Below are 257,556 nucleotides of genomic sequence, written 5' to 3'. Positions count from 1 at the left end.
AACCAAGAATACTGATTGGATTCATTACATTATTGGCATTTGGCAGACGCTCTTATCTAGAGCGACGTACAGTTGATTAGACTAAGCAGGAGACAATCCTCCCCTGGAGCAATGCAGGGCTAAGGGCCCAACGGCTGGGCGGATCTTATTGTGGCTACACCAGGGATCGAACCACCGACCTTGCCTGTCCCAGTCATCTACCTTAACCACTACGCAACAGGCCGCCCTACGATATGTAGGATTCTACATTATAATGACAGATGTATACTATTATAATATAATATTCACAGTTCAATAGTGAGACAGTTGAAATGGTGACATTCACCATCCTCACTATTATTCTACACCTGCTATGTCACTTTTCCGGGACATTCTGCCGGACGCCAAAAAGACTCAGAATTCTGCCAACACACACCTACAGCTGTAGCCATTACAGCAGTAGGCTACAGAATGAAGGAAAAGAGGATCCTGTTTTGTTTCAACGACGATAAAAACATTTTAGTGAGCCCAACCACACCCTGACCTGTCCAGGGTGTATTCCTGTCTTTCGCCCAATGTATGCTGGGATAGGCTCCAGCGACCCTGTACAGGATAAGCGGGTTAAGATAATGGATGGATGGATGGATGGATGATACGATGATCAGAGACAGTCTGTGTCAGTAACTAATGGACAGTACTGTACGCTCTGAAACTAATTAATTTGAACAAACCAGACTCACATAATACATCTTAGTGCTGAAACATTATGTGGATAGAACATTTCTAAGCTTCAGAGAGAGAAACAATTGTACATTTCTCAAAACATTTAAGTTATTCTCTAATGTATCTGTTTATATTAGCAATGATAATTTTTCCACTTGGCGGGATCAAAATTGTACGTATTTAAAGGACTTGTCTCAGCTATTGATCCAAAACAATATTCATAACGTACGTAAAACATAGAGGAAGGCCATGACAGTCAAGAAAACAGATGCTGGAGCTGACTAAATTCCAGGAACACTCACAAACAACCTTGACTGATAGAACCTAATGGATGGACAGAAGACATAATCCAATGCACGTGAGATTAATGGAGTACTACTAAACATTTGCATTACGTGACTAGTCAACAAGATTGCACTCTAAGAGGCATTAATGCAGCAGTAAAATATTGGATTGTCAAGTGGGACATTAGCCAGGGCAAATGGACTCACTGTACAGGGGTTATCTGTGATGACACCAAGCTCACTCTGGACATCTACTTGATGTTTCCTGGATGCTGGATAGTTTTTTTGATGTTGACAATCAATCAGTCATCTCAGTTGTTTTTTTTACATTTACATTAGATTCCCATTCATTATGGTCAAGATGAGTCGGATCAGCATTTTATGGCCTGTGTTTGTGCCATAGAGAGCTGTGATAACTCTATATTCAATGAAAAAAAAAACTGCTGCTATTAAATTCTATTAAAAATGTAATGTAATTCAATTTAAAAAGTATGAATTCATACGTGTTTGTTCGCTAGTTATACTGTACCTACACTACGTATAACCGGTAGTGTAACCTGCAATATAAGAGATCTAAGGGACACAGTACTTTGGGAATGGGCATGGGTTAGAACACTGAAATGTTCCTTAAAATTATGGGGCCTTTTGTTAAAAGGGTGCATTTCATTAGAACTAGTGACCACTTTATTAAGTGCGTCTTTACTTTACAACAGCCTGTTAGCGGAACTATCCAATTAGCCAATAATGTGGCAGCAACTCAATGCATAAAACGATGCAGACATGGTCAAGAGGTTCAGTTGCTGTTCAGACTGAACATCAGAATGGGAACGAAAAGTGATCTAAGTGACTTTGACTATGATTGTTGGGGCCTGGCAAGTTTTTGTCTACTGTTGAAGGATGTGTTTCTAGTAGCAACTTTTAAGGAGGTCTGAAAAGAGTGATGGCAGAAAAGATGCTGTGCTGTTAATTCAAAACATTTCAAAAGATGTTGAACAGGTTTCAAAATTAAGGATCATATTGATACTGGGCCTATGCCACAAGAAAGGGTATGTCCTTTGAAAAATAATTGCTGGTAAAATGAAATGTATACAGTAGCCTATACAGGTACAGATACGTTTTTGTTCCAGAACAGGGAAAGTTATTGTTTTTGTATTTTGTGTTTTGATTTCCTTTAAGGAGAAAGAAAATGCCACATTAAGTTCACGGAAAGCCTTAATCCTAACAACACCGCTTCAGTTTGTATATTCTAGCCTTTGATACATCTGAATGAAAACCACAACTTTATTTGTTGCCAAAAAAGAGCAAGTTTCCATTTGCTAGGTGCTTCTTCATGAAACGGACCTCCACATATACCCAGTAAACGCTGCCCACCCAGAGAAAGATGTTCATAGTGGGGCCTGCATGGAATCCAGAGCCAGCATCAGCCTCAAAGCCACCAGTAACAGTCTGCTTCATATTTTCAGACAAATTCCGTTTTTAAAAAAGAGCTAAATTAAAGGCAACGCTCTTCATAATTGTATATTTGTAACCGCATGCTCACCCCCAGAACCAAATGAAAGGTTTGCCATGGGACACCAGCAATAATATATAATCTCAGCTACTCGGGCATACCTCACCCTGCTGGACAAATTTGCAGGGATGTCACAGTGGGGGGAAAGTAATTTCCATGAGATTCACATGATGCACATGTCTACGGTCATTGTTAGTGGGTAGACTGTAAAGTCTGCCTGGAAAATGTGGAAATCTGTGATCACCGCAATATATATTATTCACAGCTGTAAATCCGCTACTCTGGAGAGAAATTACTTGAATGTATTTTCGTTGAAAGGCTACAGTTTGGCGGTTATGGTTCAGAAATAGATTTCAGAGAACGAGACATATCTAGCGTCGCTTTACTGATGTATGATTTCTGAAGTTGCAGCAAATTGACGCGAACTGATCGCAAATGGGATTCGATTCTACTGTATAAATTACAGCGTGAAATTAGAAAAATATCATTCACACCTCTGATGAAGAAAATATGGCCCAATGAAATAACACTAAGCTATATTCTATGCTCTAAGTGACCCTACGCTGTTATCCAAGCCGCTGTATAGAAGTACTGCCTGCACACTTTTTATTGAGCCTGAAAATTATAATGATGTGTACAATGTAAACAGTCCAAGAAAAGTATATTCTTAGACATACAGTACACACATAGACTATTTAGGTCCACATTTACACACACACACACACACACACACACATACGCGCGCGCGCACGCACACACACACACATACACACATACACACACACATAGACTATTTAGGTCCACATTTACACACACACACACACACACATACGCGCGCACGCACACACACACACATACACACATACACACACACATACACACACACACACGCACACACATACACACACACACACATACACACACACACACACACACACACATACATACATACACACACATACACACACACTTCCATTAAATTCACCAGAACCAGGGTAGGTCCCAGCCAAGACAGCAAGCCTTTGCCACAAAGTTAAGGGAAGACCTGATGCAGCAAACCCAGATGGCTATTTTAAAGCTAAGTTATAATATGTTTCGTGCGCTGGTTTTCTGGATGCATGTGGCATGGCTGCAGGCTGGATGTTTCAGTCCCCTTGCTTGCTTCCCCTTTGTTGATCTGCCGTACGTTTCTCTGCTACACATATGGATACAGTTAGAGATACGTAACACAGACTGTGTTTTGTATAAAATAATATTATTCAGGTGTACTTCAGCATACATTGGGGTTACATACAGTGCCCTCTAATATTATTCACAACCCTGAGAAAGGGAGTTGAACTATTCTGCCGTTAACTGTTCAGTCCAAGAGCCTTGGCTCACCCTCCCTGTGTACCATGACACTGACGTTTGGGTACAGGGCTGGTTCAGAACAGTTTATGGTATGCTTGGCGACCAGCTGCTGAAGTTCAGTACAGTGTACGATGCACTAGGGCAGCACTGACCAAAACACGCAGCAGTGCAGTCCAATCTCGGTCACAACGCCCTCTCTGAATCCACTAATCTGCGATTTTGAGGTCCTCACATCCGTTTTTTGTACTCAATATGACTTAGTTGTTGGCCTTAACATGACTTTATGTCATCTCCTCTATTGCAAATGCAATCAAAAATAACTGCAGCTATGAACCGGTAAATACACACAGAACAAACACATTCATAACCAATACAAGTGCACGTGGGTGTGTGCCTGTGGGCAAACACCACACGCGCACATACACACACGCGCACACACAGGCTATATCTTCTTTTTGTGCCATAATCACGCAGTCCAAAAACACAAAAAGTCAAATGCACAACCTGTATTCCGAGATCAGAGATGCTTCTCAGGTCCAGCAGAACGCCCATCCATGTCTTGAGGTCAGAGTAAGGCGTATGTAACTGTCCGCAAGGAAGGAAATGGGCGGCGATTATTATTTCTGAAAGCTGAAGAGGTTCACTCTTGGAAGCGAGAGGAAACAGATGCGGAAAATGATGCCCAACACGGTGCACGTAGACCACACGGTCAGAACTTAAAGAAAACGATTTGGCCTATTCGTCACATTCGCTCAGTGGAACTCAGAACGTCAATGGATGCGAGCGAATGGAACATTTATTATAACGACGAAAAGAAATGGTAAGTTAACCAGCCTAATGGAATTTTCGGAATACTTCACAATCAAAGCTTGACGCAAGTCAAACAATGTGTGATTTTTTCAAAGTCAACACAGTGATTTTAATGTTTGCGCAATGACTAATACTATTACAGAGAAGTGGAAAAGTCTAATTCAGTGAGTACATCAGTACAATTATTAAATTGGAGTTGGGTATACATTTTCTTTCGTCATTCAATCACATTTCGAAATGTCCAGTGTCGCAATTGAAAGTTTGAAGTTTGTATATTTTATTGAAAATTAAGTGACAATAATAGCCTACATATTATTAAAGAAATAGCAGTTGGTTCTAAACCAAGCACTGCGAAATGGTAGATTAAGTTTTATTATAATAATTAATATTTAGCTTACGTGATACTTAATATACGTTTGCACGGTTGGTGTTTTTTTTTAAATGAATTTTATTTTTGTGAATTTTTATTACGCGAATGATTGACTAATGCATTTTCCATTGTTAAGACGTTCCAAAGAAAACGACATAAAAAACTAATTATTAATCGTGAATAGGATTATGTAGGCTAAATGTACATTTGACTAAAGGGGTATGCGACTAAAGCTCTTAAATGTGACGTAAAATGACAAAAGTCACGAAAGAATACAAATGATCGCATGTTTATTGCGAGAATACATATGGAGTGAGAAGGCATTTACACATTAAACATTCTGCTATATTCCGAATAAATGTTTTTGCTTTCCGTGTAATGACTTTTCTTTTTTTCCAGTGAACTTTCGGCAGCACCACAGTGCCCTCCAGACAAAAGGAAAACCGTAGGTCGTAAGGACATCAGAGCCTGGCGGTGCCTTACTAATAGCAGCGGCTTCCCGCTACTGTGCTGCCCCCTGCAGGAAATACACTGAACTATTCTGAAAGATGAGCAACAAGATCTATATCCACTATAACTACACGGGGAAGCTTGACAACCGAAAGGATAACAGGAGTGGTACTATAGACGCTAAAACTGTGGTCTTCCTAGTGGTATGCTGCTGCATTGTCTTAGAGAACTTGATGGTGCTGGTGGCAATATGGAAAAACCACAGGTTCCACAACCGCATGTATTTCTTCATTGGGAACCTGGCGCTCTGTGACTTGCTGGCCGGAGTGGCCTATGCAGTCAACTTACTCATGTCAGGCGAGAGGACACTCAGCTTGTCTCCAGTCGCATGGTTTGTGCGTGAAGGGAGCATGTTTGTGGCATTAGCCGCGTCCACCTTCAGTCTACTCGCAATTGCCATCGAGAGACACATGACCATGGTTAAAATGAGGCCTTACGATGCAAATAAGAAATACAGGGTGTTTCTGCTCATCGGCACTTGTTGGCTGGTTGCCATTTCATTGGGAGCTTTGCCAATCCTCGGGTGGAACTGCCTGGGCAACCTGCCGGACTGCTCCACCGTACTACCTCTGTACAGCAAGAAGTACGTGGCGTTCTGCATCACCATCTTCATCGCTCTGCTGCTCTCCATCGCCATTCTGTACGCCCGCATCTACGCGCTGGTGAAGTCCAGCAGCCGCAAGGTCACCAAGCACAGCAACTCGGAGCGGTCCATGGCCCTGCTCCGCACCGTCGCCATCGTGGTCGGGGCCTTCATCGCCTGCTGGGCGCCGATATTCGTCCTGCTGCTGATCGACGTGGCGTGCGGACACAGACAGTGCCCGGTCCTCTACAAGGCCGAGTGGTTTCTCATCCTGGCCGTGCTGAATTCCGCCATGAACCCGGTCATCTACACTCTGGCCAGCAAGGAGATGCGCCGGGCGTTCTTCGGCCTGGTGTGCAGCTGCCTGGTCAGGACCAAGGCCGTCCGACCCGCCCTGGAACACAGCAGGAGCAAATCCAGCAGCAGCCGCGGGCAGAGGCCGGTGGGTCCGGGGAACCCGGAGACGGCAGTGCCAACCTCGCCTCAAATGTTGGCGTCTCTGAACGGTGGAGAATGTTGACCGGAGAGTAGACGCCCCTGCTGAATCAATCGCAGAAAATGGAAATCTGGGAACACTCAAAATTACATCTGTAATTGTGTTTGTGCGCAAACACTTATTTATTTCCTTCATCCTTTTTCGAGGTGAAACAAGCAGTAGAAAATGGTTGCAGAAATCTATTCCCGAAAACATACACGGTGCCCCTAAAAATGTTAAAATGTACTGTATGGTGTTATAATTGCATGCTATGAAGTTTAAATTGCCTGTGCATAAAGATGGTAATAGTTTATAATAAATAATAATTTATTTATTCATACTGTGATTTTTTTTTTGTACTTCAATATTTTTTTTATCCACGAGAGCTAATTGGCTCATTGCTGCACTTTCCACTGTTAGTTGTCAGGAGCATGTGAAGGCAGCACTGCTTTTTAGCACTCACAATCGAGCTTTAGTATCATGCCCAAAGTGGAAGACATACAAGAAGGCACTCCTAGTGATTGGTTATCAAATGTATACAATGGTATGTGTTTACAGTGAAACATTTGAGAAGTCCTATCAGACTGCACCTCAGACTTTATGCGCATGCAGTTTGGAGCTTTTGACAGGTCACAAAATGTAAGGTGTACATATTATACCTGATGAGATTCATCAAATCTTGAAGAACATATTTGAGCAGGACTCTTTGTGTTGTTTGAGAGGTTTTAAAGCCAAGTGTAAACTCTGCATATCGTCCAGTAATAAAAGATGAGATTGGGACCTCACTATTACAAGCATTTGACAATATGCATTATTGTTTTATTTGTAAATAATGTAAACAAAAAAGAAAAGAAAAAAGTGATCTGTTGAATGTTTGTTTCGTGAGCAATAGCAATATCTGGAGTAACCCTATAAAAGTGTCAATGTCTGCTGCTTCAAAGTGCTTCAGTATGGCCATATCCGTAACAGTACAGTTCAGCAATAATGAATTTCAAACGTGGCACAGGGATGTTGGAGAGGCCGGAAGTGCAGTTAAGCAGTGAAGGAGGTTAAGCAATATGAGAGGAACGTACGCTTGCACAGTAAGACAAGAAGCATGCATCATAAATGTGTTTGTACAGTACTGCCTTCATGGTAATCACTACATGTAGATTCTGTAAACGATATGGCATTCGCATGCAAGTGTTCTGTATTGTATCTGGTGTAATTGACACATTTCAAATGGCATATGGAAAATGTTAATATTATTGCAGTGTACTGTACTTCAGTCTCATTCTGAAGCTGAAACAGGATTATGATTCCTGCAGTCAATGGTGACTAGTACTGTATAACGCTCAGAGACTGTAAGTATCACCATAACACCATAACCATAACTATTATGAAATTCTTAATTGTATGTATAGGGGACAAAACTTTCTGAAGGCAGTTTTGCATATTTCAGATCTTTTTTCATGACCAAAAAATCATCATGCTCACTGATTACATAATTTACTCTCTATCGCGTGGGGTACATATCTTGAGCATATGTGACCAAAATGCTCAATTAATACCCAAATAAATAAACATTTGGATCATATAAAAGCTTTTCTGAAGACTCCAGGAGGTCAAATTTGGCATATTTCAAATTTGGAAAAATATCTTTATAAATGAATGCTATCTCTTCAGACTCTGAGTGAAGTGAATGAAGACGATTCTGCAGAGTAGCACTTGGATTATGTAAGCAGTGTTCTTGAGTGTAAACAAACTTGCTTTATTGTGTGGCCATTTACTTTGTATCTGTTTAACTCTAATTTCTTGTAAATACTCAGTTCCAGTTCCACTTAATTTTACATATTTGACAGAATGTATGTAAGACTTGGTATTTGTCATGTCGGGCAATGAGTCTGCACTGTCAATCTCCTTTGGACATTTCTGTACCTGAATAATAAAATTAACAGAAAAAGACACATTCACTGTTTTATTGCCAACAGTCTTACAGAGTGATGAAAATCCATACAACCAAAGATTAAATCTGTAAACATCTTCAGGAAACAACCACTTTTTCATTCCAAAGGATTTGAGTGTGATTCTACTCACTGTTGTTCAAGTTCAGAATAAATACATTTCAAAAGATAAAAGGGACTGGACTGTTGAATCTTCAGCAGCAATATGTTAGCACTGCAAAGCACAACCTTTAATGAATGGGCACGCCCTCGGCGAACGTCAGAAAAGGTTTGGCTATTGCAGTTAAAAGAACAAACACCATTGGTACAATGAAAAGGCACATTTTCAAGGACAAAAATCTGGCAAAGCAATGTAATTGTTAACTCCCCGCATATGAATAAACCTTTTTTTTTAAATTAAAATAAATCTGTTGAAAAGATGTTATGCCAAACTGACTTGTACTTTATCAACGAAGAAGAGTCCAAGAAAAAGTTTTGTGGCACTTAATTTGTCCATTGTACTGATCTGATTGAAATCATAAAAACTTTTTTGCAAGAAAATGGCGAGTAAACTGTCTAATGGGATGGACATTTAGATTGTATTACATTCTCTCTGTGTGTTTTTGTATGTGTGTGACAGAGAGGAAAGAGAGAATGAGAGAAGGAGAGAGAGAAAGAGAGAGAGAGAGAGAAAGGACATTGTTTGCATTGCTATCCTTATGTGGCTCAATAAACTATTATCCATTCAAAAAGGTTTTAATACTCCTTCAGCATTGGCCTACTGATGTATGAAAAATAAAAACGGCCTTTAAAGAAAGACACAAAGTTTAACAATAAAATGTGAATATTATCAGAATTTTGTTTCCTCATTTTCCCATATAGTATTTTGACATCTGGAAAAACAAACAAACTCTTGAAACATTGTGAATATTGAACAAAATATATTTGGGCAGATCTCTTTATTTATTATTTACTTATATTTACTTCTGCAGGACTGTTAAATAAACATTTAACCCCGTGTTTGCATCAAAGTAGCATATAACGTAGCTCAATTGTATCTTATGTGGTTCTCCTGGTAGGTCTAACTAATCTCATAACACTGTTTCAACAAGGCTGCATTCAGGAGAAAGGTGTTCTGTTTCAGCTCCTTTTTGTGAGGTATATACAAATTGCATTCTGTCCTCGTCTGAGTGCAAAATGCAGTGATTGAACATAAGCATTCAGTTCCACAGATTAGAATTTGAACTGAGATCAAAACAATCAATGTGCTGAAGATTGCTCAATACAACTTATTTCACAAAAACTGTGTACAGAATGCTAGAAAATGTGACCCTCTGGGACAGCAAGCAGCACTGTTGGTACTGCAAGTACAATCAAAACAATGGTGATCAAGTGTGCAGTTTAAAATGTATTTTTAAGAAACATGTAAGTTGTCAACTTGTTTTGGTAACATAATATCAGGATCAACATTTTTCTTCTATTGGATATGGTAGTAACATGTGACCGTACATCTCTGTTCCTAGTCTGTTTAAGTACTGAAAATACGTTTTACACAAAATAACACATGCAAGACAACTCTTTTGTAGGAAAATTAGAATACGAACATACAAACCCAAAACAACGTGTTAGTGTTTTGTTTCTTCTTTGCTTTGACTCTTCTTTTTGTAAACATTGCTTAATCTTTCTCTCCAAAAGAAGAAAAAAATACAAAATGAATTATTTTCCCATTTCAGCTAGGAGGTCAAATACAAGAATAATATTTTCAAAACTATTTAAAATAATTTAGCGCATGGTTAGTGTGATGCAGGGTTAATTTGCTTCAAATAAACCTTCTATATACACTCAGTGACCACTTTATTAGGCAGACCTGTACACCAGCTTGTTAATGCAAATATTTAATCAGCCAATCATGTGGCAGCAACTAAATTCATAGAAACATGCAGACATGATCAAGAGGTTCAGCTGTTCTTCAGACCAAATGTCAGAATGGGGAAGAAATGTGATCAAAGTGACTTTGACATGGAATGATTGTTGGTACCAGACAGGGTGGTTTGAGTATCTCAGAAACTGCTGATCTCCTGGGATTTTCATGCACAATCTCTAAGGTTTGCAGAGAAAGGTGCGAAAAACAAAAAACATCCAGTGAACAGCAGTTCTGCGAGCAAAATCATTATGTTAATGTTAATGAGAGAGGTCAGAAGGGAAGGGCCAGACTGGTCAAAGCTGACAGGAAGGTGACAGTAACACAAATATACCACACATTACAACAGTGGTGTGCAGAAGAGCATCTCTGAACACACAACGCATCAAAACTCTAAGTGGATAGGCTACAGCAGCAGAAAACCAATACATCTAAAAAATAAGTCTAATAAATACCTATTAAAGTGCTCACTGAGTGTATATCTTTCTAATAACTGTCTATAGATGCATGATGGCCCAGGCTCCTCCACTGTGAGACTCATCCTGCTTTTATTTCAACAGGCATGAACAAATTTGAAAACAAATTTGACCGGTAATAAGATTTACAAATATATTGAGTGAATTTTGTTCAGTTAACTGTAAATACAGTATGTGTGTAGTCATGCTAAGGACATACATATAATGCATGAATAAAATGTGTATATGTAACTTTTATTTAGTTATCTCATCGTTTGACACAGCGTGTCACGTGAACTACCTCTACAGTGAGTACACATGGCCAGAGTATACTGTAGGTCTGGCTGGAAGATGTACCCATGTAATGTCATTGTAACCAATGTGCAGCTATTGTTCATGTAGTATGTGGGTGCAGCTTGTCTACCAGTTGCGAGTGTGAAACACATTTTATGCATTCATATACACAACTGAATTACAGCGTGTCTAAATAAACCTACAGTAACCCTTGTTCTCCAGTAAACCCAATAACCAATCCTTGGTAATATAGTACAGGTAGCTTCCAATTCCACTGGATGTATTTTACTACAGTGCAATTACATAGGTCCTACTTAAATAAAGTACGAGCATGTATTATATATTTTTGTGAGTTTGTACTGTATATGCAACCTAAAAAACATACATAAAAATGGACAAATCGCATTTATTTTGTATACTGTAATTATTATTTTACATACAGACCATTTTTATAAAGGTATCTATATACTGCAGTTAACCAAGGAGTTGCATTAATGAAATCAGACATCAAACAACCCCTTGAATTGAGTGAGTATGTAAAAAATACAAAATTAAATTCTGTAACTTAAACATGGTAACACGTACAGTAAACGCGTGGCTTGATTGTGCTATTCATTGGCGAATGTACTTTCAGTTTTAAGTCCACAATTCAGACTGCCATGGTAACCCATGAGATCAATCAACTGTGACATGAGATCAGCCCTGACCTAATTAACTACACATCCTTTAAGGGTTATAGAGGGATTTCAAACCGGATACGGAGATGTTTCGAAAAGCGTAATACTGTGAGTGTACACAAGCACCTCTCGGTGGGTTAAAGGTCTACAAACAGGGACCACAAGAACAGTTCATTTTCAAATCATGCGACTGCAGTGAGAAATTAGTGTACTGAATAGAAAATTTCACCTTATCTAAAACCACATTCACAGCACTGTGGGGAGTAAGTAGAGATGTCCCAAAATTCTGTGACTACCGGAAAGCAAACAGATACACGTCTCTGTGAAAGCATATTCAACAGTGATTTGATAGAATGTTACCAAATGAACTGTTACTCTAGCTGCAATAAAAGATAGATCCTAAAATATTTAAATACTAACTCCTTTTCAAATATTTAGTTCCTCTAAGTCTTACCAACAATTGTGTAAATCTGGCTGTGCTTCATAGACAAAACTAGAACATTAGGTTATTCTAAAATACTCTTTTTGCCTCCTTGAGGTCAATTTGCAAATAATCTAAACAGTTAACAGTTGCTTTTTCTTGTTTAAAACACCAAATAAACATCTATTCATTAAACCTATGCATGTCCTCAAAAAATATATAATTTCAGTCATCACAACAAAATAATAGTAGTTCTATAAATCGCTTGTCAATTGAAACAAATCTGTTCCCACCTTCACAAGCAGCTAGAAAGATGCCCACATTCCAAAGACACTGTTATCTTTAGCAATTTGTGACAATAATATATTCTCTGTATTCTTCTTCAAGTTTCAAGTTTGAACGGAGACTATTCCTCCAATGCAGCTTGGGAACTTCACTCTTTTCTTGCTACGGGCTGTTTAAGACACAGTTCACTTCCAGCAGAGACTATGGGCAAGTTGTTGTCACGGTGATGGCTAATTAAGTGGCTGATGCTGTCAAAAATGTGATCTTTTGTCCGCACCTTCAAAAAGAAAAGACAGAATTTTTTTTCAACATCTGATTAAGACAAATGTTAAGAGTTTTGTTTGGGCAATATGCCCGTGGTCAAAGATGATGATCATGGCCATTCAATTATTTCATAAGGAGCAACAAAGACTGCATTTGTTACAACTATCTCACCTTATCAGGAGGTAACTTTTCCCAAGTGAGAAATATCTCGAAAAAAAGCCTTCCACATTTATTATGTGTTTTAATTGTACATGAGCAGGTACCATTGCTTTTGTCGAAATACATTTCTCTCTGGAATATGTGCTACTCTCAAAAATGTAATGATTCTGAATAGACCCAGAACAATAATAGAAGGAGAAGTTAATTTCCTGTTTTTAGAAAGGTAAAGTGTTATTTCATTCCATTTAATGCTCACCTTTCTGTATGAGAAAGGATGACTAAGATAATCTATACATTTTATAATAAATGAAGAGCCACTGAGGATCCACTTACCAGTTGTTTGATTATTACTTATTAACATAGCGAGTGATAGCGGAAGAGTAACCAGCTTAAAATATAGCTGAAGTAATACAGAGTATTAAAAAACTCCAGCGTTAATTCAACTCTAACGGAGTAGACAATAGCTACCAACAGGGCTCATATTTACTCTGAGTTAACATTAACCATTCTACTTTATACAGAATAATAAATGAAGTAAGACTTTCCAAATATGTCGTTCAAATTCTTCAAATTTGTGTGTTTTGCAGAACATTTCAGAATTCAGACCGATCCCCAGGTTCTACGGCACTAAAATTGAGCTAATAGAGAAAACAGTTGTAGGACATGTGAAAAGGAAAATACCAATTTACTGCTACATGGACAAACACAATCAATGAATGTCATGAGAAAAACAACGACACTTCAGGAATGAGGATAGGTCTGAGGTCTAAATCTGAATGTCTCACTTTATTATTATTCAATATAAAGTAGAATGGTCAATTTTAACATGCACATATGGTGTTGAACCAACCCTGGAGATCTTTCATACCGCGTATCACTTCAGCTACATTTTAGGCAGGTTACTCTGATAAAAATAATAATAATAATCGATGTTGATCGTGTTTCCTGGTGAATGTGACCTGCGTCAGCCGGCCCACAGCAGGGGGTCGAGGTGGCGTCTGGTCGAGAGACGCGGTTTGGGCTGCGGAGGAGGAGCAGCGGAGCCCGGAACGCAGCGTGCTCACCGTGCCCTTGGGGTCCACCAGCAGGAGGTGCTTGATCTGGCCGTTGTGCATGCCCGTCAGGACGTAGGAGCCCGGGTTGGTGGCGCTCTTCCGCACCAGGAAGTCCCCGTCGTCGCGCAGCAGCCTCTCCGCCTCCTTGCGGCTCATCTCCCCGTGGTACCAGGGCTGCCCGCCCAGCTCCTCCAGGGCCCGGGAGGCCGCCGCCCGCACCAGGAGCGGGCTGCAGTTGTCCACGGAGGCCACCTTGCTCAGCGCCGGCACCGGCGCCTGGGTGAGGATGGCGTCCTCGAAGGGCTCTGGGGGAGAACGGGAAGGTCTATGTTCCCCCACCGCGTAACTGCGTCCCGGAAGGCTCGAGCGCTCCCCGGCAATCGATGCCTCAGCCGAAACAACGGAGCGCTTATTCAATTAGCGAGTAACAGAGTAACAAGCAAAGAGCCGGCATTAAGCCCATGAAGGAAGCACACTCAACCGCATGTGCAGTACATATTAACTTCTGAATTATACATCATCATCATCATCATCAGCGTCATCAGCGTCATCGTCATTTGTTAGACGCTCTTATCCAGAGTGACGTACAGTCGATTAGACTAAGCAGGAGACAATCCTCCCCTGGAGCAATGCAGGGTTAAGGGCCTTGCTCAAGGGCCCAACGGCTGTGCGGATCTTATTTGTGGATTAGAACCACCGATCTTGCGTGTCCCAGTCCTTTACCTTAACCACTACGCTGCAGGCCGCCCCTAATGGGAGGGGCACCTTACCCGTTAAGGCCCTTTCTCATTTCCCACGCTCTGCCATGCTATCTGCCCTGATGCAATCGTACAAAGCTGCCCTGCTGCCCGGCTCATTCTGCTGCACTGCCTGCTTTGGAATCCTGCTATTCCTAATTCATGCCTTAAATCTTTTGTGCTGCCACCACCACCCCGGCATCCACCGGTGAGCTCTGCACCAGCCCAGCAATCCACCGGTGAGCTCTGCACCACCCCAGCAATCCACCGGTGAGCTCTGCACCACTCCAGCAATCCACCGGTGAGCTCTGCACCACCCCAGCAATCCACCGGTGAGCTCTGCACCACTCCAGCAATCCACCGGTGAGCTCTGCACCACCCCAGCAATCCACCGGTGAGCTCTGCACCACCCCAGCAAGGGAGCGATGAGAGGCAGACCCGACGCCAACACAGTTTGCACTTACATTAAACCTCAATAAATATTGCTAAATTAATCGTGAGTTGTCTGACTGAACTAAATTTAAAAGCAAGAAAGAGCTGAAAAAAAAAAAAAAAGAATCATCCCTTTTGTCCTCTTGCTGTAACGACATTAATACAAAGCAGTGGGGTGAGCATGCAGAAACAATAGCCGTCACACCTCTGTGATTGCGCCGCGTGACTGTAGCGTAGTGGTTAAGGTAAAGGACTGGGACACGCAAGGTTTGTGGTTCTAATCCCGGTCTAGCCACAATAAGATCCGCACAGCCGCTGGGGCCCTTGAGCAAGGCCCTTAACCCTGCATTGCTCCAGGGGAGGATTGTCTCCTGCTTAGCCTAATCAACTGTACGTCGCTCTGGATAAGAGCGTCTGCCAAATGCCAATAATGTAATGTAATGTAATGTAATGTGAGTTCGGTCGGCTGGCGGTTCTTACTCATATCGAACAGATCTTTCCGGGGGCTGTCTTTGGGCCCCCCCCCGGACGGGTCCGTCACCGCGTCAGACTCCGTCTGCAGGGCTGCCAGCACCTGCACGTCGATGTGCTGGGTGTTCACGTACGTGGGGGCGTCCCCCGTTTTTGGTACTTGACTTTTGCCCTCAGGTAGACTGTATATGTCACTGGAACCTGCACGCGGACGAAAATGAGAAGACGCCAGAGTGTGAGATACTGTGCAGATCCACTGAAGATCACGCAAGAACACAAGAGCTATAAAGCAGCGTCACTCAACTCCACGTCAATACTGTTCTTAACCTTACTTAGGTCCATGTTATTTGAGCTACTATTTGTCTTCATTGAGGACATTTCCCATTGAAAACATGATGATCTCTCACCCCTTACCCCTTACACCTGAAACCATATATTACTTAATGTTAATGAATACATTATAGCAGCGCTACTCAGCTCCACGTCCACGTCATTATCTGAACCAAGCAGGTAAAAATTGTGAAATGAGGTAAATGGTTGGCTTTAATATAGTGCCTTTATCCAAAGCGCTGTACAATCGATGCTTCGTTCACCCATTCATACACACATTCACACATCAACGGTGATTGGCTGCCATTCAAAGGCACCAACCAGCTCATCAGGAGCATTCGGGGGTTAGGTGTCTTGCTCAGGGACACTTCGACACACACAGGGTGGGATTGAACCGGCAACCCTCCGACTGCCAGACAACTGCTCTTACCTTCTCAGCTAACGTAGGTGGGGTAGCACACAGACGGGGCAAATACCTGCAGACACTGTAGCCCAAACGACGTAGAGTTCAGCAGCGCTGCTATAATTTATTCATTCAGATTAAGTCAGACAGTATAAAAATATAAAGTTTCAAATACAATCCCTTAAGCTGTGTGTAGTAGTTCCAAGAATAGAATACTAAGTAATGTCAAACACAGAATTAAAGAACGTAGGGGATATGCCTCAACAGTATCTAAGCCGAAAAATCTAAAACGAGAAGGAATACATTTAGCAAAAATGGTTCACACCCATGCAACGCCTCGTCTCTCATAGCCCAACGTTTATATCATGCAGAAGAGCAACGGTTTTGTTTGGTCACAACATCACAAACGTTTAGCAAAAGCCTCAGTCTGGTTTCATGAACATTACTTGTCAACTTCACTCATTCTTATTTCTATTCCAAATTGCCTTGGTTTCTGTGCACTGGATCCAGACTGGACTTCTCTTGCCAGGAAAACACTTACCCTGCCGAACGGGCAAGGATCTCCGTTCCTCAGCCCAGCTCTCCCCACAGTGTCTGCCCTGGTAGTATGTTTGGTCTGGTCCAACCACCGGACTGGACTGCTAGGGCCAGCGGCCAGGAGAAGAAGCATATTCAGACGTGCCCTTCTTACACATTTTGCTTGCACTGTTACAAAGAGTGTAACAAATGTACTTCTGTTTCCCCAAAATGTGTTTTACAATAAGGCATGTGAATATACATGGCAACACTATGAAAAATAATAATCAAGTTATTTAGTAATGTTAGCACAACATGGCAATCGGCACTCAAACAACATTATAATTCAAGGGATTTAAATAAGAGATCATTGCAGTTCTTGCAACTATCATTTTTGATAATAACTAGGAATACAGAAGTAATCCAAAAAAGACTGACAGTGTTTCTCTATTTTTACCATGGGTTTAAAATGAATTCAAAGACTCAAATCTTAGTCTTGGTTGCCTTGTTTGCAATACAACTAGAAAAAAAGGATATTATTATTTTTATGATCATTATTACTACTGATGGAGCTTAGGTTTCTCTGGTGTATACCAATCTATTCCATTACTGCGAGAGGATTTAATAAAAATGCACATGTCACCTCGAGAATTCTCACACACACACACACACACACACACGAGAATCTGTTCACTGTACAACCTGTGCACCAATGCCTACGTAATGCACATGAATCACTATCAAACAGTGAAAGAAGAAATGAAAAAAAACACGAATCGCTCAGTCTGTTTGTGTGGATGCCACAGCGTCACGGTGAGCGTTCCTGCACCTGGGCGCCCTCTGCCGGAGCAGACGTCGGGTGTTTGAGCCGCGTGTCTATGAAGCCCCCTGGTGGTGGCATCTTCCCCGGGATGTTGTTGTAGTAGGGGTGTTCGGCGGCCTCCTCCTCCTCCTCTGTCCACGGAGCCTCCTCCATGTTCAGCATGCTGTCACACAAACGCTCGGCTGTAAGCAATCGCTGACACCATTGCAGACGGGCGCTCAAAACCCTATTCATTTTTAATGAGCGAGTCACAAAAGCAGTACGTTACCCGTTTACTTAGTGTACGTTGCTCTGGATAAGAGCATCTTATAAATGCCAAAATGTGAATATTAGACCCAGTACAGTGAGCGTTTAAGCAATTAAATCTAGTCGGTTAGATAAATAGACATTTATATTACTCTTAGGCGTTTAGCAGATGCAAACATGCGTACAAAAGTGCAGACATAATACCAAGTTAGGAGGGTCATGACAGTGTTTTCAGTGACTGCAGTACCTATTACACCAACCTAAAATACTACCTTACAGTGTGCAGGAAAGTGCAAGAGGCTGACTAAAGACATAGGTCAAATTGATCACATTGACAGTCAAAAGCAGCATAAGCACAATTATTCAACCAGGAATAACAGCTCAAACTTGAGGGTTTGCTGAACAGGTAAGTTTTCAGTCAGTTGCAAATGTAAGAGACAAGAACCGTAAATTCTAACCAATGTTAGGACACATTTTCTTCACATTTGCTATCACTGTCACAGCACCAAAAATGAACAAAAAACTTAAAAAAATGATTAGGCCTACAGACCAACCGTCTGATGTACAATTGAGTGATTATGTAAAACTAAATGTGATACAAGATTTTGTTACCGCTACAAATTAATGTATGACAATGGACACCAAATGTTACCCGATCCCTCTGCAGCCTGATTCATCCTGACATTTCTTCCCACTGGGGAGCTTTGTCATGCCCCTGTTTGAGGGTATTTCTCCCCAAGGTATTTGCTATTTTGTGGCTCTGCCATGGTGTTTGCCCTTTTCCTTTTTGCCCTGTCATTCTTGTAAAGCGTATTCATGACACTCTTCTGTAAAAATCGCGATACAAATAAAATGGATTGAAATTTAAATGAATTGATCAATCTTTTGATGTACAGATTGTCCCAATTTGGAGTTTTTATTGAACATTTATTGCTGCTTGACACTCCTGGGATGAACAGGGGTTACATTGCATGGAATTATAATTTAGGTGTTACATAGACAAGAGATGGAATGTATACCACAACTGAATAAGCATCAACCAATATTCTGTATGAGTTACAGGGGCCCGATGGCACGTACACCATGAGACCAGCAGGAAAGAGTTGTCCTAGTCCATCCAAGACAGCACAAGGCCCAAGATAATAAGTTGAGCAAAATGTACGGAAAATTATGGATTTTGCCTGGTTAGTTTCCTCAGTGATCCACTTGTTATCCAACACAGATTTTTGGTAATGGTAATGGAGAGATATTTCAGAGGAAGGATACAGGAACAGAGATAGTCTCAGCTTTGACTAGATTGAGTGTGAGTGGCCAACTGATTATTCAACTGGAAATGTCATTGAGGCAGGCTGCTGTGTGAGCAACACACACAGCACTGGGTGGAAAGGACAGAAGAATCGGGCTATTATCAGATATATCAGTGCTAGGAGAATCCATGGGAGAATACTGAACCCAGGCATTTTCTACAAGGAAAACTGAAGGGGACTAAGCACAGAGCCCTGAGGCACACCCGTGGCAAGGCTCTGGCACCTCCAGACAGAGACACACCAGGTCACCTTATGAGAGTGTTCAGAAAAGGGCAAATGCCAGTTAGTTCGAACAGAGTTTGCATTCACCTGCTGTGAGTAGAGGGAGGTGATAGATACAGTGGGGGAGGGGGGGGGTGTTAAGTATGGAATGTAGCAAATCATTTCTATGAGTTGTTTACAGTGGATATGGTTTTGGAATGAAACAAGGCACAAGTAAGCAAGGTTTTTCCCACCTTCTGTCTATGAATAGCAGTTTGGCTTTACTTGGATGTGGGATATATCAGTTAAAATGTGTAATGTGTTGTGTATAAGACTCAGAGGAGGATATAGTGCACAAATTACAATGAAGACATTACATTATATGTTATTTAGCTGATGCTTTTATCCAAAGCGACTTACAGTTGATTGACTAAGCAGGAGACAATCCCCCCTGGTACAATGCAGGGTTAAGGGCCTTGCTCAAGGACCCAACGGCTGTGCGGATCTTATTGTGGCTACACCAGGGATCAAGCCACTGACCTTGCGGACCATGCCATCCAAAGGGTCAGGTTTTATGATATACGGAATACATGAAGGATTGTGCTGATGGCATAGCAGATTTATTGGTGAGACTGACCTGAAATCTATCTGAACGATTTTTGCCAGCTTCGCCAACTGACACCACCAAGCTTTCCTGCCTTTACTGTTGTCTTGTTGCAGACAACAGACTTGTTCAGCCAAGCCTTTGCCAGCTTGTACAGACAATACATTTATGCAGATAAACTGAACACCTTCTTAAAGATATTTTTTTACCAATAGCATTCCCACATAGCCAAGCTCATTCATTCATTCATTCATTATCCTAACCCGCTTATCCTGAACAGGGTCGCAGGGGGGCTGGAGCCTATCCCAGCATACATTGGGTGAAAGGCAGGAATACACCCTGGACAGGTCGCCAGTCCATCACAGGGCACATACACCATTCACTCACACACACACTCAATTGCCACAGGCAATTTAGACTCTCCAATCAGCCTAACCTGCATGTCTTTGGACTGTGGGAGGAAACCGGAGTACCTGGAGGAAACCCACGCAGACACGGGGAGAACATGCAAACTCCACACAGAGAGGCCCCAGCCGACGGGGATTCGAACCCAGGACCTCCTTTCTGTGTGGCGGCAGTGCTACCCACTGCACTGTCCGTGCCGCCCATAGCCAAGCTGCCCTACCAAAATAATTGTTTCCTCACACCAAGTTTGAGCAACCAGGTTTTTTTTTTGTGACACTAAAGCCAGCAATCTTAGAGTTACAGCCCAAAACAGTACACTGCAATGTCACCCCTTGGTATTGTCACTGTCTTTATATTCTGTTGATGCAATACTCTTCTATCCCCACACAAATTACAACAAAACAGTAATATATGTTCATCCTAAATCTGTTTTATCAACTATAATTACAGGGTCAAAGAAGACAAACAGAAATCATTAAAAATGCTTGACAATGGTAGAAATAGTGTTTCCTATCTAAGAAAGCTCAATATGGAAACAAACTGTTTCCGAGTCTTTCAGTTTTAAGTGTCTCCATTTGTTATTTAAGATGCACTGATGCAGTGAACTAAGGATGGAAACACCTGGGTCAATAAGAGACATGAACATCCACAAATGACAGGCATGTATATGGGTGTGGCTCATCCATTAAATCAATAACATCCCAGCACCTGAGGTATGAAAATGCTGGACAGGCTTGGTTGGCCATAATTATGGCTATATTAAGAGCTCAAAAGAAGGGCACGTGTTTGGGTATGATCAGGACAGCTCAACTTGTTGAAGGTCATGTCACCGTGGAAGAAAGAGGGAAATAAGGGTATATTAAAAGTGTCTGCCAAATGACTAAAATGTAAAATGTAAATGAAATAAGTTTTTTAATAAAAAACTTTAGTGGCCCAACACCCAATTAAGTGACTTTGGTGATCCAACTGTTTCATTCAATACCTATAATTACAGTTCAATGAAATCCAGTGCCTGAACCACTCCACATAAAATCACCTACTGAACCTATTAAGCTCCAGTTGCCAAACTTTGAAATATGTGTCAGAGAAAAAAAAAGAGTGTTAGACCCACCTATCATGAAATGTAGGAAGCTTGCTGGAGGGACACTGCAGGTATTGTTGGAAGCGGAGATCAAATGCCTGACCGATGGTGCTGATGACATCCTGAGCCAGACCGTCAGAGCACTCCAGAATATGACACGCTTCAGAAGAGAATCACATGGGCTTTTTACAGACCAAATAAGCACTGATAATATCCACATCTATTAAATCTGGCTTGTTATCTCATTTTCTATACAGGAAGTGATGGAGTGACACAATATAGTTCCTTTAGACGGAGATTAACTAAATTAAAGTTGTTAAATTGTATCGCCAATTTCACTTTGTTTGATTTTGTCAGTATGTACAATTTTATAGATCATTATCCGTTTTGTTTATTATATGCAGTCTTTTTTCTCCATTTTTATTAAGGGTGCCAATAATTGTAGAGCCCACTGTATAGTGGCATTATATATATATCGTTTTTTGCAGGTTTGTGAAATCTTTATAAAAGTATTTACACATATACTTCCTTAAATTGTAAATCTGGATATAACTACGGTACATGACTAGCTTGCAGCTTAAAATGTATTAAACAAAATTTATTTAAAACCATTTAGTAAAAAACTAGGAATAACTAATATAAACTATGCACGCATTTTTGTTCTACTCTTGGCATCCAGTATGTCATTTAAATACAGCTGCATAATATATGATAATCAATGGGAAAAAAACCCACAAGAAAGGTGTGAGATAATAAGAAGTGTACCTCGTCGATTAACGGGGTCTTTAGCTACATACGCGACATAATCTGTAGTGTCCTGCAATGTCAGAAAGAGAGGTGACTGTAAATCAACACTGTGCTATTATTATAAAAGTATGATATCATTTCTAAACATTCAGACACAACATAAAAAGTACAAAGTAAAAAAATTTAATAAATAACGACGAGCCAACAATATCCTGGTTAATCTACGAACTGCTGTACCAGTGTGATGTAATGCTTTGTCATTTTACTTCTCCTGTACTGCAGACCAAAACCTATATATATATCTGAGCTAACATGGTTTGTTTCAGTAATAGATTCTCTGACCACTGCCATAATGTCTATTCATGGATGACTGGGATTTTGTTGGCCTGTGGTCCGTTTTCTTTCCTCAGACACTGAACTTTTGAAGTTTCAAAGTCACCATTCACCCCAAAGCGATTTCCCTACCCAGTTTCGTACCTCTGTGCTACTCGGTTTTCAGGTACAGCCTGATCTAGGTGTGCAGGTAGCATGATACTCCTGTCCACTGGAGAGTGTTTGAGTGATTGATTGGACTGTAGGAAATCACCCCTGCCCCATGCAAAAAATCTTACCGGATCTCCCCCAGACGCAAAAGAAATAGACTGCATATGATGATTCGCTATTATCTGTAGGATGAAAAGAATACAAAAGTATTCAATCATTTTAAATCCTGCAGTGCACTGCAAAATCTGCAAAAACTATTTCCCTTAAATGTTCTGTTGAGCAAGACGTTTTTTTCATGAGTAACATGCATATTAGTCATCTTATAGTTGATGATAGTTGGTGAGAGCATTTTATGTTTTCAAATGCTTATACTAAGTGTGTTATTTTAATATGAAGTGCATATTATTGCAATTATCTCATGCATAACTTTTTTGAAGACGGATAAAGTATTCAGGCCAGTGATTAGACGACCGATGGACAGTTAAAGGCCTTGGTACCTGTTTGGAGTCAGGCGTCATCAGGTTCAGGCTGCTAGTTGAGATGTTCAGGTTGATGCTCATTCCTGCAAACTGCAAGTTGTTCTTCCCGAGGATACTGGAGAGGGCTTTAGTGGGAGGCTGGAAGGGGAATCAGCATCATGTTACAGCCTCTCTCACTCTGTACCGTCTCTGTTATTCCCTTGCTCTGTACGATTATCAAAATAAATCTACTGCACAGTATATGGTTTACGGTTAATCGTATCTGACCTAATCCATAAAGGGACGAATTACTGCACCTAAAGGCAGCGGTCTCTCATGGCTGCAAGCATGTGAACACACATATCCCCTTTCAGGCCACAGTCCTGATCAGCGCTGCACAACGTTGTGCTAAACAAGTCTGGATGCTTGAAAACACTGCCTTTGATTAGTGATATTCTGCACTACATGACTCATTGGGCACACTGTGTGCATTCCCGGTCTTTGGGTTGTGGGCTGCGTCTCCGCCCACTCAGTCCCACGCACCGCGGCCCCCCTGCCGATCAGCCGCGGTCTGTACCTTTCTCTTACGAAACACCCCTCTGGCACCCGGGATGGCCTCGCACACCAGGCTGATGGCCTCCCTGGGGGGACAGAGGAAGAGAAGCCGTAAGATCGCGAGGAGAGAATGACGGTGGTTTTTAACAGAACATTCATATTTTGGCAACACGGAGCAGTCAACAACACAACATATGGACTTCTGTAATGCAGACATTGATTTTACGAAGTAAATAAAATCCTCCTCCTATTTTCCTCAAAGATAGTTTACTCAAAGATTTTTTTCTTTTTTGTAAATGCTTCTCGATCTCTCGCTCTTTTCAAATTCTAAGAAAATATACAATGAGCTCCATAATGGTTGGGACAAAGATTTGGCTCTGGACACCACAAATAATTTGTGGTTAAAGTACAGGATCTCAGTTTTTATTAACAGGTATTTTATGCATATTGGTTTCACCATGTAGAAACTGCCGCACTTTTTATACATAGTCCCGACATTTCAGCGCACCATAATGTTTGGGACAAATAGCTTCACGGGTGTTTCAGATTAATCAGGTGGGTCAAGTTGCTTCCTTGGTGGAAGTACAGTCTTGATTGTATAGTACTTTTGATTGTCTGCTATTGGCGTTTATCAACATGCGAACCAGAATTGTGCTAAGGAAAGTCAAGGAAGCCATTATGAGGCTCAACTACGAAATAAAAACAATACAAATAAAACAGTCAGACATACCGCAGGCCAAATAAAAAGTCACTGCTTTCAGAAGAAAGAGGGCACAGGTGAGCTATCTGAACACCTATCTGACCTGATCGCTCTTCAGCAGGCAGCATGAATGTGTCAGTGAATGTGTCAGTGAATGTGTCAGTGAATACTGTCCACAGAAGCAGAGGTGACCCTGTCTATGTAGAGTATGAGAGTATGTAGACTGCATACTGCATTTTCTAAATTAAACTGCAAACATATTGTCTGTGTATCAATGTCTCAGAATGTCACTGGCCCAACACAAACACAAACAATGCCTTCATTTAATTGGTTTATGGATGAGCCTTATTGCCGTGTTTCATTGAAGTGATTGGTGGATATAACCAGGGCATCACAGTTGCCTTTACTCCCACACTAGTAGGTGGTGATCGATTTGGCGCCAAGATAACTAGCTCTATTATGTGTTAATGTCAAAAATAAAACCATTGCAGAAATTTTGCAGAAAGAAATCGCACAATGGATTACGGATAACTACGGTTAGCCACAGCCCTATCATGTAATCACCTCCACCATAGAGGAGTTGAAAGAGAGCTAATCACCCCTTCATCTGAAAATGAGTAAGCCATAGCAACCCTGAAACAACAGAGAATACACTGCAAGATGCAAACCACTAGTTGCCTCAAAAACAGGATGGCCAAGTTACAGTTTGGTAAGAACTGTCGAAAATAGCCTGCAGTGTTCTGGGAAAAGATCTTGTACACAGATGAGACCAATATTCACTTGTATTATAATGATGGCAAGAGCAGGGTGGAGGCCAAAGGAACGAAACACCCCACCTCATCTGTGAAACATGGTGGCGGTGGGGTGTTATGGCTGCCACAGGTATTAGCTCACTTGCCTTCATTGATGATGTAGCTGCAGTTGATTCTCACGTGTACAGAAGCATCTTATCTGCTGAAGTTCAACCAAATGCCTCCGAACTCACGATGACACTTAATCCTAACAATCTTAGAAATAACAATGATCTGAAACATACTGCTAAAGCAAAAAGAGAGACTTTCAAAGCTATAAACTGGAAAATTCAATTTATTCAGCTTATGTCTTTATTTGGTGCCGCTAAGCACAGGAGTTGTGTGGAGTTTTGTGTGGAAAGCAGGTTACGGTACATGACTGGGACCTGCAAGGTCGGTGGTTCGATCCCCGGTGTAGCCACACAATAAGATCCACACAGCCGTTGGGCCCCTGAGCAAGGCCGTTAACCCCACATTGCTCCAGGGGGGATTGTTTCCTGCTTAGTCTAACCAACTTTAAGTCGCTCTGGATTAAAGCGTCAGCCAAATAACATGTAATGTAATGTCACTACTTATTTCATGTTATCAGAGGACACCAGAAAATAAGTTCTTACACAGGCTTTGTGTTTGCATGTGCTGCATGCCAGAGCTGTACTATGCTGTACTTAAAACCACAACGTAAGTGAGAGATAGGAGTCGGCAATGCCAAAAGAATAAAAGGGGCCCTCTTTTAGCACACCGACTTAACCTACAGTATGTCACGATACCGCTTCCCCACATGCACGGTTTTTTCGAAACGGTACGGAGAAAACAATTACTGATGATTGCAGCGATGTACACGCTCGTGCACGGTCCTGATGTTGATCAGGCCTGATTACGGTGTTTCAGTGTCCTCTAATAGGCTCTGCACACAACGGTTTTATTGCGCGGCAAGGCGTGCCACCACTCATCATCATTCCTCTTGTTTTTTACCGGTGACTGACAGACGAGTCTGGTGCAGCCCCAGTAGCATTAGAGCCACGCCTACAGCGCGGTTCGTAACTATTTGGACAGTGGCACAATTTTGTTTGGACGGTGGCGCAATTTTGCTTGGACAGTAATGCAATGTTATTTGGTCTCTGGACGTCAGCGTATTGGATTTGAAACAATGAATAATGAGGTTAGCAGACTGTCGCCTTTAACTTGAGGGTATTTACATCCATATCAGATGATCCGTAGATGACATCCCTTTTCATACATCCCCCCCCCCAAAGAAGCCAACCGACCAAAAGTAATTGGACAGTTGGCTTCTCAGCTGTTTCTGATTAGTCAATACAATCGCTTCCTTAGTGCGTGTATAAGAAAGCTTCCAGTATCTGGTTTGATTCTAGGCTTCTTTTTCCTCTGTTACCCGCAAATATAAGGTGGCAATCAGCACTTAAACCTCCTTTTCATTGTTTCATTTCAAATCCAATCCAAGAGCAAAAATAACAAGAAATTGTACCACTGTCTAAATATGTATGGACTAGTAGGGTAATTCCCCTCAGGTCTTGGGTCTTGCACTGCACACACTCCTGTTAGTTGCTGTGTACAAGATCTGTCTAATTCAGTTTACTTGCCCTTCCTAGCTCGTGTTGTGGAAGACTGTCCACACTTAAACCCACACACATCAGCTTTCTCTTCCTGGTATTAGTCACTGAAACGCCCACAAAACGTTCGCAAAAAAGCAGTGACGTAGGTTTTTTGAAAAGTCCCTAAGCCTGCCCCCGGAGTCCAATACCCCCTCCCCCTCCACCTCCTGTGGTCAGCTCTCCGTGTAAACATTTAGCAACGTCATCCGATAATTATAGATGGATAGATAGATCATTACATTTATATAGAGCTTTTCTAGACACTCAAAGCACATTACAACAGTGGTATGCAGAACAGCATCTCTGAACACACAATGTGTCAAACCTCTTAAGTGGATAGGCTACAGAAGCAGAAGACCAATAAGTTTTAAAAAATCCTAATAAAGTGCTCACTGAGTGTATTTACTGGAGACCATCAACAGAGCTCAAAATGCACATTTAATGGAGAACTAGTTAACTCGCAATTTTCCATTGAAGATACACAGTTTGGCAAGTTACTGACGAAAACAATGCAACACAATGCTACACAATGCCCAAGCACTTCACCCCAGAACACTGGTGTGCCTCAGCAGAAAATTGCCTGCGACTGGGCAGACCGTTCTCGATGTAATGTGATCACCTGATTCTACATAAAGTCTTGACTGAAAACCATAATTATTTCATTAGTTTAATCATGAATTTAGTTTTTAAATGTTACTTTTTTGTGCACTTGCACTAAATGTCATACACATCATTTTTGATGTCAGCATTTTTAATGTTGGCACACTGCTTCTGACAAAACCTATCGTGCCCCTGTTCAATGTTTAAACATACGGCAGCTTGTCCACGGTAAGTAATCAAAGGGGATTTAACTCACAAGTGTCAGTCGTAAACATCGCTGTCAATCATCAGCTGTGCTTAATTAGTGGCAATTACTGTATCAACTTAGATTATCGAGGTGCTGCAAATGGGATAATTATTTCAGAAGGGTCTTGACAAAGAGGCTATCGCCACTTTCTCCAGCAGAGGAATGAAGCACAAAGTGAGAAAACAAGGGGAGACAGACTGGTGGCCCCCGTGTTTGGCATGCCTGTTCATGTGATTAGCATAAAGAAACACCCTAATAATCCCGTAAAAGGCATGCTGATTTCAGGACATGTGCAAACCTAAGACATTGCATTACATTATCGGCATTTGGCAGACGTTCTTATACAGAGCGACATACAGTTGATTAGACTAAGCAGGAGACAATCCTCCCCTGGAGCAATGCAGGGTTAAGGGCCTTGCTCAAGGGCCCAACGGCTGTGCGGATCTTATTGTGGCTACACCGGGATTAGAACCACCGACCTTGCGGCTACAGGCCGCCCCATTCATTGGCCTCCACAAATGTATCCACAACGTTCACGCTCAAAATACTCCTGACTCGTTCCCGATTGGGAATGACTGCGACTTAACATTTCATTGAGCTGCCATTATTAGAAACCTAGTAAATCAAAGTCTCATTACAAATGTAATTTATCTGCAAATATCTGCCAGTTGCTCCTTCATTTTGGCTGGTCAGGCTATGTTCGTTTTGCGAGTAAAAGACAACATGGGTCAAATGATGAGAGGGGGAAATACACTCAGTGAGCACTTTATTAGGTAGACCTGCACACCAGCTTGTTAATGCAAATATTTAATCAGCCAATCATGTGGCAGCAACTAAATGCATAAACGCACGCAGACATGGTCAAGAGGTTCAGCTCCCAGTTAAAGTTCAAATTTTACAATTGTACATGCCATACACTTTGGGAAAGCTTATACTGTCAGCTACTAGGTAAAAGAGTTCACAATCAAACTGAAAAGACTTTGGCATGGCCTAAGTAACTATCAAGTGTACTATTCCCATCAACCTACTGCATAAATTTGGAGCAAGGAGAAGAAACAGATCTTTGCCAAATTTGAGGAAACAACTGTGGCACACAGTTGGGACATGCAAAATTCCAACCCATTTGACCTACATAGGGCTAAGCAAATATTCCCAAAATCTCAAAATCATGTTCAACATAGAACCTGTCTTCATCTCTCAATGGGTCCTTGTAATATTCAGTAGAAACGAATAGACTAACTATTCAACTGAACCAGGGATAATAGGACAGATGTGGCATCACCGTTCACAGACAGTAAAAACCACAAAGGAGTTCAGCCAATCATGGAGTATGTTGGTGTGAGGTAACCATTAAACTGCTTCCATAGTTTCACTGACCAAACTGAGTGTAGCTGCATAAAAACATGAGATATCAGGTATTAACAGATGTGTCTGCAAATGTAAATTCATGCATCTTCTCTGGGTTTCCTGTAGCCTTTTGATGATCATCTCTTTGAGAATTTGAATTTTAAACTAACAATGGATTTATGCCTAAATCAACATATGCTTACTATCATGCCCACAATTATAGAAATCTTAATACTGCTTTCTTTTAGTTTTAGCTTCCCCCAAAACACAGATTTTCTCCATTTATTTCTGTTGAAAAAGCACCTAAATCCTGGACACATCACATTACAACACTGAAGTGCTATAGGCTGTTTGTACGATTATTTACACTTTCGGATGTCCCTATAATATTCTGGAGATTGAGCATTTTTTTGTTGTTTTGTTCTCATTGCTCAGGAAGTCTATTACTGGATTCACAGTCGGATTGTACAGTCCACACTATTGTCGGATCCTGGACACAGGTTAATGCTAACTCCAGTAACTCATGCAGAAAAATGGATGTGACACAGTGTATTCAGAAATGTCTGCCTCAGAGCCATCCTGCATAGATCGCCTTGCTGTTCAATAACAACGGCAGATGGAGTCAATGCTTTTTGGTCTGTTATTTTGTGATGAATTACTTTCACCCTCAGCTGTATTTGTATTAATATATACAACATGCTATAAATAACCCTTGTCTTACCTGGTTATTTGCGATCTTGTATTGAAATCTAGTGATCTCATTGAACGGAGAACTTCTATACATCCCAAATACTGAAAGAAAAGAAAAAATATCACAAAACAGTCTTCATGAGGTAAATGTCATCATCATGTTACAAGTGAAACGTTATCAGACTATATGGTCTACTCACTTTGATGTCACCATAATGTGTGCAAAAAGCATTGCTGTGCCTTAGACAGACAACATGACAGAACCAAATTACAAACTCTCAGGTCAAAGGTGATAACCATACATGTCTAATAGAAAGAGGGGTTGGGATGGGGATGGGGGGTTTAGTTATGCTGTGTATATCTGGGGGGTTTTTTCCTTCCTGCATAATGTGTCTCATTTCATGTAAATGTTTGGTACAGGTGAAGAAAAGTAAGATGAATGCAATCAAGTCAGAAATTTTCCTCTGGTGGTGAGTAGAAAATGGTTTTTGACACACTATTTTATGTATGGATACATAGTAAATGTGAATTAGCGTCAACATTTACAAAAAGTACATAAAAAGTAATTATCAATAATCATAATCATCTTGAAACCATCATCAACAATATAATTATTGTGATTGGTAGAATGATAAGTGGAACAAGATGATGCAAGCACAGTGATCTAGAAGAATGAGGGATAATTTGCTTTTACCAAGACACACCTGCCAGTGAAATATGATCCTATTAATCTAACTGTGTCCCAATCCAATGTAGTAAAACAACCACCCACATGCTTTCTCTGACTAATATCACTAGCAAGGAACATTTTGTTCTGGGAATGTGGTTCCTTCATCCAGACAAAATAAAAAGTGATCAGGAATGCATACAAGGAGACCTCATACCTACTGCCAAATATGGAGGTGGGTCATTCATGTTTTGGAGATGCTGCCAGTGATCCAGGGGCACTATTTAAGATCAATGGCATAATAAATTCAGAAAAGTACCAGGAAATATTGGCAGAAAATCTGGTCTCTGTTAGGAAGCTGACATGGTCATAGGTAGATTGTCCTGCCAGACAGTGTCTCCAAAGACACTGGACACTGTGTCATCAACATCCACAATGCAATGGCCATCTCGGTCTCCAGAAAAAAAACCTGTGGTCAGAACTGAAGAGGGGGATCCATCTCAGAAATTATAGGAAAAGACTCAAGGCTATCATCTTTGCCAGAGGTGGTGACATAAAGTATTAAACTAGGGCTGCCAATAATGGCTTTTTTGGGCATATTATATTTTTTATTTGAAATTATAAAACACACACTGTTACACATGTAGGAAAACAAAGTTTATTTAAATAATGTTTTTGTTTTTACAGTATTTTTGTTGATATACTGTACATAAAGGTAAATACAAGTGGTGAATATCTGATACACAGTTCAAACAAAAAGTTCTAAACTGAAGTTCCTTTGATGAAATAATGTTCATACGATGAAGATCTTTTTCCATCAATAGAGTTTGTTACAACATATTGTATTGCTTAGGAAAATATCGTTTTGCCTTTTGACTAAGATTTGGACATAATTCTTCAACTATATCACAGAATGATACAGCAGTGCCCTTTTCTTGTGGAAATAATTTGCAATTGCCCAGCTCAGATCTACATTTCTCATCAAAACCTGGAACTACTGTAAGTCTAGTGGGAGGGCTGTCACGTCAAGTCTGTGTGCTTGTTTGGGATCAAAAATACTGACAGCCGTTAGAAATTTGTGAGCCGGTTGACAGAAATGTGGCTTACGTTTCAGGTGATCATAGTTGTAATACATTGCTGATTCATCTGTGACCAGAAATAGATTTTTTGATCAGTTTTTTATTTTATTTTTATTTTATGCAAAGCAGCAGCTTTGCACACATACAGTGCACTCCGTATGTATTTGGAGAGTTGGTACAATTTCTGTTATTCTGGCTCCAGCACATTGAATTTGAATTCAAACAATAAATGTGAGGTTAGGGTGCAGAATGTCCCCTTTAATTTGAGGGTCTTTGCATCCATATCGGGTTGTGTGTGTAGGAATCATATCTTTTTCTTATATACAGCGATATTAGCACTGTTGCCATGCGAGAGTTTGCATTTTCCCCCTGTGTTCACAAGTTTTTAGTCCAGGTACCCTGGTTTCCTCCCACACTCAAAGACATGCAGGTTCAATTTGGTGTACTCCTGCCATTGCCCATGACCAAGGCTCTGGAGTTGGTCCCCGGGTGCTGCACTGTGGCTGCCCACTGCTCTTAAGTAACTAGGATGGGCAAAATTCAGGGAACAGATTGCCCCACGGGGTTCAATAAAGTATATCTTATGTTATCCATCTTATGCTTCCAGCAGCCATATTTCCAAGAATTCAGGCTCTCTCTGGAGCCAAAAAGGGGTTCTATTTGGTACTTGGTAGCATACCTGGTACTTAAATGGCATACCTAATAAACTAGCCTCTGAGTATGCTAACAACAACAGTTCATTAGAAACAGTATTATATTAACACTAATAAAGTCAATATTAAGAGAAAGTTAAAGGGGAGTGTTAACAAAGATGAGTCCTGGAAATAAAGTCCCTCAGTCTGCATGTTCAGCTCAATTCAAAGCCATTCACATTTACAGTGAGATTTACAGTACTTTTATTGCAGGAAACTACATACAGTAGCCATATCCCTTGTATACCAGAGTGAATAACAGCACACCATTGCAAATGACCATTAACATCAATACCCCTGGACACTGACAATAACCAAACGTCCCTTTAGAAAGTCAGACCTTCAAGCCAGAATGTGAATGCAATCCCCAATACAATTTTCTAGGTCACTAGCAAGTGAAACTATAGCTAGTATAGCATTTTATAAGAGTTCTATTTTTTTATTAATTTAGATGGGATGAGAAAGTGGGTCCATCTCTACTGTAACTTTTAAAGCTGCTAACTAGTTATAGCATGCTATTCCTGCTTAGCTTGTCACTTTCCAATATTTTTACTTACTTATTTATAAAACATATTGGACCATTTCAAAGACACAGTGTAAGCCTAGTCCTAGACTGAATTCTATTTTGAATGGAGATTCTCCACACGATGCTGAATTTAGTCCAGGAGTGACTTGTGAATCTGGCCCATTTGGTAAATGGTTGGCATTTTTATAGCGCCTTTATCCAAAGCGCTGTACAATTGATGCTTCACATTCACCCATTCATACACACACTCAAACAGCGATTGGCAGCCATGCAAGGCACTGACCAGCTCGTCAGGAGCATTTAGGGGTTAGGTGTCTTGCTCAGGGACACTTCGACACAGCCCGGGCGGGGAATCGAACCTGCCAGATGACCGCTCTTACTGCCTGAGCCATGTCGCCCAATTCATACATTATATACTGTAAAGAGCACTCAAACATGGGAATAGATCCTTTGGTCAATACTAAGCAGAAACCAAACACAGAATAAATGGCACAAACCTTTTCTTTTTTTTTATACTAATGCTACTGCTGGTATGTATTGCCAAAATGCTCAATTTTGGTCTAATTTGACTTTAACACCCTGCTCCAGTAGCACTGGAACTGCTACTGGACCCAGGTGTTAAACGCCCCTACTCTCTTTCTGGTCTTAGTATCCCGAAATGCCTCCAAAATGTTCGCAAAGAGCAGTGACGTAGGTTTGCTGAAAAGTCAGCTCTCTGTGTGAACATGGACAGTGTAGCTTAGGCAGAGAGAATAATAGTGAAGGCACGGAGCAAAATAACTGGTAAATAACAAACTAACAACTAACTATTTCAGAAGATCAGCAGGGTTCTCAAAAGGAGTCCTAAGGCCTGGTCTCAAAGAGGCAGATTACAGATTACAAAGAGGCTCAGAGGATTATATTTAGCAATGTCATCCAATAATTATGCAAAAACATATGTCATCCATCCATCCATCCATCCATTATCTGAACCCGCTTATCCCGATCAGGGTCGCAGGGGGGCTGGAGCCTATCCCAGCATACATTGGGCGAAAGGCAGGAATACACCCTGGACAGGTCGCCAGTCCATCGCAGGGCACACGCACCATTCACTCACACACTCATGCCTACGGGCAATTTAGACTCTCCAATCGGCCTAACCTGCATGTCTTTGGACTGTGGGAGGAAACCGGAGTACCCGGAGGAAACCCACGCAGACACGGGGAGAACATGCAAACTCCGCACAGAGAGGCCCCGGCCGACGGGGATTCGAACCCAGGACCTCCTTGCTGTGAGGCGGCAGTGCTACCCACTGCACCATCCGTGCCGCCAAAACATATGTCATGTCATATATTTTTTATTTTTACTTGTATCAGCATGGAACACTAACCACTAGGTCAAGGATGATATGAAAAGCCCCAAAAACACAAACAATATGCATGTGCGCATTTAAAGGAAGATGTATTTTGGCCATGTACGGCAGTGCTGGGGAGAATATATATATATATTCATGTTGAAAAGGGTGTTATTGAAATTAGATTGAAATTAAATCATTAACTTTGGCAGTGACCAAAGACACCAAGGGATCATCGATACCAACAATGCCTCAAATTTAACCAGGAAATGGTTACCTGGCCACATATTACTGTGTCTCAATGGCCAGTCTATTTGTGCAGATACTAGAGTATCTGAATGAGCTTGAAGGAATACAATATGTTTACCAATCTCATAAATCACTACAGAAGATGAGTCAATATTGTTATCCTTCCAAAGGGAGGATAGTCTTGAAAACAGGGGTGCCAATAATAAAGAAATAATATAAAATTACTTTTAAAAAAACATTCTCTGAGCAATTTTAGAAATCTTATTTCATGTAATATTTATTAAGAACTTTCATATTCCTTTGAACATAAAATATGCCTATGTTTATTTTATACAGCGGTTTTTGTTCGTCTTCATCAAGGGTACCAACAACAACATAATTATAAGCGATAGCATATTGTAAGAAATAATCTACTTTATGAAAAATTACCTGTTTACATATTGCAGCTTATACATACTTTTATAAAGAGAAGAAAATCTTTTGCCTTCCTTCGGCATTAAGTATTTGTGAAGAACTCTACAGTATGCATGCTATATGTATGCTAACAGGCTAGCAGCTGGGCCATAACCATGCAGCTAAACCCAGTTCTGCGTATGGTGACGCAACGGCAAACAATACAAACAATGGAACAGTCCCTGTCTGCAAAGGTCATGACACCATCCAAATGTACATCCATGACCTGTATTGAGTATCATATCTTTCAGCATAACAAGGGACTACAGGCTATGCTAACGGGCTGTACCCTCCTGAATGAACAAATACATTTCACAGATAATAATAATAATAATAATAATAATAATAGTAATACGCAGATGTTTTATTCAAAACATATTTACCCATACTCTGTATCCTTAATTTGGAATTAATTAGCTGGCAGAGATGGATCAAAATGTATCAAAATGTGAATCTGTTTTGGTACAAAATACAAAATGCCACAAACATAAAAGCAAGTTAAATTACAAGAGCCACTAAAAAGCGTAATAAAAATACAGTGTTTTATATTTCGAAAATAACTGATGTCATGCCACGTTTTGAAAAACTGGGACATGCAATTGTCTAAAAGCAATTTTCAACTGTGATGAAACAAGGGTCTATATTTGGGAAGGAAAATAATATTGACCATGGCCTAGTTTCACATAGCCAATGCTGCATTAGAAAATCTTTGAGCTAACCATGCCACTAGTCCAAAATAATATTTGTTACCACAGTTTTGGGGAAAGTAGGTTGTGATTTATGATGCAAGTCACAGTCATATCACATTTCATGTTGTTAATCATTTATACCAGCTCACAAGCCAACATTTAATATTTACAACAGAATTACAGAATATACCATAATTTGCTATTTAGCTGAGGCTTTTATCTAAAGCAACGTACAGTTAATTTGACTAAGCAGGGGGAAATCTCCCCAGGAGCAATGCAGGCTTCAGGGCCTTGCTCAAGGGCCCAATGGCTATGCGGATCTTATCGTGGCTACACCGGGGCTTAGCCACCAACCTTCTAGGTCCAGTCATGTGCCTTAGCCTACAGGCTACAGGCTACTCAATGTATAGATACTATATGTACTTGGCACACTGGCCCAAACTTTTTCCAATTAGTGGGACAAAAAAAGCAGTTCTTCAGACATTTAAGATACTTAAATGCAGCAAGCCCATTTGCAAATGTCCCGCCAGCCAATTAACATCAATTTAACACTGGAATGTTAGCAGTGTTAATACTAGAAAATACTAATCTTCTATTAAGAAAGTAACTGTCTATTCTCACAGAGAGGTTTACCTTCTTAGCTTGGTTACACACCTCAAGATCACTAGCCTCACTCACAATCAAACCTTTTAAGGCTACTAGATGCTAGCGGAATGAGTCCACGTCATCATATCCAGCAAGTATAAATATTGTGAAACCGCCTGATTTCTGAATGGTTAATAATAGACTATATGAGAAGTGGATAAGCAATATTAAGATCACGCGCAGATGATGTAAACAAAGACAGAACAGAGGGAAGGGGAAGGAAACTGTAGCGTAGTGGTTAAGGTAAACGACTGGGACACGCAAGGTCGGTGGTTCTAATCCTGGTTGTAGCCACAATAAGATCTGCACAGCTGTTGGGCCCTTGAGCAAGGCCCTTAACCCTGCTTAGTCTAATCAACTGTACGTTGCACTGGATAAGAGCATCTGCCGAATGCCAATAATGTAATGAAACAAACATTTTACATTAATTTCGATCTTTTGAAAATACAAACATCCTGATGTAATTTCTGCTATGATACAAATGATGTCAATATTCTGAAAAAACGGACAAAATAAAAGCGAAACACAAATGACAAAAAGATCATCAAAAGTATTTCAAATACATATTTAAAATAGCCTCCATGTAATTAAAAAACCTGCCCATCCCTGTTGGAAGGAATGCTTCTGAAAAAGCTAATCTGAGATGATACAGAGGGCAGAGTGAGTAGGGAGCACATATTAATTGAAAGGCAAAGGAAAGTAAAGCTATGTGAAGCTAAAAGGCCGTTTTAAGGGAATCCGAACGCTCTGGTTGCCATGTAGACAGCCCCACCTTCATCTCATTACAGCCTTCAACCCATCCGGGTGCACTTTTTCTTTATTTAACTGTGCTTATTACAGCTTAAGTCATCTTTAACATTTACTGTGTTTTCTTTCTGAGAACCGGGCAACATATTTTACTAGTTCCACATATACAAAGATTGCCTTTTCCACTTGCAAATCATGGACACCTCAAAACTTCAGTTTTAACAAGTACAACTTCAATAGAAGTACTGTTTGAATTTTTCAGTGTGTAATGCTAATGAGAACTGGCTATGTTGATAAGCAGAACTAGAAATCTTAAGTCAGTGAGGGCAATTTTGTACAATATAACCTATGCTTTTAAATGCCAAATCCCCTCAATTAAGCAATGTACAGATCTGAATCTTCCATAAAACAGAATGCCTGAAGTTGCTGGTGTTGAATAGGGGTAAATTAAATGTGCAAAGAAATGCGCTCGATGTAAGTATAGACTAGTTCAAAGACAGTGCAACATGAACAGGGTAACATACAATACATGCAAAACAAACCCCTGCTCCAGGCAAATACATAAATCACAATTACGTTTGATTCATCACATCCAGATAACCACAGTTTAACCCACAAAATGCCTGGGAAAAGTCTACGTCTATGAACTCAGGGGGTGACATAACTTAGCTCTGCAACACTTAACAGTCGAAACAAATCCAGTACAGGGTTAGGCCTTGTTCAGAGGTTGCTGTTCTGTTTTTTAACGTGGTACACATAGGATATTATGATATTATGAGCAGGTTGAGAGATATCAAGCATGGGTTAATATGACATGACATTGGCCCCAGTGAGGCATTCCTCTTAAAACAAGTTACTTTTCTTTGTTTCTTAGCCACTGTCATACACAGTGGTGGGGTTGCCTTAGTGATAAATATTAAATTATAAAATTAACAAGTTCTAATGTTTTTTTTTTTTCTTCGGGCAAATTAAATCAAACATCGCAGCCGTTCAATGTTGTACAGAAAGTAAACACATGTGCAAATTTAACTGCAAGACAATTAATAGAAAACATGTAACAGAAAATGTAAAATGTAAAGTAAAGAAATACATATTCATGTTTTCTTGAAGTACTCCATATACTCAGATTGACTAAACTCCGCACAGTTGTACAGATACTCTTATTCAACAGCTTATTTCTTGTTTTCAAAACAGAGAGGTGTGCAATGATATGCATATCTATGGTAAGCTTACCATCTAAAAAAACACTGCCCTGGTAGTAAACTTGACTGTAAATCAGCAGAACATGACAGGCTTGTTTTTCTGAAGGGAAATTCATATTATTGGATGTGATTGTTTTAGTTATTTTCTTTTTTTTTTTATAATACAAAACTGTGGTTAAACAGTATTACCCCTATGTTATTTACAGATTATAACACTCATTTACATGTGAAAAATCAAGAAAATATTGAACACTACTTTCTTTTTTAAGTGTGACACAAAAGGAGTAAAGTTTGTCACAGAAACATTCCTGGAATGAACACATTATTAATTAAAAATAAAACTTTCAGCTAATCATGAGGAAATATTTCTATCTGGCGACTGACATTCCTTTTTCAGCATTATGCCCCTCTAAAACTGAAAACTATTTCAAGCCAAAATATCAAAATTATAGCCCACTGTACATCACAAACACCGCAGCGCTAAACATTTGAAAGCTGGCGCTCCATAACACGGTTTAGTTTGTCGGAATATAACGCGTTGGCACGTACAATTTCGATTCGTTTCATAAACAAAGACATTCAAAACACTGTGTTGACAGTCACGTTTCGGGGTCCGCCTTCAGAATGTGTGTCAGTGAGTGACTGTCGATCTCCATCACGGTCTTCTTAACCTAATGGTGTGTGACGGGCAGGGCCAGGCGCATGACACTAATTAAAAGCACTGCAAGCTGAACTCAACTCAATACTCGGCCGGGAGAAAGCGGGGTGAAAATGCGCCCCAAACTCAACCGAGCACGTCAGTGCTTCACTGCTCCGGTGCCCGATTGTTGATAGTGCGGGAACTGCACCCGCTGTGTGAAATTTGTGTTAAAAACCTTCCCAACAAGTCAGTATTTTTACAATCCACTTTGATTTCCAACTATGTATTTACTCTAACTATTTACAAGTCACCCAATCTAAAATAAACATACATTTAACATTAAAAATGGGCGTAATATTCAGATGAATCTTGATTTTACATTTTCAATTTTTCTTTTCTTTTTTTACCATTGTTATATGTAGACACAGGCTACTACTATTATTTACATGTTCATTGGAGGAGTGAATAGATGCAGTATAATGTGCAGCTTTGTGATGCTAACATAAGTCTATTTCAAACATGGTGCCAAACAAACACTATACATAATCAATCAATGTTGACATACCATACAAAGGTAATAATATCCAACACAAGAAATAATCAAAAAACAGGTAATCCAAGCCATGCATGTTTAGGACTACAGCATGTCTTGCACACAATATAACCATGCACATGTATACAGCACCATTTCTAACTCTATACCTTACGCAGGTTCATTATGTTTTAGATAACAGCGCTGTTATTACACACATATGCCATACCCCTATCCCCACTCTTACGCACATAACATATGACTGCATCTATGAGGGTTACAGGAACACAGACAAAATATACCGGGATGATGAAGTTGTCACAGAATGGAGACGGTGAGAAGTAGTGTGCTGAATGTTTGATGGCTGTTCATGTCTCTTATCAGTACCACGAGGAAAACAAGCCATTGGCTTGAAAAACAAGCACTGCTGACATACTGTATGCCACTTATAAACACGCAATCACACGCATACAAACACACCTGTAAGGCATATATGAACATTCGGGAGAAAGAACACAAATGGGGGTGCGGGGGGGGTACAGACGCAACACAACACTCTTCACACAAAAGGTTAAGATGAATGCTTTTGTTGAGCGATCTAGATTTTTCCCATTTTAAAATCGTGACCTTCTCTGTTGCATGAATTATTTAACACCTGCTTTTCTTCCATTTTCCTAGAACACTATCCCCCTTACATTGTCTCAAACAGGAGAGAGAGCGTGATGCAGCTGTTGTTTTTTTTCTTTTTTTTTTCTTTCTCCCTCCACACCTCAGTCATTGAGGTAAAAGAAAGAATGGGGGGAAAGAGAGAGAGAGAGAGACAGAGAGAGAGAGAGAGAGAGGGAGAGAGGGAGAGAACGGGGGAGACGAGAGAGACCAACCTTTACGATGTACGTCACGCCGGGTCCGGAGATCTTCTCGCTGGAGTGCAGCCATCCTCGCGAAGCCTGGCTCACAACGTTACCGGCGGGATTCCAGTCCCGGCCCCCGACGCGCGCCTCCTCCGGCCGGCCCTTCTTCCCCGCGCCGGAGCCCGCGGCCCCCGGGTCCTGCTGCGCGCAGAGCGGGCCGGAGGCAGGGCCGGACCCCGCCGCGGCGGCGGGGGCCGAGGGGGACCCGGGGCCGCCGGAGCCCCCCGCCTGCAGCCGGGACACGGCCAGGTCCTTGACGGCGGCGGGGAGACTCTTGATGCCCAGCAGCCCGCCCGTGTTGGCGAATTTCAGGCCGGACACCTTGTTGATGAGGGTGCAGAGCGTGGTGCCGCCATCCTCGGCGTCGGCGTGGAGCGTGACGGCGGGCGGGGAGTACGGCGGCTCGGCGACGGGTACGGGGGCCGCCGAGACCTTGGGGTTCATGGAGAGGTTGTGGAGGAGCTCATCGACGGACGTCACGGACTCATTCCTGAAGCGGTTGTATTTGGTACGGTGAAGCATGCCCTTCTATCTGCCTGCCTACATGCGCACTGGCAGACGCGGAGCCAAGCTAATTATCCCCTCCTTTAACATAGCAAGTGCCCCGCGGCAACCGCCAGTAGCCCCGACGCGATTCCTCCTCTGCTGTGCTTCTGGCTTTAGGTTGTTGTTGCTATGTAGAAGCCAGAGCTGCAATCCAGTTTAGCGGTTTCAAAAAAAGGGAAAAAACATACAATCCATTAAAGCTGTAGAAGAAGGGGGGGGGGGGGGGGGAGGGAAAAAAAAAAGAGGCTGAAAAAGCAGCCGGTATGCTGTCCTTCACCGGCGAGGTCCAGAGACAGGGAGGTGGAATATGGTTGAGATCTCCAGCCCTCTCACAGTTGCCTACCCGCTCACAGCAAAAGCATGACTCACAGATCTGAGAAGACCCTTCTCAACAAAAGGCTCACTGAACACTGCAAATCACTTCCTGTAGCAAAAAAAAAAAAAAAAATTCCTCCCACTTACAGCACACTAGAACCAATCAATTCTCAAATTTCCTAGACTGATATTTCCTCTCCACCGCAGGAATGCTATACTTTCATAGTTGATCAGTGGGAAGGAAAGAAAAATGACAGAAAAATGCTGTGGTCAGGAGCAAATACACGTGAATCCTGAATCATTCTATCTCCTTGTTTCTGTTCATCTCCCCTCGGAAAATATCTTTCTTTAGAGGATACGTTTTAGAAACAAAAATAATCTGCATTTGGCCCTTAATGATTGAATTATTTTTACAATAGGTGACTAGCAAACAGAAACACCTTCATCCAGGAACAATATTACGAAAGCCAAAACTGATTATCTTCAAAATATATTATATACAGTGTTACATCAGCAAACACTATTTTTATGCTGTTTATAAAACATGCTGCTAATAATGAGAGTTCCTCTTAGAGCTAATGCACTGCAACTTTTCTCAATCCAACCCAATTACAGTACAACATAATACATATTCCATGTAATATATGTAAAATACAGATACTACATCAGACTACCTGCATTATTAAGATTTTCTTGTCATCTCAAATTCAGAATAGTTGGTGGAGATGAACTATGCCATTAGCAGACAAGAAAAATATTTGATAATTTAAACAAAGAACATTGCATTACTGTTCTCCACCTTGTCGTGGTAGGTTTGGAAAATGGCAGCTAACATATCCCAATATAACGCATGCATGTTTCTTTTAAATTCTTTTTTTTTATATAAACAAATACAAAGACATGCAATAGATTGTCCAATTTAAAATACTTGTTTTGTAAATACCTCAGAAAAAAAGAAAACAAGACACCAATACCACAGCCATTATTCTGAGGCTCACATTCTTAGTGGTTAGAAAATTACAAAGCCTAGTTTAGCGCCCCGTCCTGAATTATCTTGATGAATTATTAATAATCGCACTCAACTACAATTCAGAGATGTTGCACACACTGAACGGATACCGACTGCACGACGATCACTGCATGCTTGGAGAGAAATATTCACCATCCCTTAGAGCTGGGTCTGTCAGAGCCGGCTGTACACTGAGCAAAACCATTCATGAGCAGGTCCAGAGGAGAGGGTAGCTGCTGACTGACAGTCATTCATAAGGCTTCTCACATCCTGCTACAGATTTCGCAGTGCAGTCCCTCCCCAATATCTTGTTAAAAACTGCCTTGCCGCCTGGAAAAAACACAAAAAGCTCATTTGTTCTTTTCACCGGCATGAAAGGAAAGCACAAAAGGAAGAACGAGAGCACATCTCTCTCTCCCCCCCCCCACCCCCCCCCCCCCGGTCTAGGCAGCGTTGAAGGAAAGAAAAAGGGGGAGAAAAAAAAAAACGCCGAAGAGTAAATGCAAATAATATTTTCGTTTTATGTGAATGAAATAGCAGGCTTGCATACCAATGTTTCTGTGAATGGAGCAAGGCCTGTCTCTGCCTCTGCAAGGCAATCCCTCGGGAACGGATGGTTATATCCAATAAGAAAAGAGCTGGATGAGTCATTCAGGGAAGGCTTGCAGAATAGTGGAAGAGACCATTCCTCCCGCAGGTGTAGCTTTCCCCCCCTATCCCCGCAAAGCTTTTCATATGACATTTTCCCCCTCAGCTGCTTTGTGAACTAGGACATGTATTTTTCCATACATTTTAAAATCTATCAAAATATGTACATGTCTTCAGCTGACAATACCAGCTCGTTTTTTTTTTGTTGCTCTCATTCACACGAATGCCGGTCATAAGAACAGACAGTGTATTTGTCCAGCCTCCTGATTATTCTGCATGTCAACTGCAACAGTAGGAGAGACGGTAATGACAGCATTTTGTGTCTGTGGCGTTGAGTCAGTGAATGTACATTGTCATCCATCCAATTGTTAAAACAGAGCTGTGACAGGAATATGAATGCTTTTTATGTTATTATGTAATTAAATGGGGAACCTGTTTTAGCTTAATATGAATGTCACATTCCTTGGTATGATGAGTTCTGCAATATATACAATATATTGAGCAAATTCTAAATGCTATTAAACCCAATGAATCCCATGAATAATATTTTAAATTGATTAATGTGAAGATTAAAGTAAGTATTTATAATGTATAAATTAGTATTTAAGGAAAACATTTTGATTGTTTTGAATACAGTAGTATTTATTTTATTGATTGTTGGTTTTTCAATAAATACAGCATTTCAAGTTCACTGAGTGCTTTGCATCTGATGTGTGTTTTCATAAGCAAACTCACTTAACTTTAAAAACTATCAACCAACTAGCTGAGAATTTACTGTCAACTTAACGTTATCCTAAGCGGAACCAATTTCACTTTAAAATATATCTACAGACCGTTTCAAAGATTAAAACAATAACAGTACATCGGTGCATGCGCAACTTGAACTGTTCCTACTAAACTTCAATTTCTTTCTAGCCACCACGACAAGCAGTTATTTTTTAGTCTTCCCATTATTGAGCAGCAAGGATACTACATTACTTGTTTAAAAAAATCTATTTTGCCCCCTTGTGGTTGAGTCGCCAATGTCTTATGGTGTTGCCAGATTGTTAAAAACACTCTCCACTCGCGAGAACAGCAGCTTCGATGCTCATCAGCCTCTTGTTTGCAAAGCAGAGCAATAAAACAGCAGGCTCTCCCATGCCACACAACTCACAGTTTACAACCCCCACCTCACCACTGACTCAGACAATAAAAGGCATATTCTAACAATCCTTGACACCATTTCTCTACGTAATGCAGATTGCTTAGAAAGTGTTAGGTTGAATAATCTTTTTTGAAGTGCTTTTTGGACACTTTGGGCATGCTTTATAAAAACATACACTTTAAGGTTAAGGTTAATTTTCTTTACATTTTCTATCAAAAATTCTGATTTAATAGAAAAATAAGCTTTTCTGATCATTCATGTGTCTGGAAAAAAGGATATGCAGATGTTTTGTATTTGGAGAGATTTGGGGACACTTGAGGACATCTGAGTGCAGTTTTTGGAAAACTCATGTGGAATTTGAATGTCTGTCAATATCTTTATCATATTGTGTAAAGATATGTTAACATCAAGTTTGTGAACAGATATAAAGTATCTAGTTCTGGTTTGGTCCTTGACTGAGAAATTGAGATAAATAATAAAAACATAATGCTTTTTGTATTTTAGTGTATGTTTTGTGTACACTGTATGTACATGCTCTGACATAAATTTGTTCTGTCTCAGATTTCTTTAAAGGGACATCTGCTGTACTGTATATAAAGGTTAATAAAAGCAAAATTGCACCTGGTAATACCACTATCACTATAGAGGGAAATTGGCTCATACCCACGGGCAATTCAGACTCTCCAATCAGCCTAACCTGCATGTCTTTGCACTGTGGGAGGAAACCCACGCGAACACGGGGAGAACATGCAAACTCCACACCCCGGCCGACCAGGATTCGAAGGTGTTTTTGCTGGATTTGGAAAACGAATTTTATTTAAACTTCACTTCCCTGACACGAAAGTGTTAAACACTAATTGTAAATGTGACCGTCTCTGAGAAATGTGTTGTACTTGTGCTGACTCTGGAAATCACAAGGCCGAACTGTCGGATTCTCTGTAAGGTTTTTATTATGCATGTCTTTACAGAAAAAGGAGAGCGAACTGTGGAAGATTTATTTGTTGATCTTCTTGCCTTTTGAATCTTTATTTTTGGCCTGTTGGGTTGGTTTACAGATGTATGCATACTGTAAGTATCCTTTGGAAATATTGCTAACATTTGGTACACTTCATATATGTCCAATATTTCTCAGATGTTACTCAATATTACTAAAATTGCGTCAAACTCTCTGAAGTTTACAAAGAATGGTGAAAAAAAACTAAAAAATGCCAGTGTGTGTGTGTGAATGGAGCATGTGCCCTGTGATGGACTGGCGACCTGTCCAGGATGTATTCCTGCCTTTCACCCAATGTATGCTGGGATAGGCTCCAGCCCCCCTGCGATCCTGTTCAGGATAAGCAGGTTAAGATAATGGATGGAAGGATGGATGTTGATTGGACCATAATAATAGTACAATGACCACCTGGGTTGAAACAATTTCAAAATTTCTTAATATTTTTATTGTGCAATGTAGAACTGCAATACACCGTACTGTAAATATAAACTGTAAAAAAAACCACACCCCTTTATGCTCCTGTGACTGAAGATTAAACCTGCTACATAACTACACATGCTGCATTCGTCTGACTAATTACAGTAACAAAACTGTAAAAAAAAAATCTTTTATGGGAAGATTAAGTCCCTCCTGTTTTATTTGCTGCTGTGTAAAAATATTGAAATGTATGTTCAAAATGTGTGTTCAAAATTAATTTGATAACTGCAGCAGTCTTGCATGAAAACAGTAATAAACAGACACACAAAGATTGAACAGTTATTGAAAGAGGAGTGAAAATAGGAGGGTATTTCCTGTTGGCAACACACTACAGTACAAGGCCTTGAAAGATAATCTGCATAATCGTGACCAGGATCTGTCAACTCTCTCCAAGGATGGCTAATTAAGGAAGCAGGAAGCGCTGCATATTGGGCCAACGATGTGTAGGTGTGGAGGGCAATCTCTTTCAGCCAATCGCTGAACAAAGGCTACAATTCCTGCAATCTTGCGCACTCACTGCAACGTGACTTGCACCGTAACAGGCACGTTCAGCATCCGGTGAGAGGGAGATGGAAGATAAAGCAAAAATCTAGCTGTGATTGAACACAAGGTCTTCAATGAAAACAACTATGGAAAGCATTCAATTTCCAGTAATATAATTAAATAACATACAGAGACAAAGGCATTACAGTAATCCTAAAATGAAATTTAATTTTCTGCACCATGTATGCCTTTGACAACTAATTCCTTCTTTAATTTAAAATCCCATTTCATTGTTTAATATTTTAAACTATTTCTATCTGCAGTGGTTTACTATTACATTTTATAGCTTGTGATTCTTTCCCTTTTCCATTTAAGCCTAGTTATACTCTTCATTCTTACAGACGAGATTGTGTCTGCCTTAATCTGAAGTAATGGCAGCATAAACACAAAGGCATGTCTTCTGCCTTCTGACTGGCAAGGTCAAGTCCTTAAAATTATTCGCATGGATTTATTTCTCCTTACCGAAAGTATTATTGCATCACTCTAATCAGAAAGAAAACACAGAAAGAGATATAATCTCAAGCCATTACACAATAGTTTCGATCAAATAGCTCATACTAATTCAGACTGACAGTGTCTTCTCTTTATTATTATCCTAGTTACAGTGTTACATTTGTCATATTCTGAAGCTATGACTGTACACAGCATGCTTATGACACATTATCAGAAACCACAACCAGTACAGTAAGTCCATGCTCTTCCAAATGCACTTCTGCATGAGAAAGGAAGCTGTTCTCCTTCCAACAGGAATGACATCAGTAAATCAGCAATAATACGGTTTTGTTTGGAGTGTCATTACAGTACTCTAAGTCCTTGTGCCTTAGTCCTGCCTTCATATTTGGTGTCAACAATGGCTCATTATTCTCACACATCAATGGACCTAAAATGGAATCCATTTTGTAGACATCCATTCTTTCTTCTCATTTGGAAATCATAATCATAAAGTCATAAAACAGTAAGCTAGTCAGCAATGTAACAAAGAGTGCAGCAGATCCTTAATTTGTATTTACATCAATATTGCGTGAACGGAGTATGAATTACAGCCTTTTCTATACATAGTTCCTCAGTTCCTCCATTCTAGGAGACAAAATTGACAAATTAACATCTTATTTATAAAATAAATGAAATCATCATATTTAGTACTTGGTTGCAAATCGTTTGCACTGAATGACCTATACACATCATCAGATGCTGGGTATCTTCCCTGGCGATGCTCTGTCAGGCCTGTTCTGCACCCATCTTCAGTTCCTGTCTGTTTCATGGGCCTTTTACATTCATCCTTGTCTTCAGCAAGTGGAACGCATGTTTAATTAGAGGCCAAGAACAATGCACTTTTAGGCCTTGGTTGCCGCAGCAGTATGTTTGGGATTGTTGTCCTGCTGCAAGATAAAAACTCAGCTGTCCACTGAGTTTTGAGGCACTTGAGCAGATACTGAGCCACTGAGCGGATACGTTTCTGCACACGGAGTAATTCATTCTGCTGCTGCTGCTGCTGAAGTCAGATCATCAATAAAGACAATTGAGAGAGTTCTGGAGGCAGCCATACATGCCCATAACACTACCCCCAACATGTTTCACAGATTAAGTAGCATGCTTGAATCATTAGCAGTTATTTTCTTTCTCCCCTGTGCTCTTTCCGTTACTTTGGTACAGGTTAATGGTCTAAATCTGATCTGATAAAATAATTTGCTCCAGAACTTTGTTGTTCAGTTCCAGAGGCTTACCAGTAGTCTCCATCTTATGAGGAACCATCCGTAGGTGCCAGTGCATGCATGTGAAGTCTTCTCTTTATGGTATTCTTTGACACATCTATGTATACAATCTGGTTCCACTGCTGAAAAGGGGTTCATTTTCACAATTGAAAGTATTCGTTGGTCATCAAGTACAGTGTTCTTCCATGGTCTACCAAGTTGCTTGCCATTGCTGAACTCTATGTTAAGAACATACTGAACAGTTGGTTTTGACATGCCCAATGTTTTGCTTGTATCTTTTTATTCAAAATGTCTCGGCTCATGATGGCTTGTTTTACTGGTACTTTCTGGTCCTCATGTTGACAACATGACATACACCATAGGTAAATTGTGCATTAACGAATGAAAAAACTGACCACGAATCAGCATATTATGGGGGATACAGACCCTCCAGATTCTAAGTAAACAAGGGACATTCTATCAATTTTGTTATCCAAGTTTTAGAATGAAAAACTATTATGCAATTAAATATCTTACTCATGTACAACAGCGATTCCAATCTAGAAACTCTGGGTTACTGGGCCTCTTCACAAAACTATACAACTACCGCCAAAGGAACAGGGCTTGTATGTTTTAGCAATATACTGTATGTTTATATAAAGCCCTACATATTAAAACTTCAATTTAAAGGATGAAAACACAAAAAGTTGAGTCATGAAAAAAAAGCTCATGATTCCAGATATGCCGTTTATGAATATTCATGAACGTACCTCTATCATTCTACTTATTACATCGATAGATGCTCATTTTACCACTGTTTTGGAGCTCAGTGTTATTACACTTTAACCACATTAAAACCATCTGCATTCGAAGACAAAAACATTTCTCTGACCCCCCCTGTTATCCCTTGAAATCTCAGTAAACTGGACGTTTCCATTCTCAACACAATCAATGCCCTACGATTGGACGCAGAAATGAGGCAAGTCATGACAGGAAGCTCATTCCCTAAAGGCACCTTTACCGTAACCATAGTTTCAAAGACCGCATAGCAACAAGAATGGGGTGAGGGGGCTGGCTGAAAAGACTGACAGTCTAAATCCAGCAAATGCCATTCGCTCTTGCGGGACGTGCTCACAGAGAAACGTCGAACTGCAGCACGGCGTGTTTGTGTCCATGCCCTCTTTGATTTCAGGTTACATGAATGCAGAAATACTGGGGGAGGGGAGGGACATTCATAAAATGTGTTACTAGGTTACAGTTAATAGCAGGATTCCTCCATGTACTGCATAGATAAACACCAATTCTCTTCTTACTGCATCAGCTCTTCATGAAATGCCTATTTTCAACTGTACTGTTGAGCATGACAGAAATGCCTCTCTTGTTGGACATACAACAAATCTGTTGAGAAATTTCATCTGTGAGTAAGGTATTTAATTTGCTAATGTACTGTATTTCTCGATGTCTATGTTTTTGTCTACTTTCATGCGACTGAACCAAATCTTTGGTGACATTATGATAGGAGTTGATTAATATACCATTTACATTTAATTAATCACATCCCACTGTTAGGATGTAATGAAAGAAAGCCCTACTGTACAGGTGATGACGGTAAGCAATAGATCATGAGTTCACCAATTGAGAGGCTTCAAATGTTGACGTCTGTGTGTCTAAAGGTCCAGCTGAATGAGTCAACTGACAGTGACAAGTTAATGACGCAAGAGTTACTTATCCCACCGAGCCTCTGCCACTGAATCTACTGAAATTCTGGCACAGATACAGTTTAAAGAAATCAAAGATGTGTTCACGTAGGCTATAATTATCAAAAGTAACAACAAATTGTAATCACTGTCAATATTAAAAATCAGTCATTTATGACAGAATTGTACAACTGATTAATAATAAAAATAAAAAAAATAAAAAATGTCCTTCATCAAAAGAATCATTGATGCAAACTACATATGAGGACACATACTCTCATGTACACTGACTGAGAAGGCCAGCTTGACAACCCTCAAACTCACTGAAAAAAAATAATTAAGAAGCTAATCCATTTTCAAATTAATCCAGTTTGTGCTGCATACCCAGTTTGCAGAAAGAAAGGGAGTGGATGCTGCTTGAAGAGACCACCAAATGATAGGGCTACAGTGGGCATCGGAATTATTAGCTAAATGATCAATCTTGATACATATGCACAAAAATGCTGTAAACTCAAAAAAATAATACAGTTATTGACATAAGCTTTATTTTCCTACATGCGTAAACCAGTGTACTTTATTCAGGATTCAATTGAATCAACCAAAGTCATACATTTCTAAGAAAAAAATTTTTTGCCAAAAAAACAGGTTCCACAATTATTTGCACCCCTGGTTTAATATTCTGCGCAAATACCCCTGGCAAAGATGACAGCCATTAATCTAGCCACAAGTCTTTTCCTACAATTTGTGATTAGGCTAGAGAACACATTTGGAGGGAATTTTGACCATTCCTCTATGCAGAACTTTTCATAATCATTGATATCCTTGGGATACCCTCCTCTTCAGGTCAGACCACAGGTTATTCATGGGATTTAAGTCTGGAGATAGCCATTGCAGGACATGGTTGTTGTTTTTACTTTTGTGTGGGTTTTGTATGCTTGGAGTCATTGTCCTGCTGGATAATCTACCTACTCAGCATGCTAGCAGAGGCTACATTGTGAAGTCATTGTGCCATTGATCTAAAATAGCACACCTGGACCACTGGCAGCAAAACATCTCCAAAACATCAGTGAGCCACCGCCATATTTGACAGTAGGTATGAGGTGCTTGTCCTCGTATGCATCCCATTTTGCCACCAAACAAGTTGATCATGTGTATGGCCAAAACGTTCAATTTTGGTCTCCCCTGACCATAGCACTCCAATGAGGTTTGGCAAACTCAAGACGCTTGGATTACTGTGCTCAGTAAGGGCTGTCTCCATGCAACCCAAGCTGAATTAGATCATTATCCATGTTGTTTTTTATATGCAGCCTTTTTCACGTGCATACATTTGCTTGGCGCCATCACCTTGTTCCTCAAACATACATATTTAATTTAATGGGCGATATGTTGTGATGTGAAAGTGTTTTGTCTGCACGATCTTATAGGTGTTCTCATCACAGTAAAGAAAATGGTGAAGAAGATGGCAAGTAGAGCCATGGTGGTGCAACAGGGTAAGATGCAGCGGACTTGCGGTTGCAGTTTGTTGCAGTTGCACACCGAGGAGCGGGCTTCGATTCCCAGGCCTGCCAAAAGCCAAGTTTGGCCGGCTCTTGTGGAGCGGCATAATTGGCTCGCTGCTCCAGAGGGAGGGACTTGACAGGGTTAGTGGATCGCCGCGCACAACAGCACCCCGGGCGCCTCAGAATCACGGTCACGAGCACGAGACGAGACGGCTTGAAGAAGGCGTGTTGTTCTCGGATCGCCAGATCCCTTCGGGCCGCCGAGGGACGGGGGTGTGGGCGGTGTATCCCCCAGCTAACACTAATTGGATTAGATAACGGATTAGATAACGTACAATTGGCTACAAAATTGGGAGTAAAAGGGAAAAATCTGAAATAAATTTTTTTTTTTTAAACAACAAAGAAGATGGCAAGGCCATAAAAACCCAAGAATCACAGTTAAGAAATACAGATATTGGGACGGATCATATGACCTGCTGGGAGGATGGCTGCCTCATGCTTTTGCTCCATGCCCTCTCTCCTCTTCCTTGATTTATTTTAACATAAATAACCAACTTAACAGATCTCTCCCAATCCAATTTAATCGTACTATCGATCAAGATATCAAATATGTCCAGTTCTTCGACAAAGAGACTTGGGCCAGACTCACCAAGAAAGTCTAGTCACGACGAAGAAAACCATGCAATGCTAGCGACCATTTTAAAGGCCGCTTTAGAAAAACACAGACAATACTTTGAGATGCAGCTCAGAGAACGGAACCTGGTCTATACAAGCCAAATTCACTCAATGTTCATGTGACATAGCAGAGCTACAGGCTGAATTTGTCCATTTGCAGACCAAAGTTAAACAAGCCAAAACCACTACATCTCTGCACCAGGCTAAACAAGATCAACTTGAGGCTAAAATGGCGGAGATAGAGGATAGGAACAGGTGATGCAACCTGCACATCGTAAACCTACCTGACAATGCTGAAGGATCCAATCTGGTTAGCTTTCTCAGCAATGCCCTCAAAAAGATTTTTCCCTCTCTGCCTGACAGAAAAGTTAAAATCGTCCATCGTATCTATGGCGGCCAATATAAAACAGCAAAGAGGCCAAGAACACAGATTTGCTCAAAACACGACCTGCGTAAATATCCTGCAAGCTGCCAAAAAGTCACCGGTGAAGTTTAACGGGATAGACATTTGTTTTTACCTCGACTTCTGCAATCACACAGCACAACAGTGCGTAGACTTCTCTTCTCTGCTGGCAGTAGTCCTTGACCTCCAAACATTCCTAATGTATCCAGCCGTGCTTCAAGCTTACTCACGATGGCACACAACACTTTTTCAGGTCTCCGGCCGAAACCAAAGGACCTTTTGGACTCTCTGGAATCTCATGGGAGTGACACGGGTGCATCAGCCCTACAGTCAACTGGAACTTTGTGGACATGCAGCGCCCAAAGTATTCTTGATAGGATACCATGCTGGCGAATCCAGGCCTTGAACTTGCCAGGAAGCCCTAGCCGGTCCTCTGCTCTCAGCCCAGGCTTCAAGCTCCTGGCAGGCTGCCAGAACTGATGCCGTGTCCTTCAGACGGCTGTTGAACACCTTGCCAATGCTCTTCACAGGCTTCTCAGATACATTTGGAATTTTGAAGTCCCCGCGATGCTGAAGGGAAATCTGTCCACGAACTTGCCCTCCTCCACCACCAGGGATATTGATTTTGCTGGCTTGAACTCGGTGGTGACAGTCAGATTGTCCATGAAGTGGTTGGTGCATCCCTGACTTGGTCCATGGGCCTCGGCACTGCGGTTCTACAGACTTGGCGATCATGTTCACCGCCGGGGCAAAGAGGATCACAGTGATGGTGCAGTTTGTGATGATTCCAACCTCCACCCAGATGTTGCTGCCCCCATTGTGACTCTCATGGTGAACTGGTTATAATAGTCCAGGATAAGGTCTGCCACTTGGTCCGGCACATGACGATTGACCATGGCTGCATGACCAGCTTGTGCAGGATCGAGCTATTGGCGTTGGCCAGGTCAAGCCAGAGCACTGTGAGGTCTCCCTTGTACTCATGGGCTTCTCTCATGAACTGTAGCCATTCTTTAAGAGGAAGTTAGTCAGCTGCCTTGCTACAAAGCTGAAGAAAATCTTTCCTCGAAAACATAGCGGGGAGATGATCCTGAACTGGTCGATTCTCTTTGAATCAGTGAATATCCACTGCTGCCACTTTTCCAGAGCCATTTCAGTAACAAGGAGGTTACGTGGACAATACATGTAAACAAGGACAATACGTGTAGACCTTGTACGGGACTCCACTTGGGCCAGGAGTTCTTGATGACTCGGGCAGCCTGTAGTGTAGCGGTTAAGGTAAATGACTGGGACACGCAAGGTCGGTGGTTCTAATCCCAATATAGCCACAATAAGATCCGCACAGCTGTCGGGCCCTAGAGCAAGGCCCTCAACCCTGAATTGCTCCGGGGGACGATTGTCTCCTGCTTAGTCTAATCAACTGTACGTCGCTCTGGATAAGAGCGTCTGCAAAATGCCAATAATGACATCCTGAACCTCCTTTTGGAGTGGCTCCCTGGTGTCAAACTCTTTCTCAGGCGGTGGGTCTATCAGGGTGCTGCACTGGCCCAGCTCCTGCTGTCTGTTGGGATCGGTGTGCAGGTCACAGTGATAGAGTATTTTGTTATCGTTATCTAATTAGTACAAATGATTATTACAAATTTTCTGAAGATGCTGAACTTGAAGAGTCATTACTGAACATACTATGATAACTCTTTCCCAGTAATTCCAACAGGGAGCCAGATAAACTGGGTTTGACTGGCCTTACAAAAATGTAACATGGTAGTGCAATTAAACATATTATAGCTTTGGTGACTACCATGGTAGGAAAATACCATGATAATTATATTGTACCATGATATTATTATGCCATGGTAGTGAGCAAAACATATGGTAATATACCCATGGTACTACAATAAAAATAGCACAGTAAGTAATGCCATAGTATTTTATTCTAACACAGATGGAGTGAAAACAATGATTTTGCTTGTGCAGTGAACATGGATAAGCTGCTGCATGTCCATATCACTTTTTTGGTTTAGTGACTAAGGTAGTATTTAATGCTGCAATGTAAAGTGTGGGCTAAGGGTACTCATAAAGGAGCAATGAGTAGAATTGAATCCCTATAGCCTAGAACTCAATAACCACAACACCAGCCACATGAGATCATCACATAAATTAAAATACATTGGCTAGCTCTCACTTTTGAACAAATCAATAAGGTTCAAGCTTTGAAGAGTGAACACTACACACACCTATTTAATGGAATAAGAAAAATACTAATTTATCCAAATTTCCCCTGAAGAGTCAATCCATGGTTATGGTTTTTTCGTAGTTTTGAAGCCTATAAGACAACATGCTCTTAGCCATTAGATTAAATTTTCCCCAACCTGCCAACTGCACTGACTGTATTAACAAAACTAAAGCAAAATCTGAATTGTTAAATAACTCACCAGTCTCAGTTGTCAATCTCAGGGGTAACATATTCTCATCTTCATTTGCGTATGATTAGTGTGTTCCCGTGTATTGTTGTTCCTTGATTACTCTATTACTCTTATTAATAAATTAGACCTTTTTAAGCAATGGCCCATGTTTCCAGTCAATAAAATTAGCGATTTAGACGCAACGAAGTGTAAACACACAATAAAATTAAATGAACTTGGGCACCGATCGAGCTAACGTTACATCACGTAGGCTATTTTACCGCAAGATGTTAGCGAGCGCAAGTTAGCTTTAGTTGGCTGAACACCGTTGTGTTACTAAGTTAGCTTACTGTCCAGTCAATGCATAGAAGCCTATTTAATTTCCATAAACAATACTTTTTCTAGCTTACAAACTTGGAATGTAATAATAAAAAATAAAAAAGTATGTTGTGTATTGAAGTGTAGTTGACTAGCTTCCAAAAAGGTTCGGTCACTCGACATTCATTTACTAAGCCTGATTCCGGTGCTGCCTGCGAGCGGGAATCTAATTATTTTGAATGTTTTAAGTCCACCACCTTGTGGGCGTGGTAGCCTATTGTCTTGTTTAAATTAATCATTCAGCTAAATTAAAAAATATGTAAAGGCTGTCTTGCTAACTGGCTTTTTACATTTCCATGAGAAACATACAATTCAAACATGAGTATTTGTAGGAAAATTAAAACCTCAATTTTCATAATTCATACATTTTAATATCAAATGACATCAAGGACTTTGGGGGGTTGAAAAATGTAGCATATTATTTGTGTATGTAGATTAGGCAAAACAAAACAAAAATCATGAGACCCTAACAGAAGTCCATTGTTGATGAAGAAGAATTCGATTTGTACTAATCACATCTTTTCTTTTTTTTAAATGAATGCTCATAGACATTATTTTACAATGACTTCAATAAAGTATATCATTTGAAGAAATAATTGACATATAATATAATACCCAGATTCATGCAGTAATTTTAATTTAAGGATACAATTTATGCAAGTATATTTAAAAAGAATCTATAAGCACTCCAAATTAGAACACAGACTCAAAATTAGCACATTGATATTCATTGACCATATACAAACTCAGATTGCACCATGCAATTACTTATTTGAATACAAACCAAATTCCTGTGGTATAACCTGCATTACTGTACTGCATGATGGTAATGAAAAGTCAGAATCTTAATTTTTAATCTCATAACTGACTCATGTGGCAATTGTACTTTATAATGAGTGGATGTTGAGCCAAATAGAAAATAATACCATGATATTTTCATGATTCAGATGTACTATGGTATAAATGACATGTGGTATTGTGCAGGTACCATTGCAACACACCTAAAAGTATGGTACATTTCCATGATCTATGTTTACATGGTGAAATAAAACGGTAATATTTTGGAATAATAAAAATATAATGGAGTACCATCAAACATCAAGGCCACATCATGGTACATTTCCGTGATTCACTTATACCATGGTATACTTGATAAAGTGGCATGGTAATATTATAGCAGAATAAGAGTACCATGGCAGTACCATCACACATCCAGGCTTAAACCATGGTACATTTCCATAATTGACATTTATACCATGGTATAAATCAAAGTACCAGAGTTGTACCATAAATGTAATGAATGAAAGTAGAAACATGGGACTTTCGTTTTTAGAGATAGGCATAATTATCCTAGCTACAGTGGAATCTGAATAATGTGTCAAATCGTAGTAATTAAAACGTTGTGAGGACTGTATCTTCCAAATGGTTAAGCTGAGGGTAGAACTTCAGCCGTCACTCCGAGCAAAGGCAAGGAAAACGTCAGTTGTCACTCCCGCAAGACCAGTGGCTTGAGTCTACTGCATACTCGCACACTAAATAGCATAAATATTATGCAGTTCTGTTCACCGTCCTTTGTCCAATGCATTGACTGACGTGGTTATTACCCAAATATTGAAAGATAGGATTCGACATATAACATATGTTCCGTTCTAACATGTTAATTACCGCAACTACTTTACTTATACGGTTCAGATAGCGAATCGAACTACTTAACGTTACTCTGAAATCGTGGTTTCTCTTATGATAAACCATCTCTGCTCATAACCCGCTCTGGGTGCCAAATGGTTTGTTCTGATCACATGACATTTGTGTCCAATGGGTAGGCTTCTACTCTTGTTCGACATTATGTTCAAAACGGTGTCGGTTAACTCCGCTATTTAGCCAGCCACGGTAGGTGTGTGGCGAGTAGCTTAGCTATAGGCTTAAGAATTTATCGCAAGAAGCTTGTCGTTTACATTTTCACTCCAGTTTTTTTATTCTTCCCCCAAACAGCATAAAAGAATGTCGCACAAACAAATCTACTATTCAGATAAGTACACCGATGAGCATTATGAATACAGGTAAAGTTGTTGGATAACTTGATTAGCTAGCTGGTTAGCCGTCTGGATGCGCCCTCATAATTTCCACGCAAATAACTTAACATGAGCTTTTAGCGTTTGATGTTTAGCTTACTGGTATAGTGCGACTTTTATCTGACACGTATGTTAATGGCGATTTTTCTTTTAATAGTTTTAAAAGTCATGGTCGTATGTCGACCCGTTTGGATGCTTATCTGTGAATAAAATCAATCTAGCAAGCTAACACGCGGTATTCATGATAAAGAATGGCATGGCCTTGGAATATTGCAATTTACTGTTGGCTACTCATAACGTCACCACAAAAAAGCTACGGTACATACTTGCATCTTGGCCAGCTAACTATAGTTTGGGAGAAGGTTTGCTAAACCTGGCTGTATCAGCTTCTTTAAATTAGTTGGCTAACTTCCCAAAATACTAGCTAGCTGCTTGCTATTTAGCGAAGTCGGGAAAGTTAACTAACGTTATCTAGCTAGCACTCGGAAGTGAATAGTTCACTTCGCTAAATTATCGATTTGTTTGCTTCCGTTAGTCTAGTTTATTTATGAAAGGAACGTATCCTGTAGTATTGCTAACTTTGATAGCTTAACGTTAGTAAATCACAAGCAGATCTGAACGCAGGTAAATAATATGAAAAGTTATCGTTCGCCTTGTATAGTTACCGAGATACCGGGTGACTTAACTCACTATTTGAAGTTAACTTTGTAATGTTTGCCAACTGTTAGCTCGTTAGCCAGTCATTTAAAATGATAGTAGTCTTATTTCTCATCGGGCTAGAAACTGCAACAACGTTTAAACATGGGAAAAACACTTTCCTTTCCTTTTTACATGCAGGCACGTTGTGTTACCCCGAGAATTGGCAAAACAGGTGCCCAAATCACACCTGATGTCAGAGGACGAATGGAGGCGACTTGGGGTGCAGCAGAGTCTTGGATGGATACACTATATGATCCACGAACCAGGTTTGTTCAGAGCACATACGTTTTTTTTATTTGACATAAGATTTCAGTTTTTGATTTTTAATAAACGTGCAAATATTTCTAAAAACATGCTTTCTCTTTGTTACCATGGGCTGTTGAGTGTAGATGGGCAAAATGGCAGTTTTATCCATTTAAAAATGTGAAGGTCTAAATACTTTCTGAAGCCACTGTATGTATGTTTGTGTATGTATGTATACACACTATAATTACACCCACATACACCACTAATAAAGTGTATTGCGACTGTATTAGGTGGACCTCTATACCAGCTGGTTAATGCAAATATACACAGTAATCAGCCAATCATGTGGCAGCAACTTCATATTCCATAAAAGTGGGCAGATGTTGTTCAGACCAAAGATCAGAATGGGGAAGAAATGTGATCAAAGTGACGTTGACCGTGGAGTGATTGTTGTTGCCAAATCGGTTGGTTTGAGGGTCTTCTGGGAGTTTCATGCACAACAGTTTAGAGAATAGTGCAAAAAACATCCAGTGAGTGGCAGCTCTGTGGGCAAAAACACCTTGAGAGAGAGTTCAGAGGAGAAGGGCCAGACTGATTCAAGCTAACCGGACTGCAACAGTAACTCATTACAACAGTGGAATGTAGAAGAGCGTCTCTGAGCACCCAACACATCGAACTGTGAAATGGATGGGGCGACCTGTAGCGTAGTGGTTAAGGTAAATGACTGGGACATGCAAGGTCGGTGATTCTAATCCCGGTGTAGCCACAATAAGATCTGCACAGCCGTTGGGCCCTTGAGCAAGGCCCTTAACCCTGCATTGCTCCAGGGGAGGATTGTCTCCTGCTTAGTTTAATCAACTGTACGTCGCTCTGGATAAGAGTGTCTGCCAAATGCCAATAATGTAATGTAATGGATGGGATACAGCAGAAGACCACTCCGGGTTACACTCTTGTCAGCTAAGAACAGGAAACTCAGAGTACAGTGGGCATAGGCTCGCCAAAACTGGACAGTTGAAGATAAGAAATGTTTTCCTGGTCCTGGTCTGACAAATCTAGATTTCTGCTGTAACATGGAGATGTATAACCGGGTGATAATTTGGCTTAAACAACATGAATCCATGGATCCATCCTCCCTTGTGTCAATGGTTCTCGCTGCTGGTGGTGAAATGTCGTATGTTTTCTTGACACACAAACATAACATCGTTTACATGCCACGGCCGACCAGAGTATTGTCGCCACATCCCTTTATAGCTACTTCCGGCCGGACAACACGCCATGTCACTAAGCACACGTCATCTCAAGCTGGTTCTACCAACATGACTTGAGTTTAGTTTACTCTAGTCACCAAATCTCAATCCAGTGAAGCACCTTTGGGATGTAGTGGAATGGGAGATTTGCAGCACGAATGTGCAGGCATGAAATCTGCTGCAGCTGCGTACTCATATCCTGTGTCAAGTTGGAACAGAATATCTAGAATGTTTCCAGTACCTTGCTGAATCCATGACACAAAGAATTCAGGGTGTTCTGGAGTCAAAGGGAGGCCCTACCCTGTACTTGAAAGGTGTTCCTAATACAATGGTTATCGAGGGTATGTGTGTATAATTGCATGCATTTTTTTAAAAAAATTTTAGATGTATTTATATACACATTCAGGCACAAATGTGGATCTGGACCTAAAGATTCACAGTCAGTCTGAAAACTGCAACGTTTTCAGAGTAGAAACTAAAACGTGATATACTTATATTTGTCTTTCTTTCAGAACCACACATACTGCTGTTCAGAAGGCCCCTTCCGAAACACTGATATGAACTTCTGGAATTTTCTGGGACAACCATTGTGTATTAATCTGGTATTCAGAATGTAATTACAGACCTACTACTGGTGAACTCTTGCGCTTGTGCTGTATTCCTCGCAGCTACAAAGCTCAGATTATGAATAAGAAATGAAAATCCTCCTTGTGAATAGGGGAGGTGCCGTGTTGTGTGGAAAAGAACATGCGTATTCTGACTGAAGTGCCTGCCTTTCATTTTTGATCAAGTCCTTTTGAATAAAATTAATTTTTGCATCATTGTTGTAAATATATTTACACATTGGCTTCCTGTTGTGTGTGTATGTGTGTGCGTGTGTGTGTGTCAAGTTAAGCAGACATGCTCAAATGAACTGAAATGCCATATTGTGTGTATCTTCGCACTTGAAAGGAACAAGCTTTGATGTTGCAATTTTGAGAATCCTGTCAGAAAGCTATAGGTTATTTTCCCCAAATCAGGAAAAAAACGATTTATAGGACTCCTGTTATGAATTTTCTTTTGGTTCAGGACTAGGGACCAATTCTTATCAGGTGATTGTTAAAATTCTAATATTTTATTTCATTTTTTGGACAAGCATGCCATATAGCTAGTCTCCCCTTAAACTACTTGGTCGACTTGGAAAAAATCTGTTCTGATTGAAAGGGGTACATACAGTATATTCATGGAGAGAAATTGCTTATATAACAAATGAACAAATCACAAGTTTAACTGTGGAGATTGTGATGGAGGGACAGTATTAAATGGGACCAATTAAAAATGTTTAATGTTTATTGTAAGTGAATCTTTGTGCTCAGTGTGTGTCTTGAGTATATCATGTTCCCATCCCAGTTTGGAATGGCCAGCCACTGTAACCTAATAAGCGGTGTACTGCACGTGTGTGAACCCCACTGCCTATTGGGGAGAGTGTAGACATCCACAGCTCTCCGATGAAGCCCTTTTTCACACCACAGACCGGAGGAGACCTTTCATGTGTGGCTTTGACTGGAAACTCCTGGTGCCCGATCGATCAGCGGGGGTCGCTGAAGACCCCTAACTGAGTGAATCATTCCATTCCCTGGGCAATCGGCAACCGCACGTCAACCTGTGGAGCTACCGCGCACTGTGTGAATCTGATGCAAGGCCACGAGGCTCGCTGAATGTATATTTTATCTGTTTGTGAATGTTCGTGAAATTCATGTTGGTACAATTTCCGGTGTGGGCACATGAGGGCGCTATAGGATAAACTACAGAAAAGTACTAGCAGTATGAATTTATTACAACGATTCGAGGTGGTTGGGATTAAATGCTATTCATATTACCACGGTAATTCTGTCTATTACAAATCCTTCCTTTGTAAAAAATAAAAATACCCAATATAGAATCCCAGTTGTGTTGTAGGCCAGTCAAGTTCTCCTTGTTTCACGTTGGTACAGTATTTGACCAGCAGGTGTCAGTAAAGGCCAAACGGCAAGCTCAGTGTGGTTTAGTGCTGTAGGCCTATACTACACGCCAGCATAATTTTTCTGGACAGGAAGATTGTAGGGAAAGGATTGGTCAGTGAGAGCATATGATTATGGGAAAAATTAACTAAGCCTTTTTGTCAACTCCTTTTTATGCTCTTTAGTCCAAATTAGGGATGCTACCCAAGTGCATTCATTTGTCTGGTGTTTATAGAACTAATCTAATATGTTTTGCTGTGAACATTAACCTGAAAATGCAAGTTTTCCCAGTTTTCCCAAAGATGGGAAGTTGCCTACAGCTGTGATGGAACATTTCACATTGGGGAGAATAAAATGGGGACCAATAATATTTGAAAAAATATGTAGCATACCGTTCATTTACATTTTCCCCTCGAAGCTTTCTGCTTTTGCCATTTTAAGGTTGTACTAGTTAAGGAAGCTTCTTCCAGTTAACCACATGCATGTAGTAAGAGTTCAGAGATGTGAGGTAGCACATGGAAGTTGTGGACAGTATGGACAGTGTAATTTGTGGCAAGTACTTTGTCTCGCTCTCTTCTGGAGGCTCTTGGATACCCAATGGCCATCCTAAAGCACAGTGAGCCTTCCTGCACAGCCTCACCAACAGATAATTAAGGGCTCACCATACACCCCTCAATAATTAAAGCTATAGAGGCTGTTGCTGATCTTCTTTGATGTCATGGAAAAACCTCAGAAGTTTAAATGGATCTGTTGGCAGAGCAAACAGCCACTGTACGTGGAGTCATGACGTTGTCCTTTATAAATATTAAATGCCACCAAAACCAGCTGGAGTGCTGGTGCTTTCTCAGTGTTGGCTTTTGATGTAATTTTTCAAAGCACACTTGCTGAACATAAGTGAATTTAGTAGAAATCAAGTTAAATATACATTAGCTTCAGTTCCTGTATCAATGAAAAGTATTATAAAAAGTAGTATTGTGTAAAAACAAGTGAATTTTAGGCACGAAACAGCTATTTGTTTCTGCCTGTTTATTTTAAAGGGTGTGGCTCCATGAATTACAAAATAGTTTGCCGTTTCAGAAAAGGCTGTATAATATAAGATATATCTTCCTGTTGGTCTGAAGCATAATATATGAAGAGTTCTCTTCAATAATGTGCTGCCTGTAGCGTAGTGGTTAAGGTAGCCACAATAAGATCCGCACAGCCGTTGGGCCCTTGAGCAAGGCCCTTAACCCTGCATTACTCCAGGGGAGGATTGTCTCCTGCTTCGTCTAATCAACTGTACGTCGCTCTGGATAAGAGCGTCTGCCAAATGGCAATAATGTAACGTAATGAAACATCAACTCAACATCAAATGTAAAACCTTGGTACGAGCCAACAGTGCAACGAATCCAACAGCTCCACTAATACCTCTGATCAGTGTTCAAACTGGGCAGGATCTGTTCATTCCACGACCTCTGCAACTTGCTCTTTCCTTCCGTCTGGTTTTCCTGTCTGGTTACCTTGTCCTATATGGGTGTCTATTGGCCCCACAAAGAGGTCAGGACCGCAGACACATTGGAGATGGTTTGGTTTGGTTTGTACCGGCTGTACGGCCTGGTTGAAAAAGAAGTATTCACACATCCAGGACCAATTTATTGTATATTTATACTTGAAATAACACGTTCTACCATCGCTGGAATGAATGCTTCCTCTTTTTCCGCCAAAAGTTTAGGGAGTTTCTCATTTTTATCTCACAGCGACATTATTCCCTTTACTCGTTTCTGAAAAGGTTATATCCCACATTGCAAAGCCATATAACGTGTGTCGGTCTTCGGTGTATATATTAATTTCTCTGAAGGCACAAAAAAAAAACCTTGACACGCCCTAGTGTTCGCATGCTGCCGTTTTGAACGCAAACCAAATGTAAGCACAAACATTCCACTCTGAAATTTCCGTGGGGTTTATATTCCCTTCCAGAGGTTTATAAAAAATGACAAAAGAAAATATGAATGGTTTAAAAACATCAAGGCCAGTGCAAATCTAAGCACTGAAGACAGCACAGATTTGTGTATACTTCTTGGAAGAAAGAAATGTAAGGAAATTACAGGAAAAGTGTAACAACCCAAGCATGTTCATTAAATGTGTAACTAAAGCTGACATGTAATGTATATTTTGTTAAAAAAAAAAATTAAATGCAACTCACTATGAATTAGTGTTGCACTTCCTCATTTGGTTTAGCACACTAAACAAGCAGATAAAAATGTTTGTTTTTTTAAATTTGCATATTCTGAAGTCAATATGAAACCATCTATTCCTCTCCGGCTACTATAATCAAGTTCAATTACAAGTGTGCAATACATTTTTATTGTGTAATAAAGGGCCTCAGATTCCAAACATTACCATGTATAAACTAAATAACTAATAATAATAAAAAATTACAAATAATAATAATCAAAAACTCACAAATAGTATCTCTGGGTAGTTTGGAAAAAATAAAAGAAGCATTTAGCTAAAAAATAGTTCTGTAAGAACATTAAAAAGCCTGTTTTTGCTGAAGTGCTATGGCTAATCATTCTTGGGGAATCACTTAGATGGTAACCATTATTTTGGTAACAGAGCAAAACACTAGACACAGCACTATGCACCCACTAGATTTCTGACAATTTAGTCCAATAAGACACTTTCTTATGGGGTGACTCCTGCAGCAACACACGCCTTCCCAAATTCACAGGGAATATCACAGCTCCCATCATGGTGAGCCAGTGGGGAAGACCTACAAAACCAGGGCAACAGGTAAACACCACCGGGGCACTGGCTCGCCTTAGCTGGGGCTACGCCTCATATTCAACCACGGAGCATGAGACACTACATGTGATGTCATCATCGCGAGACCAAGTTGCAGTTGGAAAGGTGTTAGAACACTCTTCATGGCACGGAATCCAGCTATCTTCAGAGGACACCTTCTCCACCGCAGTTGTCCTGAGAAGAGGCGACATGCAAACGCGTTCAGTTTACTCATATCCACATACTCAGTGTAAGACCACCCGTAACCATTAAAAATTTAATTTACCTGAGGTTGCGTTTGGTACGTATTTGGTCCGCCACATCACGCCATGCACAGTTTTAGCTATCACCAAACAAATGGACTGGACCATTGCATTCAATGTTCTTCCAGCCTCTGGTTTTGCCAGGCAGTGAAGTGACACCTTTAATACATGCCCGCTTAATTTTCTGCCTTTGGATTACTTGACTAACCTTGTCTTTGGGAGAGAGTGTGTCTTTAGAGACAGCACAGATTTTTTTTTTTTTAGGCGAGAGTGATTTAATGCTGAGATTCGCACATTACCCCCGATGTCAGCATGCTTTTTTATGGGATTATTAGGGCGTTTACTTATGCTAATCGCATGAACATGCGCATCAAATTTATGAACAATCCACATTCGTCACGATACCACTGCGCTAGGCACAAAAATGAAGGTCTGCACGTATCATGAATGGTTTTTTTTTTTTTTTTTTTTGTTCTTTTTTTTGTTGTGACTTGAGGCCCAGCATTCGAACAGACAAAGCCAAGCCATATCAAGAGGGGTTAAAAAAAAGCATGAATCTTCCTTTGTCAGTTCAGCCCATAACATTACCACGGGACATCGGGTCAGTACTGAAACATACCCACGACTCCTTCCAGGTCTGTAGCAGTTTTTCATGGTCTGTCAGTGCACTTCTCCACTGTTTAAGGTCTCTGGACAGAATACTGTCTTTATCTGTTAATGAACAGGAAACAACTTCATAGCTGGCTTACTGAAATGGTAATTTTCATTCATTAGTTCCGACACGTACTACAGCACAATGGGTAGCTTCTCCAAGAAGTAATTGGCCTTTGTTGTGGCGTAGTTTACAATGCCATCTCTCCCCCCCCCATCCGGCATGCAGCACACTACTGTATGTTAATTAGCATCGCAGTGCTAAATTCCTCAGGAATATGGCCTCCTGCACTCCCGTCCTACCTTTGTGACTGGAGCCGATGCTAATTTTGGAGGTTTCATTGCCAGTGTGGGACGTGGCAGTGCACTGGTACTGTGACTCTTTCTGCAGGTCCCCAAGTCTGACCCAGCTGCTCACAAACACTTCCTCAGCGGTCACGGCATGTCGGTGCTCTGTGACCGGGGTCTCGAGTCTCTGTCCGTTCACCTCCCAGCGAATGTGGAGATCACTGGGACCTGGGGTATAAAAGGCACTTCACATTGCTCTATGGCACTCACGTTCAGGGTATTTGGTGTGTGTGTGTGTGTGTGTCTGTGTGCGTGTGCGTGTGCGTGTGCGTGTGCGTGTGCGTGTGCACGCCTACCACTCCTACATTTCTCCTGGCCTTAACTGGTCTGAAATAATGGATAAGCTTGATTAAGCTAGGAATGTTCTACCTACCAAAAAAAAATGTTTTCCAATAGCCGATTGGTTAGAATGTTTGCACACATCGACAAGTGCTTCACTATGAGCACCAACTAGCTTAGCTTGCACTTTGGACTCTGTGGGCTATACAAAACGGAGTCTTTTCACATTTAATCTACTACCTTGGAAATATAAGGTCAAGCTGTGCTATTCACATGTTTTGCACAGTTAGCAGAAACACCATCTTGCCTTCCAAATTACTGGCAAACTAAATCTGTAATGAAACGCGCATTCGTATTTGGAGATGCCCGATACAAATACATTTGAAACAGGCACACTTGTAAACATTTCATGGAAAAGTACAAGATATTCTGCCCTTCAATCATGCTTTTGAGAGCAAGGAATTGGGTACAAATCCCTGCCATTATTACATCATTGACTACTCTGTCCCAATACAAAAGCTTGAGAGACAATTAACTTCATGGACATCAAGTGCAAATTCGATCGGTTGCAATTTTAACTGCAGACACAGTGAAGATCCTATTTTCTCATAGTGGTGCTCAGGTGTGTATGTGCATGCATGCGTTTATACTGGCATGATGTTCAGTCTACGTTGGCATGAATACAAATTGAATCCTTTATCTTCCAATCCCTTTACACTGAAACTACAGGAGATGACCACAAAATTCTGTGCACAGTGCTACTGCAGTTCAGCCCGGCAGTGTATCCACAGGACTGCGTGTCACAACAAGGGACAAGATCGTTTGAGACCTCCAGGTCATTTAGGGTAGGTACATCTGAGGTAAACGACAGGACTTTGAATAAACAAACGCTACATTTCAACACAATTTAAGTAAAGATTTATTTAAACCCCCTACCAACAGTTGCCCCAAAATGCCTATAGAGACCTATGTACATTGTCCAAAGTATAAATCATATGCACATATTTACACTGTACAACCACATGTTCTATTGTAGGTAATGAAACCAATCAGAATCAGAATTACACATTTGGCCTAATGTACCGTACATAGTCCCCGGTTCATTACCGGAGGCATTTTGTTTTCATTTGCAGAAAGTTGAACCATTAGCTTTTGACCCTTCTACGTTTCCAACAGTAGAATCCGTTAATTCACAGGTCTAACACAGGTCTAAGTTCAAATCTGCCAGCAACAAAAAAAATAAAAATAAAATATGGTAACAAGGGTGCAAATCTAGCAATGAAGTGGACTATATACACTGGGCTAAAATATTGTAAAGACAGCCAATTCGGCTTGTAACACAAACTATCAACTGAAATGCAATTTTAGCTCGCATTTTTGCAGAAACAAAAATGCCTTGTTCCCTTCCAACGGAATGCAAAAATACTTTCTTCTCTTTCACGGTCCACATTTGTGCATCGTCCTGTTGTGTATGGTCGGCTATAAAAATAAAATTAAAAATAAAAGGAGGAGGAACGGCTCAACCAGAAGACACAAAGAGAGAGGAAGGGGCCCCATTCTGTGGAGCTGAAGAAGTGCGTATTAAAAGAGGGAACTACGAGAGGTGTAGGTGCATGTGAACGGGGGGAGGGTCACACAAACCACTCACCCAAAGCCAGGCAGAGGAGCAGGAAGGCCTGGTGGGCCTCTACCCCCCAGACCTGGTCAGGCAGCAGGGGGGGCAGCAGCCGTGTCCCCAGACCCCCCACAGTGGCCCACGGCTCGGGGGGAGAGGAGGAGGAGGAGGAAGAGGTAGAGGTGGAAGAAGATGAGGAAGAGGAGGAAACAGGGGGCGCGTCTCCCATAGTGGACAAGGATGAAGAGTCGACAGGAGAGGGAGGAGCTGGAGAGGCTGTGAGGGAAAGGAGTGGGGGGGGAGAGATTGAGAGAACCGGCACTCGCGGAGGCTCAAGGCCAGGAAAGAGGAGAAATGCATGCCAAGACAGACGAGGGAGTAACGGGCATGCTTAGAGGGGAAAAACCCATTCCATGCAGTGGATGTATATGGAAAAATCAATGCGGAGATTTAAAAAAAATTACAATAAAATAAAAAGAATTAAGAAAGGATAGAAAGAAAAAACTGAAATTCCTTGCTCATGTAAATTATACTTTTTAGAAATTGTTGGGTAAGCAAAATAAAAACAGCACAATCATTTCCAAGCCCAGGTTTCAGGGTGGATGCCATCACATTGTTCATTTTTTTTTAGCTACAGCATGAGTGGTTAGAAGAAATGAACCAGCCTCGTACAGCACACACGTGCACACAGTGAAAACTCATTCCAGTTTACATGGCCGTGCATTCGAATATTTCCTCAGGGGCTTTTAACTCACTGGCTCACCATTTAAAATTGCCATTAAAAATGTTGGAACACCGGGGTGAGAAAAGTCTACAGAAACGGCTACAGAAGAACCAGTTTGCTTGCTTGTGACAACAGTCCAGTTGTCCAGCGTTTCGCCTGGTGGGCCATGCTCTTTAGCGCCATAACAAAATGGCTTCCATTACCACGACCCTCAAACAACGCTAATGCCGCATCCTTCATCCCCCCAGCTCCAAGGTACGCAAACGTGGTCAGTGGTCAAATGGCTCTAATGAACGCATTCCAGTTTAGGGGGGGTTCAAAACTCCAGAGATCTGTTTCACAGAAAAAAAAAAAAAGCACTTCTTCACAGTCACTTGGCTCAGAGTGGTCACTAGTACCTGTATGTTTTCGCCCATTGTTTTCATTCCTCCGTACGTCGTACCTTTCCATACTCCCAGTTTGGCCTGAAACTTTGGTCTTTCAGTGCAAGCTCTTACCCCTCCACAGCGTCTACATGCACGTCAGCGATAGCCGGCGCACTTATGTGGTATTTAGTCATTTGTGGAGAAACAAGGTGAAGAATGGCACATCCCTGAGAACTACCAACACATAAAATAGAGAAAGAGCCATCAGCCCACATCAAATATAGCCTAATGTGATGGTAATTTTGAATGTACAAATACCTTGAAAAAAACTACTTCTCCCCTCTTCTTCCCCCCCCCCCCCCCCAAAAGAAAAATCTTATAAAATATAAAAAGTAACTTACTCCAATTTGGAAAACATCAAGTCAACTTACCAATTTGGTAAACCATGTTTCCAATTTGGAATTCAAACTGATTTCTTGCTAAGCAATGCAGAGTGTAATGTAGGTATGATCAAATCTAGGAATTATATTAATAAAAGCATTTTAGTAGGTCCTCAACATTAATCCATACAGAGCCCAAAGAATCTCTACAAGACACAGGACCACGTCAATAACGATTCGCCTCCTATTCAACCGGAACAATGTTTTCGCACATATACACATCTAAAACGCTTTTGTTTGCCCGTGCCTTTCAGACAGGGAAAGACCCTCATACACAATATGCAGCTAGAGGAGTAACCTGCAGCTAGAGGAGTAACCACAGCTAGGAGTAACCTGCAGCTAGAAGAGTAACCACAGCTAGAGGAGTAACCACAGCTAGGAGTAACCTGCAGCTAGAGGAGTAACCACAGCTAGAGGAGTAACCTGCAGCTAGAGGAGTAACCCGCAGCTAGAGGAGTAACCACAGCTAGAGGAGTAACCACAGCTAGAGGAGTAACCCGCAGCTAGAGGAGTAACCACAGCTAGAGGAGTAACCACAGCTAGAGGAGTAACCCGCAGCTAGAGGAGTAACCGCAGCTAGGAGAAAAGCGAAAGGGCACGGAGTCCAGAAGCGGAGGACCGGGCGGTTTTTCCGAGATCAGTACGGCGCGTCGGCGTCCGCGTACTCGATGGGCTGAGACTCGCAGTCGACGTCGAAGGGCCTCTCCCTGGGCGGGCTCTCGTCGCCGTACTCCAGCGAGGGGATCTTGCCGTTCCCGCACTCCGGCTCGGTCTCGTAGCCGGTGTCCCTCAGGGCCCTCTGCTGGGCCCCATTGGGCCGCTGGAGCTCCGTGAGCTCGGGCTTCTCGGCCGCGGGCTCCATGAGGCCCGCCTCGCAGGCCAGGTACTCCGGCTGGGGCTTCTTCTGGCCGCCCAGCAGGGCGGCGCGGAGCCTCAGGCAGGGCGCGGGCAGGTACTGCATGTAGCAGTTGTAGCCGAGCACGGCCAGGAAGAGCAGGAAGAAGAGGAGGAAGAGGAAGAGCAGGGCGTTGCCGTTGTCGCGCTGCAGGTACTCGGTGGCCGGGTCGCGGGTCTCCGGGCTGGGCGCGTCGGAGCCGGGGAACGAGTGCTTCTGCACGGCGACCGTGCTGCTGAGGCCGGGGGTTAGTGAGGTCGCGGGCTGGGGCGGGGAGATGAAGTTAGCCGAGCTGGGAGGGGCCGAGGTTAGTGGGGGTCCAGCCGTGCTGGCGTTACCTTCGGCGTCCGCGGTGGGGCGGTGAGCGGCGGTGGAGGTGGAGGTGAGCGGGGCGGAGGGGTCGGGCGCGGGCTGCCTCCTGAACGGATACAGACTGAGCAGGTAGCCGGTGACCAGCCGGGTGAAGTTCTTGCCGCCGGCCCACTCCAGGGACCAGCACTCGTAGCGGCCCTGGTCCTCGGGGGCCATGCTGTAGATCAGCAGGCCGGCCTCGGCCAGCAGGTGGAAGCGCGACGCCTCGGTCAGCGCGCTCCCGTTCACCGTCCACAGCGTCTGCGCCAGGTTGGACCGCACCTGGCACGGCAGCTCCACCGAGCTCCCCGGCCTCACCACCATCTGCTGGAAGGGCTCCACGGACCGGCCCCTCACTGGAGGAACGCGGAGAAAAAAAAAACGTTTTTTTGTGATAATATTAAACCAGCGCTACTCACCTCCGCGTCCTGCAGGTATTTGCTCCGACCGTGCGCTACACCACCTGGTCTCACAAATTATTTTACCCGCTTGGTTCAGATAAGCAAATGTGTGAAATCAGGCGGTCTAGTGCACGGCTGAAGCAAATGCCTGCAGACAATGCAGCCCCGCAGGACGTGGAGTTGAGTAGAGCGGTTTTAAACACCCAGCCTGGACCATTCATAGCTCATGGTAGTTCACAGTAGATTAACAGGTTTATGTTTAGTTGGTACATACCATTAGGGCACTTGTCAGCATCACCATTAAGGCTTTGTATCAAGTTCCTACAAAGCAAAAAAATGAACAAAAAATGAGCGTACATTGTACGCAAGGGAAAAAAATGACATTTTCATTTCCATCCATATATTAATTCTAATTTTAGAATATTGGGAGCAGGTTTGTGTGTTTTGTATGCTGGGAAATATGATGGATTAACTATGCTTTAATACATGCTGCAGTGTAATCTACAATTAAATTGTTACCTATCCATCGTGAACATGCCAATTAATATATTTAATATCAAATGTAACAGCGATGGATGCTGCTCTTCATAGAAGTCTGTAGGATTAATAAACTGGTAACACTGGCTACGTATAAAACCACCCCGTAGTTCCTTAGAACATTAATACGGACTGCTTGCAATACAACAGCAGACATTCCGCACAGCCGTTGGGCCCTTAACCCCACATTGCTCCCCGGGCGCTGCACTGTGGCTGCCCACTGCTCCTAGGTAACTAGGATGGGTTAAATGCAGAGGACAAATTACCCCACGGGGTTCAATAAAAGCGTATCTTATCTTATGTATCTTATTTGACAGCAATGGGAATGGTAGCTTAGGACACTCTGGGGGTGAAGTTAAGGAAGGCGCATCACTGATTTTGAGACAGGCGGGCTAGGGTACCGTAGGGCAAGGTCCCGGTCCTGCAGTATGTTGACGCAGGCTCTGGACTCTGCATCCCACGCGCAGTAGGGGTCGCGTGCCAGAACGCAGTCCTCACAGGAAGCGTACTTGTGACAGAAGGCTGTCGGGGACTGCACAACCCCGGAGTCGGAGCCAGCATAGAGGAACCTCGTCTGGGAACAAAAAATGAAAGGCTCAGTGTTTCATGTTTCATATTAAAAATGGCTCGTATTTAAGTGTCATGTACACTGTTTAAAAGAGGAATTGGTCACAGTTCCTTTTTTTTTATTTTTTATTTTGGAGCAGACTGTGTGTCTCTGTGAGTTCCCCCTTTCCATGAACTTAAACGGCTGACCTGCAATGTGACTCATGAACTGATGAACCCGTCAATTTTGTGGGGGGAAAAAACTAAATGATGGATATAAGAAAGTCTGGCACGTCTACCTTTTGAATTGGTAAGGTCAAAATTACATTCAAACATAAAAATCCTGATTTTTTTTTTTAAACTCACAAATCTAGGCATGCACAATTTATTTTAACAGCATACACACCCCTTCCGAAGACAGTAGCAGAGTCTTTATGGGTTCTACATTACGGAGTAGCTGTATCTCTTCGATTGTGTGCACTACTCCATCATAGACTATGGATTTGTGCAAGACTCCCTTATCTGAAAACAAACAAACAGATTTTTATCAAACGTTCATGAATGCCACAACCTTTCATTGGCATACAGTACATTCACATTAGCCCATTTCACAGAGCAGCATTTGTGAGGTCTACAAATTGTGAAGGGAGCATCTTGTCCAAGAAAAAAAAAAAAAAAAAAAAGATATCCTTATTTCAGTAACTGAAGTCCCCCAGACACAAACATGAAGCCTTACTCATATTTTAAACAAACTTAATATAGGAAGACATTTGCCTAATATATTGACATTCAAAAAAGTGCTACAAAAAGAAAACTAAATTGATAAACTAAACTCTGGAATGTTGTAATGCACCAAAATCAAGGGTGTTTAAAGGGGATATTGACATGCCATGTTGAACCTCAACAGTACAGTATGCGGCACAACTCGTATACAACCCATTTACAGGTTAAAGAAAAGAACACAAGGATTGATAGAAATTGAAAACCCTGTGCAATTTTCTTCTGCTATTCATGCAAGATATAGATATTACATGCTATTTTGATATGAAGCATTTCATTTCTAAACATCAGTTGTAAGGCAGATTCAGTCCAAGTTTAATGGCAGCACTACCAAAGCACTGGTGAGTGATAAGAATGTCAATCACCATGTTACTTGCCTATGTAACATGATCTTCAAAGGAGACCTAACACCAAATGTTCCTGTAAAGGGCAGTGAAAGATCCTTGACGCTTTCAAGATAAACTCAATTACAAAATGCGCGTACCATTAAAGTACTTCGCTTATTTATTTCTAGAAATACAAAATATCATCATGATTGCACAGGATCCTTGATGACTAATTCATACACGCTACAACATGGGAGAGCCCCTTACCCGTCCCTGTGAATATGACATCGTACACGTTGTTGTCCAGAGCCTGGACCCTCTCCACAGCAATCTGGGTGTAGTTCACATCCTTAGTGATAAGCTTGGGCCCATTGCCAATAGGAAGGACCGGATCCTCCAGCAGAGGGTGGTCCTTGACAAACTGCAAGGTCTTGTCTGGCAAATGAAGCGAGCTGTTGATGTTCTGCAGTCGATTGTCGTTGTTGATACACTGCAGACCGAAAACAACGGGACTTAAAACATGACCGTTGTCGCTGGCTGGGGGGGGGGGGGGGGGGGGGGGTTAAACGTTAAACGTTCAACTTGGCACCAGTGAATGTTTTCAAGACAAACTCAAAATGACTACATTCTGAAAAAGAATGGATTTCAGTTAATGTTCCTATCTTACTCTGGCAGTTTGGGAAGGGGGGGGGGGGGGGGGGGCTGGGGATGTATAAACAGCCTGTGAGAACATAGGACCAACTTACCGCCCCAGGGCGAGGGCTGGGGGTGATTCCATTGTACCTCACCCACTTTGTGTGAGACTGCTCCACCGTGGCTTTCTGCATGTACTTCCCCTTGGAGAAGACCTCCTCCACCGAGGACATGTTGTAGGCGCACACCGCCGATAAGCCGACGTTCCCCCTGCGACAGGATCAAAAGGCGCCATCACACTTCCGCCCTCGTAGTCTCACACCTCCCACTGCTCAACAGCAGACAGCCGCACGCACCCCCGCAGTCGCCGCTCACCACTGTGACGTGAAAACGCCGTAGATGACGGTGTCTTTCCAGTCGGGCGTCTTCAGGATGAACACGTCGTGGACCACGTTGAACACAAAGTTCAGCTCGGGCATGGAACAGACCAACTTGGCCTTGAGGAAGGAGGTCCACTTCTTCTGCAGAGTCCGCTGTCCGCCCAAGTCACCCTGGATAGAGGGAGAACATCCGGGTAGGAGCTCGTCATCATTCACCAACTGCGCCTTTCACCCACCATTGTGACCCGCCAGACAGTTTGTCAATTGTGTATTTATTTGCCAGTGCACATTAATCAACATTTTCAGTTCCCAAATCAATGTAAATGCGCCAGAGTTAGCCAATGAGCTCATTTTAATCTGTAGTCCCTGAGCTGCATGTCTTTGGACTTTGGGAGGGGAAACCGGAGTGCCCGGAGGAAACCCACACAGACACGGGGAGAACATGCAAACTCCACACAGAAAGGCCCGGGGGCAGGGCTTGAACCCAGGACCTTCTCGTTGCGAGGCACCAGTGCCAACCACCGCCAATTCAGCTACGATGGCGAGAAATAATGCCACGCTACAGTTCTTGGCCGGAGTCATGACTGCACGGAGGGGCTCGGGGAGTCATTCGCACCTTGCAGACACGGGCGATCCTGGGGATCAGGAGCTTGCCGAAGAACTCGTACTCCACGGACACCTCCGTGAAGAAGTAGTAGATCTTGTCGTCTTCACCGTCTAAGCTGTTCTTGCCTTCTCTGATGACGTCTGCAAAAACAAAACTGGGCTCTGGGGAGCAAAGGGGTGGGGGGGTGGGGGGGGGGGATTGGTCAATATAAGGCCAGAGGCTTGCTATGGATCATACAAGACCCATAAGTGTGACCTATATTTCCAATGAAATGCTAACATTCAGGAGTTGGAAATGTATGGTTTCTGTAGGATTGAAAACCAAACGTATCACTACAAGTAATACATGGATAACTGATTTTAAGTGCAGTCATTCTAAATTTATTGCAACGCAGACAACAGCAATAAAAGTGATTTAAAAACACCACATACCATTCAGCCATGATGTTGAATACTCTGTTCGCAGCAAACTCTGAGAGAGGGAGTATCTGGATATGATGGGCTCGCTTCCTAAGAAGTTGTAAGCAGTTCCAGAGTACAGCTCCCCATCTGAGAAACAGAGGCAGTTTTTTCCAGTTTCAAGGCACATCATTTTACAAGGTGGAATTCTAAAGTATCAGAGCTCACCAGTCCCAGGTTTATAATGTTTTTGTGCCGATCCAGGTATAGAGGTCCGGGGAGTCAACTTACCAACCATGACTGTGGTGAAACTCTGGGCAGGGTCGAAGGAACACTTCCCTCGGCCGTCTTCCTGCCTTCCCTGCAGTTCGAATTCCTCGAGAGACTGCAAATCGCAGGCAAAAAGGAAATCGAGTGTAACGGAAAGGAAAAAGAAACCCCACACCCGTGACTCCCAAGAGCGGCGACGTTTTCTCACCAGAGAGTCGCAGAGAGGCTGAAAGGCGTGCGTCCCACAGACGTACAGACTGTCATCGTCCAGCACTTGCAGAACCCGAATGTAGTTCAGGCAGTCGGTCTGCAATAAAAGAAGCATGCCCACAGACTGATTAATCATCACTCACACCAGCAGCTAATTTTATCATAAAAGATCATCATGCCGCTGAAGTGAGAGATTACAGGGATCGTAAAGATACATTTATATAATTCATAAAAAGACAAACTACACGGCACAGCAAATTGTGTCATTTTCAAATGCATTTAAAAAGGGAAATGGCACCTTGCCAGTACTGATAAAATTCCTGCATGCCATTCTGCTGTAGTTCATATGCAAGACATTATTCTTCTTAGAATTTAAAATGACTAGACTAGAATATTTGGGTTTTTTTCCCATTTACATGCCCCACATACCTCTTTAGATTTTCCTTTTAAGATGCACATGGACATATGGTTTTCAGGAACTTTCCATATTACCTGCAAAATGAACCCATATAAATCAATATAATATCTGTAACAACTGCAGAAGATCGGTATCCAAGCATAGGCATCTAGGAAAAGAGTACATTATGTCTATTATTCATATTTTCGCTTTATCATCTTAAACCACCGTATAGCTAATTATTTTGAGAATGTCAACAAGCTGCTGTCAGTTGAGAAAGTACCAGGGATTTTGGGTTAACAAAGGAAAGTATGAATGTGCTTCTACCTATGACGGGATTTCCAGTGGCTTTGAAAATACAATATCATCATTGTTTTATTGATTTTCTGTGTCAGCCAGGCACAAAAAATACAGGGCCTTGTGTATGTGCGAGCTAGGTGTGTGTATGTGTAACACGCCATTTTATAGATTTCCACCAAACCGAATGGGGAAAATGTGGTTCAGAAGAACACCGCATACAGCAGGACTGACGTAACCGATTGCCCATGGATCGAATGAAGAAACTGAGCTATTACACAGTATTTATTGGGGGCACAGGTTTGGATATTGAAAGATATACTTTCAAGATAACAGAAAACGTAATTGATTTACGTTAAAAACCCTACCTTATTGGTCTTGACCGACACGTTTTTCAAGCTCAACTCAAAGATGGCTTCCCTCGCACCCACGTAAAGGACTTCTTTTTCTTCACTCAGCAGCAGTGTGGAATAATTGTAGATTCCTTCTTCTGAGAATTCTATCAAATTGACATCTGTGGGCAGAATCAACAGGCACATACACATGAGCTCACCTTGTGTAATCCAGCAAGTATACAAACATGGCATTTAATGATTCCAGTGTGCAATGACCTTTACAGTAACACATGCCCTTCAGCTAAGGAAAAAAACAAATGAACAAACACTGCCACACACAACACACACACAACACACACTTCTAGCTATAGATCTCAGCTGATCTAACTTGGCCTACGAATACAACAACCTTGCTGAGGCACAACAGCATCAAACAGTATGTTCTAAATGAGTTTAAAAGAGGTTTATGAATAGCAATGTGTTACACTCACTGGTTTTATGAGTGCATACCTTGTGAGTGCATAGTTTGTGAATCCGAAAAGACAGAACTACAGACAGGTCACTGGAAAGAGATGTCTGCACGGCATGCAGGACTCAGACTCCCAGGATACAATAAGGACAGAGTTCACTCCAAATCAGTGAATTTTGAAGGATTCTAGCCACTTTGTCTCAGAGATTCAAGTTTCTCTACCCTAAGGATGAGAATACCAATGCATCTAAAAAATCCACTGGGCACTTGAGGAATTGCATTATCCCAGTGCCGTGCTTCTCTTAAATGATCATTTGAAACCTGCTTGCCTTCTCAAAATGTTTGTCCAAGACCAATAGCATTAAGCAGAAATAAAAATTCCAGATTTGGGTGGATAAGTACAGCAACCACAACGGATAAAAAAAATAAATAAAAAAAATGTATTTCCAGTCTGAGAATATTTGGCCCAGCATACACAATATCAAAAGCACCACAGCATTGCGGATGCTACAGCGACTACAGCCACGTCTGACTGTCAAGCAGCATCCATAAGTTCTCGGTCACTTGGTTTCTTTTAGTTTTTCATTCCCGCCGGTGATTTACAGCAGTGCTGGGGATAGTTTGCATTTGACCGAATGTCTGCCAGTGGTCGTGTCAGCCGTGAGAAGCTCGAGTTGCCAGTGTACGGACACATAAAATGGCCGATCATGAAAGGAAACACCCTGACTACAGCTCATCATCCGCATCTTACTCACACGTAGCCTACTCAACTTCCCCTTCCACACAAGAACCTTGAATGTTATTAACAGTATATAACCCTACACAGTACATTAACCGCATGAAATCATCCGATAAATTGTGAGTTTATTTTAATTCAATGCACACATATGTTTATAGCCAATTCAATTTAAATTTTTTTAAGCTCTGCGATTTCACTTAACAGTTGGAAAAAAAGAAACCTAATGCTAGCTGGACCTCAACCCAGCACAGGAGGGTTGGTATATACACAGCTGGGACTAGAGCAATATTTAAAAGCAGCCACCTGAGAATTTAGTAATAGACCTCCAAGTATTAACGGCCGATACATTTTCAGATGACTTGGTGTCAAGTATCAGCTGTGAAAGTGAGTCCAGAAACTCAGTCGATCATATTATGAACCTTAACGTCCGACTGCAGTTGGCAAACTCAGTGCTCATTAGTGATGTTTGGTGACTTGCGTTCACAGTCTTATCATTTTTAAAGTATCAGCACAAATCAGAGCCTTGTTTGAAAGTGCAGAGCTTTACACACAACTTTTGTGGTGATGGTTATTACTTTCAGACCAGATTTTTATATTATACAGGATAAACTATAATTTCATTACCATACTGCAGTTCAAATTGGTTAAATGTGAAAGTTGCATATGATATTGATATATTCAACACGGATGGATGGACATAGTTTTAACATACTGGCGTGTGAACCTTATAGTCTGCACACACTTGTCAATGTGCGCTTGCCAGGTCACCCTGTGTAGGCAGAGACCCTTCGGATCTTCAAACGGAGGCTTGACAGTGCTGCATACTCTAGTCTGTAAATAAACGTTGAGCCGCGATAAAACCAGCAAAAATACCATCACCGTGAACCACGTCGCATCTGCAACAACTCGATTCGGATCCCCGTTTCAGGGCCACCGTTTATGTCGCGGGACATTTTGACGCTCAGAACCTTACCTTGGTGTTTCCAGGACATGCGTGGAATGCTGGTGGGGCCATGCGTGGACACCTCCAGCAGGAGACCCAGGAACACGCCGAGGACACTGAACGCCATGTTGGACTCCGGAATCTTTGGTAATGTGAAGTTTCCCCTGGATTAATAAGAGGAAACGGTTCTGTTAACACCGAGCAACACCGGCTACAGAGTGAGAATGAGAGAGCATGTCTGAGAAACGAAATATTACAGGCTCCAGGTACTTCCCCCCTACTGACTCAACCGTGGAGAAAAAAAGAGCCACCACAACATCTTGGGTTGAGGAACACAATGATAATCAATTCATGAAGACTACGAGCTTTCAATCAGTCCTACATAGATGGGGGGGGAAAACACAACGTTCAGAATATATTTTATTTTTTGACAAAGCAGTGAAAACGGCTCCATTAATGAACGTATGATCACAACCCAGAGTCACACAGTACATGCATGTATCACAATGGAGTATCGCCAACTGCTGGACTGCAGTTATTCCCAAGTGACCAAAGGAGGAGCACAAAATTATTGAGAAGGCAAACTATAACTGCAAACCAGGCCCCATGGAAAAAAACAAAAAAAATGTATGGCAACAAATTAGCTGAAAAAAAAAAAAAAAAAAATGTCTGACTCAGCCTAAACATCCCATGAAATAGCATATTTTTTCCTGGTTTAGTCATGAAAAAGGCCTTTATAGCTTTTTTTGACAAAAAAAAAATGCACTACCCCTTTGTTGGGGGGGGGAGGGGGGGGGGGGGAGAATTCAAGCAATCTCTGGCACGCAGCCTGAAAGCAGTCGAAAACAAAATGTCCGAAACGCCATCCACCTTTGACATCCACATTGCTGGGCAGCAGGTGAAGATGTCAAGGTCGTGTAAGAGAGGGGAAAACAAGTTTGACGCATGTGGACAAGTCCCCAAACCCCTAACGTGTTGGGGGGGATTTGAGGGTAGCCCAAACCACCCCACGCACCGTCACACTCAAATCTCAACTGATCTACGATGCCGTGTTTTGAGGAGTACAGGGTTTCTTTCGTCCTCGACTTGGGTCAGAATCTTCCCAGCTCCAGAGCATTTACAACTCACGTTCCCAGCACCGCCTCGCCCCATTTTGTAAAGGAGGAAATATGTTTTGACTGAAATTGAACCCAGAAAAAAGGCCAATGGACATACAAATTGCTTCCATGTTGTTCATATGGTTTTTCTTTTTGGACAAAGGCCATATACACGTAATTGCATTAAACTCCATTCCTTCGCAATAAAACGCTACGTTGCACAAGAAAATCTAACCAGGATTTTACGTGCTTATGTTCATAAAAAAAAAAAAAACTTTAACCCTAATTAAGACCATATCTACACACAATACACTCTTTGGACACAGGCAAGAGAGGGCGACATTTTACAACTATACACCAATAATCCTGCATATGCTGAAAACAATTATACTACAAAGCCTGTATGTACACACACACACACACACACACACACACACACACACACACACACACACACACACACACACACACACACACACACACACACACACACACACACACACACACACACACACACACACACACACACACACACACACACACACACACACACACACACACGAAAAAGTGTTTGCCCCCTTCCTGATTTCTTATATATATATTTTTTTTTTTTTTTTTTTTGCATGTTTGTCAGACTTAAATGTTTCAGATCATCAATCAAATTTAATATTAGTCAAAGACAACAAGTAAACACAAAATGCAGTTCTTAAATGAAGGTTTTTAATAAGAGAGAAAATAAAATCCAAACCTACATGGCCCTGTGTGAAAAAGTGATTGCCCCCTAAACCTAATAACTGGTTGGGCCACCCTTAGCAGCAACAACTGCAATCAAGCGTTTGCGATAACTTGCAATGAGTCTCTTACAGCGCTGTGGAGGAATTTTGGCCCACTCATCTTTGCAGAATTGTTGTAATTCAGCCACATTGGAGGGTTTTCAAGCATGAACCGCCTTTTTAAGGTCATGCCACAGCATCTCAATAGGATTCAGGTCAGGACTGTGACTAGGCTACTCCAAAGTCTTCATTTTGTTTTTCTTCAGCCATTCAGAGGTGGACTTGCCGGTGTGTTTTGGATCATTGTCCTGCTGCAGAACCCAAGTTCGTTTCAGCTTGAGGTCACAAACAGATGGCCGGACATTCTCCTTCAGGATTTTTTGGTAGACAGCAGAATTCATGGTTCCATTTATCACAGCAAGTCTTCCAGGTCCTGAAGCAGCAAAACAGCCCCAGACCATCACACTACCACCACCATATTTTACTGTTGGTATGATGTTCTTTTTCTGAAATGCGGTGTTACTTTTACAGCAGATGTAATGGGACACACACCTTCCAAAAAGTTCAACTTTTGTCTTGTCAGACCACAGAGTATTTTCCCAAAAGTCTTGGGGAACATCAAGATGTTTTCTGGCAAAATTGAGACGAGCCGTAATGTTCTTTTTGTTCAGCAGTGGTTTTCGTCTTGGAACTCTGCCATGCAGGCCATTTTTGCCCAGTCTCTTTCTTATGGTGGAGTCATGAACACTGACCTTAACTGAGGCAAGTGAGGCCGGCAGTTCTTTGGATGTTGTTGTGGGGTCTTTTGTGACCTCTTGAATGAGTCGTTGCTGCGCTCTTGGGGTAATTTTGGTCGGCCGGCCACTCCTGGGAAGGTTCACCACTGTTCCATGTTTTCGCCATTTGTGGATAATGGCTCTCACTGTGGTTCGCTGGAGTCCCAAAGCTTTAGAAATGGCTTTATAACCTTTTCCAGACTGATAGATCTCAATTACTTTCTTTCTCTGTTCCTGAATTTCATTAGATCTCGGCATGACGTCTAGCTTTTGAGGATCATTTGGTCTACTTCACTTTGTCAGGCAGGTCCTATTTAAGTGATTTCTTGATTGAGAACAGGTGTGGCAGTAATCAGGCCTGGGTGTGGCTAGAGAAATTGAACTCAGGTTTGATAAATACTCTGCTATGCGAATGATTAATAAAAAAAAGTCCACAAACAAATGAATGCCCGTCTGTAATAGGACAGCCCTGTTCATCCTGAAAAGATTTAAATGTAGGGCACACTGCTTTGTTATTGCCATCAAACCAGTCAGACCGAGCTTGCCCGGATGATGGGAACTTTCCATTCACGTAAAAAGGTTTCTCTAAGAACCACAACAGAAAAGGTGTGTGTGTGAGAAAGTTTCAGTTCACTCAACTCAATGTGCAATGCAAGCACTTAAGTAATATGCAGCATTGACAACATGAGTAAAGGAAGTATAACCACAGCAAAACCACGGAAGAGCAGGATCTCAGAGATCAATGATTCATTCTCTCGCTCTTACCAGAGTGAAGTTGTCAGAGTGTGCATGAGTGTTACTACCAATGCATCAGCTTGTCAACCATCAACCTTTCCCTCCCTAACTCACCACCATGATTAGCCTTATATTTGCCATAGACTGTAATGGCACTTGAATAGATATTGTCGTTTTTTGTATTAGCTATTGTATTGTTGTACTCGGGGTATTCTACCTGCCAACTGTGGTATGCTAGTTTGGAAGTTGATGTATTCTTCAAGGGTTCCGATTGTATCTGTATGGTTACACTAGGACTCGGAACTGTACTGTCCTCTCAGGTCCTCTTCGCACTTGTACTTGTGTTCGATTTGCATTTTGTTGTACGTCGCTCTGGATAAGACCGTCTGCTAAATGCCTTGTAATGTAATGTAATGTAATGTCAAGCCAAACTGCCATTCTTCCTTCAACTGTTGTTTTTGGCTAATTAAAAAAATAAAAAAAATAAAAAAAAGTTGGCATCTACCAGTCAAGTCAAAACAGCCTTGGCCCAAGGCATTTGGCAATATGGCTGCCAGGTTTCACATCAGTATGTTTTAGCGGTTCAAAATTATTCATCAGCCAGCCATTTCTCCTTTTATGTTGCGGCAATTTTATGAAATCTGACGCAATGGTGACAATCCATGAGAACTCCTTTTGCCGTTAAATACTCAATGACAAGCCATAAATGATGAATGAAGTTTTGCTGAAGTACTTTATTTTCCATTGTAAAGTGTACGGAAGAAGTCTCACCTGAGCAGCAACCCAACAAGCAAGACTTTAAAATGGTGACAACAACCACCAATGTCCAGCAGGGTTTCAAAGGCCTTCTTGAACTCTCTAATAGGGGTACATTTAATCAGCCAGGACACAGAAAAAAGGATGCAATCTCTTTTTTAATGGTTTTGATTTTTAGCGCAAAAAGAAATGCCATTCACAATTCATAGCGACTGTGGCAATATCAGATTGCCACAAGTCGAGGTAAACTAAATCTGACGACTCTGCGACTTTCTTGAAATCCTGAAACCAATCAGAAGTACAGAGATGTACTGTGTATGAAAATTCTACACAGGGAAGGTGAAATCCACGGTCTTGAATTGAGGAAGTTCTACTTTTGCCCTGGAGGCATTCCACCATTTGAAAAGGATCCCATACATTTAATTAATTTGTTTTTGCAAATGTCCTATTTGTAAAATAGTATAATCTGCGAATAATTTGCAAATAATTATACCTATGCCCGGCCCACCCCAACAACATTCCGGTCTGCCGTTTTGGTTCTGATGTCCATTGCAAACAAGCAAACATTTCTGCAGTTTGTTTCTTGTGTTTTTCAGACTAAGGAGATATCTTCCCAGCACACAAAGCACCCCCTTCCCCCTTCCCCCCCCCCAGCATATATTTAAATTAAAAAACGAGCATACGGCCCGTTTGGGGAAAAACTGCGTGACTCAGACCACCAGCCCGGTGCGATGCAGCGGTGCGTGAAGCCAGACGCACAGACGAACAGGCCGTGCTCGAACAACTCGGCCCGACGGCACGACACGGGCTGAACCTGAACAAGCTGAGCGCGGACAGCGACTGCTGGTTTATTTATCGGCCGCCCTGAAGTGCTTCTTCATGCAGAGGAAGAGCGATCTTCCATAAAAAAACACAGGCACTTCAGACTCCATGGCCATAAATTCAGCCAGTTTAGGCAGGACAAACGCATGGGGGGGGGGGATAAGGATCAGACCAAACAAACGTTACCTAACGGTTATGTAAAAGGGACATATTTGTTCAATTTTCCACGTACCAAGCAGTTCCTGGGAGCAGCAATTGGAAAGCACTGCTCCTCGTGAAAAGGCACATGAAGCAGAGTTTATTTCATACTGCACATAAAGTCAAACGCTCTTTTTAAACCAAAGGCACAACGCAAAAACAAACAGCCAAACAATATTCATTATAACACCATGATGGAGGCTTTAACATAACAGACTTTACATGGCCATGATGTTAAAACGAGAGGCCTATTTAAAATCCTTGGCCCTTGAAATTGCTTCAGTACAAAGTTTCCCTGTTTCTTCTCCACAGAAGACATAAATCCTGACAGGATCTGGAGGAGATAAACATCAAGGAATTTAAGCCCCTTTCAAATTCCTCATATCAATCCAAAGGATATAGTAGAGGCACTACAGTTTTATTGCTTTCTGACATTTTGAAAAGGGATAACTGTTTAGATAAAGCAAACCCAAAGATGTGGCAGTGATGAGAAACAGCTGCACCGAGTTTTCCACCCGGCTCGCGACGGAGAACTGCCGTCAGATTCAAGCCAACGTGCGCTAGCCGCATCGGGCGCTAGCCGCATCGGGCGCTAGCCGCATCGGGCGCTAGCCGCATCGGGCGCTAGCCGCAACGGGCGCTAGCCGCATTAGGCTCTCGCCCGGCGCAAAGGAAAACGACATCGTGGTGTCGGGCAGCATCTCCCCTTTAAGACCCATTCAAATTAATTATGCGTAGCTTAGCAACACTGCAGGGCTTCATAGCACATACAGCTTTACGTTTAGCATACAGGGCTTTTCAGTTAGCATACAGGCCTTTTCTTGTTTAGCATACAGGCCTTTTTGTTTGTGTCCGAGAAGATGGGGTACCTCCGCCTTTCCCCATGATGCACTGCATTACCGCCGATAAACAACGGACCAGCGGCGCAGCAGGAGGCCGTGACACGCTTCCTCTCCGTATTCGCTCCTCGAAACCCGTTCCCATCAGGGCCATCGAGCCAGGGTGCGCGATCCTGGCACTCCACGCTGCCCATTCACATGCCAGACCAGATTAAAAGACGCGGGCCAAGAGAAACGCCGCTGTAATTCACCGCTGAAGTTCCCAGCTGTGCTTTCCCAGAGTTTTTATGGGAGTAAATCCGCCAAAAGCCTGAATGCAGGATTACTGCAAATAAGTGTGTGACCCACTGGGGGTATGAAAGGCATGACTGGTAGCAGGCTGACAGTCCAAGGCAGCTCCCACTGGTCTGTGAATGATATTTCCTTTCAGGAGTGCCTACTGTAACGCCAGTCTGCCAGCACACCCCCCCCTGCAACGCGTCCACACTTTATACGCAATCACTCATTCGACAGGATCTGGAGAGGCGTGCGACTTTTTTGCGGCGATGTATAAAAAAAAAAAAGGCGGCGAAGCGGATATTCACAGGCACGTTTAAAACTGGCGGCAGCCCAGGCACGAAACAGTAAATTTCGCGACACAGCTTCGAGCCGTCGACCGGTGCCCGGTTCCCATTAGCGAGTGAATGCCGGGTGGCGGCCCCGGCGGAGACACCTGTACGGCGGACGGGGTTAACGTGGCCCCCCCCGGCCCGACGGGTGGTGTACTCTGGCAGCCGGCCCCGCCGAAGAGACCGACTACAGCGCGGATATTCACCGCCTGCCAACGCTCCCCAAAACCATCCCGCTCCCTCTGGCATCGGCCGCAGAAACCCATCGATCGGGCCGCGGTACGCACACACGCACGCGCTCCCCCAGTGCCATCCTGCCGGAAGCCCTCCGCTTCCTCTCTCGCGAGGGGAAATTATCCTCCTTTCTTTCCCGAGGAAACATTAGTCCGTTTCTGAAGCTTCGACGATTTTTCACCCCGGAGGTTTACCGCTGGGGGGAAGGGGGGGGGGTCACCTCAGATAAACTTAGTTTTGACCCAGCTCACTCTCCGCTCCTGGCTGACCCCCCCTCCTCCCTCTCCCCTACCCCCCTCCATTGTGCATATTAGCAGGCATGTTTGCACACAATGTGCCGTTCAATGAATTCAAGAACTTTTTTTTTATTTATTTTTTATCTGTGACAGTGCATAGAGCGCTGGGGCCCTCAAGGCAAAAAGCAGTGACCTCTCCCAGTTACGCAGGGTAAATCAGATGTTCAGAGGTTGTGATTATGGTGAAGGGGGGGGACTGAATACCTGTGGATATTTGCAGCCACACTCCAGAATCTCTGCCCGTGACCAGAAAACACGCACTGCTGTGAGATGTGTGCTTTCCGCAGTCTGTGTCATGCCTCACTGAAACCCAATCCTTAGGCACTGCAGCTTCAAGATGACAGACGTTTGATGCTCTATAAATACTGTCAAAGCAAAGTTTGTGGTCAGGCGGAGGATTTTGATGATTTTAGCATGACATCATAAGCCTCTGGCTATTGTATGTAAAGAATCCCTTTCAAAGACTGTAAAAGGAAACAGTCAGCCCTGCTAACATGCACCACAGGCCTGCGAGGACCTGCCTTCGAGGAAACAAATTTGCTCTCTCTCGGCAGATGCTCTCCCCGAGTTCAAAAATGTCAGAAGACTAAGAAACATTTAAACAAAACAAATCTCTCCAAATGTGCCTGAAAAGCAGAGCGCACATAAAAGCAAAATGAAGAACAAATTACAGTGTAGTAGAACGGCAGCAACCGATTGATAATCGGGTTTAGTCCTGGTGCTCGGGCATCCAATACATTCACATACATTTTGGGCTCAAGTGGGTTAAAAAGACGGGACGAAGCAAGGAAATCCTGAAGTAAGGAGAGGAAAGCTGGGCAAAGCCTACACCGTGCAAAGGACACAAAAATAGACGGTCCCAGACATAATTGCTACATGCAGGGCACATGCAGAGTTTGCAACCTAACCTAAAGTGACCACACGAAAGAGAAATAAGGGGTCAGCTCTCGTAAAGGGATATATTTAACTGGCGATGGAGTGCCTTGCAAAATAACACACCCATTGCAGCTCACATGACCCAAGGAGGAAAATACAAACACCAAAATTGCACAGTTAAGAGTAGATGCTACCAGTAGCCATTTCCACACGAGCATGTTGCTGGTAAAAGAAAATGAACACTAAAGAAAAACACTCGTCAACAACATCAGTTTACTTTTGCGTATTGATTAGACTTCTCATTGCCGTACTGCTATACGCACCCGATTCAAGGCACTAGTATTGGCATTCCAGGCTGCTAAGGGGATTGCCCCACTACACATCCAAACTTTAATTGCTTCCTACACCCCAGCAGGGCCACACTCTGGTTGCCTTGTGGTCCCGTCATTACGAGCACCAGGTGGTCGAGCCGCACGCCTGTTTTCCGTTCTGGTTCCTCAGTGGTGGAATGACCTGCCTACCACTGCCAGAACGGCAGAATCTGTCCCCGTATTTCGACACACCAGGCTGTTTCCAGACTGTATCTTCGTCCCCCCCCACCGGTAAATACTGTGGTGGACACGCTTTGCAAAGCCCCGTCTAGGAGAGATGAAATATCACGGAAATAAACTGTGATAACAAACGGTACTTCCAGAAACGATAACACTGGCTCTAACGGCAGAGCTTCAGCTGCAGGGTTTCATATTAAGCTAATGGATGCCAATGAAGCGCATGCCAATGAAGAAAATAATAAACAGCAAGTGTTCCCGGGCAGGTCAGAGACATTTACGGAATATGACCTTGTCTCGATCAAGAGTATACATTCTGTCTAGCTTTAAGTAAATATGATCCATTATACTGAACCTGAGAATGTAACTCCCCCGACTATTTTGGGAGACATGAAAGAGCAAAGGCAATTTCAGGGCCCTCTGTTGCAGTTACCAGTGATATCCTGGGGCAGGTGCCTGGAGAACCAGGCTGGTATGGACATAGTCACAGGAGGGTATCCAGTTCAACCTTGGGGGTTGGATCATTTTCAACTCCACTGTCAATAGCATTGCCTCTGCGCCGATAACCCAGGAGATGTTTACAGTACATTCAGAAAGTGACAGAGTGGAGGACTTCCATTACCAGAAGCCCCATGGGTAGAGATCAAGTTTCAATCATTATGGACTCCCGATATATTGATAACAAGAAGCTGCCCATTTCATCTCAATGTCATCAACAGGCAAGACATTTGTAGCATCGGTACGATAAGAGACGCACAGAAATAAACAAACTAAATCAAAGAAATCATATTCATCACATCAAGTATCAAGTTATGTATGTATCAAATGTATAATGGCAAATTAAATGCACAGGGTAAGCATACCCTGTACTTGATGCCCTTTTCCATTTCGGTGACTATCATCACAGGCAGAACAAAGAGTTTTTTTTAAGTCTTTTAAATTCCTCCAACTTCAGTCTAGGGGGGTGTGAAGCATAAACGAAATATAAAATAATAATTCTAAATAACTTTTTTTAAATAGAAGAGCCATTTGTTTCAAAGGGACTAAAAGGAAAAAGATTTGTACATAGTTAATTATTTTTACATTATATGTAATTACATTTGACCAGGGGTAAAAGGACTTCACTCAGATTCATATCAAACCCATCAAAATGCCTTGAGAAATTACGCATTAAACTCGGGGAAAACAACTTTCAAGAGAAGGCTCCTTGTTGTTGCCGCAAGCTATCTTTAGCACGGCACCAATTTCACGGTCTGACTTAGTTTAGGAGAAACAAAAAACCCTTTTAAGTCCCCTGTGAAAACTCACACCACCCACTGGCACTCAAACACTTCCAGCCTGTCCTCTTGAACTTGGCACTCATAACTAAACTACAAATGTCCCCTACTTCCCAAGACGAAACCCAGCACAGCAGTGACGTCAACGCATTCCAACTACTTTTCTACACATCCAGGCGATGGTCATTGTCTGCGAAAGCTAAAGTATCGACGTGAGAATAACGAATGGCCTTCAAATGTAGTGGAGCGCTGTCGTTCACTTTCGGCGGGACTTATTCAACAAGTCCTCTTCAAAAACCAGTTCACTGCTGCTCAGCCTGCTCCTCACATCGGATTCTCCACCGATTCATCCATTCACTGGCTGTCCACCGATTCATCCATTCACTGGCTGCCCACTGATTCATCCATTCACTGGCTGTCCACAGATTCATCCATTCACTGGCTGTCCACCGATTCATCCATTCACTGGCTGTCCACCGATTCATCCATTCACTGGCTGTCCACCGATTCATCCATTCACTGGCTGTCCAGATTCATCCATTCACTGGCTGCCCACAGATTCATCCATTCACTGGCTGCCCACAGATTCATCCATTCACTGGCTGTCCACAGATTCATCCATTCACTGGCTGTCCACCGATTCATCCATTCACTGGCTGTCCACCGATTCATCCATTCACTGGCTGTCCACCGATTCATCCATTCACTGGCTGTCCACCGATTCATCCATTCACTGGCTGTCCAGATTCATCCATTCACTGGCTGCCCACAGATTCATCCATTCACTGGCTGCCCACAGATTCATCCATTCACTGGCTGTCCAGATTCATCCATTCACTGGCTGTCCACCGATTCATCCATTCACTGGCTGTCCACCGATTCATCCATTCACTGGCTGTCCACCGATTCATCCATTCACTGGCTGTCCAGATTCATCCATTCACTGGCTGTCCAGATTCATCCATTCACTGGCTGTCCACCGATTCATCCATTCACTGGCTGTCCACCGATTCATCCATTCACTGGCTGTCCACAGATTCATCCATTCACTGGCTGTCCACCGATTCATCCATTCACTGGCTGTCCACCGATTCATCCATTCACTGGCTGTCCACCGATTCATCCATTCACTGGCTGTCCACAAATTCATCCATTCACTGGCTGCCCACAGATTCATCCATTCACTGGCTGTCCACTGATTCCCACCTTCTACCTCATAACCTTTGCTCTAGTTACCACTGCGTCCATCCTTCCACCCCTTTATGAAGAAGCTATCACCTCTTCCGAAACCCCTCTCATTCACAGTAACCATTCACCACGAGCACAATTTATTCTGCGTTTTCACTGGTGAATCTTTCTTTAGCTCTCCACTCATGGCAGAGTTTCCCAGTGTCCGATTACCTTTGAAGACAACCACTAAGACCGTTACTCAATTTCACCCACTGATCAATTACTTTCTGCCATTTGTGACTCATGTAATACGAATGCACTTCTACTGTTCTAATAATATACCCTAATTTAATTTAGTCTTGTTTAAACAAGAATCATTTTCAATTGCTTGCTCAATAACTTACACTGACAAGAAACCATTTTGATTCCTGTTGCTTTATACAAAAGATCTGGTCTTGAGAGATTTTGTTTGATATTGCACCATTATTGTAACTTCAACATCATCAACAATAATCTGCAATGACTTGCTTAATTTGCTTGTATATTATAATTACAGATGGTACGCACAATTACAGCTGTGAACAGCTAGTAGTTCCTTCATTGAAATTAAAAGATAATTTCCATGGACAGGAGTAAGACTTCTTTGGCAACATGCCATTAAGTTTCCAACCACCAGTAGTGCACGCAAAACAAAACCACACCGTAGCTCAACTACAAGTGGACCAGGTTCAACCACAAACCTTATTTTTAACTGAAGTTTTATGGTCTCCTTACAATATTCAACTGTGCACCACTGGGCCAGTACTTTCCATGGTCTTGTAGATAAGGGTGTAGGAACGGGTATATGAACGTAATTTAAATGAAGTAAGACAGCAGCTCTTTGTGGATATCACATTAACATCATGCAGCCTCTATAGGAATCCCACCACCAATAAATCCTCCTACAAGCATATACAAGATAAACACAACACTTACCTGAAAATAAGGAGTTATACTAATGATTGTACTCAGAAATAATCATATCTATAGCCAGACAGAAATTAATTTTATTACTGAAGAACAATACTTGAAATTTTAATCAAATAGTGTTTTGCTCCTCATGGCCGAGACGGGCCAGGAGGAGGGCAAAGGGGAAAGGAATAGTCATCGCCCCGCTAGAACAATGAGGAACGTCTGATTTCTTTGCTCAGATGGAGAAAAAGTGGTAAAATAAAAGCGGCCCCTGTCATGCACAGAAGAGAAGGAGGGGTCAGGCACTGTGAAGGAGGGGTCAGGCACTGTGAAGGAGGGGTCAGGCTGAAACATGCAGCGTTCGTGCAGCAGCGTGCGAGCCCAAAGGAGGGACGTCCAAACGGTTTTCTCTCTGACCTGCGGCTCTTCCACGACGCGGTCTGTCTTCAGGGAGAATTACAATATTCTCATGCTATGGAAAAGAAAACACAATTATGAATGACAGTCATCGTGGGGTTGACACCGTTTGGTTGGGCGGTGTCACACTGAATCAACACCTTACGTCATCTTTACCACCGTTGATCGCGAAGTACATGATCAATAAAGGAGAAAAGATTCGAATATTATTAACATACACAAATACAACAGGAAACACTTTAAACTCCTTTCACCCATAAAGTATTGTGACTTCCATTTAGTCTTGTAACTACAGTTACACATTTGAAACATCAACCGGTGAACACACGCAACATCACATACATGAATGTTCTTAAGACATGAATTCTATTAAAAGATGTATACCATATATTTAAGAGGAAGAACATGCAGTTGTGTCTGCTCATAACTTATCCAAATACACGGTATCCGCCCAGAGAAATATCCGGAACATTCCTCTAGAAGATATAGTTTGCCTTTTTGCCCCTGCACTGGCTCCAATTTCCAAATAGCTGTAGGGCTTTGTACACATAAGAGGCGCACTCAGTATTCAAATGACAATACTTAAAGGTTCAAAGGGCACTGAGATGGGCAACGCAAAAGTGCAAATGTTACACCCTCGATGGGCCAATAAGAATGGAGAGCGCTTTAAATATGCACACATGAACATTCCATATTCATTTATGTGATAAAACAAATGGGCATTCAAAATAAGTCCTACATCCGCAGAAAACATGAACCAGCACTGGTATCATTAAATTAAATGAAGCAAACTAAAATATTAATGTGCAGTAATGTATTTTTTGAAGTTCTAAAAGCCTAAATGTGAATCTAGTGATGTCAAAATGGCAGTTGCATGGACATGGTTCTTGTACACTGGACTACAAACCGACAAATGAGAGTCATTAAGTCTATCCCAAAAAAAAAAAAGGTTCAAAAGCCTATTAATTCACCAATTGAATTTGCCATGTATATCTCAACAAGTTTCTGCATTCCCAGTGAGTTGGGAGCTTGATCTCCTTCTCTGCTTGCACCACCCACACACAGCACACTGACAGCTTCCAAGTCTGCAAAGCACCCGCAGACAAAGCCTGCCGCATAAGATCTCCAGAATCCCACGCAGCTACAGTGTGCACAATTCCTTTAAAATACATTTAACAAAAAATAAATAAATAAATAAAATGGATGAATACATCTTAAACAAAGGCAGAATTCAATTATCAAATCGGCAAAGCATGATTCAGCCATTTTGATTTGCTCATCCCGGAGTGAAAGACGACGACGGAGGAAAGGACATCGCTCTCTCAGAGTCCCACTGACAGATGGCCAGCCCTCCTTTCAGCCTGCTTTTCCTTTCTGTCACTGCGCTTCCCCACGCAAAATTAAAGCACTTCAAAAAGGATGAAAGCCCTTTGCTCAAAGGGGACAGGGGACCAAGCCCGGGGACTCAACGAGAGGTCTGCCCGCAAAACCGACGCAAATTCACCGCCGCGGATGTGAAAGGCGTCGGCCGCCACGACCGTCCCGTGCGTCTTTCAAATTCTACCACAGACTACAGAACGCAACGCGAACCAAGATCTCCACTGAAAACTGATGTTACAGTAAATTCACCAACGCAAAAAACAGAGTGAAGTGGCACCCTTTTGCAATGTGATATTTGGTACCCACTTTGATCAGGATTATTAAGTAAGACATGAAATTGAAACAATCCTTTGTTTCCTCCCCACCCAAGTGCCACACTGCTGAACTATAATTTTTCTATAGGAGTTAATCTAAATTTAGGTCACATACCCTTCCCCCACCACCCGCGCAAATCAGTGTATAAATTAGCATTTTTAAAGGGCCAATGTGAGACAGCATGTTACTGAACAGCATGTTACTGAACAGCCCGTTATTTCCGTTACTGAAAATATTTTTAAATACACTTTCAATCAAAAATTGTTCCAATTATAACACTGCTGAAAAATTTTTTAATGCATCTATATTACTCAATTTGCCTCCACATTGTATCACACATGGAAAGCAAAATTGACACATCATAACGTTGGAATGAAGACAAACCACAATATTCCTCAGCATTCCGGCATCATAAACAAGGTCACATAACGTGGTCGATGTACCTGAACATCAGTTTGGGTTTCATGTTTTTGACATTATTACTGCGTGCCCATCTTCTGCGGGCTTAGCTCCAAAGCACTACTCGTGGAAAAATGAACAGACAGATAAAAGCACTCTAGCAGAGACTGTTGTGGTCGAGACTTGAGCGCAAACAGTCCTCAAAACCCTACTCAATAACAGCGGAACACTTGGAGCCGGATGCTCAGAACCTCAAAGGACGCAAGCGGGCGGCAGCCTAACAAATGGATGGACAAAGGTTCAGAGGTCAAAGAATCCCATTGCAGGACGAGGAAATGGTTTAAACTGAGGTTCCCAGTGACGGACGCCTTCATTCAGTGCGGCCCGACGGATGCACCGCTCCCCGGCAGAGCTCTCGGCCAGCGCTGAGGAAGTCCAGATGACAGGACAGGAAGCCCAGATGTCTCAATTTAATTTAGGAGGAAACGATTGCCGATGACGACCGATAAAGCCCCGAAAACGCCACGCGGGACCTGAACGCGTTCCTCTTCCTACAGACAATGCAGAATACAGTCAGCGGATGACAACCGCTCGGAACGATGGCTAAACGATGCACGGTCTCGTGAGCTCCCCCCTTGAACCTTGATCCAGTTAACTCAGAGCAATTATCCACGCCGCACTCATGCCTTCCAACAATTTAAAACCTCATATGAAAAAAAATAATGACCGTCCAAGCCCGAGAGACCGGCCTCGGACCATGACTGGATTCCAGTCTTAAGCGATAGAGAGACACCGCAGCTGACAGCCCCCCCATGACAAGGCTCTTGAACTTTGACCCCTCGCCATATGAGGAGTCGTTCCCCCCCCCCCCCCTTCCCTTCTCTGCCAGTGACTTTCACAAACACGCACGGCGGCTGGGAACCGGCGCTCCCCCCCCCCATCCCCCCCGCCCCTCGCCAGGCTGCCTCTCCCTTAAAGACACTGCTGCATTCTACTCCGGGCTGTTCACGCCTGACATCTATAAACATCTCACTGTCAGGACAGGTCTGACGGCACGGAGCGGCGTGGGGGAGGGCACCCGGACACTTCGAGCGTGGGCTGAGGCTCTCTCTGCAACGCACCGCCATTGGTGCAGCTTCAGCATCCCGTAATGTCGTTTCCATCCGTCAAGGATGTTAGAAATCCTCTACACATAAATGAATGAATGAATGGTTGCGTAACCATCTCAGGAAAGTTACGCAACATCCACAGCGCAAGGTAGTCTGCAAAAAGAAAAAATACCAATAACACATTCATGGCTTACACCAGCAGGCTTCTTCTGCTGCATGCTAATTATTCCCCCTAATATCTAATAAAATCTCCAAACGTACACGGTTCTGTTGTAAAGCAATGCTGGTCTAATTGCACACTAGCCGATTTCTAGCTGTGATAGGCACACTAGTCGAACTTGATATGCTTGCTTAATAGTACCATTAAAAAGTTAGAATGAAAGTGTAGCTAATGTGCCAAAAGTGCTGTCGTGGAAAGAGGTGAACATGGCTTGGGCGCATGATATTGATAATATAACAGTCTACTCAAATACTGGAATATTCGACATTGCTTGAACGTTTAAAGCTCACTTGAAATGCACAAAAATCATCCAAGCCTTTTTCCAACCAGCTGTGGAACCCCTGTTCTACAGCTTGCCGATTAGGATAAGAGGGCTATCCAGCTTGCAAATCAGTGCACTTTCTGGTTAAGGGCATCTGCCATGTAAACAACACCGGCTACTTTCTGGTTAATCTTGTGAGCCACTCTGCCCTAGTTACCCCATCAGAGCAATGCAGCCACAGTAAACCTCTTTTCATTACAAAAAGGTGAAATTCCAGCATAGTCTCCACAATGAATGAATCCTACACAGAATGAGTGGCAAAAAAGGATTATAGACGCTTGAACTGCAACAGAACAAATCCCCGTTGACAAGAATTAAACCACAAATCTGGCAGGAGAACCATTGTGCCCCAACAGAAAAATTGCATACAAAAGGCCCCTGTATTTACGAACCATGAATGTGAAGACAGGATATTTCTTGTGTGCACTCCAACATAGTCTGCACTCCTGTTCTATAGTGAATGGCAGTCAGAGAGAGTACAGTGTCTTTAGTACACCTTTACAAGACAGTTGCACATTAGCTATACTTGGTAGTTTAATGGACGATATGACAAAATATTTTACAGCATCAGCATAGAAGAAACGGTTCATTCATATGCGTTCCATGCACCTAAGCACATTTCTTAAAACAGTTTGACCTAAAATATCTAATGACAGTACTATAATTCCCAAGATGAGGAGCTCAAGGTATAAGCGCTGAAGGCAATGAGATACAAAATGAAAAGGAAACATTTCACACACAACAGTGAAAGCACGACTGACTGCACACACACATTTCTGGTACAATATGATGCTAAATTGTGACCCTTGCTTGAGTCGTGATTTCAGTCGGCAAAATTCTTGTGGTGGTATGTGACCGGTTTTTCAACCCTTAACCAGAAGGCATCATTGAAGGTACTCTAAACTCAGCAATTATTATATGAAACAGAACAGATGTGACCTTTTATGCCATCAAGTAAGATGCACGTAATCGTCAAAGTGATTAATAGATGCAGTAACATCTACAAAACCAGTTGGAAACAGAGTGCAAAACTCCCACTTCATTCGATCACCACCGGATATAATTTGTTTTGTGCAACATGCAATCACATTTCACACCACATGCCAGCATTTAAAATTAACTGCATCAAAATATGAAACAGAACAGTTCTGTCAACGGTTTAGCGGTATCCAGTTAAAGAAGGATGGCAGCTTTGAGAGAAGGCCTTAAATTAAATTTGATTGAGGCAATTCTCAGCACCATTTTATTATGAGCATTGCTTTGGCATGCTAGCACCACAAATGAGCACACAAAAAAAAAACTAGGTCTACCTTTCAATTAAATCACAGATGTACTTCAAAAAACATTACCAATATTGGCAAAACAACCACATCACATGATACAGAGGATGTGTGTCAATGGTATACGTCACCCTACTCCCCACTGTACATTCAGCGCCAAAATGAAAACATGAGGGTACACTATTAGGCAGACTGGAGAAGGGTCCAGAAGCAGCATGAATCTTAAGTAGTGTCATTTTGAGAGGGGGGGGCATTGTTTTGTGCCAGTTACAGGGTTCTTTTCTCCAGCTCTCAGCACTTCCTTTTGGCAGAACATTTATCATTCTTCCAGACAAACAATTGTGCTACAACACAGGCCAGCACAGGCAGAACAATGGACAACTAAATCTGGGCCTCCGTCACCCGTTGCAGTGGTTGCTAGGATACCTTTGATCATTTAGACAGCTTGTCAAAAGACTCATCACTTATTTAAAATATAACCATGAAAAAGCTTCTTCTTCTTTTTTTTTTCCTCACTTGTAAATGACTAAGAGACAGCAACTTTATGTTAAGGTCTGAAGACTTGCACAATTAATCTTAGTCTTGCTTAATTAGGGTTTGACGAACTGAACTGGTGTAGTTAAAAAAATAAATTAAAAAAAAATTACACTTTTTGACATGGATCAACTTTACACATCAAAAATGTTTGATTTGTAACCGTTCTATCTCCAGAGCACCACCTTCCAGAGCCAATAACACCGAAACGAAAGTAACAACTGCTACCAGACGAGATCTTCTCTCTCGCCATAAGAGTGCCAGTACACTTAGGGGTTAATGTCCCTTAACGTCTGAAAGCTGAACAGGTGGCCCCCAGCATGCTTCGGGACTGGGCAGTACAGACACAGCGAGCACAGAGGAACACCGTGCGCGCATAGCTCTGCCTCTCCCCCCGCTCCAGAGATCTGTCACACGGACATAGCTGGCCGATTCAAGAAGTGTGAAAACACAAATTCATACCAGCACCATCCCGCCAAGCGCCGTCATTGACAACGCTCCAGCTTTTTCTGGAATAGATTTTTCTGACGATTACAGCAGGACGGGTCGCAAAAGGCAAAAAAATGGCTCCAGAAATGTGTAAACCATTAAAGACCACAGTGATGGATGGGTTTGTGTAATGGGCCAGTTGTGCGTAGGGAGGCGAAAGAACTGTGTGACTTCAGTTTGCTGTCGGTTAAATCCCATTTGGGATGATGCGTTTGCACTCTTGTGGGAGGCACACGTTTCTCCACACGTTTCCTTCAGCGTGCCGTTGAAGAATGGGTTACACATAAACACGCAATTTGCCAATGTGTAACCTTTTCCTATTAAACCATAACATCTCATACCATTTCACAATGGTGTTTTTGTAGTAATATCAATCCAATGCATTTGCTTTCAGATGACATTGTTGGTTGTCTCTAGGCAGCTTTAGGTCTCCAAATCTACAAATGATTGATATATATATATATATATATATAAAAAAATAAATAAATTAAAAAAATTTTTTATATAAGTGACCCATCAGCGTAAGATGACGCTAAATCCACCGAAACTGAAAACTCATGTACAGACACTTCAAAAGACAACGTGTCGCGTCAGATGTGTTGGAATGACGCTACACAAAGCCGAATGCGCACTGCAGTCCATTACACCGCTCGGACAATACACAGAGCGTTTAATTGCGCACATGCACCCGCACCTTTGTCTTCCACATTCCTGATTAAATGTTTTCCACAATGAGGCTGCAACTTGCACTAATTCCCCTGGCCTATTTTGCGCTCGTTGTTTACTCTGAGAACCAGCGACCCCCAGGCCCCGGGCCCCGGCTGGCGGCCGGTGGCATGGGTTCAATCTTTCCAAATGAATGACCCTGCCAGGAAAACAAAAGGCCGTCAGCAGGCTAGGGCAAACATACCAGAGCAAATGAGCATGCAGATGAAGACTCGCGCAACCCGGACCGGTCTCGAAGGGACGCAGAGAGACACTTTACACCCATAACGTGTAGTCAGACATTCAAGTGCACCGATAACGTTATAGTTTGGGTTTGCGCAAGAAGTTTCCGTTTCAGAAGGACGCGCAGGAATAAACACAAAGGCCCAAATTGAGTATCGCGCGCTGCTATCAAATCAACAGTTTGAAAGAAGAAAAATAACTTACTTGTCCATCATGGTTTCAACTAGTGAATACGGATTCATGAAATCGCCTGTTTTCAGCGCGGAATCCAAACGGTGAATAGAGCCGAGAATGATTCCAACTCACCTGAGAAATAAAACACAAAAACACAAAATTAAAAAAAAACAGTCGAACTGAAAATAAGAAACGACATTAAAATCTTCACATAATATATTTGTTCATTCTGAATATGCAATCGAGTTAAATGATTCTATGGCGCTATTATAACCGTTAGACTGCATCAACAAGTCTTTGGGTGAAGCCTAATTTTATTGGAGAAATAGACGGTTGGAGAGGCTGACAAACGGCACAGGGCCAGCCCTGGCATCGAAGTGCCAGTCAGTACCTCACGGTCAACCGCATTTGAGTAGTCCTGCCGTCTTTATGCAGTAATCTCAACGGTCACTCCCATTCATAACGGACCGTTTGCATAATTGCTGTCTTGGGGACAGGAAAGCACACGTCGGCTTGTATCAGCGATTCTACTCCGGAAAAATGACATTGTGAAAGAATCAAAATGAGTCCATGTTGACTTTGTAGTTTAAGTCAAGAAAACGTAGCGCTTACACCCAGGAAAATGTCTGTTTGCCAGGCCAAACAAAGAGATAGATAAAAGACAGACATAATTTCTAAGTTATGATGATGATTCACATTTTGTTTTAGGAACAGTGTATGTAATCATTAAGCCAGTTGTGGCTTTTGCTCTGGGTTTCCAGACCAGTATAATGTAGCGACAGTAATTTTGTGGTAAATTTCAAGGCTACGGCTGGATTCCAACTGAAGTAGAAATAAAAATAATAAAAATAAGCGCAGAAATTCCATCGATCTGGGCCACGGTGTAGAGGTTTTGGAGCGGAATGTTAAACACGGTTTCTAATAAATTACAGATATTACAAAAAATGAATTTGATTCACATATGAAGTATGCGCTCATTCAATGTCCACACCATTACAAAATGAGTGAATGTGAATATATGCTCCAAAAATATCTAGGGGATTGACACACTGAAAGGCATTAAAAGGTTTTTCTGCTGAAGTGGGTAGATAAACTATCCTGCAAATTAAATGCTTAACAATTGTTGGGGAAGAAACAATAATGTATGGAACTGGGTCCACATCATACAAAATGTAATCAGGCAACCCATCACACGGAATGGCAAAAAAAAAAAAAAAAAACTTGCGCCAGCGGTTCAGCAAACTGTACCAAATACACAATGAACATTTTAAAAATACACCAACTTATAATTAGCAGTAACCATTTCTCATGAGCAGAACAGAGCTCACAGTGTTTGCACGCGCATGCGAGCTCACAGCCATGCCTCGCACACACTGAGGAGGAGGAGGGGCGGCCACCGGCTTTGTAGGGAAAACCGTTCCTATGGCAACCCCAAGAGCCCCCAGGACCGGAGTGCCTGCAGAGAGAAATCCGGCCGACCCTGCAGTGCTTCATGGGGGAAAGTCTGAGGTCGCGTTGGGCAATGCCGTCACTGGAAGCCCGGCGCTCTCCTCCCCCTCTTTCTGAAAAGGTAGCAACGCCGCCTTGTTCGTGGTTTACTGGTGCGCACGCAACTCACATGACGGCCAATATGATGCTCTGGATTATTAATTTTTTTTCCATTGAAAATATCCAATTACTAGAGTTAAACACAATGAAAATGAAATGGTTTAACTACTCAATTAAACCTGTGTTTAATGAATAAATGGTCCAGGGACAGAAGAGTTCATTTCTTAATTTGAGTACCCTATCCCCGTGTTCAATGCCTGTCTACTTCAAATGCCCCAATCCCAACAGTGATATTATACTGCCATTCTGGTCAATTTTGGTAGACAATTGATTGTTGCAGCATAGTAATGACTTTTCAAACAGCGGACATCTGACGTGAACAGGACCTGCATATCAGTATATCAGTAACAGAAGTGCCCACGGCCATGTCCATCAATATGTTTTTGATTTATCGACCATCAGAGAGTGAATAATAAGGTCATGTTTTAAAACGAAAGACTGCTTTAATTACACTTCTTTAAATTAAATTAACAGACTAATGCATGCGGATACTACAACAGTAAATGGAGAAATTGACTTGAACGAACTGGAGAGACATTTAACCCATATTATACACAAAGGAACATTCGTTTTCGTTCTCCTCCACAAAGCATTTCCAGTTCAAAGGTCGTGCAAGAAATGCTTGTTTAAATAAACTAAGAAAATACATGAGTAAATATAGTTACAAGGATACAACGGTATCCTTTCAACGGGACTCAAGCGGACCTAGTATTAACAGCGATTTGCTGTCAACACAACCCCCAGACAGGCTCTTGCCTTGGAGCCTGTGTCAGTGGTCCCCTGAGAAACCCCATGGCTCCCGTCTCAAATTCCTCTCTGTCTTGTTAGGCAGGGGCATCTGCTCCTCTGTCATCACAGTGCCTGCCTGTATACAACAGTGGGAGTGTAATCTCAAACCATACATGCAAGTGTACGCAAAAAAAAAATGTCAGCCATCTCCCATCTATAAATAGAATGGACTAAGTGTGAATTTTGGGGCGAAGCAATAGATATTTCTTGGGCGAAGACAGACGGCCTCAGTTTGGCAAACACCTATCGCTACACAGATCGTCACATGCAAATACAGTGCCGTGAAACAGTATTTTCCCCTTCCCGATTTCTATATTATTGCTTATTTGTCACACCGAATCTTTAGACAAAATGTAATATTAGACAACCGGATCCAGCTTAAAACACTAACACACTTAATTTATTTAATAATATTTAATGCCCATATCACCCATGTGAAATAGTAATGGACCCCTTAACCATAGTAGCCAGCTACACCGCAATGAACAGCAAATGACAACAATGAAACGCTTCTTATAAATTTGATGCAAGTCCTTGAATCGACGTGGAAGAATTCGAACCCAGTCTCTGCAGAACTGCTTTAAGTTCAGACAAATTGGTAGGTTTTTTTCCAGCTTATTTCAGGTCCTGCGCCGCAGCGTTTCTGAAAGTCAGGACTTTTACGCGGCCAAAAGTGGTCCCAGGCCCAGTGCTGCGAAGCATCACCATCACACTACCACCGCGCTTCACCGTTGGCATGCTCTTATTGTGAAACGCTGCATTTGCTTTAGGCCAGACGTAACGGGACCTGCATCAGCAACAAAAGTTACACTCGACTCAAGAGGCCATCGTCCCTGCAAGCCCTATGCCCTGGCCGGAGACCGTGGACCCCTTCAGCCTTATTCCTCTCCCTGTTCAGGCCCACGGCGACAGATGCATCACCCTGCCCTTCGGAACCCCTTCATGTGGACTTACCTGGTTTAATATCGGACACCGGCTCATCCCAATCCATTTGCTAGATACATTGCTTTCTCACGATTAGACATTGAAAATGCTACTTTTAATAAGTGTTGTTCCCCCCCCCCCCCCCCCTCCATTTGAATTGCACTTATTCATTCTAGACAAAGTGAACAAGATGCAGTGCAGCCCTGTAGGTTTTCAACGTAGCCAGAGGTCTCGTTAGCACCAATAAAACATGGATTACCGCTAACTAGCATGAAGCATTCCAAACCAGTGCCAGGCAGTCGATCCGCCCCACTCTGCTCGTTATTGAATTAACCCTGGTAATATGACCTAGATCTGATCTGATTTGAGAGACGTCAAACCTTTGTCTGGGGAGAAAGAAAAAAAAAAAGAAAAAAGAAAAAGAAAAAAAAAGGCACAGCGTTTTTGTGTCTTTAGCATAAACATTGTAGCATATTGCAAGGCATTCTAAAGTGTGAAACACATTAGACTATTGTATGGCATTCCGTGGACTATGCTTTAACTGAACTGCATTTGATTATTGAATATAATTTGCATGACATCACATGACTTATCACTTGCCATTCTTTCAGGCAACTGCGATCAGTTACGGTCTCCAACATTTGCAGTCAGCTCACAAGCCAAGAGAGAAATAACTTTTGCTTTAATATTAGTGCATTGCACCCTTATAAACCATGATCCATACATGATCCGAGAAGAATTCCAATTTAAATTGGCACATTTAGCATGCGCCAGACAGATACCTGAAAATATGCTCTTCCATAGTACAGTCGCTAGAAATGGTAACAGAAATGGTACCAGAAATTAACTGGAAAATAAAACAGTTTTATTCCTCCAATAGGACCATATGATGGCTTTAAAACCGCATTAATTAAAGTTGTTACATTTCTGCTGTTGATCAACTGTTGGATTCTCACCAGAATAACATAAATGTAAACCTCAAAAATCCCCCAAGTTGCAAACTGGAACATGTATGTTAACCATTTCATCTCCATTTGAGCAAAAAGAATAATAATTGCACAATTCTAAACAGGCTAGTTTCTTTGTCTACCAAACATAAAAACAACCATAATTGAAAACAACCGTTAGATGGATAAAACTGAAAAAACAAATGTCAATTTCCTCAATGTGACAGCATCCACACAGTAAAATGGCAGTCCCAGCTTGACGTTGAAACATTGCTTCATCACCATGCCTCGCCATTCCCTGGTGAGGCTGTTCGCGATGGCCGATCAGAAGAATGACAGTTTCCATTTTAAGGCATCCTACACATCTGACTTCCGAAAGGTCAGTGTTCCTGTCAACTTCCTCCAGTCATTCTTCAGCCTCAGGCATTCTCTCAACCCCACTCACCAATCTCACACTGCATAAAAATGCCTTATTGGCCAATCAGCCAACTAGCCCGAATTCAGTTGCACACCTAGGCTATAGCAGAGGCACCCTTTCCCTTCAAGAAAAATATATTCACAGAACGCATAGATGAAGGGTAAAGGGAAAGAACATAGAAAGTCGGCTTGAGGCAACTAATTCCAGGATTTCAACAGATGGTGACGTGGCTGAAAATTTGCAGGAATTCCAGGGTTTCCACAGTAAGGAACATTTTTTCGCTCAACTGGTGAAATGCTCAAGGCACATATTGTGGAAATATAGCTCAAATTTCTGCTTTAACTGCATTAAACTCATTGAGGCAAAATTCCTTGAGGATTGTATAACTGTATCAATCCGTGGAACGTCTGCTCAGCATAACTGTGGGCAATTGTGAACTGAAAAAAAAAAAAAAACGATGCAACAGTTTGATGGAATAAACATTCACTGGCAGTTTGAGTTCCACACACTCTACAAGTCAGGAAACGGAATATAAGATATTCAGACAAAAGAATCTCACCCTGAACATTAATGCAGTAAAGCTAGGAAGGCTCCACGGAATAGAAACAATCAGATTTGGAATAAACCAATACGATTTCACCTACAAGTTCCTCTAGTCATGCTAAGAAACAACTAGCCTAAAGAACAACTGAAGTGTTTAGGCAGATGTACCTCAACAACAGAGTTGTTGTATCTGACCGATATCTACAACTCAGTTCTGACAAGCTCCAGCTTTTATCAGGTCATTCTCCACTGCTCTATTGGAGGAGTGGAAATGCTGATGGTTGGACCAACGATACATTTATACTTCAAGTGACCAACTCAACTTGACTAGCAACCAAGTGTGGTCATGGGGAGGGGAACATGGTCAATGGCCAAGGAATAGTAGAAGAGATGTGCTTAATTAAAGCATGTTTTATCCTGCTACCCGGCTGTTCCAAATTATGGTTCTAGTACAAACAAGATGGAACAGGACAGAATGGATTATTTCAATATTCCCTTGTCAGAGACAAAGCAAGAACATGTTGAACGAAATGAGACGAAATGTTGAACATGGACAACTTGATTATAAACATCTGTCCACTTACACTGCACAATGGTAGTAATTGTAGAATGCAGAAATGTTTTCAGAATAGCCAGTGATCAGCTTGGAACTCAAATCTTTAGCATAAGCCAGCTAGGCTATGGCAGTACAATGGCCATGGACCTGGGATTTTAACACTGAAGTATAATTTTTGATCAGTAGAGTTTATCCACAATATCTGAGCAGTAATTTATGTTTAAATATTGGGTTTTGCAGACCAATAACTGGCCTGTGGCAAATGCAAGTGCAACAGCAGACAATATTTAAAGAGTGTCAAGTACAAGAATTCAGTAAGAGTAAGTTACTAAATTTGTTGAACATGCATATATAGCATATGTTATTATACAACGGTCCGAGGACAAAAACAGGTAGACACAGAAACAACACTGTAATTCACAACATCCCAACAATAAGAGAAATAACAGCAACTCTGTGATTTAAATGTCTAGAAGGGAAAACAACATTACCTTTAATGTTGTATTAACAATTTAAGGAATGAAAAGACGAGACTCATTGCTCTGAATTCGGAGCTTCAATTAAAGACAACGTTTTCCGGAGGTTTAGGCAGATAATTTCATTTTCCATTGCACGCACGTTCGATTTAATGACAAAATAATAAGCAGGTGGGGAAACCAGGCTCGCGCTCAGCTGCGACGTTTAAAGATAGCGCTTTAATGACAAAAGGGCCCCGCATTAAACTGCACAACTGCAACCGCGGGGACCGGGGAGAGCCTCGGCAGGAGCAGACAGCCTTTGAAGTCGGCTGATAGCACTCCAAAACACATGTTAGCGGGCTTTGATCTCACAAAGGGAACACACGCGCATCGAGAGCAGCCCGCCTTCTCAGAGCAACTGACCCCGTAAGCCGGCGACGGGAGTGATCCCACGCCAAATTAAAAAACATACTAAATTTCACATGGAGGCTACGCACACCCAGCAGCAGCAGGGAGGGAGATAATGGTTCAGGAAGTACGGGCAGGTTTTTCCCCCCGACGCAGGTCTGGGTCCAGACGGCACAGCATAAAAAGCGCAGCTGCTGCGGGTTCCAGCATGAGACGCAGGAACCGGGGCCATCGGATCGGCCACACAATTAACTTATTCTTCCTTTCAAATGCATTGGGAAAAACAATGTTTCTAGAACAATAGATTTCTCCATTTTCAAGAAGCTCTTGAAAACGTTGCTGTTCATTTATACTTAAATATGCCTGGAGATTTGTCATGGAGAAAAGAAATATGGGTACACAAAACATGCAACTCCGACATACATGCACACATCACAACAGGTTGGACAGCAAGAAAATTTTGAATCGCACCAAAACAAATTTCTCGCTGACCCGAGACGAGGCTGAAAACATGCACCTAAAGATTGCTAGGTTCTCTCACCTGAACTTAAAAAAAAAAAAGTTACAAACAAAACAAAACCAAAACCACCAAATTGTGTTTACTTAAAATAGCACAAACGGCCGAGCAGGCACTCAATGCACACATCTACTGAGCGCGACGGCAAACTTCCCGAAATCCCCACAGTGAACTGAAACAGACAGTGAGCATCTCGACAGTTAAGCCTGGGATCACAGCTCACAGCCCTGGGGAATAATGTGAGCAGCTCCAGCCACAATGTGGCAGCCCTCCTCGCACAGGCACACGGGGAACCAGAACGCACTCTTACCGAAACCCAGTGACACGTCCAATCTCCATTTCTGAAACCTCACAGTGACGTTGCGCAATCTCCATTTCTGAAACCTCCAATCTAGGGGTCATGGCCTCTTAAAGCACCGGCAACCAGGACCAGAAATTGAAAAGCGCATATTCTGAAGCAAAGTCAATCCCCTCTCTCCCTCTCCAAAGCACCAATTAATTATTAAAAGCAGCCGGTCCAATAAGGGGACGCAGAGACGAGAGGAATCATTCCCTCACATCAGAACTCACCCTGCGTACGGAGGCAGAGCAGACCTCCTCCTCCGGCAACATGGGACAATGGGAGACGTGCTCCTCTCCGTCCTGGCAGTCGACCCGCGCTCTCACTGGAGCGCTAGCGCTGAAATATTGTGTCTGGGAAGCATCAATGCACACACAACTCCTCGGGAGGAGGATGAGGAGAAGGAGGAGGTGGAGGGAGGAGGGGGGGAGGGTGGGGACGGGGCTATTGTTTACAAGGCTGTTCGGCGCTCCTTGGCAGAGTGCATGAATCCCTGTATCCCAGCTGCCCGTTTTTTCAGGATAGCGGTAAATCTGGCGGAGGCCTGAGGTACGGGACCGCGTGATCCGGCGGGGAGCGTTCCTTCCCCCCGGGGGGGAGGGGGGAGGGGGGGGGACGCGCAGAAGCCAGGCTTCCCCCGGAACATGCAAATGGGACTGAAATTTACAGCCGACCGCAGTGGAGCAGACGGACCCCGCTGCGGGGACAACTTTAAACGGACGGTGAAATGTGGGCGGCGGGACCCTCTCGGGGGGCGAAGACGAAACGGGAGAGCGGCACGTCGGCCGCACAGGACGACGCCGGAGGCAACAGGGTCACGGCCAAATAAAGCGCAGGTCCGCCCGAGAGCATTCTGTTCTCATGCGCTCCCTCTGTTCCCGGTATGGCACGCCCTGGGGAGGCCTTTTCACCACACCACGTCCGTCCATATTTTACCCATTTACAGCACAAATGTGGGAACGTGCATGCGCACCACTCGCAATTGTGCAATCCTCCATCTTGTCAGTCATCTGTAAAGAAACGGCACGCATTTCTATTCATCTCCATATTGGCAATATTCTGCACCCTCTCTTCAGACCACTGAACTCCTGATCAGACTCAGTTTAAGATGAGCTCCCCTGTTCTAGCTAACGGCGAATAATCCGTCAGGTCCACAAATCAGAAATCAGGATAAAGATTGCCTCATGCTACATAGCCTCAAGGCCAATAAGGCAAATGAAGCAATAGTTTTGATCACTCAACTACACAAACGACCAATACCACACCATAAATACGTGAATCACATACTGCCCAATATTACTTTTATCTTACAAAACAGGTTAAAGTTATTAGCATAACATTCGATATTTTCAACCTGAACCAGTGACACTGCCATGAAACAATCTCAGAGTCATATTTCCATTCTACACCAAACTATTTGAATAATCACATGTTGAATACAACTGTGGTCAGTAAAAGAGCTTTATGCTCAAATATATTTCAGAAAGCAGTTCCACTGACTTGTCCCATTAACCTGAGCCAAATAGCATCAAATTAAGTACACAGCACAGCTGTAAACTGTAACAAGCTGCATAACCACAGTCATGGACTTTATGTTGTTCCTGACTATATGGATAGGGTGGTGGTTTCGAAAAATAAATGGGGTAGCCAATAAAAACATTCTTTATGTAACCAATATAAATATGATTCCAGGACTCTGTTGAGACCATTTTTAAGAGGGCTTGAAAGAACATGCCACATAGTTTCAGCCTGTAAAACATGACCGGTATAAATGCCAGTTACTAGAACAGCTTATCTTCCATGACTATGGCTATCGTGATATGGTCACTTAAGAAGAAAAAAATGATTTTTAAAGAATTTCCAAGGAGTGGATATCTTAAGCCTAGCGCCAAATCATTTTTACAACAGGCAGAGATACGGTCAGAGGACTCTGAAATGCGAGACATTTAAAAGCTTGAAGCTTCCCTGAATCTGGAGCGCAGACGCAGTTGTCTGCTCCCCGTTCCGTTGGGGAATTCCAGCCTTGGGATCTTGGGGGGGCTCTAGCGCCTGACACAGTGGAACCATCATCAGCTGTCATCGCCATTAAAAAGCCTCTCTGTGCCGTTCTTGACCACGGCTAGGAGACTTCTTGGCCATTAATATGCAAATGAAACCAAGAAACTGTAAATGACTGAGTGCATTTCACATCACAGAATGGAAAGTAGCTCAGACAAACTCAAGCCAGCTCAAGTCTGCGTGTAGAAGCAAAAGTTAACCCTGTCAATTGAGACAATCTAGGGCTGGGGTAAGGAGTTTAAATCATTTTCAAAAGGGAACAGAGTAAAGAGATATTCACCCCTCATCATCATCCAAAACATGTCCCATTACTGAAAAAACAATTCGATTTTCTACTCAGTATCAGTTTACATGCAAGTAAGACATGGCAAAATAATGGTCATTATTTCAGCCAGCCTTGAACTATTGCTACCAAAACTCCTTACTTACAGTATTCACACACACAACACACATTTCCCAAAGCTCTTTGCCCGTAGAGCAGAAGATGAGGCAAGATGCCATGATACTAAGGCTACATAAAGTTTGGCTTTGTTGTGTGGCCTGCAGGCAAAGCGGGTCGTTGTGTGTGGTTATAGAGGGTGGCAGGCCACAACAGTAACAGTTGCTTGTTCCCACTCCAGAATAAAATGAAGAGAGCCTATTAATCCATTGCCAAAAAAAACATTACGCAAGTTATCCGTTTCAGGCAAGGGTAACAATTAAAATAACAATGGTTTAATTTTAACAAGCAATGTGTGTGTAGCCATTTTTCTCCCTGCAAGAAATAACTGTGCCTTATAAAATTAAGAGCCTACAAAACCACCCAATTCATTAGGGTTTTTGTTGTGGGCTGCAACATCAGATTCTGCCCTTCACTGCAAGTAAAAATCATCGCAGAAGTACAGTAATTAGGAGTGTGGCAGCGGGAGGAAATCAGCGTGCTTGTTCAAGAGGTAGCTAGCAAATCATAAATGTAGTTTAACTGCCCCAAACCCAGCCTTTTGCTACTGATTTTAGTACGCAAGACAGAAGAAACATTCCCTTGAACTGCCCAAATGTTTCTCTGGTGAAGAAACGAAGGCACTGTCCTGCTAATAATTCAAGGCACAAAATTGTTTTATTTTTTTTGGGAAGAAGTCAACACAGAGGCCCCTCTTCACCAAAATTGCTAAACTAAATTGAGTCTAATTTCAGAGTTAAAAGCTAAAAATGTTGTGCATAGATTTGCCATGTAATTCAATGAAGTCTCATGCTAAGCTTGTGCTTTCAATGGATATGTTTATCATGTTAACAGTGATGTCATTCATACCATTCCAGACCTTTAGTCATACGGAACTTGGTTGTGTGCTTTATTGACAAAACAAACAGTCAACAGTGGAATCTAAATAATGCAGCACATCAAGAGAAAGGTTTCAAACTGCATATGACAGAACAGCACAAGGTACTCAGTCAATGTTTACAATTCTTTTTCCGTTACACATCAACCTTTGATCATAGCCTGAGCACTCATCAGTATCCTAGCAACCTCGCTTTCTTACATTAGGGACGGGGCATAACGGTTAGAGTGATTTAGGGTGTAAAGGCAAGAGTTAACTAAAGCGACTTCAGATTCACTGGTCGCAATGCCTACTCCAGTTACACCTAGACACAGGCTTAAGCAGACTAGCACAGTGCTTGTCTGTTACAGACGGCCATTGGTCCACCAATCACCACTCACCTTTGAAGTGATATGCCCATTGCTTCGAAATCAAATCCTGGCCTCACCAGTGCCAACTGTGGCCTGAAGTCACAACGCACAATCGGTCATTGTGTCACCCAGGACGGCAGGGTTACATTTGCCGGGACAACTGGCCATCTCAGTCTGCGGCGAGGACTACTCTTGTCTAAAGGGCACGAGCAGACTGCCAGCACAGACCTCCGCCACCATGAACATGCAGAATAGAGGACCCAAAAAAAATTTTTTTAAATGGGAGGACAAGGAGAGGACACTGAAGCAAAGGAACAGGTCCTAAATAAAATCTGGCACTCCAAAACGTGGGCTATGTTAGGGACCCAGCCTCTCTCTCTCTCTTTCTCTTTCTCAGGACAATGCAGGAACTCGGCCAAGTCCACAAGCACTGCGAAAGTTTATCGAAGACCGCAGAAACACAATACAAGTAGGCAGCGCAGCAACCTTCAACACTGGTCGTCTTGCCAGGCTAAAACACCCCCGGAGGCCATTGTCTGACGCACATGCCCATCTTATCTGTGGGGGCCCACCTCTTTCTCACAGGATGACATGTTTTTTTGGGGGTCCCCCCCCGCCTGGAAATCGGGCTATACAAAACTACTGGGTGGCCGGTAGTGTAGTGGTTAAGGTAAATGACTGGGACACGCAAGGTCGGCGGTTCTAATCCAACCACAATAACATCCGCACAGTCGTTGGGCCCTTGAGCAAGGCCCTTAACCCTGCATTGCTCCAGGGGAGGGTTGTCTCCTGCATAGTCTAATCACCTGTACGTCGCTCTGGATAAGAGCGTCTACCAAATGCCAATAATGTAATGCAATGTACTGATCATACTGATGTAACTACACACACACAGAACAAACCATCAAACCCATCAAGAGAAATAAAGAACATAAAACATAAAATGAGTTGATGCTGACCAGAGGTACAGCATGCAGAAGTGACTTTGGGTTCATAAAGATGCAGAAAAGATGGCAGGATAAAGACAAGGCTTAAACACAAGATTGACGTCATTACTTATGTGAGTCAGGGCATAAGGCCCATTCTTGTGTGTTTACAGACTTTATGTGGCCCGTGTGATTTAGAAAGGAAGTCGAGGTTGCCCTTTCACTTAACCCATGAAGACCGGCATGAGTCCCAAGAGTGAAACAAATCTTGCACAGCCTAACGATGGTTTAAAAAAAAAAAAGCCTAATCTAATCTGTGGATATCTGATCAAGCAATTTGGTCTGAAAGAGCCAGCAGTATCTCACTGAAAAACAAACCATGTCCATTAATTTATAAAGACAAAGGCACTCTCGACCGTAACTTCAAAATATAAAAATGTTTTTCCAGATTTTGATGACTCACAATCGATACAGGGGAAATGTTAGTAAAATTGATTGAAGCAACCCAGAAAACACCCATTAACGCAATATTTTCATAGTGGACACAGAATATTACGGGTGTATTCAAAACCAAACCAAGTGTTTTGTCTACCAAACAGGCAGTCGTTCTGTTAGACAGGGCCCTACAGCGCTCCCATTTTAGGAGCAATTGCTCCCGAAAAACTGGTGCTAAGGGGAAAAATAATTTAGAAAAACTCACAAAAAATGTTAGCATAGAGCCCTGGTGAAGGAAAGAAAATCCTTGCTGGAGCCCTGACACCTCTTTCTCCTGCTGGTCAGGTTAACCCAGGGTGGCATTTTGACAGATTCAGTGTTACCAGCCCTCCAAGTTCTTTGTCCCCTTCTTTGCAAAGACAGAAAGCTCTTGGCAGGTGTAAACAAGGCCTCACTGTACTTGTTCTGTGAGAAAACAGACCCGGCAGAAACCAAGTTCATTTGTATGTAGACCAATATCAAAGATGCACGAGACGGAGTGGGCTTGGTAATTAATTACGGCTGTATGTTCTTCGTTTTTCTTTCTAATCAACTTGAATAAACTCCACTCTTCAAAGGAAACCAAAGCAGGAGCGCAGAAGTTGCAGGACCACGTTACCCCAATACCCCAATTATCGGTAGGAATCGGTTTATGCAACCATTTAGATTGCATATGCATAGATAGAAGTAATACGATTAACTTGATATAGCAACGTCCACATAATTCTTACCAGAATGCTCAACGGAAATGGTGTACATGGCAGCCAAGCTCGTTTTCATCCGGGTTCAACTTTAGCATGAAACATGCAGTCTCAAAAAGGCGAAACATGTAGGAAAAAAATGCACTTATGAATGTTTTCAATCCACCAATTATGGCCTTGTGCTAACAGAGTTAACAAGATAAAAGGCATTTAACCCAGTCATTTCAGTATTGCCATAATCAGAGTAGAACTGGAGCATTAGCAAGCATTTAAACACAGGAAATACCTTACAATTTAACTCTTGGGACCTCTTCTTTAGCTCTTGGGTTTTCAGACCCAGTCCTTTGGCACCTCTGGAAGTTGATGTCATCCCAATCATGACCTCTATACTGTATTGGGCTGTGAACTGTTCTTATCCAGAGACTTGCAACATAAACTGAAGGATGAGTTATCCGCTTCACATCACACAGAAATGGCTATGCAATATGCATGCATGCCATCACATCACAGAATGCTCTCAACCATGGCAAATCATTCCTCTATAAAGAGGCCACTTAATAACTGGTTCAGTTTCAGATTGACAGACTCATTTATGCAAACTGACACCTTGTACTGGAACTAAACCATTTGTGGAAAATGAAGATCTATGACAGAGCGAACAGCATCTCGCCAAACGTACACTGCCTTAAACTAAATTTCGCAGAAGTTTTACCACAACCTTAATTGATAAAGGGATTGGCTGCAAGAAAATAAATCTGATTGTTTCCCCAGGAAAACTGCTTTACCTCGTTCTCCAAAATAAAGAACAGACTGGTCTCGAACCTCAGGACTTAAGACAAAAGAAACAACACCCACAATGAAGACATTTCTCCAAATCATCATGAGACGATGCTGTAATTTTCCACAAGCAGTTAGAATTCTGAAGTGAAAACAAAGGCCTTGTACACAAGAGACAACTGCCGATCCTTTCCCCCCCCCCGCCCACTTTGTTTATTTAGTACAATTCCTTCACACACTGTATGTTGCCCTGGATAAAGGAATGCTAGCCCCTGAAATGGCTAAATACAAACAAGTACAGTGCACATAACACCCCAACGCAGAACAACATTTTAGTAATGGGAGAATAAACTGCTTTTGGGTCAGGCTACAACCTGTCCTTTAGTGCTAGACATGTCCATGATATCTTGTACTGTCCCAGAGCTAGAAGGCATCAGTGACATGATTCTGCCATGCACAACTGTGAGTTTGAAGTGAAAGCTGACAATTATATTGACATGACTAGCTGTGCTTTTGATCCAACGGAAGAATAACATCTGCTCTGACAAGCATATAAATTACTTGAGACCTCAGGCAAAATATTGTCAATGAACCTAGCGTATACTGAAATAATGTGCTGAAGATTCAATGACAAATTACCCTAGGGGCACAAATCAGGTCAACTTTAAAAAAATAGCATAATAAGTCAGGCAACATATTGTGAGACAATTTACTGTAGTCTAATCCACAGTTCAGCACAAGGCATGAAGGCATTTTCACTGCTCACAGCAATAAAAGTTGAAAAGGTCATTTTCAGTCGAAACACTTTACAGATCGAAAAATAAGAGCAAAGAGATACACTTAAAGGATAAATGTTTTGACATAGCATGGTAAAAACCTAATACCACCCCTTTATTTCAATTTATACCAGTTTAACAAAATCACGGTTTCAATTATACAGACGGCAGAGAAACATACTTTGCGGGATGCCACATTTCAATTCTGTTACAGCACCTAAACGCAATAAATTAACAATTAATAATTCATCCTTTTCACAGAACTTTTGATTTGTTAACTGCTTTAATGCTCAAGACTAGTTCTGAACTCATGCCTTCGCTCTAAATAAATCATGTGTGGGTATTTAAACTTAAACGGGTTTAATCTTAAGATTGCAATTTTTCATTTGAAAAAACTTAAATACAAACCAACGCAGAAATCAGTTTCTTTCTTTGATTCTAACAGCCAAAAGCATAAACTAAAAACAATATTACAATAATTACTCAAACTAAATTAATTCCCTCAGTGCAAGACACCACAAGCTGAGGCATTCAGAAAGATAACAAATACACGGAGAGGTTTCCCTCCCAGACTCCAAATGCACTTTTGTTTAAATGAAAGTGCATCCTGATTTATGTGCGCTACGGATAGCCACCCCTAGGTGACCCCTATGTTCTAACGTTAATATATTAAATTATCCTAATCTACGGGACGAGGTTTTTAGCAGCTAATTCTGTGCAAATAGTGCCTAGACAACCTATTCTGATCAGCGACCCCAAACACGAATGAACCACTGAAAAGACGTTTAAATCAGTTAAAAGATAACTACCTAAAGTTGACTATGGTTAATACAATACACTGTGAACAGAAAACACGGACAAAATCGTAAGTATACGAAGATATATAGCTTTAGATTTGAAAACGTGGGCCTAATTCGCAACAAAATTTATTCGCAAGGGTTACTTGGTCAACTAGCTAGCTAACACTAGCTAACATAGCTCGCAAAAGTTTAGCTACCCGCAGTCGCCGGCAACTTTTTAAAACTCCAGTATGCAATTGACTTTTGCAATGACGGTGTAATAAAATGAGCACAGGGAACAGTGTTACATGTATAGCTAAGAATGCAGACAAAGTATTTTTTAAAGCAGGTGTTGACCGCTGCAGAAATGCAAACCTGTTGAATCTTACACTCAACAAGTGCATAGCTATTCGGGCAGAGCGTGGACCGCACGCAAAAACTCTTGGTTGCTGCTAGCGAACTTGCAAACTTACCTACCTTACGTTAAAACTGCTGCAGCCATAACAAAGTTTGATGAAGACGATTTTGCACACCGGAATGCTACACATTGCAAGCCGTGAAATAAATCAATGAACTGTAGACAAAACTCACCGAATGAATGATAACCTTGTCCTGTTCTTCCTGGTAGTTAAAAGCACAAGGGAGCTGGCATTAGTGTGACAAGCTGGTCTCTCCCAGCATGGCGGCTGTTCTACTGCTCGAATTCAAAAAATCTCTTTTCGCCAGTGATATCAATCCTGTATAGGGAGGAGGGGGTGGCAAGGGAGCAGGACGCAAACAAGCCTGTCTGCATCCCACAATACTTATAGCTACGTATCGAAAAACAATCGATGTGCGAGAAGGGCGGATTTTGTATATAAAACTTAACTGGCCTCTACATTCTGTAATTTTATGTTTGGATAAATGAATACGTTTGGCTTTGCATGTAATTACAGGCTTCGCAAGACGATCGTGTTAGACGTGTTGTGTACAGCTCTCCTTTTAACTGAAAACGGGACTTTTAATTTGTATCTGAATTGAATACGTCGCTTGTAAAATAACCTATTTAGAATCATATTATGGCCCCGTTTAAGATTACACTTGAAATAAAAATGTAGGCTACGGAATTTACAGACATGGCGAAAACGTTATGAAATAAATCGACAATTTGTCACAAAATAGGCTACACGCCCCAAAAGCTTGCTTGAGTTCCAGTCCCATCGGTTAAATTAAATATGAGTGACAATTCTGTTTGAGATCAGAAAGGCTACAACTACAATGATTTATAAGATTATGGCAAAGATCTTTATCACTTGTTATTATAAATACAATTATACCATGGCTTTACTTTTCTCTCCTTTTGGAATAACCAATGACATTTGCAGGTTCCATTGCATATATAGGCTACCTTTATTATGTGTGTGTTTTCCCAATTTCTTATGAAATTGTATGATAATTCGAGAGATTGCTTTTAAGAGAGTGGCACTAGTGGAATTGGAGCTTGGGACCCTCGATTCCAGCACTGTAGGCTTTCATTATGCATACAGGTAACGTACGACTCAAGGAAATCTTCAGGATCTTTAAGACAGCCTGGAATTAAACAACATAGGCTATGCAATGTGTAACAACGACCTGAAATCAAATACTGGCGAAGAAAGCATGTTCATGACAGACCTACAATCAGGAAACACAAAAAATTAGACAGAACTGAAGACGCTTTAGGCATTTTGCCTTACAACGGCTTGTTTCATTCAGTTCAGCTCGATGATTATCAAAGGCACACTTTACAGTGTAAAATTGGTTAAGACAACACAAGATTGGATGTCCTCGATTGGACGTGATTGCAATCTCCAGATTGTTACAAAGAGTTTACAAACAGTTGCTGCTTCTGTAATGATGCTTATGTTAATGCTTTGCCAAGGCAATGATTTGTAAAACATCAGTTGGTTTGTGCAGTATACAGCACAATAATCAGTGCTGAATTACTTATGATATAGAGAACATTAGTTTACTTCCTATAATATAGTAAGTGAAATGTGTACATTTGATCTCATTTTGAATTACAAAACCTATTTTCACTAAACAAGTGTACTGGTCAGATAATGTGCTTTAGATACATTTCTTTTTGTCATTTGGACAAAAATATAGATTTTACAGTTGGATTTCTGTGGATAAATTATCATTTACCTGTTGAGTCAACCCTAGGCTTTGATTGGGTGCCTAGCAGGTATATTTTGCCATCTGTGACATTCAAACTTTTTTAATAGTAAAACTATAAATTGAATTAATAGCCAACTCTGAGGAGTGTTTTTATATGACTGGCCGACACTGAGTCGGACCTAAATTTGTGCCCGCTGATAAATCTTAGAGACTTCAGAAGTAAAGTTGAAAAGCTCTCTGTTGTAGGGCAAAGGTTATGCAATGTTTCGCGTGCTGGGGGAGTGAGTTTTAAAAAAGCACGATGGACGAAAACAAATAAACTCTTGTCATATCACAAAGGGCCAAAACCGAACTGACCTCTTTCCAGCTCCGGATGCAGACAATGGCATCTTTCAGTCGTAGTGATCTTCTTTGGTGTAGTTTTCAGCTTTGTAGTGGGTATCTAAATAATGAGTTCATTATTAACCCTATCCTACTCCTTCGGGAAGATTTACTTAACTCAATGTACCATGTATATGCTTTTCTGGCAGTGAACAACATATCTTGCAACAGATATGAACTTCCATGGAGCAGTCTGTGTTACGGAGGAAGATGCTTAACATTTGTTAAAATCTAATACTGTAGCTCTTCTTGTCTTTCGTATGGTCTAAGCACCCTACGAAATAGGATATAAAGTTGACCTGCTGTTGCATATATCTTTTAGTCTTGGGCAACACTATCTTTAATATTTTTAGAGATATATTTTCTTCAGATATTTCCAGCTACTGTGTGCTAGATGTTTTCATTAACATATTTTGGGGCTGGACTGGACTGTTCTCTTAAGGCTGAGCTCTGTACTAATAACCCAGTCCCTTCACTGTACAAATAGACTAAAATCCTTGGATCACACAAAATCTTATTTTATCGCCAGTTCCGCATGATGATGTGTAATGCTGTGTTTGTTTTAAACACTTTTATAGTTGTGAAACCTGTTCACATTTAAAACACACACACGCATACACACACACACACACACACACACACACACACACACACACACACATTATATGTATGTATAGTGATACAGGGCAGGGGATGACCACTGTGTCACATGGTGAACAGACAGGAACAACACAAAAAAGGGGTTAATTGGGTGATCACCATTTATTAAGCACAGATAACAAAAATGCTCTATCAAAATGAAAAAGAAGGGAACAGTTAACCAAAAAATGCCACACAAGACAGGAATGGGGGGTGGGGGGGGGGGGGGGGGGTGGTGGGAATAATCAATAGAAAAGAATATCTGCTTCAGCCAACTCACCTCCACCCTCCACTGCCTCCCCTTAGGCCTGACAACAATTTTTTGTTTTCAATGATTAGGTAATTGGCTGCTGCCTCACAAGTGGGTAGGACTCCTAGTGCCCCCTAGTGGACAGCACCCCAACTCCCTTTCCAGGTCCTGGAGTGCCAGATATGGTCCTGGTTTTCGCTCCGTCCAAACCTACAACTACATAACAGGTTTAACGATTATTTAAAATAATTCTAGTAAAATATACACTCAATTTATTAGGTATTTATTATACTTATTTTTTAGACTTATTAAGTCTACTGCTGTAGCCTCTCTTATAATGCGTTGTGTGTTCAGAGATACTCTTCTGCATCTTCTTTTCCGCACCATTCTCTGCTCTCTAGAGACTCTAGAGACTGTTGTGTGTGAACTTCCTAAGATATCAGCAGTTTTTGAGATATTCAAACCAGCCTGTCTGGTACCACGGTTAACTTAGATCACATTAATTCTCAAATTTGGTCTGAAAACAGCTGAACCTTTTGACTATGTCTGCATGCTTTTATGCATTTAGTTGCTTCCACATGATTGGCTGATTAAATATTTGCATTAACAAGCTGGTGGACAGGTCTACCTAATAAAGTGCACACTGAGTATATATCACCCTTTGCTACAGCGCATTTCACCATACAGGAATTGTTAATGGGGTCAATGATGTGCAAAGTGCCATCTGCTGGCCTTTTAGAAATTGCACAGATTTTCTTTTTTTTTTCTTTTTTTTCACAGACGTACCCCTGCGCAAATGGTTTACAATCGTGCAACTCCGTAAAGAATCAATAGGCTCTTCAGAATTTCAGTAGAATTCCTCTGAATAAAACCACATAAATGTTTTTCCTCTGTGAATGGTATGTGCTGTATGCCATCATTATAAACTTGGTCTATGAACTTTCAAGTCACGTTGAAGTAAAAAGCCAACCTACTGTACATTTTATTTTATGCACCAAACAGTTACTGATAGTTTACTGATAGGAAGAAGTCATTTTACTGATATTAACCTAACTTTACTTATTTGATAGAGAGGTGTATACCATGCACGCAAGTCAAAACACAAAACTTTTACAACCGATATTCAGAACGGAGTTATTCGGTCTTTTCTCCTGACAGGCAACATATGGAGTCTATTCACAGTCAGCAAAGTGTTCAGTTTCAAGACAAAAACATAACACAATTATTTTAATATCAATATAAAATTCACAATAGCATTTTATGACTTTCATCAGTACAACTCTGGTCCTCATGTTGACAAATGCCAATGAAAAGCAATTAAAAGCCTAGAATTAAGACTAAATACTGAAGACACAGAGAGTAATGTTGGGTAATGGGTACAAAGAGATACATAAATGGTAAAACATACCACGTAGCACTGTAAGGGCTAGGTGTAAAACATATGGAATGGTTGCCAGGAAGAGGACGCAAGTCCATATTATCCCCACAGTAAGGAAGGTGGTGAGGGGTGATAAGTAACCCAAGGATCTAAGCTTAAGAATTGCAGCAATTGGTTGTGTGTTGTGGTGTCACCAAGTCTAAAAAGAAACATAAAATGCATATACCTCCATTGAAGACATATTCAAGTGTGATTAAAAAAAAAGTATCCTGTATATTAAAAGCCTTAAATTCATGGGGGGGGGGGGGGGTGTTTAGTATAATAATACTAAATAATTAGTATTATTATTTATATTGCATTTTTCACCATGTGATAAATGGTTATATCCTGTGTATGCTCCTGTTTCTATTTGTTTATTGTAGAGAATTCTACAATTGTTAAATTGCCTAATAAAAAGTAAAATAAAAAAAATATTTTTTTAAGTTTGATTGCAAGGGGAAAATGTTTTATCGTTGGGAAACAGTTATACTGTATATAATAAAAAATAAAAAATAAAATAAAAATAAGTCAACCGGAAGTCTACATAAGGTTTTTCTTCCGGTTAGTCCAAATTCGTGCGGCGCGTTCCTTCGAATATGTTTAGTGTTTTTCTAGCTCCCTAGCAGGAAACAAACTATAGTTTACGATACATATATTTGATTAGTAAACCTTCTGGTTATTTTTGAAGTAAGTAGTTATATGTTTACCTATTTGTAATAGCTACTGTTTTTAAACGTTTGTCTCTAGACCCTGAGAAACATAGCTAGCTAGTAACATGTACCTTGTCGATAGGTAGCTATAGATATATTAGCTAGCTAACGTTAGATTGCATTGATTGCTAGTTGGCAAACTAAAAGCAATCCGTAAATAGTCATAGTAAATAACAGTTCTCGGCGGCAAAGTATAAGCATAAATCTTTGTAGGTAGTTACTTGACTGTTGAATGTTGACTCTGAAAGCACAACAGACTGAATTCGACAAATGGTAGCTAACCAGCTATCTAAAGCAAGTCTAACACGTTACTAGGCTAGCAGCAAGATAGCCAGCTGGATATAGCTAGTAACTTATGTATTTTTCTGTTGCGTACCTGTCTGACGGAAGACATGCCCTTGTCAACTCAATCTGAAGCGGGTGATGACCAGTACATTCTAGTAGCTAGTCTGGACAATGTCAGGAACCTCTCCAACATCCTTAAAGCCATTACTTTTAAAGATCATGCCCTGTTCAATGCGACACCCAACGGATTAAAAGTCACCGTGGAAGACTCCAAATGTCTCCAAGCAAACGCCTTCATTCAGGTCAGCGTGGATACACAATTCTTCGTTTGACAATCGTGTACAAATACAGTATTGCTGCAGTGCAATAGTGCGCCAACCTTAAGCAAAGATATTTCACCAAGACTACCTCTGTTTTTCTAATGGAATATGTATATGTTTTTCCTCCAGGCTGAAATATTCCAAGAGTTCACTATTCAGGAAGATTCAGTGAGCTTCCAGGTCAATCTGGCAGTTCTTTTGGACTGTCTCACCATCTTTGGGGGAAGCACTGTACCAGGTTGCCATCTTTTAAGCATATAGCTTCTCATTTACTGAGTCTTCTAGATTTTGTGCTCAGCTTTGTACAATCAAAAATTTGTAAATACTACTTCAGATGTCACAGGTTCTTAGGTGCAATTGCCTGTGTACTGTTTATTTTGCTGAGCATGGCTTTCCATTCAAAACTACATTTAGTTCCTTGCCTGACATTGGTGCCATACAATGAAAGTAAAATTACTAAATTGACCATTTTTCAGACCTCGCAGATGACGCTTTCTAAATGTTATTTGGAAAACAAGGCCTGATAGCTGTGTTGCTGCAAGATGTCACAGAGGTGATATAAGGGCGGCCTGTGGCATACAGTAGCCACAGTAAGATCCACACAGCCGTTGGGCCCTTGAGCAAGGCCCTTAACCCTCCTGCTTAGTCTAATGAACTGTACGTCGCTCTGGATAAGAGCGTCTGCCAAATGCCAATGATGTAATGTAATGTAATGATATGTCTTGGTCTCTGCTTAAAAGCAGTGACAACTGCCCTTCGGATGTGCTACAATGGCTACGGGTTCCCTCTCACCCTGTTTCTTGAGGAGGGAGGAGTGGTGACTGTGTGCAAGATCAACACAGAAGAGCCTGAGGATCCCATTGACTTTGAGTTCTGCAGCACAAATGTCACCAACAAGGTGATCTTGCAGTCCGATAGCTTGAGAGAGGCCTTCTCTGAGCTCGACATGACAAGCGAGATCCTGCAGATCACAATGTCGCCCAGTGAGCCCTACTTCAGGTGTGTTCTTCCTTTCCCGCTTACGCTAACCTGTAGTTTGCATCACCTCTGCCAGCTGATTTTGTCCCCATTGAATCTATAAATGTTGACTTTAAAATTTGAGCTTTTGTCTGCTAGATCATGTAGCTCCTGTCCCAAAGCGATTGAATTACTTAATTGTCTGCAAAGATTCATTGAACCATGCTACCCTATATTAAAGTTACTTGTGTGGTTTATTTTGGATCGTGGGTCTTTTCCCCTGCTTTAGGAAATGAAGAGATATAAGATTGTATTATGTTGGTCTTTGTTCACAAAGACATTGTCACTGTGCTTAAATGAATGATTAACATGTTTCCTTCATGAACTTGTCATGTAGACTGTCTACATTTGGGAATTCTGGGAATGCCCACTATGACTATCCCAAGGACTCTGATATGATGGAGCTCTTTCAGTGCACAAAGACTCAGACAAACCGGTATGTGGACCACTAAAGTAAGAACGTGCTCATGTTGTATATATTGGCCCCTTTTCTATTCTGTGCTCAAAACAAATGGTGAATTTTCCCAGCTAACTCAGTAATCCTGCTTTGTCGTATACCAAAACTACCATCAGATGCAAACTCCATTCCAACCGGAAGGGTTACGCCTTTACTGCAGTCAACAAAAATTTTGTGTGGAGGGCATCAGATTTACAATTTAACCAGGCGCTTAAATAAATTGGATTTGTGTGCCAATAGTTAAGGTTTTATATTGCCATTTATGTTTTTTTTTTATTTTTCTGACCTCTTTGTCATCTTTGCAGGTTTAAGATGTCCCTCCTGAAGCCCTCAACCAAAGCGTTGGCTCTGTCATGTAAAGTATCGGTCCGTACTGACAACCGAGGATTCCTGTCCCTTCAGTATTTGGTGAGAAACGATGATGGACAGATCTGTTTTGTGGAGTACTATTGCTGCCCGGATGAAGAGGTCGAAGAGGAGTAGTTTGCTTCTCAAGGAAACAAGCTTTTCCTTTCATTTTCAAGCTTACTCCAGCTACTGAAATATAAACATTGCCATTTATTTGAATGTAATAATGCACATGTAATAACGTTCTGTACATTTTTCGGGAAGTTTTGTTCCTGGTTTTCTATGCGTGTATATGTTTGTGTATATGTATATAACCAATTTGGAGTTATTTCTTGCATTTGTAGAATTATCCTTTAATTATTGTGTAAATACTGAACGGAAGAATAGGTCTCTGGATTTTAATAAACAAAATGATGTATACAAATAAGCTTGAATTCTTCTGTCAAATATTCACATTCACATTTTTAAAAACTGGGAGAATGGAGAAAACGATTCATAAACTGACACAATTAAGAAAAAAATGAGCTACTGAAGATCTGTGTACACATTTAGCTTGAATGACTAATTGGGTTATAGCTGATTGGCTACTGGATTGCTTCTTGTCTAGGTGTCTTAATACTACAGTCAACTATTCTGACTCGCTATCAAACGTCTTGTTAGCAACGGCAACGGGGAGAAAAAGGGGCGAAAACTTGAAATGACACTACACATTCCACTACAGTAGGTGGCGGCATGTACAATTCACGTTGGGTACAGAAGACCTAATAAACCAATAGAAGAAAAACACCGACGCCACTATCTGCAAAATGTCGGCGCTCAAGAGAAAACGTGGGGGAAATGGAAAGGGTCCCAAAACAGCAAAAAAAGTAAAATTTGTCGAAAATGGAACTGAAAAACAGCAGAACATACCAGACCAGGATCAGAAGAATGAGTTTAGTGTCCCAGCTCCAGTTTCAGTGGTAATGTAACCTATTTTTCTAAGATTGTTTTTAAAACGATTATGTTAACTTGGCTAGCTAACTAGCTGCTTGTTCTCAGACAGCGGTGTCTCACCAGGATAATTAAGTTGACCAGGTAGTTTACATTGGAAGCAAGTCTAATAATGATCATCCGTCTGCCAATTAATTTTTCACAACCCCTGTTAACTAGCTAACTTATTCTCCGGGGTAAATTTTCCACTGAAGTAATGGGGGAAATGTGCTGTAAAGTAGTTACAACGTAGCTAGTTACCTAGCCCGCTAACCATTAAATTAATGCCGGCGTATCTCTGTCAACTAAACAAGATCAGATTAATTAACGCATTGCATTTATTTGTCATTAACCAGGGGAAGTGGAAGAACAAAGAACGTGTTCTTGTGTTCTCTTCGAGAGGCATCAACTTCAGAACGAGGCACCTGATGCAGGACCTTAGAACCATGATGCCTCACACGAAAGCAGGTATAGGTCATCATTTGTAACGTTAGGCAAAAGTTAACTTTTTTTTCCCCCTTTTTTTGTTTTGGTTAGATACTTATCGTGTCCATTTATGTCTTTAAACAGATACTAAAATGGATCGAAAGGATAAACTTTTCGTTGTGAACGAGGTAAGAGAAGAGCCAATACCATGTATATGTTTTTTGTTGTTGTCACATAGCTAGTTGTAACCATGTACTCTCGTCTTGCAGGTGTGTGAAATCAAAAACTGCAACAAGTGTATATTTTTTGAAGCCAAAAAGAAACAGGACCTCTACATGTGGTGAGTGCCGTCTCATCGACATTGGATGATGTGAAGCGCGATGCCATCTCAATATGATTTGACGTCGCGTCACTTCAGTGCGACAAATCTTCAGAATCACTTTTTAGTGTCATTAAATACTGAGAAACTCCGTGTAATGGTCAATGGCAGGCATTTATATAGCGCCTTTATCCAAAGCGCTGTACAATTGATGCTTCTCCATTCACCCATTCATACACACACTCACACACCGACGGCGATTGGCTGCCATGCAAGGCCCCGACCAGCTCGTCAGGAGCATTTTGGGGGTTAGGTGTCTTGCTCAGGCATCGAACCGGCAACCCTCCGACTGCCAGACGACTGCTCTTACTGCCTGAGCTATGTCGCCCCCGTGTATTACATCCTCACCTACACGCTAATGCAGTTTAAAGAATTGTGGATACTTCATAGTTTCCGATTGTACATGTGTGCATAGGAATCAACCATCCGGAAAGCATTGCTATCATTGATTGACATGCTAAATGTATCTGTCTGACCACCGTGCATATCTGATTATAATTGCTGATACGTCTCTTTTTATTAGTTGTCTTATTGTGCTTATCTTCTTTATACTTTTTATGTTTACATTTTTGGAAAGACTCTAATTGCCCTTCTATTAAATCTACTAAAATTACCCCTCAGGTTTAAATGTGTGTACATTGTGGAAGCCCTAAGAGTGTCCACAGAGACCCAGTGTTGCATAGTAGGATCTCAGGATCTGTAAGATTCCCCTCTGCTTTTAACTGTTTAAATAATTTGCTGATCTAATATTTCTTTAGGATATCCAATGTTCCCCATGGACCATCAGCCAAGTTCTTGGTTCAGAACAGTAAGTTCATCATTTCATAATTTTAGAATAGCTTAATCTTAATGGCTTGATTGACCTAAAACTCAACACATTTTCTGATGAAACCAGTTGAGACAATTCATCTTAACCTCTGCTTTTATTTTGGTAATATGTTTATTTGAATTCCATATCTTTTTTTTCTTTCTTTTCTTCCAGTTCATACACTAGCGGAACTCAAAATGACTGGAAACTGCCTGAAAGGATCCAGACCACTGCTTTCTTTTGATCCTGTAAGTACTGTACTGCACAGCGATGCATACAATGAGTTACTGTACATGTGTAGACTGACAACAGGGACTGTCTCTCACAGATTCTAGTGTGCGAATCAGCAAGAATCCTTTACCTACTTTTCATTTAAAATGTCTTACTGCTTTTTTGAAGTTCAGTTTTGGAACGTTTGATACAAGTGCTTCATTTTTGCAGAAATTTGACAAGGAACCGCACTACGCATTGCTGAAGGAGCTGTTCACCCAGGTTGGTAAAACTAATAATTGTTGAATTGTGCTTTTTTTTTGGCTTTCAAATAGTCAGACGAACCATTATATATGCAGAATTCCGGTGTATCCAATTTGCTCAAATATTTGGTTACACTTTTCTGTAACATTTCTTATACCTGATTTCAGTGCCACCCGTTTGTAAGAATGACGTCTTTGCCAGATGATTTTGTTGTGTGTATATATAGTTTATGAATATAGGAAAATATTAATAAGCAGTGACAGTACTGTACTGTGAAACAATGTAATCACATAATTTAGCAATTTGGCAGCAAAGTTCCCCTTTGATTAACTTTGAGAAGTTTTGAGTGTTGATTGAGAATAAAGAGATGGAGAGAGAATAAATTGGACTTTATTTTTAAAAACGGAATTGTTCTCTTTGCAGATATTCTCTACTCCACAGTATCACCCTAGGAGTCAGCCTTTTGTCGATCACGTTTTCACATTCACGATCGCAGACAACAGGATCTGGTTCAGGAACTACCAAGTAAGTTCTGATTATTTATTTTCTTCTATGGGATGAAAGATTTGTATTGGCCCATTCAAACTCCCAAGCATAAATAGATTTGCTATAAAAATCTGACCGGGTCAGGTGACAGCCCTGGTTGTGCATGAAATTAGCTCACTTGCCATTGTTGAAGGCATACTATGCAGGATTTTTACCCTTGCTTATTTGATTATCTTATTTGAGACAATCAAATAAGTCTCTTCCTCTGTCCTCAGCCCTGCCTACTTGCCTGTTTTTATATTTTAGATCTGTTTTATATCCGTTTTTTTGATAGCTGTTGCCATCAAGGTAAAAATCCTGCATAGTATGCCTTTAAAATTCTGTAATCAAACCCATTTTTTTAGTACATATTTTTTGGATTGCATCGAAAAACGTGTGTAGAAATCTTGTTGTATGCATACAGGATAACAATGTAACTCTGCTGAAATGATCTTGATTGATTCTCCGTAGATAATTGAAGAAGATGCGTCCCTGGTCGAGATCGGGCCTCGCTTTGTCCTCAACCTCATCAAAATATTCCAGGGTAGCTTTGGTGGGCCCACCCTCTATGAGAACCCACATTTCCAGTCTCCTAATATGGTAAATATGCTGTGCGATTAGTTTTTGTGCATTTAAAAACCGCCCGATCTTCATTCTTAGCTTTCCAATAAATGAATTGGGCCTGCTGGCACCATCCTCATTCTGTGTCTATGTGTATGTTACTGAACCTTAAAATGTTTATTTTATTTTTATGTTGATTACTTAGCTTGAGAAGTGGTTTAAAGTAGTGTATGTAAGAGCAAGTCAGTGCTATGGTATGAGTATTTTATCGGCAGGCAGTCACATTACGTAAGCAATATAACCTGACATTTATTTTTAAAAGCAATTGCTCACATTGATCGCATGTAACATAAAGCCAGTGTCTTATAAGTAAATAACACTGTCATTCCTTCCTCGTGCAGCACCGGAGAATGATTCGGCTGGCCACGGCCGCCAAACTGCGGGAGAAACAGATGGTGAAGGAGCTGCAGAAAATGAAAAGGTCGGAGGAGAAACCGGTAATGACCAGAGACGTGACGGATGATGTATTTGCAACGCCTTCTGTGGAAAAACCTGTCGTCATCGAGCACGATGCCCCGACTCCCAGAAAGGTGAAGAAGAAGAAGAAGGACAAGCAGTTCAAACGACAAAGGGTGCAGAAGCTGAAGAAGCTGTGAACCACAGGGCACCGTACGTGTTTATTAATGTGTGTTCCTTTTATTGGAGCCTGGCCCCAGGACTGCTATTCCAACAAAGTAGCCACCTCTCAAAAATATGAGCCCGGAATAAATTAAGCTTTTCTTTTTTCCTTTTTCTATTTGGGTTGTATCTCTCATGATGCCAGAATTTCTGGATGCAGCCGTCAAAAGTTGTATTTGTACTGTTGTGTGTACCGTTATGGATGTCAAATAAGACCCCTCTGCATTGAACGGTACTTTGTGTAATGCTGTTTTCCTTATTCAATCCTTTTATAATACATTTTAGATTTAGTAACCTTAATAAATGCAGTATATGCTTTACATATTAACAATCAGAGTGTAAAGTTAATGTTTTCAGTGTGATAGAGAAGGTTAGTTGAATTTAATTAATACTTTCCTGATATGGTCCTCCGCAGTGTAAGAAATGCTTCTGCCTTTGTGCAACTGTTTTATAATTACATTTGTAGTTTCTACAAAGCTACTATATAAAACTAGAGGCACACGAGCAATACGCACAAACTAGTTAATTGTATCAGAGTGGAGCTTATATTCCGTTTGTGGAGGTGAAATCCATCTTCCAACCCCTTCCAATCCATAGACCTGAATATTTGAAATGTGAAGTACCTTGCTCCACTGCAGTGACCCACCATCCATAATGCTACCACGTCGCCTTGTGATCTGGTTACTACCTTCAATGTAATCTTTATTCAATACCCCCTCCTCTACATGGCTATTTTGGAGCCATCAAGGTATATAACTGGTATAGAATGCTTCTGCTAATCGGTTCCATGGTTTCCTATGGGAGCTGACCAGTGATGCATGAAGCCAGTTCATGGAGGCTGTCATGGAACAAGAGCATGTGCACTTGGCACCAACACATGAAGGGTTGAATGAGAATGTGGCGACATGGCTCAGGCAGTGAGAGCAGTCGTCTGGCAGTCGGAGGGTTGCCGGTTCGATCGCCCGCCAGTGTGTGTATGAATGGGTGAATGAGAAGCATCAATTGTACAGCGCTTTGGATAAAGGCGCAATATGAATGCCAACCATTTACCATTTAGAATGAGAAAAAAAATTCTTGGAATGCCTCAGGAAACAAAGGTCCTTGAAGGGTAATTGGTCTAGGGAAGACCTTTTTTAATTGTAAAGAACTGTCCAAAATAGTATAAATTCGCCAGGGTAGATTCATAGTTTTGAATGGACTTCAATGGGGAAATTAGCTTTTTGACATCATAGGGTTAATGAACTGCAATACCTCTGGTAACCACTGGATTTTAGAAGCAAATATTTACAATTCAGTCTTGTTACATACAGGAATATTAATAAGATTATTCTGAATAAAATGGTTACATCAGAAATAAACTTTTTACATTGTCAGGAATATATGTACTTTTGAAGAAAAAAAAAACATTGTAGTATTTACGTAAAGATAAGTTTCACTTTGTTATTTCTTACTACAATATCTTTATATAGTTCACCATTTAAATTTTAAATAGGGTTAAGCTTACCTTACGTGTTCTCTGGCAACCGACAGGTATTTAATGCACGCAAAGAACGTGGTTAAGTCGCAGAGAACACTTTCTGTTCAATACTTTCCAAAAAATATTAACAGGCTTATAGTAAAAACCAGCTTGTGGTCAAATGTACGTTTAAAAATCTGTAATAGGTCTTTATCCATAAACTGAGATCTTACTGCACACTAGAAAGGAAGTAGTCTATATATGCAATTATAAAACAAATGCATCAAAGTTTAATTTTCTAAGACACACAGATCATGCATATCTTCACAAATCTTGTATTAGCTAAGAATTCAAAAATCATTTAGAAGAAGGAACGGAACTCCCTTTCAGATAAAAGTAGTATTATATTTCTTATCAGAAATGTAGACACCATTTATGAATAAATCGGTTGCGACTCGATGCTCGGAATCATTGTATAAGCGGTTTGAAGGAAAATATGACGCGCTCATTCTGTTTTCAAGTGACGTCATATTAAAGCGCATACCGGCAGTGTAGAGTCGTTAGATGCGCAAGCTAAATCGTTTTAGGGCTAGCATATTGCTAAAAAATACTATCTATACCTAGACAGTGGTGACAGAAAACACTATATAGTTATTGTATTATATATTGTAACTATGATGAAAGATAGTTTGAACGTAAATGTATTTATGTAAATGTTTTTAAACACAGCTAACGTTACAGTTAGCTTGCTAGCTACATGCGGAGTGGACAGAATCCACTGCGACTTAACCACGTTCTTTGCGTGCATTAAATACCTGTCGGTTGCCAGAGAACACTTAAGTTACCTAGGTGCTGATCATCGGAAACATGGTCATGAAGTGTCATTACGAGATCTTGGGTGTTCGAAGGGATGCTACGGACGACGATCTGAAAAAGGCCTATCGCAAATTAGCTTTGAAATGGCATCCAGGTATTTCATTTCTTTTGAATTGTTGTTTTCAGGTTGGATCATCTCTGAGTCTGTAGGACACACATAAATAGCGACCATGTTGTGTAGTGGGCAGAGTTGGAAGGTTTAAGTGTGTAATACACATTGAGATCAGTATTTACTGATATTTCCTTCACTGCATAACAGTTGCATGGCTAAACATTTTCAGACTTTCCTGGCTCGGAACATTCATCCTATTGAGGAATAGCAGTTACATTTAATAATATCGATGTTACCTTAAGAGACTGAAGGTTTATGAGACCCATTCTTTCCCTTCCAGATAAGAACTTGGACAGTTCTGAAGAAGCAGCAGAGCAGTTTAAATTGATCCAGGCTGCCTATGACGTCCTGAGTGACCCACAGGAAAGAGCCTGGTAATTTTCACACCTCCTGAAATCAGTTCTTCTGTGGCCAGTGGTACCACAGAAGTAGGGTAGAATGATTTAGCTAAAAGAAAAAAACTCCATGCCAATCAGAGTTACATTACATTATTGGCATTTGGCATACGCTCTTATCCAGAGCGACATACAGTTGATTAGAATAAGCAGGAGACAATCCTCCCCTGGAGCAATGCAGGGTTAAGGGCCTTGCTCAAGGGCCCAACGGCTGTGCAGATCTTATTGTGGCTATACCGGGATTAGAACCACCAACCTTGCGTGTCCCAGTCGTGTACCTTAACCAGTCGTGTACCTGCAGATGTGCACCACACATTGAGCATTGATGTTAATGCAGCTGAGCTGTTGTCACTGCAGGTATGATAACCACCGGGACGCGCTGTTGAAGGGTGGAGTCAGCGGGGAGTATGCAGATGACAGCATCGACCTGCTGCAGTACTTCACCGTCACCTGTTACTCTGGGTTTGGAGATGACGAGAAGGTGAGTGAGACGCAGGGGGCCGCTTCCTGGGCTCTTGTGGGGAATTAATTGCGAGTAAGTGCTCTAGTATTAGTAAGTCTATCTCTGGGCTGAAGTTTGTGCTACGGTATCTGACCAAAATATCCCTGCATGTCATGAAATAATTAAAATGTGTCTTGAAGTGGATTGTAGTATATTTTAGAGACCAGCCAGGCTAACCACTCACACGCAACAAAGAAGCAACAATTTAGTGACAAGGCAAGCCAGGTACATTTTAGAAACCTGTAGGCTTTGTAACTTTTTTGTAATTTTCTGCAAAAATATGTAAATATGTAGATGGCAACACACTGCCACCCACATTACTATTAACCTGTCCTTTTTTCAAATACTAACCGATGCACTGACCAAAGATTATTTTCATATATAGTTTTAGTGTTATCTTGTCTGTTCAAGGCAATATTCAAATATTATTTAAAAAAGTTCAGAAAATATTTGGACTGGTCAAATCACATGCATGCTGTCAGACAGTGAAATTGACATTTATTCTTACTGGTGATTGTATCTACCTTATCAAAGGTTTCCTTTTATGATCTATATACTCTTTTGCATGCTAGAGCTTGTTGCTGCAAACATGGCTGTCGGAAAACTTGAATATACACACAGCAATCTTAGACCAACTTTGCACAGAAGCATGGTTTATTGCTTGCACTGCAGGTAGTCTGCTCACCTCTAGAGGGCAGAATAAATCTATATTGTGCAGTTTGTTTGGTACAATAGTATTGTACTGCTCCTGTGATGAAAATACGATCAGTTAACATATTTATATGGTTGCTGGATTTATTAAAGTATAGGTTCAGAGATTTTTCATTTTGGTACCTAAATATTTCATATGAATTAGACTGCAGTGCTTGGATGAAAATGTAGCCAGTGTGTGCTTATATACTAAAATACGTACAGTTTTGTGCTAATGGTTATCTTGCTCCATGTCTTTGTTGCCACGGCAGGGTTTTTACATGGTATACAGGAACCTGTTTGAATCCATAGTGAAGGAGGAAATGGACCACAGCAAGGGGGAGGATGAGGAAGAGGACCAGTTCCCCACGTTTGGAGACTCTCAGAGTGACTATGACACGGTAAATTATCGTTGCGGAAATGTTATGGAACGCGGTATCATGGTCGTATCATTGTCTCTGTGTCAGAGCAAAACTGGAGAAATTCCTTTACTGGTGATTCTTCATTGGTCCGTATAACTAAGTAGATGAAGAAACATTTGAGCAGCCAATTGTCCAATTATTTTTGGTCCCCTAGAATTGAGGGGAATATGTATAAAAAGGGCTGAACACTCAAGTAAAGCTGACCTAAAACTCTGCACATTAACCACATCGTGATTGTTGTGGTTCAACGGTGTGTTTGCTGGAGTTTACAGAGCGACAAACAACAAAGAGCTGTGTCACCGCCCGAATGCTCACTGTATACGCTCTTGGATCCTGAATGCGGAATGCCGCGACGCTGTTGTCCGCAGGTGGTGCACCTCTTCTACGGCTACTGGCAGAGCTTCTGCACTCGCAAGAACTTTGCGTGGAAGGAGGAGTACGACACGCGGCAGGCCTCCAACCGCTGGGAGAAGCGCGCCATGGAGAAGGAGAACAAGCGGACGCGGGAGAAGGCCAGGAAGGAGCGCGGCGAGCTGGTGCGGCAGCTGGTGGCCTTCGTGCGCAAGAGGGACCGGAGGGTCCAGGCCCACAAGAAGCTGGTGGAGGAGCAGAACGCCGAGAAGGCCAAGAAGGTGGAGGAGCTGAGGAGGAAGCAGAAACTCCACCAGGCCAAGTGAGTGACGGGGCCCTTTCTTTGGATTTTTATGGGAAAGGAGTGCCTTTGCAGTGTGGGCGACAAATATAGGCAGAATTCTTTTGTTTTGACCGCTAATGTTGATGCTTTTAAAGAATCTGAGAAGTCTTCTCCTTGGGTATAGAAACGCATTCTTAACACAACACCATCAGCACCACAACCACTAGGCTGGTTTAAGAAATCATTCAGAGGATCCTGATGGGCGGCCTGTAGCGTAGTGGTTAAGGTAAATGACTGGGACACGCAAGGTCGGTGGTTCTAATCCCAGTGTAGCCACAATAGGATCTGCACAGCCGTTGGGCCCTTGAGCAAGGCCCCTAACCCTGCATTGCTCCAGGGGAGGATTGTCTCCTGCTTAGTCTAATCAACTGTACATCCCTCTGGATAAGAGTGTCTGCCAAATGCCTGTAATGTAGTGTAGTGTAATGTAGTGTAGTGTAATGTAATGTAATGAGGGAACTAACATTGCAGGACATGTAGCATATACAAATGTTTCCCCAAAGTAATGGTGTGAAATTTCCATGAGTCTGCTGGAGGCTATCCAGAAAATAGCTCCCTTATAGATAAGCAATGTCTCCCAAACGCTGATCATGCACGTCCGCTTGTACTTCGCTGAAGTGTACTGCACGTACAAGCCATTATGAATATTAAGTTTCGGCCATTGATCTTTGAGTTGCTGTAATTGGAGTCGGGGAGTGGTGCGGTGCTTTATTAGATCAATGATAAACGACATTCGGCGTTTGCTCTCCTCTGATTTGTATGAATGGTCCGAGTTGTTTTCGCGCGGTGATTGATGTGAGTGGTGAGCGCTGACTCAAGGCCTGGTCCCGACAGGCTGGCTGAGGACTACCAGGAGCAGAGCTGGGCCGCCATGTCGGAGCTGGAGAAGGAGCTCCAGCAGATGGAGGCGCAGTACGGGCAGGAGTTCGGAGACGCGTCAGAAAGTGAAGAAGAAGACACGGACGTGTTGGACGCGTTGGACGTGATGGACGGAGGAGACCAGAGTGGAGGAGGCCAGTGGAGACGCAGCAGGCGTGCCCCGACATACGCACTCGCTCACACTCACGCACGCACACGTACATGCACACACACGCACACACAAGCACACGCACACAAACGCACTCACACGTACATGCACACACACGCACACACAAGCACACGCACACAAACGCACTCACACGCACATGCACACACACGCACACACAAGCACACGCTCACACGCTCACACACACACTCACGCGGACACACACACACACACACACACACACACACACATGCTCACACGCTCACACACACACGCGCGCACTCACACACACTCGCACGCACACACACACGCACACGCACGCACACGCTCACACGCACATACAATTCCATGTGGCTTGTTCAGAAAATCTGCAAGTCAAAGCATTAAATGCAAGCCTGTCTCAGACTTACTTCTGCTCTGCTCTCTCACAGACGTGGCAGAGGATCTCCTGGAGTATTACGATGACCTCTACTGTCCGGCGTGTGACAAGTCCTTTAAAACGGATAAAGCGTATGTTAGATTCCCACGTCGGACCGTTTCTCTGTGGATTATGTCCTTATGTCGATTATGTCCTTATGTCGATTATGTTCTTATGTCGATTATGTTCTTATGTCGATTATGTCCTTATGTCGATTATGTCCTTATGTCGATTATGTCCTTATGTCGATTATGTCTTGTGGCCGCACAGAGTTCAGTGCTCTCTTTCTCTCTCCCTTCACAGTATGAAAAATCACGGGAAGTCCAAAAAGCACAGGGAAATGGTGGCGTTGCTGCGGCAACAGCTTGAAGCAGAGGAGTTGAGTTTGAATCCGAACTCTGGAGACGCAGTTGATAAAGAAGAAGAAGAAGAGGAGGATGAGGAGGAGGGGGAAGATAATACAGGGCAGGGGGAGGCTCAAAGACAAAAGTATGCATTCGAGTTGACTTCTAGAAAAATCTCTGTACGTGTTCTGTGTGCTTAAAGGCCCAAGAGTTTACTGTGAAAAATTTAGGCTCTGATTATGTATCATTTCAGCATGTCGATCGTGTTTTGACGCACAATGTGCCAATCACATTTGGCATGATGTGCCAATCACATTTGGCAAAACGTATGTGAGATGCACTGGCTACAGGCAGTTTTGCTGTTTTAACATGAGGGACAAGTGCAGTGCTTTTGAACTGAGCCTGCTGATATGTATACTAAATACAATCTCAAACACCCCATCTCAGACACTTTGATTTGAGAAGTCAGTATTCTGAGAAGCCAGTCAAAACACTGATATGAATGGTACCCTTTTTTAAGCTCTACTTTACTTTTAAACTCTAGTAGTGAGCATGGTTAAATGGTAGATAAACTCGATAAACATTGTGTAATATTGAAATTGCCTTTAAATTATCTGTGATATGGTAGTATTCAGATTTGTGATGTGTGCTTGGATGTAAAGAAAAAAATATTCTTTACATGTACACAGGTTTACAATATCTTTTTTTTTTCATGAACAGGCTATCTAAAAAGCAGAAAAAGAAAAAAAGACAACAGAAAGTAGTGAATGTAAGTATTTTTTAGAGAACCTTTTCACAACTGGCATAATGATAAAGTATATTTCAATGATGAATAAATGAATTTTATGAATTATAAATGAGCCAGCCCACCTGTGCCGTAGCTTTCTAACTTGAGGAGTGGGATATTGGTTTGCTACAAAATCCTTAGCAGTTCCCTAATTTAGTTTTTTCCCCACTCCTGTTCTTCAAATTTCACGCAGAGCGCCCCAGAGCAGCCAGTGGAGGAGTCTGTCGTTCCCGCCCCTGCGGATCCACAGTGCGGCCCCGAGGACCCTCCGCCAGAGCAGTCGGGCAGCGGTGAGGACGCGCCCTGTGCCCAGTCTCCCCCGGAACAGTCCTGTGACCAGCACACCGAAGACAAGGTGCAGGAAGAGCATCCACCCACAGAACCAAAGAGGTGACCTCCTTCACGTTTTTGTGTTGTCCTTCTGTCCCTTCATAGATGGGCATCTGCCCGTATGTACGTTTTATATAAACTGAAGGTTTCCTGATTTACAGTGAATCTTTCTTCCAATAGCTTTTTATCTATGTAAATGTATTCATGACTGTTTATTTATGTATCGTCAGCTCCGGAAAGACGAAAGCAAAGAAGAGTGTGATGAAAAAAGGCAGTAAGCCCCAGGGAGGTTTGGACCAAGTGCCGGAGGTGTGTACCGTTCAGTCGAGCAATGACGTTGCTGGAGTGTGCAATACGGTTTTTCCATAAAATGAGTGCACGGGGGGTCTCTGATGCTCTGCCCACGTCTCTCCCTGCAGGAAGCGGGCCTACGCTGCGTGGCGTGCCAGTTTGAGTTTCCCACCAGGAACAAACTGTTTGACCACCTAAAGACGACGGGACACGCCACAGCGCTAACGTCCGCCAGACCTGCAGCGGCCAAAGGGAAGAAGGACAAGAAGAAGAGCAGATAACCTTTCCAGAATTAGCCGGCGCAGAGACTTTTTACGCTCTGGAATTTTAAACGCATGGCTGAAAATGTCTCCAGTTACAGAGAATATACTGCAGAATATACTATGTATGTGGCGGGAAAAGGTTTAAATTAAATCTGGAACATTCTCATGCAGTTGTTCTTCTTGTTGTTCCTCTTCAGTTTCAGGTAAAGGAAAAATGATTTACTTTACACTCTGGGTGAGCGGTTATCAGTTCTTGTCGGTTCCTTCTCCAAGACTATTAATAGTCTCACTACTGAACTGACACAGTATTGCTTTTGGTAGCAGAATCCTAGCATAAGGCTCTGTATGACATATGCACAAGGGGGGAGGGGGGGGGGCATGAAAACCATTGGAAACTTTTGAACGTTGTGTCAAAAATGTCAGTGAAGGAAGGTCAGTGGCTGTGTTGTGTAGCATTCAATTGTATTTAACCGACTACAGGAGAAATCGCCCGCATATAATGTGCAGTCCAATGAGTATGTTAGGCTCTGATTGTTATTCTGTGACTACAGCTATGTAACCAGTAAAGGTTATTTATTTTTTATTTTTTTTAAAGGAAGCAGCTTTTGTCAATCCGTTCATACCAAAGTGTTTACAATCTGGGCTATAGCATTCTTTCCCTCAACAAGTCTATATTGTGTCAATAGTGGCATTTAATTTTCATCAATAAATGCTGCTTATTTTATCCCGCTTCGCATAGTCTTAGTCAAAGGTATATAGATATATATATTTGAATATTAACTTGAATACAATCATTGTTTTATTGTCAAGTTAAATTTTTATACTGGACATAATGTCTATTGGGGCTATAACCTTTCCTGGATCCTGCTGGCAAGAAATGAATGGCCAGTTTAGGGAAATGTGTGCCACTGTGTTGGTATATGGCTTCTGAAATGCATTGATGAAAAGTGATTTAAAAAAATACAATTTTAAAGTCAATAAGTATGCTGACAGACTTTTAGGAATTAAGCACTGGATAGAATAAATTATTTCTGTAATTAGACTTTTTTTCTTTGTTAAAATTATTTTTTGAATGGAATAAACACCTAATTTTAGTCATTCAGAAATTGAAATCCAAATGTTTATTAAGATAGTTGAGATTAAGGTTTTAAAGGAAAACATTTTGGGAAATATACCTCATCCAGGACTAGACAAGATGTTTGATTTAATTTTCATTTTTGTGCATTCACTGGCTCAATTTATATGCATAACGTGTTAGCTTAGCATTAAGACTTGAAGCCTACAGGAGTCAGTAGCCTACCTGCTTAAAAGTGAAGAAATACTGTTGGTATAAATGTCGGTGTTTTCCTTTAAGAAATCGATTTGTGCATGCATGGCATTATTTAGAAATATGTTTTTCATACATTTTGTACAATTGGTACAAACTGCAGAGGATAGCATCCTCCACATGCTATAGTGAATGATAACTACTCAGTTATTTTATACCTTCATTCTTGATTTCCCTTTGCGTATCAGTTTCACATTCCCTGTTACTGTCCAGTGATAGATCTGTTAACGACCCATTTCACAGTGCTGTGAAAGCTGATGAACCGTTCAACATTTTGCGACAACACAATCCTTCACTAACTCTTCCAAGTCTTAAGATTATAACATTTTATTAAAGGTACAATAGGTAAGGTTTTTTTTACAAGACCATTGTAAATCCATTCCTATCATTGAAAAAGGCTCACTCCAGCACGCTGTACCAAAACATTGTACAGCGGTACAACAATTTTAAACCAATGAGATTGAACTGGTTCTAATTGCTTCAACGTCAGCGCGTTCACAGAGAAGGGGAGGGATGAACAGTGTTGTGGTTTGAGTGTGTTTGTTGCTGCAGTTCCTCTCGTGACCATTAGAAGTCTGAAATGACCTACTGTACCTTTAAATTGGTAATTGAGCCAGACATTTTACACCATTGGTCTTTGTCTTTAGAAGTGAACAAGAGTGCCTCTTGGCCAATTTTTGGTGCAGATGGAATACCAAGCTAGCATTATAGGCCCTTTTAAATGACAAAAAATGTAAAACTATACTGGTTTCAGTACCGCATTAAAAAATGAAAGCTAGTACATAGCTTTAACAGGAAGCAGGAACCCAACAAAAGTCATTGGGTATACAACAATGTGGCAAACCTTGCTTATTGCAAGATTTTAAGGGTGATGGCCAAGGACAAAATGCCCCCTATACAGATATAACCAGAAACAAAAATATTTTAGTATAGTTTATTTTAGGTTGTCATTTCTACCATTTCTTTTGTATTGTAGTTTGATCTAAACCATTATCAAAGAAAACATTTGCTTTAAGAAGCTTATTAATTTGATTACATTTGTTTATCGTATATACATTTACAATATTGGTGTAGAATAGAATATTATATGTTCTTTACATTGGTTACATATTAGGGTTAACCTTAAATATCACATTCAGTTTCTTTCATTAGGTGGACAGTGCAGCTAAAAATAATTACATGACAGATTATAACATTTCTGACACAATTGGTTACATTAAAAGTCAATGCACACTGCTCTGTCCATTTACGTACAACTGTCAGATGAGAACTTTTTTTTGTCTAAATGTTCAATATTATTTCCCTTTCAAGTAATTTTTCATGAACAGATTGCTACCAGTGTTCAGACTTCAGGGACGCATACACACAATGCTAAAAAGTAAAGTGGGTTGTCAGTGTCTTGCTTGTGTCTTGAATTAAATCATTCAAGACGGATCTGTTGTTCCTGGCACTCTGCCTGAGGATTCTTCAGTAAAAATGCTTCGGCAGGTCCATTAGAAGGCAGCTGCAAGGACATCAGTTCTGGAATGATCCCCATCATCTCTGCTCCATATAACTTTGCAGCGCGTGATCGAACACCGCCAGGAAGAAGTCTGCATCTTCTTTAGTGATGCACATGGGGGGTTTGATCCGGAAGGTCTGCAAGAGCAAGAGGGACAGTCGTTTTTAAAAGGGCGTATGCTCCAAACCGACAACAGCCATCTCCTGGGACCCATTGGGCTATGCATACATGTCGTAGACAATCTACCTATAAGGCAGGAAGTGAAAACTACGAAGACAGCAAGTGTCACACATTTCACTGCTTGTTCGGTACATACTGTTGATTTGGCATTTGTACACAGCAGAAAATCCAATATCTGACAGTAGATTATTTGGGAAGTTGTCATTGCTTACAGGTTTCTCAATTTGTCTGAATTTAACTATTTAAATTTGTCTTTGTGAATGGTATTGCCCAATGCATTCTGGGATAGGCTCCAGTCCCCCTGTGATCAGGAATAAGCAGGAAAGATAATGGATGGATGGATGCCTTAACAAATGGTCTGAAATTGGAGTGTTATGTTGTTAGGGTGTGCTGTTAATGTACTGAGCAAGGGAATCCAAGTTCAATTTCCATTATATACTGCCATGAAAAGCATTGGTAATTCAACAAAACGGTAACATGACAAAACTAAGATCATGGTGGCGGTGAGCCCTTATAAAAGATTGGAGATTACTGGAGGTTCTTCATCCAGAAATCTACAAGCTACCCGGTGGTTTAATATTTGGTCTGAAAACAGAAAACTAATTATTTTATTGCTCAAATGAATACATATTTCATATTTTTCAGTTATAATTGTCCCTATTATTGAGCAACCTCATGCGATTTCAAAGTATTTGAACTGACAGTGTAACAGAGAAGAAAATAATCATATAACGGTTAAGTGCCGGTGAGACTGCTCCAGTTCTGAGAACATGAGTGCACAATGCCACGGGATGGGACGGCAGTGATCCCTGCTGTAACATGAAGTAACCACTTTGCACAAGGTTACACAATGCACTCGGGCCCGATATCTGGTATTGAGAAACCACGACCTAGTTTCAATAATCACTTGATCTTAACTAAATACATTGTTTTCATAGTTCACTTTCACAATCGGGCCATTTCAGCGATCGACAAACAGTTTTAAGTAGAAAACAAATTCTCTTGCAATTAATTGTGATTAAAAATAAATAAATAAAAAACACATTTTAAGTGTAGTTACTTTTTCGATCTCGTCTCGGTAATCTGTAATTCCAAAGACTTTGCGACAGGGCGAGATTTTACCTGGCCGTACAATCCTCCCTTCCCGATGAGGACACCCATGTCTTTGGTGCATTCGAAGATCTGGTTCATGGCATCTGCAGGCAAAGGCTCCCGGCTTGCCTGCAGGGAGGAAGGAGCAAGTCGGCCATTTTAAAAGTCGCACACAGTCAGTGTCGCACACAGTGACCACAGAACAGCCTAGGCCAGTGCACAAGGTGCGAGCGGCAGTACAGACACAGTGAGCAGCGTGCTGATGATTTTGTGTAGAACTATGTAAAAAATGAAAGAGACAATCTATGCCTATTTTTCTCGTTTCTCGTTGTGTGCGCAATTGTATGATTCACGTCCAACTGTTCCGCATACACGTTCATTAGGGTATATAAAGAGCTGCGAATACGGTTTTACCTTCAGAGGTGCCATGGCCTTCTCCCATCCCAAGTTAATGGTTAAGTTAATAAAGCCTGTGTCTTTTCCCCTCGTGAAGCCATCTTCTCTTTACATTCTCTAGCCTACTGTTGGTTTTATTACAGGCCTACCTTCAAGGATGAATTGTGTATGTGATGATACTTTTTTTTTCTCTCTGTTGGCATTGTATTCCTACAGCCAGCTGTTATATGGTGTTCAGCAGTAGCTATAACCCACTGCCCATTACCGAGCCAGTGTTTCTCAACTCCAGTCGCCGGGACCCACGTGCTAGAAGGTGCTAGAAGGAACTCACACACCTGATTTCATGACTGAACTAATCAAACCACGTAAAATGCCCTTGATTAGTTACATGAGGTGTGTGTGTGTTCCAAAACAAAAACCTTCTGGCATGGGTTGAGAAACACTGATCTTGGCTATATTTCCGTTCTTTTCTGAACATTTTCTTGTGTTGGCTCCAGGAGTACATGCCGAGGAGTTCACAACTTATCAGAGTCTTACCTATTCATAATGTCGTATGTTATTTTATTTTTAGTATATTTATTATAATCTTTCTATCTCTATGGACAAGTGCACTTTTTAAATATCTTTAAATGTATATAGCCCAATGTATTCATGTTTTTTACTTATATAGATAGATAGACAGATAGATACTTTATTCATCCCGAGGGAAATTTTAGGCGTCCAGTAGCTTATACATACACACATATACACACATATCTCACACATATATATACACATATATACAGTCTTGTCTGTGTTGTTTTTTATGAATGCTTTTTCATGACTGATCTGTGATTGATGTTGAACTTAATTAATCATTCATTCATTCCTTTGCAACTGCACCTTGTCCTTGACCATCTCCACACCGATCTGCAGTCCCTTCCCGCGGACGTCTCCGATGATCTCATACTTATCCCGCAGTTTGGCCAGCTCTTTGAGCAGATAGGTCCCGACCTCAGCGCTGTTCTGCTGCGTGCCGTCTTCTCTAATGGTCTACGTGAGAGAAACATTGCAAGCACTGCGGTTACCACAATAAGACAACGTATTTTCTAACAAAGATCAAGACATTTGAAATAAAATGGGTGATGTCCATGCACATGTAAATACTGAAAATTCACAATACATTTATCACAAATATGTGAAGGTGTGAAGTCACTCATGTATAGATCAATGATGGTGTGTAAACGCACATCAAGCACAGATGATGCTATGGCACAAGCCACAGGATTGCCACCAAAGGTGTTGAAATGGACTCCCTTGCCGAAGGATGCAGCAATCTCTGAAATGTGAAACAAAAAGTAAAAACTGGGAATTTACTAAATTCACCCGCACCTTAAGAGTCTTGCCATAATGGCTAGTTAGTTTGCTCTGGATACGAACATCTGCCAATGGTTATTATGAATAATAAACAATGAATAAATAATAATAATACTCTTATTACTATTATTATTACTTACTATTATTAATAAGAATAACAACAACAACAACAATAATAATAATAATAACAGCAACATTTACCACCAAGTCTAGTCAATAAATTGCTTTCTTCTTTGTAACAGAGGGTGATCTGGAAAAAGTTTCAGTGAAGGGAAAACTATTTTTACAAAACATGCTCTACAGATGCATCTGCTTGCACAGGGTTTTTTTAAATCAGTCATATCAGCATTAATACTAAAGTTATGTAATGCAGACACAGTAAAATTCTGAATATTTCTTCATTTAGCTGCATGCTCTCCACATCATGAAGGTAACGGTCCATTTCAAACTATGTGTAAATAAGTACAGTACAATATATTTGAATAGAGGGTTTGTAATTCACTTTATTCTATATAACTATGACTGCTTATTGAAAAATATTAGTTACAGTGCCTGCAGCTAACAATCTTCCCATAATGTAAATTCTGATCTGCAGTATATCCATATATACAGTATCTTACCTGGAGTGGTAACAAGAGCCCCCATGGGGTATCCATTAGCAATGCCCTTTGCCATTGTAACTATATCTGGAATGACCTCATGACCTTGGAATCCCCAGAAATGGCTTCCGGTGCGCCCAAATCCAGTTTGAACCTGAGACAGTAAATTCAGATTACTGTCAAATAATCATTCAGACATTACATCTGCAACGCAATCTCCCTCTTGAACAAATAAATCACCGGCAACTGTCCCAAATAAGGTGCCTGATGAATGAAATATAACTGAGCGCACACACACATGACCACAAGAGGACATGACTATAAGGGTGCTTGACCTCATCTGCGATGCACACGCCGCCCCTCTCCCTCACGAGTCTGTAGGTCTCCTTCAGGTAGTTTTTAGGGTACTGCACAGCTCCTCCGACCCCCTGTTGGAACACCACAAAACTCAAGTCCTGCACACCATAAGCAAGTAGGGGCGACATGGCTCAGGCAGTAAGAGCAGTCGTCTGGCAGTCGGAGGGTTGCTGGTTCGATCCCCCGCCCAGGCTGTGTCGAAGTGTCCCTGAGCAAGACACCTAACCCCCAAATGCTCCAGACGAGCTGGTCGGTGCCTTGCATGGCAGCCAATCACCGTTGGTGTGCGAGTGTGTGTATGAATGGGTGAATGAGAAGCATCAATTGTACAGCGCTTTGGATAAAGGCGCTATATAAATGCCAACCATTTAAGTATAGCAGAGCATTAACTCCAAAGCAGTGCTACAATGGAAGTATTACAATTATGAGAGAAACATGTACATGATAATAATTGGACAAAGTATACATGTGGTGACCTTAGTTGTATGACAGAGTAAGGACAACATTTGTTTAAGGGGTCACAGTTGCATGATTAGGATGCAAACTTTTTTTTGAGACCCAGTGACGCTTCCTCTACTCTTGGTGATGCACCTTAGTCCCCAAAATGGATACTGAATCTAAGGGCCCACAATAACTGGTGTACATTACCTCAATTTTATAGAATCCTAAGAGCCTCCTTCATGGACTTGTACAGAAACTGGACTGCATATTATTTGCCTATAGCAGAGGTGTCCAATCTTATCCTATAAGGGCCGGCGTGGGTGCAGGTTTTTGTTTTAACCCAGCAGTAACACACCTGATTATACTAATGAACTAATCGTGGTCTTTAATCAAGACCTTGATGAGTAGAATCAGCTGTCTTAGTCCTGTGCTAAAACAACAACCTGCACACACACACCGGCCCTTTCTGGATAAGATTGGACACGCCTGGCCTATAGTAACAAGAATCATAACTTTGCTCTGGACAGTGGATATATTTTTTTCCTGTTCTCCAGCAACAGATGATGACATATGGAAAACAAAGCTCCACCACTACTACAGCCTTGTGGTGGAAAACCACTGCATAGCTCACACACTGACGTGGGCATTCCACACTTCTGTTCAAGCCGAGCATGATTTTCATTGGCTATGAAAAGAAATAAAAAATGTGCAGCCCTCTCCCTCAAGCCAAGTGGGCCATCATGTGTTTTTGATTAATCGTCTCATAAGCTACTGAGCTAAAGAAGGCTGCTTTTCAACTATATTCCATGATCTTTCACAATGTAGCCTATGAAATGGCCTGTGATTTCTTCCCCAGGTCATTGTTACAGAATGAGAATGTTGTGGTCAGTATAAAATCAGGGTTTAATTGTGAGGTGATACATGAACTAAACAGCTTTATGTTATGACGTGATAGCCTAGCCTTTTGTTTATGTCAGACTGTTCTTACAAATTATAATATTGTCAGTCAATGTACCTGTAGTATAAGGGAAAACCAGCTGTAAGGGTAATTTTCTTAATTGATTCTTAAGTCACAATGTGTGTGAACATAAAGCCAATCATATTAGACCACTTTCGGAATTAAGTGCTCATTAGGAGTCTTTCTCCGTCTCTCTCCCAGCAGACAGACAGCCTTTGACCTTAATTTCTCTGCTTCTCCTAGAAGGGGGTAGCTAGCACATTACGGTCTTACAGCAAGGGCAAAGTTGGAGTTTATCTGGAGACTAATTATCTAATAATCCTAGGTTGTCAGCATCATATCTTCCTTGTTCTCGTCTCCGCCCTTGTGGAAAAGTGTGTATAAGAGTCTTACTATGTCTGATTCAAATCAGAGAGCAGGTAAGCACTCTCACTTTCTGTTATTTCTTTGCCAATAAATATGAAAGTTAAACTCAAGTATAGCTATTATTGTTTTACTGTGGATCGGTTTCATCAGATGATGGTCACCTGGGAAATGTTAAAAAGGGCAAAACATAGACATCAACAGATGTGAAATTGTGAAATATTTATGCCATCTTCCTTTGCACCGTCCTATACATTTCATAGCAAAGGAAAATTATGCAAACATATTTTACTATCATATCACCTCTCTTATTTTTTAAAATTACATTATTTCATTTTGAATGTACACACCTGAATAGGCTCTCCAAAGAACGCAGCGATTCGACTTGGAACACTTGTTGCAAACACCTCTTTCAGCTGCCCTATATACATGTCGTTGGCATGGCAGCATCCTGTAATCGAGGAAAGGTTATATTGGTTATGTAAATATCATGACAAATATGTAATCTAATAAGAATATGGTTCTATATAACAAATGAAAAACTGATGGGAATAAATAAGTAGCACAGCAATAGTTGAGCAAGTGACGGTTTCTACGAAGCTGGAACATTCCAGTTATAAAAGTGAATCGGTAAAGGACTTTCACAGACAGCAGTAAATGTTTTACACAGCAAATTAATTTGCCCTTGCCCTTTAGACAGTGACTAGGTTTTGCTTTTTGTAACAGAAATTCACCAGACTGCTGCTTGTGTACAAGTTTATTGTAATGTAAATTCAGGCTAAGTGCCTGACTCAAGGGCAAGATAGCAGTGTCTTACCTAATCCTACAAGTTCAGAGCTGCAAGTCTAGTTCTCTCGACATTATGCTACACTGCCACCCATCAAGCATTTCATAGACATGCCAAAGATTTTGTTATAGACTATGGGAGCTTGAGGCAAAGGAAATATTGAAATGACTATGTACTGTACACACTCTTTCAAGATTAAGGTAAATGACTCAGGCAAAAAGCATACTGTATATGAGCGAATGTGAAATCCACTCAAACAATGAGAAGTAGCCAAGAACATGAATGCAGGGGGTTCTTAATGCCTACACCACTGCTGTCCTACAGGAGTTTGTATCATCTGCAGAGAGTAAAACTAAAGTTTTGCAGATTTTCTCAGCAGTTGTCAGTGGTGTTTTGCTTCCAGTAAGTCATTTAAGCACCATTAATGAAATATATACATTAACATCGCTATAATAAAATCATGATAAAAAAACAGTGATTTGCAAATAAAACAAAAACAATTGGCTTAAAAAGGTAAAATATACGGATTAAATATTTGTGTCGCCATGTTCACTGATTACAGGCAATGCGCAAAATAAGTCAATGATAAGTAACAGTAAGTAAATCTGAGCCTACCAGGCGGACAGCTGCAGTCTCTGGTGGTCTGGATAGGAGAGTCTCTGCAGTGACTCCCACCCCACGGGCCTCGGTACACATCGGGACACATGGTCTGTGGGAAAGCGGAAACAGAGGACCACCCTGGTGTCTCTCGTGTAGCTGTGCCTCCACACGCTACAGCTAAAGCTCAGAAATGGCACATTACATTACAGTAATGGCATTTGGCAGACACTCTTATCCAGAGCGACATACCATTGACTAGACTAAGCAGGAGACAATCCTCCCCTGGAGCAATGCAGGGTTAAGGGCCTTGCTCAAGGGCCCAACGGCTGTGCGGATCTTATTGTGGCTACACCGGGGATTTGAACAACCGACCTTGCGGGTCCCAGTCCTTTACCTTAACCACTACGCTACAGGCCGCCCGCATACGATGCCTCGCGTCGGAGAGGAAACATCCGGAATTACAGGGCTTTAGGGAGCACTGGACGGCTCAACCTGGTCATTACGGTGTGTGGATGTACAACATTGGTCGACTGTGTAATTCTGCCCATATCAGGACCAGTTGTGACTATGCCAGGCAGTACATATTCAGCCATAATGTCACCCAGCGAGGTCTACTTGCTGGGACTGGCCACATCTCATTGCGCATCGGAAATATTTGCAATTCAATCAGACCCGTGTAGCTGACCTGCTATAGCTGCACCTGAGATGTTCTCTTACCCATTACCACCCAGCTCAGCTGGTGGGTTGTGGGTTGTGGCGGAACCACTCACTTCAGTGAGAGTGTGTGACTTTGTGACTTCCCAAATTGATGGAGGATATGACTCAATCTAACAAGGCATATGTTATGTTATGTTATGATGATGTGATAATGAGTTTTGAAATTATAGTGTCGATGCAGATTGCTGTGAAGTGACATACCATATAGTTCTGTGACTAAGTAAACTAAGAAGGCGTATATTGTTTAGTGAGAATATAAGGCAATGTAATGATTCCTTCATTTAGTTTGCTATGCAACATTAACTAACCATGGCAATGAAATTTAATTTCATATATCTGCTGCTAAGACAGCCAGCTGCAGCTAAGTAGGTCCATAAGTGCATACTTTGCAAAACATTATCTATCAAATTTCAATTTGTCCTTAAGTTTTCAATTAAAAGTCTGAATGTAAATGTACACCTTATCTCTACCCATATTCCTCCATTGATTATGGGGAAATACATTATATAGAGATGAAATATGAATGAGTGATTCGCATATATGATTGTAATATGGCACTTACAGTATGGCAACCCAATCCAGAGGCGACGGGGTACTTATAGCCCGCGTTTGCAGTAAGACCCAGTGACTGTGGACTGCCGCCATGGTATGAACCTCTGCACAAAGCAGTCACAAAGAATCACTCAAAGCCCTTTACACAAAATCATGTTAAGAAGCCTGTTTCGTTTTTAGGACAATGACATAAAGTGTTCCTACTTTTATTACAATCTCTTGAACCTCACCAAATGTATTTACTGAGCCTCACAAAATTTCACAGTTTCTAGCTAAGATTACTGTATACACACTCAAGCAAATCCATCAGTAGTAACTCAGGTTGGGTTGTGTGGTATTTCAAAGCAAAGTTATAAGTGTTGTGACATTGGCACAGGTCTGGAGTCAGTCAGTAGGCACTAGATTGTGCTGGCTTTACCTGAGAGTAATGATGTCAAAGTTTCCTGTGTGCAATCTCGACATAAGCATGGCCAGGTCATTGGCCTCAGAGCCACTGTTGGTAAAGTAAACAACCTAGGGGGCAAATATTTTATAGCTGTTTAATTCTGCACAGCATAAACTGACATCACATGCAACAAGCTTTTTTAAAAAATGTTTACATCCACCCATAGATTTTAGTCTTTGTTTTCTATGTTATTGAAATATAACACAGGGGATTCAATTCTTCTGAGAAAGAATATCTAACTCTCTATAGCTAAACCTTCTATTATTTTACAACCATGAATGCACTCTACTTTCACCAGAATACTGTATACCATTATATACATCACTAGTGTACAGGTAGAACCTTTAGATTTTCATGACACACACAGGCTGAGAGAAAAAAAAAACAAACGAACTGTTTTTCAAAAGCCAACTGCCATTTTGCCGGATGCGTGGTCGGGGTACCTTGAGCGGGTCAGGGAACAGGGAGGTGAGTTTCTCAGCGTACTCGTGGAGCGGTGAAGTTACGTAGATATGGGTCGTGTGCCACAAACGTCTCAGCTGCTTCACGGCAGCCTCGGTCACCTGTCTGCAGAGACAGAGAAACTCGTCACAACGATTAAACCTTGCGTTCAGTTTGGGCCTAAACGACCCATTTAAAACTTTTAGCAAAAGAGGAAAGGCACCCTTTATTGGGGCGGCCTGTAGCATAGTGGTTAAGGTAAATGACTGGGACAAGCAAGGTCGGTGGTTCTAATCCCGGTGAAGCCACAATAAGATCCGCACAGCCCTTGGGCCCTTGAGCAAGGCCCTTAACCCTGCATTGCTCCAGGGGAGGACTGTCTCCTGCTCAGTCTAATCAACTGTATGTTGCTCTGGATAAGAGCGTCTGCCAAATGCCAATAATGTAATGTTTTACTGACGATATTGGAATATATTAAAACAAAGATTAAAAATAATTGAGAATATCCATAACCAGTTTCACAATTAACCATTTTCTTAAGACATGTTTAAAGGGGAATTCTACCCTAAATTGGTATTTAAGAGTAGCAGCAGTGTGTGCAGAGATGCATGGGGATGGAGACTCATTAGCCGGCATCAGCAGCGAATGAGAAACAGCGTACGCACCTGGCTATAGTCTAGCGCAGGGGTGTCAAACTGAATCCCCAGGGGGCCGCAGTGTCTGCGGGTTTTCGTGGTTTCCTTTCAATCAGCTGCCAATTAAGGGCAATTAAGGCCTTGAGAACAAGATGTGTGGATACTTTAACCAATCAATCACTTGAATGAACCCAGAACACCCCAAAAACCAGCAGACACTACGGCCCTCCAGGACTGGAGTTTGACACCTGTGGTCTAGCAGCTCACTCGCCTGGACTAGGACTCTGCTAGACAAGCAACTTACTAACCTAGACTAGCAACCCACCTGCCTAGACTAGCAAACCACTCTCCTAGACTAACTCACTCGCCCAGAGACCATCAACCCACCCTACTCGGCAGGCTAATCCACACCAGGTGTTTGACACCAGACTTGTTTGACAACATATTTACCATTTGCTGACTTTAAACAAGGGGTTTAACATATATTTTGTCAGCGCGTTTACAGAGAAGGGGGAGGGATAAAGAGTGTTGTGGTTTGAAGGCGTTTGTCGCAGCTATTCCTCTCGTTAGAAGTCCGAAATGACCTATTGTACCTTTAACTCCACATTTGTGACCAACAGGCCTAACAGGCTTTTGTTTTTGAATGTGCAGCAAAAATGTCCATGCACTGATAGAATTCCATACTGTCAAACTAATCTTTGGGGGGTTCTTTTGCAATTTTCCAGTTTTTCATGAACCTGAACCTTTTTCATGAAAAAGATAGCATTACAATATAGTGAGTGACTGTGAAAGAAGGCTCTGAAAGTAGGTTTATTTTGTTAATTTCTCACTAGTAACTACTGTAAGCCATCTTTCCCCCACACAACATCACCAATATGTAACTAATAACTTGTTAGGGACTTTGGCCAAGTCAGATAGGAGAGCCCTGAAGAATACTCACCTGGGTGCAATTTTGCAAAAGGGTGTTATTTCTTAATACTGTAAATGCATGTTTTTTTAGTATGTTCTTCTGCTCTCTTTATGCTCAATAAAGCTAATCTGATTTACAGGCAAGTCAGTGAGACGCACGGTTCAGGAATTCACACCACAGATCAGACGACACAGCATTGTGTAGAAAATGACATCATCGACTAGGTGTTTAAAGTAATAGAAGACAGTTTGTCAGGGTCTTACGGATGACAGTGTCCAACACTGACAGTTGCCACTCCTGCAAAGAGATCAAGGTAACGGCGCCCATCCACGTCCCACAGCCACTGCATGTAGCCCTGATGGATGTACACCGGTTTTTTGTAAAAAGTGACCTTCATGGTCATGGGGTTGCAGAGCTTCTTCCGAATCTCCAGCATTTGGGCCTTGGACATGTCCTGTGGGAAGAACCGCACAGCAGAGTGAAAATACTGTCACCGGTCATCCGTTTCCAACACAAGCCAAACGGTCATCGTAGCCACAAGCCCTCTGACCTTATATTCCTCTGGGTGAAAGTCGCACGGGGGCATCTCTGGGAGATGTGGGGGCGGGTGTTTCACAGCTGACTTTTGACATAATGCACCTGCACAAAGAAGAGAATTTCATGAGATCGTCACAAATGTTTCGTCTGGAGAGGAACCGGTATACACTCCGTATCACTCCTCTCAGCCTTGACTCCAACCAACTGCCGCCCTGTTCAGGAAACACCCAGCCCCTCTTCTGTACCCTGATTCCCATTCCCTTCTTCCACATCTTCCCATATATATACATACATATATATATATATATATATATATATATTTTTTTTTTTTTTTTTTTTTAAACCTCTACCGTTCCACATGTTCATTTGAGTGACAAAGGTTTAGCCATAACTGGTGTGCTTTGACCTGAAATGTGAACTTTATTGCGGTTCAGTGTAGCATGGTTAACTGTGGAGTTGTTTTTTTTTTTTTTTTACCCCAAATATGGTACTTCTCCCACGCCATAGATTTGCAGACTATAGCTCAGTTACATTTAGCTGCTCTTATCCAGGACTCAGATAAGTGCATACACGTTATGGCAATGAACGGAGTCACCCGGGTCACAAGTGATAGTAGTCATCAATCCATAACCTTACCACAAAGTTAAATACCACAGCAGGTACAAGAAAGAGAGAATGTAGATTCAAATTGGTCATTCAGGATTTCCATTGCTGGAACTAGTAAACCCCCTCCTCTTAAGTTCAGCATTAGGGGAGCTAACATTCCATTTAAAAATACAGGGTCATCCAACCTCGAGTCAGGACTGCCTAAAGGTGTTGTTATACGATGCAATTTCCACGCAACTTTGGTTGCGGCAACTCGTTGTTCGTGATGTCATTTTATGCAATTCCGCGGTTACACGGGACAATTCGCAATCAATTTAAATTGCACGCAACGACCAATCATACTCAAGTATGTATGTAGCGTTCGGTATTACGCCGGATCCGTTTATTCCGTTAGATGGAAATATCAAGTCATGATCGCAAAATTTAGCTATCGTGATTTGTTACTAGCGTATATAGGTATATAGTTAGCCAGTTCGTTTACATATCATTTTATGTTTAATCATCATCCTATGTTGTCTGTTTCTTCTTTCTTATTTCATTTTATGTTTAATCATCATTCTTTGTTGTCTGTTTCTTCTTCCTTATATCATCTTATGTTTAATCATCACTCTATGTTGTCGGTTTCTTCTTTCTTATATCATCTTAGTAAGTAGTAAGTGTTGGTTAGGTGTGGAGCTCTGTACAAGCCTGTTAGGGCTTCGCTCCCACCTTGCACAGATTTGTACTAAAATTTGTGCTAAATAAATAAACATAAACAAACATAAACATTAGTTAGCCGGTTACAGTTGAGAATTTAGCTAGCTAGTAGCGTTATCGTAGAAGGCTACGCGCAGACAAGTCTGCGTTCGCGTGTGATAAATATCTCTCCGGATTGGTTATTGCATGCAGTCGGTTGCATGAGAGTTGAACTGCTCCCAACTTGTTGCAACCAAGTTGCACAGAAATTGCAGGGAATGTTACACGAAGCAATCTATGACCAACTCAGCTGCAATTTAGTTGCAAGCAATACAAATTGCTTCATGTAACAACACCGTAACATTTTGGTGGATAGGCGGTTGCTAACGAGACACTACTAACAGCCTGCATAATTGAGTGAATAGGCGTTCAAACCATGGTGAGCTAACAGGGTCTTCCGAACAGTGATTTTGTGCAGTTATTTGTCGTTTTCACATCAAGCAAATTGCGGACGTTAACTTCTGGTGGGAGCGTTAACTTCCCCGTGTTATGTCCGAAACTCTTTACGTTACGAGGGTAAAAAATTCGATAAGTTCTAGATGGGGGTGAAACGTAAAGCGTAAACCGATAACTTAGGCTACATTCATTACGTTAAAGGTGATTTAGAAGAATGTCTAACAGCCTCACCCACCTTTAAGATGGAAAATAACCTAGATCGCAGCGTGTGTTAACTATACAGTCATGCTAAATTTAACTAGGCTTATATGGTAACATTCAGTGAACTGCACTGATAGAAAGCCAGTCAAGTAAGTAACTTCCTTTGAAAACAACTAACACTGTAGCCTACTGTATGATTCTGCATCGTTACCGTTTTTTCATATTATTTCGAAATTGTGTCAGTGGCATTGAACTGTCGAACTTAACTGAACTTACCACTGGGCTGGTGGAATTTAGCTAATAATTCGAAAACACTGCAAGCGTCTTTCCTCCGTCCAAAAGGCGGACCGTGAAGGCGACAAAGGGCTTTGTGCATTTTCTTCGGAAATAACAGCGAATCCGTTGTTGTGGGCTGCAAGATGATTGTAATTACAGCCACGATTCCCATTCAAAGTAACCGTAGAAGGCGGAGAAGACAGCAACCAATTGCTGCTCCTAAAACATTTTCTTTCACCTGCAGCGACCCCAATCGAAATAGTTGAAAGAAGTTACTGGACATGCAAGCACACCCCCTGCCAACTTAAGCAGTGAAGCACCTGGTGGACTTTTCTGGCAAGTCACAAGTTACCAGGTGTAATATAGTATCACTCTGAGCATTCCTCTGTAAAAGAACACAAAAGTTTAATCAGTTTCATCCCTGATCCAATGTTCTGGTCAATTTTGACCCAGGAGTAATGACATTGTGTAAACTGTAGCTGAAAACTGACAGGTGCGACAGGGGGCGACATGGCTCAGGCAGTAAGAGCAGTCGTCCGGCAGTCGGAGGGTTGCCGGTTCGATCCCCTGCCCAAGCAGTGTCGAAGTGTCCCTGAGCAAGACACCTAACCCCCAAATGCTCCTGATGAGCTGGTTGGTGCCTTGCGACAATCGCTGTCGGTGTGTGAATGTGTGTGGATGGGGGAATGAGCAGCATCAATTGTACAGTGCTTTGGATAAAGGTGCTATATAAATGCCAACCATTTACAGGTTGTGGTATTTACCAAAAAAGGGACTTCCCTTCTTGTCACATTACCTTCATCTATAATTTGCTCTCACATCTCACACCCATGTATGTGTGTGCATACATTCATATATTCATCTACATATTCTTTTTGCCTTTCGCTCGATCACATTTGCAGCATATATCATGGATTAATCACACAGCCCTCTCCTCCACCATGTTATAGACATATTGGCAAAAGAAAATACCGGGACCCACCTTCACCCCCGTATGCCCCAGGTCACAACCGAACCTTTGCCCTTACTCGTGTTCCAGAAGGGTACTCTCAGTGTATTTCGCCTCCCAGTTTCCAGTTTCTCTGTGGAGAAATAAAACACACACACACTGACGCCCACATGCGAATACACACACAAACACACACACCTGGACAGCAAACACACACACACACACACACACACCTGACATATGGTTGCAGCATTGTTACACTCCAAGGAATGAAAACCTGTTTCCACCGCATTCTCGACCTCTTTACCCTCTTAAGTGTGGGAACCTGCACAATGTTAATTGACATATTTGGGTGACATGGCTCAGGCAGTAAGAGTAGTCGTCTGGCAGTCGGAGGGTTGCCGGTTTGATCCCCCGCCCGGGCTGTGTCAAAGTGTCCCTGAGCAAGACACCTAACCCCTAAATGCTCCTGACGAGCTGGTCAGTGCCTTGCATGGCAGCTAATCGCCGTTGGTGTGTGAGTGTGTGTATGAATGGGTGAATGAGAAGCATCAATTGTACAGCGCTTTGGATAAAGGCGCTATATAAATGCCATATTCTAAATATTCAGAATTTTATTGCACTGGACCACTCGCACCTGCATATCGGGAGGGACAAAACAGATAAAAATCACTTTGCATCAGTCTGTGGGATACTTCCACAATCCATCTATATGATTGTAGTGGTTAAGGTACATGACTGGTGATGAAGTGATGAAAACTGTTAAATTTGGTTGTTTTGTATTTCAGCTCAAAACAATAAATATCACGTCATGAAAACCTTGTCCATTTCTTCAAGATAAACATGATTTATGCCACTCATGTCTTCATTAAAGTATTTTATTTTTCATGAATCACAACAAACAAATGCCACTTTAACTGTGTGATGTAGCACAGGTCATTAGCAAGCATAACCATATTTTTTTTTTTTTTTTTTTTATTTAAATTGTTTGGGATTGAGGGAAAGACAATATTTGTTAATTATTTAAAATAATTTTTATTTCAGTATTGCTGGCGAACAGTACCAACGGGTCCAAGAAGTGAACAGAACACAAAGGTTAAGAGCCTACTTAGCTATACAGTTTTTCAGAGTTTTTCTTATTTATTTTTTGTTGGTGTTGGCGCTCTCTCTCTCCCCAAGCGGCAAACGGAGTAATTTGTATTTCACTATGTGTATTTGTTCCTTGGTGGTGCCTGTGAGCATGAATTATACATTTAAATAGTTAAATTATTTTGGCTTTTATCAAACATTAGCCTGCTGCATGAATGCGCAAAGAAAGTTCAGTTATGTAAATATAAAAGGCTTATTGTACAGGAATTATAGAGAATACGTATATAAAACTACTACATATCTTCACTGAATTCCGTAATACAGATACACATACGCAAGCCTGCTTACTTCATATTTATATTTGTCACTCCATATAATAGTAACAGACCTTTTGACAAAATAAAATATAAATGTAGGGAGGAAATCTTAAGAAATCACACAGATTAAAAGCGCGTTAATGGTTTATCTATCTTTAATGGAAAAAAACTAAAAATATCTATATAAACAGAAAATATAATCTTTATAAAAGGTATTTTAATCTTAAATATAAACAAAATAAGCATATTCTTATTGCCAGAATATATATTTGTGAAAATGATTGATTTGTCTTTTATGAAAAAAGATATAAGTACTGTTTTGATTGATTCTGATTTGTTTGTGACTAAAAACACATAATATGATTGTACAAACATTTTAATTTAAGCAATTACAGTAATATTGTAATACGAAATAACTTCATATCAGTCATAATGAAGTTAGACACAGCACACGAATACGATACTGTTCTTAAACGTATGTGCACATTCTCAGTCAGAATGTTTACCTGTATATTATCAACATAATTTGACACAATCTGCTCACCCATTGTGTGATATAGAACTATAACTATTAACAAAGTGCATATTTCTTTACGATCCCAAAAAGATCAATAATTCTGGAAATGTGAGCTACGCGAGTTTATGGGGATTCCCTTTGGGTGGGTTGAGAAAAGGTGGGCAGTATGGCGGCTGTGTCAACATAGCCGGTACTGGCTATGTGCGCTCCCTCATAGGGCAGCGGAGCTGCTATGTGGCCTGGTGGTTTACCAGCCTGTTGCTGGGCACAGTTCTCCACCGCGTTCTTCAATTCGTGGTCGTCAGCGGCCATTTCCCTCTGAAGCAGGAGGATGCTGTCGTTGACCACCCCGTTCACCTTACTGTAGTCCTGCCCTGTGAACTGGTCCTTTACTTCTTTCGCTATAGGTTTCAGTGTCAACATATTCTCTCGTTCCACATTTTGGACCTCCACGTACTCCATGGCCTTGGAAGGCTGGAAGATGGCTTCCCCCTTGTGGCCAATCGCGGGGACGTTACACTCACTGTCGTTTGGCACGCGCCTCGAGCCACCTGGGTGTTTGCCGAGACGGGTACCGCCTGTGAGCTTTTCCTCGTAGTCTTTCTGGTGGGAAGGGGGACAGTGGTTGCCAGGGCTATGGCACTGCCTGGATATCTCAGCAATGCTGTGATAGGGGGGTTTATGAATGTGATTCTCCGAGAAGACTGTCGGCCAGGATCGGTTGGTGTCACCAGCGGGTTGAGCGGAGTCCATACGGCCGGCGTGGCTGTTGCTCCTCACCAGGGACCGACTTTGTTCGCCCTTCGGTACCGCGGTCTGGTCCACCTTGGGCTCGCCACACTTCTCCATGAGCAAGGTGTGGCTGTCACAGCTGCCCCGCCCGGAATCGGAGTCAGAGGGGGCCTTCAAATGCCCCTCTTGTAGGTCCTTCCCCTCGAGGACCGACTCCTGCTCCGCGTCGTACACTTCAAAGTGCTCCACCAGCAGGTCCTCGTAGTCTAATGTCGGGGGGAAGCCCATGACACCGAAATGATCGAGTATGTCCTCTGATGTCCCACCCTGTGGAGCAAACAGGTGGGGACAAAAGCGTTAGGGGGGGTCATACAAATTCATATTTACACCCAGTGAAAAATACAGGTTCATCCAACCTCGAGTCAGACATTGTGACAACCAAACGTTCTGCAAGAATAAAAATATCCACATTTCTAGCCGAGACTTTAAGCCTTCCTTGCAATGACTAATATTATTAGATAACACATTGATTCTGAGAAATATCCAAGAACAAAAAAAAACAAAAACAAAAAAGTTAATGCAAATTAATTTCTTATGTTGACTGTGTTTAGCAATGCTTTGCACAATTTTCATATAAAACTCATCACAAATTGTTCAGCAGAGCTTAGAACAAGCATTCCTTTGGTTATCAAAAACCATAATATGACCTCATACTGTACCTTGAGCAGTTGTGTATCAAATCCTTTGATTTTAGGTCCAGGAACAGGGGGAAGCAGAAAATGTTTTACACTAAAAAGAGAGAAAAAGGAATGTAACTACAAATACACATTTTATTTTCATAATGAATCATATATGTGCAGTCTGTCCTTGGTGTAAAGTGAAAATTTAGCAGATTTAGAAACATTAGTAAAGTGAATGTTCCATGGAAAAAATGATAATTGGATTTCACTAAACTCTGTTCCACCTTTTCATTGTAATACATTATGTATTATATTAGTATCTATTCTCTATTCTTGGCCAATTTGTTGTGTGTAAAACAGCCTCAATATCGTCTATAATATATACATACTGACAAAATTTCATGAACATTGCAATTTCATTTACTATAAAATTCAAACAAGCATCATGCCGAAGAATACCATTGAGTAAAATGTACTGCACAAGAAAGTAAGTACATTAAAGAAAGAAATGCACACTTCTCTTTGGCACACTTGGACATGATACTGGGTTGTTAAAATACCAAGAGAATATGACACACAAACATGGCAACAAATGCTTTTTGGCTTTTTATAGAATTAAAATGTTTTGTTATTTTCTTGTCCAAGGACATACAAAATTCATCAGGCAATTCTCAGCTTATAAACATGCTTTTGATAAACTGTTCCCAAACCTGATGTGGTTCACATTTAAGGTCCATGTGATGATCACAAAAGCAAAAGCTGACATGACAACTATCAGGATCCACTGTGACCTCTCTCTCTGAATATCTGCAGAGGATAAAGATAAAGTCAAATGATTAGAATTAAAACATTTTTTTACATAAAAAATAGTTTGGATCAAACTATGTAAATTCAAGAGATATTACTATGACTTCTAGAAACGTGTATTAAACGTGTGTTAAACAAGGTACTGTACTTAATGCACAAGCGACAAGCTGAAAAACATCAGCACACACAGATTACATATGAGTGAAGGAAGAGAAGCCTTCTCGTTGAACGGGGAACGTGGACGGCCATCTGCCGAACATTTCGTTTTTGAAACACAGGCCCCACGGGTAAATTTCACAGCAGAGTAACTCTGAATGAGCTTACAGTCGGGGACTGTGACGTATGCCGTGGAGCTCCATTCACTCCAGAAGCCGTGGTCTGGTTTACAGCGGACCTGCACCACGTAGACCTCTCCTGAGTGTGGGCTGAAGATGTTGAACTGTTTCTGCTGGCCTGCAAAGTGCTCCTTCAGAAAAAACCCAGAGACAGGTCAGAGGTTAATAAACCCAGAGGGTTTGAGTTTTTCATGTTTCATTGTGTTTAATTTATGAAGATATTACTACAGTATATATTTTATACCGTATTTTATTTTATGTCCAATAAACATTTAAGATTGTTTCCAGGTAATTCAAAATGAAATTATTTGTTGCTGTGGGTGTGAATAATAACCCACATATGTGTATTAATCAGACTTATCAAGGTTGTTCTCTATATAGGAACTGAAGGTGTTAAAATAGCATGAGAGTTAATAGAGTCAATGTCCTAGACCTTGACCAGAGAAGTGGATGATTAAGTCAGCTGTGTGATTCAAATGTCAACAAGAGGAAAAAGACATTACATTATTGGCATTTGGCAGACGCTCTTATCCAGAGTGACGTACAGTTGATTAGACTAAGCAGGAGACAATCCTCCCCTGGAGCAATGCAGGGTTAGGGGCCTTGCTCAAGGGCCCAACGGCTGTGCGGATCTTACTGTGGCTACACCAGGATTAGAACCGCTGACCTTGCGTGTCCCAGTCCTTTACCTTAACCACTACGCTACAGGCTAAGTCGAGATGAGCGATGTAACGCTCTATCCGGCCACACACCTCCCACTTTTCTCCTTTGACCAGCCTGACACGCAGCTCGTAGACCAGCGTGATCCAGCCGGAGCGCGTGTCCGCCTTCCGAGGGGGCTCCCAGCGCACCAGCAGGGACGGGTCGTTCCCCTCCACCTCCTGCACGACCGCGGTCACGTTCTCCGGCATGTGCGGTTGGACTGCAGCGGGCCAGACAAAGGAAGAGCAGAACGTATAAACGACCGGCGCGCTATTCGGACGTTACGGTCTTAAGGTTGGACTGCAGAGGGCCAGACAAAGGAAGAGCAGAACGTATATAAACGACCGCCGCGCTGTTCGGACGTTACGGTCTTAAGGGCGTCAGACCGTCGTTTTGTCCTGCTGGTGGAATAATGACTTCAGTATATTAGGTTTAGAGGCGAGGAGAACGGGTGTTGGCTTTCGGATGGAAGAATTCTGACTAAATTATCAGGTAGAATACTCTTTCATTAAGCTTGATTTTCACAAAAAGTGATAGGGCATTCATTCAAGACACCACATTCATATCATTAGAAATGCTTTGTTTTCTCAGTCAGAAACAACAGATACGGTATATCCCTAAACTAATGGTAAGTATTGTGCAGGGAGAATGCAGTTTCCTTTTCAGAATTCAGGAAATGAACAAATGATCCAAACTCCTTTCTGAAAAAACATAGTTATACTCAGGAATGTGTATGCCTGGGGCAGTGGCAGGAAAAGGATTGTTCTGTTGAAGGGTTATAGACGACAAGGTGCTGCTGAACAGACTTTATATTGGCAAAACTGTGAGGGAAGGTTTTATTTCAAGTTAATATCTCAATAAAAGTTACCCAAATTACTGTTTGTGTATTTGTGGTTGTGTGTGTGTGTGTATGTACATTTGATATGGTTTAATATTTTTCTGCTGTCAGAAAATAAATAGACAGACAGTTTTAAACACTTTAGAAGTTTTTGTCTTTTCCGCTTTTACCCCTGTCGAAGATAAAAATGGCAAGTATTCTTGTTGGTTACATATTAAGCAGAGTGGATGTGGGTCTCTGCTAAATCACAAAATCAGATCCAAAGTCAAGAATGTCAAAATGTCTGCGGGGTTACAATAATGTCAGATAGCTGTAATGTTCCTACTCTGTCATTTATTTGAAGCTTGACAAATTAATTTCAAGTGGTCCCCAATTGTGCCCTATCTATTCCAATTGCCCATGTGTTGGCTCGGGATTAACCACCTGCACCCCGTCCCTCAGTGGCCCGGATGGATCAGGTGATCCTGAGAACGACACGCTCCTTCTCCAAGCCGCGTCGTTCCGCGCGCGACCGTGATTCCGAGGCGCCCGGGTTGCTGTGAACTTTGTGCCTCATGTCAGGTCAGCCAATCACGCAGCGTCAGCCAGCGGCTTCTTTCACACCACACAAACTGCAGAGCGCAGTCCAAGGCGCAGAGAGCAAGCCACAGGCACCCAGACGGCCAGCAGGGGTCGCTAGAGTAACGAACACGGCCCTGCCAGCCTCCCTTCAGTCCCTCCTGCGTATCCCGGGGCCACAGTGCTGAACTGAGCGAGCTACTCAGCCGCTTAGCAGCACACTCCCGAGACATGTGACCTGCCCCTGTAGCACTGTTACACAGGGCAGTGTGACACATACATACAGCAACAGTGTCAACAAATAAACGTTTTTTACTTTAAAGATAGAAAAAAAAAAAAAAAGTATATTTTTTATGTCATATTAACTTGAAGCCTTGTGATCAGGTTGAATGCATGGATGTTTTGTTTTTTTTATGGAAAAAATGGATATTGAGTTTGGTTTATACGTCAATGTAGTTTTGTTTCTTGTATAGTTCAGTATTTCGATATCAGTATCAGTGCAATGAGTAAAACATTTCAAATTGACATGTCACTGACATGTCAGGCATGGAGCAAACACTCTTATCTAGACACAGCTTGTGTTTTTATAAATGCAAGTCTCCACTTATATAGCTAGATATACAGTCTATTGAATACATTCAGGTGAAGCACCTAGCTCAATGGTACAACAACAGTGTCTTACCTGGGAAACAGACTTGCAACCTTTTGGTAACAAGCCCAGTACAACTTGCGGTTGCTATGGGAAGCATATAATGAATTGTGCACAAATCATGGGTTGTCAAACTAATAGCAAAGCTAGCATAGCTACCTAATTGCAGCTTTCACTGGCAGACTAGTGAAAGAGCCAAAATCCATCTAAAATATTTGCATTATATAGACGTAAGGTCATGTCTGCTAATGACATTTACATACATTAAATCCAGTATATGGTTAATAGAACATGTGCGGTCGGACAGGGGCTCACCAATATACACCACATCCACATCCACCGGGTCAGAGACGGCATGCCCCAGGGCATTGGTGGCCACCACCGTGATGTTGTAGTTCACCCAGATGGAGGTGTCATTCTTGTTGAAGAAGCAGGAGTTCTCTCCCGCCGTGCGGTAATCTGGACACTCGTACACAGCATCAGAGCTGCGTAGCAGAGACAACAGAGAAAACAGAAACCAAGAAGAGTTTATTTAAAAAAACGAATGCTCTCGGACGTGCTTCGGGAACCAAAACAGTTCAGATAGCGGCTTCCTCGCCAGCCGAAGTGAGTTATTCTCCTTTCATACACAGGCTAGATGAACTGGATTATATCCAATACTCCCATAATAGGAGTCCACATTAAATAGAAGGGGGTACTGGGCGAACGAATGCTTTGGATTGAATGATTTGGATTTGGATTTTTGGATTTCATATTGCATTTTTGAGTTTCACTCATTTAATTAAATTGAAAGGTCACACAATATTGCGCTATGAGTGAAGCGCTCATGGCAACACCTAATAAATTGATCTGTCCGGTGATGTGGGTCCCGTTGCCAGTTTTCCGGCAATCGAACGCGTTTCGTTCACAGCAACGGTGTCTGTGGAGCTCAGGATGGGCGACGCGCACCTCTCCTTGCGGTAATACAGAGAGTGGGTGGTTGGCAGTCCTCCATCCTGGCCAGGCTCCCACCAGCAGGTGAATGTCTCTTTCTCCGGGGATCGGCAGGCTGTGAGCTTGGGCTTCCCCGGGGGAGAGAAACCTGCGACACGCGAAAACACACACGATATTTTGAGCTTCTAGATATTACATACACCCCGGTCTCCAACAGAGAACCCTTAAAATAAAGTTTCAGTGAATTTACTCATAATTCCGTGTTGAACTTTATTTGCATATGATTTCTTTTTTTTTTACTTTAATGCAACCAATATTTTTGTATGATGTGCTCTTTATTCTTGTATGTATTAGATAATTCACAAAGGTTATCAGTTTTCTGTAAAAAATGTCTGGGTAAATCACAAGAATATTGTAGGTTTGGATCAAGAATTGTTGTTCTTGCCTTGAAAGGTACTTCAATTTAACCCAGCTGTAGTACTGTAAATACCCAGTAGCACACATACAGTAGACACTGTGTGAAATGAAACCTAATCCAAGGGTAACTGCCTACCAGATAAATAAACAAATCGGAAATCTGGTGACATGATGGTACAACCTCAACAAGTCAAGACTGCAGTGGGTGGCTTTCCACTAGAAAAGGGAATGCAGTTGCTAGCATGTTTACACATGGGGGGTGACATGGCTCAGGCGGTAAGAGCAGTCGTCTGGCAGTCGGAGGGTTGCCGGTTCGATCCCCCGCCCGGGCTGTGTCGAAGTGTCCCTGAGCCTTGCATGGCAGCCAATCGCCGTTGGTGTGTGTGAGGGTGTGAGGGTGTGTGAGTGTGTGTATGAATGGGTGAATGGAGAAGCATCAATTGTACAGCGCTTTGGATAAAGGCGCTATATAAATGCCAACCATTTACTCACGCTTTAGCACACTTAACAAGGTAATGGCACTTACGAGTGGTCTCCATGACATCAGTAAAGATCAGGGACAGCGTGAGCATGATCCCCCACATCATGCCAGAGTCCGCCTCAATGCCACGGCACCTTGGGAAAACAAAGACATGTGAAATCAGGGCGAGTCTGATGACCAGGCGCCTCTATCTCCTTCGCGTTTAGAGTAAAAACATGGCACTCAGGGGAAAACAACCCGGCTGGGAGAAAAACACCAGGCCATCATAACATAGTTTGACTGTCACAAAATGTAGGCTGAACTTGATTAACCCCAGCCAAACAGCACAACCAACATTCAACATTTATTAGGCCAATAGAATTATTGTTCATCTGCTGTGTAGCCCATCCACTTCAAGGTTCGACATGCTGTTCAGAGGTGCTTTTCAGCAAACCACAGTTGTAATAGGGGCGACATTGGCTGAGGAGGTAAGAGCAGTCAATGCCACCCAGGGTGTATCCTGAAAAAAAATCACACTGGTCTTTGACACAAAGCATCCCTTTTATTTATAGTAACCCATTTTCCGCCTCTTTAACATGACATTAAGAATATATGGCTACTGACAGAGGTCAAATATTCCCTGGTGGGAATCATTCATGTAAAATGAAAACTGACAGACGAAAGTGGCAATGGTGACCAGACCAAGACCCTGAAGCAGTAAGCTATGCCCAGCTTTAACGGTCAGTGTTTTGGGCCTGGAGGTACTGAGTTGTGTCTCAGAATGGATCATGTGCTGTATTCAACCAAATGCTGTTGAATTGCTTTAAGCACACCGGTGGGCACATTACTGAGAAGTAATTCTGTTAGCAGACATTATTTTCCCCACTCAGGGTAAATGTTAAATGTTTAGATGAAAAAAAAAAAGAAGACATTGCACAATTCCCAAAGCAAGCTTATTGTTTCTACGCATACAGCATTCATTTTAACGAGAGTCAGTGAGGTGTGGTTTTAGTTTATCCTCTGGACTCAGAAGGCTTTGAGCTCCAGTTGCTCTAAGTGATTATTTTGCCGGAGCTTTTCCTCAGCTGAGGAAAAACTGTTCTTTCTCATGAGTACCTGATACTCATGACCACACCTGAGCCCCTGGAGAAGAACATTCTCACATATTACTGAATGTCAATGTAACATAACGTAAGATAACGTAACAATTCAGGCCATTCAACCCAGCAATGCTTGCCTTTTCCTAGCCCTAAGTATATTTGCTTATAATAATTTATTTATAAAAATTCTAAATATTTATAATTGATCAATTATTAATATGCTTTTCTTGTGGCTTGAATTCATGGGCATCATACATTACACAGTGCTTTATAGTCATATACAGCAGCAACAATAGTGATTCAAAGTCATTCAATGTTTCTGGAAAAAAATCTATTAAACCAAAGTGGTGATGACACCATTCCTTCACTTTCATTCACTCCAGTTACTTTCGCTTTTTTCTCAGTAGTACATACCCCACATGCAGAACTGAAAGGTCCTTCTGTATGTGAGGCTAAACATCAGGAATGAGAATAACCGTCATTCAAGGTGGTGTATACTGCATATCAGATCGCATAAGGGATTATGTAATCATAAAAGATTGTGACTGCATTTTTACTAAGTGGATGTCAGTGCCAGTACTTCTAACACAGATGTTAAGGCGATAAACAGCTAATAGAGAGCAACATGTATGCTGAAAATGCAGACGATACATCAGGAACAAAACTGGAACCAGCTTCAACTTCTGTCCCTGAAAGGTGAACAGTAAGCACTGGTCAATCATCCAAAAGAGTAATTGAGGAGGAATAGACATCATACAATCAGAAAAAACTATTGGATAGAAAATATGGAATGCTTTGCTTTCAAACAACAATTTGAATGTAATCAGTATTTTTTTAATGCCTGCGTACGGCCCTGGTTGCAATAGGAGTGGTTGTTTACATCACAGGGTTTTCATTAAATACGTTATTGTGATCTGATAATTGGCATTAAGGCAAGAGCAAAGGATTTCCTGTCAGCTGCATATAGCCATCTTACGCAATGTCAGTGGGATAAGCTGCTAAACTGGGAAAGCGCTTGACCAACTACAGGGCCATCATCACAGCAGGAGATTAAAAACTGAACTTCCAGTGACAACATTGAAGTGATATGGGCGAAAACAAAAACAATTCACTATTTTAAGTCAATACCAGGATTTGAAATACTGATAAAATACATGTACAATGCAGACTTTCTGATTTGCACTTTGCGCATTTACTGTACATGAAGCGATGACGCCTAAAGTGGTTTTTTTTCTATTCTAGAAAATGTTAAAACTAAAACAATTGAACAAGTGAAAATGATCATTGTAAAGTATTAAAAAGAAATACATTTTAGATCATGATAATGTATGAACCAATATTAATGAGATTAATACACCCGCAATGTGTTATACTAAGTGCACTGTAGACAGAGTTAGTAGTACACCACACTCAGCTGCGACACAGCAGTACATAAGGAAGTGATACAGAGCTATAAGACCATGCTTAACTCCAGCAACCCAGCGCTTATATTCAGGGTGTCACCTGATTGGCCCCCAGGAGCGGGTCTAAAGGTAATGCCTTATTAAAGCTTTGTGATGCACTTCCTGCTGGATATCAGCTTATGTGGTCACTGGGTGCGTCTAAGTAGCGAAGTCTTACCTGTGAACCAGAGCCAAACTGCAGAAATGAACTGTATATACTGTCGCTTGAATACTTAATAACAAAATGGTGCCCATGCCAGGAGAATACTTCATGGAAATCTAAAAAAAAACTCAGAAAAAGTTGCCACAATAGAACCTTGACCCTCAAGTGAATCCAAATACAAGATGAACCAGTTGGACCTGCCTTCCAGGTTTTGCACCAAGGCCTGTTGAAGAAGCTAGCTACTGAAGACTGACTTGTTTGATTTGTATTATCATTCAGGACAGACATTTATTTATTTATTTATTTATTTGTAATTGTGTCCTCTGCATTTAACCCATCCTAATTACTTAGGAGAAGTGGGCAACCATTTCTCTCCAAACCTGTGCAGGAAGAAATGTCTGCCCATACACCTGTTCTCTGTGATTATTTGTGATCACCTGTTCTCTGTGATCATCTGTGATCATTTGTAGTGAGAAAATATCAGTGCTACTTCTCAGAATATAAGTGATCACAGGTTATAATAATCGGTCCCGCCGTGAGTGTGACGAAGCGTCCCTGAGCAAGACACCTAACCCCCAAATGCTCCTGAGGAGCTGGTTGGTGTCTTGCATGGCAGCCAATCACTGTTGGTGTGTGAGTGTGTGTATGAATGGGTGAATGAGAAGCATCAATTGTACAGCGCTTTGCATAACGGCATTATATAATTTTATTTAATTTTCATTATATAATTTCCAATCATTTACCATTTACCATTTACCATGTAGCTGGAGTTTATATCTGTAATCAGTGTGCTCAGTTAATGACTGATAGAAAAAGCTGCAGAATCTCTGATGGGTTAAACACATCTCTAGGCTGTAGTTGGGCAGGGAGATGTTAGACAAAATAAAGTTAAATATTAACTTCACCGTCCACATGATACAATGTCAGAGAGTACAGGCAATCCTGCTTCAGTTCAGCATCCGCACAGATTTAGGGCTATTCTAATAATATTCAGACATAATTGGTTACTCACGGCTGTATTCAGGACTGCTGGACACGTGATTAACATATTCTCTAAGTGTGACACCTATCCTACCATGACGCATTGACACAATGTACGTATGACACAATGTGAAGACAATGTACAGCGCAGAACCGTATGTATTTGGACTGTTGTGATTAGCACAACTCTGGGCCTTACGTTAAACAAATGCCAATAACAGACTCCCAAGGCAATCAAAAGCCTAAAATTAAAAGCTGGCGGGGGGGGGGGTTGACAACCTCCCAGTTATTGGTTCATTACAAATCCTGCACTGCACAGACAAAAGAACAGAAGTTGTAATAACTGTCTCAACAAGTAAAACTCACCATAACTGCCCCGAACACAAGTTTCAAAAAACACAAGAGGGGATATATAAAGGGTGCACAACAGTTTGACGGTGTATTCAGATAAACTTAAATACTGAACATTCATTACCACACTGTCCAAAAGTCAACAAACAAATAAGCAAATAAATAATACACATGCGTATACTGTACACAAATTAAAAAAAAATGGGTGCAAAAACAATCTCAAGTAACAATAAACTGCATGACTAGCAGTGTTCTTGTTTGGGATGCAGGCAAGCTCACAGAAATGTCACGTGCAGGCTATTACATTGGTATAATGTGACATGGCACAATATTCATTGAAATACACTCCCACAGGAGTCAAGCTTTGCGATGAGGAGTGTTTAGCAGTGTGTGCTGTGAGTGAGGCAGGTCGGCAGGCAGGCAACATCAGATAACCCCAGAAAGGGGTGCGGCACACAATTCGTCCCAGATTCGTTGCTGCGCCCCTATGAAGGGCTATTTCGACAACACAAGTTGTGACCACACTGGAGTGACGGGACATGGGGGGAGGAATGAGAAATCAAACCGTCGCCTTGTTTACTCTGGAAATAGCGACCACCACGTAGGAGGTTTAAATGGGAGAACGGATGAGGTCTAGTTCACATTAGATGTAAAGGAATACTAACATTTCATCATTTCAAAGTGCCTCTACTAAAATTGGAATAACATTGACATGACTACGAGCCAAATTTAAAACTAATTTTAACTTACTTATGCCTGACACACGCACAACGTGCTGGGTATAGCTCAGGTGTATGTGTAGCTATTGGTAACTAGGCCTACTACATTTGGCAAATATTCTAAATTCCAAAAGCATGGCACCAAGGCTTCTAGGAACCTGTTAGATGTTTGCTACATCCATCTATACAGACCAGCATAGGGCTAAGGGTGAATTTCTGGTACCACCAAAAAAAAATATTATAAAATATAAAATAAAATATATAAATATAAAATAGAATAAAATATTAACCAACATTTAACATTTCGTAGAATAGCATTTTTTCTTTCGTTTTCTAATCATGTTTACATACTGACAGCACTGCTACAAATTACAGCCATGAATTTTGTTAAACGAAATTAAATCTGCAATTAATTTAGAGTGCTATATCACCACAATTCCATCATGTTTCGTGTTTATTTAGAAGAACACTTTGCTCCTAAACAGTCGATGAGATTAAATGGGATATCCACTAACCTCCCGTAGACTGTGATGTAACGATAATCCCCTCCGATATTTCAAAAGACCTTGTCTTCCATCTCCAGCGCTACATTAGGATATCATCATGCGTTGTTGAATACTGAGATAAGTCTCCAGAATTGACTGAAAGGACACACACTAACATATACACAATCAAGAGTGAAATTTACACTATGATTCCCACATCTCGAAACACCGGTTGAGAACGTCCTGAAAGGGAGGAGTAAACGAGTGCGAACAACACTTCGTCCCTCCTCTCTAACACTCCGCCCATTAGCTTTCAGAATTAATCCTCTTTCGCTTTTCTGTGTCATGACTCACGTGTAAAGCCAGCTTTTATTGGTCACCATGACGGCAATTACACGTTCATTCACGGCGCTCAGTTAGGTCTTCAAGAATATCTCCAAGAGTGGTTTCATCGCATCCACAATAACAAGAAATAAACATAATTGAACCTTAATGAAATTGAGTGCAAAGTAAATTTCCGGCTCCTTCATCAAAAACTGGCGACGGTCCTTCCTGAAAAATGGTTCAATATTCCACTACACAGAGTTCAGAACTAATTACCATGCTCCCAAGTAGTAGTCTTGTACATATTTTCATCCCACCCTTCTACTTTTAATTGTATGCTTACTACTGAGGTTTGCAGGATATCTTGTGTTTTCCCAAAATTGCCCAAATGAATACTTACAGACAAAATATATCCACTTTTTAAGATGTAATAAAAACAAAGACATTTTTACATCCATCAAGAGAGACTGAAATGCTGATATCCTTTTTTTTTTTTTTTTTAATTATAGCCCTTACAGTGCAAAGTGGTATGTTTAACCGTTTCTGAAATTTTTTTGTACCTATTACCAGACTTTCGATTACCATCTGTCTCTTCTGATTGACAGTTCTTTTGGCTTTTCCAATGCTGGTAGATGACAAAGGGATCTTGCAGGCGTGTTACCTCATTTGTATATGCTAGTGAAACAGGAAGTGATGGAATAACACGAAAAGTCAAGGAATAACAAAAACAATCTTTACATTCATGGAAGATGCTCTTATCCAGAGCGACATACAGTTGATTAGACTAAGATTAGACAATCCTCCCCTGGAGCAGCACAGGGTTAAGGGCCTTGCTCAAGGGCCCAACTGCGGTGCAAATCTTATTGTGGCTACACCGGGATTAGAACCACTGACCTTGTGTGTCCCAGTCATTTACCTTAATCACCAAGCCACAGACCGCCCCAGTCATAAATTCAGGCCAAACAATAGGTTTACAGAAACAATTTGTTTGGAACATAGACACATGCAGACATGGTCAAGAGGTTCATTTGTTTCTCAGACCAAACATCAGGATGGAGAAGAAATGTGATCTCAGTGACTTTGACCGTGGAATGATTGTTTGTGCCAGACAGGGTGGTTTAAGTATCTCAGAAATTGCTGATCTCCTGGGATTTTCCTACACAGTATAACAGTCTCTAGTGTTTATACATCCACTGAGAGGCAGTTCGGTGGGCGAAAATGGCTTGTTAATGAGAGAGGTCAGAGAAGAATGGCCAGACTGGCTCAAGCTGACAGGAAGGTGACAGAAACTAAAATAGCCAAGAGTTAGAACAGTGGTGTGCAGAAGAGCAGTTCAGAACACACAAAACATCAAGCCTTGATGTGGATGGGCAAATAAAAAGGCCAAATAATAAGTCTAATAAATACATAATAAAGTGGTCACTGAGTGTGTATAGATGATGTTTTCAGCTTATCCTTATGTTGCTCCAACATAGCTTTCATATCCCATTTCTATTACAATGGTGCATTAACATTACTTGAAACCATGTGTGAAAATAGTTTTCAGAATGAGGATCTTTTTTCATCTAAAAAACCTTACAATAACCAATGACCATACATTGTATTGCTCCAGCTAGGAAAAAAACTGTTATCAACTATTTCATGTATGGCCAAATTCAGCAGTATTTAAAATATTGGCATTATCCCATATAAATGTATATTGAAAGACAAAGATATTTGAAATATTTTCCCAAGAAATAATAAACATTTTATTTGCTTTATTGACTAAATATTTACTTACTTTATGTACTAAATAGCATTTCTGCAATTAACTTTTATCATAGAATCACAGAGAATCACTCTGTTTTAGGCATTTAATTTTAACTCTAAATCTCAGAAATGCTCAATGCTTTCAGTACATACCTGCACTACGTGACAGTTGTCACTTTGTCATGGTCCTGGCTTTGTTTTAACCTGCTGTGTTCGGAGTACAAACATATGGGCACATAAACCATGCCATAAATCAACCACTGCAAGATTTATTGTAGTGATAATGATGATAAATATAGAGCGTGTCAACAGCTGTATTATATATTGTGCTGTAACTGAGAGTCTACTTCCCCTCCTGAGATAAAATGCACAGGTATCCTGGCAACAGAGGAACACCTCTTCAGTGGAAGACCCTTTTAATCGTGGAAAAACAAACAGAACAAGGACGCAGCCCGAAGTAATTCAGGGAAAAACCAAATCAAGGAAGCCTGAACTTAAATATAAATGTATCAAAGATGGAAATAGCCATAAGGACAACTTCACAGGGACTAGCCCAGTATAAGTAAGGCTTGAAGTGCATTGGGGCTCTCTGGAAATAGCCATGTTGGAGACCACACAAATAGTTTGATATTCCAATCTTCTCCGTGAAATACTTTACCCTCAACTCAAGTCATCATTTATTTAACATGCATTTCACAGAAGTCTCAACAAACTGTGCATTTAAAACAAAATTAAAGAAACAACACATAACAAGCTCAGAAAACCATCCTGGGAATGAATGACCCGGAATTTGTGAAATGTGTTGGTAGAGAGACAAATTTATCAGCATTATAAAATACACCAGGTGGTCACCTTTAATGAGGACAATCCATGTAAACACAGCCCATCTGGTGTAAGAGTTGTCCAATAGGATAGCACTGCATTTATCTTTAGCAGGGGTGCAGAGCAAGGCCCGGTCTGCTTCAGGATTTTGTTGCAACTTCTGCTCTTAATGATTTAATTAGCTAAATAATGTCTTGATCAGACATTTGTGTATGCACCAGTCACAGCTGCAGAGGTGTATCCTAAAGATCGTACTGTGCTCAAAAGTACAGGAGTGAACCAACATAATTTATTGAGCTGTCAGAAAAAGTAAATGAAGGTCATTGGTTGGAACAGAAACCAGCACACAGAACGCCCCCTCCAGGACCAGACTCAGCACCCCTGCTCTTTAGGAACACAAAAGACAAACTAATCAGCTCTCCATCCTTTGGGGAAGATCAGCTTGTAAGACAACAGTCCTATATCAGAATACATTGACAGTGCACTCAGAACAAGCATGCCTGACTATCTGTCTGAATCACAAAATTAGCAGATTGTCTTACACTTTACAATGCTAAAAATATAATTAATCAAAGGCAAATCCCCCTTTAAATTCAATTCAGCATGTAGCTGTCACCACATGCCTGTTAGGTGAATTGATCGGAGCAGACCTGTAGGCATCCACATCTAGCAAAACGAGGCTAAGAATCGATGGATACTCTAAATAGCATTCTATTTAAATATTACTACTGTGAATTGAGTGATTGGAGCAGCTGAAGGGATGTATTCCTTAATTTGTGCAAGCTTTCATCTAGCTTGTTTGTTTTCCACATGAGATTTTTCATGTGCATTGTGTTGTTAAACACAGCTGCCTTCCTGCCGCACGGAAGCAAACAGGCCTTCACAGCATGAAGGCTACGCCTGCGGAGAGAGCTGAGGCTCACATGCCGCTCTTTAAAACCATGTTTATTTTCCCTCTTTTCCCCCGATCTGCTCAGCCATTACATTATTACATTATTACATTATTGGCATTTGGCAGACGCTCTTACCCAGAGCGACGTACAGTTGATTAGACTAAGCAGGAGACAATCCTCCCCTGGAGCAATGCAGGGTTAAGGGCCTTGCTCAAGGGCCCAACGGCTGTGTGGATCTTATTGTGGCTACACCGGGATTAGAACCGCCGACCTTGTGGGTCCCAGTCATTTACCTTAACCACTACGCTACAGGCCGCCCCATCAGCCCTAACATTAGGGCTAGATCAAGTAATCAGTGTTTTGGCATCATCAGCTTTCCTCCCTGCTCCACTGCCCACAGAGTGCAGCTCTGTCCCTCAGGCAGGTTACTCCCACTCTGAAGACGTGTCTTCAGCCTTTAACTCTACATGCTACTGTATTTGGGCAGCACGGAGGAAGGGGCGAGGAAGCTGCACTGGCATCATTGGCGCAGGAGGTGAGAGCAGTCGTCTGGCAGTCGGACGGTTGCCAGTTCGATCCCTCCCTGGGTGTGACGAAGTGTCCCTGAGCAAGACACCTAACCCCCAAATGCTCCTGAGGAGCTGGTTGGTGCTGGTTGGTGCCATACACCACACTGCTGGTGTGCGGTGTATGTATGTGTGTGTTTGTGGGTGTGTGAAGCATCAACTGTACAGCGCTATGTATTTTTTTGACATATTCACCATTTTACCATTTTACATTGCATGATAACCAAATTATAGGGGATATTTAAAGATGACCTTAGATGACCTGCTGCTCATGACCATAACAAAGAGTGCCATAACACCATCCAACACATTCAAGGCTAACCTGAGCCACCTATTCCTCTATTCAATCAGCACAGTACTGTTCATGTAAAAAATCCTGTATCAAAATACAAGCTCATAATATAATCCCATAGAGAAATCTAGAACTGTACTTTATGTCACACCCCTGCTGGCTCCTACGTGCATTCTGAATCATCCATCTGGTTGAGAAGGACATCACATGTATACATAACTCACCTTTGTGTTGTCATCTCCAAACATTGTACAGCAAATATTTCCTTCAGATTGGATCAGGGCACTGGAGGTCAATGACTGCTCCAACCCTGTTTATTACTAAGACACAATAATGTTACATAATATGGCCAGCTAAAACACTCAAACTGTGTAGATTATCTTTGCAAATGACATGAAAATAATTATAAATGTATTGCAAACAAGAAGGATGTCAACTGATGAAGCTGTCACTCTGCCCCACTGCTGTTCCTGAGTGTTCATAGTCCCACGGATTTATTAGTGATGCACATTTTGTCTAAAATATAAATGAATCTCAGAAAACAGAGATTATTATATATTCTGGAATTGGGTAATGGGTGTGTGTGTGTGTATATATATATATATATATATATATATATATATATATATATATATATATACTTGTCCATATCAATGATATACATTAGGAAACACCCCTACATCTTGGCAATGGAAGACAACTGCACCTTCTGGTGTTCATTATGTCAACAATCCCTGAGTATTTTAAAATAAAATAATAAAGCTGTGAAATAAAAACATTCAAAATCAAGGAGTGATTAGACTTGAAGGATAGAGTGAAAGAAATTAAATTAAAGTATGTATAAACAGTTGTCATGTCTACAAAATCTCAGCGAAACAATGTGGATGGATAGATAGTATTCTGGGTAAGTGGAAACATACTTTAAATTCATGTTTTTGGTGAACTGACTTTAAATTAAATGCAATGATAATTTCAGCTACTACCACCCTCTTGTGGACGGAACTAGTTCGTTATATATATGACGAAGTCATTCATGAGCAGTGTTGTAATTAAACCAGTCACACTTTACCTGATGTCAAGCAAATATTTAGAGCTTAAAGCATTCACAACTCCTACACAAGGATTGAATATAAATTTATATATCCAACCTTACCTGATGCTTTATCTTGACATATTATCTCTTGTGAAATGACACTATATTCCACAGCAATATAAAAAATATATGTTGAATACATTCTCTGTGAAAAGGAAGAAACTTTTAGATAACTTATGTATCTGTTTATAATGAGAGAAACTTTTACCTTTTCCATATTGATAGTGATTAAATTGATATGTAGTAAATACTTCTAAGGGAACCAAAACAAAATAAACTCCTCTGGGTTCCTTTAAACATTTATGCTGATCAAAAACAGCAGGTAAAATCAGCAGAAAATGTGTAAAATTAAGAGACCTTCTCTACAGTGGAATGTATATGAAACTATACTTATATGCATATAATTCCAAATGCTATCAGTACATGCTCTTGATGAAATTATTGTATTCACAATGGGGTTGTTAAGTTATTTTACAACACATAGGCTATGTAAGAGCATCCAGCGCACTGTAGAAAAATGAACTGCATTAATTGCTAATTTTAATGAAAGAGGCTTATGAACTTCATTTTTATTTGGGCTTGTGATGCAATGCACAATTCAAAAAATAGCTTCCTCTTTTGTAAGACTAAGCATACAGGAAACTAATTGAAATGCTAAACAAACTAACAAGTGTCCCCTTCGTTGGTAGCTTTATGGTAACAATGCAGGCACCAAGTGCGGACTATGAAGAACTATTTGTGGGATAGATTTTCAAAGTGGATCCACGATCAGGTTGCACTTATATACAATGCAATCCAAAAAGAATTGAAGTATGTGGGACGCTCGCTTTGTTCATTTTATGAGTTGGCCAACTTTACGTGTTTATCTGAAGCCCGTTTATTGTTAACATCAAAATAATGTCCCTCAATGTGACGCTACTGTCAGGAATCTCCGTTTTCTTAATGGCCGATTGTCAATTACAAAGTGTCATTGTATTCACGAAAAACAAGAGTGTCTTTGTTGTGAACTACTCAAGAGGACGCTGCAACATCGCAGAACATTTGAACGCTCTGAGCCAGCGCAATATTCAGAGAACCGCAGGTCTTGGGCAGCTTTAGAGGTGTTACAGCGCTTACGCCTTCGCGCAAATGTTATTGGCTAGTTTGTGTCCTTGGAATTTTCCTAAACCTCGTGGTTGGTTTAATTAGTTTTCACTCAGGACTGGGAGTGTTTGGCTGAGAGGAAGTGAATGTGATACACCGCTGCTTGGATGAGCGCTTAGGGATCAGCACGAACTGTGAAGCTAATTGGAAGGGCTACGAGCGAGCTAAACACGAAATACTATTAGTGTCGATGTTACAGCTGGATAGACAGCTAAACCTACCACTCCGAGGGGGATTACTGGAATTATATTAACCTGTCAGAAAAAGGATTTTATTTGGCTGTGAAACGGAACGCTCATTCAGGAGGAGGAGGGGGCACTTGGCTATTGTTCTAGCTAGCTAGCTAAGCGGCTAGTACATTTTCATTTGGCTATATGGCTACGAATTTCGATCCCATCTATGGACTTTCTGAAGATGAAGTAAGTGCATAATGTCAAGTTATTCCGTGATGTGTGGATACAGATTAAAGTTATTTAGGTTGCTAGCCAACTAACCAGCTAGACAGCTGCCTGATGTGTTTTACTCAACTGTCACACTGGAGGCCAGTACTAGTAAACTAACATTAACGTTAGCTAGCTACCCAGCATGTTTTGCTGTTTTTCTTCGCTTTTGCATTGCCATACTGCCTTCCCACAGAATGTAGAAAACGACAGATATGTGTCCTGACATAATTGTGTGTTTGTGAATGGTTTGCTACCTTGCAAGTCGGCTGTAATTGAATTAAATGTTACCTAATTTCTTAATTGCTGTTTAAACTTGTTTATCGCTTACACTGACCCTGAGGGAATTCGGGACTAGCCTGCTTCATCTGGCGGAATGTGTGCCGTTATGGCTGGCTGGAAGGCTTGGCTGCATAGCTCGTAGGCGATTAACTCAGAAATCACTAGCCCGTTAATTAGCCAGCTCGCTGATCAAAATAATAACAATCTTACAGCTATAACTGTACCTAGTTGCAAACGACGTTACGGGTTTAGAGTTGGACTTGGATCTGTAATACGAAAAGCAACGGTGGTTGGGCTGAAATATTCTCGATCGAGTCAAGTTGTTACTAGCTAGCAAGCAATAGTTTTTCGTGACAGTCGACGTGTGTTTGTATTTCCCACTATTTACTTTTTTGGTCCGCATCTTCGTCTTCTGTCTAAACGTACCACTTAACCAATATTTCAAGTTAGCTAACCCGTTAATCACACGATATGCAACAATTGTTTTTATTGTCCTAAGTTATTTTGGAAAATAACAGTTAGTACTCATTGTTGACATACCTTGTCGTTCACATTTCGCTGACCGGTGGAATACGAGTTAGCTCATGGTTCGTACTGCATTGTAACATCTAGATACTGGAAGTGAAAGGTACACTGTCTATTTTATCAAAAGTAGTGTTAGGTCTGCTGCAGTGGTGGGTGGGGATGGAGCAACAAACGAACCATTGCCCTCCCATCTGGAAATTTCAAGCTGGCTAGACGTTTTTTGGCTTGCGTCTGTTTCATCATTAATGAGAAAGTAGTTATAGAAAGCCTGACTGTTGTTATATCAGTGACTGTCAAAATATTTTTATTCCGAAATTCTGCGTTGTTGTCAAACTTAATGCGGTCATGTTCTGTAATTATCAGACCAGGCTGCGCCCTATCTCCGCAGTTCGCTGTCACCTTTGTTTTACAGTAGTTACTTAATTCCTGGAAGGAAGGAAGTAGAAATTATTTTGTGCCAATTCTTTAAGAGAAATATGCTTGGTTATTAGCGTTGCGCTTTCAGAGAGAAACCGCTCTCGATCTCTCTCTTCATATTCTGAGGAGTAGCTACTAAGAACTAAGAATAAGCCATTACTCTTTGATCACATGCTCAGCTGACCAATACATTAGACCAAAATGGCAACGCTAATATCTTGTCTTAAGTACGTAATCGATTCCATGAATTGACAAGATTAACAATGACAATTTGGGAGAATTTAGAATCGTTAATTCCATTGTACTGTGAATGGGTGCATTACATACATAAATTTGCTTTCTGACTTTCTAGATTACATTACAATGCATTGCATTCATCAAGCAGACGCTCTTATCTTGTGACTAACAGTGAAGGAGAACATGATTGCGTTCAGCAGTTTGAGCAACAGTGCCAAACCTGGTGGCTAGCAACAGTCCCTGACCAGTGTATGTAAATCAATGTATAGTATGTGCTATAGGCAAGATTTTGAAGTTCCTCATTTTTCAATATGGAACAGTTTTGTTAGTCATGCAGGCTTCTCTACAAGAACTGTAAGTTATCCTGTGGGTGCAAAAGATATTGCAGATTTCTTACTGGGGTAGAGGAGGCATTTAAAGCTGTGCATGGCATAATCTTTGGCACAAGATTCTGCAGGCTTGCCCCCTAAGAATATTCATGTAATACGTTCTTGCTCCTCCATCGAAAATGGCACGCACACATCCCTACTGGCAGTTTACAGAATTCAGGCATTCTTCTCTGTGGAAGTGCAGCGCACATTAACAAATGCTGCAGTGGTGTGACTGTCCAGTCCACGAGTGCTTAAACGTACAGGCTGATGAGAAAACGCAAACCTTTTCTTGCTATCATATTCCAAACATCTTTAATTCCGGCAAGGACGTAGGAGGAGCGAGGCTCTCTTGACCTTTACTTTTCCCAGATTATTCTGAGGTGAGTTCTGTTGTATATATGTGAATCGCTGGCCTTGCTGGTTAAAAATGTAGCTGATTGGGGCCAAAGGAAACATGGCCTTTAATCCTGCCCTGCTGAGGAAGCCCATGGAAATGTCAATTTAATGCCGCTGTCACAGTGGGGGGATGTGTGTACAAAGTGGCGTTGCTGCCTAGTAACATGGCCTGTATTAAGGGTTGTGATCAATGCCGTGTAGGAGTGTGCATTACGCGAAGAACAGAACTGCTCATGTGTCCACATAGTTCTGCTAGTGTTTGCACAGAAGTGTTCACACTCCAGGTATGCTGACACCGCCGTCCCAGTTTTTGTGTGGCAATGATAGGCTATAGATTGTACATTTGTGCAGATCATTTTCCAAGATGTTTCTTTGCTGATTTTTCTCAGCCAACAGCCACTTTCCTGTTGTCTTTTGGTCATTAATTATAGTCTAAATCCATTAGTGAAAGAGTTATGGTCACTGACTTGATGATGCAATATTACTTGCCAAAGAGTTGACTAAAGAGGGAGGCTCTAATTTAGCAGGCTATAGCCTACATCATTGGTCATTAGTGGCTGTTTTGGTTGAGTAGGTGCATACAGTGTGGCTATGTGCTGCACATTAATGGGAAAGACTGTGCATTGTCACTATTGGACTGCGGAGAGCTAGCAGAAGGCGGTCACACGTGTGCTTGCATGCGTTCTGTGGAATTTAGCAGTACTGCGATGGGGATTACACAGAAAGGGCGTCAAGACAGGGCACTTCTGACTTTAGTTACAGTGGTTTTGGGGGGGGAAGCTAGTTCATTACTTATTACTGTATATGATTGACAGGGTTGTAGCCATATAAGCAGTGCACGTTGCACTCAGCTGAACCGGTGTGGACGCCTGTGTTGTTGTAAGGCTGTAGCCTACATTTCCCAAGATAGTGTAGAGTGCAATATACAGTACAGTGTGGCTGGGCTGGTAATCTGGCAATAATGTGTACTGGTAGCTGACACATTAAAACACGGGCAGTGTTGTTCCAAAGCAGTTCAAACTGTTCGAGTACCATTTTTAAAGTACATGTATAATTTTAAAAGCATTACATGGCGCTACCACTCATTACAAAAGTTCCATTAGCATGATGTGTTACAGTGTGGGGTCAAATTACTAGTGACATTCCTCAATTAGATGAAATTGTATTATTTTGTTTTATGCAGCACATTGAGCAAAAAAAAAAAATTCAAAAACTGCTTTCCATTTTTCCCCGGACTAATCCTCGTCAAAGCTAGCCAGCGGTGACCGCCACACAGGACGAGCTCGGTGTTTTGGGAGAAGCTTCGGGCGAGGCCCAGGGTGAGAGTGTATCGTCCTCCTTGGGCTGGCTGAGGGTGGGACTTCATACGGACCAACACGGTGGTGTGAGCTGTCAGTCTGTCCAATCAGGCCATGTTGACTGGCTGTGAGAAGCATGCGGAGGTGGCCAGAGTACAGCTGGGCGATATAGCCAACTGCTGTATAATAGTTATTTTTCTATGTCCAGCATGCGGTTCCTTTATGGACCTTTTTCTTTCCGGTAATGAGTCCACCGAAAATGTACTCCCGCAGCCCCCACTGAGCGATACAATTCAAGTTCGGCGATCGCTGACGGTCATATTTGGCCGAACTAAACACACGGATGATTGCCCTGCCCTATTGCCTTGCTCCAAACCACTCAGATCCCAGCCAGTTTTTACACCTAGGTCACTTCTATTTGAGAATCTTCTGACAGTCTCTCACCTCTCCGAAGGCTTAAAACACTTCTGTCACAAATATCATTTAACGAGCCATCTCGCCAAAATGGATTGGTCAAGCCAGGCAAGTAATACCTAAATTTGTAGCTCTGATCTTATAGTTGTTCCTCAATTAAAGATGTCAACATTCTCAACATACCCCCTTTCCTGCATTTGGTTACATTTGTTCGGTCGCCTGTAACACATGGAAGCAAAGGATCGCCACATTGGAAATTAGGATACCCTTCCAGACAAAATCCATCTTGCGGTGAAAACCAGATAAAAACCTGTGGCAACATGGACTACAGTGAGGCACTATGGTCAGCGCATGCTAGGTCTCATTTATTAGCTTTAGTTACAGACCGTTGTGGAAAGAAATAATGGAGACACTTGAGTAGAGTTTACTAGCATGTTTAATACATGGCATCATACGAAAATATGACAACGATACCTCAATATGTGTGCAACACACTTAAAGTCAACTGTAAGGGGGATTATGCAGCCTACATATCTTGCCTTTAATGCGTGCTAATTAAGTTCTATTATTGCATTACGTTGTTGTTGTATTCACTTTTATGACTAGCCAAGTTGTCGACATTGGTATTTGCATCTCTGGTTAAAATAATTAAATACATTTGATCTGTATGGCAGCTAGTTACAATAGTTAGTGAATAGACACAAATGCAATATGTCACAGTACTATATATGAATGAAATTGGCCGGCATCCAATATGCCTTTTTGGCAGTGTAATTATATTTACTTGAAAGACTGGTATTGTGCAAATCATTCTGCAACCTGCTTGTTCTGTGCCTTTCTCTGCCGTGTTTTAGATTTAGTCCTCCGTGGAGTCTCACGTTAGTTGATGTACTTGTACACCAAAGTTGTACCGTGTCTGCTCCGACCACCTTGAGTTTTGCCAAATACCGCCTTGCACAGGACTGCCCAACCCTGTTACTGGAGACCTACCATTACGTAGGCTAGGCTTTCATTTCAACCCTAATTCGGCACACCTGACTCCACTACTTAGCAGATGAAGGAAATCTCTAGCTGTTGTCTCTAGCTGTTGAATGAGGTGTACTTTGTTAAGGTTGGCGTGAAAACATACGGAGTGGTGGATCTCAGAAAACAGGGTTCGGGCAGCCCTGCGCTAAAATGTCCGCTGTTGATTCAACTCTAACAGAGTACACGTGGTCCAGTCATTTACCAGCATCTTTTGTAGCGGCGCTCTAATGTTAATGGTTTCCTTATTTTGTGTTTGTTATATAATTCAGAAACTTGACCTCACTGTCATTAACAAAATTCAAAGGATTGCTGACGAATAGGAAAGTGCAGCAGAGTGGGATTATTGAGTGCTTTCAGTTTGATGCCAAAGGAGCAGCCTATTCAGGCCACTGACGTAAAAGTGAGGTTGTATCCTTGTGGAGGTCCAGAAGATTCTCTCTGTGTCTGTATCCGAACCCCCGTAACCACAGAAACCGGTAGCAATGCAGAGCCTTCAGAATGATTCAGGGAAAAAAGAGCCCAATTGTGCATTCTTTGCGTAGCGGCTGGAGGGTTCTGGACCTGTAAGAGGATGGGGAACGGAGTGCTGTTCCCTTGGCTGTGCTTCTTATGAATGCTCTGTAGATATTACCTTCCATGCGAAGCCATCGATTAGTTTTCACACTGTCTGAGGACTGTACGCATGTACTGGCCAGTGTTGTGCCTTGCACAGCAGTGCAACTCGTGCTGCGGGCTACCTGCTAGTTGTGCTAGATGAACTCGCATCTCGGTGAAAAGAGCAAACAAATTAGCAAGAGCAAGGTATTGGGCCTTCTGTCCCAATTGTCACTGAACATCTCTGTCCTCTTGCTACGCTGTGAGCCTCAGATGTAGCTAGTTTATGGTGTCAAATGAGCATTACATTTTACATTTACATTTTAGTCATTTGGCAGACGCTTTTAATCCAAAGCGACTTACAAGTGCATAGGTTCTACCATAAGTCAGAGCATCACATCCAGAAACTAGCAAAATACACAGGAAATGCTGTTCTAAACATAGTTGTCATCAGAAGTTTTTTTTTTGGGGGGGGGGGGGGGGGGGGGGTTAGACAAGGATAGGGATATCAGAAAGGAGGGGCAGGGGAAATCAGGAGGGAGGACTAAGGTAGAGTTTGAAAAGGTGGGTTTTGAGTCTGCGTCGAAATAGGGGGAGGGATTCTGCTGTTCTGACAGTGGTAGGCAAGTCATTCCACCACTGAGGAACCAGAACGGAAAACATTACATCATATTTATAGGCAGATGCTCTTATCCAGAGCGACGTACAATTAAATGCAAATCAAACCCAGGAACATTAGACTACATAAAATTCAAAGTGACTGACAGGCAAATGGAGTAGAGTACACACGTGCGCATATTTGAACATAAAGTCAGGGGTGTGTGTATGGAAGGGCCAGTAGGGTGTGGATGAAGCGCTCAGCTTTTGAGCTATTGGTTTCGGCAGTTGATATGAAGTCTAGTGATACCTATATTTTCGCTCAAAAAGCCTTTTTTCCATTGGACCCTATTCATGTTTGACAGCAGATTTAAAATATTTCCGCTCATATTCTGTTCAATCTATGCTTCATATTTATTTATTTATTTATTTATTTATTTTTTCCCCCAGAGGTCCAATTTTTCCATCCGAGGACACAGATAATGATATAGATGTTTCTATTCCCCTGAGAATGTTTATCACACGATTAGCAACCAAGTGTGGAGCTGGAAATTTCAAGTGAGCCTTCCTGGTTTTAGAAAAACATTTTTGGAACCCCAACCTCTCAGATCCCTTCAGAGCAGTGGCTGATGGGCCAGTTTTTACACGGAGATCACTTCTAGGTGAGAATCTCTGACAGTCTCTCACCTCTTTGAAGCCTTAAAAAGACAGACAGACAGACAGACAGACAGACAGAGTCGAGTGCATAAAGACACACAGACACGCAGGCACGCAGACACGCGGACGGACCCACGCTACAATGGCCATGAATAGAGCTGGAATTGTGCGTTGACATTGATGTGAACGCTCCGAAGTCACATGAGCAGTGATGAGATGAGAAATCAGTTTGGTCTATTTTATACCTGTCTGGATCCTCTCTCCTGAAACCCCACACAAGCAGCTCGCCTTTATAAAAGCACTGTGAGTGTGACATTCAGCACTGAATATCGCACCTTGGAGGTACTAAAGGGAGCTGTCGTCTGGTGCTTCGCATCCTAATTTTGGCGAAATCCCCTGCAAGGTTAATCTGGTCTGGCAAATTTTTGGTAGTCAAACGTGGCTCGCCCAGACCTGTGTTAGAGAATGAGGGGGAACATTGCTGTACTGTTTAGTGCTGGCCAGGACAGAGAACAGAGGACAGAGAACAGAGACTCGCTCGGTTGAAAAGAAAGGTCGATTAGCAGATTAAACTTTAAAGAAGTCTGGCACACAGAGAGCCTGAAAGCTGGGGATATCAGTCAGATAGTGCCCAGACTTAAATTATGTAATCTTTACCTCACTGGGCTCAATGGAAATATGGTAGGAATGGGCATTTTCAGTGTTTTCGTGTTTCGGGTACCTGGCAAAATGTACTAATCGATTTACCGGATAAAAATCTATTTTTTAGAACCCTGGGAATATTTTGCACTTTCAGGAAAAACCTGATGGCAAAAAAATATCATAATGAATTTATGATTGCAAAAAAGACAACAGATGGGACTCCTATGGGGCACTAGCTGAGGAATGGCACAGAACAGCAGCTAGGCTACCAGGAGACAGAGTTGAAATGCAACTCTTTTTTCAGTTAAGTGGATAATCGATTAACCATGCCATCCCTACTCGGGTTTATGATATTTTAATGAGAACAGCCAAAAGCAACCATGGAGTGTGTGTGTGTGTGTGGGGAAGGGGGTGGGGGTGGTACAATCAATAAACGTCTCCATCCCCATTCTCAGCCCTTGCCATTTTCAAAATCTATTTTAAACAATTTTCTTTTTTTAGCATTCAGCATGTTGATGTGGACAGTTATAGTGTAATAGTTCCTTAAATTTGTAATACTCGCAATAGAATTGTTTTTTCATGAATTTTTTTATATCACGTTATTGACCGATATATAGTACAAAAATCCTTCATTGGTACAGTATTTCAATTAGGAATGCAGGCACCAAGTGTTGAGTATGCAGTGCTGTAGATAGTTTTTTGTATTACATGTTTACATGACATATTCTGAAAATAATTGTTATTGGCTAATTGTATTTGCCAATTGAATATTATTTCAATCCTCAGTGTTGTAAGCTATCAGCAGCCAACCTCTTTTCTAGAAACATGCACATAATTTGAATTGGGTCCTTTGTACATTACCCGATAAGTTTGAATACTGTAGAAGACTTGAGGCATAATTACTGTATTCTCATTCATGGGACCTGCTGGCAAGCGGTAATATCCCCGTGAAATAGGCCATACCTACATGTAGAGTATGAGCCCACCTTTATTCTGAAATTCCCCTTTCTGTTATCGGTGCTATCGGATAAGGAGTTGATGCGGCGTTCGGACACGTGACTTGCCTACCGACCGCCCGCCAGCTGAGAAAGGTTGCGGTAATCTGCGGCGGTTTAGCTTCAAACGGAAAAGATTTCTGTGACGCAGTCCGTTAATGGGTATTACCGCCAAGCCCAGGAAGCCTAAGGTGTGCGTTATTTTCTTTGAGCGCGATACGAATCGGCAATCTCTTAATGGAGAGCGAGTAACCGGGCGGGGGGGTGGGGGGTATTTACGGTTCCTGGACATGTGAATAAAATATATCGCCTGTTGCTGCAGTGTGCTTCTTATCTTCTCTGCTGAGCCCTGTAAGATACAGGTTGTGCAATGAATGAGAAGGCTTTATCTATCCTTTATTGGATGTGCTCGGCCCAGGAATGCCGGTGGTGCTGATTCATTCGTTTTCGTTCGGCTCGCCGGGTGTAAAAACCTGCAGAGCCCCATCGGGGTGTTAATTGAGGGACCCTTCTCTTTTGCCTTGCAGGATGAATCCCGAGTTCTTCGCGTCAAGGTTATCGCAGGCATCGATCTGGCAAAGAAAGACATCATCGGAGCCAGGTGAGGAGCGGGCGGGCGAGCACAGCACTGCTCTCTACGGATTCTCTCTCTCTCTCTCTCTCTCTCTCTCTCTCCGTTGCCTCTTTTTCTTTTTTTATAATGGCTCATTGCATTCAACAGTGTGCAGTTTCTGCGTCTCATTTTCAATAATCTTTTGAGCTGCAGTATCAAAGCCCTTGAACAAACAGAAAATGGCAACGCACGGCTTATCAGATTGCAGGCCTACAAAGTGTACAGTGTTCTATGAACAACTTGGTGCTTTCAGCGCTGCTGTTTTCATTTGGCTGCGCCGACTTTAATAACTGATTTGAGTAGGGAAGGGCATCGCAGTTCCCAAGAGAAACACTAAGGGTAACCATTCACCTTTTTCCAGTAATAAGTCACCTCCCCTCATTCTCACACTTTACTTGTAACGGTTCTGGGCTTGGCCTGTTGTCGAGATCTTTACTGTCTTACCTAGTTCACACTCGGGCCCAGATTCAGTCAACGGAATCGATTGAATTTAGGTCTGCGTTTCAGGGTTGTCTCCTTAAGCCGGGCTCACATTACGCGATTCTGAACCCGATTTATCCATCGCCGACAAATCTTTACAATCGGGCAGAAAATCGCTCGTGGGAAGCTTGAGCGGGTGGTTCGGTCGGCACGGACGATCTTGTAGCGCGAGCCCGTCAGAGACTCGATGAGGAGCGAGATGTCAGGGACCCTTGATTTGTTTCAAACACGTTTGATTTTATCGGAAGAACACTGCTGGGGCCCTGTAGTGTGTGATCCCCGCATCGCTGGCAAATCATTCAATTTGCGCACCGTAACGACGGAACAACGTGAAAATGGGCACGGTCGGTGACCGTTAAACGTGAGCTGCTCACCGATGTTAGGATTTTAAAAAATCGTGTAGTGTGAAACCCGGCTTTGCACTGCGCATGCAGGTGAAGATCGCGTTCAAATAGGACCTGCTGATTTGAACCCGATTCTTTCCTACTTCTGTAAGGAGACCTAAACCTGAAATACAGGCTTCTCCTTTTAACTGACCGTGTCAGACGGGTCCCGCGGCCTGGTGTTGAATCCGGGCCGTTCCCGCGCCAGCTGCAGCCGGCAGCACCGCGTGATCGAGCGTAACTGGCCCTGCCATTGCCCCGAGGGGGGGAACGCAATGCGTGTCGTAACATGCGCTACAGGACCCACGGTATCTCCCTGCACGAGCCGCACGTGGAGTGTCCCTCTCTGGCCTGTCGTGAGCTGCGTTAGGGGCTGACGTCGCACCGAGACGAAGGAGCGGAGCCGGGCTTGGGGCCACAGCGGGCAGGGAGCCCGCCGGCGTGTCGGCGCGGGTGCGACCCGGGAGCGCGGTCTCTCGTTGAGCCAAAATGGCTGCCGCTGTAGAGGGCCGGCGTTTCAGAGGACGGAGAAATGTGAGGGAAGAAGAGCGTGTGTGTCTGCAGCTGGGACTTCCTGCCTCTTGCCGGGGCGGGGTCGGACTGCTGTATCGCTGCAGAAGTCTTAACTCCCCCAGATACGGCACGTCTCTTCCACACCACCCACCCTGCATCTCCTACCTCCTTCATTAGAGTGCATGTGAACTAGAGCAGTACTGTTTGTGATGTCTAATACTGTAGGAGTGTATCTGAACTTATATAACGACTTGGTTAAATGCTCAATTCTGATTGGCTGGGGGGGGGGGGGGGGTTTGTGTTACTTTTCCATAGCGGCCAGGCTATGAAGTAGCACTGTCAAAAGCAGCTGAATCATGGTTCTAAATGAACGCGCTTCGACATCAAACTGAACAATTGTGTTGTAGATTTAATTTTACATTTATAAGATTGCCATTTTTGCAAATTTATAAAAAATAAAAAAACTTTAAAAAAATGTAAAAAATGTATTCCGACCCTCAAATGAATAAAATAAAATACTTTGTGGAAGCCCCTTTGGCAGTAATGACAGCTTCTTGGGTAAGCCTCTACAAGCTTTGCACACCTGGATTTGGGCAGTTCATCTCATTCTTCCTAGCAGATCCTCTCAAGCTCCATCAGATTGGATGGGAAGAGTCTGTGAATCTTCAGGTCTCTCCACAGATGACTATGGGGTTTAAGTCTGGGCTTTGGCTGGGCCACTCAAGCACAGTCCCAGACTAATCCCGAAGCCACTCCAATGTTGTCTTGGCTGTATGCTTTGGACCATTGTCGTGCTGAAAGGTGAACCATTGCCCCAGTCTATATCCTCACTCAGGCGCCACTGGCCTATGACTATACTTATACCACTATACATATGACTATACATACGATCCTTCTCAACCCCACTCTTGATCCGCAGTTAGGTCTTAATACACGGTTCAGGAGCCATAATTGGCAGCTTTGAGCAAGCCAAACTTTGACCCATCATTTTTTATTACTGATTACAACCCTCTACAACACCAGACAAACTGTTGTATACTTTTATTAAAAGCTCAGGGACCCCTGCCAAGTGCTCTAGGGAAAGCATAATGATACTAACCTTTCAACAATGTCTGTTTTCGATGAAAATAAAGGCGGCTTAACAATTAACAGCTCCCTCTATTATGGAGGTGGAACTTTAACTGTACTTGGACTTGCTCTGTCAAACAGTGATACGGTTTAGCCTCTCTGAGGTTTAATAAATGTTCCGTAAAGGTGAATAAGTAGGTTTTACCGAATGCTCGCATGCATCATTTCACCTTTTGTGTGTTCCTTTCTGATTACCGTGAGCCATTTGCTGTGTCTAATGGACGCTTAATAGAACAAAATGCCTCCCACCAGTAAGTATTTATTATGCCCCCTGTGAAGTGAAATAATTATGTACAGGGACATTTACCGAATGGTAGGTGTAGCTCAAGGCGTAGAAAGGGCCATTTCATTCTTGACTGACAACGACAGGTACGCTATGGACTTTCTCAAGCCAATAGCAAATCCTGATTGCATTTCTTTAAATCCTACAAAAACTAAATTTCAATGTCGGTGTACTTTTAACCTTCAAGAATCACCGTTTGGAGTAGGCCTACTATTTTTCCAGCTGGAATATCTGCGTTCGTTGCCCCTCCTTATCAAATATGACAGACTCCACAAAAAAAAAAACGGCATTCTGTTTTGTCCTTGGCGGGGGTTTTTAGGGACGGGGGAGAGCGAGAGATTTGGTTTCCCCTTACTGTGCAGTTTCCTAATTGTTGAGAGTGAGATTCGCTCAAAGTGGCCAGAAAGGTAGCGCTGAAGTGCATTCCCTCCCGGCTGCAGCGCTCTCTAATGACAGCCTGCCGCTGGAACGTCTTTGCTGACAGATCGCCTGCACGATAGTGGAAACCGACAGATAAAAATAGCCGGCCGGCGGGCCCGTGATGCAGCAAAGGGCCTTGCGGAAGAGGTAAGCTGAGGCCTCCGCCCGCCCGCCCCCCCCCCCCCCCCACCCCCCCCGTTTGACTCCACACGGAGCACGTCTCTGGGATAGACCGTGCTCAGAAGCTCTCTGTGGGTGTGTGTGTGTGTGTCTGAAGGCACGGCACTAAAGTAGGGCATTGACAAAAGCATCCAGGTAGTACACCTGTGCAGTTCTATTCTGTGTGTAGGGGATGAGACCTTGAGCTCGTTTCACATTCCCCTACTTTTGTTCCTACCGTGCGGGATCGGAACAGAAGTGTTTCTTGGCATATGTCGAATGTGTGATATGCAATATATAGCTGTTGTTTTGGAGTTGGGCCTTGCATGTTTTTCCGATGCATTAATCCCATAATGTTCTCTAAGGACAGGGCTCCTTATACTTATTTGCCTTTGTATATTTTTGATGGCAATCTTTTCAGTGAGACAATGTTTCTGGATCCTCCTGCACACTTTACACATTAACAGCTCTGATGTTTTTTACAAGCCAGGGAAACCATTCATCGCCATGACAACAAACAGTTAGGCCTTCCTACAGAATTCCGTGTTTTCTTTGGATGCAGTATAAACAAGGAATGAAACGCCTGCTAGAAATATGTGTTGTTTTCCTAGTTATAGCTGCTGACCGGTTCATTGAACAGCCTTTTGAGAAGCAGCCTAACTGAGGCCAGGTTGACCAAGAAAAGTTGACTGCAGGTCAGCTTGATGTTTTGATATAAAAGAGGGTCAATTGCTCCTTACCTTTGCCTTTGTTTGAATAAATAAATGTATAAATGACTGCCCCCCCCCATTAGAGCCAGTGAACCCATACTTCTGCGAAAGCAAGCTCTAAATCGCCGTCTTATCTCCGTTTGCGCCTGAAAGACCCACATTTCCAGGGTGCGGCAAGCCTACCTGGCTCAAGCCGTTTCAGGCACTGTGTGGATTATGCTAACCTGCCAAAATGGCTGTGCGTCCATCCTGGAGCCCTGCTGGTAGCACGCTCTGCTCAAGTCAGCGGGGAGCTGTGTTGTCTTGTGTTGTGTTGTGTTGTGTTGTGTTGTGTTGTGTTGTGTTGTGTTGGGTGCTGGCTTTGTGTCTTATCCGCTCCTCTGCTGTGGGTGTGTCATCGGTAAAATCGGGTTTTCTTTGCGCCAAGTTCAAGGGCGGGTCGCCAGTCCTACGGCGACACTGTGAACTTCATCGGGATCTTTCTCTGACATCCGCACCTCCTCATGCAAAGTGGAGTGTTTCATTATAACCGCCTCTCAGTGCTGCAGCCGAGACCGGTTAGCGCTTTAACCACGTGCAGCCTTTATTAACCATAGGCCGGATGCCCAGTGCTGTTGGCATTGAGCTTTGGACAAAATGGTTGGCAACCTATTTCCTCTCTTAAAACGTCACTCATTGCTGTTAAATGGACTGTTAATGACACAGAACCTTCTGGTGGCTTTTGTAGATTGATGTGAAAGCCAGTCTAAACCAGCTGGTGCATTTTCTTAGTTTGGGCACACGCCCAAACTTGATTAAAGTACTTGTTTCCATCAGTCAAATACATTTTTTTCACATGATGGAGCAGTCAATGGAAGATGATCAACCCGCTGGCTCAATAGATACGCCGGTCCAATACAGATCAATGTTCTGGTTGCATACGTAGGACGAAATGAGGCATAGGAGGCTTCGTCCAAATTGGCAGGTCAAGACTTACAGGCAAAATATAGCATACAAAAATAAGTTAAGAAAATAACAATTTATTTAATTCATGAACTGGTGGAAGTATTTAAGGTTATTTCAGATATACACCATTGTTACAGGAATCCTGAGCTGCTGAGCCTGACCTTTGCCTGCCCTCTTCCCTTACACTACCATTGTAGTGAGCCTAACTGAAAAAATCTACATGGGAAAACCCTGTTTTGTTTTCTGTAAATATTGATGTATTAATGTTCAAGATGTGGTTGTTGTTACTACACACAGTGGTGTAAAATGTATTTTTAAATATGTCCCTGAGGTGTAAAGCATTCTGGAGTCTGAAGTACTCTTCCGTTCAATTAGATTCAAATAGTTTCTGAGTGTATGACACATGTTAGTTCAAAATGCACACATACCGTATTGATTTCCGTAAGTGCATTTTACAAAGGCGTGCAAAACTTGTTCAAAGGCGTGCATGTTCAAACTTGCTGGTGGCTCATAACCTTTCATGTCTGTGTGTATCTGTTTAGAAATCGGTCATGGTCCCTCTAGCCAAGCCAGTTGTCCTCATCCGAGGCCGTCCACATTCTGTTAGAAGGTAATTTTGTTTTGCAGTCTAGAGGGGAAACCATTTTTTTCCCCCAGAAACAGATGGCGCAAGAGGAGGGGGAAACGCTCTTGGCTCCAGGGTGGGGCTGCTTATAGATGATAAATTCCTCATTGTGTTTAGGATAGTCAAAGACCCATACCCTGATTCGGAGATGACAGGGACATGCGTGACTCCCTGTGCTGATATTTCGGTTTCGTGGCAGAGCTCTGGGAGCGAACAGTCGAATCCTCTTAAGTGAGCCTGTTTTGGTGAACGTGTGCACGGCATTAGGCACTGGCATGGGGCTGTAATATGGGCCAAACACTTATTAACATACCAGGGGCCATGGGGGAGTGATGTCATTTCCCCTCCGTTGTCCTTGTTTATCCTGTGATGCTGCTTCCACACTTTAGATGCAGCCGTCTCGCTGGGATTAGGCAAGACTCCATATTATGAACGAGCAAATTTAAACATGTATTTCATTATTATTATTATTATTATTATATTATTATTATTATTATTATTATTATTATTATTATTATATTATTATTATTATTATTTTTGTATAGGTTCATGAGAGAATTAATTATTGCACATACACACACCTGGCCCAATAGAAGAGCAAGATGTGTATATATGTACAATCTCTTTTTATATTGGTTTATATTTGCTTTTGTCACCAGTATCCCCATTACAAGTCAGTGGGACTTAAGTTTGATCTTTTATGTGGCACGGATTTAATCTGCGTAGCCCATGTAACGATCCGTTTGTGTTTCTGTGTTTGTGTTGACCAGGGGGGCTGCTCGTCTAGCACTGTTAGTTATCAATGCGCGCATCCATCTGCTATTGTGTCAAGAAATGCATTATCACTTCAATTTCTCTTTCTATTGATGTCAGCGACCTTGGTCAAGTTCAGTCAGTAAAATATCTTTATCTTTAACTTTATCTTTAACTTTATCTTTTAGGTAATGTATAGCCTACTTTAGGCTGCAAGTCACCAATAAGTTAGTCATGGGAGCTTTGAGTCACTGGGAAATATGCTGTTGAAATCAGCTTTTCTAAGAGGGTGGGAGCGTAATTACCGACGGCTAAGTTATACGCATTGTGACTGTAAGCCACCGTGTTGATGCCGTAGTTTGTCTCGACAATGGCTGCGCATTGTGAACATCTACACAAATGAAGCAGTTGAAATGACGTCATGGCCGAAGGTGGGGAAACATGCCAGGACGGGAGCGTCTCTGTGTTTCTGGCTTTCCGATTGGTCCCCGTTCAATCCCCACAGCGCACACTGTGAAGGGCTCTTTATCTACAATGCCCGTCTCCATAGCAACCACCGCGCTCTGGCCTACTCCTTCTGGGGGTATCTGAGGTGATCCCCCCCCCCCCCCCCCCCCCACCTGCAGTTTAGTGTCAGATGCCTGCTTTTTGGGATCGTCCTGGTTACCTCATTCGATCAGGTGTGTCCGTTTAAAAGCAGGGAGTGCTGACAGGGCGAGAGACAGACCTCAGTGGCCTAACAGCCGCAGGTCACTGTGAGAAAAGCGGGAAACGCACGATGTCATATCTCCCAGGTCCAGTTGTGCCAGGGATGAGGGTTAAGAGATCACAGGTAGGTGATGTCAATGGAAACACTCTGCTGTTATAGTGGGAGTCATCACACTCCATCGTCATTGCGCATGTGACCACAGTCCTGAATGCAGCCTGTAGCGTAGTGGTTAAGGTAAAGGACTGGGACACGCAAGGTCGGTGGTTCTAATCCCGGTGTGGCCGCAATAAGATCCGCACAGCCGTTGGGCCCTTGAGCAAGGCCCTTAACCCTGCATTGCTCCAGGGGACGATTGTCTCCTGCTTAGTCTAATGAACTGTCTGTCGCTCTCGATAAGAGCGTCTGCCAAATGCCAATAATGTAATGTATGTAATGAATGGTCAGAAAGTGTGGTATGGTGTAAGCAGGGGGGGGTTGTCCCCTGCTCAGTCTAATCAATGGTAAATCACTTTTATTTAAAAAAAAGCGTCAGCTAAATAACATGTAATGTAATGTATGTACCGACAGCAATTTAACAGTGCTGATAGGCCTTTACTTTGGTACCACTGGCCGTATTTTTAATTGAAATATGAAAAATGCCATCAGTATTGGTCTTTGCAGAATACAGAGGTGTGAGTATGAATCGTGAATGCAATTCTCACTCCGCGTGTCTATTTCTGTCCGGGTGTCCGCGCTCGTGTGCGTGTGCACGCAGCCTCTGATGGCGTGTGTCTGTAGGGAGCCTTCCTCTACAGTTCAAATACAGACGGCCATTGTGTCTGTTCAGTCAAGAAAATTAAATCCTGGAATAAACATCCAATTAGAGGCGGCAGGAATCTCGGAGACGTTAATTAGTCATTAAGGCTGGAGAGCAGCCATCCCCAGCCTGTCAGTCCCCGGAGACGGGTACGATGGAGCGGAGAGACCCAGTCTTAGTACAGCGGGAGGAACCCCGTTAACCCAAAACACCGATCCTTAGGAGCGCTTCGCATGCTTATAAATAAAGCGTCTATATTTAAAGAGCGAACGGGTTTACTCGCGACTCGTTCTATTTTTAGTCTCCCGTTTCCCTCCATAAGCAGCGCAGTATCTGGGACGATACACGACTGTAAGCACTTTTTCTGCTCATATCCTGTCCTTAGGTTGAATTTCACTGTCTGTGATCTGGAACAGTTCGTTTTTTTTTTTGTTTTGTTGTTGTGGTGGTGACAGACGCTGTTTTTTTTGTGCGCTGTCAGCCGCTTGACGTTACGGGAACTGAAGTCAGCAAGCCCATCTGGGGTGCTCTGATCTACCTGTATTGTGTGGTGTCTCTTTCTGATGAGTGCTGCCTTGGTGAGCATTGTTTCTTTATTCTCGACGAGATTAGATCTCCCTGTGATTCACATAACGTTAGGAGCTGCAGTATTTCAGAGAGAGGAAAGCTGTCATCGGCTGTTCTCACGGGCTGGGTAGCGCTGTGGATCGTCGGTGAGGACTGTGTCGTTAACTTGCCTTTCTTTTTCAATTTAGTGCTGTCATTTTGTTTCTGTCCACAGTGATCCCTATGTGAAACTCTCCCTCTACGTTGCAGACGAAAACCGAGAACTTGCCTTAGTCCAGACGAAAACCATTAAAAAGGTAAGCTCTTCTGAAGCCGGTGATACTTGAGGGAATGTAATGACTGAGCATGGCCAGATGGATCTGTGGAAATCGGTCTTTGTTTACCAGCGCTGCTGACTTTTGCAAACTTTTGCTTCGCAGTCAGTTCTTCTCAGGCAGTTCTTCAGTCCCCCCCCAAACGTCCGCACAATGGCTGAACTACTTGTGAAAGTAGGGACCTGTTCACAAGAGGGAGCCATCTCACAGGAAAGGGATGATGTTTAGCAGCCAGGAGAATATTTAGTATCACCGCTGGTATGTAGAGTTTCTCAGCGAAGAACCATTTTATCCAAGCAAAAAAGTGAAGTTTCCTATGCACAGCAAGTGGCAAAGTCTGTACGTCTGTGTAAAAACTAAAATCTAAAATCGTTCTTTGTACCTTACTGATACAAAATTGTGCCAATTTACATTACATTACATTACATTACAAGGCATTTAGCAGAGGCTCTTATCCAGAGCGATGTACAATGAAGTGCAGATTGAACACAAGGAACAAGGAACAGGAACAAGAATTGAAGTCTTACATTCCTTCATGTGAGGTGTATTCGGTGTCGTTGTTTCTGTGGAAAGCACCGAGGTTCAGAATATGTGAAATGCGCTGGACAGCGTTGTGTGGGATCAGGTGCAACACTGAGACATGTGAAGGAAATGGCATGGCCAGTGGTATTGTGTTACCATTACTGGCACTTTCAAACAAATCGGCCTGGTCTTTCAAGATGTGCCTTCTCTCCGGCGTGTGCCGTGCTCCAAATATATACTACAGACATGTCAGCCATAGCCACGAGGGCCTTAGCCGGGGATACTCAATCTTACCCAGAAAGGGCTGGTCTGGGTGCAGGCTTTTGTTCCAACCAAGCAGTTACACACTTCATTCTATGAATCAACCATTAGAGTCTTTGCTAAAGACCTAGACCAGTAGAATGAGGTGAATAACCGCTCGGTTGGAACAAAAGCCTGCACCCAAACCGGCCCTTTCTGGGTAAGATTGAGCATCCCTGGTGTAAGCTGTGACTAATGCACCTTATTCATAGCACACTGTGTTTACGTGTTTTCTGGAATTTATATTCATATTCTGAATTGTATGTAATCATTTTAGAAATTATAATGTAATATTCATAACAATTGACTTGTATTCAAGTTAAATGGAGATAAAAGGATGAATGAATGGGTTATTAAAAGCACAAACACACAAAATGAGCTTTCTAAGCGCACCCAATACTTTACATAAATGGACAATTTAAATGGCTTATTAAGGCTAATTGTGTTTACAACACTGCCTTGTTAACTAGTACAGTTTAGAGCATTCATTCCGATCCTATGGACAAGGTGAGGTAACTGATAGATCCCACATTGTTTGCGTAAATGCGTGTATGCATGAATTACATTCAAATTTGTTCACCTCACAAATTGTTGTGTTTTCCGCTGGGATGTGTGTAACGTGAGTTATTTGAATTAATTTGCATTCAACGCATATTTCTGGTATTACTCTTGGAAGAAAATGCTAAATCAGGGAGACAAAGGATTACACTGAAAAGAGCTGTAAAAAAACCCCCCAAAAAAACCCACCAGCAGATACTGAGTAACCCTAGATTTGAGTATCTCGGATCTGTCCTACTTGGGTTTCAGTGCTGTAATGTCATTGTGACGTTGGCCGTCTCATTTGAGCTGATGGATGCGTTTCCTTGGTTTCTCTACAGTCTGTTAACGATGTGGTGCGGAGTAGCATAGCTTAATGGTGGGTAATGCTGCTGAATTTCAGCTTGGCTCCAGCCCTTTCAAGCCAAGGTATTTAATGTGTTGTCTGGATGTCTGCCTTTGTTTACAGTGTAATAAATTATACTAGGTTGTACAGGTTATTCACTTCCACTAAGAAATGTTCTTTAGCTAAAGAAAAAAAAAAAAAAAAAGGGGGGGGGGGTTTACTGAAAACTTGAAAATGGTGTTAGGGGAAAGTAGCTTTTGAGATTCGGCCACTGGCGATTAAGAACGGCAAAGTTTCCTGTGGTTTAGGAATGAAAGAACAGACGGTAACAGACTGGAGCTTGCTGCGTACATTGGCATTGCAGAAAAAGGAAAGTTCCTGAGAAACCGCTAAACAGCGCTGTGTTCATCTGTCATCGCCATTCAGGTTAGAGTCCTGTGTTCCATTTGTCAGCGTCTGCACCGCTCATTGGCTGGAGGAGTGTTTCAATTCAGATGGGCCAATTGGCTCTCGGCTCTACAGCTTTGCGGCTTCCCAGCGTGACGCCTTTGAGAAGAGCCCCGGCGTTTCCACGCACCGCTCTCACGACGACCAGCTCATCGCCGGTTGTACCCAGTTCCCATGTCTGTCTGGATGCCATTCCACAATCCAAGAAATCCTGTGGCGCTAACTGAAAAAATGAAGCAGAATACATATTGAATTGATACTGAATTTGGAAAAAAAAAATTATAATACAAATTTGCATTCGGACACAAAGAGACGCATTTCCCAGGCACAGACTCACAAGCACACAGGACACTGACGCACTGTGGCTCTTCAGTAGGATATCTGTCAGAAACCACTATTACACAACGCAGTGCAGTGTCATAGTAAACAGCCTCTTGGGAAACCTCTTTGCCTTGTGGCAAGTGGCTTGTTTACCATAAACGCGTTTTGCGTATACGGTGTTTTCAGTGCCTCTTAGTGATACAGATCTCTGGCTTGAGATTCGTATTAGAGTTCTTTTGAAGGCTACTCACAACACACACGTCCTGACACCCCCCCCCAATCTTTGAACACTCATTGCCATAGTAACGGGTCAAAGCACGTCTAGCATACCTGTTGCGATCTTTCTCTGCACTTCCCCTGTTATCAGTCTTTCTCTCTTCCATCTTCCCCCCCCCCGTGGGCAGAGCGGAGGGGGAACAGCTGTGTCTTTGAGGAAAGGGTGGCCGGACAGGTGCCAGCACTGAGGCCGGATGACTGCTCTCAGCAGTGAGACACGGCCCATACCGCCACATGCCCTACTCAAGTGTTAAAAAATGAACGCTTTTGCTCTATTGGCATTCTAACTCTAAATTACATTACATTACATTATTGGCATTTTGCAGACGCTATTATCCAGAGCAACGTACAGTTGATTAGACTAAGCTGGAGACAATCCTCCCCCTGGAGCAATGCGGGGTTAAGGGCCTTGCTCAAGGGCCCAACGGCTGTGCGGATTTTATTGTGGCTATTGTGGGATTAGAACCACCGACCTTGCGTGTCCCAGTCATTTATCTTAACCGCTACGCTACAGGCCGCCCATTAGGTGACCTTTGTGAGATTACTGAAAGGGCTTCTGTGACTTTAACAGCGTGTGAGTACTGTCAGTCGCTCTCAAACGGACAGATGAAGACAAATAAACGGGCTAAATGCGTGCCCTTCCGTGGTAGCTAGTAAAGCGATTAAACAGAATTTTGTCCATGTTGTGGTTCAGTGAAGAGGAAGACCTTCTCTTAAGATGCTGGCTTTCTCATTTAGTTTCTCATGTACATTGCGGTAAGCTCCCACTTTAGTAACCTATGCTATGTTAATTGGGAACATCCTGGACCGATCTTAAGTGTGTGCATCTGTGTTATGCATCTACTGTGTACTTAACTGAAGCAGAGTAGGTAAGAAGATACTGTATGTCAATCAATATTTTTATCATCGGACTCACGTAAGTAAGTGCACAAAGTGTTCTGCCAATGGCTGTGGGTGTTTTCAAATGCATTTCTTTCCCCTTTGTGAATGCTTATAATAGCTGTCGATACTCATAACATCACATTCATGACCTGACATTCAGTAAATGTGAACACAAATACACCGTACTTTTCTTTTTATGTGAATGCATCGGAAATGCAGTGTTTTTCTTTCTTTCTTTTCAGACTCTGAATCCAAAATGGAATGAGGAATTTTATTTCAGAGTGAGTATGTTTGTAATTTTTTCAATGTTAAGTGTCGCTGAGGAGTACAATCAGCAAGAAAGCAAGGTTAAACTAACACAGATATCTGAGCTCAAATTTGGTCACGTATATGAATGCAATGGCAAGCTTTGTTTTTAAATGGTTGAACAGTGGGTTGCAAAAAATGTCTGTTACAATGAATCTGTACGAGATCGAAAGCAAACCTGAACTCTAAATGGTACAGAGTTAAACATGAGACCTATCTGCAAATTTTAACGCAAGATGCTTTTTATTTTCATTTTTTACTGTTTATAAATTATATAAAAAAAGGAAAAGGGCCCTGTGCAATAGTTTGGGAACTAGTAATAATTGATAATGTACCCTTTTGGATTAATCGCTTACTTTTTAAAAAGATGATTACTTGGGCGTAGACTTAGGTGATTTACTCGTTAGGGCTTCAATGAGTCAGGTGAGTATAATTCCAGGGCTGAACTTTTTATTCTGAAGTAACTCCATGCCTGCTAAAATATCCATCTGCAGTGGCCATTCTGTCTGGTGTTAACAGCCATGGGTTCCTCCAAACAGTTGTTCAAGGATTTCAGATTGAAGATGGTTCATTTTTACCAAGAAGGAGAAGGCTACAAAAACTCAATTCAATTAAAATAAATCTTGCTTTAAAATGTGAAGAAATGCATCATGTTTAATGCTGTACCATTTAGAGGTTCGCTTCTGTTCACTTGCATATTCATTGTAAAAGGCTTTTTGACCAGGGGTGCCCAAATTGCACACTATTGTAGTTAATTATGTCTTCGATTTCACCTTTTTTCTTACTTGCGGGTCTCGCAGGTTTTCGTGTTAACTGAACCTGCTTCCTGTGCCCTATTCACACTAAAGATGTGTGACTTTGTAATGCTTCACATAAGAAATAGTGTGGCTTCTATAAAAACTGTAATTTAGCTGTTTAAAGTCTATTGCCTTTGGTGCTTCTAATGAATTGAAGATGGGGGAAAAAAAGAAGCGAAATAAATGATATCCTTCTTGCAATCTGGTAACTTATTATTGATTATATGATTTGTACACAGTTTTAGACATTGTAGCTACCGTGTACATTTTGTTTCTATGTTTACTGTAGGACTAGTGAACATTTCCCAGTGAAATGAAATGGTGAAATTGTCCCTCAGTCTTGCCGGTCCTTTCCAGCACTGTTAAAAGCTGCAGTGAAATGTTAAAGGGTGTTTCTCTTCCTCAGCCGCCAAACCACATTCAAACGCCTTTGCTCGGTTTATGAGCCTTTCCTCACAACATGCCATTTTTTTTAGGAGCTGTCATAGGATGTTTTGAATCTTAGAAACGACATTGAATAGAAACATGTATGTATTAATATGTTATGAAGTGCCTATCTATGATTCTGTGCTACAGGGATTTTGTTGTATTGAAAAAACACCTATATTGAGACCACTAATAATGTATTTGCTTTTTTTATATATACATTAGTGAACCTTTTCACACTTTCTCTTCTTCTTTTCCAGGTTTATCCACAGAACCACAGACTGCTCTTGGAGGTGTTTGATGAAAACAGACTGGTAAGTGGTATGTGTGAGTTAAATTGCTGGTTTTAGAAAATAAAATGTCCATTTCATTTGATTTATCAGAGCGATTCACGTTCTCTACCGGTTCATGTCAAATGTGCAGTGTCACTGGAATGTTCTTTCGACCAGATTTTATTTTCTTCAAATTGAATCATGTGTGATTGAACTGTTTCATATTAATCATGAAGCAAGTAATAAAATAAAGTGGTTTCAAAGTGTCCCTGTCACAGATCTTTCACTGCTTTGGTAAACAAATCTTATTGGTGTAAATCTGCTCATGGTGGTTTATGGCACACTGATAGTAATGACTGCTTGGCAAGTGCTTCTAAACACTGCAGCATTACCGTGGTAAACTACCCAGGGTTTCCCGAGAAAAACATTTATGTTATTATTACATTAGAAATTAATATCTTGGACTCACATAAAATCATCTTCATTCCAGGAAATCCTAAAACTGCACTACAGTGGTATTTATTTTTAAACCATATTCACTTGGCATGTTTCTAGTAATGTCGATACTTACAAAAGTATATCTAGTGGTTTTGATTGGTTCTCAGTCCTCTTAAAATAAAATTATTGCTTTGTGAAAATGCAAGTCTTTGTTCAGATTGCTGTTTAAATGTTTTGCATAACTATCTAACATTATTCTGAGAAGTCTGCAGACTGAATAAGAGACCTGTTTGTACATGGAAACAATTGACCTAGTGTTTGTTGACACTCTTAGAATAGGCAGTTGTTCTCTGTTCTGTTTGTGCTTGGATATGATATAAGTTATGAAGACTTAATTTGTTGATGTCATGCCTTATGAATTTCATTTGGACTATCTCCCTTTCACATAATGAACAATTTTTCATTTTAGAAACAACAGAAGGCTCTTAATGTTCTGACAGCTGTGTCGTAAAGATGTTTATTGGACGTTTGTGTCTATGCGCTACATGAGATAGCGGGAGCATTGCTTCTCTTTCCTTCTACGACCACACAAACCCAAAGTGGGATGTCAGAGGGACAAGCTTAACAATTTTAAAATCCTGTCGTGGGAACCAGTACATTCACAAGTACAGTTCATCACTGGGGGGGAATTTAGGCAGTAGACCGTAGCTAATGAGATTCTCGTCCTGTTTTTATTGTGCTCCCTCATAGAGATTCTAATTATCACAATTTAAAAAATGTGCTTGTATGTAGTGCTCTTGATCACACAATTCATGTTAAAGGTTCCCTCACTGGCCAGAAGAAACCAGTTCAGAACATCTGCCTAAGCTACTAACCTATTTCAGAGGATTGGGAAACCAGCTTCAAAGCACTTGAAAGTCTGTTCACAGTTCATTTAGTTTTGAAATGCTACAGATACCCTGACCTTGGGAGAGGATATATGCGTATGATGATTTTGCATATTCATGAGTAATTCAGATGGTTTTTTTTCCTGTCGCGTCACTGGAAACGTTCTCATTAGCATATTATTCGGCTTGCAATTTTGGTTGGAATACCAATGGAATTGGCAGCTACAATGGCTGCGTACAAGAACATTTAAGGTCTGGGTTTTTTTATTTTCATTGTAGGGATTTACTAATTTTATTTTAACTATTAATTCTTTCTGACACGCAAAAACAATAAAGACGGTACAGCGGCCAGCTGCAATTGCATTGGCAGTCTGGAAGCCTTGAGGGTGGATATATTCATTGTTATAATGGAGAGGTCTTCACTTTGTTTGCCAATTTAACAATACGTACGTTTAAAACTACATTTCTCAAGTGGGTAATGAACGCCCGCTGGAATGATCTAAAATCACATAGTGAAGAATTTTTATTTTCCAGATGCTGACAGTGTATTAATGCCATTCAGGCAATCATTGCGTTGTAAGCCAGCAAGTTATAACAGTTTACCGCTAAACGACTGCTAATTTTAGTCTGTCATACAAAGACAATGTAAGGAATGTTATTTAGAACATCTTGTAGATAGCTAAACTGAATTTACTTTCCACCCTTTCATAGATGTATGGGTCTGTGCTTTTCACTGTTGCCGCCTATTTTTCTCCAAAAGGACTTCCGTGTGTGCATCTTTCAGCATTTGCCTTGCACGCAGAGCGCTTATGTTGAAACTAATTTGCGACGCAAATATGGAGTTCACTTGCAGCTCTTCGATACTCCACTTCCTTCATGTGAAATTCCAGCTGGTAACCATCGAGTGTGTCGACATTAAAAGCTACGGCCGGGGTAAAAAATTAAACGCTAAAAGCAGATCCAATTAAACGGCTAATGTATGACAAATCAACGTTTTCAGACGGATGACAGACGGCCCTTGCATCAGCTGGTCACGCCCCTGGAGCGGTGCCGCGCGCAGGTGCAGAATTTCACCCGTGAAAAATGCGTCGAATTCAAAACACGGCGTTCGGTCACAGCGCTGATGCAATGCCCCCTTTTAGGTCCGGCCTGCGATCCGTGCCTCGGCGTTCGTGAGCTCCAAAAAAAACAAAAAAAAAAAAACCCCTCTCGGAGTTCTGTCCCGAAGATCAGGCGCATTCCTTCAATGTGAGTTTTCCAGCGTTGCGCCATAAGATGTGTGGCTGTCATCGCCCGACTCTGTTCTACTTCTCAGAGACGGACGGACCACTCCGGGGGCAGTGCCTCAGCTGCTGCGGCCACCACTACAAAGAGTCCAGTATGGCTGGAGCTCTCAGGGGCCACGCTAGTGCGGCCTTGTTGATTCACTCTGCATCAGCCGCAGAGTCCTTCTGTAATCGTATACCGTACGTGCACTTAGAGATGAAGGCGGTGTGTATTCATTTTACATTCGCTGTGCTTCTGTTCTGTTCTGTCTTTTTTTTTTAGGCCTTTTTCTGCTTTATTGGACAGTATATAGTATAGAGAGACAGGAAGAATTGGAGCGAGAGAGAGGGGGAGACATGCGACAAATGTCAGACGGTCGGATTCGAACCGCCGACGTCGCGGCTCGCAATGAGCATGCGGTCAGTGCTCTGCAGGCTGCGCCACCGAGACACCCCGTGCTTCTGTTCCGTCTGTTCAGAAACTTCTTTGGGCAGAAGATGTCCATTTCATTGCGTGTTCGTTTTCTTCTGCTTTACCTCACTTTGCGTTTCTCGCATTGTAACCCCAAGTTCTAAACCTGCTATTTAATAACAACAAATTCACTACTGAGTGTTGACTGACCTTGCCCCAAAGCGTTGATGGACTCAACTGTTCTGGTGACGGTTGATTCTAATAAATACGAGTAAAAAAGCACGGTCCCCGTGAGTACCGAGGAGGACCCGGTTTGAGGTCCTGGTGCGCTGCGCGGTGGCACGCACGTTTCAGAGGCCGCGTGGGAGCGTGGGAGCGTGGAAGCGTGTCGGCGGGGCGAGCAGGATGTGCGTGGAGATTTACGGCCGCCTGACTCAGCGCGCCGAGGCCGCGGGCCTCCTCCCTCCTGCGGGGGCCCCGTCCTCCTGACGGATAAGGAGCAGCTGAGAGGGTGCTGTTTCAGGCTGGCTGCGTTTAAAACGGGGGTGAGGTCCCGTCCCACTCCCCCTCTCTCTCTCCCTCCCGCCCTCTCTCTCTCTCGCTCTCTCTCTCTCGCTCGCACAGGTCACATGACCACCGCCACCCTACCCTCACCTCGGTGTGCAGGAGTGCCGGGTGCCCTTATCCAATCATGTCCGGAATGCTGCTTGTCACTCGGGCTATTTCTGCTGTCTGTCGCTATCGGTCTGCAGTGCTGGCGGTCTGGCGGACGGGATCCCTGTTTTATTTCCCCCCGCTGTCTCCCGCGCGGCCCCAGTCTCGCTCCAAACTCTGCAGCTCACGCTCCTCGGCTCCCTGGCAGCGCCTCTCTTGTTATTGTGGTGTGAGTTCCTCTTTTCCTCCGTTCGCCGAAGGGAGGGAGGGAGGGAGGGACGGGGGTGGTGGGGGGGGGGAAAGAGAGAGGGAGTGGGGAGGAAAAGGAGGGACGAGAGGGAGAAGGATCGGAACGGGATCAGTCTGACTGCGAGTGGGGGAGAGGGAGAGAAGGAGAGGGGGAGAGAGGAGCCAGAGAAAGAAGGAGAGAGGGGGGGAGAGGAGAGGAAACGTGAAAATGGCTCACCGGCTCCGGCTGTACTTCGGCTCCGGCCGCAGCAACACGGCGCCCGAGATCGAGGAGCTGGACGGGGCGTCGGAGGACGAGCATGACGCCATGACGCTCCCCACGCAGCCTCGGCCGCGGGGCTCCCAGCCCAGGGACTCCTGCCTGAAGCGCAGCTCCTCCATGTTCATCCCCCAGCTGCTCGCCCAGGAGCCGCGGCCCACCAAGAGCTCCTCCATGCAGATCTCCCTGCAGCGCTCGGCCGGCCCCGGGGACGGGCCCCCGGAGCACCCCCTGGGGCCCGCGCCGCCGTACACCGAGCCCAGCGGCGAGTACCCCGCGCCGCCCGACTTCCGCCGGAGCAGGACGGAGCCCGCGGAGGAGCCCGCTCAGAACCGGTACCGGCTCGTCCGCGCCGGGCCCCCGGAGGGTCCGAGCGCCCCGGGGCCCTCGGCCGCGGCCAACGGCGGCCCCCCCGGCATCAACATCGGGGGCTTCTGCATCCAGAGGAGCCCGTCGCTGGGCTCGGAGGTGCAGCAGTTCAGCATCCGGCCCTTCGGGTCGGGCGGCCCCGCGGGTCCGCGCCGCTGGTCCCTGCTGCAGAACGGGGCCCCCGGCGCGCGGCGCTTCGTGCTGCAGCTGGAGCCCGACCTGGGGAGGTCGCCCGACGGGCCCCGGGGCGAGGGGCCGGACCTGGGCTTCACGGGCACCAAGGGGGAGCGCGTGCTCCGCTACCCGCGCATCCGGCTGGAGAGGAGCGCCTCTCAGCCCCTGCAGCCCCTCCGGACGCCCGCCCCGCCCGGCCCCGGCCCCGGCCCCGGCCCGGGCCCCGAGCCCCGGGAGGCCGAGGGCGGCACCCCCGAAGCGGAGGACCAGGGCCGGAGCGCGGAAGACACGGCGGCCCAGGGCTGCACTTTCAAAATCCGCAAGGAGCCGAGCAAGAGGCAACCCCAGTTCAAGATCTACTTCACCCAGGGAGGAGACCCCGGCACGTCGCCCCAGCAGGCTGCGGAAGGCAGGCCCACCGGCGTCAGCCCGCAGGTAACGAGGGGAAATGCCAGCGCCGCGCTAGGGCTGGGAAACCAACCATCCCCAGCCGCACCGCGCCTGCCTTCGCCAAGCCGATTAGCACGTTAGCGGTGTGATGTTGAGTGAAAGTGCTCTAAACGGTTTGTTTTCACGACTAGCGCTGGGCAGTTAATGATTGAGCCGGTTAATAATTAGGCTTCAGATAAAAATGCCGGGGGGGGGGGGGGGGGTTATAAAGCGTAGGCAGGTGGTGGGGGGGGGGGAGAAGGGACAGCCACGTTCTGGGAAATCGGCACTCCGAATCTGAGACGCCTTTATTTTTTTTATTTTTTTTTTTAAACACCGCAGGCATTTGAACTTTTGCATACATCGATGGATTTTCATTCAGTGGCAAAATTTGTGCAAGGAAAATCATCAATCCGCCCTGTAAAATGATCTATAATTTCAGCAGAGTTTTGCAGATGTTTCTTGTGGAGGAAAACTGGAGGGATATTTGACAGTTGCTCGCGTTTTCAGACGTTGTTTGCCGTTGGTCCTGAAGTTTCCTTTGGCGTTGGTCAGTGTCAGTGACTCATAGCAGCAGAGCAGATGGGGATTAAGATCTAAGTTTTCACTACCTTCAAAATCATAAAATAAATAACAAGCTATCCCATATCGGTATTTTGAAAAGCCATAGCACATACTTGATACAGGCGACAGTTGCTTGGAAAGACGTAAAGTATAATATGAATATACTTTCTTTTTTCATTACCTGAACAGAAGTTTAGTTCAAATTTAATACATATAATATTATATAACGTATAATGTATGATGTATAATATTGGATGCCCCCCCACAAAAATTATAAGCACATTCACCCAAATGCTTACATTTATGAATGTGAATATGAACACAGGGTTATGTGCAAATTGCAACAATGTATAGATTGAGATGTATAGACGCCTATCATGGTGTGTGATCTATAGTATTTGGAGTTAGACCACCCATGCGTTAAAATGAATCTATGGATAGATATATACATACCTAAAGAAAGATGAGAGAGGGTTTGTTATTTTATAAAACTAACAGACATCTTGCAAAGCCAGAGAATACAATATGGTTTCTCCAAAGATGGATAAGTTTACATTTAAGAACATTCCACAGCACTAATGATCTGAAACTATTAATAGTAGGTGAATATCTCAACTAATAAAACACTTGAGTAGGTACCAAAGTAGTTTGTCAAAGTAGTTAAATTTCACATTAATAAAATAGCAAAACTATTTGATATCAAAGTATTGACACTTAATGTAATTTAATTAAATGCACTGATATAAAATCGTATGATAATCCAACACCATCTTTTAGTTGGCCAGGGAATCAGTCATATGCAATACTCGCTTCCCTTTTTCATTCAAGTAAACCACTGGTAAGAATTGAAATATTTATTCATATTTTTGTCTAAAAATACTAAAAACACCTTACCTTCCAAACCACCGCATTAGTGGGAGAGCAACCATCTGGTAACATTATATTTCTTGAAGATGATTCCTTTGGTTTCTCTCCAAAAATACAACATTGATCATTGGCATGAGTACCTGTTAGTGGTCAGTCACTCTCTTTAATCACTTAATCACACTGACTTTGCTGTTATTAAATAAGGACAATTTAATACATTTTTAATAAAGAAGGTAGTATATATTAAATATTTTAACCAGAAATTAAACTATTGTAATATTGTTTATGCATACGGTGCCACTTTGTCTCTGTTTAGAGATTGTGATCTGTTGTCTACGTTGAACTTGGGAATCAAGAAAATATAGATTGGTGTGTAGACGTTTTAAAATAAACAGGGCCACTTAAGCCTACTGCAGAATAATACTGCCAACAGTAATATTGACACACTTGCAGTACTAAACTGGCCATTAAGTTACAGTACAAGTAGACAATAAAAACGTTATGGGCATATAAGACTTTAAATTAAGTGGTCACTTCTGCTTTAAGGCCTGTTCAAAATACTGTCCAGTAATTTTGTCATTGGAACGTAGCTAATGTTACAGCACTCATATTTATCACGTTACATGAAAAAGTGCTTACTCCTGTACTTAAGCTTACGCTGTCATTCTGAGCAGTGCATGTGTGACTTGGTGCTCTAATAACAGCAGTCTAATCAACGTTTTTATGGAGGATATCACTTCTCCAAAGATAATGAATGGTGCAGGAATTTGACCAAACCCTTTTTTTTGTTGTTACACGTTGCCTCTGTGACGTTATTGTATTGATAATCCTTTATACTGGAACAGGAGGTGAGAATTGGAATTTTTGTTCGAAAGACTTTTTCAAGTGTTTTGTTTACACCCTTCAACATGAATCGTGGCATCTAATTTGTTGAGTTGTTCTCCATGCTCTGTAAAATAAAATAAAAGGATCAGGCGGGATTTAGCTAGTGAAAGTCTGCAGGTTGCGGCTTTGGGGAAAGGCTGTTTGTTTATTGTGGCTTATTGGCAGGGTTTCAGTGATCTGTGCGTATTACCAAACGCGTAACATAATCTTTCACCGGGCTTCCACAGAACACCGCCTGCCCCAGGGCTGGGCCTTTGATTATAAAGCGGTGCCGGTGTTTTCTGTGCGCCGTTCGGAGACCGTGGGGCTTCAGCGAAAACAAGAGGAGCTCGTGAGCACATGCAGTTATATTCGGAGGTCTCCTCAAAGTCCTTTAGAACATGCCTTCTTCCTGGCGCCTTCTAGCAATAGCCTTCCTTAAAAAAGGCCTGTGTGTGTGTGTGTGTGTGTGTGTGTGGAGGGGAAGGAGCTATGCGCCGGTTGTGGCCTAGTTCAGACCAGCGCCGGTGTCATTCATAAAGAGCCAGTGTCTATATTTGCTGGGGGGGGGGGGGGGGGGGGCTCTGACTTATTTTTGTGCCTGTGCATGTGCGGGGGTTGTTGTGTGAGCTTTTTCAGGCTGCTCACTGGTCCTGAGGTTACATGGTATTGTAACCCTACCCTGCCCACTCCGGGCCACCAATCAGGCCCTTCCTGTGTGTGCGCTCCCTGTCACTCAGCTGAGAAAACAGGCCCACCCCCCCCCTGCAGAGCCTTGCTTTGATCCCTCTGTCTGCCTTCCTCTCTCTACGCTCCCTTTTCGCTCTCCTCCTATCTCTGTGTCCATCTCTGCCTGCCTCCCCATGCAGGCTGCAGCCGGGGGGGGGGGGGCGGGCGGGCAGCTGTGACCAATGCGATGACTCTGCAAGTATTTCCTTTAGCGGACCGGCCCCCTCATTAAAGGCGCATTATGAGGCGGGAGTCGGGAGAGACGTCCAGGAAAAAACTTTCCGTCCTCGCGAGCGCGTCTCCCCCTTGGCCCCGGCGTGCGCCAGGGCCGCCGCTCCAGCCCGAGCCCTGATTGGCTCTCGGCCCGGCGCTCAGGTGTACGCGCGGGCGATAAGACCCCGGTTGACTTCGCGCCCGGGGCGAGAGTGACCTTTGCGGTTTCACCGCCGACTCCTGCGCCTCTGAAAAAACCTGACCCTTACGTAAGGAGGCCGGTTTTAAAAACTTCACCCTTATATAAGCAGACGTTTAACCTTTGGTAGGAAGGGATAACGTTGTTGAGACTGATGAGAAAATGTAAATGGCTTTCACTCACTCACTGGGGCTGTGTTCACTTGAGGTCTTTTTCTGTGGGTAATAAATAGTAATCCAGAGAGAGAGAGAGAGAGAGAGAGAGAGAGAGAGAGGACTCCTCAAGTCAAACTGAATCAGATCCAGTGACTCATTTGTTACCTTCCGACAATGAATGGCACTGCACTTAACTGGAGTTTACTATTGAATTTCTTCAGACATTATTTGCTCAGTAGTTTCTGGTTACAAAAGGTCTAGATTGAGTCCACCACTGTCTGGCACAAGTGTGAGTGTAAAGGTGGCCTTATTCATACCTTTGGCCCTTTTTAACCTCCAGTAGTCTTGCGTAAGGCTTTACTGTAAGTGCAGGGGCCGTTTCCTCATCTTTGGGCCGGTTGTTCTCGTCTCCGCTGTCTGCAGTCAGTCTGTGAGTGTGGGCCGGACTGGAACAGTGGCAGGGGGGCTCATGAATATTTATGCTCTCAGCATGAAGAGGGGCTTGTTCCTCTGCCTGGCAGTCGAAATCGCATTGAGTGTCTGTGGAGAGCTCTGTTTTCTTGTGCGTTTCTTTATCTGTGTTCGTGGTTTTGTAGAACGCATATTTATGTCTCGCAGAAACTGCCTTGGACCTGTTACGGCTACTCAGGAAACTCAGAAAGTGTATTTTAAGGGATTTTGTATTTTGTATTATTATAGAATTGAAGATTGAGCTTTTTCCTGTGTGTTGCCAGCTGCTATCTATATTGGCCAACGGAGTTTGTTTTCCATATTAGCTACTGTAGGTATAAAGTAATGTAAAAGTAGACATATTGTAAGTAATGTAAATAGTAGACACAGCAAAGTGTCTTTATGTATGTTATGGTTTATTGTGCAGGATCTAGGCCCATTATTGATGGAAAGAAATAAAAAAATAAAAAACGAAAATGATTTGGGGGAAAAAAAAGGATTCAGTTCAATTATATTATATCAAATATTTTTTTTCACCATTTTACGATGACTGGAAGCCGGCTCATGATTTGAATACATTAACATGCTTACGTGTCATTTTGCCAGTGTGCTATGGGCACATACTGGAATCCCAGCGGTTACATGCATGCATGTCACAAACCTAAAAGTACTGTAAAATATTATTAGCCCGGTTATGCAGAGAGGATCACGGTGACACTCAGATGAAATAGCTTGCTATCTTAGCTCAGCTTGCTGTGCTGCATCAGTACAGGGTGAACGAGGTTTAACAAATGCAATGGCATGACAGTGGCCAGATCAGATTGGCTGCCTAGCCATCTAAATTACTTCCTTTTGAACGCCAGCTTAATAAGCCATTCTTGTACGTGTATTCAGATCACAGTATAGAAAGATCTTTGGTGAGGAATCAACACATCTTCTGTATGCGGATATATCAAAGTGAAAGTTGCCTGGCCTAAAGAGACTGTTTGTGTTTTTTTACACGGGAGACTTGGTGGGCGGCTCGATGACAAAATGAGTTTACTAACCGAGATAGCTACCCTACCATGGCTATCTGGGCAGCAATCACTACTCAGGTTTTGCTGCAGAACCAACTCAGGAGGCACCTGCTGTGTTCCAGGCACTGAAATGGGCTAACGTTGACTCATACGCGTTCAGCTGAATCGCTGTAATCATGCTGCTAATTTAGATGTTTTTTTTTCCGATGTGGCCGATATCAGACTCAGCATTGCTTTCCGTTTAGTTCTGCTAGCTGGCTAACTCCGCGTGAGTCTGAGTCTGTTGATTGGCCTTCTGTCAAGTGAGTAATCATTGGAGGGGGAACATGCCTCAAGCAACTTTAAATCGAATGCAAGAGTTATTTTTCCCCACTTATAAGTTAAGTAAAAGGTAAGTGTCCATATGTTTCTCAAGGCTAAAGACTTTAAAAGTTCTTTCACAGGGTGTGGCTGACAGACACTTGTTTTCCATTTTATTTATTTAGATAGGATGGAATAGCACTTGTGACATGCTATGGCAGTTTACCTTTGCTCCCAGGGGCTAGGGCGGCCTGCAGCGTAGTGGTTAAGGTAAATGACCGGGACACGCAAGGTCGGTGGTTCTAATCCCGGTGTAGCCGCAATAAGATTCGCACAGCCGTTGGGCCCTTGAGCAAGGCCCTTATCCCTGCATTGCTCCAGGGGAGGATTGTCTCCTGCTTAGTCTAATCAACTGTACGTCGCTCTGGATAAGAGCATCTGCCAAATGCCAATAATGTGATGTAATGTAGTCTTCTGAGCGTCAGTTGGGCCACCCTGAGGCTAAGGCACTGAGCTGCTGCTCCCTGTTGTCTAAATCAGTTGTGTTCCACACACAGGCTCACATTGCTCTCGATCGCACCAAGAATGGCCTTTCCCACCCGGGACAGGTAATGCACTGGGCCGGCGAGAACTCGGTCACCTGTCAATCTCAGGGCAGGAACGATTGGGTGGTGATGTGATTTGCTGATCCCGGGTGCCCCCCTATTTCCCCCAACCACCCCCCCCCCCTCGTCTCACTTTTGACTTTTGTGTGTGTGGTTTACCCCTGGGCCCTGGGTCCCCCCCCCCCCTCACACCCCCTGTAAAATGAAGCTGACCCCCCCCCGGCCCTCCCCCCATCTGCTTGGCACACACATTCTAACAGCGGGGCAGCACTGCGACCTAACGCCCATGTTTTCTGTGTGCTCGAGCCAGGGCCTCGCTCCGTGTCACCGCCTGAAGTTCTCTCAACCGCGTCTCCCGTCTTCTCTTTCAGACCAGAGATGATTTCCTGGGACAGGTCGACGTGCCTCTTAACCATCTGCCGGTGAGTCGGTTTCTCTCTTCGTCAGGTTTGTCTGAAAATGTGTTTGAAAGTACAGATCTGCACAGACAAGGGGCAGCCTTTGTCACGTGGTAAGAACCTGTTGCTGCAATTAAACGGCGCTCTGTGGAGACTCGATCCCTGTTAGGAGTGGAAAGAAATCTGTCAGGAATGTAAACAAAAGGGCCCAACTTAAAGGGCTATCCCTGTAGCCGGCAGAAGCTGAGGGCGATACGTTTGTGTGTACGGAGTCGGCGCTCAAGACCGGCGTCCTTCTCTAGTGTTGGACGACCGGCTTCGTGTTACGCGATTCGTTCCATGAAAAACAGAGGACATGTAAACAGATTGAGATTGTTATGTTTAGAATGACCCCATAACCGGCGTTAAAAAGTGTCCTTGTTTTGCTTTTGAGAGGAGAGGTTGCGCACTCAATGGTTGGATACACTGCGAGCGTCCCACAGTCTCGAAGGCTGGTGAAGTTGGAGGGATTTTCCCTCAGAAGGAGAAGGAGGCGTTCCAGTGGCTCTGCTGTACACTGGGCCTGTGCCAGCACCTAATGCGCAGTGTGGAATAACTTTGGGGAACGTCATAACACAGTGGCTCCGAGCAGGACATACTGTACGCCATTCATGCTTCCAAAGTAAGCATTCTGCGTGATTGGGAACAAACCTTTTGTGGCTAGCCAAATCATTGGATTACATTTTTTTTGTATTTTGTATTTATTACTTCAGTTATTACTTAGGTTAACTGCATTTCTGAATGGCGCGAAGGAAACCCTGATCAGGCATTCACATTGGATACGTGGTTTGTAAAAACAATAGGCCCTACTCTCTCTTGGAAGATTTTTACTAGGCTAACTCTTGGAGGCTACCACTCGACCTAATGTTGGTGGATTGGCAGATAGGATTTATCGGTGACCATAATGGAAAAAGACTTCTGTAATCTGAATTTTTCAGACTTCAGTGCTGCATCACGCACTTGTCGGCCTGCATAATCGATTTATCTTCAGGCCCGGAGCCCACAGCAGAGCCAGACTGCTGAGAGAGGCAGCCTGCTGAGAGAGGCTAGCCCGGGAGGCTAGCCCGGGAGGCTAAGCCGAGTATCATAGCCGCTCACATCCCCGCTGTTCCGGCTCTGTGTTCTCCCAGCGCGGTGAACAGAAGCCGGTCCCATCTGCAGTTACGTAAACGCCCATGACTGCGCCCCCTCTGTCAGGCAGAGACGGCCATTGTTCATACTTATGTAGCCTGCCTGATAAAATATTCATGGGGTTCGGAGATGCGAGGCACCTCCTCAACGCTGTGGAGTCCCCGTCCCGTTGCTGAACTGACAGCGCTCTCTGCGGACACTCTGGTCTCCCATGGCCTGCACGACGCTCCCTTTATTTCCCCACTGTATGTATCCCTTATTTTGCCAATTATTTTTAATTGTTTTTCTGCCACAGAGGCAAGTAATGACAAGCATGTCTGCCTCCGAACACACAAACTTGTGTTAAATGTGGGACACCAGCACAATTATGTAATCCCCTCCAGTTTTCGCATTTCTGCCATGTATGACAGGGATGGGAGGACTATTTCCCCTCTGCGGAGATTAAATAAACACTTTTCACTTGTAGACGGAAGATCCCACCATGGAGCGGCCGTATACGTTTAAGGACTTCCTGCTCAGACCTCGAAGGTCAGTACTAAACTGAGGATGAACAACTGCCGTTGATTGACTGCAGTTACGTAAGACATTGGGCCAGTTAATTTTCCCTTTGTGCGTACAGCCAGTAGGATACAGATGTACCGCTTGAAAAAGCAATTCATACTACTGTGGTGGCTTTTATTCTCAGCGATTTACAAACGCAGCCTGGTATTCTCATATAAGTGATGTGTGATTTGGTGTGCGGTAAAATGCCCTGAAAGAGCTTGTCTGTTTTCTCTCTCAGTCACAAGTCCCGGGTGAAGGGTTATTTGCGTCTGAAAATGGCGTATTTGCCGAAAAACGATGGACAGGAAGAGGAGAACAGTGAGACGAGAGACGAGGCAGAGGTGAGCTCCGCTCCAGCAGACACGTCTGGAAAAATGGGCTTTTATTCTGGAGGGACAGTTTACTAACTGCCTCACTGTGAGAAAATGAAATATGGAGAGCTGGAGTGTGGAATTGTCTGAGTGAGTGAGTCTGAGTGTGTGACTGTGTGAGTGTGTGAGTGTGTGAGTGAGTGACTGTGTGACTGTGTGTGTGTGAGTGTGTGAGTGTGTGAGTCTGAGTGTGTGAGTGTGTGAGTGTGTGAGTGTGTGAGTGTGTGAGTGTGTGAGTGTGTGAGTGTGTGTGAGTGTGTGTGAGTGTGTGTGAGTGAGTGAGTGTGAGTGAGTGTGAGTGAGTGTGAGTGAGTGTGAGTGTGTGAGTGTGTGAGTGTGTGAGTGTGTGAGTGTGTGAATGTGTGAGTGTGTGAATGTGTGAGTGTGTGAGTGTGTGAGTGTGTGAGTGTGTGAGTGTGTGAGTGTGTGACTGTGTGACTGTGTGAGTGTGTGAGTGTGTGAGTGTGTGAGTGAGTGTGTGAGTGTGTGAGTGTGTGAGTGTGTGAGTGTGTGAGTGAGTGAGTGTGTGAGTGTGTGAGTGTGTGAGAGAGTGAGAGAGTGAGAGAGTGAGAGAGTGAGAGAGTGAGAGAGTGAGAGAGTGAGAGAGTGAGAGAGTGAGAGAGTGAGAGAGTGAGTGAGTGAGTGAGTGTCTGTGTGAGTCTGTGTGCGTGCGTGAGCGTGCAAGTCCCAGCCACAGAAAATGATAGACATGAGGTGGCCGGCCATAGCTCAGATAAGCATGCAGTGTCAGCACCGCGGAGGGAATGCTGGGAAACGTCAGCGAGCGTGCCGTTCCCCCCGCAGGGCTGGGAGGAGGCCGACGCCCAGGACTCCGGCTCTCAGAGGCAGCAGCAGCCCCCGCCCCCGCTGCCGCCCGGCTGGGAGGAGAAGGTGGACAACCTGGGCCGCACGTACTACGTCAACCACAACAACCGCAGCACGCAGTGGAAGAGGCCCAGCAACGTGTGAGTGTCCGCGGGGTGGCCCCCCCCCCCGTCCCCGGCCGCGGGGCTGGAGACGCCCGCGTCTCTCATCGCCCCCAAATACACGGGGAAATTAAAAGTGCTGTCGCCGCCTCCTGTCATCGGGGGTCGTTGTCTTTCCGTCCTTTGCTTTGACGGGGGAAAATAAATTGGCGCTGCTAGTTTGCAAACTGAGCTGCCCGCTTGCGTGCTCACACCTGCCTGTTGTGAAACATAAAAAGTCCGCCCGTTACAGTTCGCAGCTATTTTGGCTCGACTTCTGTGTTCCAAGAACACTCTTCTTTTTGTTATTTTCGCATTTGAAAGCAGATAATCCGTTGTTGTCTACAGTAGATAATTGTAATGGGGTTTAATTTTATCTTGTGTCTAATTTATTTCAGCTTCCCTCATGGTTAGTCATAGGCATGATTTATTTACACCTATTTATTAGTCACAATATTTCACACTTCGTGACACTTTCATAGTTAGTCACTCCCAATATAAAGTAGCCTATTTTCAGTCAAATGAATAATAATTAGCATAAGTAGGCGACATCAACAAACACTATACCCACTTGTAGGGTCCCAGTAGTAATGTGGATCATCTTACTTTTCTGAACAATGACCAGAGCTTGTCGGCAGTGCTGGTTTGAGTCAAGACTACTAACTAGAGTTAGAGTCCTAGAGTTTGAGTCGAGACTACTAACTAGAGTTAGAGTCCCAGAGTTTGAGTCGAGACTACTAACTAGAGTTAGAGTCCCAGAGTTTGAGTCGAGACTACTAACTAGAGTTAGAGTCCTAGAGTTTGAGTCGAGACTACTAACTAGAGTTAGAGTCCTAGAGTTTGAGTCGAGACTACTAACTAGATTTAGAGTCCTAGAGTTTGAGTCAAGACTACTAACTAGAGTTAGAGTCCCAGAGTTTGAGTCGAGACTACTAACTAGATTTAGAGTCCTAGAGTTTGAGTCAAGACTACTAACTAGAGTTAGAGTCCTAGAGTTTGAGTCGAGACTACTAACTAGAGTTAGAGTCCTAGAGTTTGAGTCAAGACTACTAACTAGAGTTAGAGTCCTCCATTTAGAGTGAGCTCTCCGCCGGTCTTCGACTGTACGCTAGTGGTTTTAAATGCTCATTTGCCTCGACGTTTGTAAGCGGATTCCAAACAGCAATGCAAATGCAGTGTTAAAGGAGGAGAGGTCTGTTCTGCCTCAGGAGTGTCTGGAACCTCTGCTCCTCATTCACGTGCCTGATTTGTAGGTTGAAGGTTTTTAGAGCTGGTGGAGGAAGATGAGGTTTATGGCTTCTCATATAAAATATTTGTTTTGCTGAAAAAAAGTTTTTGCCAAAAAAGTTTTTGGCAAAAACAGGAGACAGAAAAGGCTGAAATAAATGCTTAGTTTGTATTATTTCTGACTTGTTTATGTAGCTCAGTATTTACAGCGGACTTAACGGAAAGGTTATGAGTATGGCCTTTAGTAGTGGGGCTATGAGTGAATAGAATGGAATAGAATAGAGTTTTATTGCCATTTGCACAGGTACAATACAGTACAGGTACATTGGAATTCTTGTGCGTTCTCTTCCAGTCAGGCAAGTAAAAAATACACATAAATAATAAATAATAAAGGTGAGGCTAGTGCAAGTAAAAACAGTGCAGATGTACATACAAAACAATACAATACAATACAATACAATCCTATATAAGACATGAGTAAGTAAAATAAAAAATAAATAAATAAAAAGGAGACATTTCTTATTGCACATTGTTATATTTTACGGTGTATTGCACATGTTGAGGAATGGATATATTGCACATTCTGTGTGAGTGGGGGCAGATAATGTCAGTGGGGAGTGAGGTGCTTCCATCCCTCCTTAATGTCCTGTGCCACTAGCCTGACAGTGGCTGGGTGAGCGGGCTGTGTCAGCTCTCCTCCGCACTGGTGCGTAGCGCAGGCGGTAAGAGCCGCACGCTGTGTTCCAGGGACGTGGTCTCGGAGACGGAGAATGACAATCACATCCGGCAGATCAACCAGGAGGCGCACCGCGTGTTCCGGTCCCGGAGGCACATCAGCGAGGACCTGGAGAACGAGCACGTGGAGCCGCGAGACCTGGACGACGTGAGCCCCCCCCCGCTTCCAGCAGCGCTTTACTCCTTGTGTTTATTATCCAACAACAGTTTTCACACGGAATGTTTTCTCCATTAACACACACCCCCCCCCCCCCCCTCCCCCCCATGGCGAGTGCCTAACTGCCGTTTGCAGATGGTCTTCGTATGCTTCTTGATTTCTTCTGGAATTGTGAGACGATACAAGATCATGGGCCTGAAATGCAATTTAGCTCGTCGCAGAGGAATAGCCGAGTGGAGTACATCCTGTCGTCTGTGGGGATTGTACCAGCCTTTCTTCAATTGGTCGCCAGGAGACCCGACTGGTTCAAGGGTTTATTTTTTTTTTTTTTAGCTATTCATATCCTGTGTCTGAAGAAAAAGTCCAGACCGTTGTGAACCCTGAATTTGAGTGACATCAGTGTTCCGTTTCGTCCCTGATAAACTGCGTGGAGTCTGAGGCTCGGGTAATCACGGGGATCTCCCAGAATGCACTGTTCCGGCAGTGCTCCCTCCCCCGCCTGCCCAGTCCAGCGTGCGTCTTTCACACACAACACGTCCCCTGCTCTCTCTCTTCCAGTCCTGGGACCCCATCACGGAGGAGGAGTCCAGCGTGGTGTCCGACAGCCTGAGCCAGTCCCTCCCGTCCCCCCCCTCGCCCACGCCCGCCCCCCAGTCCAGCCCCCAGGAGTTCTCCGAGGAAATCAACCTGCGCCTGTCGCTCGCCCCCGACACCAACGGAGAGGCCTCGGGCCCTGCCCCTGCTGTGGTGAGACCCCCGAGACGGACCCTCAGCCCTGCTTCAGCCTGCTTCAGACCAGGCTTAGCTTCACAGCCCTGCTTCAGACCAGGCTTAGCTTCACAGCCCTGCTTCAGTACTACAGACCAGGCTTAGCTTCACAGTCCTGCTTCAGTACTACAGACCAGGCTTAGCTTCATAGCCCTGCTTCAGCCTGCTACAGACCAGGCGTAGCTTCATAGCCCTGCTTCAGTACTACAGACCAGGCTTAGCTTCATAGCCCTCAGCCCTGCTTCAGCCTGCTTCAGACCAGGCTTAGCTTCACAGCCCTGCTTCAGTACTGCAGACCAGGCTTAGCTTCATAGCCCTCAGCCCTGCTTCAGCCTGCCTCAGACCAGGCTTAGCTTCATAGCCCTGCTTCAGTACTACAGACCAGGCTTAGCTTCACAGCCCTGCTTCAGTACTACAGACCAGCTTAGCTTCATAGCCCTGCTTCAGTACTACAGACCAGGCTTAGCTTCATAGTTCTGCTTCAGTACTGCAGACCAGGCTTAGCTTCATAGTCCTGCTTCAGTACTGCAGACCAGGCTTAGCTTCATAGCCCTCAGCCCTGCTTCAGCCTGCTTCAGACCAGGCTTAGCTTAACTGCCCTGCTTCAGTACTACAGACCAGGCTCAGAAAAATTAAGGCTGTCTTCGGCTCTATAAACCACAGGTCCTCACGTGTCGCCTCTCTCTCTCTCTCTCTCTCTCCCTCTCTCTCTCTCCCTCCCTCTCTCTCTCTCTCTCCCTCCCTCCCTCCCCCCCTCTCTCTCCCCCTCTCTCTCTCTCCCTCCCTCCCTCTCTCCCCCTCTCCCTCTCTCCCTCTCGCTCTCTCTCCCTCCCTCCCTCCCTCTCTCTCTGTCTCTCTCCCTCTCCCTCCCTCCCTCCCTCTCCTTCTCACTCTCCCTCCCTCTCTCTCTCTCTCTCTCTCTCTCTCTCTCTCCCTCCCTGCCTCTTTCTCCCTCATTCTCCCTCTCTCCCTCTCGCTCTCTCTCCCTCTCTCTCTCTCTCCCTCTCTCCCTCTCGCTCTCTCGCTCTCTCTCCCTCCCGCCCTCCCTCCCTCCCTCTCTCTCTCCCTCTCTCCCTCTCGCTCTCTCTCCCTCCCTCTCCCTCTCCCTCTCTCCCTCCCTCCCTCTCCCTCCCTCTCTCCCCCTCTCCCTCCCCCTCTCCCTCTCCTCTCCCTCCCTCCCCCTCTCTCTCTCCCTCTCCCTCTCTCTCTCTCTCACTCTCTCTCTCTCTCTCTCTCTCTCTCTCTCTCTCCCTCCCTATCCCTCCCTCTCTCTCTCCCCCTCCCTCTCTCTCCCTCTCTCCAGCAGAGTCAGCTCCCCTCCAGGCTGCGCTCCTCCAGCATGACAGACGGAGTCAGTGAGCAGGCCCAGCCCCCGCCCCCCGCGGTACGCCAGCCCCGCCCCTCCCCCCCCGCTCCTTCCTCCTCCTCCTCCTCCTCCTCCTCTCACACATCTCTCACGGCGCCCCGCACCTCCTCCTCCTCCTCCTCCTCCTCCTCCTCTTCTTCACCTCCTCACCTCTGTCCGCATGCTCTGATTAAGTGGCGCTCCCCGGCCTGGGCTCCGGTCCGTCTGAGCGGGGCGGGGCTGGCAGAGAGCCCCGGTCTGACGCCGATCACGCGGCAGGCTCCGCTGACGCTTCGCGAGGAGCCGACTGGATTCGCGGGAGGAAGTTTGGCCAGCGCTACCTGTGCCTCCTTTTACGTGACAACACTCCCGTTTGATTTCCGCAGTATTTGAGGTCGTGAAATGGTCCTTTAGCTCTTTAGATATGTTTAACATGGCACCTCTTCCCTTTGATCTGTTATAACAGATGGGTGTGTTAAGAGCACCAGGGCCAAATAGCGTGTAGCGTGGCAAAGTAGCGCGCAGTAGTAGAATGGTATGAATATAATATTGGGAGCTATCAATTCACGATTTTTAGAAAGTCAAGCCAACCTCAGAGAGGGATTATGGAGTTTTATTGCTTGTTGAAGTTTATTCCCTCCAAGCCAAGCCTATTCCCTACTTTCTTAAGAAGAGCCCAGCTGAGTCATTCTGGGGTAATTCTGTGGGGGTTTTTACCCCCCCATCCTTCCCTCGTGGGGGTGAGTGTGGAGTATGACACCGTACCCTTCACTGGAGGTGGGCTAAAGGGGCCCAGCTCTGCTGGGGTATGAGGGGGCTGAGTTGGCTCTCTCTGGCTCTTTCTTCGGCGTCTTCCAGAAACTTCTGTCCCTCTCTCCCACTCAGCGGGAGTAATGAGACCGACAGGGCCCCTGTGGGGGCGGGGCAGCGGGTGATATTAGGCAAGCAGGTGCTCCCTTTTCCCCCTGGAACCTGCCACGGCAGTAGCTGAAGAAAGTTTGAAAATCTATCGTATCGAGCTAGCACGAAGATTACCGTGCATTTTTTACGATTCGTTGTGTTTCACTGATCTCTTCACAATGCCTTTCTCCGCCAGTGTTTAATGCGGATTGGGCATCTGTGGGAGACTGTTCGATAACTGCATTGTCAGAAACATCACGACGTGCCTGACCGTGCAGATGCAGTAGTTTTGAAACGGTTGGGTGGTTTTGGATATTGTATGCTGTGGGCTGTGTGTGTGTAGGAATGGTGCTTTCTTTATTTTATAAACAAGGCAGTAATAACATCCGTTTAGAAATCGGTTTTGGAAAAATAAAGTATGATTGCACATGTATACTATTCCTGGTAAACAATTGACATTGGATGTTAATTGTGATGCAGGGATTTAGTGGCCATTGGTGTTTTGCACCAAAACAGCAGTGAATGTACTTTTATTCTGTCACTGGTACACTTAAATCCCTTATTAAACAAGCCAGTGGTTGGTGTAAGGCCTCTTGGGGGGAAAAGTGCCTGTATAATATGAAACATATTGGTGCAGTTTATTAGCAAAACAGACATTTTTCAGGCATTTCAAAATGGCCGTCCACATTTGCAAAGATCACGGTAAGGTAACGCTTTTTCATGAATCATAAATCAACTGCAGACCCATCTCTGGCATGCTCTAAACTCACCGTTTGCTTTTGGCAGTCCGTCCGAGGGGAAATGATCAAGGCTTTTCCATACGATACTTATTTCACCTTCACCCCACAATCAACCCGGTCTCTGGTGTCCGACACCCCCTCCACTCCCCGTTATCTTTTGTTCCCATGCCGACAGTCGCTTGCGCCATTCGCTTCCTCTCAAATTCCTCCTAATCACGGAGTGCCCCCTCCCCCACGCCCCGCTCCTCTGATTCCTCACTCGAACCCTGTCCTGCCCCCAGGCCCCCCCTGGGAATCCCCCCACCCCCCCACCCCCCCCGTACTTTACTCTGAAGTTATTGTCTGCCAGCAGAACACCCAGTCCAGAAGAACGAGAGCACAAACTGTCACAGGCATTGAAGAGCCCATGGTAACCTTCTTTTATACACATCCGTGTACTTCACACTGTTTTTCACACATGACTCACTTCCATTTCACATTACAACATGTTAACTATGTAAATTAGGGCCGGATTGAAGTTGGTTAGCTGTTGTAGGTTTTAACTAGGAAATTGTATACACAATTTCTGATTAATTCCAATGATCCCACTCATAATGATCTACCTAGTATATTATTTTATTTAGCAGTGTTAAATGATCACTGATCATTTTTTTCTTTAAGGTTTATGCACCTCTGAAAACACAATAATCTGTTGAAGTTGCTGCCCGGAGCTTCAACTCTAGCCCATAGAACAGTTAACTAGTATATTATTTTATTTAACAGCATTAAACGATCAGCAAACATTATTTTTCTTTAAGGTTAAGGCAGCTCTAAAAACACAATAATCTGTTGAAATTACTGCCCGTAACTTCAACTCTAGCCCACAGAGCAGTTAACTAATCCTACTGATAATAACAAACACAGTTTTCTTTGTTCCCACATTAAAGTCTTGGTACAGTATGTGCTGCCACTTGCTGTTTAAACAAAGACAGTTATGGTGGCATGTGCTCCGTGTCCATATGTGCATTGTGTTTGTGTTTGTGTGTGTGTTTGTTCTCTCAGAGATACCATATCTCTGGTGCTTTGTCATGAATATATCTTGATTTTTCATCAGATAAAAGTTGTAGCTCACGCTCCACAACATCTGTGCTTTGAACTCTTTCATCCCCCCTTCTTTATTAGATGTTATAATTATCCATGGCCAGACCTGGGTCTTATTTTTTGGATTCAAATAATTTTCTGTGCTCGATTGATCTTGGCCTGGTGATTGCGCCAACCAAGAGCAACAGAAGTCACACTTTTGCACTTTTCGTAGGAGTATTTCATAGGTTTCCGAAACACCAGACAAGCTCAGTAAAGCATAGAAAAGTATTTGAATCCAAAACAATTACGTGTTTGACCCAGGTCCGTCTATGGCACTTGAATCTTGGTGTTCAGTGGTGTTCTGTCTTAATGAGGAGAAGGATGTGGTTTTCAGTCTGGACATACAGTTTGTGCTCAGTGTGTGTGCTCAGTGTGTGTGCTCAGTTTGTGTGCTGAACAGTATGTGTGCTCAGTGTGTGTGCTGAACAGTGTATGTGCTCAGTGTGTGTGCTGAACAGTGTGCGCTCAGTGTCTGCTGAACAGTGTGCGCTCAGTGTCTGCTGAACAGTGTGTGTGCTCAGTGTGTGTGCTGAACAGTGTGTGTGCTCAGTGTGTGTGCTGAATAGTGTGTGTGCTCAGTGTGTGTGCTGAACAGAGTGTGTGTGCTGAACAGTGTGTGCTCAGTGTCTGCTGAACAGTGTGTGTGCTCAGTGTCTGCTGAACAGTGTGTGTGCTCAGTGTCTGCTGAACAATGTGTGTGCTCAGTGTGTGTGCTGAACAGTGTGTGTGCTCAGTGTGTGTGCTGAATAGTGTGTGCTCAGTGTGTGTGCTGAACAGTGTGTGCTCAGTGTCTGTGCTGAACAGTGTATGTGCTCAGTGTGTGTGCTCAGTGTGTGTGCTGAACAGTGTCCTCAGTGACTGCTGAACAGTGTGTGTGCTCAGTGTTTGTGCTGAACAGTGTGTGTGCTCAGTGTCTGTACTGAACAGTGTGTGTGCTCAGTGTCTGTGCTGAACAGTGTGCGCTCAGTGTGTGTGCTGAACAGTGTGTGTGCTCAGTGTGTGTGCTGAACAGTGTGTGTGCTGAACAGTGTGTGTGCTCAGTGTGTGTGCTGAACAGTGTGTGTGCTCAGTGTCTGTGCTGAACAGTGTGTGTGCTGAACAGTGTCTGCTCAGAGCTGTGTAAAATGAGTCTGTTCCTGTTTCTCCTGTTTGTGCCTCCTTCTTGCCGTGCCCCTGTGCACCGTTGCATTGAGAGACATGCAGTCGCTATCTGATGACTGGTTAATTTTTGAAACAATTTGTGCCGCAGTACTGCTGATGCGGTGGCTTTCTTTCTTGTTCTGTGGTCATTTGAGAAGTGCTCACACTCAGACTTCTGGCCACTCCCTTTTCTAAATATACATCTGCGCGCTGGTGGGAGTGAAGGCAGTGTTATTGGGAACAGGGGAGTTTCAGGCCAGTGTTGGAGTTTGAAAGCTTTCCGCTGCACAATTAAAGTGCATTTTAGGACAGTGTTAGTATTAGCTTATCTTTGAACAGACATTCCTCATATGGGGATACCTTAGTTTGTTTCATTATGCCTTCGCAGGATTAAAAAACAGTTTTAAACGTAATTTGCAGCAGTGCTTTTCCAAAGTAGCTGAATGACGTTAGGTTATTTTATACCCTGTCTTGTGACCAGGTGTAGAGTTTCCTACACTTTCTGTGGAGAAGGTTTGTGAATAGAGTGGTAATTTTTTATTTGTTATCTGAGAAGGCAGCTAGCTCAGGAATGTTGGATGTTTGGCTGTGGATTATACAGATTATATACTGCGTAGACATAGTTTCAGAATATATTTAAACGCTTCTTAATAGTGGATACCCTCTTGCCCAATTTTCCTGCAAAATCTTTTAGTAATTGATCGTCTTGGAGTAACCCCTTTTGCTTTTGTACTGAGGAAGCAATCTAAATATCCGAAACCATGATTAATCCAGCAATATCCTGCTGACGCAGCATTTTAATAGCCATAGTTGGGGGGGCGTTTCTTTTGCAAGGTGAACATATTTTACCGAGGCGCCCTACGGTGTCCCGTAAGGGTCAGAGTTCGTGCCATAAGGGGGTTCCGGTCCCTGGGTCAGGTGGTCTAACTGTGAGGGTCAGAGTTCATGCAATAAGGGGTTCCGGTCCCTGCGTCAGGTGGTCTAACTGTGAGGGTCAGAGTTCATGCAATAAGGGGTTCCGGTCCCTGGGTCAGGTGGTCTAACTGTGAGGGTCAGAGTTCATGCCATAAGGGGTTCCGGTCCCTGGGTCAGGTGGTCTAACTGTGAGGGTCAGAGTTCATGCAATAAGGGGTTCCGGTCCCTGGGTCAGGTGGTCTAACTGTGAGGGTCAGAGTTCATGCCCTAAGGGGTTCCGGTCCCTGGGTCAGGTGGTCTAACTGTGAGGGTCAGAGTTCATGCAATAAGGGGTTCCGGTCCCTGGGTCAGGTGGTCTAACTGTGAGGGTCAGAGTTCATGCAATTAGGGGTTCCGGTCCCTGGGTCAGGTGGTCTAACTGTGAGGGTCAGAGTTCATGCAATTAGGGGTTCCGGTCCCTGGGTCAGGTGGTCTAACTGTGAGGGTCAGAGTTCATGCAATAAGGGGTTCCGGTCCCTGGGTCAGGTGGTCTAACTGTGAGGGTCAGAGTTCATGCAATAAGGGGTTCCGGTCCCTGGGTCAGGTGGTCTAACTGTGAGGGTCAGAGTTCATGCAATAAGGGGTTCCGGTCCCTGGGTCAGGTGGTCTAACTGTGAGGGTCAGAGTTCATGCAATAAGGGGTTCCGGTCCCTGGGTCAGGTGGTCTAACTGTGAGGGTCAGAGTTCATGCAATAAGGGGTTCCGGTCCCTGGGTCAGGTGGTCTAACTGTGAGGGTCAGAGTTCATGCAATAAGGGGTTCCGGTCCCTGGGTCAGGTGGTCTAACTGTGAGGGTCAGAGTTCATGCAATAAGGGGTTCCGGTCCCTGGGTCAGGTGGTCTAACCGGAGCTTTGCTCTCGCTCGGGGCCAGTCCCCGAACACGCCCTACAGCTTCACCACCCCCGGCCTGCCGCCAGGATGGGAGGAGAGGAAGGACGGCAAGGGCCGCACGTACTACGTCAACCACAACAACCGCTCCACCACCTGGACCAGGCCCATCCTGCAGGTACACGGTCCCGCGGGGGGGGGGCGCCTCCTCATCGCTCCGCCCCCTTCCTCATCCTCATCCTCCCATCCCTCCTCCGGGGGGCCGTCTCTGACCTTCGTCACGTCTCTCCGCTCCTGCGATTTCATCAGCTGTCTCTTCTTCTTTCACCAGATTCCTCACCTTTTTCTCTCTTCTTTTTTTTTTTCTTTTTTCTAGCTGTTCTACTTTTTGCTTATTTCAATGAAGGGAGGGGTCAATTAATCACTTTCATGGACTGCTAATGACTAGTCGGAAGTGAATGTGTTGGTTCTCATTGTATCCACGCCATCCACGTTGCGAATAAACCTGATTTGAAATGGTTGTTCCTTAGGTCAATTTTTATTTATTTTTTTCATAAAAGGAACATACACAGACTCTCTTGTTTCCGAAACCTAAGGTGGGTTTATTGCCCGTCGCAGTTCCCTGAAAACCGCCGAGGCTGTGTTGGAATGACCTCTGAACCACGATGGTTCTCTCTCGAGACTTAATCCCGAGGTGGAAGCTGTCCCCACAGCAGACCGTGTTACGTTGATGTGAAGTCTGCTCTCTCTGCTCTGGTTGACCTTCTGCTCGCGGGCGCTGTCCAGGAAGCCCCCCCACCCCCCCGCGGCCGAGCTGCGTGCTGATCTGCAGGCTCCGCCCTAAAGCCTCTCTCTCTCTCCGCTGCAGCTCACGGAGGACGGGGCCAGCACCTCCTCCTCCGCCGGCGCCGGCGCCTCGGGCTCCGCCTCCGCCTCCGCTTCCACGGTAACCATCAGCAGCCACCTGAGCGAGCCCCAGCTGCGTCGCCCGCGTAGCCTCAGCTCCCCCACCGTCACCCTGTCGGCCCCCCTGGAGGTGAGAGAGCCCCCCCCCCCCCCGCCCCGATCCGTTCCCCTCTCCGCTCCCCTCTCCGCTCCCCTCTCCGTTCCCCTCTCCGTTCCCCTCTCTTCAGTCCCCCAGGCCCCGCCGTCCTGTGCCTCTTCTCGCTTCTGACCACCCCCCCCCCCGGTCCTGTCAGCATACAGCACGATATTGTTCATAGCACCTTTTCACCTCTGCCTTTTCTCACGTCTTCCCCCTGTCTCCATCGCCCCTCTCTTACGCTCATTTACAGGGCCTTGGATCTTGTGTGTGATGTGATGTGTGTGTGTGTGTGTGTCTGTGTGTGTGTCTGTGTGTGTGTCTGTGTGTGTGTGTCTGTGTGGTGTGTGTGTGTGTGTGTATCTGTGTGTCTGTGTGTGTGGTGTGTGTGTGTGGTTGTGTGTGTGGTTGTGTGTGTGGTGTCTGTGTGTCTGTGTGTCTGTGTGTCTGTGTGTCTGTGTGTCTGTGTGTGTGTGTGTGGTGTGTGTGGGTGTGTGGTGTCTATGTGTGGTGTGTGGTGTGTGTGTGTGTGTGTGTGTGTGGTTGTGTGTGGTGTGTGGTTGTGTGTGTGGTGTGTGGTGTGTGGTGTGTGGTGTGTGTGTGGTTGTGTGTGTGTGTGTGTGTGTGGTGTGTGTGTGTGTGGTGTGAGTGTGTGAGTGTGTGTGTGTGTGTGTGTGTGGTGTGTGGTGTGTGTGTGTGTGTCTGGGTGTGTGGTGTCTATGTGTGTGTGTGGTGTGGGTGTGTGGTGTGTGGTGTGTGGTGTGTGTGTGTGTGTGTGGTGTGTGTGTGTGTGTGTGTGTATGTGTGTGTGTGTGTGCGTGCGCTGAGTGGGGCCTGTACTCTTGTCTAACAGTGTGGAGTTATGAACGGCATGTTGATTAGTCATGTGGAATTGCTCTTCTCAGCATGCAGCGTGCTGGGGCAATGTTTGACATCCTGTGGTTCTTCATTTCCTCTCTGCTGTAGAAGTGGCATTATAATCACATATCCAGGGGCAGGGAATAGAAACGCTGCGGAAAAGAGAGACAAAAATTTAAATTTGGCGACCGGGCAACAATCTATTCAAAGTGAAATTTGCTTGATGTACACTTGTATCATTACATTACATTCATTCCTTTAAAGTATATTCTGATTACAATTTTGTTTTTTAAATGAAATGGCAGTAAAGGAATTGGTAAGTAACATAAATGCAGGTCTAATATGGCATACACATTTGTTCCTTCCTAGGGAAAATTCCGGGAATCAGCAGTGAGCTTCTTTTGTCCACAGGGCTTGAGAGGGCTGTGACTGGCACATTTTTGAATGCCGATGTATTTGTTTCACGTTCACTGGATGAATTGGAAATCAGGCGTCACGTCTGAATGTTTGAACGGCCTTTTTAGCGTTTTAGGCTGAAGAGCGTTCCCCTCTCTGCCTGCTCTGAGCAGTAGACTGAATTCGGGAACACCACGTTGCGCAATATCATGCATATCAATGAGCATAACCTGAATGTTCGCCTCAAATTTCCCCCGTGACCTTGCTCTTGTCGAGAGCAGTACATTAACAGTGCATATGTTTGAATACTGCAGATAGTCTTTTTTTATTTTTAAGTGGTGCTGTCACTTCCTGCTGTATCACCCCATATATCCTAGCCTTCTTTTGCCCTTGTTTTAAGCACAAGCATTATCATTTTTCGTGCACCAAGAGGGCGTCTCTCCTCTCAGATTCAGTTGCGGCCCTGTTTACGCCTTCGGTCCTGTCCCACGTCGGGGTTAGCAAAATTACCGCTTGACGTTTGGATAGACTTTGACCAAGCAATGGACACTTCCAACTCCGCCTTCTGGTAGACTAGAAGAGCAGCTGAAAATGTCTGGCCCCTGGATAAATCATGTTGGTTAATCACAGTGGTGCATGCCTGCTTCCAGTAAAGGGGGGGATTGACCTTATTGTGCCAGGGCTTTGTGGGTTTTTGCTTCTTATTAGTCTGTAGTGGACTATTGAAGGAAAGGCAGCAATTCCCCTCAAGTGGTGGAGGCCACTTACTCCCCAGGAGTGCAGCTGCTATGCTGAGCTTGTGCCTCCTCTCTGGGTCTCCTAGCAATGGCGGTTTGTGCCGGCCTCTCTGCTGTCAGCGGTCAGAAGACATGGATTATGAACATCTGCTCTGGACTTTGACTCAGACCTCCGTGTTTATTTCCCGCGGGGCTGTTTTTAATCGATGCGGTTGTTATTATGTTCTGGGCGCGGTTGCGTGTTGCCACAGGGCCCCGAGGGGAGGGGGGTCCCCGAGGTGTGGCGGGGGGGGACTGGCAGTAACGTCTTGCGTCACCCCGGTGAAGGGAGCTCAGCAGCTGTGGGCAGGTGAGCCGCACGTGTCACCGGGGGGGGGGAGGTGGGAGGACAGCTCCTCAGTCTGCCTGTGTGGAGCAGCTAGCGGCCGGGGCTAGAGGTAGGGCTAGCAGCAGGGCTAGCGGCAGGGCTAGCAATGGGGCTAACGGCGGGGCTAGCGGCAGGGCTAGCAATGGGGCTAGCGGTGGGGCTAGCGGTAGGGCTAGGGGTAGGGCTAGCGGTAGGGCTCGCGGCAGGGCTAGTGGTAGGGCTAGCGGTGGGGCTAGCGGCGGGGCTAATGGCGGGGCTAGCGGTACGGCTAGCGGTAGGGCTAGCGGCTGGGGCTAGCGGCTGGGGCTAACGGCGGGGCTAGTGCCAGGGCTAGCAGCAGGGCTAGCGGTCCAGCGCTCCGCACAATGCGCTGTGGGGCCTGTAGCTATTCCAGTGGCAGGTATTTAAGGGCAGTATTTCAGGGTCAGGACCTTCTGTGGGGAGTCTTTTCCTGTCCTGCTGTGTTTCACTTTCGCACTTTCACACTTTCATTTATCGGCGGGGCTCTGCTTCATGTGTGTAAGTGCTGTTGAATGTTGTTTTGTAAAAAAAAATGTCATAAAAAAAGACAAGCCAAGTTGGGCCGAATGGCATACTCTTGTCACCACTTTTTCTTATGTTCTTATGTTGCTATGTTACCGTGTGTACTTATTCTATGCTTTTAGATTTCACAGGCAGAATGTAATTGGGGCTGCATTTTACATCAACGTTAATTCACTACGAAGAGTTTAAATTATCCAAGCATCCTGAAAGCTGGTGTAACACACCGCTGTTGTGCTGTTATTCTCTGGAGGTGATTTTGCTGTCAGGGGAAATAAGTGGTTATTGCTGCACACTGTGCTCGTCTAACACAAACATGTAATGTTGGCATTAGTCATCAGGGAGTGCGGGTGACCTCCTGCAGTCTCTATGTGGGGAAAGTAGACACGCTCTGTACTGCTGCTGCTTGCTTTGGTCTAGTAGCTTCTGCTTGCTCTGCTCCAGACACTGCCAGTCACTTAGGGCTAGCCACTACTGCTTGCTTTGGGCTAATAGCTTCCGCTAGCTTTGCCCCAGCCACTGCCAGTCACTTAGGGCTAGCCACTACTGCTTGCTTTGGGCTAATAGCTTCCACTAGCTTTGCTCCAGCCACTGCCACTCATTTAGGGTCAGCCCCTCCTGCTTGCTTTCGGCTAATAGCTTCCGCTAGCTTTGCTCCAGCCACTGCCACTCACTTAGGGCTAGCCACTACTGCTTGCTTTGTGCTAATAGCTTCCGCTAGCTTTGCTCCAGCCACTGCCACTCACTTAGGGCTAGCCACTACTGCTTGCTTTGTGCTAATAGCTTCCGCTAGCTTTGCTCCGGCCACTGCCGCTCACTTAGGGCTAGCCTCTGCCACTCGCATTGGGCTTAGCCACTGCCCGATCCAAAACTCCTCTCCCGGCTAGTCATTCGTTGACTATCAGGGAATGCCCGAGAATGTGAAGAATCTTGAGTCGTGAAAGATAATGCTCTCTATCGCTATGTCTGCTGACAGCTTGAAGGGGCAGTCTGTAGTGTAGTGGCTAAGGTACGTGCCTGGGACCCAGGAGGTTGGTAGTTCAAGCCTCGGTGTAGCTGTGATAAAATCTGCACAGCTGTCGAGCCCTTGAGCCCGAGGATAAAAAGTGTCAGCTAAATTTGCCTTGTTTGTGTTGAGGTTTCGGTTGATGCTTTCCTTGATCTTATGTACATTGCGCTGTAATAATTGTGAAGATGGTTGTCATTTTTTTTTATGACTTTTGATTTATGTGCATTGAAGTTATTCAGCTGACGCTTTTATCCAACGGGAAATACATTAGAGATTAGAGTAAGCAGGGGCCAATCCCTCCTGGAGAAATGTGGGGTTAGGGCACTGCTGTTATGGAAGAATTCGCTCAGATAACAGAGTCAGGGGCTAGCTCTCAGAGTCCGGTGATAGTCTTTAATCGTCCTGGATGTTCAGGATCATTCGGGGCTGCTTAGTGTTCAGATCCTACCTGAGAAAACCCAACTTAATTAAAGTTCACGAGGAGGGGATTTGAAAGCAGGGGTATGGAGCCTCGGTCTGAGATGAAGGCCTCCGTGGTGCCGCTGTTCATTTTAATTTCTGAGAGATTAAAAAGCATTCCTTTCCCTTTATCGTGACACAAAAATGTCTGATAAGATTGTACAGTATGCTGATAAAGAAATGTAATTAGAGAGGTTTCTTAAACACTGTGTTAGTAAAGCTTAAAAGGGCTAATGGAACTTTTGCATGGCAGGTGAAGACTTCAGGATCTCTTCAGGAGTAATGCAGTCCCATGTTTTTTTTTCCCTCAACCTTAGTGTGACGTTTTTCATTTTGGGACAGAATACTGCATTGGAATTGTTGGCCAGCCAAACATGCAAAATATTTGCATGGCGATAATGCAAAACACATGCTAACCTACATGACTACTTCAGTAGAACATCTAAAAGCTGAGTTATTATGGAGTGTGCGTTCTCCTTTATAGAAGTGTGTGTGTTTGTAAGGACTATTTCCCAGCTCCTGATTTCAGTATGCACAGAAGATGCACACAAGACAATTTGAACTATTTAGCCGTTTGTGCCACAAAAAAGATCCATAGCACAGATGTTTTTTTGATTACATCTCGTGTCCATGGAAACTGTGATCACGTAAAACCACAATACATATGTACAGCTACCTGCTTTGACCTAATTATTCTCGTCATTGCTGTGTACTGTGCACTAATCTTAGATGGCTAACTCTTATTTTTCTGAATATCAAATTGGTTTTTCTCATTAGACTAACTGAATTATTGGGAAATGACAAAGCATTTTAACTGAAGAGCATTTCAGTGATTATCATCGTATTGATATTTACTTTCTTCTCATCAGCCGGGTTTTGAAAGCCTTTTCCCTGATGATAAATAAAGTGATTGGCAAGTCTTGTCTTTTAACCTGCATAATTTTCATTTGCAAGGGAAGTTGTATGGAAATCGTGCTGTGCAGAAAGTGCAGTCAAAGCAGATTTTTTAATTTAATTTCCAGGGGTTGGCCTTGTCAACTGCTGACATATTTGATCAATGAATAAAATACAGTGGCAGCACGGATGGTGCAGTGGGTAGCACTGCCGCCTCACAGCAAGGAGCTCCTGGGTTCGAATCCCCGTCGGCCGGGGCCTCTCTGTGCGGAGTTTGCATGTTCTCCACCGTGTTTGCGTGGGTTTCCTCCAGGTACTCTAGTTTCCTCCCACAGTCCAAAGACACACAGGTTAGGCTGATTGGAGAGTCTAAATTGCCCATAGGTATGAGTGTGCGTGCCCTGCGATGGACTGGCGACCTGTCCAGGGTGTATTCCTGCCTTTCGCCCGATGTATGCTGGGATAGGCTCCAGCCCCCCTGCGACCCTATTCACGATAAGCGGGTTAAAGATAATGAACGGATGGATAAAAGACAGCTGAGTGAAATGAGAGACTCTTGCTAAAGAGTCTGTTGCTTTACTGAAAATGCAGTAAAGGCAGGGATGAGCCCGTGGTGTGGGGGGCGTGTTTGACGCAGAGATGTTCGATGAGAGTGCGTCTCACTCCTCCCCCCTCTTCACCCTGCTCAGGGGGCCAACAATATCCAGGTCCGCCGGGCGGTGAAGGACACCTTCTCAAACCCGGAGTCTCCCCAGCCGTCTCCCTACAGCTCGCCCAAGTCCCAGCACACCAACACCCAGAGCTTCCTGCCCCCCGGCTGGGAGATGAGGATAGCGCCCAACGGGAGACCCTTCTTCATCGACCACAACACGAGGACCACCACCTGGGTGAGCCCCTCCGCCCCTACCCTGGGGGAACCACTCTCTCTCTCTTCAGCCAATGGCCCTGTCTGCGGCGTAGTTCAACTGAATGTGAGTCGGAGCGCTAGTTACCGTTGCAGCCACGCTGACAGCATCCAATAAAGTGAAGATTTTACATGGCAAAGAACAGAAGATCATGGTCAGTGCATCCTTGACATTTAGTATGATAGATGGGGTAAGTCCATGTCAACGCAACAAACCTTTGGACCGCTTTGTCACAGATTTTAATGAGATTTGTCCTGAAACTAAATTACACTTTCCTCGGATTGTATGTTTAGGAGATATGGGCGAACAAAGTTGACTTGTCCTATCTCCATTGGTGTAGGTTGTAGAGAAATGGCTCTTTTATCACTTCATAGGTTGCACAATATATATTATATTCACCCCAAAACGAGTGTTCATACTTCTGAAATCTGATTTGGAAAAAAAACTTTTTTTAAATATAAGAGAAAATATACGATAAAACTTTCACCAAAGTTAAATTATAATGTCAACAACATCTCCAGAAAATTTGGACTTGGATATTTGAGTCATTGTTGGGAAATCAGTACTTATCTGAAGCATCACAATTCTGGTTGTCCACCCTCCGTTTATTGACATGGTATTACCCATTACGGGAAAGTGACTTCCTGCTCTCTCTTTTCACAAACATTTTCATTTGTGCAATACTGTTTAAATATTGTTCCACCACTTCCCTTGTAAGGCACCAGAAGTGGGTGTTTACATCAACAACAATGTTAATTCCTCATTGTCGTTAAGCTAGTAGATCATGTTTACAAATGGCTGATGCAAACATGTGCTGATAAATGTACTATTAGACATTGGTTGTAGAAGGGACACAGCTACTGCTGTTTTGCACTCAGACAAAATAGTATTTTGGGTTTTTATCACAGGCTGTAGCTAGGTTATCTATTCCCCTCTGAAAACATTTTCCTGCCTTTTTTCTTTATCCAAAAAATCTGGGTCCCTCTCATTACTTGTCCTGACCTACTTCTGCCAAGTTTATTTTGGCTACATTTTTACCTCCGGAAGGTACTAAGCACTGGGACCTGGTCAGGTCAGGACTAGGTGGGGTAGGCGCTAAAATCAGTGTGGACAGTAAGCTACACTGCATTTCATCTGTAAAGAGGCTCAGTGTGACCCCTGGTGGTGATTAGTGTCATTGCAGATTAGTGTCACTCTTATTGGCCGGCTGGTTGTTGGCTTTGTCTGGATCATTGCTGACATTGTTTAGGAGATGTGCATACAGGTTACCACTAGATATTTTCTAGATATAAAAACTCTATGCAGTTTTTTCATTTAAAAAGCGAGACCAGCTTGCGTATTTAAGGAAATATTTCACTAATAATTTACAAATATAATTTCACTAATAAGTCTGGCTTTGTTGTTAGAGATGTTATTATGCTCTTACTTAATCAAAAGGCACTAAAAAAAATAATCTAAATGTATGTGGCTTGGAATATTTGAATGTAAAGCAGAAAAATGATTCACTTGGTGAGATACACAAACATGTAACTGCGTTTTTGTGTAAGAGGGTCACAGTTTTACAAAATTTCCACAGTTTCCATGGAAGTGCTTGTGTTGTCTATATGCACCTTGTGCATGGAAGGAATTTGACCTTTTCTCAAATATCAATCTGCACCAAGGTTAAATGGGGATAAGAGCTTTTGCCTTGAGTCAATCTTGATGTCTGAAACAATGAGAGCACCATAACAAAAATATCCTCGTACTGCTTCACAGGGAAGTTTGTTTGACTAGAGAGATTATGCCCATGGTCTTTTAGCAGTCCTGTAGAACGCTCTACAACTTTTGTGCTCCTGAGTTGTATCACACTATGTACTCACACGGCTAACTTTATTCCACACCGTATTGTGTCTAAAAAGCTATTTCATACAATTTATATATTTTAAAAGTCACTGGCCTCAGCTAGATCTTGTTTACGTGAACGTGTATTATTTACATGACACAATATGACTCAAACACACTGTTTTCAAGGCGAATGCACGGCCATGGCAAATGTACACGATTACAGACGCAGATTAAGCCTAGTCCTAGACTACATTCAGTTTTGATCCTCAGTAGCAACTGAATTTAGTCCAGGCCAGTACAAGGCTTGATCTGTGCCCATAGTGACTGTACTTCTGTGGGAGCTCTGGGCTGGAGGTGTGCGGTTCTGGAGAGTCCGAGCCGCTGTGCTGGACCGCGGTCGGGAGACGGTACAGATCATTCTCCCTCGTTACTGTTTTTCAGGAAGACCCGCGCTTGAAGTACCCCGTCCACATGAGGACGAAGGCCTCCTTGGAGCCTGGCGATCTGGGCCCGCTTCCTGTGAGTGTGTAGAGCAGGGCCCATGGCTGTGTGCTTAAGGGCCACACGCTCAGCACTGACCTGACCGTCCCTCCCAGTATTTACACACTAACCCTGACGGAGGGGACCCAGAACACCGGGACAGAAAGAGCTCAGCAGACACAGTCAGCCCTGTCGTGTTGTGTGCAGGACTCATGGCCAATGTAGGCCCATGCAGAGGGAGAATTTGTAGTTTTTATACTTTTTCCATTAAGACGAGACCTGACCTGACATTACTTTAAAAAATGTAAAAAAAAAAAAAAAAAAACTGACTGACTGATTTTTTTATTATTTTTTTATTTTTTTACTTTACCCTGTGACTGAAGGTCAGTTCTGGTAACAGGAAAATTGTGTATGTGGCTGATCTTTAACAAGTGGCAGTGAATTTGGCCACGGGGCCCTCTCGGAGACCTGTTTAGTGCAATGTGCGTCAGGATTTGTGTATGAATTCCAAAACCATGCTTGTAAATGAAGTTCGGCCCGTAGTTTGGCTTAAATGAAATGTGAGCTCAGTGACTTTACTTGTTAGCATTGCTCTAAATTCAAGTTAATGTGATTTTGGAGGACCCTGCAGTCTGTCTTTGTCTGAACCTGCAGCCCAAACCCTGTATGCCACTGAGACCACTGCAATGAGCCTGTAACCTCGACTGGAGTTTCTGTGAGACACTGTGTTCACCAAGATGTCTGCTTGTGGGCGTCACCAGTGGGAAGGCAATGCCATACAGTTATGAGAGTAGCTAACTGCTGTTCATCCCAGTTCATACCAGTGCGAACTGGCCAAAAGCTATATGACACCTTTAACTTTTCACCTTGCTTGTATTTACAATGTGTATTATCAGCAGACTGCTTTACCAAAAGTATAACTTTTATAACCTCTTTCACTGAGCATCTCATGTAATTTTACATCAATATTGTGCATCAGCGAAAAAACTCAAGTCAAATTTAAGTCACCTGCCTACACAGATGCCCAGGGTATATTTATAGCATTTCAGCAGTAATTTTTTTTTCCCCAATGCCAGCGCATATGTATAACTTAACACATATGTATGACTGTTAATGGTTTTTCAGTGCCCAGCGCAGAGATAAATAACCGAGTCTTTTTCTCCTGAGGCAGACAGTAGCGCGTCTCATGGCCAGCGGTGTTTTTAGTTTTTCTTTTGTCTCTCCCTGTTCTCTCCATGGCGGGATGTCTTTTGGCAGAACCTGCTAGAGGAGGTTGGTGCCCAATGCAAGCGCAGCCTCCCCCCCCCGTGCCTGTCCCTCTGTCTGCAGTCTGCACTCTCATAACTGGCATGGATTTTGTCCCATCGCTCCCCCTCTCTCGTGTCCACGCCCCCCCCCCGCCCACCCGCCTTCCCCGCCCCCCTCCCTCTCTCTTCCTCCATCAGAGCCCCGCCCGCCCCCCCCCCCCTCCCCTCCCTCACCACACACTGTCCTGTGGCCCTTGGGGGTGGTTATTTTTTTTAAGCGGACCTCTGTGATGAAGTGCTGTCAGCCTGCGGGGGCCCTGTGTTGGCCCCTCCCCGGGGGGGGGGGGGGTGTGGCCTAGCGTGTCGGCGTGCTGTGTGCTGCATGCGAGTGGAGCCCCTCCCCCAAAACCCACCCCACCCCCCCGGCCCCTCCCCCCCCCTTTACGGGCGGTGCCTCTTAGCCGCTTTGCCGTTGGCTCGGACCGTTCCATCTGTCCCGGTCTGGGGGGGGGGACCGGGGCAGGGGACTCACTGTGGCCTGGACTAACCTCTCCGTTGTGCGGTTGTGAAACGTGTCCATGGCTCCTGTGGCTGGCGTGGGTGTGCCCTCGTGTGGTCTCTGAGCTGCTGTCACAGAATTGGTTTTGTTCCCCCCTCTCTCTCTCTCTGACCCACAGCCCGGCTGGGAGGAGCGTGTGCATGCGGACGGGCGGACATTTTACATCGACCACAGTAAGAGCTCGCCCGCCTCCCCCACTGTGGGTCTTCCTCTGCTACTTTACTCGCCAACACAGTCCAGCCGCATATTCCTTTAGAAAGGGTTTGTAACAAAGTGTAAGCGATGACAAACTCAGGCCAGGATTCTGTGGAAACATCAGTCTCTTTGAATGACTGCGTTCCCGCTGAAACGGCAGCTCTGGGGTTCGGTGTGCCTGTGTGAAGTGCTGCACACGTTTGCGTTCCTTCTCGTTTCAGACACTAAAAACACGCAGTGGGAGGACCCTCGCCTCCAGAGTCCAGCCATCACCGGGCCTGTACGTACAGCATCTCCCCCGCCGTAGCCACCTCCTCGCAGCTCCCAGAGCCCTGCTCGCTCCCTTTCAACCGTCTCTCTCTTCTCTTTGTAGGCTGTGCCGTATTCCAGAGAATTCAAGCAGAAATATGACTACTTCAGGAAGAAATTGAAGAAACCGGTGAGAATTGATTCCATGGGTCCTCAATCGCCAGTTAAAAGTGATGTTTCTGTGTGCTCTCTAACGGGACTCATGCTTGTGTGGTCCAGGTGTAGACCACGTTTGGTTGATGGGTCAGTCCGTAGCCCTGGTTTTGGTCTGTAGCGGGACTCATGTCTGTGTGCTCCAGGTGTAGACCACGTTAGAGTGATGGGTCAGTCTGTAGCCCTGGTTTTGGTCTGTGACGGGACTCGTGTCTGTGTGCTCCAGGTGTAGACCACGTTAGAGTGATGGGTCAGTCTGTAGCCCTGGTTTTGGTCTGTAACGGGACTCGTGTCTGTGTGGTCCAGGTGTAGACCACGTTAGAGTGACGGGTCAGTCTGTAGCCCTGGTTCTGGTCTGTAATGGGACTCGTGTCTGTGTGCTCCAGGTGTAGACCACGTTAGAGTGATGGGTCAGTCTGTAGCCCTGGTTCTGGTCTGTGACGGGACTCGTGTCTGTGTGCTCCAGGTGTAGACCACGTTAGAGTGATGGGTCAGTCTGTAGCCCTGGTTCTGGTCTGTGACGGGACTTGTGTCTGTGTGCTCCAGGTGTAGACCACGTTAGAGTGATGGGTCAGTCTGTAGCCCTAGTTTTGGTCTGTAACGGGACTCGTGTCTGTGTGCTCCAGGTGTAGACCACGTTAGAGTGATGGGTCAGTCTGTAGCCCTGGTTCTGGTCTGTAACGGGACTTGTGTCTGTGTGCTCCAGGTGTAGACCACGTTAGAGTGATGGGTCAGTCTGTAGCCCTGGTTCTGGTCTGTAACGGGACTCGTGTCTGTGTGCTCCAGGTGTAGACCACGTTAGATTGATGGGTCAGTCTGTAGCCCTGGTTTTGGTCTGTAACGGGACTTGTGTCTGTGCGCTCCAGGTGTAGACCACGTTAGAGTGATGGGTCAGTCCGTAGCCCTGGTTCTGGTCTGTGACGGGACTCGTGTCCGTGTGCTCCAGGTGTAGACCACGTTAGAGTGATGGGTCAGTCCGTAGCCCTGGTTCTGGTCTGTAACGGGACTCGTGTCTGTGTGGTCCAGGTGTAGACCACGTTAGAGTGATGGGTCAGTCCGTAGCCCTGGTTCTGGTCTGTGACGGGACTCGTGTCTGTGTGCTCCAGGCGGACATCCCCAACAGGTTCGAGATGAAGCTGCACAGGAACAACATCTTCGAGGAGTCGTACCGTCGCATCATGTCCCTGAAGAGGCCGGACATCCTGAAGGCACGCCTGTGGATCGAGTTCGAGTCCGAGAAGGGCCTGGACTACGGGGGCGTGGCCCGCGAGTGGTTCTTCCTGCTGTCCAAGGAGATGTTCAACCCCTACTACGGCCTGTTCGAGTACTCAGCCACGTGAGTGCGGGGGTGGGGGGGTGAGTGAGGGGGGGGGGGGCGCTGCTGGCCCATGGGGCTCTCCTGCCCGCAGTGACGCCTGGAAGGCAGCTGCTGCCCCCGGGACTGCCAACAGCGGGTTGGCCGGCGGGTTCAGCCAATCACAGATGATGCGTACATACAGTGGCTTCAGAGGGAGAGAGAGATCTTGTTATTTTTTTACATTTTTTGTAAATCTGCGAAATATTCTAAAAACGTATTTACACTTCGTCATTAGGGGTTATTAAGTGTAGATTGATGGGCAAAAATGGCAATTTTATCCATTTAGCCATTCTACTTCCTAGCTAGTTTGCTAATCTATCACTATTAGTCCTCTAGTTCTAAAAACCACTCCCTTCCAGGCTTCACCGAGGGAGGGAAAGTACCTTGGACACGCTGTTAGTGTTTTTTCTGCTATAATGGCTGTACACATCTGCCCTATTCCTCATAATGCTGCTGCGGCTATTTAAGTCCTTTTTAAGCTGTAACGACATGGCGGTGTTCTGTGACCCCATTGACTTTCACCTGTCTTGCCTGTGTTTGTGAGGAGCGACTGAGCGATACGCACGCTGTAATCATCCTGCTGTCTCACCTGCGCCCTCCGCACGCCTGCGCCGGGTTTAGATCCTCTGCGTAGGGATCGCGACGTCGGCGGGCTTCGTTCGCACGAGGCTTTTGTTCAGAGCGGGCCGTAATGACGGCCCGGTGGTCCGTCAGTGGCTGAGCTGTCAGTGTGTGACGGGAGAGGGAGGATGAGCCGGAACACACAGCCATGACAGGGAGGTGATAAAAGTGCTGAGGCTGATGTGGGAAGACAGACGTTTCTCCTGTGAGTAAACGCCGGGTGGCACTAATAGGGTGACTTCTACAGGGCTGATTGCTCATCACTCACCCAGGGAGCCTGCAGTTTAGTACATGACAGAAGAGCCCTGTTATATTGCGCACACGTTAATTTCGGTGTCTTGAAATAATGGTTCCCAATCTCAGTTCTGCATCATTTCTCTGTCGCTGACATTCAGCCTTATTTCTTCGCATTTTATTTCATTTTATTTGTTTCTTTGTGTTTTCTGCCGCTGGACCTCATTGTTGTACAGGTGTGTCAATGTCCACAAACACTCCAGCAGTATGTATGAGGGGCGGCCTGTAGCGTAGTGGTTAAGGTAAATGACTGGGACACGCAAGGTCGGTGGTTCTTATCCCTGTGTAGCCACAATAAGATCCGCACAGCCGTTGGGCCCTTGAGCAAGGCCCTTAACCCTGCTCCAGGGGAGGATTGTCTCCTGCTTAGTCTAATCAACTGTACGTCGCTCTGGGTAAGAGCATCTGCCAAATGGCAATAATGTAATGAAAGCTAACAGTGCGTTAGCAGACCTTATATCCACTTCCATTAGCTAGCAGCACCCCGGCTCTCCTTTCAGAGTGCAAGTTAGATTTTTAAGCTGACATTTGAACTGTTACGTGTCAGATATTGTACGCTGGGAGAAAAGACAGTGTACACAGAGTGATCCCTTTGGGTCTGCCTGGGTAACATCGATATAGGAGTTTACATAATACAGTTTTGTCCGAAGCTGACATTGCTGATATGTATTTTCAGACCACGCCGGACTGGACGCTGTGCTTTTGGGGCAGGCCTTTCCTTGTTCTGAAGGCTTTAGGTCTCATTTTATTAGCTTGACCTCCTGTTGCACTTGGCCGCGCCACACCAGCAGGTCTCTTTGTTCATGTCCGGGAGCCAGTGTCCAGTACACACGCTGATTGACCTTTAATTTGCATTTTGTCACCGCCATGGGAGATCGTGCTGCCAGACTCAGGTTACGGCTTTGCCAGTATTGGAAAATAAATTCTAATCTGCTTTCACACAAATGCGTTCACGAGCTCTTCCTCTCATTCAGAGCGGCTTCCTGGTTCGTAATGACCGAGGGTCACGAGGCTGGGAAACAGGGACCTGTTGGCAGGCCAAGCCTCTTTCTGTTGGGGTGGGACCCTTTCTGGGGGAAAAAAAAAAACTCCACGCAATCTAGTTTCTGTAGATACGGGTTAAATCAACAAAGCAGGTGTGTTTTTATGTGCCGTTACATGCGGTAGAAGTTCGGCCAGTTCTGATTAGTGGCATTTTTCTGACTATTGCATTGGCTTATGTGGCTTTCCCCCTTTACCGATCCACTAGCCTGGTAGTGTGTTTAAATTGTGTTTCTTGCTGTATCTCTAGTTGTGCTCATTAATTCTCTAGTATAAGAGCATACGGTAATAGTGGGAATGCCTGCTTAAAGAATACATGATGTAATGCCATTAAATAATACACCATCATCGTTTTGGCCGTGCATGCATTTATATTGGTATTTTGCAAAAGCAGTTGATTCAGCGCTCCATGGTTAAGGGTATGAATGTGCTATTAACATTCATGTGGTCACAGACCCAGAGCCCCAGTCAGACCCACATTCCTCATGCAGTGCTTTTAAGAGACTGCGATCATTCCCAACGGATCTGCTGTCGGCCAGAAAACCGGGCAGGCCGGCAGGAGGTGAAATTCCATGTTGGGGGGGGGGAATCTGTTAACGACTGTGAAAAAGGGCTTCAGCAGCTCTGTGCATCAGGGAACTGAGCCGTACAGCGACAGGAAGTGACCTCGTGTGAGACCTCTCTGTTTATGCTGCCTCTTCATTTCTCTGTAGGGACAATTACACCCTGCAGATCAACCCCAACTCTGGCCTCTGTAACGAAGACCACCTCTCCTACTTCAAGTTTATCGGGCGTGTGGCTGGCATGGCCGTGTTTCACGGAAAGCTGCTAGACGGTAGGCTCCTGAACTCCGCTTGTTCCCTCACGATCAGTGGGTCCGCAGCCGGTCAATTATCCGGCTCTGTCTGGTTCAGTTACTCACAGAGTGCCAAACGTGTGGATCCTCCATCCCGTGACTCATCCCTAGGCGTCCGCGAACTGTAATTAAGCCGGTCGTCAGGAATGTGAAATGGCTGGTCTTGTTTTGGTATGCGTGCGGGTTAATGACTGTGTTTTACTCTGCCTCAGGCTTCTTCATCAGACCCTTTTACAAGATGATGCTGGGGAAACAGATCACGCTGAAGGACATGGAGTCCGTGGTGAGTCACTGCATTCTGACTGCAGGGTATCGAGTCTGTGGTGAGTCACTGCATTCTGACTGCAGGGTATCGACTCTGTGGTGAGTCACTGCATTTTGGCTGAGTTCATGAATTCTTGAATCCATCCGGTAGCCACATTACCCCAGCCTTGGAATGTGTCCAGTCTGTTCCCGGAGGAAGGCGTTGGGACTTTTGGTTCGGTGCTTTAGAGTGAACCCGCCTCGTGCGTTATTGTGCCTCTGATTCTCTCTCTCCTCGGCTCCTCAGGACAGCGAATACTACAACTCCCTGAAATGGATCCTGGAGAACGACCCCACGGAGCTGGACCTGCGCTTCTGCATCGACGAGGACAACTTCGGACAGGTGCGCAGCGCGCCCCCGCCAGCGCCCCGATCCATCCGCCTGCAGGCGCACAGAAAATAGGCCCCGGTCTCTCATTACATTACATTACATTATTGGCATTTGGCAGACGCTCTTATCCAGAGCGACTTACAGTTGATTAGACTAAGCAGGAGACAGTTCTCCCCTGGAGCAATGCAGGGTTAAGGGCCTTGCTCAAGGGCCCAACGGCTGTGCGGATCTTATTGCGGCTACACCGGGATTAGAACCACCGATCTTGCGTGTCCCAGTCATTTACCTTAACCACTACGCTACAGGCCGCCCCTCTCTTATAGACAAATGAAACGGTTCAATAAGTGACAAATGAAACGGTTCAATAAGTGACAAATGAAACGCTTCAATAAGTGAAAAATTAAACGGTTCTCTAAGTGAAAAATATAATGGTTCAATAAGTGACAAATTTAAAGGTTGAATAAGTGAAAAATTAATCAGTGCTGTAGTTTGTATTGAAATACAAAAATACAATGTTTTGTCTCTTGTGCGTGTTTGTTTATCACGCAGGATTAATCGTGTCGTTTCATTTCTTTGCTTCAGACGTATCAGGTGGATCTGAAACCCACTGGCTCAGACATGGTCGTCACCAACGACAACAAAAAGGAGTATATCGAGTGAGTGAAGGCTGAGTGCAGTCAACAGGAAATGGAGAATAATTCCTTAAAGGGATAGTTCACTTTCCAGGGTGAGCCATTAATGGCAAAAAGCCCAGGAAATGAACTGCCCCTTTGAGGAATTATTTTGAGCTAATTAAAATTCTGCTGAGAAGGCATGAGAGGTGTCTCATATTATTTGTGTTCATTCATTACGGTAGATTAGTCTTGCTACTTTATTGTGCTGAAATATTGCGTTAAGCGTTTATGCTGGAATGGGTACTTGGGAGAAAGGGTGCTCTGGGTACAGAATGTTGGCTGTTACTGCACACTGATCCTCTGTTATTTTACTTACCTTCCTGCAGCCTTGTTATACAGTGGAGGTTTGTTAACCGGGTCCAGAAGCAAATGAATGCCTTTCTGGAGGTGAGTTAAACATTGCAATGATGCCTGTTTTTATTAGTATTTTTTTAAAGACGCAGTTGCACTTGTGGCCACCGGGTGGCAGACTGGCTTCAGACTTCTGCTGACGTTTCTCTCCATCTGTCCGCATTGTGCTTCCGTGTCTGCGACCGACACTATGAGCGGAGTATGATTTGTGATTTTTATTTCTGTTCTGCCTTTGTGCATGTTGCTCATTCAGGTCCCTTTTGTGTAGCTGATGTGCTGTTTTCCGTTTCATTATGTCTGGTGCACTTACCTGTCCGCTCAACAACAGAAATCACGATAATGTGAATGATAACACAGGATTTAATGGTGCCCTTCTCTCTTTGTGTTTACAGGGATTCACTGAACTCATTCTCATCGACTTGATTAAGATATTTGATGAAAATGAGCTGGAGGTATTGTTCTCCTTTCAAGCAGTTTTTGCTTTTCAGCACATGGTATTGCAAACCAAATTAATTTGGGGGTTTAAATTGGATGTAAAGGTTTGCGCTTTGTATTTTCATGGTAGTCTGCCCATATTAAAGTCGGCTTTAATGATTCACGTATTATTTGCACTGTTATTACAACCATTTGTGATGACTAAACATTATAGTTATGGAGCAAAGAGCGTTTGCGATGTGTGTTATGGAGTCTGAGTCAGGAGCCGTTGGGTCTCTGTTAAACAGGGACGCGGGCTGACTAGGGTCACTTAATTAATGGCCAGGGTTGGTTTAACCTTCGCATTCCTGGTGTAATCTGAGGCAGCGTCAGATAAAACACACCTCTCCGTGATGGCACAGGAAGGGATTACTCATTCAGAACAGAACCCCCTCTGCACAGTCAGTCCCTGGAGTCCAAATGCAAACAACTGGAGTTTTCCCCCGTTCGTCTGCATTTGTTCAGGTATCTCCCAGTCGACGAGGCCACACCAGCCTCCATCAATAAACAATGAGGCCCTTGATATAGATGCCGTAGGTTTTTATTTTGATGTCCGTGTGAGATTCTGGCATGACTGCAGTCTCATGAGGAATAGGTATTGGTGGCGTTCCTCTGAGAGAAAAGGGCTGTGACGGGATGTAGGAGACTGTGTGGGGGTGTGAGCCGGTCGCTCTGACTCTGTGTGTGCGATCCTCAGCTGTAGGAGACTGTGTGGGGGTGTGAGCCGGTCGCTCTGACACTGTGTGTGTGTGATCCTCAGCTGCTGATGTGTGGTCTGGGTGACGTGGACGTGAACGATTGGAGACAGCACACCGTCTACAAGAACGGCTACTGCCCCAACCACCCGGTCATCCAGTGGTTCTGGAAGGTAAGGGCTCTCAGTCCAGAGACTGCAGAGAAACATGGACCGAGTGCCTGTTACTGTACTGTCACCCACTGACTATCCGGGGGCTTGAAGCCCGGGAAGTCGAGTTTACCGGCCCCGCCATGTTGTACTGTTTGGAGCCAGAGACACGCAGTACGGGAGCCGATGTGTCAGTGTGTGAGAGAGAGTGGCGTAATCTGTCCCTGATTCATCCACAAAGTATTGCTGCATTGTCCTAGTAACATAATACCTTAAAGAAAATTGGGACATGGGGTGGTATTAGATGAAGAAAAAAACAAAAACAAAACAAAGATTGCAACTACATTTTGTTGTGGGGAAGAAAATATTGACTTCATATTTTCACTGAAATTGTACCATTGACTTTACATTGAAAACATGTCAGAATGACCTACACTGGAGCCAACCGCAGTGGTGCAGGTGAGCACGGTCTCTCCGTATGACCAGGAAACGAGCTTTCAAACCCGGTTTTGGTCACTTGGTCTAACCCCCTCTGTTATGCACCGTATATAAGGTCACCATTAATGTTCTCTTAGAAGCGTTCCTGTTGCATTACTGGTTGAATGCTGAGTCTATGAGCCCTTATTTGCTGTATGAGTGTGTTTAAGTGCCTCTCTGATCTCACCGGAGAGGTTACAAAGGACGACAAAGGGCATCACACATGGCTCTATAAAATATTTAACCATGAGTATACTCAACTGTTTTTAGTCTGTATAGGTCACTCTTTGGAAATCAGTTTTCAGCTAAGTGAGCGGTTTATTTCAGTTATTTTCTCACTGACCTATAGCCTTGCTGCACGTCACGTTCGTTGAGCGCATGCATCACAATGATTTGTAGAAAACACATTGAGGAAGTGAAACTGAGGTAAAGCGATTTGTCGCTGCATCTTGATTTTAAAATAATTGCAGAATCGTAGCAGCCAAGTGTTAATTCCAGTTTAACCCCATTTCGTGTCGAGATCCACCCAAACCTCGTGGTCGTGTTCAGAGCCTAAGGTTCGCTGAAACAGTGAAGTCAGGTCAGGTGTGTCAGGTGTGCCAGGTGTGTCAGGCGTGTCAGGCGTGTCAGGTGTGTCAGGTGTGTCAGGTCAGGTGTGTCAGGTGTGTCAGGTGTGTCAGGTGTGTCAGGTGTGACAGGTGTGTCAGGTGTGTCAGGTGTGTCAGGCGTGTCAGGTGTGTCAGGTGTGTCAGCAGGCGTGTCAGGTGTGTCAGGTGTGTCAGCAGGCGTGTCAGGCGTGTCAGGTGTGTCAGGTGTGTCAGCAGGCGTGTCAGGCGTGTCAGGCGTGTCAGGCGTGTCAGGTGTGTCAGGTGTGTCAGCAGGCGTGTCAGGCGTGTCAGATGTGTCAGGTGTGTCAGCAGGCGTGTCAGGCGTGTCAGGTGTGTCAGGTGTGTCAGGCGTGTCAGGTGTGTCAGGTGTGTCAGGTGTGTCAGCAGGCGTGTCAGGCGTGTCAGGTGTGTCAGGTGTGTCAGCAGGCGTGTCAGGCGTGTCAGGTGTGTCAGGTGTGTCAGCAGGCGTGTCAGGTGTGTCAGGTGTGTCAGCAGGCGTGTCAGGCGTGTCAGGCGTGTCAGGCGTGTCAGGTGTGTCAGCAGGCGTGTCAGGCGTGTCAGGCGTGTCAGGTGTGACAGGTGTGTCAGGCGTGTCAGGTGTGTCAGGTGTGTCAGCAGGCGTGTCAGGCGTGTCAGGCGTGACAGGTGTGTCAGGTGTGACAGGTGTGTCAGGTGTGACAGGCGTGTCAGGTGTGTCAGCAGGCGTGTCAGGTGTGTCAGGTGTGACAGGTGTGTCAGGTCAGGTGTGTCAGGTGTGTCAGGTCAGGTGTGTCAGGTGTGTCAGGTCAGGTGTGTCAGGTGTGTCAGGTGTGTCAGGTCAGGTGTGTCAGGTGTGTCAGGTGTGTCAGGTGTGTCAGGTGTGCTACCCGCTGAATGCAGGGATCTGCTGCGGCCATTTTGATGGCCTCAAATTTGGATTTACAATTATTCCAAGATTGTTTAATTATGTTTTCTTTATTGCACTGTAGTGAGCTGCTATTACAGGTGTCTACATTAATGGTCAAATTTAAACCGTCATTAACACTTTTATCTGGCTAGCTAGGGGAACGATTGATTGACTACAGTAGCACTGTCTTATGTTGGAGGCTTCTAGATAAAACCACTCCTAGAGTAGTATGGCTCAAAGTGTTGTAAAATGGCGGTGGTGTTGTGAAAAGGGCGTTCTCTTAAAAAAGGAAAGTGGTTTTGCGAATCTCTGAAGTCACTTTATAACTGGAGCTGCACAATATGGGGAAAATATGCTTCATGCGATAACATGGTTGAGTTGATGATAGGGCTTATGATAAATAAATAAATATGTCTTTTTGCTTTAGGCACTGTTAACATAGACCCCAGGCAATGAATAGCCTATGACCACTGAATAAAATTAAAAGTATTGAATGCATTATTTCCCCGCATGCTTTTAATTCGATAATTGTGCATGGAGAGCCAATCAATTGAACAGATCATTTTAAATAATCCATAATGCATGTTTGTATCTCGATGACGATAAATATGCTATATCATTCAGCTCTATTTCTAACCATAAGATAACAGTGATATGTATTGGGAGAAATGCTCATAAACCCTGTGTAATGCTGATGAATTTGAAGCATAAAGCTAGCGACACTAGTACACATTTATTTGCTTCTCTGTTGTGGCAGTTGTGGGTTTTTTGTAGCTTTGGACACCATTGCCAAAAATATATTTTTGTTCTCTCTTACAGTGCATCTGCACATTAGATCTGACACAGATGTATGTGTAATTCAATTGTAGTGTATTTGAAACAATTTCCTTGCAATGGGTAACCTCGTAAAATAGTATACTTTAGCCATTTATTCAGCCAAGCTTCATATAACTGCATGCACTTTCCTTTTCTGTGCTCTGTCACGGAATAGGTTTTTGCTTTAACAAACCAAATATCTCTGACTTCTAATACTCCCTGGTTTTTGGGACACCATAATAGCTGGTTGGAGATCAAAGTCTGTTTGATGTAACAGGCGTGTTTACTCTGATGAAAGGTTTAGCAGTGGCCCTGGTTATCTGCTGTCTGGAGCCAGGCTAACTTTCATCACACGGGGTCAGATTTACTGATACATGGAGCTGGCTCAAACAAGCTCCACCACCTGGAAAAATAACGACAGGACCGCTCCATTTTATAATCACCCCAAAATGGTATCCTTCTGCTGGGAGATCATTATATTGCTAGGAAACAGTCTCGTCTGCCATGTTGGTGGTGCCCATTCATTTATTTGTTGACTGAAGTTTGCCAATAAGCGCTAAGCTCCAGGTGTGACCTTGAGTGGAAGTCCAGCGCTCAGTCTCTTCATGAACTATGGTGATGACACCCATCCAGCGGCCATGCCGTCCTGTACCAAACCTGCTCAGGTGTGCGGACATTAACACAATAATGTTCTGGGAGCTGAGAAACATACAGTCATGAAAAAGCAGCGCGTCCCGATCCATCTCCTCAGTGGAACAGACATTGAAAGATACGGCAGACGTTAGCGGAAGCGGAGCAGTCGGGGGGATAATTATTGGGCGTGAGGTGTGTTAATCGTCTCCTCCGCGCAGGCTGTGCTGCTGATGGACGCGGAGAAGCGGATCCGGCTCCTCCAGTTTGTGACGGGGACGTCTCGCGTGCCGATGAACGGCTTCGCCGAGCTGTACGGTGAGGATTATTCACGCACACACGCATCAAACATGGAAGTGCTGTACGGCTGAAATTATTCAACCTAGTGCAGTACCAAGCAACTGTATTCAGCCTAGTGTGTACAACTGCACTGATCATATTCAGCCCACAGTGTGTACAACTCTCTGTTCATATTCGGCCTAGAGTGTGTACAACTCTCTGTTCATATTCGGCCTAGAGTGTGTACAACTCTCTGTTCATATTCAGCCTAGAGTGTGTACAACTGCACTGATCATATTCAGCCCACAGTGTGTACAACTCTCTGTTCATATTCGGCCTAGAGTGTGTACAACTCTCTGTTCATATTCAGCCTAGAGTGTGTACAACTCTCTGTTCATATTCAGCCTAGAGTGTGTACAACTCTCTGTTCATATTCAGCCTACAGTATGTACAACTCTCTGTTAATATTCAGCCTGCAGCGTGTACAACTCCCTGTTCATATTCAGCCTAGAGTGTGTACAACTCTCTGTTCATATTCAGCCTGCAGCGTGTACAACTCCCTGTTCATATTCAGCCTAGAGTGCGTACAACTCTCTGTTCATATTCAGCCTACAGGGTGTTTCATACAGTAATGCAAAAATATTTTGTCCAGATGTAATGCATTGTAAGAACATGCGTGGGAAAACAACACGTTTGAGCTAATCGATTGTTCCAGGGGAGAAACCAAGTGTGCCGATGGAATCAGACGTTCAGCGGTCCCACAGAATTTGAACTTCCCAGCAGTTAAACAAATGCCTGTGACGATTGACGTTGCTCTTTCAGATTCGTGTTTAACATGTGCCCGTGTGTACGGGCTATGAAGTTGCATAACGGCAGAGACAATGTTTTTAAGTTGGGCGATCGGTGTTTCTGTGTGGTCTGTTCCCAGGATCCAATGGGCCGCAGCTGTTTACCATCGAACAGTGGGGGACTCCAGACAAACTCCCTCGAGCTCACACTTGGTGCGTAACTGACCTGCAGGTAGAGCAGGGTTTCGCATTTTCACATCACTGCTGTTTCAGTGTTGCCGTTGGGTTGTCAAATTAAGAGATGGTCACTTAATTGTTTTCTACTTGGTAAAATATACAATATACAAAAAGGACCGGTACGTTTTTGATTGGCTCGTGAGCAGAATGATTGACACATGCATTGATCTGGTTAAATTACATCATCCCTTTCAGTCCCAAGAGTGCCATATCGTAGCACTCGAGCTTATACTTTTTCAAACAGTCAAAATGCTATACTATTGTTTTAAGCTCTATTAAAACCCCACCGAAAGCCAACCAAAAGCCAACCCCCTTCAGATTTGGGTGGAGCCACTTCATATTAGGCTTGGGACTGAAAGGGTTAAAGTTGGGGAACTAGCGAAATGAAGTAACATTTTGAACATATATCCCCCCCACAATCCTCCTGTTCCCTAGCGGCTTTTAATAATGCGTTTCGTTCCCCAGAGAGGTACACTTTAACCGCTCAGTTGTCTGATGTGTTTTTTACCCACAGCTTCAATCGCCTGGACCTCCCCACGTACGAGTCTTTCGATGACCTGCGTGAGAAGCTGCTCATGGCCGTGGAGAATGCGCAGGGCTTCGAGGGCGTCGACTAAATACCGACCAATGGACACACAGCACCCCGTGCTGCCAGTCACCTCCGTCAAGCCACTGCGACCGCAGATATGTTTATATATGCACGTATATGTACACATATATGGTGCTGTGGACTTCACGACAGCTGTATAGTGACTTAAATCAGTGAGCAGTGTCTTCTATGCCCATGTCACTCTCCTGGAACACAGAAGGTGACTGCCCTGTTTTTACCCGTGACGTCGCCCCCCCCCCCCCCCCTGAAGCATTTCAGTGACTCCGTTATTTATACTGTGCTGTTTAAGGCATGACTTTGCATTCTTTATTATCTGCGATGAGAGGGATTATAATCACTTTTACAAAGTATTACACCACCCGATTACCTTAGGAAGGATAGAAAATCACTGATGATGCAGTAACGGAGTTTGTCCTCACGATGCAGAATTCCTATCAAAAAGGCATCTCCACTGGTGTAGTTTTTCCACACAGGTTTTTTTAAAATCTTCTTTTGCAAGTCAAGAAGGCACGGGATGTTCATAATCATTTTTAGATATCTTTTGTTTTGTTATGCAGCAGAAATTTGTATTTGTACCAGTTAACATATTGTCCTCTATTTCAGAAATTTATTTTGTGTATCTAAAGGCATAACTCTATCAGAGGAAAATGAGAAATCCATATCTTGGTGAAATTGAATAACATGGTTATTAAAGTGCTAATGACGACAGCATGAACACGACTGCACCGGATGCGTAATTAACAGTGTGTACTCCTTCAGTTAAAAAAAAGATCCTCATTTGTTTATTTTGTTTTATAAATATTATGCTTCTCTCTTGTTTGTAATACTGTAAATTAATTTCTTAAAGCATTTTGAATTTCTATCATTTTATGTGTACCGCATTTAACGGAAGTATTAATGAGTGAAACATGGAAAAAAAAGCTGTGTAAGAAAGCTGTGAGTGTTATTATTTTAGCATTATTAGGAGCAGGTTCTTATAAACTGAGTTTTTTTTTTTTTTTTTGTCCTCCCTTAACACCACTAATCCCAAAGGGCACTTTATGAATCACAAGGTCATGTCACCTGTCTTATGTCTCCATTATTAACTTGAATGTGATTTTTTTTTAAGAGAGAGAGAGAGAGCACACTCGTTTGCCAAGTGCAATATGTAATGTCTGTCGATCTGGCTGCTGCTAATGTATGATCTCACAGTGCTGGAGTTGAGGCTCCGTGCTGCCATTCCTCATGCTCCTCACGCATGTCCAGCTTTGCTCACACCGGCGGCCATCTTGGCTGATGAAAAATCTTCGAGATTCTTTACTTTCTTTTTTTTTTTTAAGGGGGTGTTCTTTTTTTATTAACAGGAAAATGTCGGTTTGTTTAAATTCCACGGCTCAACGAGACCTTTCGTTTTCATTTTTAACTCGGGTCAGATTAAACTGAAATGTTGAACTCCATACGCCTGATGGTTTTATCATTGTGCCAAATGGATGTGGATCCTTGTTCAGACATTGTGTATTGCATAGTTATTAATGTCCCGGTCTCTGGCTGTTCTTCCTGCCCTGGGACTGGGATAGCACGTAACAGTGCAGATGTGTTGAAGGATTTGTTTGTATTTTCTTTATGTACAGAAAAGGTACAGTAGATGCCTTCAGAACCTACTGGTTCTGCCTAGTAACAGTCGTAGAACACTAACGATCAAGAGCGCATGGTGTAAAATAAAGAGATGGTCAAAAACAAACGAGTTGATGGTTGAATGGCTTTTATGTTCATTGCTGTGTCCCCTCCGTCTGCAGTATGGATCAGTTTGGGGAGTTTGTATGATGTACATAGACTGGTTCAAGCTGACGGGAAGGCGACAATAACTCGAAAAGCCTTGCGTTGCAACAGTGGTATGCAGAGGAGAGTCTCAGAACACACGGCACAGCGAACCGTGGAGTGGATGGGCTACAGCAGCAGAAGACCACACCGGGTTCCAGTTTGGCATAAACAACATGAATCCACCCTGCCTTGTGTCAGCAGTCCAGGCTGGTGGTGGTGGTGGTGTAATGGTGTGCGGAATGTTTTTTTGGCGCACTTTAGGCCCACTAATCCTAATTCAGCATTGTTTAAATGCCACAGCCTACCTGAGTACTGCTGCTGATCATGTCTACCCGTCTCCTGCTACTTCCAGCCAGACACCATGTCACAAAGCACACGTCATCTTGGTTCCAAGAGTGAGTCCAGTGTGCTCCGATGTCCTCCGCAGTCTCCAGGCCTCAGTCCCAGAGAGCCCCTTCGGGATGTGGTAGAACGGGAGATTCACAGCATGAATGTGCAGCTGACAAATCTGCACAAACTGTTTGATGCTATTATGTCAACATGGACCAGGAATGTTTCCCGCACCATGTCCACCACTACCAAGTACTAGAGAGGTGTACCTAATAAAGTGTTATAACATATGTCTGTCACCAATATACAGATATGTCTTTATTTGTCTCTACTCCACAATTTTAAGATTTGTAATTTAACAATGCACTTGTGCTTAGATTGCATAACACTTCTTAACGATTCAGCGGTAATTATCATTCCTTTACAGAGCGATCAGCTTGGGACCATCTTGAGGAAATGCGTCTGAATGACCAATATTGCAAAATCTAATAGCAAAAACAACTCTTTAATGTCTTTTTAAGTAAACCGGATATTGAACAATAACTTTTTAATAACTTGTATTAGAGAATACTGCTGTATAATAAAGCAAGATGCATTTGTTTGCTCATAGTTATAATGCGAAATTAAAAATTGAATGCACAATTGGATTGAACCGCAAAAGCTATCGTGAACTCATCTCTATTTTTATGTGAAGGCAGTAGAACAGTAGCGATCGCTGCGATGGATGCATTGCGGCCTGTCTTCGGGCGTTGAGCAGTTGCTGAGCTGGATTCAGGGTGCTTATGGGATTAAGATCTGCACGCAGCTGCCCCAGTCACTGGAGCTCTACATCATTGTGCCGGGAGCCTGGTGTCGCAAGCCCAGAGCATCAGCGCAGGGTGGACTGTGTGACTGTGAGGTTGTCCCTGTAATCAAACTTTGTGCTTGGCCCGAGGGAGGGGCAAACAGGGCCATGGGGAGCCTCTGTACTAAAGGTACAAGAGCAAGCAGACATGGTCAAGAGGTTCAGCTGTTTTTCAGACCCAATGTCAGATTGGGGAAGAAATATGATCTAAGTGACTTTGACCATGGAATGGTTGTTGGTGCCAGACAGGGTGGTTTGAGTGTCTCAGAAATGGCTGATCACCTGGGATTTTCACACACAACAGTCTCTATAGTTTGCAGAGAATGGTGCGAAAAACAAAAAAAAACATCCAGTGAGCAGCAGTTCTGCGGACCAAAAGGCCTTGTTAATGACTATGGTCAGTGGAAAAGGACTAGACTGATCAAAGCTGACAGGAAGGTGACAGTAAAGCAAAGAACCACACATTACACCAGTGGTATGCAGAAGAGCATCTCTGAACACGCAATGCATCAAACCTCTTAAGTGGATAGCCTATAGCAGCAGAAGACCAATAAATAATAAATACCCATGCTCACTGAGTATATGTAGTACTTACATGCTAATAACAATCTATTTCCCAAATATACAATGGCAGGGTATATTTTAGCTGCCACCATTTTAAGGGTTTTGAAATGCTTTATTTTGACAGTGCATAGAAAGTATCGTTGCACTTTCTAATTATTGGGTCCCACCATTTTATACCATATAATTTACACTGTATACATGATATACAGTTTAATAGATGTGTGTTGTTTCCTTAGTTATTTTTGTTTTCAGAAAATAACAGATTTAATTCCCCTACTGGGATATGTTTATGTTATATTGAGTATCCAAATGTGCGCCCACCCACTTGTTGCCATTAACACAAAGTCAACCGCGGCAATGGAAATTATTTCACTCGAAAGCTCCTTGTGTTGTATGGCTTTTTTGCAAGGTCTCTTGGTGGAATTAAACTGCCGTTTCGACATGGAAATCTCCAATCTCCCACTTTTTGCAGATTCTACCTCCCATTTTAGTGAAAACAGTGCCTGATAAACAAACAGCGTGCCATCAAAAATACTGACATCTGCCTGATGAACTCTTCATTTACTCCTCTTCACAAAGAGACACATTCAGCCACACGTTTTCGATGCACTCGCTATAACTCTAAGTACTGATTTAGTGTAATGGCCAGCGGTTATAATAATGCCGTATACTATGGCGATACACTGTGTGAAGTGTGAGCATTGCTTCCCCCCCCTCCCCCCCCTGGAAAATGCACAGTGACTGAACGTCCTCACAGGGGCTGAGGACTTTCCCAGCCGGGTCTGTCGAAATGGCGATGGTGCTGTTGCACGTGCGCGGTGAAAGGAACCCAGTTCATTCACACAGGCAATCTGAGACTTATCAGTTCCAAGGACGAGCAAATAAAAGCCCTCTGCTCTCCTGGGACATTTTTTATCAAACTCACCCCTTCTGATCACAAATACGCACGGAGCCAAAATCTCTCCGTCGCTCATATGAGCCGCTCCAAACGAAGGCTGCACAGGTTATGATTATGATGAGAACATTTATTGCCTGCCCACTGTGGTCATGTCACTTCCAGATAATTAAACAACGTGTAGCATATTCCTTAATGTTAGATCTTTCATATGAAATCAGCCTACTGTCAATACAAAGTCTTAAATTGGCGTGGCAATCTATTGGTCATTGAGGATACGACCTGGCAATTATTTATTTATTTATTTACGGGTTACATTATTGGCAAAAGCACGAGGAACTGACCCTTTGGACGATGTGTGACATTCGAAGGCATCATGGACGGTAAATGAAGGCTCCCTGGCATGAAATACACAACCTTGACCTGAACAAACCTCCGATCATTTCTGCCATGAAAGATGATCTTATTCGCCACGGAAACAGAACACTATATGAGCTTTATTAAGCCCCAAGATATAACCATAACATACTACGAGGAAATTGTAGTTGTATTTTGCGTTTTTACCATGTAGCTAATATGTGATTTTTTATTTTTATATATTTTTTTATAAATAATTTTTTTTTTAAATACAGCCTGTGATTAATATAATTAGTTCAGGGAATGGTGTTTTTGTTGTTGTTGTTGTTGTTGTTGTTGAAATTATCTGCAAACATGCAATTAAATACTCAAGGTCCTTAGTAAGTGATGACAAATGTCACCAGACATATGGTTGTGCACAAAAGCATGTTCTTCAAGTGTTTTTAACCATTGTAGCTCTTTGGGCCATGAATCTATAATTCCCAAGGAAGTGGTGAAATTATCCAAATGTAGGACACACCTGCTCACTTAGATACAAATACGTTTCACCTTCTTTCCTGCTGGTATTCCCCCTCACTTTCCATGTCATCCAGTGAGAAATTAAATAATTTGCTTCTCAGTATTTATAATGATGTAAAATGACAGTCTTCTCAATCAGATGTATACTGTTTTAAGGGTTCATTTTTCAGACCCAAACTAGCAGACAGTAGGATCCAAAAATCTGGATCTGATTATAGTGTTTGTGTGTTTACCGCAAATTTGTGCAAATGTGAGGCTGTGTGTATGTTTGTGTGCACGTGTACTGTTGTGTGTGAATGGATTGAAAGATATCAGGTATGAGAGAAAGGGGGCAGTTTTTGCCACGACTGTGGTGGCTTGCTGGCCCCTCCTCATCGGGACGGATCGATAGCTTCTGAGAGCTTATCACCAGAGGAATTAAGTGTTTGCCTTATCCCGCAGAGCTACATAAATGGAAGGGAAGAGAAAGTAGTCCAGAGAGTGGTTGTCCGATGTCCTGCATGAACTCTTGAATACAAACTGGACTTGCTTTTCCCTTCTGTTCTGGTGGCTACACTGACAGAGAGAGAGATGAAGGCCCGTCACGGTGAGTTCTTTCTCTATTGCTATGATCTCCAGTCAAAAATTTTATTTTGACTTCAAATGGAACGGAAGGTGCTAAAGACAAGGTTATTTGAACATATTTCCATTTTCCATCAATCGGCCCGGCTTAATACCTTGCTTTTGATACTGGTTACCTCATCCTAAATTGAAATACCCCAGGTATTATATGCTTTCAATTGCAATTCAAAGGTGCCACAGTTTGAGAGAATCACATTGAACAGACCTGACTAATATTAATCTTTTATAAAGTTATATGATTACATTGTAATTACACTGTACAGCATATCTGATTAAGCGGATACTGTATGTATTACGTCCACAGGGTTTGGCTGGGTTTGGCTTTCTAGCTCAAAAGAAGGTTTTTCCGTGTGTTAGATGTGCATTCAGACTCATTCAGTATCAGTTACAGGTGAGACAGAGTGGCTCAGCAGCTGCACGTTTCCCCAGGTCTCCACCGCTACAGCCGTACAGTTCAGGACGGCTAGTTTAACCGCACATAATCTCACCAGAGTCAGATAACCCCGTTATGCGAAGCGGTCTGGCCATGGTGGCTGAACTGCAGTGAGAAAGAGCAGGTGTTCTCCAACAGGCATTGCGTTAGCCTTGCGACCAATGGGGAAGCTTAAAACTAAAGGACTAGGTTTGAGTGCATTACTGAAAGAATGGCTGAACATTTGATTGCATTATTTATTTTAGAGAATCTCCCAGAACGGTATGTTTCCCTGTACCGTGCGTATCTTTAATGTTCACACCGTCCATTATGTGAGATAATTTGTAACCTAGTCCAGCTTAAGTATACTGACACAGACAAACATGGAAATACTCACCAACAACAACACTAGTATTAGTGCCAACGAGGAGAAGAGAATGAGCTGCAGTTGCTGAAATAGACAGAATATGGGGGATGTCTTGTTTATATACAATCTGTTTACATGAGTGGATGTTATTTTAGAGCCGAACGCTGTTTGGCGTGTCAGCGACTGTCTAATCTCTCTGCCTCTCTCCCCTGTCTGCCGCTCTCCTCTCTCTGCAGCTCTTGTGTCCTTGTCCTCCAGAGCTGTGGAGTGTGACAATGGTGTTTGTGTCCAGTGCTGTCAAACGCCATTATCACACTAAATAGCTACGGTGAGAAGCTTCCCCTAGCCCAGGGACTCCAGGTCACGGGGAGACGGTACACCGTGTGAAGCCCCGCTGTTCACCCTGCTTACCCTCATCCTGACCTCCTCCTCTACCCCCTGTCTATATGTTCAGAGGTATTGATCACAGGTCACCACCAGTCAGGTATACGCAGAAGGAATAAAGGGATGTGCAACCATTAGCCAACATGTTATCGCTACTTTTTTTTGTGATCACGTAATGGAACATCAGTCCAAAGTCTGATGTAAAAAAAAAAAAAAGCTAAAGCTAAAGAACTAAAGGAAACATGACCACAGGGCATGTGAGGTGACTCTGTGTTGAAAAGTATGTCTCAATAGGCACCTGTGCATTTTAATAAAAAAACAGATCACCCAGTTGTCACACTTTGTGCCAAGGGAATAGCACAGGGTGTCACATGCAGTCCTGCCACGTCACCGGTGCCAGTGAACAGGGCAGCGGGTGCCGGGCTCACATTTCACGACCCAACAGCACAAAGGTCAAAGGTCACTCTTTAAATATGTGCCGCATTTAAATAAAGCACCGTGAAACAATAAAAATACTCTTTTTTTATTCTCACAGTTTCATTCCACTGAGAAGTGACACACTTCATTTTTTTTCGACAGCTACAAAAATAAAGAAAGAAAACGGTTCACAGCTTCAGTAAACTAGATGGCAGAATGCCTCCATACTACGTATGTAACACAAGTACGTCTCATAGAAAACTACATCCACACGCCAGGGCATGTAAATCAGCACCGGGAGAGGTAATGATCAGACGGTCATATCACAGCTACCAGATCCGTTACAGGCAGCACATTCAGCTCAAAACCTTCTTCGAAATGTCGAAAGGATATAAAGGCCGGAACATAAAAGGATATAAAAACACATTATCAAGTTCTGAGGAGGGATGGGATAACGTTAGGGCCCTGGCTAAATTTAAGGGGAGTTAAAAAGGTATAAATAGGTTGGTGAGGATTCAAACGGGTCAAAAGTTCCCTGGAAACTGCACCGATCGCAGGCCCGGCATAGCTAGCGAGGCAGAGAGACAGATGGTTTCAATAGTCAACCGGTCAAAATGTTCCAGGGGTTGACCTGTCCTGTTCAGCCGCCAGTGAAGCTCAGGGTCCACACAAACAGCCTCTCTTCAGAGAACGACTGCAATGCTCTCTGTGAACACTGTGCAATGCTCTCTGTGAACACTGTGCGATGCTCTCTGTGAACACTGTGCGATGCTCTCTGTGAACACTGTGCGATGCTCTCTGTGAACACTGTGCGATGCTCTCTGTGAACACTGTGCGATGCTCTCTGTGAACACTGTGCAATGCTCTCTGTGAACACTGTGCGATGCTCTCTGTGAACACTGTGCAATGCTCTCTGTGAACACTGTGCGATGCTCTCTGTGAACACTGTGCGATGCTCTCTGTGAACACTGTGCAATGCTCTCTGTGAACACTGTGCGATGCTCTCTGTGAACACTGTGCGATGCTCTCTGTGAACACTGTGTCATCTTGACTAAGAGCTGGGGAAGTGGGGGAGGTGGATGGATGGAGGGGTTGGTTTTATTTCTAAAGTGAGTTTCCACATCATTTGTACAAGGAACCCCAGAGATGAGAGGGCACATATTAAAAAGAAAGTGAACTCAAACACTGTTTCAAGGTTAGTGCTTAATTTCTAATCACAAACATACTTAAAATAACAGAGTATATACATCAAGCTTTTCATTTAGAGGAGACCGATTTATAGCAAAAACATCTAGCTGCCCTTAAAGTAACCAGAAAAGGAAAACATTTATGATACTTACTTATTCTATGAAATATCTTAATATTTGTAATATTTGTATATAATATATCTAAATGACTATTACATGTAATGTATTCTCCAAATTAATTTGGAAAGTAAAATCAAAAATACATTTCTAATATGATATATTCATCATGTACATGAATACTGCTAGTGTACTATAATGTGACAGTATGCCTTATATACATTAAATATATGACCCATTTTTAACTTACAGAAAGTAATTTCTAGTTTGTTTATTACAATTGGGAACTGTATGTCATCAAAGAGATAACATTAATAATTGATATTAGTGGTAAAATTACTATTTCAATAATTTAATAGCTGATAATCTGGACCGCAATCAGTACCAAAAAAAGATGAAATGTTTATGCTGTCCAGTACAAGAACACTTGTAAAATGTGAACGCCCCAGAAAAGAAGTCTCTGAACATTCATGGTAGATAGTGCCCCACGGTTGGAGGCCACCACTGACTGCTTCAGGATTTGCTCTTCAGATTGACGGCAAAGGGCTTCTTCTTGGGCTGGGGCTGGGGCTTTGGGCCTGGCGGGGTCCGTCTGGGCTTTGCCTGGCTGGGCTGGAGGGACTTCAGGCCCAGTAACTGGCAGAACTTGTTGCACTGATGAAGAGCTTTGAACTGGTCTATGAATGACGTGGCACAGTTTCCCCTAAACCCCTTGTACCTGAAAAAAGAAAAATCGCCAGAAAAAAGTTAACGCATCTTTTACATTGGCCCACAGAGTAGAATGATTTAGTCACTTCAAACACCGCTTCTCCCATAAACTTACCCTTTTTTAGGGGTTGCTATGCCAACATCGGTTAACTTCATCCCCACTCCTATAATAAATAGTAAGCAAATGATTAAAAAAAAACAGAACATATCAACACATTATAAACAATTTTAAAATTTTGTGAAATTGAACGTTTTAGCAACATAGAAATCTTTCTTGTGGATTAAAAGCTTAGTAAGTCAGTCCACTTGATAATAACAGACATGTTCACAAAGTTATTTTGGAGGATTGTTTGTAAAATGGCGTCCCAACGCAGGTGACAGCAAACAGCATTTCCTTGATAATAGCGCAGTCTTGAGCAGCTTCTCATTGGCCTCCACTGGCTTCCTATTGCCGCACGCATCCGATTCAAGGCCCTAGTGTTGGCATTTCAGGCTGCTAAGGGGACTGCCCCACATTACATACAATCCCTGATCACTCCCTACTCCCCAGCTAGACCACTCCGGTCTGCCAGCTCTGGTCGCCTTACGATTCCCTCTCTACGGGCACCTGGCGGTCGAGCTGCACGTTCACGCCTGTTTTCCGTTCTGGTTCCTCAGTGGTGGAATGACTTGCCTACCACTGTCAGGACAGCAGAATCCCTCCCCCTATTTCGACGCAGACTCAAAACACACCTCTTCAAACTCTACCTTAGTCCCCCCTCCTGATTTACCCCGCCCCCCCCTTCTGATACCCCTATCCCTGTCTAACCCCCCCCCCCCCCCCCCCAAAAAAAAAAAAATATTGCACTTATATGACGACTATATGTTTAGAACAGCAGTCCAGGTGTATTTTTCTAGTTCTGGATGTGATGCTTTGACTTGTGGTAGAACCTATGCACTTGTAAGTCGCTTTGGATTAAAAGCGTCTGCCAAATGAATAAAATGTAAATGTAAATGTCTATAGAGCACGTTAGAGCCAGCCGGCCAGAACGTACTTGGTATTTCAGGATCCAGCCACCATTCGGCCATGCCGCGTCCCGTACCTTGCATGTCGGTGACCAGCAGGTTGCCCTCGGTCTTGTCGTACACCCAGTGCTGGAAGGCGCAGCACTTTTGGCCCGGCTCAGAGTCCCGCCTCGTCAGGTTGATCTCCTTCCCGTCTTTCACGGAGTACTTCACAAAATCTCCCATCAGCTCCTCCTCCAGCGTGGCGTACGGGATGTCGCTGGAGGGTCGGTGGACTAGGAGAATGGGAATGATTCTGGTGCGCAGGCACACAGACTACCTGTTATTACAGTCCTCTGCCACTTAGAATCACCAGTAAATGGTAAATGGTTGGCATTTATATAGCGCCTTTATCCAAAGCGCTGTACAATTGATTGCTTCTCATTCACCCATTCATACACACACTCGCACGCCGACGGCGATTGGCTGCCAATGTAAGGCGCCAACCAGCTCGTCAGGAGCATTTTGGGGGTTAGGTGTCTTGCTCAGGGACACTTCGACACAGCCCTGGCAGGGGGATCGAACCGGCAACCCTCCGACTGCCAGACGACTGCTCTTACCGCCTGAGCCGTCTCGCCCCACCAGTCTGGCGCTCATGTTGAATGCTAAAGACGCAGGGTCATTCCACTTACTCTGGCACCTCTCCAAAGTCCTCTGCAGACCTGGCCACCGTTGTGTAGGCTTTAATGTATTCCCTGGCAGTGTTCTGTACACAACACTCCTAGAGCACAGTGCAGGATAAAATCAATATTAATATTTTCAAACAAATATGTTAACTTTTAGTCAGCAACACAACTCGATTCCCCTGTGCAAAATTACAAATACAAAATTAGCTTAGCTTAACAGATGGCAGGTGACTCCGCAAGAGAAATCAAGCTCAAGCATCTTTCTGTAAGACACTGTCTCTTTTGTAAAAAGCATCCCCCCCCTTTTCGCCCCATCTTGGAAGAACCACTTGTTTTTCTTTAGTTTGTGCCAACTGCAACTGTGCAAAGCTCCGTGCCTACTGGAAGGAACTGGAGTTAATGCCTCACTGACGGCAGTAGAAAGCCTGTAGACATTACATGTTATTACATCAGTTTTTTTAGGACAAAAACACAGAAGTGTACAGAGAAACCCATGTAAACTTCAACCCTCCCTTCTTCTGGTTATCTTTTACGGTACTGGGACCATCAGTAATTTGGCAATGTGTCCGGAGACTTTGCCTCCCCTTCGTTCTGCAGTCTCTGTGGGGAGGCCATGACCCACTCCTCATAGATTGTGGCGGCCTGTAGCGTAGTGTTTATGGTACACGACTGGGACACGCAAGGTCAGTGGTTCTAATCCCGGTGTAGCCACAATAAGATCCGCACAGCCGTTGGGCCCTTGAGCAAGGCCCTTAACCCTGCATCGCTCCAGGGGAGGATTGTCTCCTGCTTAGTCTAATCAA

General features: G+C 43.2%; 11 protein-coding genes and 1 long non-coding RNA gene across 33 annotated transcripts in view; 7 read left to right on the top strand and 5 right to left on the bottom strand.

The window, feature by feature from the left end:
- The first annotated feature begins 5,574 nt into the window (after window positions 1–5,574).
- Window positions 5,575–6,639, top strand: LOC133141598 (sphingosine 1-phosphate receptor 3). Its single transcript, XM_061262164.1, has one exon. It carries the CDS (start codon window positions 5,575–5,577, stop codon window positions 6,637–6,639), a length of 1,065 nt encoding a protein of 354 aa, XP_061118148.1.
- Window positions 6,640–8,538: 1,899 nt separating this feature from the next.
- Window positions 8,539–40,841, bottom strand: shc3 (SHC (Src homology 2 domain containing) transforming protein 3). Of its 2 annotated transcripts, none has more exons than XM_061215718.1 (12): window positions 40,167–40,841; window positions 29,863–29,933; window positions 23,869–23,932; window positions 23,331–23,450; window positions 22,962–23,015; window positions 22,369–22,420; window positions 21,634–21,763; window positions 17,766–17,922; window positions 16,962–17,061; window positions 15,697–15,888; window positions 14,057–14,352; window positions 8,539–12,846 (listed from the first exon to the last, which is right to left on the bottom strand). In XM_061215718.1, exons 1-12 carry the CDS (start codon window positions 40,716–40,718, stop codon window positions 12,718–12,720), a joined length of 1,917 nt encoding a protein of 638 aa, XP_061071702.1. In that variant the 5' UTR covers window positions 40,719–40,841; the 3' UTR covers window positions 8,539–12,717. The 2 variants fall into 2 exon arrangements, with proteins under 2 accessions (XP_061071702.1, XP_061071703.1); XM_061215719.1 differs by having other exon boundaries at window positions 16,962–17,058.
- Window positions 40,842–56,426: 15,585 nt separating this feature from the next.
- zgc:86839 (Cyclin-dependent kinases regulatory subunit 2-like) lies at window positions 56,427–59,699 on the top strand. The gene is made up of 4 exons (XM_061263070.1): window positions 56,427–56,504; window positions 56,607–56,674; window positions 57,524–57,651; window positions 59,391–59,699. The coding sequence occupies exons 2-4, from the start codon at window positions 56,616–56,618 to the stop codon at window positions 59,432–59,434; spliced, it is 231 nt and encodes a 76-aa protein (XP_061119054.1). The 5' UTR covers window positions 56,427–56,504; window positions 56,607–56,615; the 3' UTR covers window positions 59,435–59,699.
- A 9,127-nt stretch (window positions 59,700–68,826) lies between these two features.
- On the bottom strand, window positions 68,827–113,777 carry sema4d (sema domain, immunoglobulin domain (Ig), transmembrane domain (TM) and short cytoplasmic domain, (semaphorin) 4D). Of its 4 annotated transcripts, XM_061263611.1 has the most exons (17): window positions 113,619–113,777; window positions 97,393–97,494; window positions 90,193–90,247; window positions 77,850–77,983; window positions 75,702–75,847; window positions 75,069–75,131; window positions 74,638–74,736; window positions 74,451–74,544; window positions 74,193–74,309; window positions 73,771–73,922; window positions 73,150–73,325; window positions 72,888–73,044; window positions 72,409–72,631; window positions 71,442–71,557; window positions 70,891–71,063; window positions 70,227–70,273; window positions 68,827–69,907 (listed from the first exon to the last, which is right to left on the bottom strand). In XM_061263611.1, exons 4-17 carry the CDS (start codon window positions 77,944–77,946, stop codon window positions 68,943–68,945), a joined length of 2,625 nt encoding a protein of 874 aa, XP_061119595.1. In that variant the 5' UTR covers window positions 77,947–77,983; window positions 90,193–90,247; window positions 97,393–97,494; window positions 113,619–113,777; the 3' UTR covers window positions 68,827–68,942. The 4 variants fall into 4 exon arrangements, with proteins under 4 accessions (XP_061119595.1, XP_061119593.1, XP_061119596.1 ...); XM_061263609.1 differs by lacking the exon at window positions 90,193–90,247; XM_061263612.1 differs by lacking the exon at window positions 97,393–97,494.
- Window positions 113,778–118,413: 4,636 nt separating this feature from the next.
- On the top strand, window positions 118,414–121,417 carry rad1 (RAD1 homolog (S. pombe)). Of its 3 annotated transcripts, none has more exons than XM_061263573.1 (6): window positions 118,414–118,540; window positions 118,954–119,150; window positions 119,298–119,406; window positions 119,909–120,167; window positions 120,523–120,621; window positions 120,948–121,417. In XM_061263573.1, the coding sequence occupies exons 2-6, from the start codon at window positions 118,956–118,958 to the stop codon at window positions 121,123–121,125; spliced, it is 840 nt and encodes a 279-aa protein (XP_061119557.1). In that variant the 5' UTR covers window positions 118,414–118,540; window positions 118,954–118,955; the 3' UTR covers window positions 121,126–121,417. The 3 variants fall into 3 exon arrangements, with proteins under 3 accessions (XP_061119557.1, XP_061119559.1, XP_061119558.1); XM_061263574.1 differs by having other exon boundaries at window positions 118,470–118,540; window positions 118,951–119,150; XM_061263575.1 differs by having other exon boundaries at window positions 118,428–119,150; window positions 119,912–120,167.
- A 325-nt stretch (window positions 121,418–121,742) lies between these two features.
- Window positions 121,743–126,045, top strand: bxdc2 (brix domain containing 2). Its single transcript, XM_061263398.1, has 10 exons — window positions 121,743–121,949; window positions 122,316–122,427; window positions 122,530–122,573; window positions 122,655–122,725; window positions 123,523–123,572; window positions 123,747–123,820; window positions 124,014–124,064; window positions 124,470–124,571; window positions 125,043–125,171; window positions 125,534–126,045. The coding sequence occupies exons 1-10, from the start codon at window positions 121,797–121,799 to the stop codon at window positions 125,786–125,788; spliced, it is 1,041 nt and encodes a 346-aa protein (XP_061119382.1). The 5' UTR covers window positions 121,743–121,796; the 3' UTR covers window positions 125,789–126,045.
- A 1,747-nt stretch (window positions 126,046–127,792) lies between these two features.
- dnajc21 (DnaJ heat shock protein family (Hsp40) member C21) lies at window positions 127,793–135,002 on the top strand. Its single transcript, XM_061263185.1, has 12 exons — window positions 127,793–128,236; window positions 128,535–128,628; window positions 129,007–129,130; window positions 130,114–130,242; window positions 130,632–130,936; window positions 131,792–131,970; window positions 132,413–132,491; window positions 132,703–132,888; window positions 133,464–133,512; window positions 133,724–133,920; window positions 134,091–134,169; window positions 134,280–135,002. Exons 1-12 carry the CDS (start codon window positions 128,134–128,136, stop codon window positions 134,430–134,432), a joined length of 1,677 nt encoding a protein of 558 aa, XP_061119169.1. The 5' UTR covers window positions 127,793–128,133; the 3' UTR covers window positions 134,433–135,002.
- Window positions 135,003–136,690: 1,688 nt separating this feature from the next.
- Window positions 136,691–151,102, bottom strand: agxt2 (alanine--glyoxylate aminotransferase 2). Of its 2 annotated transcripts, none has more exons than XM_061263449.1 (14): window positions 150,823–151,102; window positions 148,622–148,710; window positions 148,335–148,525; window positions 146,529–146,652; window positions 146,059–146,153; window positions 145,651–145,744; window positions 144,387–144,480; window positions 143,335–143,435; window positions 141,201–141,293; window positions 140,887–141,019; window positions 140,140–140,228; window positions 139,793–139,942; window positions 138,545–138,643; window positions 136,691–137,379 (listed from the first exon to the last, which is right to left on the bottom strand). In XM_061263449.1, exons 1-14 carry the CDS (start codon window positions 150,992–150,994, stop codon window positions 137,278–137,280), a joined length of 1,626 nt encoding a protein of 541 aa, XP_061119433.1. In that variant the 5' UTR covers window positions 150,995–151,102; the 3' UTR covers window positions 136,691–137,277. The 2 variants fall into 2 exon arrangements, with proteins under 2 accessions (XP_061119433.1, XP_061119434.1); XM_061263450.1 differs by lacking the exon at window positions 150,823–151,102 and adding an exon at window positions 149,245–149,441.
- A 2,256-nt stretch (window positions 151,103–153,358) lies between these two features.
- Window positions 153,359–166,270, bottom strand: prlra (prolactin receptor a). The gene is made up of 9 exons (XM_061262953.1): window positions 166,077–166,270; window positions 160,872–160,960; window positions 159,944–160,076; window positions 159,311–159,480; window positions 157,001–157,170; window positions 156,238–156,379; window positions 155,817–155,913; window positions 155,146–155,215; window positions 153,359–154,753 (listed from the first exon to the last, which is right to left on the bottom strand). The coding sequence occupies exons 2-9, from the start codon at window positions 160,930–160,932 to the stop codon at window positions 153,818–153,820; spliced, it is 1,779 nt and encodes a 592-aa protein (XP_061118937.1). The 5' UTR covers window positions 160,933–160,960; window positions 166,077–166,270; the 3' UTR covers window positions 153,359–153,817.
- A 6,726-nt stretch (window positions 166,271–172,996) lies between these two features.
- Window positions 172,997–247,281, top strand: nedd4l (NEDD4 like E3 ubiquitin protein ligase). Of its 12 annotated transcripts, none has more exons than XM_061215767.1 (32): window positions 172,997–173,347; window positions 182,347–182,420; window positions 191,153–191,199; window positions 195,091–195,129; window positions 196,638–196,691; window positions 207,700–207,750; window positions 208,119–208,169; window positions 209,782–209,843; window positions 210,097–210,199; window positions 211,034–211,194; window positions 213,169–213,304; window positions 213,872–214,060; window positions 215,385–215,465; window positions 221,154–221,288; window positions 221,979–222,146; window positions 228,102–228,299; window positions 230,583–230,660; window positions 231,879–231,893; window positions 232,546–232,600; window positions 232,844–232,902; window positions 232,996–233,061; window positions 234,191–234,420; window positions 237,111–237,232; window positions 237,466–237,536; window positions 237,804–237,899; window positions 238,470–238,543; window positions 238,888–238,948; window positions 239,305–239,364; window positions 240,147–240,254; window positions 243,869–243,965; window positions 244,855–244,927; window positions 245,466–247,281. In XM_061215767.1, exons 1-32 carry the CDS (start codon window positions 173,328–173,330, stop codon window positions 245,566–245,568), a joined length of 2,937 nt encoding a protein of 978 aa, XP_061071751.1. In that variant the 5' UTR covers window positions 172,997–173,327; the 3' UTR covers window positions 245,569–247,281. The 12 variants fall into 12 exon arrangements, with proteins under 12 accessions (XP_061071751.1, XP_061071753.1, XP_061071749.1 ...); XM_061215769.1 differs by lacking the exons at window positions 207,700–207,750; window positions 231,879–231,893 and adding exons at window positions 216,100–216,110; window positions 217,433–217,475 and having other exon boundaries at window positions 191,118–191,199; XM_061215765.1 differs by having other exon boundaries at window positions 191,118–191,199.
- A 4,047-nt stretch (window positions 247,282–251,328) lies between these two features.
- LOC133142460 (uncharacterized) lies at window positions 251,329–252,791 on the top strand. The gene is made up of 2 exons (XR_009710184.1): window positions 251,329–251,456; window positions 252,507–252,791. It is a non-coding gene; the product is annotated as an uncharacterized LOC133142460 (long non-coding RNA).
- Window positions 252,792–253,156: 365 nt separating this feature from the next.
- The window catches only part of alpk2 (alpha-kinase 2), a 12,559-nt gene continuing 8,159 nt past the window's right edge, over window positions 253,157–257,556 (bottom strand). For all 4 annotated transcript variants that reach the window (XM_061263693.1, XM_061263690.1, XM_061263694.1 and 1 more), the window contains 4 exons: window positions 256,760–256,848; window positions 256,166–256,383; window positions 255,199–255,247; window positions 253,157–255,093 (listed from right to left, as the gene is read on the bottom strand). In XM_061263693.1, the coding sequence (XP_061119677.1) occupies window positions 254,889–255,093; window positions 255,199–255,247; window positions 256,166–256,383; window positions 256,760–256,848 (561 nt within the window). In that variant the 3' untranslated portion in view covers window positions 253,157–254,888. The remainder of the gene's footprint in view (window positions 255,094–255,198; window positions 255,248–256,165; window positions 256,384–256,759; window positions 256,849–257,556) is intronic.

Source organism: Conger conger, chromosome 12, assembly GCF_963514075.1.
Source record: "Conger conger chromosome 12, fConCon1.1, whole genome shotgun sequence".
Classification (NCBI taxonomy): Eukaryota; Metazoa; Chordata; class Actinopteri; order Anguilliformes; family Congridae; genus Conger; species Conger conger.
The sequence above is the reverse complement of the archived record's forward strand: the minus strand, read 5'-3'. Positions and strand labels throughout refer to the sequence as shown.

What these genes read in the sequence shown, in the direction of transcription:
- dnajc21 (XM_061263185.1), top strand. Translation starts at nt 128,134, where the DNA reads ATGGTCATGAAGTGTCATTACGAGATCTTGGGTGTTCGAAGGGATGCT. An exon ending in CAGAAACTCCACCAGGCCAA is followed by an intron (nt 130,937 to 131,791) that starts GTGAGTGACGGG and finishes TGGTCCCGACAG; the next exon opens with GCTGGCTGAGGACTACCAGG. An exon ending in GGGGAGGCTCAAAGACAAAA is followed by an intron (nt 132,889 to 133,463) that starts GTATGCATTCGA and finishes TTTCATGAACAG; the next exon opens with GCTATCTAAAAAGCAGAAAA.
- sema4d (XM_061263609.1), bottom strand. Translation starts at nt 97,430, where the DNA reads ATGAATCCGTATTCACTAGTTGAAACCATGATGGACAA. An exon ending in TAAAAGGAAAATCTAAAGAG is followed by an intron (nt 74,737 to 75,068) that starts GTATGTGGGGCA and finishes CTTTTATTGCAG; the next exon opens with ACCGACTGCCTGAACTACAT. An exon ending in TTCAACATCATGGCTGAATG is followed by an intron (nt 73,923 to 74,192) that starts GTATGTGGTGTT and finishes TTTGCTCCCCAG; the next exon opens with AGCCCAGTTTTGTTTTTGCA.
- zgc:86839 (XM_061263070.1), top strand. Translation starts at nt 56,616, where the DNA reads ATGTCGCACAAACAAATCTACTATTCAGATAAGTACACCGATGAGCAT. An exon ending in GATGAGCATTATGAATACAG is followed by an intron (nt 56,675 to 57,523) that starts GTAAAGTTGTTG and finishes TTTTACATGCAG; the next exon opens with GCACGTTGTGTTACCCCGAG. An exon ending in CTATATGATCCACGAACCAG is followed by an intron (nt 57,652 to 59,390) that starts GTTTGTTCAGAG and finishes TCTTTCTTTCAG; the next exon opens with AACCACACATACTGCTGTTC.
- rad1 (XM_061263573.1), top strand. Translation starts at nt 118,956, where the DNA reads ATGCCCTTGTCAACTCAATCTGAAGCGGGTGATGACCAGTACATTCTA. An exon ending in CCCAGTGAGCCCTACTTCAG is followed by an intron (nt 120,168 to 120,522) that starts GTGTGTTCTTCC and finishes CTTGTCATGTAG; the next exon opens with ACTGTCTACATTTGGGAATT. An exon ending in ACAAAGACTCAGACAAACCG is followed by an intron (nt 120,622 to 120,947) that starts GTATGTGGACCA and finishes TCATCTTTGCAG; the next exon opens with GTTTAAGATGTCCCTCCTGA.
- LOC133141598 (XM_061262164.1), top strand. Translation starts at nt 5,575, where the DNA reads ATGAGCAACAAGATCTATATCCACTATAACTACACGGGGAAGCTTGAC.
- agxt2 (XM_061263449.1), bottom strand. Translation starts at nt 150,994, where the DNA reads ATGGGAATCGTGGCTGTAATTACAATCATCTTGCAGCCCACAACAACG. An exon ending in AGTGTTGGACACTGTCATCC is followed by an intron (nt 146,653 to 148,334) that starts GTAAGACCCTGA and finishes CTGTCTCTGCAG; the next exon opens with ACAGGTGACCGAGGCTGCCG. An exon ending in AGACTGCAGCTGTCCGCCTG is followed by an intron (nt 143,436 to 144,386) that starts GTAGGCTCAGAT and finishes CCTCGATTACAG; the next exon opens with GATGCTGCCATGCCAACGAC.
- bxdc2 (XM_061263398.1), top strand. Translation starts at nt 121,797, where the DNA reads ATGTCGGCGCTCAAGAGAAAACGTGGGGGAAATGGAAAGGGTCCCAAA. An exon ending in AACTTTTCGTTGTGAACGAG is followed by an intron (nt 122,574 to 122,654) that starts GTAAGAGAAGAG and finishes CTCGTCTTGCAG; the next exon opens with GTGTGTGAAATCAAAAACTG. An exon ending in CAAGTTCTTGGTTCAGAACA is followed by an intron (nt 123,573 to 123,746) that starts GTAAGTTCATCA and finishes CTTTTCTTCCAG; the next exon opens with TTCATACACTAGCGGAACTC.
- nedd4l (XM_061215758.1), top strand. Translation starts at nt 200,763, where the DNA reads ATGGCTCACCGGCTCCGGCTGTACTTCGGCTCCGGCCGCAGCAACACG. An exon ending in GCCTTTCCCACCCGGGACAG is followed by an intron (nt 207,751 to 208,118) that starts GTAATGCACTGG and finishes CTTCTCTTTCAG; the next exon opens with ACCAGAGATGATTTCCTGGG. An exon ending in CTGTTCGAGTACTCAGCCAC is followed by an intron (nt 234,421 to 237,110) that starts GTGAGTGCGGGG and finishes ATTTCTCTGTAG; the next exon opens with GGACAATTACACCCTGCAGA.
- shc3 (XM_061215718.1), bottom strand. Translation starts at nt 40,718, where the DNA reads ATGCTTCACCGTACCAAATACAACCGCTTCAGGAATGAGTCCGTGACG. An exon ending in TGACGCCTGACTCCAAACAG is followed by an intron (nt 23,016 to 23,330) that starts GTACCAAGGCCT and finishes TTCATCCTACAG; the next exon opens with ATAATAGCGAATCATCATAT. An exon ending in CTCCGGCAGAGGGCGCCCAG is followed by an intron (nt 17,062 to 17,765) that starts GTGCAGGAACGC and finishes CGCTGGCCCTAG; the next exon opens with CAGTCCAGTCCGGTGGTTGG.
- prlra (XM_061262953.1), bottom strand. Translation starts at nt 160,932, where the DNA reads ATGATGTGGGGGATCATGCTCACGCTGTCCCTGATCTTTACTGATGTC. An exon ending in TGATGTCATGGAGACCACTC is followed by an intron (nt 160,077 to 160,871) that starts GTAAGTGCCATT and finishes CGCGTGTCGCAG; the next exon opens with GTTTCTCTCCCCCGGGGAAG. An exon ending in TCAAAGGAGAAAAGTGGGAG is followed by an intron (nt 156,380 to 157,000) that starts GTGTGTGGCCGG and finishes TTTTTTCTGAAG; the next exon opens with GAGCACTTTGCAGGCCAGCA.